This window comes from Spinacia oleracea, chromosome 3 (assembly GCF_020520425.1).
Source record: "Spinacia oleracea cultivar Varoflay chromosome 3, BTI_SOV_V1, whole genome shotgun sequence".
In the NCBI taxonomy this organism is placed as follows: domain Eukaryota; kingdom Viridiplantae; phylum Streptophyta; class Magnoliopsida; order Caryophyllales; family Amaranthaceae; genus Spinacia; species Spinacia oleracea.
Genome location: NC_079489.1, coordinates 9,741,586 through 10,000,000, shown reverse-complemented (window position 1 = coordinate 10,000,000; position 258,415 = coordinate 9,741,586). Strand labels below are relative to the sequence as shown.

At 36.1% G+C, this 258,415-nt stretch overlaps 26 protein-coding genes, 3 long non-coding RNA genes and 3 pseudogenes across 39 annotated transcripts; 10 read left to right on the top strand and 22 right to left on the bottom strand.

The window, feature by feature from the left end:
• The first annotated feature begins 12,446 nt into the window (after window positions 1-12,446).
• LOC110802031 (ethylene-responsive transcription factor ERF098-like) lies at window positions 12,447-14,172 on the top strand. The gene has a single exon (XM_056838651.1). It carries the CDS (start codon window positions 13,466-13,468, stop codon window positions 13,946-13,948), a length of 483 nt encoding a protein of 160 aa, XP_056694629.1. The 5' UTR covers window positions 12,447-13,465; the 3' UTR covers window positions 13,949-14,172.
• A 9,998-nt stretch (window positions 14,173-24,170) lies between these two features.
• On the bottom strand, window positions 24,171-24,895 carry LOC110802034 (ethylene-responsive transcription factor ERF096). Its single transcript, XM_022007468.2, has one exon. It carries the CDS (start codon window positions 24,790-24,792, stop codon window positions 24,391-24,393), a length of 402 nt encoding a protein of 133 aa, XP_021863160.1. The 5' UTR covers window positions 24,793-24,895; the 3' UTR covers window positions 24,171-24,390.
• A 9,789-nt stretch (window positions 24,896-34,684) lies between these two features.
• LOC110802020 (probable polygalacturonase At3g15720) lies at window positions 34,685-40,010 on the top strand. The gene is made up of 10 exons (XM_056838799.1): window positions 34,685-34,750; window positions 35,844-35,999; window positions 36,163-36,300; window positions 37,213-37,401; window positions 37,527-37,556; window positions 37,640-37,847; window positions 37,918-37,999; window positions 39,142-39,250; window positions 39,377-39,493; window positions 39,611-40,010. Exons 1-10 carry the CDS (start codon window positions 34,685-34,687, stop codon window positions 39,836-39,838), a joined length of 1,323 nt encoding a protein of 440 aa, XP_056694777.1. The 3' UTR covers window positions 39,839-40,010.
• A 2,153-nt stretch (window positions 40,011-42,163) lies between these two features.
• On the bottom strand, window positions 42,164-43,654 carry LOC110780508 (RING-H2 finger protein ATL16). The gene has a single exon (XM_021984886.2). It carries the CDS (start codon window positions 43,451-43,453, stop codon window positions 42,428-42,430), a length of 1,026 nt encoding a protein of 341 aa, XP_021840578.1. The 5' UTR covers window positions 43,454-43,654; the 3' UTR covers window positions 42,164-42,427.
• An 8,013-nt stretch (window positions 43,655-51,667) lies between these two features.
• On the top strand, window positions 51,668-57,079 carry LOC130469465 (uncharacterized). The gene has a single exon (XM_056838798.1). The coding sequence runs from the start codon at window positions 51,668-51,670 to the stop codon at window positions 57,077-57,079; it is 5,412 nt and encodes a 1,803-aa protein (XP_056694776.1).
• A 470-nt stretch (window positions 57,080-57,549) lies between these two features.
• Window positions 57,550-58,708, bottom strand: LOC130470656 (uncharacterized). Its single transcript, XM_056841171.1, has 2 exons — window positions 58,677-58,708; window positions 57,550-58,596 (listed from the first exon to the last, which is right to left on the bottom strand). Exons 1-2 carry the CDS (start codon window positions 58,692-58,694, stop codon window positions 57,982-57,984), a joined length of 633 nt encoding a protein of 210 aa, XP_056697149.1. The 5' UTR covers window positions 58,695-58,708; the 3' UTR covers window positions 57,550-57,981.
• A 15,373-nt stretch (window positions 58,709-74,081) lies between these two features.
• LOC110802000 (uncharacterized) lies at window positions 74,082-83,955 on the bottom strand. 2 transcript variants are annotated; one of them, XR_002537048.2, is made up of 4 exons: window positions 83,284-83,955; window positions 74,930-75,088; window positions 74,433-74,827; window positions 74,082-74,333 (listed from the first exon to the last, which is right to left on the bottom strand). It is a non-coding gene; the product is annotated as an uncharacterized lncRNA (long non-coding RNA). The 2 variants fall into 2 exon arrangements; XR_008929885.1 differs by having other exon boundaries at window positions 74,088-74,333; window positions 74,433-75,088.
• LOC110801999 (electron transfer flavoprotein subunit beta, mitochondrial) lies at window positions 76,705-85,335 on the top strand. Its single transcript, XM_022007426.2, has 5 exons — window positions 76,705-76,904; window positions 77,094-77,384; window positions 81,428-81,508; window positions 83,941-84,035; window positions 84,919-85,335. The coding sequence occupies exons 1-5, from the start codon at window positions 76,836-76,838 to the stop codon at window positions 85,142-85,144; spliced, it is 762 nt and encodes a 253-aa protein (XP_021863118.1). The 5' UTR covers window positions 76,705-76,835; the 3' UTR covers window positions 85,145-85,335.
• A 1,770-nt stretch (window positions 85,336-87,105) lies between these two features.
• On the top strand, window positions 87,106-90,089 carry LOC110802033 (transcription factor bHLH104). Of its 2 annotated transcripts, none has more exons than XM_022007466.2 (6): window positions 87,106-87,352; window positions 88,028-88,117; window positions 88,232-88,312; window positions 88,457-88,534; window positions 88,960-89,122; window positions 89,613-90,089. In XM_022007466.2, the coding sequence occupies exons 1-6, from the start codon at window positions 87,261-87,263 to the stop codon at window positions 89,862-89,864; spliced, it is 756 nt and encodes a 251-aa protein (XP_021863158.2). In that variant the 5' UTR covers window positions 87,106-87,260; the 3' UTR covers window positions 89,865-90,089. The 2 variants fall into 2 exon arrangements, with proteins under 2 accessions (XP_021863158.2, XP_021863159.2); XM_022007467.2 differs by having other exon boundaries at window positions 87,109-87,352; window positions 88,040-88,117.
• An 882-nt stretch (window positions 90,090-90,971) lies between these two features.
• LOC110802010 (WAT1-related protein At5g07050-like) lies at window positions 90,972-93,593 on the bottom strand. Its single transcript, XM_022007437.2, has 7 exons — window positions 93,342-93,593; window positions 93,182-93,244; window positions 92,919-93,035; window positions 92,580-92,811; window positions 92,055-92,213; window positions 91,823-91,974; window positions 90,972-91,589 (listed from the first exon to the last, which is right to left on the bottom strand). The coding sequence occupies exons 1-7, from the start codon at window positions 93,545-93,547 to the stop codon at window positions 91,418-91,420; spliced, it is 1,101 nt and encodes a 366-aa protein (XP_021863129.1). The 5' UTR covers window positions 93,548-93,593; the 3' UTR covers window positions 90,972-91,417.
• A 360-nt stretch (window positions 93,594-93,953) lies between these two features.
• Window positions 93,954-97,332, bottom strand: LOC110802040 (CASP-like protein 5B3). Its single transcript, XM_022007476.2, has 3 exons — window positions 96,856-97,332; window positions 94,866-94,998; window positions 93,954-94,351 (listed from the first exon to the last, which is right to left on the bottom strand). The coding sequence occupies exons 1-3, from the start codon at window positions 96,984-96,986 to the stop codon at window positions 94,160-94,162; spliced, it is 456 nt and encodes a 151-aa protein (XP_021863168.1). The 5' UTR covers window positions 96,987-97,332; the 3' UTR covers window positions 93,954-94,159.
• A 6,286-nt stretch (window positions 97,333-103,618) lies between these two features.
• LOC110802016 (1-aminocyclopropane-1-carboxylate oxidase homolog 1-like) lies at window positions 103,619-106,618 on the bottom strand. The gene is made up of 3 exons (XM_022007444.2): window positions 105,960-106,618; window positions 104,455-104,779; window positions 103,619-104,138 (listed from the first exon to the last, which is right to left on the bottom strand). The coding sequence occupies exons 1-3, from the start codon at window positions 106,502-106,504 to the stop codon at window positions 103,890-103,892; spliced, it is 1,119 nt and encodes a 372-aa protein (XP_021863136.2). The 5' UTR covers window positions 106,505-106,618; the 3' UTR covers window positions 103,619-103,889.
• Window positions 106,619-107,848: 1,230 nt separating this feature from the next.
• LOC110802009 (1-aminocyclopropane-1-carboxylate oxidase homolog 1-like) lies at window positions 107,849-113,440 on the bottom strand. Its single transcript, XM_022007436.2, has 3 exons — window positions 112,829-113,440; window positions 108,738-109,059; window positions 107,849-108,427 (listed from the first exon to the last, which is right to left on the bottom strand). The coding sequence occupies exons 1-3, from the start codon at window positions 113,350-113,352 to the stop codon at window positions 108,161-108,163; spliced, it is 1,113 nt and encodes a 370-aa protein (XP_021863128.1). The 5' UTR covers window positions 113,353-113,440; the 3' UTR covers window positions 107,849-108,160.
• Window positions 113,441-114,591: 1,151 nt separating this feature from the next.
• On the bottom strand, window positions 114,592-118,111 carry LOC110802037 (1-aminocyclopropane-1-carboxylate oxidase homolog 1). Its single transcript, XM_022007472.2, has 3 exons — window positions 117,435-118,111; window positions 115,860-116,181; window positions 114,592-115,048 (listed from the first exon to the last, which is right to left on the bottom strand). The coding sequence occupies exons 1-3, from the start codon at window positions 117,977-117,979 to the stop codon at window positions 114,803-114,805; spliced, it is 1,113 nt and encodes a 370-aa protein (XP_021863164.1). The 5' UTR covers window positions 117,980-118,111; the 3' UTR covers window positions 114,592-114,802.
• Window positions 118,112-119,852: 1,741 nt separating this feature from the next.
• On the top strand, window positions 119,853-121,915 carry LOC110802019 (uncharacterized). Its single transcript, XM_022007446.2, has 2 exons — window positions 119,853-120,562; window positions 120,649-121,915. The coding sequence occupies exons 1-2, from the start codon at window positions 119,853-119,855 to the stop codon at window positions 121,913-121,915; spliced, it is 1,977 nt and encodes a 658-aa protein (XP_021863138.2).
• A 4,954-nt stretch (window positions 121,916-126,869) lies between these two features.
• Window positions 126,870-128,779, bottom strand: LOC130469464 (uncharacterized). The gene is made up of 2 exons (XM_056838797.1): window positions 127,124-128,779; window positions 126,870-127,033 (listed from the first exon to the last, which is right to left on the bottom strand). Exons 1-2 carry the CDS (start codon window positions 127,467-127,469, stop codon window positions 126,870-126,872), a joined length of 510 nt encoding a protein of 169 aa, XP_056694775.1. The 5' UTR covers window positions 127,470-128,779.
• Window positions 128,780-129,021: 242 nt separating this feature from the next.
• On the top strand, window positions 129,022-131,090 carry LOC110802018 (LRR receptor-like serine/threonine-protein kinase RGI5). Its single transcript, XM_056841170.1, has 2 exons — window positions 129,022-129,278; window positions 129,397-131,090. The coding sequence occupies exons 1-2, from the start codon at window positions 129,272-129,274 to the stop codon at window positions 130,980-130,982; spliced, it is 1,593 nt and encodes a 530-aa protein (XP_056697148.1). The 5' UTR covers window positions 129,022-129,271; the 3' UTR covers window positions 130,983-131,090.
• A 4,099-nt stretch (window positions 131,091-135,189) lies between these two features.
• LOC110802017 (1-aminocyclopropane-1-carboxylate oxidase homolog 1-like) lies at window positions 135,190-137,727 on the bottom strand. The gene is made up of 3 exons (XM_056841169.1): window positions 137,043-137,727; window positions 135,957-136,278; window positions 135,190-135,749 (listed from the first exon to the last, which is right to left on the bottom strand). Exons 1-3 carry the CDS (start codon window positions 137,693-137,695, stop codon window positions 135,501-135,503), a joined length of 1,224 nt encoding a protein of 407 aa, XP_056697147.1. The 5' UTR covers window positions 137,696-137,727; the 3' UTR covers window positions 135,190-135,500.
• Window positions 137,728-148,144: 10,417 nt separating this feature from the next.
• LOC110801998 (1-aminocyclopropane-1-carboxylate oxidase homolog 1-like) lies at window positions 148,145-150,976 on the bottom strand. The gene is made up of 3 exons (XM_022007425.2): window positions 150,116-150,976; window positions 148,675-148,996; window positions 148,145-148,575 (listed from the first exon to the last, which is right to left on the bottom strand). Exons 1-3 carry the CDS (start codon window positions 150,841-150,843, stop codon window positions 148,327-148,329), a joined length of 1,299 nt encoding a protein of 432 aa, XP_021863117.1. The 5' UTR covers window positions 150,844-150,976; the 3' UTR covers window positions 148,145-148,326.
• A 14,106-nt stretch (window positions 150,977-165,082) lies between these two features.
• On the bottom strand, window positions 165,083-168,308 carry LOC110802007 (1-aminocyclopropane-1-carboxylate oxidase homolog 1-like). The gene is made up of 3 exons (XM_022007434.2): window positions 167,523-168,308; window positions 166,470-166,791; window positions 165,083-165,620 (listed from the first exon to the last, which is right to left on the bottom strand). The coding sequence occupies exons 1-3, from the start codon at window positions 168,053-168,055 to the stop codon at window positions 165,357-165,359; spliced, it is 1,119 nt and encodes a 372-aa protein (XP_021863126.1). The 5' UTR covers window positions 168,056-168,308; the 3' UTR covers window positions 165,083-165,356.
• Window positions 168,309-169,578: 1,270 nt separating this feature from the next.
• LOC110801995 (1-aminocyclopropane-1-carboxylate oxidase homolog 1-like) lies at window positions 169,579-173,418 on the bottom strand. Of its 3 annotated transcripts, none has more exons than XM_022007419.2 (5): window positions 173,247-173,418; window positions 171,835-171,885; window positions 171,174-171,692; window positions 170,767-171,088; window positions 169,579-170,063 (listed from the first exon to the last, which is right to left on the bottom strand). In XM_022007419.2, the coding sequence occupies exons 3-5, from the start codon at window positions 171,683-171,685 to the stop codon at window positions 169,779-169,781; spliced, it is 1,119 nt and encodes a 372-aa protein (XP_021863111.1). In that variant the 5' UTR covers window positions 171,686-171,692; window positions 171,835-171,885; window positions 173,247-173,418; the 3' UTR covers window positions 169,579-169,778. The 3 variants fall into 3 exon arrangements, with proteins under 3 accessions (XP_021863111.1, XP_021863112.1, XP_021863113.1); XM_022007420.2 differs by having other exon boundaries at window positions 171,835-171,881; XM_022007421.2 differs by lacking the exon at window positions 171,835-171,885.
• A 148-nt stretch (window positions 173,419-173,566) lies between these two features.
• Window positions 173,567-176,937, bottom strand: LOC110801993 (1-aminocyclopropane-1-carboxylate oxidase homolog 3). 3 transcript variants are annotated; one of them, XM_022007418.2, is made up of 4 exons: window positions 176,797-176,937; window positions 175,372-175,959; window positions 174,114-174,435; window positions 173,567-174,023 (listed from the first exon to the last, which is right to left on the bottom strand). In XM_022007418.2, the coding sequence occupies exons 2-4, from the start codon at window positions 175,914-175,916 to the stop codon at window positions 173,757-173,759; spliced, it is 1,134 nt and encodes a 377-aa protein (XP_021863110.1). In that variant the 5' UTR covers window positions 175,917-175,959; window positions 176,797-176,937; the 3' UTR covers window positions 173,567-173,756. The 3 variants fall into 3 exon arrangements, with proteins under 3 accessions (XP_021863110.1, XP_021863109.1, XP_056694627.1); XM_022007417.2 differs by lacking the exon at window positions 176,797-176,937 and adding an exon at window positions 176,170-176,683; XM_056838649.1 differs by lacking the exon at window positions 176,797-176,937 and having other exon boundaries at window positions 175,372-176,683.
• Window positions 176,938-177,012: 75 nt separating this feature from the next.
• Window positions 177,013-180,366, bottom strand: LOC110801996 (1-aminocyclopropane-1-carboxylate oxidase homolog 1). 2 transcript variants are annotated; one of them, XM_022007424.2, is made up of 4 exons: window positions 180,173-180,366; window positions 178,647-179,192; window positions 177,594-177,915; window positions 177,013-177,467 (listed from the first exon to the last, which is right to left on the bottom strand). In XM_022007424.2, exons 2-4 carry the CDS (start codon window positions 179,174-179,176, stop codon window positions 177,222-177,224), a joined length of 1,098 nt encoding a protein of 365 aa, XP_021863116.1. In that variant the 5' UTR covers window positions 179,177-179,192; window positions 180,173-180,366; the 3' UTR covers window positions 177,013-177,221. The 2 variants fall into 2 exon arrangements, with proteins under 2 accessions (XP_021863116.1, XP_021863115.1); XM_022007423.2 differs by lacking the exon at window positions 180,173-180,366 and adding an exon at window positions 179,336-179,623.
• A 2,388-nt stretch (window positions 180,367-182,754) lies between these two features.
• Window positions 182,755-186,033, bottom strand: LOC110801997 (deacetoxyvindoline 4-hydroxylase-like; annotated as a pseudogene).
• A 3,861-nt stretch (window positions 186,034-189,894) lies between these two features.
• On the top strand, window positions 189,895-191,576 carry LOC130469384 (uncharacterized). The gene is made up of 3 exons (XR_008929884.1): window positions 189,895-190,104; window positions 190,204-190,262; window positions 191,235-191,576. It is a non-coding gene; the product is annotated as an uncharacterized lncRNA (long non-coding RNA).
• A 135-nt stretch (window positions 191,577-191,711) lies between these two features.
• On the bottom strand, window positions 191,712-197,200 carry LOC130469383 (uncharacterized). The gene is made up of 4 exons (XR_008929883.1): window positions 197,069-197,200; window positions 195,889-197,035; window positions 195,688-195,777; window positions 191,712-192,018 (listed from the first exon to the last, which is right to left on the bottom strand). It is a non-coding gene; the product is annotated as an uncharacterized lncRNA (long non-coding RNA).
• On the top strand, window positions 196,834-201,913 carry LOC110781324 (uncharacterized). 3 transcript variants are annotated; one of them, XM_056838647.1, is made up of 15 exons: window positions 196,834-197,160; window positions 197,772-197,871; window positions 197,973-198,137; window positions 198,265-199,011; window positions 199,100-199,237; window positions 199,342-199,419; window positions 199,547-199,906; window positions 200,024-200,053; window positions 200,149-200,264; window positions 200,384-200,576; window positions 200,676-200,765; window positions 200,873-201,025; window positions 201,102-201,205; window positions 201,291-201,369; window positions 201,465-201,913. In XM_056838647.1, the coding sequence occupies exons 2-15, from the start codon at window positions 197,776-197,778 to the stop codon at window positions 201,576-201,578; spliced, it is 2,463 nt and encodes an 820-aa protein (XP_056694625.1). In that variant the 5' UTR covers window positions 196,834-197,160; window positions 197,772-197,775; the 3' UTR covers window positions 201,579-201,913. The 3 variants fall into 3 exon arrangements, with proteins under 3 accessions (XP_056694625.1, XP_056694624.1, XP_056694623.1); XM_056838646.1 differs by having other exon boundaries at window positions 197,973-198,098; window positions 199,547-200,053; XM_056838645.1 differs by having other exon boundaries at window positions 199,547-200,053.
• An 8,481-nt stretch (window positions 201,914-210,394) lies between these two features.
• LOC130469463 (protein FAR1-RELATED SEQUENCE 5-like) lies at window positions 210,395-212,126 on the bottom strand. The gene is made up of 3 exons (XM_056838795.1): window positions 211,957-212,126; window positions 210,859-211,826; window positions 210,395-210,699 (listed from the first exon to the last, which is right to left on the bottom strand). The coding sequence occupies exons 1-3, from the start codon at window positions 212,124-212,126 to the stop codon at window positions 210,395-210,397; spliced, it is 1,443 nt and encodes a 480-aa protein (XP_056694773.1).
• A 6,181-nt stretch (window positions 212,127-218,307) lies between these two features.
• On the top strand, window positions 218,308-219,203 carry LOC130469462 (uncharacterized). Its single transcript, XM_056838794.1, has 2 exons — window positions 218,308-218,808; window positions 219,147-219,203. Exons 1-2 carry the CDS (start codon window positions 218,308-218,310, stop codon window positions 219,201-219,203), a joined length of 558 nt encoding a protein of 185 aa, XP_056694772.1.
• An 8,500-nt stretch (window positions 219,204-227,703) lies between these two features.
• LOC110801376 (1-aminocyclopropane-1-carboxylate oxidase homolog 1-like) lies at window positions 227,704-234,638 on the bottom strand (annotated as a pseudogene).
• Window positions 234,639-237,541: 2,903 nt separating this feature from the next.
• On the bottom strand, window positions 237,542-242,353 carry LOC110801377 (uncharacterized). 2 transcript variants are annotated; one of them, XM_022006727.2, is made up of 3 exons: window positions 242,188-242,353; window positions 240,666-240,954; window positions 237,542-238,941 (listed from the first exon to the last, which is right to left on the bottom strand). In XM_022006727.2, the coding sequence occupies exons 1-3, from the start codon at window positions 242,305-242,307 to the stop codon at window positions 237,848-237,850; spliced, it is 1,503 nt and encodes a 500-aa protein (XP_021862419.1). In that variant the 5' UTR covers window positions 242,308-242,353; the 3' UTR covers window positions 237,542-237,847. The 2 variants fall into 2 exon arrangements, with proteins under 2 accessions (XP_021862419.1, XP_056694619.1); XM_056838641.1 differs by having other exon boundaries at window positions 240,831-240,954.
• Window positions 242,354-251,745: 9,392 nt separating this feature from the next.
• LOC110801378 (1-aminocyclopropane-1-carboxylate oxidase homolog 1-like) lies at window positions 251,746-254,851 on the bottom strand (annotated as a pseudogene).
• Window positions 254,852-258,415: the final 3,564 nt, after the last annotated feature.

The window sequence follows — 258,415 nt, the reverse complement described above, 5'->3', positions numbered from 1 at the left end:
TATCTAAATATATTTTTCTTAAATCCTTATAAGTGAAAATAAGGATCGACATAAGGCGACATAACCTACAGGTTACGTCAAATGAAAGAGAAGGCACACTAACGAAACCAAAAGGATTAAATGGAGGGAGGCAGTAAGGGCCGTAAAGCCAAGAAACGGTAACCACCGTAAATTTATGATGGAAAAAAAAAACAAAATGAAGAGGGGCCTTAATGGCGGCTCAGCTAATAGTATTTCGCCACCTGTTAGATGCCTAGACGGCGGGACCATTGTTGTATCTAAGTATCTAACATAAAACTATTTTCTATTTATGGTGCGTATCTAACAGTCTAACTACAACTGTGTGCTCAAAAACAGGGGTACAGTACCCGGTTCCCTCCAAATAACCCGGTTCCCTCCAAATATTCTACAATCATTTTCTAAGAATACAACCATTAAACTCTCCACCGTTCATTTGAGATCTTTCGTCGAGAAATTGGAGACTCTGTTATGTACGAGGGAGGCTACATCGCTGGTAACCAGCGACACAATTACTCCATACTCGGGGTAAAATAGTAATTTCATCTCATGAGTTGAAAAGTCAAACAAAGTACTACATATGAGCAACAATGACAGTAATTAGTACAACAATGACAGTATTTTAATACAACAATGACAGTATTTATGCAAACGATGACAAAACTTATATAACACTTGTATACATACTTTTACCCATTCTTTAATATGCAACACTTTTATCCATTCATTTAAATGGTCTCTTTACTTTTTATATTTCATTACAGTTGTATACATAATTTCCTTTTTTTGGGTGATTGTGACAGTATTTTAATACAACAATGACAGTATATATACAACAATGACAATATTTATATTAGAAATGACAGTATATAACAAGTTCACAACACTTTTACACATTTATTTGAAGGTGGGCCATGTTTCCAAATTTTTTTATTTTTAAAAGTGGGTATGGGGTCCTTATTTCGCTGGTTACCAGCGATGTAGACAACCTCTGTTATGTATTGCTCGCGTCGGGTTAGAAACTGTCAAAATAGTAATTGGAGAGTCGGTTATGAACTGCTCGCGTCGGGTTAGAAACTGTCAAAATAGTAATTGTTTTATTGTACTCCCTACTTATTTTTAAAAGAGATATATTTTGACGGATACATAGTTTTAAAAGAGTGAGTTAAATGTATTAAAATAAGATGAGAGTGGGGGTAATTGATGAATTATTTATTAGAGTAAAAAAAATAAAAATAAAAAATTGTGTGAGTAAGTGCAGGGACCACAAGAAAAAGAGAAATATTAATATAATGGAAGTGAGGACCAAAACATGTCAAAAAAAAAGGAAAGTGTATCTCTTTTTAAAATACAGCAATGCAAAAAAAGTGTATCTCTTTTTAAAATACAGATGGAGTAACAATTATATTTTTTTTCTTTAAATTTATGATTTACCTATCTATTTTATCTTTATAGATGTCGTATGACTATCATTAAACACTACAAGAAGTTGTATCTTTAACGACAACCTAATTACGACGGGTCAAAAATTCCGTCGCAAAAGCCTTTTGCGACGGGGCTAACAACCAAACAATGACGGGAATAACCGTCGCAAATGTCTTTTACGACGGATTTACGACGGAATTTTCTATTAACGACGGCCCCCTTTTATGACGGGTTCGCGACAGGAAATCCCGTCGTTAATCAACGATTATTGGCCTTTCGCGACGGGCTTTTCCGTCGTTAATAGTACAATTTCTTGTAGTGAAAGATATTGTTCTTTCCGGTACAAAAAAATATATCACTTGATTAATCAGTGGTCATTATCGTGTGTATTCACCATTTCACCAAGGTTTTTAGAATTGGGTAGCTTAAAATTAATTCTATTTAACTCGAGTTATTGCTCTTCATCCAAAAAGATGATTTAGTAGGAGTTAGCTATACTTTTATCATGATTAAGAAGGAATTAATCATTATTTTTTGTTATTTGATAATTACCTACCAATATTATAATAGTTTCTTTGGTAAATACAAAATACTAAACATTATAATCCCTCCTTTCTTTGCAACTTAATCCAATGTTTTTTGGTTAAGGAACGAGACGAATTGACGAGCACCCGAGATGCATCTTTAACTACCAACTTGTACTTTACTACATTAGCTGAATTGGCCAATTGGGTCAACTTTCGCAATTATTTTTTACAAAATACATGGTTTTTTGAAACTTTTTTTTATAAGGGATTACGTACAGTTTGGTTTTGAGTTAAATATTTTCCAATGAAATTTCATATATCTTCAACCAGTTTCTTATGTTTGCATGTTTGTAAAGAGGTACTCCCTCCGTTCCTAAATATATGTCCAGTTTTCATTTATAGCATTTCCTTTTATGTATCCACTTTCCGTTTTTGGACATACACCTTTCTCACTTTTCTATACACTTTTCCCACTTTTCCATACACTTTTCCCACTTTTCTATACATCATTATTACCTTTTCTTACACATTCTACACAATTTTATTAATTACCGTGTACATGTTTAAAGTGGGCACGTATTTAGGAACGGAGGGAGTAATTTTTTTTATTTTTTTTTGTAATTAAATGAAAGAATCACTTCAAATTTCCTCTCATGCATGCTCGCCCATCTACTCCTCGAAACTTATTAGATAAAATAGTCAAATAAGTCGAGTAAAACAGAGTCTTATAAAAATAACGAGCGCGCGAGATAATCCTAATTCCTAAGACAGTGTATTAATTATACTCGATTCATGCTAATTAAATGAAATCTAAGTATACATTGAATAATTGCGAATAAGAGTCAAGTTTGAGGAGTATTATAGACCTACCATCATACGATTTGGCCGTCGTCTCATTGGCGCATTGGCTTTAATTGCATGGCAAAGGGGATTCATGTGATTATGCCAATGTTCAAGTGGATCATCCAAAACTGACTCTTTTCCATGTAACTCTTTACGTTGATTGCGACATTTTGTATAATAGCCAAAGTGTCAATAAAAAAGCACAAACCCAAAAGGTTACTTAAAAACTAGTATAGTTTAAAACTTTAAATCATCGTACGTACGTTATTATTCATTACTCCTGTTAAAACCAAATCATAAACTGACTAGCAGACTATCAATCTAGAAGATACATCCCCCCTGGAAATTTGTTTCTCTAATTGTACAGTTGAAATGAAACTCTCCATAAAAGCATTATAAAAAAAACGTGGAGGGAAAGCGTGCAAAATTAATTAAAAAATTAATTGAGTCGGAGTAATCTTTATCGAACTAGAAATATTTCAATTTTGAGATTATATCTTGAATCGAAATTGAAGTCCAACCGATTCTAGAAACAAAATACGAAGTGTGATATTTTTCATCATTATTTTAAACTATATATACGTAATATGCTAGATTCAAACATATGATATGGCCCGAGTTTAGGTCAAATTCTTTGAAGCATTAGTGAATTCATTTTGATTAATGATTACAACTAATGACATATATTCTTGCTCTCGTTTTCTCTCGGATCAAACTAATTTTGTATTAATTGTATATATAAACGGAATGTTGCGTCATTAGACTTATGTTAATGCAATCTAGCGCATCTTATATCCAAATAATCCAATCACAAATCCATTCCATTGATCAACATTAAGATTAATTAATTACTACTCCTAATTTAGTCATGCCTAGTACATCATTCCAATACAATGGAAGGACCACTTCAAAACCAAAATAAAATTTGACAAAGTTGTTATTAGGCCAATTTGATTCCTTAACATTCAATGTATATGACCTAATTAGTTCAAAAGGTTTCGTCTATATAATATATACTAGTATAAATATTATGTCCTAAAGTTAAGATAGCTATCACATCATCATCAAAAACAAGTTTAATTATACAGTCCAAGTTGATGTGTAGGTGTGCTCATTGTCAAGTCTTGTATTTACCCCTTAAGTCATGCAAATTTGAAAGTATTGAGCTTAATTAGTTATATATGTGACCAAGAATTTCTACATGTGCCATAATAGAATTATGACAATTCTCAATAAAATTTTAAAAGTATCATTGTATGTATGGGAAAATGTATGTCATTGTCTCGTGGAAAATATATGCTTGTGTAGTTGTGTGTATTCCAAACTTTTAAAATTTGGTTGCGTTTTCATATGTCTATATGTGGATGACATGTTGATTTTTGGTACCAATATAGACATAGTGAACAAAACCAAGGTTTTCCTAAATTCTTGCTTTCAGATGAAGGATTTAGGAGAGGCGGATGTGATTCTTGGCATAAAGATTACTAGAACTTCATATGGGATGTCTTTAAACCAATCTTATTATATTGAAAATATTTTAAATAAATTTGGTCAATTTGATTGTACTCTAGTGCAAACACCATATGATTCTAGTATTCATCTGACAAAGAACAAAGGTAATTATGTATCACAAGAACAATATGCCAAGATTATTGGAAGTCTTATGTTTTTTATGAACTATACTAGACCTGATATAGCGTATGATGTTAGTAGATTGAGTAGATATACCCATAATCCTAATCAAAGTCAATGGAATGCATTGATTAGATTATTGAAGTATTTGAAAGGCACTTGGGATTTACATTATCAAATAGCATCTTGTGTTCTTGAGGGATATTGTGATGCCAATTGGGTGTCATATAGTGATGAGATTCAATCTACTAGTGGCTATGTTTTTACTCTTGCTGGAGGAGCTATATCATGGAAATTATCTAAACAAACTTGTGTTGCCATATATACTATGGAATCTGAGTTTATTGCTTTAGAATTGGCATGATAGGAAGCTGGATGGATAAGGAGTTTGCTTGCTCATATTCCATTGCGGGGGAAACCAGCTCCATCAGTTTCAATGCACTGTGACTCACAAGTTGTAATTGGGGTAGCGAAAAATCAAGCCTATAATGGAAAGAGAAGGCATATTCGCTTAAGGCATGCAATAGTTTGAGATCTGATCAGAAAAAATGTAATATCACTCGAGTATATAAAGTCCGAGAGGAATATTGCAGATCCTCTCACCAAAGGCCTTTGTAGAAAATTGGTGCTTGAGTCAGCACAAGGAATGGGCTTAAAGCCTATTGTGGAGTAATTGTGGTGGACACCCATCTTAGGAATACCTAAGCTCAATGGGTCAAACGATATCACAAAAGAACTCATGCTTGTTACTACTACCATTCCTAATAATAAAAGCGATGTAGTATTTTTCTAACTGTCATATGCGTAAGGTTGAGCTAAAGCTCTTAAAAAGTTCATAGCCTTGAGAAGGTGGTTTGTGACAGTACAAACTTGATGAACTTGCCTATGTGAATGTGGGAGTTACGCCCAATCCCCTATGAGAGTCCCTAAGGACTAAGACCACTAGAGCATTCGTGAAGATCCGGGTACTTGTGGGGCACTAAAAATTATAAATTACGAAAATGAGTTTTGATTTAAGAAAAGTTAAAATGCGCAAAAAATAGTTTACTAACTTCGTGATAGGTTCAAAGAGAAATCTACCTAAAACGACTGTAAATATTTTTGTATGTGTTGGGCGTTAATTCAAGTCCAAAAGACATTGACACTTTCAAAGACATTGACACTTTCAAAACGACTGTAAATATTTTTGTATGTGTTGGGTGTGAATTCAAGTCCAAAAGACATTGACACTTTCAAAACAAAAGTCTTTGTTGCCCAAAACGTTCCTCCCAATTTTTTCTTATTTTTTTGAATCATGCGGGGGATTGTTGGAGTTTTCCTCCATAAGTTTGTTTTGATTCAAAAGAATAAATGAGTGTTTGTCCCTCAATGAATAAAAAAATAAGAGTTTTATCCACTTTATATATCCACCTACTACTACTATGTTTGTTAGAAGACTTGAGAGGAGGCTCTAGGCCACGGCACACGCGCGCGCGCGAGGGATGGGATGGGCCGGGCTTGGGCGAGGGCGAGGGCGAGTGGCGTGGCGCGCTCGCGGGTGTGGGTGGGGCCCTTTTTCTGCCGCTCAGTCTTGCGTAACGGCTAGTATGTCATATATGGTAACCGGATAATTTTCATAACGGTTACATATTTTTATTCCGTAAATTGAGTCATTGATTGATTACCGAATATATTTCCTTCCGAAATAATTTGGCCAACCTTTCCGTTATTTATTGTGGCCTTTTTCTTTCACAAAGGAGACACACAAAAAACCATTACTCTACTATTTTCCTCTCAAACACAAATTCTCTGGTTCGTTTTTTGGCAGCGTTCAATCTCGTTTTAAATCTATCTTTTTGTACTATACCAACGAGATAGATGTCGTGTAACCCCGAAGGTTGATTATCAAGAGGTCGTGTGTACGTAACGGGGCAAATTCAACTTTAGGTTAGTGTTCATACACGCCACGACTTGGTTGAGATAAGTTTATTCGTTCATTACTAGTCATTGTTCCTACACCGATTTCCGTTTGTAAACTAGGAGTCTAGAAATTGTCAAAAACTGACCCGACCCGACAACCTGACCTAAGCCGATCGAATCCGTAAGCGATCATGATGATCCGAAATTTTGATAAAGCAGGTAACCTGTAACCTGACCCAACAAAACCGATAACTGATTTAACCGATGTTGTATGACCCGATCCCGACACCCAACAGAAAGATGGCCTGTAACAAAACTGACCCGAAAGCACAAAGATCTGAACTCGATTCGATACCCGACCCGACAATGACTTTTACATAACTTTTTCGTGATCCTACATGTGGAGTAAATATTTTACGCTTAACATCAGTTATTGACTCGAAATTCATATTAACTTTACATTTCATCCGTCTGAAAATACTCACAATGTTAGTCACTTTCACGCATGCCTATGCACAATTTTGATCATGAATAATTGAATATGTTAAATTCTTTTCAAGTAAAAATTATAAAAACTTGATATTGAAAATACACATTGAGACGAATATAAAAAAAAATCTCACATGATTATGTTTTACCAAACATATAAATGACTAACAGTCAAAGTAGAAGATGTAGATAGTGTAAAAGTCCAAACGTTGCAAGTATTTCCAAACGGAGGAAATATATGTATGACTAGACAAGAACACAAGATAAACGACATGACCCGATCGAAAACTTGATCATAGGTTAAAAGCTTGACCAGACCCGATAGTTATCGGACTAGATCTTGACCCGTGGCCGGGAGTGAATCCGACCTGAATTTGATTGACCCGGTAATTATTCAATCCAAGCTTGACCCAAACCGAAATTACCTGCAACAAAATCAGCAAACCCGGTTAGATTAAACCCGAACCCCAGATTGAACCCGATTTGAACATGACTTAACCCGAACCGAACCTGTACCCAACATGAAAAAATAAACGACATAACCCGATCGATAATCAACCCGATCTAAACCTGAATAATAAGGTGACCCGACCGATCATGACCCGTCTCGTACCCGACCTAGAGTAACCGTTTTCAGTTCTAAAAGCCTGTTACTGACTTACGGGTTTACGACACTTCTCCAAACCCCAACTGTGTATTGGCGTCCCCTCCAAAGTCCAAATAACTCTGCTCTGGTTAGAACAATGTTCTATTCCCATTAACTGTGTTCTAGACTTTTCTGGATTTCGCATTGATTCGAAACAACGAATTGTTGATCTCAATCTCAATGCAGTAGTTCTAGTATATCTTTTCATAATTTGAGAGTTCTTGCTCGAATTAGGTATATCAATTTTCGATTTTCTCTCTTTCTTTCCGTTGATTTTTAATTCTCTTTATCTCAATCCTTCGATTATTTACAATTCTACACTCAATTGCTACATATCTTCAATTGTTAGTTTAATCTCAAATTCTGCAATTTCTTCTGTATGTGTTTCTGTTTTATGGTTTTGTTTTGCCTGGAGAATGATTTGATTTTAAGTTGCATTATCGGATTCTTGATTTTACTTGGTTGCTAGGAAATTTTGTTGTGTTTTCGGTTAATACATGAAAGCGGAAATTCTGGTGAAAGGCAATGACGAGCGTGGAAAATCAAAAGTGTCGTTTGGATAAATAGAGATTTTAATTCCTTGTTCATAATTAGGACTTCTCTTGAATACGGAGTAGTTGGCTGATGAATTTGTTCAATTCATTTCATATCTTAGCATTTCGGCTTTGTTTGGATTGACGGAAAACATTTCAAGCTAAAAATGATTTTAGATGCTACGCTCAGTGCTTTGATTACTCATCCCTGTTGGCTGTTGCTGCTGTTACTGGTGATGTTGAGTACTGCTACGGAAGCTTTCATTTAATTGAACTAAATCATTAGGATAACTGAAAATGAACATAGACATTGATATCCAGTCTAACAGAATATTTTTTGAATGTTTCTTTCCGATACAATTGTGGGTTTGGAATTTATCAACTAAACATTTCTATATCCCAGACCGCAGTAGGTTTAAAATAGCTCATGCTCAGCCAACCCAGGACTGATAATCTATGTACGAGACAGCCTTGAAAACTTATTCAATTGTAATCATGGAATTGATTATGGGTTTAATGTATAGAATGTTTATAACATTAAGGGAACATAAGCTATGGGAAGTGGTATGGTGTGAAGCTGCCCAGGTACATGTCCGACTGTTCGTATGTGATTTAGCACGTCCCTGCTAGGAAGATCAGCGGGCAGCAGAGGCAAGCTGGGAGGAGAAAGTCCCAGCAATACTGGAACGTCCGTGTTGGTTTAGCATGGGAGACTAGAAGGGGTTCTGGTTTTTCATGAAGGGCTTTGAGATATAGAGAGAGTTTGTGGGAGAATTTCATGATTGAACGCTTGTAAAATTCATCTTCGTCCTCCATTGTTAGTCCATAGTGCATGTTTGTGGGGTTTCTCCTGGAGCTTGGGGTTCCTACGTTAATTTCCATGTGTTCTTTCCTTGCTTTCCCTCTTTATGATTATATATATATATATATATATATATATAATGATCTATAATTTCAAATGTGTTATTTCTTGATCTATGAAGTTTGATTTTGTTTGCTGCTTGTAATGCTACTTTTATTTCTCTATATCTGGTATATGATCCTGATCAATGAAAGAATCGATTTAATGTGGGGTAACTGATGATTCCGTTTAATTTTCATGGCCACCTGGTGGATCAATTCAGAATGTTGTCTCAATTTGGAGAAGTGCAGTTGCTCGCCTCCTATCTGCTTATTCTGATGCATCCGCGATAGATGAACATGGTGCAGCAGGCTGCGCAGCTGCTATCATAATCCAGTTCCTTTTGGCATTGTGGAGTTTAATATATATAGCAGAGGTGTGGGGGCTTTACATGGCCTGAATTTTCATAAGCAACATCGTGGCTGATAGTAAGCGTTATATTTCATCAGAACTCAGAAGTCTGTCGAATACATTCCTGAAAGATGGTAGCTCTATTACTTTGAATATTTTGTCTGGAAATCAAATATTTATAACCTCATCTAGCTTCCCCTTGATCCTCACATTCTCCTTCTTTATAATCTTGATGGTTCTGTCTGTGTTTGTTTGTTCCTGTGGAACTGGTGACAAAAAGTTCAGCATATGAGGTGATGATGCAGCTGCATTCTCAACACTTGAAATCAATATTTTACTTGGTAAGCAAAAGTCTCAGTTACTATGATCTGTGAATTTTAAGATGGAAGTTTGATTGTTATTATTAATGAAGATATCTTGGTCAATTGTATCCTCGGTTGGAAGCATTTGAGTTTTTGTCGATGCTAATCCTGGATGCCAGCGTAGTTTTATCATGTTATAACAACCTCATGGCATGTAAAAAACCTAACGGGCTTGTGTTTGGAAATATTAGTCAGGTATTTTTTCTGCAAAGCTTCTGTTTTCCTGTAAGACCCAAAATAATACTTTTGTTATGCTGCCAAAGAAAACTAAATTACTTTTGCTACCCCTGCATTTGCACAACCGCACAAAGCTTCATCTCATTCATTTTCTTTCATCAATCTGTTTGTTTTTGAAAAAAAAGGATAAATCCAGTGGTTCAGCTGTCGTTAATTTACATGGAATCTTAAGCTGATGCTCAACCATTTCGATTAAATTCTACTTCTCAACGGCCACCCGAGCCTAAGAAATAAAGACAGGGTATGGCACAGTTGAATGACTTCTAAAGTTCTAATCTATTATTAACATTAATTATGTTCTGGTACACTAATGATGCAAGTGGTTGTGGAGTTATGCTTTTGTTATTTGCCCTTGAAATTACGAAGTACTTTGACTAGTTTTGTGTTCAGACTTCAGACTCTTGGTATTGGAGAAGATCACTTTCCCTGCCTTCGTTTCCACTTGCTTCTGCGTCTGTTTTGTGCTGCAGCTTGCTTCTTTTAAAAACTTGCCAGATTTTCCTTGATGGATTTTGTAAAGACTGAAGCGTTGAGAGCTTTCTTGGAACATCACTTGTCTAATACATATTGACTTCCTAAGGTGTAGATTTTCTCTGGCTGTTATGTTACTGTACTTTGGATTTTTCTAGTAGGGTTCTCCCTAATCAAGCTTTATTTTTAATTGATACATATTGACTTCCTAAATCCTAGTCTGGGTAGAATAAGCAGTGGGTTGCCACAAGAGTCAGCAAAGACAAAGAATTCATTTCTATATTGCATTATCAAAATTATCTTATAAACTAGAATAAAGTACAAGTATTTGACAAAGTGTATGGTAGCTTGTTCCAAATCATGTCTCAGTTTCTATGATTTGGTGATACAGGATACTGGATACTCATGCTAATATCCCATGACTCAGATTGAAGGAGGCACACAATGCCCCTTGAACAGGTATTCTTCTGTGAGCTAATAACCAGTGAATAGTTGTTGAATAAGATCTTATGGTCTTTTTTTTTTTTTTTTTTTTTTTAATGATTCTCAGTTTTAATATCCATTAGCTGTTCATTCTTTCATTTTTTTTTTGTGATTCTTACAGTCTGTGCATTTGGCTCGCCTATTGCTGGAGTCAGGTATGTGTTTCTTCTTTTGATATTCTTTCTGTTGTTTTGGTCAGGCGTCTTCTCGCACCCATTATGTTAACATGTTGACGTTGATTCGAAGGCTGAGATGGTGAATCATTGAATTCTTGTGCACGGTTGTAAAAGTCAATTTCAATGCTCAATCACAGGCGACTAGAAAACAGTTGAATTCTTGTAAATAATAGTCTTAATGTCCTTTTTAGACTCTTGTGACTCGTTTTTGAACTTTTTTATTTTTATTTTTTATTTTTTTAAGGTAAGATGAAGTGCCTTACTGGGTCTGAACCCCGCACGGGTCAACCCGTCCGGGTTAGCAGGCTAGACACTTTGAGAGTGGGGGGGATGATAAGGGAAACCCACCCTCAAAGTGCTCCTGGTGGGGATCGAACCCTTATTTTTGAACTTGGTATATACGAAATATGACTCAATCAAATTACTTTGATAAGAATACATACTTATTAAGGTCGGCGACTCAAATTGTTCTTTTTGTGCCGAAGAACAAAATGTTGCTTTATTTATTCTCAGCTAATGAGATAAACAAACAAAAATTCAGGATGTGCATATGTTTGTTTTTGGAACGTTTCTGTTAAAAACGGGTATGGATTCACCCGTCATCAAGAGAAAGAGTCTAAATAGTCTTAAAACTATATGACAATAAAGGAAGTGATCTCTCATCTTTTTATCAATATGGGACAGTTACATGTGTTGTTTTAGGAAAAACTATACGTCAACGGTTTCATTAGAGTCCATGAGATAGAAGTTCATAGAACCCCTAGCCTTGGAGACGGGAGCTAGATGGGGCATGAGCCCAATAACTCAATCAAACATGTCTTAGAGCTGTCAAAAATTGACCCGACCTGAAAACCCGACCTGAACCGACCGAATCCGTAACCGACCATGACCCGAAATTACGGCAAAATAGGTAACCCGAAACCCTACCTGTACCCGACCCGAAAAAACCGATAACCGATTTTAACCCGATGTTGTAACACCCGAACCCGACCGATAACCGAACTGACCCGACCGAACAATGACCCGAACCCGATTCGATACCCGACCCGATGTCAACCCGAAACCGATTGTAACTCGATGAAACCTGCTATTGACCCGACCTGTGACAACCCGCTACCCGATTTACCCGAGTTATCAATGACACGATCAAATATTAACTTCAACGATAAATCTATTTTAATTATTTATTGCTAGATACTGAAAAATTTAACTCTAAAATAAGTTAAACAAATTTTTTTTAGAATATAAAATAATTAAAATGTATAGGTTAATTATCAGACCCGAGTTTGACCCGTCCCTGAGAGTGACCCGACCTGAATTCTATTTGATTTGATTTTTATCCGATCCAAACTAAGACCCAGACCTGAAAATAACTGTGTTGCAAACCGACTTAAACCCGACCCGATAAGACCCGAACCCGAAATCAAACCTGACCGAAATGTGACCCGACCCGAACCCGACCTGAACCCGACCTGAACCCGGGATAAGAAAAAACCCGACATGACCCGACCTGAAATCGACCCGACCGAACCCGAATTCAACCCGGATGAAATATTGACCCGACACGACCCGACCTGATCATGACCCGAGACCCGGAATGACCCGACCCAAACCCGACCCAATGACCTGTTTTGACAGCTCTAGTGTAATAGACATAGTCTTATAACGTCTGTGTCACTTTCTTTTTCTTCATTTAATTTTCTCTTATCCTTGATTAATTAACAGACATATTCTCGTGATTAGTATCCCACCAAAATAATTGCTGTCGTGATAGCATTTGATCATGCCTTACGTAACGAAAGATAAAGTACCATCCAAACATTTAATTTATTCTTACAATAAATCTGAACTTCCACTTTCATATACATTTTCGTATCTTCACCGTACAGTCGGTTGTACCTCACTTGTACCTTGCAAATACAATCTAAGACTCTTTTTAATTAGCTCAATGCTCGTTCAACTAATGTATATGGACAAACGACTAGCGAAGTTTGAGCCATATATTAGATACAACCGGTTGCATATAGAAAACCGTCAATTCTTTGTTCATGAAATTAAAGAGAAAGCTGAATTGAATCATTAACAGTGTGATTAGTACAATTAGAGCAGTACAAGTGTACCATTAGACAGACTTTTCAAAGATCCGGTTTGAGTGTTTGACAAATATTTATGTCAAATCCAAGAAAAACAAAACACAACTAATTAAGCATAATCTTATCGATTTAGTTGCAATATGATGGGCCAATATCGTTGAAAAAAGCTTTTGGAATAAATATTTTTAGTCAATGCATGATTTCAACTTGACCTTTTCACAACACAAAATCTGTCCTAGAATAATTACAAAATACTTATCACTATATAAGTACACCCACTTCCTAGCAAACATTTACACAACACAAACAAGTCAATAAACACATTAACCTATTTTCCTACTACATTTTCCTCTTAACTACACACCTTTGTTAACTTGTTATGGAAGGATCATCAAGAGGGAAGCAACAAGAGGGAGGAGAAGACGTCCGTTACCGCGGCGTCCGAAGACGTCCATGGGGTAAGTTTGCGGCCGAGATCCGAGACCCGACGAAACAAGGGGCCCGTGTATGGCTAGGGACGTTCGAATCTGCGGAGGCGGCCGCACGGGCCTATGACCAAGCCGCGTTTAAGTTGAGAGGTCATCTTGCTACGTTGAACTTCCCTAATGAGTATTACGCTAAATTAGACCCTATTCACCACCTTTCAAATGCGTCGAGATATTATGGTACTAATCGACAAATTGATTTTTCGTCGGCATCGTCGCCTTCTAGTATTAGTAGTGGAAGGAGGGTTGAAAAAGGAAGTGGTTCATCAGTGACGAATGTCGGACCGCCTAGGCAAGAGAGGCAAGTCATTGAGTTTGAGTACTTAGATGATAGAGTTTTGGAAGATATGCTTAGAAGATCAGAAGAAGATGATTAAAGGATTGATAATTAAAAGCTTGACTTTTTTTGGTTAATGACTTTTGTACTACTACTACAAGAAGAGCCTAGTATAGATCAGTGTCATTATATCGGCAGGTCGAGTCGTCTATGTTGAGGATGTTAGATTATGTGAAACTCTTTTATCGGATAATTATATAATTCTCTATCAGAGGATTTGTACGTACTTATTCATATTTTTAGGCTCTAGATTTTAAAAGAAAATTATGAAGAGTCCACCATGTTATATTATGGAGTATAGGATGAAATAATACATGCACTCGCATACAATTTCGAGCAAGATTAAAAGTCATTTTCATTTTCGTTAGTACTACGTAGTTAAAGTGTTTCCGTGCAAAATCGTACCACGGATGTCATGACTCATTATCATTACCATTTACCACATTTAATTTTGAGTTAATTAAATTTTAAACTTTGTCTTAATTGGATTCATTTTTAAATGAGCAAAATTTTCTATTTTTTATTTTCCAAATGAGCACAAGTTTTCTAAACAATATTTTCGGAGTGCAGGTATGGGACTATGGGTCTATGTGTTCTTCTGCAGGGTCTTGGATCCAATATTCTCAAACCAAGATTCTGTCTAAGTCCGACACATAGACCTTAAGTATTAAAAAAAATATTGAAAATATGAGTTACATGCTTACAAATTAATTTTGGGTGATGATAAAGGTCGCAAGTTGCGACAACATTTAGTTGTCGCAATCTTACGTGTTCGAATCTAATTGGTACATATAGGCGCCACGTAGGTTTGCGTCATCACAATATTTTTACTATCAATGCAATATTTTTACTATGAAAATACGTAAATAAGGGTAATCGATATAAAGAAGGAAACAAATTAGAATATTAAGATTTTCCTACCTTTTTTTGAAATATATATAATAGGTTATATAATTTAAATATTTTAGTTTCCAATTTAAATCACGACACATAAGCATGACATGTCATCATTGTGACACGGCTTAAAGGTCACATGTTGCGACCTTTATCATTTTCGATTAATTTCTTACCCTAATCGACTAATCGGGCTTTGAAATGTAGCTGAAACTATGCTATTTTGTATTATCAATAACCTTTTTATTTTTTCTTGCTAATGTGATCCAAACAAATTTGTATATATGTGCCTTAAATAATAAGCATTCATTACGCGGGTAGAAGTTACAAACTTACAATAAAAAACTGAAAAACATTAAGTTGGAGTAATTAAGGATTCGCTTTGAATCCTTAATCCAATGAATTCCATATATCTGAGTAAGGATCTTATTTTACAGACTCAATGGGTCTAGATAGGATATGAATTTATCCTCTTACATACGTCGTTGCTAATAGGTAGGTTTAGGTTACATTTAACCAACAAATTAAAACATATCAATTGTACGTAATACGAGGATTCTTTGACATTGATAGAAATTAAATCTAAAATTCTAGCACTGAGTTACTGCTATGAATATTAAACCCACCTCACAACCAATAGATATTAAACAAACAAAAAAGAAAGCACATCATATAAGCTCCTTTAGAATCAAGTTCGACTAATCCCAGCCCAAATACAAGGAACTAATAGTCAACCCTCTTAATTATTCGGATAATCAAATTGACTAACACCCAACAAGTTGCAAATACTCCCTCCGTATTTATTTAAGAGATACACTTGTCTTTTCCGGCCGTATTTATTTAAGAGATACACTTGCCATTTTTAGTAACTTATCAACCCCACCATCTAATTAAATAATCTATCTATACCCCATCCCCACCCCCCATCCCCTAAAATGACATGGTCCCCACTTGTTTTACTTATTAAAATATCTACTCAACCCCACTTGTTTTAACTTTATTTCATTCAATTCTTTTTCTTAATACCCGTGCCCGACCAAGTGTATCTCTTAAATAAATACGGAGGGAGTACTACTTATACTAGTACCTTTTTACTACTCCCTCCGAACCTAAATGTTATTCCCGTTTGTCATTTTACGCGGTTATAAAGGAAAAAGAAATATTATAAGATTAACTATTATTAATGTAGTTTTATGGGGAATTGTTGCTTTTTGATTCGGAGCGAGTATAATCTTTAGAGTTTAGAAAGCATCAATTGCAATTTGCAAACCCTTAATGAATCATTTTGTCAATCAAAACCTTTAATCAGGATTCTTTTCTCTGAAATTATTTTTATTTGTTTCATATTCTGATTTCAATTTTATTGTACTCCAAATACATCATAGTTAATTATAATTTTCCAATTTCAATTATATACATAGTAGATGATATACGAAGTAACTGAATTTTTAGATTATCTGCATCGCACGAGATAAAACTAGTTGATATTTAATTATACATTATTTAATATATATGGGGTTAATTTATATATGACTTTAAGTTTTGGACCTTATTTTCCGGTTTTCCATTTAAATCTTGACCCATATACTGTCAAAGATCCGCCACTGCTTCTTGCTAAAATTTTATGAAACTTTTTTAGGAAGATTTGATAGCACTAAACAACCAAAAAATTATTCCAAAATCATTAAGAATCTCTTAGTTTTCTTTGTGATAAATCAATCAAAAATAAAAGATTCATGCATAAATATCGATCATCAAGACACAAACCCAAGGACAGTGAGCATCTTACAGCAATAAGTCAATGGTTGGACATTAATCAGATTACCAAATTGGAAGTCAAAATAAAAGTTTATGCCCACCCGTTGACAGGATAAGAATAGAATAGGATTTACTCCAATTTTGAAGCTTAAAATTCTTGATTTTTGATCAAAGCATAATAAACTAATACTTCCTCCATTTTTTTAATAATTGCATTATTTGGATATAGATACTATTCAAATATTCTTATATGACCATCTTTTGTGATTTATAAATAAGGAAAACATACTTGATTATGCGCAATCTTGTTAGATTCGTCTCAAAAACCTCTTTCAAAATTTCAATCTTTTTTACTAATATATAATGTATAATTAGACACTCGTATATTACTAATTAAATTTGTGCATTATATTGGTAATCATGAAACAACAAATAGTGCACTTATAAAAATAGGGGGGGGGGGGGGGGGGGGGGGGGGGGGGGGGAGAGAGAGGGGGGGAATAGTAAATACAGAACAAATTCTTATCGGAGTAAAAGATTTCTATTCTCGGACCACATGTCATGTCAACCATTTCCTACCCACTTGACTACCTTCATGACTTGCATATTAAATAAGTGTCAGACCACATATCATGTCACCCATTTCCTACCCACTTAACTGCCTTTCAATTCATGACTTGCAAACTACTAGGTGCAATAAATTTATATGGATTCGAGACATACCATATCCTCTGGACTAAAACAAAATCTGGCATAGAGTGTGAGGAACAAAAAACAAGAATGTTAGAATTTCTAATTTGGTAAGATTGCGAATATTTTGATGCCAATTTTGATCAATTGCACTATAAACATACCCACGTGGGAAGACCATACTACATTACTACCCATCTCATGTACACAATTTCTTTGTTTTGCGTTTTGATTCAAATAAGACGTACAGATTTTAATTTTAACCCATAATCCATGAAAGAATATATACTTGGTATATGAATGTAATTATCTTAAACTAGGAACTTTAACAAGTCAATTTAGGTGTATCTAGAATAATCGAACTTTTAATTATGTCAAAGACTCGAAGATGTAAGCTCTACCATTAAACCTTATACGTGAGTTTTGTGAATTTCATCCTCCATTGCATCCAAGTGGCAGAGCCAAATGCATATCACCCACTAGCTTTGTACAATTTATGAATCCGTCACTAATTGCATTTTTGCATGTGTTCGATATTTTGTCTCTCAAGATACATATATACACACACGAAGTAGATTAGATGTTAATGGTTACTCCATATAATAAAAGCTTAAAAGTTAACCGATTTGATTCAGCATTTTGGTTAAATCACTTGTCACAAGATGACAAGACTAACTCTTTACAGATATTTTTTTTCTCTTGAAACTTCATTTTTAGGAATTTTGTAAAGTTAAAAAAAGTGACTACGGAATAAAAAATCGTCTTATTTCTCTTTTGATTTATCTTAAGATTTTCATATAGGCTAGGGTCACTATAAGAATTTGTATTTTTAATGACAACCTAATAACGACGGGTCAAAGATTCCGTCGCAAAAGCTTTTTGCGACGGATCTAACAACCAAACAAAGACGGGAACAACCGTCGTAAATGTCTTTTACGACGGGTTAACGACATTATTTTTCATTAATAACAGACCCCTTTTATGACGGGTTCGAGACAAAAAATCCTGTCATTAATCAACGATTATTATACAATTTCTTGTAGTGGGTTTATTTGGTGTATGCTTTTTTATTATCGCAAACAATGAAATTTAATTAGGATATACTAGGAGTTGAACTTGAGAGTTCAATAAGACAATAAATAAAACAAAGTACAAAACTACCATGTACTACGTATAAAGTAATTAGGAGATACTCCCTCCGCCCCTTAATACTCGCACCGGTTTAACCGGTGCGGAGTTTAAGACATATGAATTGACTTATTAATTTAATGGGTGTTTGTTGATAGTGGGGTATTTTTTTAATATAGTTAGTGGGAAATGTGTAAGGGTTGGGGAGTGGTGAGTGAGGGATGTGGACTTTTAAATAATTTTTTGTGGGGAGTAGGGGTGTAGGTGGGGTAGTAGGTAAGTGAGAGAAATAATACAATATTGGTAAAGATTTTCATTTATAGAAACGGTGCAAGTATTAAGGGACGACCCGAAAAAGAAAGCGGTGCGAGTATTAAGGGAGCGGAGGGAGTATTATTTGCATTCCTAAACGGAGTTAGTTACGCTTTTTATTTTTGTTTGTTACACTTTTGTTTTAGTTGTATTCCTATTTGAAAAACTTTTTCCACAAATCCACTTACAACACTATATTTACTCTATTTAATCATATCCATGTTTTTTTCCCTACAACCATTTACTATGTTCTCTCTCCACAATTTTTTTTCTTACACATGTCCTTTATTATACTTCTCTCTTCTTCTTCCTTGTTCTATGTACTTAAAGACAATAAATCCATAATAAGTATGGCTGGAGTATTATTAACATTTTAGAACGAAGAAAGTACTACGAGAGTCGGATAAATATTGTTTAAATAATCAAGATAAAAAAAAAAGGAAAATTTGGGATTTTTATTAATCCCACCTACGACATATTTTTTAATAATCCCACCTTTACTACCCGACGACTTTTATTGGGCTTAAGTGGCCGGTAATCGGTGAAAAAGTCAACGAGATGGTGATGAATTGATGATGATGACTGAATATATCGAGAGAGAGTACTGCCATGTAGAGAAATAATGCCGCTTACAACAGTTTTATGACATGTTGGGCCCAATAAAAGTTGTTGGGTAATAAATGTGGGATTATTAAAAAATATGTCGTAGGTGGGCTTAATAAAAGAAAATCGGTCAAAGATTGGATTAATATTACCAAATTTTCCAAAAAAAAAAAACCTTGATTATTAGTCTGATTTATGCGCAGTATCTATCCTTATTGTGGACCAAAGAAAATCACCTGAAAAATTGGTTTATGATTGGATTGTATAAGATTTATTCTTTGATTTTGTCCACTACCAAGATCAAATGACAGTTAAGTAAAAGTGCAACTCTTACGGTAAAGACAAATTTATTTTTAGGAAGGCATAAAAATAATCATGTACGTGGACGATGCAATGGCACCCTTGAATCCAAACTCATTCCAACTAAAAAAACAAAAAACAAAAAACAAATTAAGGATAAACACTTACTACCGAGTACCGACCAGCGCGTCTCCTGTGAGACCAGTCACACCATCAACTTGATGGTGTGACGAGCGCGAAACCAATAGCGTACCTACCCTAAAACTATAAAAAAAAGTAACAGATCTAAACTATAGAAGTAACATACATAAACTAAAAAAGTACCTCCTCTAAAATTATATATAAAAAAGTAACATGTCTAAACTATAGAAGTAACATACATAAACTAAAAATGTACCTCCACTAAAACTATTCCGCATAAAAAAAAGTAACATGTCTAAACTATAGAAGTAACATACCTAAACTAAAAAAGTACCTCATCTAAAATTATAAAAAAAAGTAACATGTCTAAATTATAGAAGTAACATACCTAAACTAAAAAAAATACCTCCTCTAAAATTATTAAAAAAAAAAGTAACATGTCTATAGAAGTAACATACCTAAACTAAGAAGGTATCTCCCCTAAAACTACTCCGTACAAAAAAAGTAACATGTATAAACTATAGAAGTAACATACCTAAACTAAAAAAAGTACTTCCTCCAAAATTATAAAAAAAAAGTAACATGTCTAAACTATAGAAGTAATATACCTAAACTAAGAAGGTATCTCCCCTAAAATTACTCCGTATAAAAAAAGTAACATGTATAAACTATAGAAGTAACATACATAAACTAAAAAAAGTACCTCTAAATTTTTTTTAAAAAAATAGCATGTCTAAATTATAGAAGTAACATACCTAAATTTACAAGTGTGAACTGGTCTCACCATCAATTGATGGTGAGGACAGTCTCATATAAGAATTTGGGTTCTTTGACACTTTTTCCTCTAACTATATTAAAAAAATACCCCACTATCAACTACCACATAATAATTAAATTAATAAGTCAATTAAATTGCCTAAAATTTTTTACCGGTTAAACTGAGGCGAATATTAAGGGACGCAGGAAATAGTATTTTATTTTAAGGAACACTTGTACGTAGTACTAATATTTTAAAAAACAGAGAAAATTGCATGTCACGTGCACCCTCTTACAATCCTTGTTTTTTAAAAAAATCTTTCACAACCTTCACTGAAGTTGTAACTAAAAAAAGGTACTTTCAACATTCTTAACTCCCGATTCATCAATAATCATAATTCAGTAAACTGTCCCTTCAAATTTTATATCAAAATCCAATTATTGAATTTATCTATACAAATATATTAAAAAAGCGTTGCGAAAAAAGTTTATGTGTCACGTAGAACTCTTCTGATTATGCCACATCATCCACTACTTCATGTTTGGAGAATAACTTTCATTACCATCTTAACCAACCACTAATTGTTGTTTATCCATGCACATTAATCTCTATTATATAAGTGAAGAGGTAAGGTTATTTTAGTAAATCCACTTTTGGTGTCCCTCTAGATTACTAAAATACCCTCCACTTATAGAATAGAGAATATAATGACAATCTATCGAATAGGAAAAGCCCAAAGAAACGTTTTAATCAATCTACCCCCTTCAATAAATTTTACCATTTTAACCATGTGTTTATATGCATTTGGCTCTATCTAACTTATACTCGTACTCATTGTATTTATATTACTTCTTCCGTTCCGGAAATATCGCACCATGGTTGACTTTTACTCCTCTAACCATTACTTTGACTCTTAATATCTCAAATTGTGTGCAAGTAAAAATTATAAAAAATCAATATTTAGAAAATATATATCCGATATGAATCTAAGATGACATCACATGAATAAAATTTCCTTACATACGAATCACAAAAAATGGCTAAGTCGTAGTGTGAATAGTGTAAAAAACAAATGGTGCGATATTTCCGGAACGGAATAAGTATATTTTTTACATGTTATTTCAAGTTTAAATTAATAACATAAATATGTTTCTTATATTCGCATGCATCACGTGCATATTAGACTAGTTTATAAATACATGTTAACATGAAGTCTAAAACAACTAATCTTTATATTATCCTTTATTTCTTATGGACTGTATTGTAATAAAAATAAAAATTAAAGCATTAGGAAAACCATGAATTAAACATGAAATCGTAAGTATCATAAGCATCGACTATAGAAATGCCCTGCATATATCTAATTTTGGTGTTTATTAATTTGAAGCATTTAGTTCATTTAGAAAATAAAATACGGAGTAAACGAATTGTAAGATGATATAATTGAAAAACTATTTAGCATCACAAATGACATAGTATACATGTGTAGTTGATGAACTTAGAATTTTATCATTTGTGAACTACATGTATTTTGGTCAAATATTAAGCTGAATAATAATCTCGAATTTTAAATAGCGGTATATTTGTACTTGTAAGATGGTATTTTTACTGTTTTGACTTATCAGAAGTTATTTTGTTTAAACATTCATGCTAAGTTATGGAAACTCAATTTATTTTTAGAATTTATTTTATCTGAACTTACATTATCAAATTTACTTTTAAAAAAAAAAGTTAAGGTTTGAATGCACAATTGCACGTGATGGTCTCCACGCACTGGGAATCTGGGATTAGGGAATAATTAGACTTACTGTGAATCTGGGCTTGGGCGGGCTTAGACAAGGAATTTACTATTAATGTTGTTTTTAGCCATTTAAGATGTCATTTGGAGTGGGCTGAAGTTGTGTACTTTTGTTTATTATTGGGCTATATTATATTTTTACTTGGGCCTCCAATATTCAAAATGCTACCGAGCCTTTTTCTTTACAAAAGCCAAATCTCCGCCTCTATATACATGCAACAATTTGACTTTAAATTTTAATCAAATATTATTGTATACTGTGAAATATTGTTGAATACATCTCAATATATTTTTAACCTATCGATTTTTTACTTATATTTTTCACTAATAAGGAGTAAATATAAAGATATTGATGGTCAAAATTAAAGTAGAATCTTAGCTTCCAAAAGTAGCAAGGTTAAGGTGTTAGTAGCGCCACCTAGGCTTTGAAGAAATTGATTAGAGTCCAAATGCCAATTCTATCTCCCGTTTATCCAAGAGTGTCATTTATTTCTTCGCTCTTAACTCTATTTTGGACAAATTTTATCCTTGAGTGTTTCTTTTAAGTCTATTAGGTGGTCTCATACTCTCGTGCTAGAAGGGAAGACAAAGTTGTGGCCTATCACCCTACTAAGCTAGTTTATTTTGATTTCAGAGATTTACACTTATTGATATTTTGTTATTTGATTAATGAACTAACTCGTATTCAATTCTCCCTTAGATAAAATTACATATTAGAAAACTTAAAGTCAAACTATTGCATGTATTTGAAATTGAGGAAGTACTTTGTCTTCAAGGACAATTTTCCTAATGCATGAATAACAATTACTCCGTAGTATTTTAAAATGAACTTTATAGTGTTTTTTTTTTATATATATATAAAAAACTATGTAGTAATTCATTAATTAAATTTTATACGATATCTCATCACACTTCAAATAAAAATGGTTGTGGGCCAGGCCAGGTTAGGTAATTTCTTATGTCGAGCTCACGTTTCTTGGGCCTGAAAGGTCCTGACCCACTTCAAATCTACTTATTTCATGTTGGGTTTGGCCGAATTTTTCAAAAAGGTGGCCTAGACACGACCAATCCCATGTACCTTCATATCAGACATGGATCGACCTTGTCTAGCTTAATTTCACTAAACTTAACGAGATTCGTCTTGTCGTGCTTGCTTATCGTGTTCTCCAAGGAAAAAAAAAAATAAGACTCACAGTCAATGACCCACGGCTTCATTTTCGTGTTGGTTCCACGCTTTTTCGTGTTATGCCGCGTCGTGCTTTCGGATTGACCCGTCCAAGTGCCATCTTTAACTCAATCTGAATGACTTTTGTTTTTAAGTGCTGTGGGGCCTTGGAGCTTATACTCCATAGTTTGATAGACATCCCCCCGTCCCCCCACTCCCCCCTCGCAAAAAAACAAAGAGATAAAAAAAGTGAAATTTGGATGAAAAGTGCGTGGGCTTATCAAAGACTCAAGAATCAGTTTCGTGGCGCAAGCGCAATGGAGAACATCATGCACTGGTCGGGCTTTTGCTAAAATGGGCCGATATTCTCTATTCACAATATCCATTGATAGCCGCATCACGGTGTGCAAATATCCAAAATTTAAAAACTTTCTAATTATGTTAATGGCCAATATGTTGGCACATTACCCTAAATGAAGAACATCGTAGATCATATTTGGTTTCGGTTATAGATTTCGTGTACTCAACATTAACATCGGTTATAACAGGTTCCCAAATTTGTTACTCGAAATCGAACAGAAATCGGAACCTGAACAACAGGTTCCGAGTGCAGAACCACGTATTTCTAACAGGTTACGGCTTCGATTCAGGATACTCTCCCCTATCCTACACCATACTTTGTAATATATGTGAAATGTAGATTGTAGAGAGTATCATACAAAAAATGCAATCGTAAAAGTTATTATATAAATCCGTTGATTATCAAATACATATCTCAAGAGGGAAAAAAAAAGAAAAAAAAGGTAATACTTCTACATGAGAAAAATGTAGAGAAGAGAGATAAAAACATGTTACATTGTGAAATTAGTTATAAACGTATAAGGACCCGAACTCGTACTAGTAAGAGCTTCAAATCAAATCACAAGCTAAATAGCTTCATTTCCTTCCACTCATTTTACTATCATCATAATCAAGAAGTTCTTCCAACAACTTGTCATCCATGCACTCAAACTCAAACACTTCTTTCGCCACATTATTCCTAGACGTTGAAGATGACGAAGAACCACCACCGCCGCCACCACCTCGAGAGGAGGAACCACCGCGAGGCAGGTTATACTCACTCGGAAAATTAAGAATAGCCAAATGACCCCTCATTGTATAAGCAGCTCGATCATAAGCCCTAGCAGCTTCCTCAGCAGTATTGAACGTACCAAGCCATACTCTAGCACCGTGCCTAGTCGAGTCACGGATTTCCGCCGCGTATTTCCCCCACGGCCGCTTCCTTACGCCTCTATACTTAACCTCTCCTCCTCCACCGCACTCTTTGTCATCCTCCATTTTTAATTAATTTTTTCTAAGTCGCTTAAGCAAAGCTTTCGGAATGAATAAAACGGAAGTTTTTGTAAAATATTTAATTAGCATGGGATGAGTATGAGGAACTGACACTTAGTGAGGTGACAAAGATGGGTTTTTATAAGGGGAGAAAAAAGTGTTGTCTTAGGTTGGTAATGTTGATGGTCCAAGATTCGCCAGTTGGAGGAATCGTAGGGTCCACAATAGTCAATAGGCTATAAGTAAGATTAGAAATGTTCGCACGTTTGATTAGAAACTTTCGTCAAATTTGAAGACTTTATATTTTATGAGTCCAATGCACCTGGATAGGGGGTGAGTGGAAGAGTCAATGTGATGGCTTTTGAAATTATAAAACACAAGTCTTTGCTTCTTTTGTGTAGGTTTTGGACTCTGTTTCTACTTAACCAATAATACACAATCCCTAAATAATTGTCGATTTAACATACAACCTAGTAATCCGTATACTGTAATATTTTGAGGGAAGAAATGAAAATGTTTTTTTTCTAAGAATAAAATAATTCATTTAGAACATCAATTCTAATATTGTGGAATCGTTGATTATTGGAAATACTATATTTCATGGTTTCACCTACGGTTTTTTGTTTAGTGGGAATGAGATCTGTAATACCAAAATTACAAGTCTCATGTTGTTTAATGCCAATGGGAATGAGAATGGGAATAGAAATTGGGCCTTAGATTTGAAATAGAAGCCTCAAATTCCCAAGAATTTTTTACCATGGTGGGGCTGGTAGTAGAGTTTGGAAATTCAATATAAAAGTAAAATGAAAAAAATATACCCTTCATGATACTATCTTTGTTTTAAAATCATCTTTACACGGTCCATTTTAGTCCGTTTCATAATATTTTTTACATTGTATTTTTATACTATTCTTTGACGTGTTTCCCTCTTACCTAGGGATGGCAATCACATCCGAATCCGAACCGAGTCCAACCCGATCTGAAGGAAAAAATCCGATCCGAATCCGAGAAAAAAAAGTATGAATCTGAATCCAATTAAAAACATCCGAATCCGAATGGATATGGATCGGATATGGAGTATGCGGAGACTCCAACCCAAATCCGGTCCAAATCCGACCCGAAATTATTTCAAAGTGTATTATTTTTCGTACATAACTTTTTAAAAATATTAAGGAAGTTCCCAATTTAATATAATATATTTAATTAAATCTAGCACGTATATTGTAATTTATTAGAAACTCATTAGATTTTGGCCAATGAGAAATAGGATTTCAATTTATTTTAGAATTAAAAAAATACAAGTTCTATGTAAATAAACGCATGATTCGGATTTGGATTAATTTGAATGTGGATATGGATATGGATTCAGATTTGAATATGGATATGGATATGGATGCATATTGGAGTTCGAATTTTAAATGGATTTGGATATGGATGTATTTTGGAGTCCAAATTTTAAATGGATCGGATTTGGAGTTTACTACATCCGACCCGAGTCCGATCCATTGTCATTCCTACTCTTACCCCACAACCTTTGTAACTTTTCACTCACTTTCTCTTATTTTATTTATTTACATTTTACATTCACCCACCTTTTTACACGTCTATCTTATTTTATTCATATTTTATTATATTCATCCACCTTTTTACATTTTACCTATTTTGTCTTAATAATTGTGCAAATAATAACCGTAAAGATTATATATTTTGAAATGGATGTAGTAAGAGAGAAGGATAACTTATTCCTTGCACTAAGGCTCTGTTCTGTTTGGCTTATTTTGACTTATTTAAGACAAAATAAGTTCAGATAATATAAGTTCAGCAAAAAATAGTTTTTTTCAGACATTTTCATACACAAATAAGTTTTTTTTTCAGACAAAATAAGTTTCTTTCAGATAAAATATATTCAGATAAGTTTAGATAATATAAATTCAATCAAAAGAAATCCAATAGAACAGAGTCTAACCAAACAAGGGATTGCCAACAAATTTTAAGAACTCCAATCTTCATTCTACTCTCTAATCCTCAAACTCCAATTGTCATCTACCAAACGCCCTGTCAACTCTATTATACTCCCTCTGTATTTATTTAAGGGATATATTTGTCTTTTCCGGCCGTATTTATTTAAGAGATACACTTGCCATTTTTAGTAACTTATCAACCCCACCATCTAATTAAATAATATATCTACACCCCACACCCACCTCTACTCCCTAAAATGACATGGTCCCCACTTATTTTTCTTATTAAAATATCTACTCAACCCCACTTGTTTTATTACTTTATTTCATTCAATTCTTTTTCTTAATACCCGTGCACGGCCAAGTGTATCTCTTAAATAAATACGGATGGGGTAATGATTACCAATATTTTTGTGCATAAATGAATATGTTACTAAAGCGGAAGCTACGTTGAATTCTGAAAGTGACACTTATTTCGAACAATAGGTCTTGCGTATATCAGGTGTAGAACATATTACATGCACCCGGATGCACCACGTATCCTCTCACATTTTCTTCTTATATGCGAGGAGAAAAATGTGATAATGGAGTACTTAGGGACCACCAATAGGTATAAAAATATCCTTAGGTGCACCGTGCACGGTGCATCCGGATGCACCTAATAATTTTCACATCGGGTGTATGATAAATTTATTGTACTTCTCCAATTTTGGTACTCCGTAACTTTTAACATGTTTTGATTAACTTTTTATATTATAAACTAATTTTTATGGATATATATTAAAGGGTTTTTTTTTAGTAAAAGGAAAAAAATTATCACTTATGAGGATAACTTTATAATATTTATTATATATCGGATGTAATTAAGAGTTTGTGTATTTAGAAATGATAGAATTTAATTAAAGCAACCATTATTTAAAAACGTAACGGTGTAATATGATTAAGATTGTGACAAAAGGCACAACGACTAGAGTTAGTTATGTACTTATGTGTTCGTTGTCACACGTGTGGAGTTCTAGAATTTTGCTTTAACACCACAAAAAAAGCTTTGCTAAATTGCTACAGCCAAAGTGTTATTAACTTATTATAAGGTCTTAAGAGTGGAGACCAAGTCAATTGCTGAGTACTGCATACTGTGTGTCGTGGTGCTAATTTGCTAAAGCTATATGCTTTTAAAGATGGTTTTCTAATTTTGCCAACACTAGATATTATTGCATAATTCATTATGGTCGCTTCCAGAAACTTTTTAACGGAGCACAAATGGACCTCGTAATCCGGTCGGGTTGAGGTTTGGATCGGATCTGTTCGATTCAAATTATAATGATCGGGTCGGGTTTTGTTTGGCATCAGACCAATATTGGATTGTTATTCAACCTACAAATATCCCATTTTTTAGGGTTCAATTTAAATTGGATGATTTCATGTGAGATTAGGTCATTCCAGATGAATCACGAAGACATAATTTTTAATTTTGACTTTGGCTTATGTGCTAAATTTTGACGAATTTATGATATTTTAGGATCAATAATTGCGGAATGATATTTTAATGACATAAATTCAAGATACTAAATTACCAAATCATTTTCATAGGTCATACCTATATATAACTGATAGTGATAAATAAATATTTGATTCGAGCTAACTCGAAATAGAATAAACATAATAAAAAAAATACAATAATACAGATGAGATTCAATTTTGAATTCAGACTACAACACCCATGAGGCGATGAGGAGCTAATGTGTCTTACATATATGTCTCTTCACACATACCGACATAGTGCAAGTATCCATTAGAGCATCGTTTTAGGTGCTCTCAAGTGAAATCACAATGCAAGATACTAACTTGATTAAACTCATGTAGTTATTCTTGTTACTTTTTGGCCTTGTCTATGTTGTATGCATGGAAACTTCCAAAACTAATAAATCAAAAAATATTCTGCCATCCATTATAAATAGAATATAGATATGATTCTTAATATCATTAATTCCGATCCCTCTAGAACATCATTGAGATTCTACAATGAGATTAATGAGAAATCAAAGAGAATTATAGGAACTTATTCCATTTATATTTCCATACTTAAGGATTTATGCATGGTTTATCTTAGGATGCATGCATTTAATTACTAGTGTAGGTTGCCTTAGTTGCCTAAATGCCCTAAATTAAAGGCTTTTTACAAAAGAAATATCTTGATGACTTCAAGAACTAATTAAAGAAGGGAATATATTTTAAAGGGAAAGCTTAGCTTCTAGAAACATATGAATGATATGATCTTTTGCTTATTAGAACATATGTTCAAAAAGACTACTTCTGCTAGAAGCTAATAAAGGGGACTTCCAGAAACTGAAGTCTATATATACTTGTGAACTTTTAGAGGTCTTCCTAATATATACTAATGTTACTCAATTTAATTGGTGTATCATGTTGGGACGTGTTGTGTCTTATCGTGCTTTAGTACTGGATACACTTAAGAAATGAATTGTGTTTTCCTCACCTCTCCATCAAATATCTATCTATCTATATATACTATATATTAAAAGGCGTTTGTAATCAAGTTCATCTGCCACGTGGTTCTCTCCCTTTTCCCTCTCTAAAGAATCTTACTCCATGCATTTACATACAATAAAAAAATGTTGTTTATAAAAGACTCGAACCCTCAACCTCAAGTTTCAAACAATAAAGACTTGTCCACCAAGCTATATGTCATATTTGATTTCTTTCTTTTCAAACAAACTATAATAAATGACAAAATAGTAAAGAAAGAAAAATAATAGAAGCATTTAATCACGTACTTTTTACGTAGTAGCATAAATATGATTTATCATGTAATGACCCGGGGCATCTCCCGCGATCGAAAACTAGTTAGATAGTAAAAACGGTTCCAATGTAACACTTAAAACACTATGCAAAACATTCTCTAAAGAGACTTTGTGAAACTGATTTAGACACACCTCTGTGTGCGTAGGCCGGGAAATTGTTCTTGCAACGGGTGAGCCAAAATTAAAATATTGGTGTACCAAAATTATTTCTAAGAAATTGGTCGTCATAGAACTCAGTTCATTTTTAAAAAATAAAAAATTGACTGTCTGTTGCATTTTTTTTTTTTTTGGTAATAAAGAGCTACTGCATTAAATTAATTTAGAATTAGGAGAGTCTACACGATTGTTTGTAGAGCTAAGATCTACATCCAGAATCACATAGTCTTGCAAAATGTCACGGATGGCCTCCCACACCATCACATGTGGCAGCATGCAAGGCAACAAGCATCGCAAGGCAACGCGGTGCACCGCCAAGGGTGGCGGCAAGGTTGTTGGGCACCATCGGGCAACGTGGTGGTCCATCAGATAATGGGTCGTTTGGGGGACCAAACGATATCCAAATGGGCTGAAACTTGGGGGCCCAAAGTATTTTCGCCCAATGAAGACAATGCTCGGGCCAGTTTTTGGGTTTGAAGCCCGCATGGGCCCGATTTTGCAGCAGGTATGTACGGTTGTGCATCGGAAGGTTCTAGAGTGCTCCGGAGGCATCTTGGACACTCTAGCTTGGTTGTTTCTTGAAGGTTCTAGCTAGGAAGAGTGTAGAACCTTGCTGTACAGATTAGGGGAGATAATTCTAGAGACCTCCTTGTATAGAGGGTTCCCTTGGAGGTGGGAACATTCTAGAAAATTGTAGGGCATTCTTTGTAAAGAGTAGTGTAGAATATTCTAGAGTGTAGAATGTTCTAGGCTAGGGACTTGGGTGCCTATAAATAGGCTTCCCCATTCATTTGGGCAAATCAGCTAACACAAGTGTATTCATTCTTAAGCAATAGAAAAACCTTTCCAAACTCTCTTGCTTACAAAGTTTCCTTACTTAGCCATTTTCGTAGCGCACTTAGCATAGCTAAAGGGGTGAAGTGCCTTGACTAGTGATCCGACGGGACTGTGACGCTAGTAGGCAGCGTGCATAAGGCTTAGAAATAGTCAGCACGTGACAAGTGGTATCATAGCGGGAACGTTCGTTGGGACGTAACATCGTTGACGTTGAAGAGCTAGCTGTTGTGTGGACGAAATTCTGATCGGAGGGCTGATCGTATGGCATCGATGAAGGAAAGTGTTGGTGCATCCGGTGTGGTGGAGGATCCCACCAAGAGGAGGAAGCCATCGACTACGGAGCTTGATGGTCGCTTGGCTAAAGTGGAGCTGGCGACGGCGGACCTCGTCGACAGCATGGGGCTTGCGGAGCAGCAACTCGAAGAGTTAAAGGGGCTTGCTGCTAGTCATGGGCAAGGCATCGAGGGAATCGATAGCCGTGTCCAAGTGTTGGAGTTGGGGGCAATGGCGGCGGCCGAGGAGGCAAGGGAAGCCGTGAACGTCCTCATTAATGAGGTTGCTGCCACACTTCGGGAAGAGGTGGCACAACTAAGGGATGCCATCATGGGGCATTACAATGCCATGAAAGAGCAATTGGAATCCGTCAAGGGGGACGTGGTTCTACTAAAGGCGGAAGTGGCCGGGGGTGCTACTATGCGGGAGGGACCAAGGATGAAGGTTCCGGAGCCGTCTAAGTTCGAAGGCAAGCGTGACTCGAAGGCTATCGATAATTTCTTGTGGAGCATCGAGAGGTACTTCGAGGCCATGCATTTGGATGACGATGCTACAAGAATCTCCACCGCCACCATGTACTTTTCGGAGGATGCCATCCTTTGGTGGAGGAGGCGTGAGTTGGACATCCAGAAGGGTCTTTGCTCGATCAAGACGTGGGACGAGTTCAAGGCCGACTTCAAGAGGCAGTTCTATCCGGAGAATTCCGAAGAAATTGCGATGAAGAAGCTGCGTGGGTTGAAGCATACCGGATCAATCAAGGAGTATGTGAAGGAGTTTACTTCACTCATACTAGAGATATCGGATCTTCCGGAGAAGACCCAACTCATTTACTTTATGGATGGGCTACAACGATGGGCGGAGCAAGAGGTGCGGCGACGAGGAGCCAAGGATCTTGCCGAGGCCATAGCAGTGGCGGAGTCCCTATATGAGCTGCCAAGCTCTAGGCGGGACAAGGGTCGGAGGTTCGAGGAGGAAGAAGGCGACGAGGAAGCATCGCATCAACCAAGGGCCAAGCATGCGGAGCATGGCAAGGATAAGGCCCAACCGAAGCGGGACGGTCGTGACGGAGGTAAGTCGTTCAGGCCCTTGAAATGTTATCTTTGTGATGGAGAACATTTTGCAAGGAACTGCCCCGTCCGACAAAAATTGGAGAAGATGAGTGCCATGGTCGGCACTACAGAGGAGGAGCCAACTGCCGAGAGAAGGCTAGGGGCGATGCAAGTGGACGAGGAGGTCCAGCTCGCCAACTTGAGGCTCCGTAATGTTGGGGTCGTGGACAGCAGGCCGCGGGACATGGTCGTGCCACGGGAGATGGCACCCACGACAATGAAGGGAGCGGGCATCAAGTCGGGTGGAAACTTGATGGTCGTGCATGGAGAGGTGAACGAGGAACCGTGTCGGGTGCTCGTGGATACTGGAGCAACCCACAACTTTCTTGCGCGGGGAGCAGCCAAGAAGTTAGGGGTGAAGTTCACTCGGGTCGGCGGCGAGATGAAGGCCGTCAATTCAAAGGCAACGCCGGTGTACGGAAAAACATGGGACGTTCCTATCCGCTTGGGGAAGTGGAGGGGCAAGGTCGACTTTATGGTGGTCGACATGGATGATGAGGACGTGGTGCTAGGCATGGAGTTCCTAGACTCGGTCCTACCATTTCGAGTAGGTGATGGCGTGCTGACCATCACACACAAGGGCAGCGAGGTCGACATTCGACTCGCAAGGGACAAGGAAGAATGCATGAGAATCTCTTCCTTGAAGGCTCGTGCAACGGCAACCAAGGGACGTCGAAGGAAAAGGGACGTGTGGTTCGGGTCGTGGGCACGAGAGGTTGCTGATCGTGTGAAGCTCCATGGGAGGAGCAAGCAAGGTAGGTATACTGCCTATCGTATGGGCGAGGTGCCCAAGGTTGGGGTCGTGCAGCGGCAAAGCAATGGACGAGGTGCATGGTACGGGTCGTGGGCACGAGCAACGGGACATCTTGACGAGGGCGTCAAGAATTTAGGTGGGGGAGAATGTCACGGATGGCCTCCCACACCATCGCATGTGGCAGCATGCAAGGCAACAAGCATCGCAAGGCAACGCGGTGAACCGCCAAGGGTGGCGGCAAGGTTGTTGGGCACCATCGGGCAACGTGGTGGTCCATCGGATAATGGGTCGTTTGGGCGACCAAACGATATCCAAATGGGCTGAAACTTGGGGGCCCAAAGTATTTTCGCCCAATGAAGACAATGGTCGGGCCAGCTTTTGGGTTTGAAGCCCGCATGGGCCCGATTTTGCAGCAGGTATGTACGGTTGTGCATCGGAAGGTTCTAGAGTGCTCCGCAGGCATCTTGGACACTCTAGCTTGGTTGTTTCTTGAAGGTTCTAGCTAGGAAGAGTGTAGAACCTTGCTGTACAGATTAGGGGAGATAATTCTAGAGACCTCCTTGTATAGAGGGTTCCCTTGGAGGTGGGAACATTCTAGAAAATTGTAGGGCATTCTTTGTAAAGAGTAGTGTAGAATATTCTAGAGTGTAGAATGTTCTAGGCTAGGGACTTGGGTGCCTATAAATAGGCTTCCCCATTCATTTGGGCAAATCAGCCAACACAAGTGTATTCATTCTTAAGCAATAGAAAAACCTTTCCAAACTCTCTTGCTTACAAAGTTTCCTTACTTAGCCATTTTCGTAGCGCACTTAGCATAGCTAAAGGGGTGAAGTGCCTTGACTAGTGATCCGACGGGACTGTGACGCTAGTAGGCAGCGTGCATAAGGCTTAGAAATAGTCAGCACGTGACATACTGCATTAAATTAATTTAGAATTAGGAGAGTCTACACGATTGTTTGTAGAGCTAAGATCTACATCCAGAATCACATAGTCTTGCAAAATATTACAGCCATGAAAGGCGATGTCATTGTGTTACAGATAAAGATAAATTTTTTAGGGGTAGACACTTGAGCGTTGCTGCCCCCTATTCCATTGTGTGCGTGCTTTCCTTGCGATGTAATCCGCTTCCTTCACCTTGTTTCTTTTCACGCTCTTCAGGCATCCTCTGTCTATTCGTAGGAGGGACTCCCTGCATGTTTTGTATATGTTAGTGAGCCAGTCAGTGGGTGTTGTAGCACAATTGATACCAATCACTGCTCGTTGACAATCAGAAGACAAGCTGACATTATTCCATTGAGTTTCTTCAATCCATTTTAGCGCTTCGAGGATAGCAATTGTCTCAACCGTAAGGGCACCAGTGGTATTGAAAGTACCATCCTTAGCATCCACCCAAACACCTGCATTATTTCTACAGACAACAGCAAACCCGGCTAGCAAAGAGTTCTCACAGTAGGAAGCATCTACTTGGATATTAAAATTAAAATCACCTAAATCCTCAACGACTTGATTAGTAGGGTTATGATTGTTGTGAATACTTTGGCTAGCCAATTTGTTTGAGCGATCCAAGGACCAATGTGTTTATTATCATTTTGAAAAAGCTAGCCACAAATTTCGTCCAATCCAAATTCTCCAAAGGCAAAAGGCAAACATGGTATTGTGGGGAATAATAGAAGCAAGTTGGGTGATATACTGGGTGCTAAAAATATTCTCCAGAAACCTATTGTTAAAACCAGTGGTGTAAGTTTTGCTTTTGAACAGACTCCCCTCCCAAATTTCCACCGCTCTAGGACATTCACAAAACAAGTGATCCAAATTTTCCACAATACCGGGGCAGAAGTGACAACATTGATTTGGGACAATATTTCTATTGGATAACATGCTAGCAGTAGGCAACCTATTCCAGAGAATTGTCCACAGAAAAAACCTTAGTTTGGGGGGACAGTGAGTATTCCATACCTTCTCCAAGTCAAAGTTTGGTTCATTATCATGGTTTTTATCCTTCCAAAGAGTCCTATAGGCAAGCTTGATATCAAAAAAGAGCATTTTCCTAAAGTACAGAACGGAGTATCCTCACCACAACTTGGAATATGGATTGAAGTGATCCACTGGTGGAGGTGGGGGGGGGGGGTAAGGTGAATGACAGAGGGAGAAAATTCCAATGATCTGAACCACTGTCTGTTGCATATGCATGCTAACTAACTTATGTGGTTAAAGTTAACGCAAGAATTTTGTGATTCCCTAGTCTCTATACAACCCATAATAGTACTATAATACAATGATATTTATTTTATTTGTTTTATACTTGTTGTATTAATTGTAACATGTAGATCCTCGGCTAATTACACACAACCTTAACCATTAATTTCTTTGATTATTTGTATATAAAAATTACGCAGTAGCTTATTTTAAAAAAAATGATATTTGGAAAGTACGGCGTACATGTCAACCTAACAAGTAATAGGTGGTAAAACTCTAAATGTAAAAATTAATATATATGGAACAGAGGAATTAGATCGATCTCGTTGATCTCAATCAACTTAATTATTTGCCCTCTCAAAAAAAAAAAAAAAAAACTTAATTATTTGCTGGGGTATCAGGGACTATCAGCTAGATTTCGATTGAACTAGAAATCTACATGTTCAGATTAATCATTTGGGTAATTATGAAAACTTTAGAATGTAATTTTTACAATTAAGGCCACTAATTGAACATTAACATAAATGCAAGATAGTAATCTAGATACTCAAGAATTTCCTTGTTGTATTTCAGGGTAAAGATTAAGCTGCTTCGATATATCGATAAACTAATGTAGAAACCTATCATATCAATTGATCACTAATTGAGAAGCAAATATTTCATGCAAAATCATATTGTGGATTATATGTGACATAATGTGGATTATGCAAGATCAAATTGAATGTTTGTTATGAAAAATATTAGTATAAATATAAGATTTAGGAGCAAGGGGAAGACACGAACCAAGCTACAATTCTAGCTATTATCGCGTTGTTTGTGTGCTTAATTAAATGGTTAGTGTTATATAATTTGTGTACGTATGTCTCATTTCATATTACTAAATGGTTCTTTTTCATTCAAATATTTGCTAATTGATTCACTATTTTCTAATTTGTTGTCACGCTAATAGGATTATCGCCTTGCACTCCTCATCATTGTATATGTTGCAACTAGCTTGCTTGTTTCGAGCCATGGCGGTAGAGTTAGGGTATTAGGAGACGGTTCATCCATCTTCAGTGTGCTAGATTATGGAGCCGTTGGTGATGGAAAACAAGATGACACTCAAGTAAAGTGTCATGCTCACTTTACTAGAAATTTAATTAGTTTGCAATTTGAAAATAATTCTTCTTAAATACTTTTACAGTTTTACCCTTACGTTTATTTTAATTATATAGTTTTTTTTTTATTATAATTAATAACATGCATGCATATTTGTTATGTTTTAAAAGGCGTTCTCAAAAGCATGGACCAATGTGTGCAATGCCATCGGTAACACTCCAACTCTAGTCGTACCACAGGGAAAGACATTCTTACTCAATTCCATTAAATTTAAAGGTCCTTGCAAATCTCCCGATATTCATTTTCAGGTGATTATACAACACTTTTTAACCTCTATTTTTTTCCCTTTAATATCCTATATACTCCGTATGAAGTACATAGTAGGGGTGTGCAATTTTGGATATTGAATTCGATCCGATCCAAAATTTTCGGATCGGGAAAATGTTATCAGAATCCAATAAGAAAATCAAAACACGGTCCAAATTTCAAAACAATAAAAAAGTTATATTCAAATTTTAATTTTTTTACGGATATCTTATCCGAAACCTTAAAATCGGGTATGGTATTCAAAATTTCGACCGCATTTTTCTTCTGTATTTTTTAAAAAATTTCTGAAATATTTCGGATATTCAAAATGGGAAATATGGTTAATTTGTATACGCTGAAACCACAAAATCAAAGGATATCCGAAATTTCAGATTGAATCATCAGATTTTCAGATATGATCTTAAGAATCGGATATTTGTACACACCCCTAGCTAATATTTTCACTTCGTATATATTTACTACGTACGATGTAACTCCTAGAGTCCTAGTTACCAAATTAAGGAAAGTAATCATATAGGAGTAATTGAAAGAGTACTCCTTAATTACCAATTGCATGTTGGTTCAGTGGTGATTGGGGCTGAACTTGGTAGGGAGAACTCGTGTTCGATCTCCCGCAACAACAATTGGGAGGGGACTGAAACCTATCCACACAAAACTCGTCCCGAATCCGGATTAGCCCTAAGGGTGAACCGGGTGCTAACAACAACAAAAAAGAAAAAGTACTCCTTAATTACATCTTATAACTTCTCCGATAAGAAAATAATTTTCACATTTTATATTATACTTTAAACTAGTAATGTGATACGAGTGACAACTTAACCTAGACGATAAAATATGAACTAGAGCAATGGTAACATTACTTATATGTACTATGGTTTATGTGTAAATGACAGATTGAAGGTGATATTGTAGCACATAACGACATATCTGAGTGGGAAAACTGTGAAGACAATACTTGGATATATTTTGCATACATTGACAATCTCTTTGTACAAGGACAAGGATCAATTGATGGCAGAGGCTCTATTTGGTGGAAAAATGCTCCTTTGTTAACTAATCGTGACACCCATGCTACAATTAACGTATGCATATATCTTCATATATTACGTACTAATAATATGTACAATTTCTTTTTCAATTTAGACAAGGAAACATCTTATATTAATGTTGATACTGTACGAATTAACATTTTGTTCATTTATCCCAGGAGGAGACAAACTCGTGCAACCGTCCCACGGTAATTTTTTAAACCAATATTGTTACGTAAAATTAATTAATTGGCGTGATATTGATTAAGTATACGTACTTGGTTAATTTTAGGCTTTGAGGTTTCTAAGATGTTATGGTCTCCAAGTAAGAGGCACTACACACAAGAATAGTCCTGGAAATCACATAACTTTGGCTGGTACTAACAATTCGACCATATCAAATATTAACATATTTGCGCCGAAAGATAGCCCTAACACTGATGGAATTGATATATCTTCCACAAACCATCTTAACATTCTCAACTCCGTCATTGAAACTGGTACGTTAAATTATAGTACTACTTTATAGGATTTAATTTCTGTATACTAAACAAGTTTTTTGGGAATCAGGTGATGATTGTATTGCAATCGGCTCGAATACAACATGGATCAACATAGCAAACGTCACCTGCGGACCAGGTCATGGCATTAGGTTCGTCTACACATAATACTAATCCGTATATTGCTAAAAAAAATTAAAAAATTGGGGGGCAAATGAGCCGAAAGATCAATGTACTTTTTTTTTTTGAGGGAAAAGAGAAATGCACATTACAAATGTGTAGGGAGATTCGAACTTATGAGCTATCACACATAAGGCCCTCACTCTTAATCTTTATACCGAGACATTATCGGTATCTTGCTGAGTTAAATCACAAATCTACTACTAAACATTTGGAATTGAACAATATTGATGAAAATAGAATGAGCAATTCTCACCTTTTTGGGTCCAATTTTGTGATTTCATATAGCACCGGTGGGCCGTTGTGGTCGTTCTTAGTCAAGTCTAGCCCGTTTGACTTCATGGGTCGGATCTAGTAAGGCCCATTTATTTTGAACATGTATATATGACTATATGAGCATTCTCACACACACAAAAAAAAAAGAGTTTACTCCTCCACTAAACAGATGATTTTGGGCCCAATGTTGTGTTTTCTCAAATCTCTATTTTATTTATTGGTTTTCAAATTTTATACTTCGTATGTAGCCATGCAGGGATGAGATGTCAATGGAGTTGTTAAATGCGGATGTAAGTCCCTCCATCACATCCCCCAGCGTAACAGGTACAGAACTAAAATCACTGCTGCCCCACCACCCACTTGAGTATGCATACTCGCTTTACCCGCCCTAAGATCCACCTCACATTATCAAGTTATAATTTTAACACTACAAAAATTATTACAAATACAAAATGAGTATAATATCTTTTTGCCGATTTACCAAATTTTAATGTTTAAGCCAATCTATAAAATAAAAATATGAAGAAACATATATTATATGAGGGCGAGTACACCTTAAAATCCATACACTCACCACCACCCATGATGAGTACAATTTTTTTTCCACATCCTTGCCTCATCACCCACAAAACCTTCATTTATCCCCATCTAATTGGGGTGGAGTCGGATCTTACGCTTAACCCGCCATAGGCCACTGACTTCACTTATTTATATACTCCAGTCGTTAAAGGGTAATAAAATAGATGGAACTAAGGGTGTGCTCAATTCATCTTATTCGAACTCTTCTAAATTTAACGTAACTTATCTGAACTTATTAAAACATTTATCTTTTACACAGTGTGGGAAGCTTAGGGGAAGATGGAGCACAAGCAAAAGTGGAAGAAATACATGTGAGTAATTGCACTTTCAACAATACTTCAAATGGAGCCAGAATCAAAACATGGCAGGTATGTAACAAACTTAAACTAGAGAGACGTGTACCTTATACTACATACGAAGTACATACTATTCATCAATTAATTATCTTTTTCCTCGTATATTAATTAAACGAACTTTCATACACGCTTGCACAGGGTGGATCGGGATATGCAAGGAAAATCACCTACGATAATATCATTCTCATCGATGCAAAAAACCCTATCATCATCGATCAATATTATTGCAATGGTGATAAAAATTGTAAAACACAAGTAAGCCTACACAACTTGACACCTTTTTTTTTAATTCATATTTTAAGACATGTAGCATTACACTAATCTTAATTACGTACGTCTAACTAAGTAATAATTATGATAAATGAATTAAAGGCGTCGGCGGTGGCGATAACAGACGTGAAATTCAGTGAATTCCGGGGAACATCAGCAAGTGAAGCAGCAATTACGTTAAACTGTAGCCAAGTTAGCCCATGTAACACCATTGTAATGGAAACAATCGACATTACGACGTCGGATCGTACCAAAATTCTAACCAGCAAATGCGAGAATGCGCATCCACTACAAAATTCAGTTGTACCTCTTGTTCATTGCGCTAAATAGGAGCTAAAGATGGTGCAAAATATTTCTTATCCAAATAAACAAAAATAAAGTGTCGATGCAAAAATGTTGCATATATGAATGGCACAAGCATTTAGGGGAAGGACATAGATTTATTAATTAGTACATTTTTTATTTGTATAATGGAAAAAAGGATTGATTGTAACAGTATTGATTTTACAAGTCAAGTGATGAATAAAGATAAAAAAAAGTTACCTAACATAAGATCAACTTATCTGTCATAGTACTTCCTTTGTTTCTGATTATACGAATGATTTGAATTTCACCTTTATCGTTTTATTGCTGCCTAACTTTGATCAACAATATGTCAATATTCCTATCTCTATTTATGTACTCCGTATTCAAAATCAATAAAAGTTGTAAATATAAATTGACACTAATGCGACAACAATTTACATGATATGTGAATAGAGCAAAAATACCAATGAGATTTTGGCCTAGTGGATAAGACTGATGGTATGTGTTTGACAAGTCTCGCTCGTCTCAAGTTCAACATCCTTCTCCTCCATTTATAATTTGCATTGCCCTTAATATCATATGAATATAACACTACGTATAATTTTTCTTCTTTATACTAAGTATTGTACTTGATCCATTGGTAAAGACACTATGTCATTTGAGCAAATCTGTACTAGACCACTTCGAAGTGATCAAAGATTTTTCTTATCCTTTACACATTTTCAAGGGTCATAGCGTCTAAGGTTGGACTATAGAGTATAGACTATAGGACTCGAGCAATACCTAGTCAATCACCTTACCTTACCTTAGGACAACATTTTGAATTTGGAAATTTTAATAGTTTAACAATAGTTATTAAAACATCTAGAGAAATTAAGGTTGTGTTCTTTTTATCTAATATATTGTCTGCTTTTTCTAGTGTTTAGTTTGTTGTGGCCTAATTTTTTTTTTTTGTAGTCTAATATGATCTGAATATTTTCTATGGTTTTTAGGAGTCTGATCTGATCTAATATAGTCTGATTTTTTTTTGTCTATTTTAAAATATTCTTATACGATCTAGTTTCATTTGATTTAAATAAAAGTAAATGACAAGATTTAAGAATAAGGTGAAAAGAAAATAACTTTTCAAAAAATTACCGCAAAAAGAAGGCCTACCAAGCAAACAAAATTGATCACACATCCACACCTAACAAATGTAAAAGCCCAACTTCAACGACCATAAAAGTACTTAAGAAAAATGTTGACGGAGCGTTTCAAATGCGAAAGCACCGATCTATTTATAGGGCCCAACCGGCCAACCCCACAACTTTTTGGTGTAAAAGCTTTTTTTTCTTAAACAAACGTGAACATAAAGTAGTCAATCTTCTTTGAAATTCGGAAAAAGATGATTGAATCATGAAAAGTGGACTAGAATATTGCCATCTAGTGAAGTAATAATTGATTATCATCATAATTAATCATGGCTGTAATCCAACTTATATTTACTTATTGCCCTATTAGTCTTATTATTTCATCATGCAAACCTAATACCAACTAAGATATGGTGATACCAAATTTAAACTAGGCAGATAAATAAAGATATATCAACATATACACGTAATATATCATGACATTGTTTTCGTTTTATTTGCTTGGATTTATTTCAGAGATTTGTCACCTTTTATGCATTTTTGTTTTACATTAGATGACTTTATTTGAAAAAAGTACTGCGTAGTAAATATTTTTCATGTTGCTTCTTTGTATTATCAACAATTACCCCTTTTTTGTGTCAAATGTAGCAAAGAAGACGATTGCATAGATGTTAACTAAATCAAGTATCATTAAGTTCTTACTACGTGTTGTTTTGTCCATGATAACCTGTTGTATTTTATCCCAGTTTTTATAAAGGAAAAAATTATTTATCTTAATATACCTCGTGTACTTCGTAATAAATTAATAATGGAGATCTTTTAATAATCGACACCATTTACTTTATCTCATACTTCGTACATAGCAAATATATTAATAACCGACTCTTTTTTATATTGTCATATATATACACATGTACTTCGTACACTAACACTAGTACACTAACACTAGTATTTCATAGTTCATAACTTCATACCAACAAAAGGTTCATCCACTTCATTGTATACAAATATTTTTTTTAAAAAAAAACTTCATTGTATATAAACATTAATCAACAAGCATTACAGGGATTTCATTTTTCTCTCTCCCTCATTTTGCAATTGGGTACCTCCCTTTGACTTTGGGGTTTTTCCTTTTGATGTTAACCTCACTATTTTCAACATAGAATTTCAAATTTTAGAAGAACAAACTTTAGTTTAAAAATAAATCTAAATTATAATATATCAATAATTTGTACTAATTTGTACTAAATCAAACAATTGAATGAAATTACAATTAAATTTGTCTCTATAACAACCTAACCTCTTTCTTACACCCGTCCAAATACATATCTAAAAAACTTGTACATCCTAAATTACACAAATCAACTTTTTTTGTTTTTCGTCTAACAAAAGTCGCAAAAAATAAACTTATAGACAGAATTCAATCTCATATCTAACGACAAACCCCCCAATAAAAATAAAAAAATAGATACCTCATCTTGAGTCATGGATCCAAATGAACTGGTTGAACAGAGCATCTTGAACCCCTTCCATACCCAAATGAGAAGATAGATCTTCTAACTTTGCTGCTACTACTACTACCACAACTAATGTCACTAGCTTCAACATTACTTCTACAACATTCTCGAATTTCGAGGCAAAACTCTCTATCACTTGACAAATCCATTGAAATAGACCTTCTTATCGGCTGAATTACATTAAACTCTTCATCTTTTTCCCTCATTGTATCAATTAATTCATCACCCATACTACAAACCCGCCCCATTTTCCTACTTACCAATCTGGGTTCATCCAAATTATTCCCTTGAATCTCAATCACCACAAAACCATCATCATCGTCATCTTCTTCACCGCCATTGTTGTCGCTTTGAACATCGGTTACACCGTTACTTGACGGCTTCTGCGGCTGACATTGCGGTGGGTACGGGTAATTAATCATGTGTTGCTGTGTATTGTGCAGTATCGAAGATGGTGAAATCCCTGATCTACAAAGTGGGCAATTAGCGTTACTCTGTAGCCAAACATCGATACAATCGATATGAAACGCGTGGCAGCAGTAGGGGATGACACGTAGTCTTTCTCCTTCCTCGAACTCGCTTAAGCAGACAGCGCACTCGTATGACGTTGCAGGCTCTGCTGAAACTGTTGTGTCGTTTACTTTTCTCTCTGATTTTAATTTTCTGAACTCTATCACGGGTATCGATCTGATGAGGGCCTCGTCAAGGCCCTTCTGGACGGCGGTGCTGCCGCCGTCGGGGTATAAAGTAGGAGTCGCTAATGAATCTGTATCATCGTTAGTGTCTCTAACTCGGGAGAAAAAGCGGTTGAAAATGTCGACTCTGTGCCATGTTAAGCAGCATTTGATGACGAAAATGTAGTAGCTGATTAGGAGGAACGCGGTTGCTAGAATGCCGATCACGGCGATTGCTATGACTGGGAAACTGCTGTTTCCTGGTGGGGGAAGGTGGTGTATTGGTGGCGAAGACGACAGCGGAGGCGGAAGAGACATGGATAAAGGGTGTTTTTGAGGGTGGTTTTTATTGTTACATGGATTTTAATGGTTGTTGAAATGGAAAGGGGAGAGGAGAGAGAAAAACAGGGGTGGTAGGAAGTGAGAAAAGGAGGGATGGAAGAGGTTTATAAAAGAGTGTGGGAGAAAAAAAGAGTGATGGGTACGAGTATCCAATATAGGCAAATGGTAGTTGGTTTGTTTGTTGAATCTTCTTGGTAGCCAGCCAACCATGAGAAATTTTGGCAGAGTTTAAGATTTATTTAGTGTGTCCACCACTTTACTACATTAGTCCTTTATTTAATTTATGAAATTCAGTATTTTGGTTGAATTAGTATAGACTATTGAGTATAGAAGTACAGAGTCCATACTCCATATAGTCTATATTTATCACCATTTTTACCAATATAATGAGTGTGAAATGTGAATGTTGTAGACAATATTTTATCTTGATTTTGGAGTATCAATACCCCAAGCTATATACGGAGTACTTCGTATCAACTAAGCTAATTGGCCTTAAAAAAAGTAAAGGGGTAGTCCAGTAGAGATATGTTAAAGCAGTAAGATTCTAAAAATTACTAAATAAACATAGAGCTAATTTTATTTATTGAATGATTCAAAGTAACTTCAAAAATTATATTTATATTCATGGAATTTGTATAAATAGCTCAAGTTAATAAACAGTTTGATGCCGTCTTAAAATAGGTCTTGGATTCGAACCTCGCTTTATGCAAAAACTCTTGTTGCAACTTGCAAGGCCTATACACTATAAATAGGATGTGCAACCCCGATCAAATTTGTATCTAGTTGGAGTTAAACTCTAGTAAATCGGATGCAATTCCGCTTGCATGGACCCGGTCCACCATTAAGGTTACCATGGACCGGGTCCATAACATATAAAGAGTAACTATATGAACTGTAGAGTAACTATAACAATCAATAGATCTTAAGTAACAATATTAAATATAGAGTAACTATAACATATAAAAAGTAACTATATAAAATGAAGAGTAACTATGACATATAAAGAGGAACTATATACTGTAGAGTAACTATCACATATAAAAAGGAGTTATATTAACTGTGAGTAACTATAATATATAAACAGTAACTGTATAAAATGAAGAGTAACTATCACATATAATGATAACTATATTTATAATAAAGTGACTATAATTTATGAAAGGTAACTATATTATATAAAAGATAACTATAGAATATAAAAGATAACTATAGAATATAAAAGATAACTATATATACCTACATTTACTAAACCAAAGATAATGATAACAATAGTGTATAAAAGATAACTATAGCATATAACAAAAAACTATACTATATATTGACAAATATATCAATAATAAAGTAAACTTACATCAGTGGCTTTAGAGAAAATTTCTTCATCCGTAGGATGAGAATCAGGGATTTCAAACTGAAGAATCCTAGGACGCCGACTTGGAATTCGACGCCCAACATAGGGCTGTTCAGCTCTTCCCCCACTGCTGCCAGCTTCATTTTCTTTCGAAATAGATTTGATTTGGGTCAAATATATTTCACCATCAACAAAAATAAACTTTTTGGAAATTGGATACTTCTCCTTCTCCAATATACCAGAACCATATAATGCACTCATATTGGCATTTTCAGCATGAATCCGATCGGTTACCATCTTCGATGTCCAATGCTGAATAAGAGGTAATTGATCAGGAATACCACTGGAATTCCTAAACTTAATCCTCTGAAAATACACAAGTTGCAAAAACACAACACAGCCTCCAAATGTCTTTTGATCTTTGCCTTTCAATAAACAATTTTTAAATTTCACTGTTTTCTCACATAATACGTCAAGAACGTATTTACACCAATTGTATTTGGGAATCATTTTAGGATCTTCCAAAGCCTTAGCCAATCTCAAATCTACAATCCTATTGGCTGTTGGAGTAAAAAATGTAGAGAAAGCAACAAAAATAAATAATTGTTTAAACAGATCACCATCATCTGTCAACAATTTAATCTTGTCCTCAAGCAACCTTATAGGAATTTGAGCATTGACCTCTTCAAAACCGAACTCTTTTCTCCACTTGATCTTCAAATCAAAATCAGGATTAGTGGAATTGCGCCCACGTTTAACCCCTTCAACCTCCAGCTCAGAAAGGGGGAGCATAAACAAATCGTACACATCATAATCAGTGATTTTAAATTGCTTGGAATCACTGATTGTAAACAGAGAACTCACACCATCAAAGCACTTGATGCACCAGTACATCATCTGAGTGTTTTTTCGACTTAATTGAAGGCCTAACAATCCTCCAAACCCTATCTCTTGAACAGCTGCCTTTTGATCAGGAGAGAAGTCTTTAATTAATTTACACAATGATCCTCCTGAACATTGTGTATCAAAATTAAACCTGAAAAAAATGAATAATGAAAGTAAGTCAGCTTTATATATCATATAGTAACTATTTAGAACACATAGTTACTGTTTAAAACATGTAGTAACTATTAGAAACATATAGTAACTATTTAGAAAATATAGTAACTGTTTAAAACATATAGTAACCTTTCAAATAATATAGTAACTATACTACACATAGTACACATAGAACCTATTTATAACATATAGTAACTATTTAGAAGATATAGTAACTGTTTAAAACATAAAGTAACTATTTAGAACATATAGTAACCTTTGATATAGTCACTATTGTAAACATAGTACACATAGAACCTATTTAGAACATATAGTAACTGTTTAAAACATATAGTAACTATTTAAAACATATAGTAACCTTTGGAATCATATAGTAACTATTTAGAAGATATAGTAACTGTTTAGAACATATAGTGACTGTTACCAACATATAGTAACCTTTGGAATCATAATAGTAAGTGTATAAAACATATAGTAACTATTGAAAACATATAGTTACTATTTAGAACAAATAGTACATGTTTAAACATATAGTAACTATTTAAAACATATAGTAACCATTTAAAACATATAGTAACTATTTAGAACATATAGTAACTGTTTATAAAATAAAGATAACATGTACCTATTACAAAGATATAGTAACTACTTAAAACATATAGTAACTATATATAAATTAAATTAACACTTACACAATTGGCAGACCATCAGCGCCAACTTCTTTCAATACTTGTGCATGCAGTTGATGAGATTCAGGCTGTGGAACGTCAACCAAAGAAGAATTTTGTAATACTAGTTGTTGATTAGGTTCTTCTTCTTCAATTGGTTCTGTTTCAGGTTCAAACTCAATATCTTTTATTATCGGATTGCCAGCCTTTTTGTTCTTTTTTATAGCTACAGATTCCTTAGCAACTGAAACAAAACAATTACAATCATATAGTAACCATTACAATCATATAGTAACCAATAAAATCATATAGCAACCATAATAGAATATAGAAACCATTAGAATCATATAGTAACTATGACAAACATATAGTAACCTTTGAAATCATATAGTAACTAATGTACAAATAATAAGTTATAAAATAGTATAGTAACTATTGTACAACATAATAGTAACCTTTCATATAATATAGTAACTATTTATTAGACATAGTAAATGTTTAAATTTATAATAAATATTTAAAAAAGATAGTAACTATTTATAATACATAGTTTCTGTTTTAAAGTTATATTTACTTTTTAAAAAAGATAGTAACTATTTTAAAAACATAGTTACTGTTTTAAAGTTATATTTACTTTCTAAAAAAGATAGTAACTATTTTAAAAACATAGTTACTGTTTTAAAGTTATATTTACTTTCTAAAAAAGATAGTAACTATTTTAAAAACATAGTTACTGTTTAAAACATATAGTAACCTTTTACAAAATTTAATTACTCTAAAAAACTACTAGCACTACGAACATTCCAGTCACTAATAAAAGCACTTAAAAACTTCGTAAAATAAAATAAAAGGTAACTATATCTTTGAAACAGTAACTTCATGAAACACTAACCCTAATTTCAACAAAACCACAAACAATTCAATAATTCAAAATCAAACAAAAAGTAAGTTCAAATTACCAGGAATTATTTCACGAACAGGATTTGGCCGTCTTCCTCGCCTTCGAGGACCGTCAACTGCCACTTCAGTGACGACATTATCGACTTCAGGTTTCTTCACTGCCGGTTTCTTCGCTGCCGGATTTTTCGGTGCCGCCTTCTTCACCATTTGGAAAGAGTAATTTGATGCAAATTGGAAGAGTAATTTGATGCAAATTGATCAAAATAATCACTGAAATTAAATCTGAAATGGAGAGAGAAATTCAGAGAGAAGTTCGAAAGCAGTTTAGAGAGAGAAGTTGAGTGAGAAGTTCAAAAGCCGGGAAAAAAGGAAATTAAAAAAAAAACATATATATAATTAGGAAAGCACGTGGCAGTTACACGCAACTTCTCGCACGCAACAACGCAAAGATTATAATACCCTGGTCCATAGCATGGGCCGGGTTTACTATAGTGTAAATAAATCGGATGTGTTATGCAGAAAAAAAGAGATAGCATGCACCTAATACTTCGTACTACAACAATTGTTAAAAAAAAAAAAACATGTAATTTCCTTTCCATTTCCTAATATTAATTTTTGTTATGGACTGATTTACATAAAATACAGAGTATAAGAACTATATTTTCCAAAATGGGTATTCAGAGACTTGGAAGTAGATTTCTCGAATGTTGCGACCTTAATCTTTCATGACCATTGTTTTATTTTATTAAAAATTAATGTTTTGGTAAACAAGACGTTGAGGTGTCGACAAAAGTGTGATGTATGTGTGACAATAATCTCTCAATTACATATGAATGCCAAATTACAATTCACCGTCAACAAAGATAGGCATTTTTTATTTCTGCTCTGACGCTGACATACGTCCACTTTGATCCTATATAAATCAATTCTTTTTATACAATTTGGTTAGTTAAATAAGAAAATTGATGTACAATTTCTGATTAAATTCAGCATTAATCACCTAATATTACTCCGTACGTATTAATGTCTTCTATGAAAATGTAATGCATAACGTTGTACCATAAGTCAAATTTTACTTACCCTCTCCATGGAATTTGTTGTCACACGCAGTGTGAAATAATCTAAAAACTGAATTCGTATTGTAGCGGTAAGAACTTATTAAAACTGACTAAGATAGTGTTCTTTTCACCTGAATTTCACTTATCTTATCTTATCTGAACTTAAATGATTGACCATTATCTTATCTTATTTTATTGACTCTTATCTTATCTTATTGACCCTTATATTATCTTATCTTATTGAAACTTATAGTATTACCTTATGTAATATTAACTCACCTTATCTTATCTTATCTTATCTTATTGGCCCTGAACATATCTTATCTTATCTTATTGACCCTGAACTTATTTTATTTTATCTTATCTTATCTTATTTATTTTATCTTATCTTATCAGACATGAAATAAGTGAAAATAAGATGAAGTGAACAGAGCCTAAATCGATTGACCTGATTGAAATTTATCAGACCTGAGGATGAACACATAAAATCTAATTAAAATTTATAGGAAATAATTGTAACTTATTTGTACTTATTTGAACTAATTATTAGATCTGAAACTTTTTTTTTTTTAAGATAAAGAGAACGCAAGCTATAGCTTAATCGAATTCGCTAGTCGCTACACTCGCTACCCCGATCCATGGAATTGAATTCAATGATTAAAGGAAGAATATAAACTGTGTTATAGTTAGTGAGCTGAAGTCAGACAACAGTGATTCCTTTAACCCCTTCCTAATTGTATGATAATTGCTGTCGTCCTATCACTAAAAGAGGCATCCAATGATCGATAGCTGAATTTTGTAATTAAGTAGCTACTAATATATTTGTGATTTGTGAAGGACTAATTAGTAAATGACAATTTGGACCACCTACAATATTGGGCATGAGTGCATGACCCATGAGTATCATTACTTTGGGTCCTTATTAGTGGGATTGTGGGGGACGATCTTACATATGGACGATGATAAAGGTCGCAAGTTGCGACAACATTTAGTTGTCGCAATCTTACGTGTCGCAGTTTAATTGGTACATATAGGCGCCACGTAGGATACACGTCAATATAATATTTTTGCTATCAATGCAATATTTGTACTATGAAATATGTAAATAAGGTAGTCGATATGAATAAGGAAACAAATTAGAATATTAAGATTTTCCTACCCTTTTTTTATAACATGTATAATAGATAATATAAGTTAAATATTTTAATTTCTAATTTAAATCATGACACATAAGCATGCCATGTCATCATTGTGACACGGCTTAAAGGTCGCATGTTGCGACCTTTATCATTTTCGCTTACATATTACTCCTACGTAATTCCCACTATATATAGTGATGATATATAAGACAAGTTTTCTTTTGGTTCACATTGTCTTAATACGTTTTGTAGTTTTAGGGTCACTTTGTTTTGTGGTGAACATTGAGAAAGCACTCATGTTAGTAAGTATAGCTAAGCAGTCTAGACGTCTAGTACAATTCGTATAAGTTTGGAAGAAATCAAGGGAACTATCACGTGTGAGGTCCCTTTTTAATATGGGTCATATGTGATGTTTTATAGGTCAGAGTGTCTTTATCACTCCCCCTCACATCCCGTTCAGTTGGCCCAGAGTACAGTAAGGTCCCAGCTGTGAGCCAGGCTCTGATACCATGCTAAATACGGGTCTGGGCCGCACCCGTCATCAATAGAGAGTCCACTTAACAAGTACATCTTAAAACCATATGGCAATAAAAGGAGTAGCCCCTTGGCCTTATTAAGTGTTTAACTCTCTTCCCTTTTATCAATGTGGGACTCTCAACACATGATGTTTCATGGTTCAGATCTTAACAGAAAATAAAGAAAAACTTGGAAAATATTAAGTTTTTGTGCCTTTTGTTTTATTTAGGGTGTCAGTGGACTATACATAATTCACCTAGATTCACCACTGATGTTGGGATGATTGAATTTGTTTATTGGGTTAGATATTATGTATAACTAAGCGGGTGCAAGGTGAATACATATATATTGGTCTGGGAGATGCCTAAGTTGCTTGCATTGGTTAGTGATTATTCGAGAGTACATTCGTAGTAGTAAAAAATGGATGTTAACTTGTTTGTGATATAATAAACGATGGCTAATTGAGCAATAGGCCGATGGACACGCTACACCTAATTGGATATATTTACATGACATTTATTGCTATAATACAAATTAGTATCAAGTATAACATAGACATATATGTAGTTGCGACAACTCAACAAACATAATAAGGTTGATGTAACACACTACTTTGATATATCTATATCAAGGCATCAAGCCAATCAACACTTAGTCGACAACAAACTATCGGTACCTGTACGGGTAGCCCTACCGGTATGCCGGTAGGACAACCCATAACAGCTGTAACATAGACATATACTCACAAGAAGCACCAAAGGTGCAGTCGGCATCCAGGGTTTACAAACCCAGTCGGCAGTTCTCTGACATCATCTGCCTATCAGAGCCGAAAGGGAGGATCCGGAACCAACGGGTAATAACCCGGGTCCTCCGTACAAATAACCCGTCTATATATACGGACCCCCATCAATGCCAAAGGTACGCAATTCCAATCCAATCATTCTTATGAGCATTTATTACAGAGCTATCAGCATAATCTGACTTAAGCATCGGAGGGGTAATTCTCGGATCACCCCCGAGGCTAGTTAACGGCTTCACTGTGCAGGATCCAGTCAGCAGCCTCAGTCGGGAGTCAGTCATCCTTTTCCTGTTCCGAATCCGCAGCCGGAACAATTGGCGCTAGAAGGAGGGGACCCCCACTTGTAAGCAGAACCCACAGCCAGGCAAAAAAAAAAAAAAAAAAAAGAAATCAATCATAATCATCACCCTTGAAAATGGAGAGTACGCAGTCAGATTCGTATAAGAGAAGCAAAAAGCAGGCCTCGAAAGCAACCCCACAGAGTACGCAGACGACAAAAACAACAACCCCATTGAAACCCACGCTATTCTCGGCAGAACCAATAATAACACCCGTCAATGACCAACCCACCCCCCAGCTAGGGAGCCAGTCGGTCGTCAGCAAAACTACGACTGCAGCAACACCCTTGCATGTTCTGGGATACTCAGTCGAGGACGACGACTCAGAAGGAGAGCCCAAAAGCCCAGCCCAAGACGAAACGCAAATGCCGTCTGAACTCGCCGGTCAGTTCTCGGAGGAACAGTTGGCTACAGCAAGGGCGGTGATGGCCGCGTTGTCGGCCTTGAAGCCAGCAAGAAAGGCAAACACAGAACCTGTACCCAGGACAGTCATACACCAGACTGCAGAAACACCAGTCGGCGAAAAACGGAAGAGATTGCCGATAAGAAACCTATTCGGAGAACAGATCCTAGTGCAACAAGAACAACACCCAAATACAAACCAGGCGATTGCTCTGCGCAGTCGGCCGGAACCCATGGTCATCGAAGAGACAAGAGAAGCACCCCAGAGATACGCGTCGCGCCGTTACACCATCCAACCTGCAAACTCCCCCCTGTGCGCGGACATTCTGGAGGAACCAATGGAGAAATTGAAGTTCCCACTCTGCAAGTACGACGGATCCACAGATCCGGAGGTCCATTGCAACACATTTGAGCAACATATGATGTTGTATACAGATTCCGACGCCATGTGGTGCAAGATATTTCCCTCAACGCTGCTGGGAGTGGCATCCGGCTGGTATAAGGGACTACCAAAGGGGTCGGTATATAATTACCGACAGTTAGAAACAGAGTTCATGCTACGGTTCATCAGCCGGCAGCAGAGAAAGAAAACGTCGGGAGAGCTGATGGCAGTCACCCAGAGAAGCGGAGAATCCTTAAGAGATTACCTCACCAGATTCAACAACGAGTCCACCAGCATACCAAACTTGCAGCAAGAGATAGCTGTGGTGGCCCTGATGAGAGGAATGAACCACTGCGAGTTCAAAAAATACTTGGGAAGAAAATCCTTCACCGATTTGGGAAGCGCACTGATAAAGGCCCACGAATACATCAAAAGCGACGAGCTGATGACAATCCCAAATCACTATCAGTCGGCACAGACCAGAAATGCCGCACCAAGGCCGGTTCAGCCGGCGCAGCAGAATCAGAACAGGGGGTTCAGAAAGGATGAACAGAGGAAAGACCCAAGAGGGAGGGATTACCAGAAACAATCAACCAGCATATACCCCACATTCCACGAATACACTCCATTAAACGCCCCAAGAGCCGCAATTTACAATGTCAACAAGAACGAAAACTGGAAGAGGCCTCCGCCAATGAGCGACAAACCCCGACCACAGTCGAAGTACTGCGCATTCCATGATGACTGTGGACACTATACGGAAAACTGCAGAGATTTGAAGGATAACATCGAGGATATGATCAGGAGAGGCTATCTGACACAATATAAAGCCCGACAGAACAACAACAACCAACAGAATAGCAATTGGCAAAGCAATAACACAAACAACAGATTACCATCCACCCAAACACCGCTCCGAATAGAGCAGAAAGCACCAGAAACCAGTCGGAATGGGGAGGCTAGAAATAGTGGCCAGAAGGGGCCGACAGTATGGGTCATATCTGGAGGACCGTGCCATGGAGGAACAATCAGTGGAGCCGGCAGAAGTCTGGGCGAACACCGCCACCTGGTAAACTACCACAGCACCATAAAATGGCCGGCAACCCAAGTCCTGCCAAATATTTCATTCACCCCAGACGACTGTCGCGGAATTATATACCCTCACGACGATCCACTGGTTTTGGGCCTCGAAATAGCAAACTTCCCAGTGAAACGAATACTGGTGGATGGAGGGAGTTCAGCGAACATTATCTTTTGGGAAGCCTTCGTTCAGCTGAAAATAGACGAGACAGAACTCACACGAGTCAACTATCCTGTGATAGGATTCTCCGGAGCCACAGTCTTCCCGGAAGGTAGCATCAGGCTACCAGTGCAGATTGGAGAAGGTAGAGCCGCAAGGGACCTAATGGTAGACTTCTTAGTAATCAAAGTGCCTGCTGCATACAACGTAATAGTGGGCCGGCCATTCATCCACGATGCACAAGCAGTGGTATCAACATACCATCTAACTATGATATACATGTCTAACTTTGAGAAGGCTGAAAGAATTCGAGGCAGTCAAGATTCAGCAAGATCATGCTACTTGACGGCATTAAAAACACCAGGCCGACTGACCCCATCCAGGAATATAGCGAGAGAGGCAGCAACGAAAAGACCGGCAAAGGGTCAAGCCCCAAGATTGGGGGGAGAGTCATCTCTTTTGCCCAAGAAGGAGAAAAGGCAGAAAATGGAGTCACCCACAATCGAAAGCATCGAAAAGGGGACTTCTCTACCTAGGGTAGAGGCCGGAGGAAGGTCAGAAGAAGTCGAGCTGGTAGAAGGAGAAACTGGCAGAACAGTAAAATTAGGAACCGACATTGACCCCCAGTTGCGGGTAAACATGATCGGTCTGTTGAGAGAACATGCGGATGTGTTCGCATTTTCCGCAGACGAAATGCCCGGTATAAGCTCGGAGGTAATCGAGCACCGACTGAATGTCGACAGAGCAGTCAGGCCGGTAAAGCAAAAGAAAAGAAACTTCTCAACAGAAAAAAATCAAGCAATACAGGAAGAGGTAGAAAAGTTGTTGGCAGCAGGATTTATTGAACCATGCGACTACCCAGAGTGGTTGGCCAACGTCGTAATGGTTAAGAAGTCAAACGGCTCGTGGAGAATGTGCGTAGATTTCACAAACCTTAATAGAGCATGCCCAAAAGACTGCTACCCACTGCCAAGAATCGACAGGCTAGTCGACTCCACATCTGGCCACGCGCTGCTCAGTTTCCTTGACGCATTCTCCGGGTACCACCAAGTCAGCCTCGCAAAGGCCGACAGGAAAAAAGCAGCATTCATCACTGAGGGGGGAGTATTCTGTTACAAGGCTATGCCGTTTGGGTTAAAGAACGCTGGGGCAACGTACCAAAAACTGGTCGACAGAGTGTTCGCAAACCAAAAAGGCCGCAACATTGAAGTATACGTCGACGACTCCATAGTGAAAAGCAAATTGGAGACCGATCATTTAGATGACCTCAGGGAAACGTTTGAAACTCTGCGCCGTTACCAAATGAAACTAAACCCCAAGAAATGTGTGTTCGGAGTGAAATCGGGGAAATTCTTGGGTTTCCTTGTCAGCGAGAGAGGCATAGACGCAAACCCAGATAAGGTAGAAGCGATACTCAGTCTGCCTCAACCAAAAAGCATCAAAGATGTACAAAGGCTGACAGGAAGAATGGCGGCTCTGACAAGATTTGTTAGCAAATCAGCCGACAGGTCGATTCCATTTTTTAACACTCTTAAGCAGAACGGAAAATTCCGGTGGGGGGAAACCGAGGAAAAGGCCTTCGAGAAGGTAAAAGAACATCTTCGTGCTTTACCGACGATAGCCAGGCCGGAAGAGGGCGACAAGCTACAATTTTATGTGTCCGCTTCAGCCCAAACCGTTGCTGCCGTACTAATCAGTGAAAAAGACAAAGTCCAGCAGCCGATATACTTTGTCAGCCACATTTTGAATCCGGCAGAAGCAAGATACTCGCTGATAGAGAAAGTGGCCTATGCAGTCCTGATAGCCGCCAGAAAGCTCAGACCATATTTTGACGCACATACCATACAAATTCTGACGAACTTTCCACTAGAGAAGGCTTTGCAAAAAATGGATACAGCCGGCAGACTGTTGCGATGGGCAATAGAGCTGTCGGAGTACGATCTTGAGTTTCACCCGCGCAATGCAATAAAAGCACAAGCTTTGGCTGACTTCGTAGTTGAAGCATCCTATCAAGAAGAGGAAACCAAAGCAGAATCCTGGAAAGTATCAGTAGACGGTTCAGCCGCTCAGTCGGGAGCGGGAGCCGGCGTTGTCATGATCTCTCCGACAGGAGATAAGTTCGAATACGCAATCAGATTCACTTTCGCAGCTTCGAACAACGAAGCAGAATATGAAGCAGCCATTGCAGGGGTACAGCTATGCTTGTTGGCAGATGCCAAGAGGATAGTAATGACAACGGATTCTCAGTTGGTGGCAAATCAGTTTTCGGGAGAGTATGAAACAAAAGAGCCGTCAATGCGGCGGTATCAAGAAAAACTGAAGACGCTGACAGCGAAATTAGAAGCTTTTGACATCGAATTGGTCCCCAGAGCGTTGAACACTGCCGCAGACAGCCTAGCAAAACTGGCCAGTTCGAAAACAATCGAGCTCAGTCGATCAGTAATGATAGAAATCATGCACAGAAGGAGTACGGAGGAAAAAGGAAAGGAAATAATGGTCATCACGGCAAACAAAGAGTGGTACGATGATATCTGGGCGTACAAGACGACTGGAGTTCTCCCGGCCGATATCAGGGAGGCAAAGAAAATCAAAAAAGACATCTGCTGGTACGTCATATATCAGGGGCAAATCTATAAAAGAGCCTTCAGCCTCCCCCTGCTGCGGTGTTTGACGGCATACGAATCCGCAAGGTTAATCGAAGAAATGCATGAAGGAATATGCGGAAACCATGTAGGAGGAAAAACACTTGCTTTGATCTGCCAAAGACAAGGTTACTACTGGCCAACCATGCTGGAGGACGCACAGAGCTACGTCAAGAAATGCGGAAAATGCCAGCTATTTGCCCCAGTAATACGTATGCCAGCAAACGACTTGATGCCCATTTTGAATCCAATCCCATTCGCCCAGTGGGGAATGGATATCGTGGGACCCTTCACAACAGCCTCAGGAGGCAGGAAGTTCTTGATTGTTGCCGTCGATTACTTCACAAAATGGATTGAGGCCGAGCCGGTAGCAAAAATAACAGCCAACCAGGTACGGAAGTTCATCTGGAAAAACATCATAACAAGATTTGGAATACCGACAACAATAGTATTCGACCACGGATGCCAGTTCGACTGCGAACCTATACGAGCATTCTTGGCAGACTACCGGATCAAATTCGCATATGCCTCAGTCTGCCACCCGCAGAGCAACGGGCAAGCCGAGGCTGCAAACAAACAAATACTCGTAGCCCTTAAGAAAAAGTTGGATGAGTTCAAGGGCAAGTGGGCAGACACAGTCCCAGAGGTTCTATGGGGTAACAGAACGACGGTTAAAGAAGCAACAGGAGAGAGTCCTTTCAAACTGTGTTTCGGATCAGAAGCAGTCATACCGGCTGAAGTAGCACTACCCACCTTTCGCATCCAGCATTATGAAGAACAGGGAAACGACAGCTTACTCAGACACCAGCTTGATTTCCTACCAGAGGTTAGACTGCAGGCGGAAATTAGGTCGGCCGCATACAAAAACAGAATGAGCAGGGCCTACAACAAGCGAGTAAAACATAGGAAGCTGGAGGTAGGCGACCTTGTACTCCGCCGGACGGCAGCAACCGGCAAAGCTCAAAAACAAGGAAAACTGACTGCAAATTGGGAAGGGCCCTACCAGATATGGGAAGAAGTGGTAGCTGGATCATACAGACTAATGGAGATGAATGGAACACCGCTGAAGAACTCATGGAACGCAGATACTTTAAGAAAATTCCATGTGTGAAGTTGTATGAAAACATGATGTAGTAGGGCCGACAGTGCCATATTTTGAAATCTAATATATGAGCTAGAACTATATTCCAGGTAAACTATACGGCATAAACAAAACGAAATAAAAGGTTGAGCACATTGGCTCAGTCAGCAATGTTGCAAGATACGACAAAGCGAAATAAAAGGTTGATCGAGCACATTGGCTCAGTCAGCAATGTTGCAAGATACGACAAAACGAAATAAAAGGTTGAGCACATTGGCTCAGTCAGCAATGTTGCAAGATACGACAAAACGAAATCAAAGGTTGAGCACATTGGCTCAGTCAGCAAAGATTACCATACGGTAAAAGTTAAAATCTAAATTTGAGCACATTGGCTCAGTCAGCAATGATGCAAGATACGGTAAAAATTAAAATCTAAGGGTGAGCACATTGGCTCAGTCAGCAACGAGGCAAAATACGTCATAAGCATATGCAAGGGTTGAACACATTGGCCCAGTCGACAAGAGGCAAGATGCAATATATAATAAAATCAAAGGCAAAACGACGCCATTACGTGACAAATTGAATAAAAACAAACGGATAATCCATCAAGTGCATCACATAGGTTTTAAACAAATACAGGGACGACAGCCACCACCCAAAAATAACTAAATGCGGAGTGAGTAGCTGCTAAAAGGCACAAACATACGCCTCAGACGGCGCAGCCAAGACGACAATAACGTTCTTGAAACAGTTAACACACGGCAAAAGACAAAGTGCCACAAACAGCTAAAAGGTACCAAAAAAGGAAATTGTTTATAAGTTACATCCGCTAAATGATATTCAAAAGCTACCAACAGACATTAACAAGTATGAGGCCGGAAAAAACTGTTGGAAGAACCACAGGAAGAGCCTGGTGATGACTGCCAAGACCGTCAAGCTGAGTAGTCTGCATCACTCCAGTAGGCAGACTCGGGAATCTCCCTGTCGGGCAGAAGGCGAGGGTCAGCATTCTGAATGACGATGTCTGGGAAGGTCTGGGTCTCCATGCCAGTCGGATCAATATGGCCACCCTCTTCATAGGATCCCTCCACCTTACCCCAGGCATCCTCAGTCAGCGTCAAGGCTTTGACGGCACAACGATGAGCTGCAGTCCACCCACCATTATAGCGCCCCTTCATCTCCTCGCAGTAGAAGTCAGACTTCATAAATTTCTGCACAGCCTTCAGCGCCACAGCCTTGCGATCATCCTTAGCAGCTTTCTCAGCATCTTGGGCCGCCTGCAGCGCCGCATCCAGCTTGATCTGCAGCTCAGCCGTCTTCTGCTCTTCGGCCGTCAACTTGGCTGGAAGAAGCTCTAGTTCAGCCTTCCTATTGCCTGCGGCAATAACATCCAGCTCAAGTCTCGCAATCTCCTTCCGGCAGTCACCTTCAGTCCTGACCGATTCAGCAAGGTCCGTCTGAAGCTTCTCTTTCTCAGCTTGCGATCGTTTTAAACGACGCTGATAGCTCCGATAGCACTCCACAAGCTCGGTAGCAGATTGCGTCACCTGAGGAAAGTAAAATCGCTCAGAGCCGAAAATAAAAGCAAGTATAAAAAACAAGCAAGTCAAAGAGGGAAGTAAAATACCGAGTACAGGTCATGCATCAACTGTGCAGCCGGCGTCTTAATCTCCTGGGGCATACCGTCGGCGGGTGTAACAACTTGGCGCAGAGACCGGTAGCCCAGTGTACCTCCGTCTTTAGGACGGTAAAAAAGGATAGACTCACCCCTCAGAACATCATTCTGCGGCTGCCAGTGCTCTTCAGCATGACCGGGAGCAGCGGCTAGACCGGCAAGAATATCCGGAGATAGCACAACAGTTTTGTCCTCGATGAACCCCCCAGAACGAACTATAACCCCATACTTAGAGGCCGAGATGGCAGACCGGTTCATGGAGGGGCTATGCCTCGACACAGGCACAGGATGGATCGGATCGCTAATCAAATCGCTCAACACCTGCTTCCGGTTCAATTTGGACAAAAGGTCAGCATCCAAAATCTCAACCGACTGAGTAGGCTGTTCAGCAATCCTCTTTCCAGCGCCAGATGTCTGCAAGGGCTTGTCGACGCTGGCGTAGACGTCTTTCACCTTCTCCTGCGCTGTCTTCGCAGCGTCATTTTTCGACCGTTTGGGAGAACTGGCCTTCGCCTGGCTGGAAGACCTCTTCCGAGTAGCATGTCCCCCCCGACCGGTAGGAAGAGAAGCAAACCTGCCAGTAGTCATTTCGTCTTGGGCTGAGGATGTAGCCTGGTCAGCTGCCGGAACCTTTGTTCGAACAACGCGAGGAACAACACCTCGGTCCACAACGGCAGAAGGAGTCACAAAGCTGGCTGACCGACCACGACAAGCTTTCGCGCAGAAAGTAGAAACAGTATAATATTTCTCGGCAGGACCCGCCGGACACTGTTCAGCAACCCTCCAATTCTTGTCAAGGCCGAGTGAAGCCTTGTTTAAAAGATGGTGCCCTAAGAAAAATAATATAAATAAATAAATAAATGAACGAGGAAGTCAGAAATTTTTTTTAACAAACGCAACACGACACAACAGAGATCCAAGAAATATAAACAAATACAGCAGATAACCAGTGCAGGCAAACAACTGCATTTACCAAGGGGATGTGTAGGTGCAAGACCAACTGCGCCCAAAGCGGCAGGACTAAGAATATAACCGGCAGGAGGAAGCCAAAAAGCCGGCAAGGTTTTAGGCTTAGACAGCCCAACGTCAACATAGTCAACCAGCAGCCTGTCGTACGCACGTTGCTCTCGGGGCCCAAGGTCGGCTTGGTCAAATTGTTCCATCCTAGGTTTAGGCTGGTAGAATGTGCGCCGAAGGGGGTAATCTTCGGGAACAGCCATGAAATAGAAGTGGTCCTTCCAGTCCTTGCAGCTGGAGAGCCGGGGGCTCACAGTCTGACGCTGACTCTTGGTAAAGATCGTCCACCAGCCGGTATCTTTCCCATCACGCTTCAGCCAGTGCAGTTTTTTGAAAAGGTTGAGGGTCAAGGGCCACTGTTTGAATGAAAATAACCAAGTGTACGCAACCAGATTGCGAATAACTATGGGCGATAATTGAACGAGGCCGACATTCCAGGCCCGCAGAACCTTCTCAATGAACGGGTGCAAGGGAAAGCGCAACCCATAGTCGAACATCTTCGTGTATACAACAACATGACCTACGGGACAGTCGGCCACCGTTTGCTCTTCTTTCGGCACAGTCAACTTGTAGCCCTCAGGTAAACCCAAAAAGCGACCACCAACCTCAGAATGCCGGTTGGCAACGGCCTCTTTTACAAAGTCACTATCTATCTCAGTGGTGAGGGCAGCAGAATCATTAGGGGGAGGGGCCGGAACCAAGAACGCGGCAGCCTCACCTTCGAAATTCACATCGGCGTCTAAGGCCTCTTCTTCAAACACTTGCTGCAAAATCGCAGCATCCTCCTCATCTTCATCAGAGTCGGCAATGGGCGGCGCCTTTAGCCCGGGAGACCCAGACTCAGAAGACTCCAGTATGGAGTCGCCAGGGGTGGAAGGCACATCACCACTAACGGCGGCATCAACCTCACCCGCATCATGGACGGCAGGATCCTTCCCGGCCCGTCGATTACTTGTAGACGGCTCGGCGTCTGACGGCATGACCCTAGAAACATATATATTGCCGATGTTAGTACCGTACTCCCCAAGACCAGAGCCGCCAGGCTGAGTAAATTCCCGATAATCCCGCAAATGGTACCTAACCGAAATCGGATCTACGTCTAATATCGGCTCCCCAGCCGGCACGTTATGCTCATTCGGCCTAAGCTCTCTCTCCATTCGTGCCCGCGGGCCATGTAGCTGTTGTGAGCGAGTAAACTGAGCCGCAGTCATGGGTATAAAAGGGCCGGTAACAGGATTCCCACCTATAAACTCCGCAAAAGGAGGTGGCGTGTTCGATTTTACCCCCCACCCAGCATTCTTAGCATTACTAGCGGCCGTATTCCCGTCCATATTTAGTTCTATACCAGAATCGCTACTTGTGTCTGACAGATCTATCACGTTACTAACCCCAACCCTACCAGTCATGTTTTGGCTACCCCCACTCAAAACGCATGCAAGCAAAGAACATAAACACCCGACAAAAAGAGAAAGTAAGACCAGAAACCGTACCTAATTCTGGAAATTCACTCTCAAACAGCTGCAAAGTCCCTCAAACAACCCAACTGAAAGAGCAACACGAGAAAATCAGACAGCCAAACCTTAACAAAACAGCAGACAACCTAAAAAAAAAAAAAAAAAACCAGACTAAGTTCAAAACTTACCAAGAGAGACAACCAAACCCCAACGGAAAAGTACGGCAGGAAGAAACGGACAAAAATTAAGAGGAAAAACAAGAGAGAGAAAGAGAGCAAATTGGCAGCGCGAAAATTGGCAAAGGAAAATAAGAAAGAGCGGAAATGAAGAAAAAAAAAGAAGAAACGGTTATTTAAAAGAACGAAAGGAAGTTGAAACGACAAGAAGCAGATCTGGGCGGTTGAAAATATCACAACTCCCCACACTTGCCGGATGACCGACACGTGTCCAAAACACTTTTCAAAATCTCCCGCCACGCGCATAAAGAAAAATGAACCGTCACCACGTGTCAGTCAAGGGGGCTAGTCAGCCTAATAAAGTCAAGGGGGCTAGTCAGCCTAAAAAGTCAAGGGGGCTAGTCAGCCTAATAAAGTCAAGGGGGCTAGTCAGCCTAATTAAGTCAAGGGGGCTAGTCAGCCTAGAAACTCAAGGGGACTAGTCATTCAAAGAAATCAAGGATAACAGTCAGCCAAGAGAATCAAACACAAACATGGGCAGCCGGCATACAAAAAACCTTCCGCTTAAAGCAATCAATCCTTGTCCTAATGGGGGCTAGTCGTGACATCAGAACAAGTATTGAGCTAAAAACCGCACTGTAAAACAACCATCTACAGAACAATCACACCCGTGGGGTGTTGATCGTCCCCGAGGGGGCTAGTTGTATAGGGGGCTTACCCCAGCTTTCGCTTTTTTCTTTTTATCAGAGCAACTACAGACCGTAAAAACCAGCTGTAGTCACTCTGAGGGGGCTAGTTGTACGGGTAGCCCTACCGGTATGCCGGTAGGACAACCCATAACAGCTGTAACATAGACATATACTCACAAGAAGCACCAAAGGTGCAGTCGGCATCCAGGGTTTACAAACCCAGTCGGCAGTTCTCTGACATCATCTGCCTATCAGAGCCGAAAGGGAGGATCCGGAACCAACGGGTAATAACCCGGGTCCTCCGTACAAATAACCCGCCTATATATACGGACCCCCATCAATGCCAAAGGTACGCAATTCCAATCCAATCATTCTTATGAGCATTTATTACAGAGCTATCAGCATAATCTGACTTAAGCATCGGAGGGGTAATTCTCGGATCACCCCCGAGGCTAGTTAACGGCTTCACTGTGCAGGATCCAGTCAGCAGCCTCAGTCGGGAGTCAGTCATCCTTTTCCTGTTCCGAATCCGCAGCCGGAACAGTACCTAAATGAATTTTCTTTCTATATAGACTATACAAAAGATAATTGATTTAGACAGGTGCTAAATTTACTCGCATTAAATTTACCCGATCTCTAATACAAGTATGTTTTACGTTCTCCGATCAGTAGCTTGTATTACAAGCTTCCAAGTAGCTCCAGCTCATCAATAAGGATTCTTTGTTCTAAAATTACACTCCATTTTAAACAAACCTTTGTAAGGAAGAAAGTGGATGGCAGGCGGTACGGTATATTGGTATGTACATTGTACCCTAATAAGTTTGAGTGTTTGACCACAGAGACATAATTGATCCCTATTCCCTAGATAATGAATTAATGAGTAGAGTAACAATCCCAAGGGTTATTTTTTCTGGCTACTGTTGGAGGTGGTTGATTAAGAGCATTTAATGTGGAGTATTCTTGTAACATTACATTTGTAGTCCATCTACTCTTGTTGGTGGACCTTGCTTAATTTGCTCCTTTTCCCCACGTCATCGGACTAATATTAATAGAATAATAGGTCTTGCATGTATTTGGGGTCCGATAAATTTATTTGTCCATCGGGATCGGTGTTTGGTAAGTTTTCATATGTTTTGGTTTACTTTTTATATTATAAAGTAATTTTTGATTGATATATTTGTTGAAAAACTATATGATTATTTTTACGGATTTTTCATGAAATACCCCTGAGGTTTGCCTTAATGCACCAAATACCCCTAAACTTTCCAGAATGCACCAAATACCCCCGAGGTTTAGTATAAATACACAAAATGACCAAAATGCCTATTTTCCGTTAACTCCGTTAACTTATCCGTTAACTTTAACTTTTATTTTATTTTATTTTTATTTTTTCTCTTTCCTTTTTTATTTCTTAATTTTTTTCATTTGTTTTTTTCTCTCTCTCCCCTTCCTTCTTCCCTGTCCTCCATGGAAGCACCATGGAAGCCCATATCACCACCATGTTCCAATGGGATTTCTCAATTGAGAACGAAAATCATCAAATTTGCATCTTAATCTAATTGTTTGTTGGGAAAAGAGAGAAAATCTTTGTTGTTGTTTGATGGGTATGAAGATGGTGATTAAATTCCTGTGAAGTTGTGGAGGTGGAAGCAACTGGCTTCCATGGCAGGAAGAAGGAAGGGCCCTTCTCTTCCTCACCACCACCACTAAACACCGTCCCGCTAACCCCTTCTCTTCCTCACCACCACCCCACACCGCCACCGACACCAGCCCTGCTCTTCCTCACCACCACCACACACCGCCTCGCTAGCTAACCCCTTATCTTCCTCACCACCACCCCACACCGCCACCGACACCAACGCCTTCTCTTCCTCACCACCGACACCATCCCGTCTCTTCCTCACCAACACCACACACCGCAACCAACACCACACACCGCCACCAACACCAGCGTGCTCCAGCGGACCAAAGGCATGCCCAGATCGTCGCGAGAAACTTTGCAGCAGATCTGAGCCTCGGTTTTGGTCTTGTTCAATCGATTTGGGTGTGTGAGAGAAGGGAGAAAATGGGGTTTTGAGTGATGGGTTTGAAGAAGGGATTGGAGAGAAAGAAGGTGGTGAAGACAGAGAAAATCGAGAGAAGAGCAGCAATGGAGAATCCAAAAAAAATTGGGGGTAATTGATTTTTGATTTTTGATTTTTTTAGATAATAGTTAATTAATTTGTTAAGAGTTTAATTAATTTAATTAAGGTTTATTAATGTAATTAAGGGTTAATTTATGTAATTAAGGGTTAATGTTAGGATAAATAGATAAAACGATTTATTAAGGGCAAAAAGGTAAACATACGCTAACGGGGACTTAACGTTCGTTAGCCTTTTGGGCATTTTGTGTATTTATACTAAACCTCGGGGGTATTTGGTGCATTCTGGAAAGTTTAGGGGTATTTTGTGCATTAAGGCAAACCTCAGGGGCATTTCATGAAAAATCCGTTATTTTTATATATTTATGACTTATGAGTGATTTTGAAGGGTTATTTTCTTCAGAAACAAAAAAATTATCACTATAACCTGATTTAAATACAAAATAATTTTTACTTATATCGGGGTAACTTTATATCTGTGTTACAATATTAATTAAACACATGGTGTAATTAAGAATCCGTGGACTCATATAGTCATATATTTCCTCCTTTTCACGGATGCATCATTTTAACTTTATATACTGGAGTAATTTTGATCATTAATATCTTTAATTGAGCACATATTAATAAAAGTTATAAAAATTAGATATTTTGAAAATGTATACATTGAGATTAACCCAATAACAATTGAAAAATACAAAATTTGTCTAACGTATTAGTAATAACTATGATCAAAATCAGTAATAAGTTATATAAATAGTCAAAATGATGCATCTATAATCTACTTCGTATATATTATATGACCATAACTATGGATTACGGTCAAAATATACTGCCTATAATTATAGGAAGATTTGATATTGACAGTCCCAACTATGGTCACTTCACTTTTAAAGGTCCCAACTTTTGATTATTTTAGAGTGGTCTCAACTTTAAGGTGTGTTTTCCCAGAATGGTCCTTTAGTTTATTAAACTGTTAATTAAGTTGATTTAAGCATATCATACTATTCTATTTACTTCATTTAATTAAAAAATATGGTTATTGCACGAGAGATATGAGTCTTAATTAAGTTATTTAGCACTTAATTTTAACTAAGGGACCATTTTTGGAAAGGACTCTCTATAGTTGGGACCAATATGAGATAATCAAAAGTTGAGACCTTTTAAAGTAAATCGGCCATAGTTAGGACTGATAATATCAATTTTTCCATAATTATATGGTCCCCTTACCCTAGTTTTTAACATACTTTTAGGAGCTTGGAATTGGCCCCTCTATCTCTCCTCATCTCTCTCTGTGTCGCTCCTTTACTCTATATATGATACGATTAGGAGATTTGATCGAAGTGATAGAAAAATGAATAATGCTGTATATGGAATCTCTAACCGACTCGAGAAATCGACCTGAATCGACCTGTATTTTTAAGGATCCGAATCCGACTCGAGACCTGAAATGTCGTTAAAATAGAAAATCCGTAACCCGACCGTATCAAACCCGTTAAAACCGACGATCGATTTCGACCCGTTAACATGACCCGGACCCGAACCAGCTGACACCGACCGAAATATAACCGATAGCAGAACTCAGTCAACTGACCTGATCGGAAAATTACCCGAATCCGATTCAACACAGGACCCGATGTTAACCCGAAACTGATTATAACCCGATGAAACATGTTATTGACTCAACTCGTGACAACCCGTTACCTAATTTTACGGAACCTGTTGACAACCCGATATTTAATTGACCTAACCAAAATAATAACTTAGATCAAGTTAATATTATTTTATGTAATCACCTAATCTAGAACAAGTAAAAAGTGTTAAACCAAATTTAACCAAATTTATAAACGTTATTATAGGTTTAAACTTGATTAGACCTAATAGTTATTGTACTGATCTTAACCCTGTCCGATAGTGAACCTGACCTAAATTTTAACCGACCTAATAATTATCGGATCCGAACTTGATCCGAACTGCTACAAGTCTGACTCAAACCCGACTCGTTAAGACCCGAACCCGAAATTGTACCCGACTAGAAAAGACCGACTCAAACCCGACCCAAACCCGACCTATACCGAAATGAAAAAATAATCCGACAAATAATCAACCTGACCGAACCGACCTGAACCCGAGCTACACCCGGGTGATAAACCGACCCGACCAGATCATGCCCCGAGACCGAGATGACCCGACTCGGACTCAAATCGAGTAACCGTTTTAACAGTTCTACTATAGGGGCCGAATATATGATCTTGGTCAAGGTTCAAAATCAAATATTGTCTTCAATCTTTAAAAAAACGGGCGATAAATGAATAGCTCACCAACTTTATGAAGTATTTTTGTTAATCTCATTCTATTTCTTCAATATAGGATTATACTCTTAATTAACAGTTCCTGTACACATCTACTTTATATCGTACTTTTGGAAACCTACCAATCCACCATGTATCACCACTTAGTCACCCAATTACATCGATCTTCAGTAGTAATAACAACCACCGTTTATAGCCAATTAAAGAGGTAGGTTTCGTCGTCCATAATCCATATGCATGGGTTAAAGTTATGCATGCACGTCACGCTTCACATAAATCACATTATATTCATGCACCCCGGCCCTATACATATATTGTCTATTATACATTGTCTTCATCTTACAAACTACTATACAGCTATACTCCTACCTAACCTTATATTCTCTCCCTCCTCGCCTGAAATGGTAAATCTATCCCTTCTCATCCGAAATGATGAATTAGGTTTGACCTCTCAAAAGGGTTACCTACCTGATAATCTTGAGCCCAACCCCACTCTATCTGAAAAATAGCGAGTTTAGGGAAGATTTTTAGGCCCGCCTCAACCCGATTTTAAAACTTTTTTGATCAGTTTGGCAATTCAAAATTAAAACTTAACTTAGTTATAAAATTGACCCGATTCAAAAATGTCCAGAAAGCCACATATGTTTGGATTGAAATCACACAAAAATGGCCCGAAGGTTGCCCCGTCCAAGGTAAACTTGTTTGGTGTGCAACCCTAAAATCCGGTTCGTAACTTAAGTTCGTAGCCACCGGATGAAAAACTCTTGTAATATGTTTGGTATTTTAATTTAAATTCTTGCCCCTTTCTTAAAAAAACAAAACAGTACAAAACAGTATCAATTGCAAATAGTTGAACCGTTGAAGGGGGGCGGGATTCGAACTTATGACTTATTATATACATGCACTCAGTTTTAACCACAAAGCCAAGTTATCATAGGGTTCAAATAATTAAGTAACTAACTATACTCCAAGTTCTATATTTCTATATGTAGCTAGAGAAACATGCCTAGCTAGTTCTATACTCCGTATGTTTTAAAACGTAACATTAGGTATGACCTATTGGCGGCAAAACAAAATCCATGATTAATGTTTGCAATTGATCAATCATTCGAATTCCTACCTACCTTAACCAAATTAAGATGAATTAGTCAAATTATTTTTAATAACTTATCACCCATTCATGCATATATAAAGGATTATTAATTAATTATTAGGTTATATATTGTACGTACGTACCTGGCATATAGCATTAATGTTTTTTAAACTTTTTTTTTTCCTGTTTTTTTAATCAATTGCTTCTTTGCACATATATGGGCCTTTCGATTTATTAATGATATAGACCATCCAAGTTTTTCCTACCTAAAATCAAGTTTTTCTGTTTGTATGTTTATATGCTTTTATAGATTATGTTTTGAAATGTGTCGTAATCAAGTTAACTAACTAAATGATTGAAATTCCCTCCAATTGCATGTCAACCATGTCACCTTAATTACTTTTGATATTATAATATTTAATTCTCCATTATTTTCAATTTCATGCCTTTAAATTACATACTATATATCCATACTAATAATTGGTTGGTTGTCTATTTTCATCTAAGAGTGAATGTATCCAGACTCTCGATATATAAACAACTCGAGCTTGGACTTGGATATAGTTTGTTTATGATTGTTTGTTCAAAAAATGAGAAGAGTTTGAACAAAATTTGAAACCCGTTTAATAAATGAGTTAAACGTGTCATAGATAAACTCGTTTATTTTCGTTCATGAACAACTCGTTTATTTAATCTGTAAACAATCTCGTCTATTTATGTTCTTGAACAGATTCTTCATAACCATCATAGTAGGACCAATTTACCATACCTAAAATTTTCCGGTTTAGATATAAAAAAACACAATTGACTTTAACCTCCAAAAAGTAAAGTGAAAAACAACATATATTTGACTTAGATTTTCAATCAAATGTTTAAACCCAAAATTCTTAAAAGAAAAAAATTAACTTAGTTATGAACTATACTCGGTGAATAAACAAGTCGTTAACGATATCTCCTTAATAAACTGAATTTGAACAAATCAGTTAGCTCGATTGAATGCTCGAGCTTGAGCTCGAATTCACCTAAAATAAATTAACATAAATATGAACATGAACAAAGTAATATTCAACTCTGCTCGACTCGTCTACACTCATTTTATCGGTTCTATTCCAATAAGTTTAATTAGTCAGATTTATTCAGCCTAAATATTAAATATTTATTCAGTCTAAAGAGTAAGTCACTAGTGACGAATAAGGATTTACAGAAGAGAGAGTTAAGTTGTAAAATGCATGGTAAAGTGGTAGAATCTTTTATTAAACGTGTGGGCTAAGTCAACAAATATGTGTACTAATCCGTGTTGGCGAAATGGAGAAGAACAAAGAACTTTTGGTGAGAAAAAAAAAGGATAAAGTTACCGTTTTGGCTTTAAAATTCAAGATTATTATACTTGTCATTTTGGCTTTAAAATTCGAGATTATTTATACTCCGTATATAATGAGTATCCAATTTAAGTCAAAAGAAAATGGAAACACATGCACGTACCTTTTGGACTTTCCATGCACCGCACACAAGTGTGGAATTTCCACATGAGCCTTGAAAACTTTCCGGCCAAGAGGTGCATTGATAAGCATATATAGACTGCCCACAATTATAAATTTCATTAACCTTAATTTCTTCATGTGAAAGCTAACTTAGAAAGCAGCAAGGATCATTAATCTATCTTTATACTTGTATTACAAAGTTAAATGGCTTCTACCTTTTAAAAAAATAAAAATAAAAATAAATTACAGGACTTATAATTTCTAAAGGTATTTGACTATTTATTCCCTCATTTGAATTTTTTTATTGCGCTAACATCTTTAATTTTTAATTATTTTATTTTGTTTGGTTGGGTGAGAGATGAAAAGCAATTTTCCATAATTCACTCAAAGGTAGAAAAACCTTTTCCATTTGAAAAAGGGAGAAACAACTTTTCCTCCTTACCTCCCTTCTTTCTTTCCCTTCAATCTTCACTATCTTCCGGCCTCAGTCCTGGCATTTTGAGGGCCCTATGCGAAATTAGTGACCAGGACCCCTTCCGAAATGATTCGTCTTTAACTGAAATAATATCATAATTTTTTGTTAAATCCATTATATTTTTTAATTCAAATCAATTGCAGGATCCTAAAATTTCAAAATCCTGCTCTAGTCGATCTCTTGAAATATTTCAATAAAGTAAATACCTACTTAATTACAAGATAATTAATAAAGAGATTTTTTTCTTTTTAAAATGAAGGTTCATTTTGAGCATATAAAAGTATAAGTTAATTTTGTCATCATTAAAATTTGATATCTATTTTAAAACTTATAGACCCATAGTCCATCAAATAATTATTTTTAGCCCACATATAGTTACATCAATTAGATCTGGGTACTAAAAGTCAAATACTACGTACATAAACTCAACGTAAAACTTAATTATCTTGTAAGGATTAAAGGAGAGAGATAATACAAATAAAGGGTTTAAATAGTTGAGACACTATATGTACAAAGTATTATTAAACAGAAAATTAGTTGATAAAAGATAAATTTAAGTAAAAAAAATTAATTACTATACAAGCTAACAAACACAAAAATATTGACAAAGTTAAAAAAAGAAAAAGAAAAGAGTTGAACGAATAAACAAAATATTAAAGATAGTAAGGGGGAGTTAAACACTAGACATGTGGTAGGTATCAATGCTCTAGCACCTACTTTCTACCAATAAGCCAAATAAATAACATGTGAATTTAATGTGTTGTTTATTACTAGTACTAATTTACTTGACAGACTATTATTTTGGGCCACTTTTCGCCATGGGCCCTAGGCGGTCGCACCCGCCTACCCCCTAGGACCGGGTCTGCCATCTTCTTTCCATTTTCTTTTAAGGAACCAAACAAATTAAGGAAAACTAGTTTGAAATTCTTTATTCGTAAAATCATTTTGCAATGAAAAAGTTTTACATCAAACTAAACGGAGCCTAAATGTAAAAATCGAGGTGTTTGTAAAAGCTACTCCCCCCGTATGTAATTAAAAGATACACTTTCCATGATCGGCCGTATTTAGTTAAAAAATACACTTTCTATTTTTGGCATGTCATGATCCCCACTTCCAATTATATTAATATTCTCTCCCTTCCGTGGTCCCCACGCTTAGCCACATCCTCTTTTTACTACAATAAATAAATCAACCACTATCAATTTTTTACAATAAAATAATAACCCAACACCTCACATTCATCTTATTTTAATAAATCAACCCACCCTTCTAAAACTACGTGCTGGACAAACTGTATCTTTTAATTAAATACAAAGGGAGTATTATATTCCCTTCGTAATATTTTTAAAAGATACACCTTTTTTCTTATTCAACTATATTTTATATGTACCAGTAGATGAAAGCATCATAAAACAATCCCTACCATTGTAAAATTTAAACTGTATAATTTGTATTCACATTCATTAAAAAATCATAAGCTGAGCATTAAGCCTACAACTACCAACCACAACTTTGCCTCAATATTGTGCAGGCAAATATAAAAAAGCAAATTGTTACAAAACAAACCTCAAATTGTTCCCGGGCATAAGCACCATAGACACGTTTCTTCCTTATTGTACTAAAATTCATTGGGTCCTCAATGACTTCATGGTAGTCTGGAACTGGAAGCTGCCACAAGAAAACAGACAACACATTCAAATAAGAATCAACTGGCAACAACTGCCATGAAGACTTTAAACAACATCAATTACCTGAAATTATGATGAACAACTATCACTTCTTTGGGATTTGAGTTGATGTTGGCTCTTGTTTACTGATTTCCACAAAAAATTGCTAAACGTTGGAGAATTGGAGATGACTGGCAATATCCGCTAAGAAATTTGAGAGACATGAAACTTAGGTTTTTGCTCCCATTTTTTTGTTCTGTTGAAGCGCGCAAATTATCTCCAGATTTGAAGGATGAGAAACACTAGTAGAAAAAAGGTCATAAGCCTCACCTTAAATGTGTCACTTTTTTAAAAAGTGCCACATTTGACCATTAATTAAAAAAAAAAACTTGATATATGTGGAACTTCAAATAAAAGTGCCACATATGAACACTAAATATGCCAAAGGTGACACTTATCTTTCAAGTGCCACCTTTTACCCCCCCCCTTTTGCGAGGTCATTGTTTTTTTATAACCTTTTCCCACATTCCTACACCTACCAAATTATTGAATTTTTTTTTCATTTTTTCATTTTCATTTCTCTCCCCTCCCACTTCTTTGGCTCTTCTCTCCCCCTCAAATCTCCTCAAACCCTAAATTCATGGATGCTACACCAATTCACGAATGCTATCTCTCTTCCTCCTCAATCGACGGTGATCTCTCTCCCTCCCCAAACGTCTGAAACTCTCTTCTTCCTCAAGCACTCTGCCTCTTTCGTCAAAATCTATTATTTTTGCCCGTCAACAGTCTACTTTTTTGTTTGAAATTCATTTTTTGATACGGAGTATATTGGGTTTATGTTTGTGTAATTAAGGATTTACTTATGTTCAGGTGAATTGGCGGATCAATATTGACTTGTGTAAATTAATTATCAATATTTCAGTTTAGATTTTTTTAATTGCCCAAAGCATTTTTTTTTGATGTTGTTGATTTTTGTTGTTGTTGTTGTTGTTGTTGATTAAATGTTAAATTGATGAATTCGACATTTGAATTGTGAATCAGGAATTCAAGTATTGTTCTCTTGAGATCCTCTGGTGCAATGTGATTTTGGATTTGCTTAAATTTTTAATTGGTTTGATGGGTGTTTGATTGTTTTATGGTGTGTTGTTGCTATTGTCCAAGTTTTTTTATGATTATCTGAAGTGAAGGGTGTTTGAGGATTTGCAACTCTTATCTTCTGATTGCGTTTATCTCAGTGATCTTTAGTTGGGATGTGTTGGTTCTGAGTATTCATTTTCCATTGTGATTTCAGGTTGTTGTAGTTTAGAGAATTCGTTAAATATTCTTTTAGAATGAACATCATGCAGTAATACGTTCTTTGTAATTATTTTTGTGGAAAGGGGGGGGGGGGGGGTTTAGGGGTAACATTTGTATTTACTCTTACTCAAAGTTGGTTCTAATATGTTTAGCGCATTCTGTCCTGCTCATATCACTTAGTTTTTGGTTGTGTCAGCTGTTCTTAGTTGCTGTTTCTAAGTACTAGCAACATTATGATTGTATGCACTCATGATTGTAGAACGTTTGCGGTTTTCCTCCAAGATTAACACGACACCAATGATTGTATGCACTCACAAGACTCGATTGTAGAGCAGAATATTTGTCCAACATAAAAGAGAGAATTTGAGAGTGAATGAGTTTTCACTTTCTGTGTAGTTGTTTATGAAAAACCAAAGAGAAAATTATGTATTGAGAGTTTCTGGGAACGTGCGCGCGTGTGTGTTATGTGTCCACCCATACCACTCTCACACTTTCTTAAACAAGTACTGCACTCAAGCCCCCAAATACAAACAAGGAATAAAGTTGACATTTTATCAATGTGAGACTTTTCCCCTTCTCACTTTTTATACTCTTTTCTTTTGCACTTTCAACAAGAATTTCTAACACACATTTCTCAGAGGGAGTGACTTGATTAAGAGGCAGCCCATAGTGATACACTTTTTATTTTTTGCATGTCATGGTACTCGTCTTACAATTATATTCATCCTCTCTCTCTCTCTCTCGTGATCTCCACACTTACTCACATGCTCTTATTTTAATTCACCCACTATCAAATTTATCTTATTTTAATATATTAATCTATTCTCTAAAACTTACGTTTCGTTTAAAGTATACTCCGTCCGTCCAGAATACTTATAACGCTTTCCTTATAAAGTCGTCCCGGATTACTTGCACCGTTTCTATAAATGGTAAACTTTTATAAATATTACACCAACTATCCCCTTCACATGTCATTTTGTGGTCCCATGCACTCTCCCCCCTTACCCCCCTTTAAAAAGTTTACACATATCTCTATCTATATTAAAAATTACCCCACTATGAACTATCATCTAATTAAATAATAAGTCAATTACTTTGTATTAAACTCTGTGTCGGTCAAACTGGTTCAAGTATTCTGGGACGGAGGGAGTATCTATTAAAAAAATACGGAGGGACTAACAAAGAAGTTTTATTGAACTTCGAATGTTAATTATATACTGTGTATTGAACACTTTATTGATTCAAGAATCAGGGGCAGATCTTTGTTAAGGCTGGGGTGGGCCTGGCCCCCCGGTAGAAATTTTTTGTAGTGTAGTTTTAGTTACGCCCCCCCCTAAAATTTGTGTATAATTGTATAATTATATATTATATTGGTCAGGGCCGGCTCCGGTGATTTGGTGGCCCTGTGCTAAGCTTATCAATGAAGTTCATATGAGGCCCCTCTTTGCTTTGTCAAATTTCTTGCAATAATAACAGTCAAATTTTCCCTCTTTGATGGATAACTTTTAGGTGGATTTTTTTAGAAAATGAATTAAATGGATTAATAAATAGGAAAATAAAGATGAACAATACTAATTCAAAATTCACATACTACACGCTTCAATTTGCAATTAAATTAAACAAATTCTACAACATCAATAACAATCAAATCGAAAAAATTAAACCCAAAATCTTCAATAAACCCTACCTAATTGACCAAATTCCACCGGCCTTCATTTCTACTCGGCGTTCCAAATCCATCCAAATACACCGCCTTGACCATCGAACTTCGACGAATTTTCTCAGATGAATTACTGGATTTCAAAACCCTAACCGAAAATTGAAATCCAAGAATTACAATTAAGAGCAACAACAACAAGTCAACAACAAAACAATTAAATATTGAGGTTCTAGCATAAGAAAATTACCTGGAGACTTGAAAGGAAGAGAGAGAAAGTAAGAGTCGAAGGAGCGAGAAGAGGAATGGTGGTCGAAGATTCAAGCGTGGAGTAGTTGACGAAGGCTGTAATTGACTAATTTTAGGAAATGACAATGGGAAGGAGAGAGAATTTGAAGAGTTTTTTTTTTGTGTTTCCATGTTTTTGATTCAAGAAGTTACGGGAAAGGGAGAAGTTATGGGAAAGGGAAGAATTTTTTTTTTTAGTTTTAACCTTTTAACCCAATAGTGTGTAATTTTTTTTGGGCCCCCAAAATTTGGGGTCCTGTGCTGTGTATCCGACCAGACCACCCTATGGCCGGACCTGATAATGATTACTTAATTTTATTCTACCGGCCCCCTCGTAAAATCGTTCAAGATCCGCCACTGTCAAGAATTATTGGGTTGACATTAGAGGAGTTCTCGCCCGATAAGATGCTTAATCATACTTTATTTAAAAAAAATAAAAAAAATTCAAGCAACTTTTACCTTGGTCTCCAAGTAAATTGACCTGCAGGCTGCAAGTTCATAAGATAGTAGTCAAAGTGGGGGCTTTTTTTTTTACTTATAATATAATGTTGTGGACACCTTAACTTATGAACAACTTCTCCACATGGGATTGCCGATTGCGGGCTGGCCTGCTTGGCACTGCGATTAAGGAAAAACAAAGACAATTAAATACTACGTTCTTGTCAACTTTACCCTTACTTCCATGAGATTTCTTCTGCATTTCTGTTGCCTTTGTCTCTCATCACTATTTTCGATCAGTTCTTAAAACATGGTTGACTTATTTTTCTTTTAAAACCGCTCTTAAAATATGGTTCTACTTCAACAGTTCAATTTCAGTGTATATAGTCCCCATAATTTACCTCCACTTTATCTACCACCAATAAACTAGTTACAATTTAGATGGTAAACAAATTGTGCAGCGAACAAAAATGCAGGATGCTTTTAAAGAACACAAATGCTTGTGTAAAATAACGTTATTTTATGTTAAAAGTATGGATAGATTTTATATTTACAGTTTTAATAAATAAAAAATTACGTGTTTAGCATAATGTCATATTCCCATACGTATTCACTTGAATCACTTTTATATTTTCGGTGCACTATTGTCATTGTCCACGAAGAATTAAACCACAATGAAAATCTACCAACCTAATATTTTTTTTAAGGTCCTCTACGTACGTTACCAACCTATTTAACAATAATACAAACTTCTTTTTCTATATTGCGTAATAATATATCTGAGGTTAGTCAAATAATTATATATCCTTTAGATTTAAGAACATAGTAATCAAATAATTATAATCAATGTTAAATACTAACATAAGAGGCATACTTTTCTAAAGTTTATGGTGATAGAAAAGTATGCCTCTTATGTTAGTAGTTGAGTTAAGCTCTATAGGAGCGTCCTTATACAGTTATACCATACTCCGTTGAGGAATTAGCTTAATAACTTATATACACCCGTAGTAATGACAATTTATCAAATTATCTTGGGTCGCACTCATTAAGAAGGAAGCGAGTTATCCACTTTGAATCTGAGAGGTAATTTCCATCCCAAAATCAATTATTAATAGATGAATAATTCCTCTAACCTTATATGTCCGTTTTTAATTGTTACTGATCCCCCTTCATCCCCTTTTAATTTTTTTAGGTATTCCGTTTAAAGAGTCCCATTTAATCTTTATGTTTGGTATATTTCTTTTTATATTATAGCATTAATGTCCTAATTATTTTGTCAAAAATTGTGCAAGTGATTACTTTAATCAATTAAATCCACGTGGGCACTAAACCTTTGACACTTTCCTATTGAGACATTAAATATTTAACAGTTAACCGATATCATATTTTGGATAAAAGTGATAACATTCTCAATAGACGTAATTTGCGTTGTTTAAAGTAAAAATAAAAATCTTTATCAACATTAATTAATGGTTAAATTGATTGCATGATACCAAACGTAAAAAATAAATTAATGTGCATATTTTGAGATTAACCCCATGTCTACACTTTGAATTCTCGGGCTGAATCCATGACTCATGAGTCATGAGACTCACGAGGAGAGATGAAAGAGGCAAGTAATTATGTTTTGGGCTTTAAAGAGCCCATTAACTGTATGGATAAAAAGTAGCCCAATGGCCCAATGCATGAAAAGCCTGGTTGCTAGTATTGCTACACTAGCGAGTCAAACTGTCCAACTGTCCTTATCCATTTTAAAAAACGGATATAACCTCTGACTAAGCTCCGTGTAGTCCAGTCTACTTGGCATTTTTCTGCAACACTTTTTAACAACACTTCTCTTGTTTTTCATCTTTCCCCCCAAATCTCTGATTTTTCTCAATCCAAAATTTCGAAACCCTAGAAATCATCTCTAATCCAATTCAAGAAGATGAAGATAATGGTAGCAATTAAGCGTGTCGTCGATTATGCCGTCAAAGTTCGAGTTAAACCTGATAAGGTAATCTTAAATTCCAAAACAAAATTGAATAATTTGGATGATTATTAACGTTTGAAGTTCGAGAAGTTTTTTACTTCAATTGTCATAGCATTATGAAAATTCTAGTTTTTTTTGATGCATTTTCGCACTATTTGGATGAATATTGTGGTTTATTGAATTTTGATTTTGATTTTGTTGTGATTTGATTAGAGTGGGGTGGAAATGAAGAATGTGAAAATGTCGATGAATCCGTTTTGTGAGATAGCTCTAGAAGAGGCGCTTCGAATTAGGGAGGCTGGGTTGGCGTCGGAGGTGGTGGCAGTGAGCATGGGACCAGCGCAGTGTGTGGATACTTTACGAACGGGTCTAGCCATGGGTGCTGATCGAGCTATACATGTCGAATGGTCTTCAGCGGAACGTCTGTACCCTTTGAATGTTGCCAAGTTGCTTAAGGCTCTTATTGATGATGAGAAGCCGGGGCTTTTAATCCTTGGCAAACAGGTTAATTACTCATTTTTTGTGGTTAATTTCTGTCTTTTTTCATTTGATTGTTGTTATTTATGTTGCATTTCTTGATAATGTTTGGGTTAGAATTAATAAATTTAGATGATTGGAAATGATATGGGCCAGGGTTGGAGGGAAATTTGGAGGTTAAAACTGCGGAATAGATGTTGTTGTAAATGGAATTGCGAGTGTGATTTTTTTGTTGCTCTGTTGTTTTAATGTTGAAATATTAAATTAAATCTATCCACTGTATTTTCCACTTATTCAAATTTTCGCTATGTGGCTCTCTATTAGAAGGGACTGTTTTCTCCACCTTGTCTGAATTTCATCTACTCGAGACTTGACTCAGTGGTTAGCTTGTAAGCCTTTGCTATCTGGAACATAAACTTATGATTACTTTTAGTCATTTGAATATGTAGTTTAAGTCATTTGATTTCCGAATAAGGAATCTTGTGGTACTAAAGTCGTCTTTGGAATTTGGATATGATGGTTGTCAAGAATTTTGCAGTTGATGGTGCCTTTTTCCCTTAAGAAATGGTGAAAATGTCTAGATACAGTTGATTGATCTATTGTAATTGGGGTTAGGGCTTGTGAATAGTAAATTTGGCAAGAAATTCATTTTGAGGAGATTGAATTTTGAGAAACATTTAGGAGGAATTAGACTTATTAGAGTGGGGGGAGAGGTATCCCCCTAGGCATCAAAATAAGGAAGTTTCTGAATTGGGGAGTCATTCATATGTTAAGGATATATGTGGTGTAATGATTTTTGCATGGAATCAAATTGACAAAGGATTGAGATCTATAGTAACCTCCATATTGTTGTCAGAGTTGAAATTACAAAAACTTTATTCTTCATTTGATGCATGCAACTGGCCAACCATGCAAGTCATCTGTTAAGGATACTTGAAGTGATGCTCTAATTAATTTTGGGCCATTAAGCCTTTAAGTGGAAATATTTTAAGTTATTGGTCTGCAACTCTTCATGAGTTTAGTGGGATATATTGCGAAGGGCAGGGGGGAGGTTTGAGAGGTAAAGGCGATTGAATTTGAGGATTTTCTCGGCTTTGTCTTTTAAAATGTTTCTGTGATGTCAGGAGTTCCCTTATTGTAAGGGTTGATGCTCTTGATAGAGACAGAAAGAAATTTAGTTGAAGGAGCATATCGGAGAGGTAAGCTTTATTCCCTTTGTGAAGGATTTAAGGTTAATTGTTCAAATTTGGGCCAAAGAATTTTGTCAGGAAAGTCGGAAACATATTGCTTTCATATGCGCAATTGACGAGGATTGGAGGTGCTATGTCCTCATAAAGTTATGGTTTTAGGTGCATCACTTAAGAATTGGTTGCTTGAGTTTTGATAATTGATAATTGTTGAAGTTGTCATCAGAGTAGAAGGTTACGTTCGGGGGTATCAAACCGTAATTCATACATTCAAATGATTTTGGTATGATGTTTTGTCAGTTGTTATTGAGGATTGCATGTTAGAGTTTCTTCACGGAAGAGCCTGGCAGGGAAGGTAGGACGAATAAGGTGAATTTCACACATTAGTACAATACCCTACGTTTGGGTGGTTTTATGGTGGGGGGCGAGCAGTGAGAAGTCAGGTGGGTACGGGGGTAAAACAATTAGATGATCAAATGTTGTGGAGTGAGTCTGGATTTAAGAATTTACTTGCCGATCCTGCCCAAATGTTTAAAAAGCGCGCCGAAGCGCACGAAGCGTGCTTTTTTTGCGCTTCACTGAAATTGTTTTTTCTTTTATTTTTTATTTTTCATTGGAAGCTTCTTTTTTATGTTGTTATTGGTATTTGGATCACACTCTATTATTCCTTAACAATAGAAAGTGGGCCAAGAGTCCAAAAGGAAAGGATAAAGAAGAAAAGAAAAAGAAAATAAAAGAAGAAGACAACAGTCACAGTAGCCAGCCATAACTTCTTGATAAACACTTATGTTATCATTATCATTACCCCATTGCCTCAAAGAGGCTCCCGCAAGAAGTGGGGTACGGGGGGTCGGGTGTACACTATGTTATATTCTTTATTTTTGTTTAAACAAAGAGTAATATATTTTTGGAAGCAAATCTGATGTTTATATATTTTTGTTGTTGTTTTAGTAAGATTAACCTTTAATTTTTAAAAAATGAGCTTCACTTCGATGAAGCGCCCGCCTTGCCCTTTGCGCTTAGGCTCTAGGACTCATATCGCTTTAGTGGCCTTTGTGCTTTTTTATACACTGTCCTGTCCTGCCCTACCCTGCCTCAGTTGCATGTACTTCACCCAAAAAAATTATGTTAACATGTATCACGCCAAGTTGGTTAACATATAATTCAATTACTTGAAAAAAATGAGAGAAACAAAATAATATTTTTTTTATGGAAAGAAAAACAGAATAATTTAACATTACATATCAGCAGCCAGTTTTTTGATAGTTAAGTGTGTATTTCAATGGCCCATGGCTTGTTACTTGTTAGTGTGTGACAGTTAGCCCTTGATTCAAATTCTTCTTTTGGGGTGGGTGTACGAGGGATATGGATAGAGAGTACCAAAGTATGTGATTGATTTAGAGTTATTGGTAACAGATCAATGGGTTTACTTGGATCATCATTGTGTTGGTTCTAGAGTATTAGGTAATGAGAGCTGAGTGAAAGGAGAAGAATTCTGATTGCAAATTCTTTTGTTGTATGTGATTGATAACCGAGGCGCTGTTGTTGAAGGATGGGGATTTTTAGTAGTGGTTCTTTTCCGTGCAAGGGTTTCTCATAAAATTGGGTGGCTGTACTTGAATGATGTCTGAGATTGTGGGTCTTTACTTGGTTACAGTAGTCATTTTTAGATTTTAGTACAATCCTTTTTTTTTGGGAAGTTAGGTTGATTCTGGATTTAGTTTTGAATGTCAGTAGAATAGCAACAAAATTCTTGATTCTTAGATTTGTTTATTTCAGTTTTATCGTGAAGGAGATCGGATAGAGTCAAAGAATGTTATTAATCCCTCCGCCCCTTTTTGATTGCCCCATATTCCCTGTTGGGGTGTCCCTTTGAGATTTCTCTATATCTTAAATAATAGTTTTCCACTCTCTCTCTCTATCTCTCTCCTAATAGGTCCACTTTATCAACTCATGTGCAAATTTTACGCTTAATTCTAAATGAAGTGAATTTTGGTTATGAGGCAATCAAAAAGGAACGGAGGGAGTATATGCTTAACATAGTTGGGGTGATGGTAATGCATTGGCTTCCTCACTTATCCACCATGTCAGGATGAAGTTTGTCAGACGTGCAAGGAAAGACATTTTGGGAAATGCAGCACACATGTGTGGGCAAAATATCAGTTAGAGACTGCCGTGGGAAAGAAGTTGGTGAAATTCAGTGCATGTGAGAGCAAGTTGGTTGGAATTGGGAATTATATTTTAGGGAGGCAGTTATAACTTGTAAGAGAATGGCATGTTGATTATTCTGTTTTTTCATTTTCTCTCTCTACCTAAGTTGTATTCCAGCATTTATGATTTAATTGCATCATTCAAAGGGTACAAACTATGGGCTTTTGTTTGATCATTGATTAGTTATTTCAAGCTGAATACTTGTACTAGGAATGTAAAATTATTGATACTTAAAAGGATATATAGTGTTATCCCTCTTGTTCTGAGGATTGGTGCAACTCATGCGTGGGATTCTCATGAATTTGGTGGTGAATTTTTTCTGGAATTTTTTGAAGTATGTGAATGGATGTGTCATTATGACAGAACTATGGAACATGGAGGTTGAATTCCAGAAATATAGTGTTAGTGGACTTTGTGAAATATCCAAATACGTAAAACTTGTCAGCGCCAAAGTGAAGGGACTAGGAAGGTGGAATTTTGGGAAAGGACTAAAGTGGGATACCATTGGTGCAAGGAATTTTAAATCTAAACAATAATTAAAAATGTTGTGAGGTTTTAGGCTTTTATTTATGTATCTAGAAATGTTGCGGGGTTGCAGTAGCTTGAAACCTTTTAGTTAAATTTAGGTGTATTTTTAGTTACCTTATTATTTACATGTGTATAACTATGTAGGCTATTGATGATGATTGCAACCAAACGGGACAAATGGTGGCAGGACTGCTTAATTGGCCCCAAGGGACATTCGCATCGAAGGTATTGATAATTGAACATTTTTCTCAAGTTCACAGATAGCTTTAATGTTTAAACTGCTTGATGACTATGGCATAACTTTATTTACACATTATTCATCTCTCTTTGGTATTTTTTCCCTGCATGTAAAACCAGGATGAAAGTTGCAAGTTAATTCATGAAACGCAGGACTGATTTTACCTTCCTTGTTTCTTCCCCCAAACCAAAAGTCCATGCATATCAATGTTTTCATTGAAGGCTTATGATCCGTAAGAATCTTGTTGTCCAGACAACTCATCCAATATTTTTTTTTTTTATTGTTCAGCACTTCTGCTCATCTTAATTTATTCTAAATTGGCTCTTAAGTTCTTTCACACAGCCTCACTCAGGGGAGTAAGCATCTTTGTAGACGCCCTCACTTTACATTAGCATTTAATTGCCAAAATGCCGTTTGAATTCATCCACTTGATCTCGAAAACTTTTATCAAATACCTAATTCTTGCATAGTTGCATCTCAGTAGTTTACCCAAGTTCTATTACTCCTGGTTGGATTTTGCTGTACTTTGTGCTGCCTGGCTTTTACTGTATTGTCTCTTTATCTTATTTTTGCCTCTGACCTTTTATTTATAACTTGGCAAAGTACAAAGCTCAATGTCAGTTGTCCACTATTGTCCCTGTAGGGATGTCAATGGGGCGGGGCGGGGCGGATGCGGACGTAAGTCCTTCCTTCCCCATCCCCACCTAAAATTTTCATCCTCATCCCCGCCCCATCACCCATGGCGGGTACAAAATTCATCCCCATCCCCGCCCCAACGGGTGTAAGCTAAAATCCATCCCCGCCCCACCACCCAACTGGGTACCTATCCCCGTCTTATCCCCGCTTCATACCCGCCTAAATTTTCTTATTTAGCAAATATTTTTCATATATACGGACTAATCAAAATTAACTATAGAAAAAAAAAAACTAAAGAAACCTATATAATCGAAAAAAATACTCGTCATAACAAAAAAATCCAAACAAAAACATAAAAATCTCACCTAAATTTATATTATCACCTAAAGATGCAAATAAATCCAAACTCACCCCATTACCCATGGCGGGTATGAAGCGGGGCGAGTGGGGATGGGGCGGGGATGGGGCGGGTTCAACACAAAATCCACGCCCGCCCCATCACCCATGGCGGGTACGATTTTTATACCCATCCCCGCCCCATCACCCGCCAAACCTACCTCCATCCCCGCCTACTTGGGGCGGATGCAGGGCGGGGCTCCCGTGAAACCCGCCCCACTGACATCCCTATGTCCCTGTGTCCCATTGGCTTCAGCAACGTTGACTTTTGTACTCCTTAGTGGTGCAGTAGAGCCTCCACTAGTTAAATGTGATCTGAAAGAGCAAGGGTGGACAATCGAATTTGTCTTAGAGCAATCAGCTATACATTCAGTGGCTACAGTTGCTAATACACTGACTAAAATTGGGGTCTACGGAAGACCACATAAGCTGCAATGACAATTAGTTTAGCCTAAGAGGCGAATACTAGAAAACTGCTGAGGAGGTGATATGTAAACAAAGAGGAGAATGAACAACTGAAAGTTAATATTGACGGTTCTCGGTTCAGGTAGACACTAGACATCGACCATTGTAATAATTGGAGCATGTCATCTTTACTGGAAGTGAAACAGGATGAAATGAGACGAGGGATCTAAAAGTGAATAATACAAAGGGGAAGCAACAGAAAATGAAAAAAATTAATAATCAAAGGCAAAGTTTGAAAAGGACATGAGCCTAGACAGAAACAAACCTGGAATAGTAAGTAGACTTGATATGAATTTTATGGTTTGATGAAGCAAGCCTGAGCAAGTGATAATTATAGCCGATGGTTCTTAGTCACAATTCTCTCTTATCACCTTCGTAATCTCTATTATTATCTGAATTGTTGTATTGGAGAAATCTGTAGCTTTCTGTAGTCGAGTAATCAAAAGTAGTTTGTACTCCCTAATTTGATTTTCTTGTATGTGAACAAATTTCCATCTGCTAGTCTTTGGAAGTGAATATAGTTTCGGCTTGTTATGATGACTGGGCCACTAGGGCATTGGATACAACGTTGCAGTTAGGCGATCATGATGGTGAACTGGTGAAGGGTGAGCCATGGGACTAGGGAGCTCTGTGGCTTGCAACATATGGGGGGGGGGGGGGGTAGGACTATTGTTGAATAGGATTGTTGGGCCTCATTTATGCACTGGCAAGCTGCAGAACGAATGCCATTACTGGTTTTCTTATTGACGATATTTTATGGTCGGTCTTTTGTTCTTTTTTTAGCTATAGTAGATAACTAGATACCAACTTATGAATTTGACAAGCTCTGTTTTGATGTATCAATTTTTCTCATTAATGAAGTTTCCTCCTGTCTGATTATAAGAGTTCCTTTTTTTTAAAACTTGATGGTTTGTTATAGTAGGTTGTGCTAGATAAGGAGAAACAAACAGCAACTGTGGACAGAGAGGTGGATGGTGGAATTGAAACACTATGTTTAGACTTACCAGCCGTCATAACGTGAGCATCCTGTCCTGCTTATCTTTCTGTTCATCGTTTTACTTTACATGTCAATTCTAACCGTAGATGTTAGTTGCTTCTCGTGATTTATAATGCTTATGATTCTATACAACATTGAAGCCTGAGAGTGAATTCGGCTACTTTTGTGTAAGACCGCCTTACCGAAAATACCACTTTGATTGCTTAACTAATTAGTTCCATTGCATAACTAATGGGTTTCAGTGCTTAACTCATTAGATTCAATGTTTAACTAATTGATTTCATTGCTTAACTAATTGATTTCATTGTTTAACTATTTGATGTCATTGCTTAACTTATATGACACCAATGTGGTATTTTGTATATGACCGCCATATATAAAACCGCCTTATATAAAGTTTGTATAGTGAACTTCAGGCTGTAAAGTTGATAGAGTGACTGTAGACTAGTCAAAGCTTGTTAGTGGAATGGGCCTTTTAGATTCTTTTGTTTCTCCATGTTACATAAAAGGCAGGATGTTAAAATTGACCTTGTCTATTGCTTTTGTCAATGGGTAAAAATATCATCATCGAGTGGCTGCCACTGTTAGAAGCAGAAGTTTTGATTTTTCTTTGAGCAAACTCCCCCAAAACTACTACCCGGATAGAGTATCTTACTATCTTATAGCGCATTTGCGCTAAGAACTAAACAACACACTTTCTTTGGGAATGCACTCTCTAATCCTCGGTGTGTCCTTTTTATCTGCTTGATAACTGAATGTCTGCATAAATGCATGCCTTTTCTCGAATTACTATACCGAAGAAGAATCTTTTTTAGAAAATTAGTAAGAATCTAGCAGTAAGCATCTGTAAAGGTTCAGGTTGTAGCTTGACCTGATTTGAGAGTGACTTGTTTTTGGGTGCAGTACCGATTTAAGATTGAACCAGCCCAGATATGCTACACTTCCCAATATAATGAAGGCAAAATCGAAGCCGATAAAGAAAGTGACTCCTGAGGATCTGAATGTCCAAATAAGATCTGATATGGAAGTGGTGGAAGTTTCTGAACCTCCAAAGAGGAAAGCAGGGGTCATATTATCTTCGGTGGATGAGCTGATAGACAAGCTTAAAAATGAAGCCCGAGTTATCTGATTCTCTCTTATTTCGACATATATATGCCAATGCTATATATGGTTCAGATTCTCCCAAGTTGCACATGTTCCCTATTGAGAGTTACAGGAAACTGAGAATATGTGGGCAGAATAACTCTATTCTGTATAATGTATTTATGTATGTATGTATATTTTCTTATAAATAAAATTGATCATATTTTCAAAAGCCAACATGCAATTTTAGTTGGTCGGTCGTTTGTTGGACCATGGGAGTAGGAAGTTGTGGATTAGATGCATAATGTTCGTCGTAAACTCCATCAGCCTCCGGCATAAACTGAATTCACACACAATAGAAATAAAAATAGATACATGCTTATTATTGCTTAAGCTTAACAACCCATCTACAATTTGTTGCATAGCAACTTTACTTCCCGTTCAAGAAAACTATGTAAAAATAATAGGTTTTGCGTGCATCAGGTATACAATAAATTCTTTCCACTGTTGTTTACTTTATACGAGTATACTTTATACGAGTATTAGGTAAATGAATCTCTTTCTACTTTCCCTCGCCCTTCCTTCTTGTTAGAGCTATTGAAACCCACATTTCTTTTAAACTACGACACACCCCTCCTCAGCTTATTTCTTTAGTTTCCGTTGTTACAATAGCTAAGTGGTATAACTAATTATGGAACGTAAGAAGTAAATGTCAGTTGGACGAAAAATAATACTGTATTTTACAAGTTAGAGGGTTCAAAATAAAAGTCATTCCATCCAATAAAACTCTCAAATAGAGAGTACTACGAGTGTACTAGCTAGTGTACTGTATAATACGGAGTACTATTCTTCCATTTTTAACTTCACCATTGATAAATTTTGTGATAACTATTCTTTATCCCGACATTAAATCCAAGTCTAAATTGTGAATACAAAAGTACAAGAAAAAGGAATCTAACAAGTTGATAATTTATATTTTGGGTGACAGATCCATTGTGATTATAAAATGGTGTACGCATTAATTCAAAGGATAAGATTCCAAATAGTTGCTTATATATTTTAATACAAGATGCACATCATTCTTCATCTTTTTCAATTTCTTAGTTTATGCTTACATCACAAAAGGAATCAAACAAGCATATACGCTAAACCAATATTATGGAAAGGTTAATATCTTTTGTCCCTATTCAACCATTTAATTGCTACTTTAGATAAACAACTTTTTTTTTCGCATAGTGTATAAACTTAAAATTATTTGGTTCATAAAAAGAAAAGAAAAAATCGATAATATTATCCTGAATTTGGTCTGTATAGACTTATTCCGTTTTTTAATAGCTATATCATATTGATTTTTCACACTATTCACTTGCTAACGTTGATCATATTATTTATTACTAATATTTAAAGACAAATCTTGTATTTTTAATTTTTATTGGGTTAATCTCAATATATAGTTTCAAAATATCTAATTTTTACAATTTTATTAACATACTCAGTATAATTTTAAAAAAAGATAGTAAAAAATAGCTTAGAAAGTCACCATGATGCATTGGTTGTGAAATGAAGGGAGTATATACGAACTACTATACAAAGTATTGTGATATCAAATTCGACCAACATAGAAAAGATTATAATTTCACAACAATGTTTCATGAATGAACCAATTATGATAAACATGCTTTATAGTACATTTTGATACTTTTTCATTGTTTACAACCCTTTAAAAATACGCTTCTATCTTACCGTCCACAATTTTCTATCGTGAGATTTATCTAAGATTTTCGAAGCAATTTAAAAGTAACAAAAACTTAAATCCTTCTGTAATTAGGTCACCCATGTCACTATATGACAAACTCTTTTAACTATTAGACATTTTGTTAAACTTTATTAATCTTGTTTTATGCTCCTAATTAAATCGAAGTGCTCACTCCACTTGTCGTTGAAAAACCAACCAATCAAAATCCATACACGTGTTAGATTCTTAGTGGCCTCCCATTTCCTCTTCCCATATCATCTCTGATTCATCCCCCTGCCCTCTTCTTCTGTCTGTCATTATTGTCTGCTTTTCTATGATTGAGAAACGTAACAATAATTAATCTTCAGTAAAATTCTGCAAAATTTGTGTTTTTAATCTTAATTTTCTGCTAACCCAATTCGTAAAAATGGGTACTTTTGATGATACTGCTTGGGATCTGCCGCTTGATTATTTCATCGATGATGTTGCATCCCCTAATTTCTCTTGGGTTGATCCCAGGTAATTTCAATTTTTTGTGAAATACCCTTTATTTTTTGTTTAATTTCACTTCTTATTTTGGTAATTTTAATTCAGTTTCAGCTTCAATTGAATTGCTTAATCTTCATGTTGTTGTAATTGCATTTGGTTATTTGTGGGAAATTTGGTTTATTATGAGTATTTTAATTTTATTCACTCCAAGTAACTTGTGCTTCTTGTGTAAATGATGGAATTAACTTTGAGCTACTAGTAGTAGTATTTTGATGATTATGCTGTGGATTTGAACTAGTTTAGTTGGTTAGTCATGTGATTGAATCCCTTCTATATCAGTGCCTTTGTGGTTTTGTAAGCCAGAAAAAAGTATGTTGAAGATTATAACTGGATGTTTTTCCGAGCTCAGTGAACATCTTGAGCATGTAAATAAATTTATTGGGGTTTTCTACTCTATTTTTTACCTGATTTTTAGAAAAATATTTTAGCTTTTTAAAGTTCTAGGCAAATCAAAAGATTGCAGCTTAGATGATTCTGTGACTGTGGAAGTGTTTGTTCTTGTTTAATGGGTTACTAACTACTGTATTATTTTGCATATGAAAGTAAGATGTATTTAGCATCCAGTTGTATGTAGTGTTGGCTTGAGTTTTGATTAGATTATGTTTTGGGGTTATATCATGGCAATTTGATCTGATTTTAGAGAAGTCTTTCTTGCAGTTCCAGCATTGAAATTGATTTTTCGAGGACAAGTATGATACATGAACAAGAATCTGAGAGGCAACGCCCCATGAAAAGGTGTTACTTTGCTTTACTAAATAAGTTTTAGTTTATGACAAGTGATTAAAGATTACTTTCTGAACTTGAGAAATTCACAGTCCTACAATCTTAACTTGAGAAATTTCCTTGCAGTTCTTGCATTGAAATCGACTTTTCACAGACAAGTAGTGCCGTACAAGAACAAGAATCTGAAATGGAATGCCCTAAGAAAAGGTGTTACTTTGCTTCAATATACTCCATGTATTTGATTTATATGATCACATATTATATACTGATGTTGTTTATGTTATAGAATTTGCCCAAGTCAGTGGATATTGTACTGTATAGTACTAAAGTTATCTTCTTGATGTTATGCAGGGGGCGTTCAGCTGTCTACAGCAATCCAAAGACTAAAGCATGCCGTGAGAGGGAGCGAAGGGAAAAGTTGAATGACAGGCATGCAATCTGCTTCTGTGTTATCTTTTTCTGGTTTAGCATTTTACAGTATTCAACAAGTGAGCAACTTTAATTAACTGATGCACGGTATGAAGGAAACATAAGTTTACTTGAGCTAATTATATCTATTAGGCAAGCTAATTTTACTAGTACAACCTGTATTTCTTTCATATCTTTTAACGGGACTTTTACAGTGCGTTTGGTACCAATTAACAACTCAAGGGAATGGTACTGAAGTTCATGCTGTAATCTTCCCTTGCAACAATATGATGTTCTTCTTGAATTTTTGTTATGTGGGACTTTTTCTCACCAACTAACAAAGAAAGTTCATAATTATCACCTAAAATTAGCATATTAACTGGATACATTAGGGATCTTTCTTTGGTTGGTTACCAACTCTAATTTCAATTTTCTTCCTGATGCAGCTTTCTAAACTTGAGCTCTGTCTTGGAACCTGGAAGAGCTGCCAAAACTGACAAATTGGCGCTATTATCTGATGCTATAAGAATTGTGAAGCAGCTAAGGACCGAAAATGAGGGGTTTAAAGATGAAAATAAAAAGCTGCAAGAGGAAATTGAAAGTTTAAAGGTGCGTACTTATTTAGCCCTATTACTTACAGCTTCTTATGGAGTACTGAGATAGTTCCCTCGTCTTCTGGAAACAATTATTATAACATTGAACCTACACCATTTTCATGGAATTCCAGATTTGGACCTTCTCTATTTAATTGTTAATCTTCAGTTCTGAGATTCAGGACTGTGAAGCTTGTTTAACTTTAATAATCTATTCTGTAACTTTTGTCTGATACCACATGTTCTTGCTTGAGATAGTATTTGGGGTGGGGGACATGTACAGAGTATATATATACTCCGTATAACTTATGATCAAGTATTGGATAATTTGAATCTGAATGTTTGATGATGGTGTTTTTTCTTGCTGTAATGGCAATAGAGATTGTCTGCTAAAAAATCTTATGGTAAAGCAATAATAATAACCTAATTTTGTGATATCAAGCTCGTAGTTCAATGTTTAGACGCTGGTTTGGTGCTTCATTCTTAACCTTGGCTTCCTACTATAGGCTGAAAAGAATGAACTCCGTGATGAGAAATCAACATTGAGGGCAGAAAAAGAAAAGATGGAGCTTCATATGAAATCAATGAGTGGCATTCCTGGTCCAGGGATGATTCCTCCTTATCCATCACCCTATCAAGCCGGACCAAATAAGATGGCTCTTTACCCTAGTTATGGTATGTATCCTATGTGGCATTATCTACCGCCATCTACTCGTGATACTTCTCGTGACCATGAACTAAGGCCTCCTGCTGCTTAAGACTTAAGACTTAAGAGTGTGTGCAAGTTTTCTTCTCTGCAGGAAATTCTGTGGCATTTGTCTCAAGTTTTGTCTTTCTGTTTTTGTATTGTATATATTGTTGGCGAACTTGTCTCTTCCTATATTTAGATTTGAGTAGCCAGAGACTCGATCATGGGGCTTAAACGCCGTAGAATGTTTCTAGATCATGTAAGTACTTTAATGAAGACTTATTATTATTATTTCCTTCCTGTTTTTATTTCGTATGAATGTGATCCTGCTATAATCTTTCTGCATTTTTTGTTCTGTGCACACAACTGAATGAAGTTTGATAGACCTGAAGTTATCTATTCTTCGCGGTTACCAGATATGGTGACGTGAATCATATCCTAGAGAAAGTCAATGCCAGATTGCCAACCATAACCCCCATTAAGAACTCTGCAACAAGAGTTGTGAGATCAAATCAGGTCAAAGCCTGTAGCTATCTGCAAGTGTGTTGACTTTTAGCATTCACCAAAATCTGTTGATGATGGCAAAAATAATTCATTGTTGTGTATAAGTCTAAGGGGAATGCATGATTCATGAAATTGGTGATTATAATATGGACTGTCAATGATACTTCTGAAGTTCTGAACCATTCAATCTTGTTTATTGTTGCATATCTTTTATTTATAGTAGGGGATGTAAGACAGTGACACCGGCCCATGAAGTCGAGTTTGTCAAAACAATAATTTGCTTGAAAAATTGATAAAAAAGATTATCGCGTAGTCTCCTTCAATAAATGATACTCTATCTGTTGACTTTGCCAAATCCCTTCAGAATTCCTGTTTGGTTCAGATTATCAAGAACAATCAACAATGTTTAAGAATGTTTGTTGAAAGTTAAAAAGGGTGATTGCCCTGGCATTTGTAAAAACTGAACTTGTGTTCAACTTCAATTACAGGAGTTAAAACGAAGCTAGAAAATTAGTGTTTGCATCAAAGAATTCAATTCTTTTGCTGCACTGATATGATCACAAGTTCTTTAAGTTTTATTTCATTCTGTATCGGTGTAAATCTATGGAGACAGAAACTAGGAGGTGCACTTTTACCAAAAAAAATTGGATTCACGGTCAAATAATTCGGAAAATAACACGCAAGACTGCAAGATCGCTAGAATTCATGTTAATGTATCCAGCCCTGGAGCTAGCTTTTACAGATGCAACTATGCAAGCAGACTGATAGGTTGTGATTGGATCTGATCTTCACTAATCAGATAGCAGATAAACTAATATTTTTACAGAAAATAACCAGGAATAATTCTAAATATTTAGTCCAAGAGAGGGCTAATGCCTAATTAACCTAGAAAACAGAACCATATTACTAGTTAAAATCAGCTAACCTGAGAGAACTGATTCTACCTCTCGCGTTAAATGCAAGCAGAGATTATCGTTGTATATATGATTGCTTAAATCTTGGCCTGTTTAAAGATGACTGATGAGCTTCCTTTATTTCCAGCTTCTATCGATCTGTCCTTGTTTCCTACTGTCTTCGTTCTGCATGTCAGATTGTCAGTCATCTTCTCTAAGGTTGTAACTATGGTTCTGTTATCTCCTCTCTTCCTTCTGATGTAGTCGTGAATGCCTCTGGTTTTAAACTTCTCGAGTCTTTATAGTTTCGAAAGATCCCTGCTAAGTTTGTCTGTGCTTCTTCTTTGCCCCACATTAAGAGGTACATACCAAAGATCACTATAGCTGCCCCCAGTATGCTGATCATATACATGATTCAGAAAATTGTTAATCTTTCCTTTCTGTACTTGTTCTGAATCTTGTTATAGAAATGTTTTGGATTGATAGTAAAAATCAGTTTACACAAGCAAATTTCAGTTTTGAATCGTAGAAAATTTCAGTGAAAAATGATTTTCGATTAGTGAAATGAGTTACAGTTTTGTAAAAACAAGGTGAAGAGAACGTGGCCTAAATTTCTCGAGAATTTGTGTACCTGCCAACGTAAAGCTTTTCGCCAAGGACAAAATATGCTAATAAAGCAACAAGTATTGTTGAAAGAGGGTTGAACATGGTCACAAAAACAGGTCCTTTTTCTTCTGTGCACCATAACTGAAGGAACACTATTAAGCCTGAACAAACCACTCCCTGCACAATCATGTGACAGTATAAGATCATACTTATCAGCAAAAACTTTTTACTGCATGAGTATCAAAAATAATTCTTACAGCATAAACAGTAGACAAGAGGTCGATGTTGAAACCGATTGCCCAAGCTGCCGGCTTGCGCTGTACACATGCAGTAAAAACAGCAGACTGTGCAGCTCCTACGAAACTCATCCATGTCGTCAGTGATAGAAGTGCAGGATATCGTTTCAGAGTGAAGGCCTATAGTTATCAGTAAACATATGGACTTTTAAGGATACATCATACAGGGTTAAAAGGAAAACCCTATAATTCATTATGGACAATCAGTTTCAGGATTTATTAGGCAATACTAGCTGAAATTGAGCTGAAACTGATAGGTCAACACCTGAAACTGATAAGGTATTGAAATTGTTAAGATAGCTGGTTGCATTACATGTTTGGTAAAATTGAGCTGAAACTGATAAGTTAATCATTTAAGGTGACTGAAATTGATTGCCAAACAGAGCCTTAACAGATGTTTTATAGCTGAACTGACCCAAAATGTATCCCAACCTGAACTAACCTTAAACTGAATTGTATGACTCATTTCTTGAATATGATTCGAACCTGCATGATGTACCATATGGACCATGATAGGCAGCTTGCTGTAGTTAGAATTGAACCCATCAACCAGTTCTCGTTCGTAGTTGTACTTCCTTGAATATGTAGCAGAGGATTCCATATACTTTTTATGACAGATCCCTTGTACAGTGTCATGGCTAAGACACCTCCCAAGGAAATTAAGGTTCCAAGAACTTTTGCAGCCCCTCGAGGGTTCCAAATGTCAAGAACTTCCATCCTGCATACTTACACATGCAGAGTATAATATAAGGCCCTGTTCTTTTGAGCTGAACTGAAAAGGAGAATTTGTTGTATGTCATTTAAAAAGCAAGGGGATTTACTCACTTGAGTGCAACCGCAATCACAAAAGTTAAGGATGCAATTGTGTTGATCATTGATGCAACAAAGGTCGGAGAAGTATACTTTAAGCTTGCAAAATACATGTTAAGCGCCAATCCTACCCTGCCAAAATTAGCAGCAAATAGTTACCTGTGAAATTCTGTAATGTAAGATATGAATCCTGAATGTATCATGATACTGTGGATACTGTGAAATTTTGGAACATCGTTACAATATTTAGTTGTATATCATCACTCTTGTAGGCTTACCCTAGGAGAGAGAGCACAAATATTTCTGCAATTAGAGCTACTGTCAACTTTGGCCTTGCTTTTCTGCATGATACAGAAGAATTCAAATTTTACTGGCTAAGTTATACAGTATAAAAGATGCAGTATCAAGAATATGTTAATATGGTAAAATAAAAACAACCTCTCTAGAAAATAGGCAAAGGGGAACATCACCACCCCAGCAACGACATGGCGGTAAGTTATGTAAACGTAAGGATTCATCCCATGATTAAAGGATGCTTCAGTGATGAAATACAGTAAAGTCCAGCCTATCTGTGATAGGATCATGAACATGTGTGGCTTGAACCTCAAGTAAAAGCTTCTAATGTTACTATTACTCGTAGCCATTACTTAGCTTCCTGCTATTTTCGTGTCAAGTTTCGATATTGAACCTCATTTAAATACAGTAAAATAGGTGGTTTAATCTCATATTATTCCTCATTAATCATTATTGAATGTCCTTTCACTGTTAGCATCTTGTTCCAGGCCAGCTTCAGAGAATCATGATTACGAGATTCCGTGTTATGCATCATAAACTTCACAACTACAAAAGTTTGTACTTCAGGAATAATTCTGTCGAATATGGTAGATAGCATTGCATTATACTAGCAGATATGCTGGTAATCTTCAGGAGTTTTATGTTAGGCCATTCTTTCTAACATTCACCGTCTTTTATCAATATATTTTGATAAAATTATAGTAGTTACATGAACTTATGGTATGTAATGGTTTACTTAATTTCTCAAAATTTGGGTAAATACAAATGAGTATTCCTTTCTGGATTACAAGTGTGATGAATTGACATGAGCTATACAAACATAAAAGAAGGGGAAGGAAAAAAAAATGAGAATCAATCTCCTCCTCCCTATACTTTGATGTCATTTTGTTTCTATTTACAGTGTAAAAATGTACTGCATTTCGTGTACAGAATCCGAAGCAAGAAGATTATCTAGCTTGCTGCTAGAACCCTAGAAGCAATAACATGATGAGAAATGAAGGGAAAACTGTTAGCCAACTTAGAAAGGCTAAAGAAACTGCAAGCTGATACTTGAAGCATTCTGCTACGATGGTACAGTCTCCGATATCATGGAAGTACAGGATCGTAATTCCTGCAGATGCAGAAGCTGCTGCAAGAGACAATGTAGCCGTTACCTGTTAGCAAATCACTCATTGTCAAAGTTGTGCCTTATAAACCTTGCTTTTTAGTTGATGCAACTTAGGGTGCATTCTATTCACCTGATTTTTACTTATTTTTCCTGAATTTATCTTATCAGAACTTATTAGAACTTAAGAAATATATATACTTCCTCCCTATCTTAATGATTCTCCTAGTTTCTAGTTCAGTCCTCAAATTGACTGTCTGTTGTCTAAAATAACAAATTCAGTCAGTATGATGACCTTAAAGGGCTCTATGATAAGACCTAATTTACCCGGACTCACATACCCATGTCGAACTCATGTATGTGTCCAAGTTTCTGACTCTGCGATTTCATCAAAATATTTCTATATTTTGGTCTAATGAATTGTGAATTGTCTATACACATTGAAGTTTGAGGATATCTTGACGTGACAAGGGTACTTGATCGAGTTAAAATGAATAGTCTAACACAGACAAAGACAGTAATTGTTAAATTCAGGAAGTATCAAGTAATAACAGGAAGCCTACCCAATCTCCGATTACAAAAAGGCTAACAAGGATTGAATTGTGGAGCACTCTTTTCTTCGCTAGTGCATAGGCATCCATCAAAGCGAGGCTTAAGCTCCATATTACTTGCAAACCCATGGCAGCTATTAGATAGCTGCAAAAGGCAATATGTGTTTCAGTCATTCGTCTGAAATCCCTCCAAATACAAGGATGAAACATTATTAGATAGCTGCAAAGGCAATACGTGTTACAGAGAGTACAACATTATGCATCAAAAAGCTGAAAAGTGACCATTTTCCTTGTACAAGTTTTTGAATTATTTCTTACAGTTTAAATGAACAGATTATGCAGATTACCAGAAGTTCTTATACATGGTTTGTAAGCTAATAATCAAGTCTTTATGTTTCAGTTTGCAGGGTTTTCAGTATGAAATCTAAACGAAGGCTCCATACGAAACTCCTCAATTTTCTTCTTTCAGTCTTTGTCTTAATATGATCACAGTGTAATTAAGCAAGTAAACACACTGGTAAAGAGGAATCCACATCATTATACATGAAATAATAGAATTATGATGATTCAGACGGGTGGTTTAGAGGCTTGAAAATTACTATACTGGATTAAAGTATGCAGTTTTCTGCTAGAGTTTCAAAGGATTTTGTAACAACTCCTAGATGTCGTCACAAAAGTTCATGCGTATTAGTACTTAACTTGTTCTCGCTAAGAAGAATCATATCGTGTTCTTAGTTTTCGGTAGCCACTAGTAATGGAATCACCAAAAAACAGTACAGTATATAAGAATTTTATGAAAATGACATAGATGGCCAAGAAAGACTAGCTCCTGTCCTGCACTAAAAAGGCGATAAGGAATAAGTATGAGAGGTAAAGAAAAACTCGGGAAATTATGGGAAAGATAAGTCATCCTAGGAAGAGACTAATGATTAAGGAACAAAATTTTATGACCATTGAAAGAAGAACCTAAAGTAAGGAATTGGATGTTGAAAAAAGTTCTGAATAAATTGAAACTACAGCCAAGGAACAAATACTGTCTTCGCAAAATCGCAATCAGACTAGCTACTTCACAGTTCAGTAGAGTACTAATCAGCACCTTTCATCCATAAACATGGCACATGAAGTTTTTGATTTCCTGTTTTGTATAAGTCTTTTTAGTTATACTAAACAATGCTAAAAATGAAAACTATATAACCATGGATTTGTTTATTTGCTGTACAAAAAATAACCAAGGAAAGTAACTATATTCCAATAGCCTAAAGATTATATACACCAATACATATAAAAGGAAAACCCCATTTTAGATAAGTCTAATCAGGACAAATAAGATCTTAACCTAGTGGTTAAGACTGAAGACTGAGTGCCAATGCATACTACTTCCTCTGATTCTTTTTAGTTGCAACACTTTGTTTTGCACGCTTGCCAATGCATATCTTGAACGATTAACATATTTAATTACCGATATTTAAAAATTATAAAAATTGATTTTCGCAAAATATACATTAAGACGAATCTAACAAGATTCCACGTAAATATATTTTTCCTAAAGTATAGATCATCGAAATTAAACAAAGTAGATTACGCGAATAGTGCAAAAAACAAAGTGTTGCAACTATTTTGAAGCGGAGAAAGTATAAGTTTCAGGATTGGAATCCCCTCTTCCCTATTTATAATTTATACCGAGTATTGAACTTGTGGCTTATTCCTAAACGAAAAAGATAAGTCTAATTAGGCTAAGAGAAAATGTTAGTTCACAAACAATGTTTATTACAACATGCAATTTTTATCCATGTACGATCAAAATAAACACATGCCTGGCTATTTAACATCAAATTAAACAGAAAATACAGAATAAAAGATGTAGTCCACTAATCCCCCTTTAATAATCATATACCACGTAGATAATGTAATTTGAATTAGTAACCAATTATATCCGGACAAAGGGTGTAATAAACAACATGATAAAAACGAATTACTTAATTGAAAGAAGTGAATAAAATACCAGAAAGCAGTGAAATTATAGAAGCTAGAAGTGGTTGCCATAGAAGCAATAGAACCAGCAGCAAACATAAATTGAGCAATCCTTAAAACAAACCCAGTTATAGTTCCTGGTGTTCCTGCAAAATCCTTCATTTTTCTTCTTTCCCAAACCAAAATCAAACAATTTCTCAAATACCCATTACAAAAATCCACATCAGAACACAAATTCAATCATACCCAGAAAAAATAAAGGGGATGGGCTTGGAAATTTGATGGGAAACAGAGCAAAAACAGAGGAGGGTGTCCAAACTGATTTTGGGAATTTGGGTGATTAGGGATTTGATGGAAGAAATTACAGGAAATAACTCTAAAATGGGAAAGAAGTAATGATTAGTTTTAATTGATTAAGGGTGTAAGGCAAGGAAAATTGGCAAAGGGTATTTTGTGAGCTACTCAATCTTGGCTGAAAATCAAAAGGTCAAAGCTATCATTCATCATTATATTTGATCATTATGCTACATTAATAATGTTTTTTGTTTTTCTTTATTCTAATATGTCATTTTGACATACAACCGGATATAACCCTTAACTAATTTTTGGGGCCGGGCGATGCCCTGAGTTACTAAATTAATAACATTCACGTGAAATATGTAATAACTTAGTGGTAAAAGTATTATTGTTTAAACTCAAAATCAGGGGTTCAGACCATGTTTTTTTATATATATATATGTAAAAATGACATATAGCGAATGACCCATAAACAAAACGTCATGTGTCACATATATTTTCTATAGACGACCTTTAATATTTTAGTATAGATTTACAGATATTGTTAGCTTAATATCACTTTAATAGAACTTATCTTTTTATGATATTAACCATAATTCACATTAAATATATTACGCCACAGAAAATTTGGTGTTCTCTCTTTTTCCTTGAATATGTACCAAATTATTGTACACACAATTTTGTTTTATATAAGAGGAAATATTTGTACTTTTGGAGACCACTTGCTTTGACGATAAAGGAGGAAATATAAGAAATAAAAATACAACACTTCACAACACCAAATTTAAAAACAATATTATTTATAGACAAAATGCAAAAATGCAACAAATTAAAACCCATAGCCAGCACAAAACTAACTCTGGTGTTTTTCCAATACATTCATGCGAAACAAAAGAAGAGACTTGTGAAGTTTTAACTGGTATCATGATATGGACTTTTACTGTTTAAGTTCATACCATGATAGGATCTCAAATTACATAAGCCTGAGGTAAGGTGAGATGAAAGTAGGAACTACATAATACATATATACTCCTTATTAAATAAGGGTAGAAATATCAAACAAAAGGGAGGTTGTAGGTAATACAAAATCTTATATAAAGGTGGCGCAAATAGATACAAAATCTTTTAAACAAATTTAGATAAGAAAGCTAGTTGTATAATTTTGATTTATTCACAACGTTTCTAAGTTCTAAGTTGTTCTCACTTCTCACTTCTCACTTCTCACTTCTCACTTCTCACTTCTCACGGGTAAATAGATAGATCAGGAATATGTTGAATAAAGGGCCAGTATTCCCCATTTGGCTCCTTGCACCTCTCTATAAGTAAGGGGCATCCGATCCATCAATACTGAGCATCATGAAGTTGGAGAGGTTACTTATTTGATGCGGCAAGTTGGGGCATTTTGACAAAATAAGTCTTTCTAGGGAGGTGAGCTGAGGTTGTCGATCCATTCTGGTATTGCCTTGAGCTTCTCACATTTAGTGATCCATAAGTATTCCAAGGAATTGAAGACAACTCTCGAATGCTCTCTGGAAGAAGCTCAAACTCATTTATATCACGTAAATATAAATTTTGCAGGTTGGAGAAAGGAGAAACAACTACTTAGGTGGGTAACAGGGTAAGTGTTTGTCCAGGTTGACCCAAGCTCCAATCATTTTTGATATCGAGATATTCAAGATCGTATATTTGTTGCCTTGTAATTGTTATTGCCAACTTGACCACATCGTCCACCTTCCCTTTATTAATTTTGGCATTCTGAAAAGTGAAAACTGAAAACTGAAAGAGAGGTGAAATTAAATTGTGTATATGTTGCCTTGCAGTTATAATTGCCAACTTCACGTAGTACAATTCTAGAAATGCATGCATACTTCTGATGCTGCTGAATCTGGAGAAGCTCTCTTGAATCTTGGTCTCCACTAGACCAAGACATCTTCCACTATCCCTTCAATTTTGGCATTCCGGAAACATCAAGTAAATCAAGGCTGGGGAATATGGGAGACTCCACATTATCAAACCCCTCAAGACGTAAACGAATCAGATCAGGGATCCTTCCAAATTAAAGGAGCAGAGATGTCGACATCCTTTACAATTTGATAGATAAATATCAATCAGACAGCATGTTTACAAGTTTATCCCTGTCTTCATCCCTCCCAACAACTAAATTGTTGAGGATTGAAGAGCTAACCATATTCTGAATGCTCCTTCGTCGTCCATTCATCTGGTCAACCGATGAACTGATCATAGCTATGCTACCAAAGTTGGCATGGTTTCTTGCAATGCAATCAAGCTTCTCAATGATAGCCCTGAGTCTACCAACATCTTTGAAGGGAAGCGTAACTGTTTGATGAACTTGTTTCCTCGCTTTACTTGTTTCAGTTCGGCTTTATCTAACTGCTCTTCCAAGAAACGATCCAACTCAGCTAGTGTGGTGGTGCATGACTCCAAGGAATCTGCATCAACAAGTGTAGCTTCAATGGTGGTCTTAAGATCTTGGAGTGTATGAATGTGGGAATCCAGGTCCTTTGCATACATGAACTTTTTGTATGCTTCAGAACCCAGTTTCTCTAAAATAGTCTTAACAAGATCAGAAACTATGGATTCCGCCATTTCTCTCTCTCACTTGTGACAGAAACTGAGAAACAGCGTTTGAAGTTTTAGAATAAAAGATGGATAACAAGCAGAGGTGGAATACCTTTTTATTTTGTAAGATGAATGTGTAAGTTAAGATCATGCCAAGTTTTATAAGGGATAAAAAGTATAGTAGATTGCTAAGATCATTCGTGGAATTTTCTTCCCTTGCAAGTTGTAACTGCTTACGCGGTACCATCCAATGCTAGTATTTGGTCCCGGTTTGCTATATTAATAACATTGAAAATGATTTAAGCCGTGTCACAATGATGACATGATATGTTTATGCGTCATGATTTAAATTGGAAAGTAAAATATTTAACTTATATAACCTACGGTTTTTTCATGAAATGCCCCTGAAGTTTCACGAAACGCACCAAATACACCCGCGCGTTTCGAATCACATAGTATACCCCTATTTAAACTTAAAGTGCACCAAATGCCCCTAGACTTAACGCCGTTAATATTCCGTTAGCATTATTGTACCTTTATACCCTTACTCACCCAATATTTTACATTTAACTATTTTTTTTAAAAACAAAATTCCTCCTCTCCTCCTCTTCTTCTTCTTCTCTCTCCTCTCCTCCTCTTCTTCTGCCATTTTTCTTCTCGATTCTTTCTTTTGATATTTGCAAGTATGCAACAACACAAAGGGTATGAGAGATAGAAGTTGTAGATTACCAAAAAAAAAAAAGTTAGAGAAAAGTAGTAAGCTAGTGTCAAGCTCTCTCGATGACTCGATCTCTTTAATCTGCATCCCACTTTATTATTATTTCCATTTTTGGAAATTAAGTTATTGGTATCATTGAATTTTTGCAATTGACAACCTGCAAAGAGAAATTTCATTGTTGTTGACAAGATTGATAATCTGACATTTTGTATGTTTTTGAAGATGATTGAGTCTGGTATAAACCAAAGGTATGACCCTTCATTTGTTAATGGAGATGCATGTTGTGGGAGGAGAAGAGGATTAGAATTGCGTATGCAAATTAGAATCGCGGATAGAGGGTCGACTTTAATCTGATTTATTCAGATGAATAAACCGTTAATTCTATTATAACCCAGGATGATTTTTGCATTCTTGTTTGATTTTTCAATTTAATTTTGCATTCCATTATGGCTGAAATCGAAGAATTGGGGCTTAAAACCCAGAAATTGATTCAAGTAAGGCTGCAAAGAAAGCAATGAAAGATAAGGAGAGAGAAAGGAACAGAAGAGAGAAAAGGAGCCGCCCCCACCGCCGCAACCCTTTCCCTCATCTGTTACTTCCGCCGCAACCTCCGCCGTTACAATATCATCATCACCATTCGTCATCGTCTTAATCTTTCCCTTCTTCATCAAACTTCAATTCATGTTCACGATTTCAATTCACTCGAAAATCTGGGTTCGAATATTTGGGGGTTTGAGTTAGCAATTGATATTTGATGAAAATGGTTTGAAGAAAGGAAAAATTGTGGTTGGTTTCACCATTTTGATACCCAGAAAAAAAGGGACTTGAGATTGAGAGGAGAGTGAGAGAAGAGAGGGGATTTAGAGTTAATTAGGGTTCATTAGGTGTTATTCAGGATTAATTAGGCTAATTAGTATTTAATTAGGATTAGTCGGATAAATTAAGAGTTAATGTTAACGGAGTTAGACTTCCGTTAAGTCTAGGGGCATTTGGTGCATTTAAGTTTAAATAGGGGTATATTATGTGATTTGAAACGCGCAGGTGTATTTGGTGCGTTTTGTGAAACCTCAGGGGTATTTCATGAAAAAACCGTATAACCTATTATACATGCTATATAACACGGTAGAAAAATCTTAATATTTTAATTTGTTTCCTTCTTCATATCGACTACCTTATTTACATATTTTCATAATAAAAATATTGCATTGATAGAAAAAATATTTTGATGACGCATATCCTACGTGACGCATATATGTACCAATTAAACTCCGACACGTAAAATTGTGACAACTAAATATTGTCGCAATTTGCGACCTTTATCATCGCCCAAATAACATTTACAACAACTTATGTTCTTTTTTGCAATGATGAAATAAAAACACGTCATATCTTAGTGATAAATGTTTTAATTGTTTAAACTCATGGTCAAAATTCAAAGCTTATACAAACAAGTCAAGTACCGGGCCAGGTTTAATGCAATTGTAAAGGGTTATAAACTTCTTAGGCTAATTTGTTGTTCCGTATAATCAGTCTCCCTTAATCAATTCTTGAGTCGGTACTCGATATTGATATATAATAGGCTATATGCCTATATTTTCAAATAAAATTATTCGGAACACCTTGATTATAGCTTAGTATTTGATTATAATATGCACTATTTCAGTTTTAGAAAGATCTTTACAGTTACTATTTGTATAAATATTAAGATAAAAGTAGGAAAGTTGGTTGAATATAATAAAATAAGATAAATGTGTAAAAATGTGGGTGTGTAAGATTTTTTTTTATAAAGTAGAGCTGATCAACGATGGCCGGGCCCGAAAATTAATGGGTTTTGGCCAGAAAATTTTGGCCCGAGTCTCGGGCCCGGCCCGGCCCGAACTTTTAAAAAAAAATTACGGGCTTTGGGCAACGTAAAACAACAATTTTAGTTATAAATTCGGCCCGGTCGAAAATGGCCCAAAAACCTGTTATTTTTACTCCGGAATAGCGGGTTTTGGGCATAAAAAATCGGCTTGAAGTTTGGCCCGGCCCGACATAATGGACAGATTTTTAAGCCCTCGGCCCGGACCGCTTTTTGATCAAGTCTATTTTAAGTAAGTGAAAGTGAGTAGAAAGTAGTAAATATTGTGGGATAGGAACGATAAGATAGTAAATTTTTATATCAAAAAATAGAATAAATCAAAAGTGTATAAAAGAGTATGAAACGGACTTAAACGAAAAACGTAAAGATCTTATCTTTTTGAAACGGAGGTAGTAGTTGATTATAATATGTATGAGGTTATTATTTCTTGAATTTTCTAGAAGCTCACAGATCCCAACTGGCTTTAGAGGTAATTGTAAATGAGCTTCCATGACTGTGGATCATCAACTCATCCTTGCATTCGACTTCGAAAGTTCCAGGTAGCATGGCCTGCAAAAGTTTGAGTAATTCTAATTTGTATTCAAGTACGAATAAACCAAAATTAGGAAAGCCTTCTGATCGAAGCAAAATTAGGAAAGCCTTCTGGTCAAAGTCTACGACGTCCTATTCTTGCTATAGAATCGTCCATCGATTTCGTATTCACATCTAATATAATGAAGTATTTCTTAAAGAAAAACAAGGCAAAAACTGACAAGAGTGATGAGGGACCAATAATCTCTCTTTGACTAAAACTGGGTTGTTTCTATGAAATTATGGAAAGTGATCTTTCCATCTACCGAGACGGCCAACGAGGCGGGTTGAATGGCTCTGGTGGGTCAAGGGTTGGGGATGATTGACACACGAAAGACACATTGTATATCAGGGTTCATTAGCCGGGTCAAGGGTTGTGTCGAGAAAAATGGATACAGTACGTGTTGTTAGTGGGTCTAGATGGGTTTTAACCTTTTGAGGCTAATGTGCGTTAGCGTTTGAGTAGCGAGTAGCAGTGAATAATAGTCAGTAACAATTAGCTGTCAAAATAACGGGTAACCTATATAGGATAGTGTTCGGTAAAAGTAACAGTTAATATTGCAAAGTACAATAAAAGCTATATATATTGTTTAAATTTTTACTATAAATCATCAAACGCTACATTCTACATTTGAACGCTACTAATTTTAATGTTTGACAAATATTACTCAACCTCTACCTAAACAACGCGCTATCTTGCCAAACACTTACAAGTTTTACAAGTAGCATCGTGAGTAGGTTAAAACGCTAGTAGCTACCTAAACGGTACCGCCGAACACATCCTTACTTACTTTGACGATGGTAATGGAGAAATAAGAAATCAAAATACGGAGCCATCACTTTAAAAAAACCAAATTAAAAACAATATTCTTCACAAAACACAAAAATGAAACAAATTAAAACACCTTGCAAGCACAAAACTAACTCTAGTTTTCTTTCAATTACATTCATGCTATGTAGAAGCTTGTTTATTATGTAGCAAAATAACACAATGTTGTCTCATCATCCCTTGTAGAACTTAGTGACCATCTTCGGGTTGTCATCGAAGCTTGAAATGGTCGATCCCAAACTCCTCAAGGGATTTGGTAAAGAAGTATGTGGTGATTTCCTCAATTGTGAAATCCCTATAAACCGGTGGATTTTCTTCCGAAGTCAGTTCCTTAATCGGACCATATATCTGATCCGATGAAAAAAGACCACGGAAAAAGAATGCAACAGATACCCGTGGTCCAACATTTTTCGCAATCACTCTATGCTGGACGCTTTTGAGCACGTCGTTAGTTATAATCTGTAAAATCGAACAAAACAATTAGAAAGTAATGTAACACAACAACCTAGAACGTAACACGTTTAGGCCCTGTTCTGTTCGACTTATTTTGACTTACTTCAGACAAAATAAGTTCAGATAAGTTCAGATAAGTTCAGATGAGTTCAGTTAAGATAATATAAGTTCAGCAAAAAAAAGTTTATTTTAGACATTTCACACACAAATAAGTTTATTTCAAACAAAATGAGGATTTTTCAGATAAAATAAGTTCAGATAAGTATAGATAAGTTCAGTCAAAATAAGTATAATAGAACGGACCTTTAAAATTAACTCGTACCTGAAGTATATTTCCGAAGTTAACAATCAAAGCGCCGGTAACAGGCTCGATATTAACCCATTTATTGTCGTACAAAACTTGAAGACCACCTATTTGATCTTGTAAAAGTATGGTGATGAATGAGTTATCGGCATGTCCATTAGTTCCTATTGTAAGTTCTGGTTCTGGACATTGAGGGTAATAGTGTCCAATTAAGGACCAACCTTTTTTACCCTTTACGAGTTTCTTAAGACATTCAGGTTCGAGTCCAAGACCCATTGATAGTAACATAAGTATTCGATCACCAAGTTTAAGGATATGGTCGATGTACTCCAACATCGCATCCCTGCAATAGGGTAGAATTTGTTTTACTAACACATTCGTCTGACTCAAAAAATAACCACATGAATTTCAACGATGATAATGACATTGACAACTTTGAGGCTATTATTCTACGTTATGCCCCGATTTTATTCACCTTATTTTCACTTATTAAGTTCAAGATAAGATCAATATAGAAAAAATGAGATTCGAGTAGTGTAATTAAATAAGTTCTAATTAGTTCATATGTATTTTAATGGCTAATTACTCATTTGACCAGGCGAATGGAACACACCACTAGGATCGACTATCTTTTTGTTGATTGATTACAATGGCTAATAATTACGCTAATATAACAACACGAGTAATAAAGTCATCAAACATATATATGTTCTTCCTCCTATGTGAGACAACTATATATCCTCACAAGACTCACCCTCGAAGATCATATTCAACAGTTAATACCAGTAGCCCGTGTCCGGCTCTTATCTAAAGTTGGCATTATTATGAATCAATGCAAAAATTAATCCAGTTAGTATTTGTGTAAATTAAATAACTTTTCCTAGTATTTTTTTTTTATGGCGTACCTAGTACGGAGTATCAATATGATACTCCGTATTTTGTTTGGTTTATCGATCATAACCTCAAATGAGAAATTCCACATACTTAGGGGACTTCGAAGTTTCCTCCATTTTGTAGGAACTTCCCAAACAAAATATACATAACTTTCAATAAAAGACTTAATATAAGTATTTGAAATTAGGATATTAATGAATTTCTACCCTATTAATTTATTCTAATAATATTGTATTTATGGTAGAAAATCTCTAATTTCCTGTTTTTATAATTGACACGTGAAAAATCGACACGTTATACAAACACACTATTATTATTGTCGCAACTTATAACCTTTAAACACTTTTGGGTGGGTTTTTCCTTTGAAGTACGTACGATTTTCATAAAATACCATTTTTTATCGAAAATGTTTTTTGTCAAACCAAACTGAACCTAATCCAATACACTAAAATCAAAGTGTAACACAATTGAACATGGAACAATTCATATCAAACATATAAAAACAAACAAGTAAAATTAATTAGATTATTGGTATATATTTTAGGCATTTCTATCATATGATAATGTAAATCAATTCCAATTTCAAAAATCAAACACAATTAAAAAAAAATTTAAAAAAAAAAACTGACTTGCATATTGGAGGCAACTCTTGAGGATCAACTTGACCAGAAGTATGTATAGTATTAACATACAAACTATCCCTCCAATTAACAGCCTTTGATTTATACAAATCATGGTTGCAATAATACAACACCCTCTTTCTCTCGAAATCGCGGTTATAATACTTCTTCTTAACCTCATCATCTTGTTCATGAAACATTCGAATTCGTTCAATCATAACTTCCAACATTTCTAAAGGTATCCCATGATTTACCACTTGAAAAAATCCCCATTCCTTTGCTGCAACAATGACTTCCTTAACAACCTCAGCCGTTCGATCTTCGTCATCATCAACACGAGCAATGTCTATGATGGGCACACTTATGTTTTCATGACAAGTATCCAAATCGTTTAAACGAGACTCGAGTGGTCGAATAAAGATGGTAGGGATGGTTTTCGAACCTGCGTCGACTAGCCCTTTTACGCCGGTTTTTCGTTCGTCGAACGCCTTGAGATCGTTGGTTCGATCGGAACAGCTACCTTCTCTTCCGATGATGGTACTTTGGGTGCTCATTGAATCTTAGAAACTAACTTTCTTGAATGAAATTGAAAAATAAGTTGAAATTAAGTTTTTGTTCTTTGCATTGACTTTTAGGAAGCGTTGTAAATAATGCAGGAAGTAATATTATTATTATTGGTAGGAACAGATGCAAGAGGATATGCACGTGCTTATGGACAGAAAACCAATGGGTCTTATATTTGGGACCCATGCGCTTAAAATGGATCAGGTCGTACGCCCATTGCCATCCAGAAATGGCTACATGGAGTATTAATTTCGTATGATATAAGTATATAACTAGATCTGGCAAACGACCCGTTTGGAATCAGTCTCGGGTCAGATCAATTCGGTTCAGGTCATTTCTGGTCACCCCTACTTCAGGTCGGATATAGGTTTGGTCGGGTCCATTCAGGTGTCGGGTATAATTTGGTTTATGTATGGTCGCATCGGGTTTGGTTCAAGTCAACATTTTTGGTAATACCAGGTCAGTTCACATCGGGTTGGTTTTTTCGGGCTAGTTTGATTTTTTTGGGTGATATCATTTTTAGGTTAGATTAGGTCATGTTGTAGTAAACTAATATTTAACGATTTGGGTTAATTCGGTTCGTTTTTTTTTTGTTTGAGTGGATTCGAGTTCGGTAAAAGGTCACATCGCATTAAGTTAATTTCGAATCTATTTCGTTTTGGTTCAGATTATTTTCGGGTTTCAGGTTAAATCTGGATCGTCGTTTTGGTCAAAATTAGGTATCGAATCGGATAACCGGATTTGGGCTTTGTTTCGCCATGTCTACATTACATATAACCCATATATCAAACCAATATCATAAAGAATGTAAGCGCCTTAGTGAGACCATGGGCTTAACTTAACCTGCCCCATTACCGACTGAACAAAATCTCATCCCCTCAAAAACAAATTTATAGTATAGAGTTAGCATAATTTTTTTTTCTATAGTGTAAGTAAGTGTAGTGTCGGATTTCGGGTTTGCGTTCTTTCGGAGGATGGAGCGTCATCATAAACCGTTCGGCTAATCGTCAATGTTTGAAGTCTATTCATCAAGTTTACTTGGAACTGGGGCTGGGGTAGTATGAGGTTAGAGCGTAGTTTCATTGTACGTTCTATTCTACAAGAAGTATTTTATTTACCCGGAGTCATTGTAATCCGCCTGAGTTTTCTTTCCTTATTAAAAAAAAACAATTTTTTTTTATAAAATGTGACGTATGTATCACTTGCATATTATATCCACTAAAGTTCTAAATTTTCTTAAATGATTTTCTTTTCTATTATCTATTTCTAGAAAAGATCATCAAAAAAAAAAAAAAAAAAAGAATATATATCCATTTATCTAGCAAATATGACAATTCTTTTATAAAATTACAATTTTCATATAAAATGTCATACACGCATCGCGTACAATGCATAAGTACTTGTAAATTCATATAGCAATACAAACCACTTATAATATCTTGACATACAACATAGTAACTAGTAAAGATTGAGAACCTGTGTATGATAAGTCACAATTTCAAATTCCTTAATCTCTATTTATAAATTATAATAATGCCTCTGTGGCTCATTTGGGGAAAAATCTAGCAAACCAAAGCCTCTCAATTAAGGTTATTTATTAGGCACTTATATTCAAGGTTTTAAAATCATCCCAAGTTACTTTAAACTTAATTGCCATCTTCAGAACACTGCAATTTGAAATGATCAATTCCTAGATCATCAAGAGACCTGGAGAAGAAGTAAGTAAGAAGCTCTTCAAGTGTGAATTCCCTATATATGGGCGGATTTTCTTCAGATGTTAGTTCCGTAATCGGACCATATATCTTTTTAGATGAGAAAAAACCGTTGAAAAACAACGGAATAGAAATCCTTGGTCCAACATTTTTCGCAATCACTCTGTGATAGACACTCTTCAGCATGTCATTAGAAATAATCTGCATGCATAATTGAAAAACAAATTTAGTGTAAACATTAAAATAATCAACTTAAACTTTTACGTTATGTTTTGGTAGATAAAAGAATAGAAGGTAAGGCGGGGAAGAGAAACCAGGGGATTTATCTTCCTTTTTTTGGAAGGCCAGAGAAAAGATTTGGAAGGACAATGCAAACTCAGTTCAGCTCAGCTTGCATCTTCCTTCCCCTTACCTCGCTTCTTTTTCCTTTTTTCTCCTCCGATCCTCTCCATTTCTCTCTACGATAGCTATCCAAACATACTGTTAATTACGAGAAAGGGAAGAAAAAAACCTGAAGTGCATTTCCAATGTTAACAATCAAGGCACCAGTAATAGGCTCAATAGTAACCCATTTGTTTTCATGAAGAACTTGGAGTCCACCAATTTGATCTTGCAATAGTATTGTGAAGAATGAGATATCAGCATGTCCATTGATTCCTAAAGTTAGATGTGGCTCTGGACATGCAGGGTAGTAGTGACAAATTAGTCCCCAACCTTTAGTACTTTCTAGTTCTCCCAGATGTTCTGGTTTGAGTCCAAGACCCATTGATAGTAACATAAGTATGAGATCACCAAGCTTAAAAATATGGTTTACATACTCCAATATCACATCCCTGAAAAATAACAATTAAAAGTGGTAAGTTGTTAAAAGTAAATAAAACCACTATACTAGTATTATTGTTTTTGGTGCGAATGAGCCATAAGGGGATTATAAGTTACAAATAAGGGAAGAAGGATTAATTTGAGCCCGCGACCTATACATTTGTACACATAATTTCAGTTTTAACCTTTAAACCAAGAACTCATTAATTATAAAGCTAGTAATAATAGATCGTAATTTATTTTGATGATTTTTACTCTCATTTTACCTTCTTTACCTTTTCTTTTTATTTCTTAATAGTTATTCCTTTTAAAACCAGACCAGAAAAATTCAAATCAAACCAAATCAGATAATCTTCATTATTTTTTTTTATTGCAATATACCTTTAATTTCAATTTGCAAAAAAAAATAAATTAAAAATTAGATATTTGGAAAATACAAAGACAAATATAACAAAGCCTACTTGATAACTTTTTTTTTTTCTTGTACATTAACGGACAAACATGGTAAAACGTTAGTCAAATACTCAAATAAGGTGATCAAACAAGATTAGAAATTATTTTCAAACAAGACTAGCTTACACAACCAATTAGAAAATTCAGAGTAGACCAGATCACATTAGGTGAATACTTCCTCCGTTGCACAATAGATGTATCATTTTGACTTTCTATATTTAATTAAATGTTAATATAAAATTACAAAAATCAAATATTTTGAAGATATAAGTTAGGCCTTGTTCTTTTTGGCTTAATTTCAGTTTCAGGACTTATTTGACAGTTCATTTCAGTTCAGGAGCATCCAGTTCAGTTCAGTTCAGGAGCATTCAGTTCAGTTCAGTTCAGTTCAGGAGCATTAAGTTCAGTTCAGTTTAATTCAGTTTAATTCAATTCAATTTAATTTAATAATAATAATAATAATAATAATAATTATTATTATTATTATTATTATTATTATTATTATTATTATTACTAATATTACTTATATTATTATTTATATTATTGTATTACTTATTATTTATATTTATATTATTATATTACTTATTATTTATATTTATATTACTATATTACTTATTATTATTATTATTATTATTATTATTATTTATAACTAATTATTTATTAATTAATTTCGGATTATTAGTTATTAATTGTTTAGTTATTAGTTATTGAATATGAATTATTATTAATTATTATTTATATTTATATTTTAATGTAATTATTGAGTAATCAATTACTGATTATTATTATTATTATTATTATTTATTATATAGTTATTTAGTTATTAATTAATAATTATTCTTTAGTTATTAGTTAACATTTTTTTATTATTATTTATTATTTATTATTAATTATTTATTAATTATTATTTATTAATTATAAATTATTATTTATTATTTATTTTTGTTACTTATTAATTATTACTTATTATTTATTATTTATTATTGTTACTTATTTTTTTTTTATTATTATTATTTATTATTTATTATTAATTATTTATTAATTATTAATTATTATTTATAAATTATAATTTATTATTTATTATTTATTTTTGTTACTTATTAATTATTACTTATTATTTATTATTTATTATTGTTACTTATTATTTATTATTTATTATTAATTATTTATTAATTATAATTTATTAATTATTATTTATTTTTGTTACTTATTAATTATTATTTATTATTTTTACTTATTATTTATTATTTATTATTCATTATTTATTATTTATTATTTATTATTTATTATTTATTATTTTTATTATTTATTATTATTATTTATTATTTATTATTTATTATTTATTATTTATTATTTATTATTTATTATTTATTATTTATTATTTATTATTTATTATTTATTATTTATTATTTATTATTTATTATTTATTATTTATTATTATTATTTATTATTTATTATTTATTATTTATTATTTATTATTTATTATTTATTATTTACTACTACCTCCGTTCCTAAAAGTTCTTTACGCTTTCCGTTTTAGTCCGTTCCTGAAAGTTCTTTACACTCCTACTTTATTCCATTTTTACTCTTATTTGGCCCACCATAACTTACCTACTCACAATACTTTAATATTAGTTTTCACCCACTCACATTGTTGGACAATTTATAGCCACTCATTTTCCATTTGTTACCCCACCATCACATGTTCACCAAAATTCCTTAATTACCGTGCAAATAGTAACCGTAAAGATCATTTAGGAACGGAGGTAGTATTTACTATTTACTATTTACTATTTACTATTTACTATTTACTATTTACTATTTACTATTTACTATTTACTATTTACTATTTACTATTTACTATTTACTATTTATCATTTATCATTTATCATTTATCATTTATCATTTATCATTTATCATTTATCATTTATCATTTATTATTTATTATTTATTTCGGTAATATATTCTGTGAAGTTCAGTTCAATTCAGTTCAGTTCAGGAGCATTCAGTTCAGTTCAGTTCAGGGCCTTAACCCAACAACAATTGAAAACTCAAAATTTGTCTTTATGTATTACTAATAAATGTGATCAAAATTAGCAAATGAATAGTGTAAAAAATAGAATGTTGCATCTATTGTGAAACAGAAACATAATAAACTCTACTTATGTACTTAAGAGTTGTCAAAACGGTTACTCGAGTCGGGTCCGGGTCTGGTCATCTCGGGTCTCGGGTCATGATATGGTCGGGTCTTGTCGGGTCATTTTATCACCGAGTGCAAGTCGGGTTCAGGTCGGGTTCGGTCAGGTTGAAAATTTATCGGGTCATGTCGGGTTATTTTTCCATTTCGGTATAGGTCGGGTTCGGGTCGGGTTCGGGTCGGGTCTTTTTCTAGTCGGGCACAATTACGGGTTCGGATCTTAACGAGTCGGGTCAAGTTCGGATCGGATAATTACCGGGTCGGTTAAAATTCAGGTCGGGTTCATTATCGGACACGTGTTAAGACCGGGTACGATAGCTATCAGGATTAGTCAAGTTTTAACCTTATAATTAACTTTTATAAATTTGGTTAAATTTGGTTTCACGCTTTTCACTTGTTCTAGATTAGGTAATTAAAAAAAAAAATATTAACTTGATTTAAGTTATTATTTAATTAGGTAAATGACAAATCGGGTTGTCAACAGGTCATGTAAATTCAGGTAACGGGTTGTCACGAATTGAGTCAATAACAGGTTTCATCGGGTTATAATCGGTTTCGGGTTGACATCGGGTTGGATGTTAAATCGGTTCGGGTCATTTTTCGGTCGGGTAAGCTGACTTAGTTTTGTTATCGGTTATATTTCGGTCGGGTATCAGGTTCGGGTCCGGGTCATGCATTAACGGGTCGAAATCGGTCTTCGGTTTTAACGGGTTGGATACGGTCGGGTTACGGGTTTCCTATTTTAACAAAATTTCGGGTATCGGGTCGGGTCCGGGTCCTTAAAAATCCAGGTCATTTCAGGTCGGTTTCTCGGGTCGGGTCAGTTTTTGACAGCTCTAATGTACTTCCTCCGTTTTTCAATACTCGCAACGTTTGGATTTTTAACACTATTCATATAATCTACTTTGATTATTCTTGGTGTTTTTTATATAAGATAAAACATAGTCATGTGAGATCTTGTTAGATTCGTCTCAATGTGTATTTTCAAAATATCAACTTTTTATCATTTTTGCATAAAGAGAGTTTAAGATATAAATGAACAAAGTTGTGCATTGACATGCGTGAAACTAACAAACGTTGCGAGTATTAAAAGACGGAGGAAGTATGTAACAAAAAGAGAAGTCACTTACTTGCATATGGGAGGCAACTCAAGAGGATCAACTTCACCAGCAGTATATAAAGTGTTAACAAACAAACTATCCCTCCAATTTGCAGCATTTGAATCATACAAATCATGGTTAGAAAAATAAGCAACCTTCTTCGATTTGAAATCGCGACTATAGAACTTCTTCTTAGCCTCAACATCTTGTTCATGAAACATTCGAGTTCCATCAATCATATTTTCTAACAATTCCAAAGGAATCCCATGATTTACCACTTGGAAAAACCCCCATTTCTTTGATGCACACATGATTTCTTCTACAATCTTTGTCTTTCGATCGATACTTTCATTAACATGAGTAAAGTCTATGACGGGTACACTTATGTTTTGAGGACATGGACTAAAATCCTTGGATCGATCCTCGTGTGGCCGAACAAAAATGGTAGGAATACTTGTTGTTCCTGCATCGACTAGGCCTTTAACCCCGGTTTTTCCTTCGTCGAACGCCATGAGATCGGTAACTCGATCGTGACTAGTTTGTGTTTCAAGCATGGTTGTTCTGTTGCTCGTTGAGTTTTTGGTGGAAGAGCAAATTGAAATGGAGGTAATGTTAGAGTAAGAGTTAGCACAATTGCACTAAGACTCCTTTATATTGGCTTATAGATGCAACAAGTTGTGTTCTTTGATTGGCTATTGTAAATAATTAAAAAAGTTACCTTATTAAAAGTATTTTGTAGCACCAAATGATACATGTTTGTTTAGGTGCATAGTGCTCATGTATAATCCAACTTGCGTTAAATAATGTTTTAATTTAGTGAAAATAATTGTCCTTTCAACTAAAAGATTGAGGTTCAATCCCCATTAAAGACACTTTAAAAGACAATTTCTCTTACTATTTCACTACTCTAAAAGTATCTAACCCGATAAACAGAGTTAACCTTTACAAGATTCCTGTCTAATAGAACACTTCCTTTTACCTAAGAAAAAACAGGTATTTCGTGTTTTTTCACAAAGTAAATACTTTATGTATTCTAAGGGTTAGTGGATCATTTAGAAAAAATTGAAATTGGAGATTGGAAAGTACCACGTAATCCGGCGGCCCAATATAATACTACGGCTGCTCAGTACGAATAAAGAAAACGAAAAGTACCAATCAGTTAATTTCACATTAGTTGATTCTCTCAATTTTAATTTATCCATTATAATCAGGTTTTTATCAGATCAATTAGGTATAATTAAGTCCAATCAGGCATTCAGGTTTAATAAGTTCATGTTTCATCCGATGGCGAGAACGATCCTTAAAGACATAATGTGGTCGATGTACTACATCGGCTTCAATATTAATTTTTTTTGTTGAAAATGAGTAAGGAGGGCAATGCAAATTACAAATGAGTTTGAATACATGACCCATCATCATATACATGCCTTCAGTATAAGTTATTGTGATATCATGCATCTAGCGGAGTTAAATGGAGATAAGCAAAATTACCTAAAATACTTCATACTTACTCCGTTTCTTTTTGTTCTTCCCGTTTGAAATCGAGGAGGAAATTAAAAAAAATTGAAATCTTGTAGTCTTATTAAAAAAACCATAATGCATTTTCTTCTCTAGTCCTCTTTATACATCCTTTCCTTCTTTTCCGCCTTCATGTTATGATTTTATATCCTTTTCCATACGATTGATTTTACTTCGTATTTGTTTACGGTTCAATTTTATCACACTCCAAATGCATCATTTTTTTATTAATTTTTTTCAAAATTATCCATAATACATAGGTAACATGCCGCACGAGACAAAAACTAGTAACATTTATCATTGGACAATGCCAACAAATTATCTATTTGATTACATACATGCTGAAATCAAGATATATCTATCAAGTCTTCCGACTTCTTGAATATCAACTCCCTTCGTCTCTATTTGTTCTTCTTACTTTGACTTTTTTTATCTAGATATGAAGAATAAAAAGGACTAAGGGAGTACGAAAATTCATTGTCGTGATCAGAGTTTGAAATGGTCAATTCCTGGTTGATCAAGTGGTCTAGTGATGAAGTGGGTAAGGAACTCCTCCAAAGTAAATTCTCTATAAAGAGCTGGATTTTCTTTCGATAATAGTTCCTTAATTGGGCCATACAACTTCGGAGACGAAAAAAGGCCTTTCAAAAAGAAAGCAATAGAAATCCTTGGCCCAATACTTTTTGCAATCACTCTATGATATACACTTTTGAGCTTGTCATTTGATACAATCTGCACACAGATAATTCAAGTTAATACTTTAGTATGCAACTGCGATCGAAAATAGAAAAATGATACATACAAGTGATACACCACTTATCCTAGAACAATTTCAAACTTGACTCAGACTCGACTCGACTCACTAACATATATGTAACACCTCAAATCATCGTATATGCTAAATTAATGAAGAATGTATATTTGAGTGTCTCATATTATTCATGGACATACGCCTTTATTTAGAGTTGGACATGGCCCGGGCTGACAAAAGGATTGCCCAAGCCCGGCAAAGTCTAGCATAGCATTATCCCGTTGTAACCCTAGCACGACGAAAGAGGCAGGATGATGGGCTATGGGTCGTGCATGACATCATTTTAGAAAATTGGCACGAATCCGACATGAGCATGACGGGTTGGCCCACACATCGACATATTTGATTTTAATCAATTAATAAAAAGAACCTAAAATTAATATTGGAGCCCACTAGCACAATTCGGCCCAACACGGTATGTGAAACAGGCCGTGTATGAGCCACATTTATGGAAGAGAGACACAAGCCCGACACACACGACTTTCATTTGGCACGTTGTAGGCGCGACCCATTAGGACACGAAGCACGCATGGCCGACACATGGATCTACACGGCCCGACACGTGCCTATATAAACTAGATATTCTACACTTCATAGGTTTCTTATTATAGACTGATATCACATATCAATATAACATAACTCTATTGTCATACATGATATTCTATCATATAGGATAACTTCAACGGTATACTATGACAATGATTAGTTATTAACAAGGGAAACGGATCAAACCTGAAGTGCATCACCAATGTTGACAATCAAGGCACCCTTAACGGGCTCAACATTAACCCATTGATTTTCATGAAGAACTTGTAGACCACCAATTTGATCTTGTAGAAGTATTGTAATGAAGGAGGCGTCGGCGTGTTTGCTGGTGCCTAAAGTTAATTCTGGCTCTGGACACATTGGATAGTAATGGCAAACAAAGTTCCAAGCTTTTGTACTTTCCATTTGTTTTAGATAGTCTGGTTTTAGTCCAAGCCCAATTGATAACAACATTAGTATTAGATCACCTAGTTTAATGACATGGTCGATATACTCCACTATCACATCCCTGCAAATTAAATCTACATTTTAGCAACACGTTTCAAGAAATGAAAATAACCAAATGATTAAGGGCAACAACAACAAATGACTACTACTACTCCGTTTCAAAATGATCTTTACATTTTTCGTTTTAGTCTGTTTCATAATGTTCTTTACACTTTGTTTTATTCTATTTTCGAACATGAAAATTTACTACCTTACCATTCTTACCCCCACAATATTTACAATTTTTCATTCACTTTCTCTTACTTTATTCATTTTTTTTACGGTCATCTACATTTTTACACATTTCTTTACTTTTTCCATTTTCCTTATTACATTTTAACTAATTTTTCTACTTTTGTCTTAATATTGTGCAAATAGTAACTGTAAATATCTTTATGAAACAGAGGTAATAGTAGATTTTGGATCGATCTTTAATGTGCATTGGTGTCTTTTTATGGAGTGATATCGTTAATCTTTGACCAATTTGATTGAATTGAACTATCCTTTAATGAATGACCTAATTCTATTCAATCCAAAAACAAGTCCATCGAGGCTCTGTTCTTCCACCTTATTTTTAGTAGCCCACTGGTCTTCTTTTGGTCATCCGTCCATTCTACGGAGTCTAGAACTAGCAAAATGGCTACATATATTCTCAGAGTATGAAATCCTTGGCTGTGGTGGTCTAAAATTTCAAATTCAAATATCATTTGATATTTTAGATTTAAATTTTAATCCAATATGAAATTACTTATGTAAAAACGACCAATAAAAATCCATTGAAAAGTGATTTTCTCAGACACACCCGCGCACCAAGGCTAACACGTGTTTGTTATCTTGAACTCTCTCATGCTTGAAATAGACTTGAATTGTTTTTGACACCTAAGGGTTGTTCACTTGTTTTCATCTCATTATTCTGGACAAATCTGATTTTGCTAGCTTTTTCCAACTCAATCAAGCTTATCTAATTTCATTTCAGATCTTACTAATAAAATTTATATTCGTAGGATATTTTAATGTATTTATAAAATTCTGATTATGTCAGTTTTTAGCTCCAACTAAAATTAATTCTATCACTTAAAATTTTCCTCAATCTCTTTAACATTTCGATCAATGTCTAGGCCGGTAGGCTTAATTTTCAATTGCTCAAATTAATCAATACTTTAGCAAAAAATACAGTAACAAGATAACTAAAACAAAAAATAAAACTGGAAACGGACTATGATACCGAACGGCTCCGAATAAGTGGAAAAAAAAAAAGTTAATTAAAAAACTCACTTGCAAACAGGAGGAAGCTCATGAGGATAAACTTCACCAGTAAAAACAGTGTTGACAGACAAACTATCCCTCCAATTAGCAGCATTTGATTTATAAAAATCATAATTAGAATTAAACGTCACAATCTTCGACTTATCTCGACTATAAAACAATTTCTTATTCACATCGTCTTGCTCATGAAAACTTCGACCTCCTTCAATCATTCTTTCTAGCAATTCTACAGAAATCCCATGATTTACAACTTGAAAAAAACCCCATTTCCCTGATGCCGAAACAATCGATTTCGCAACCTCTGTTGTTGTTGCTTCGTTGGTATGATTATGAACATGAGCTAAATCTATAATGGGAACACTTAAATTTTTAGGACAAGTACCTAAATCTTTGGAACGATCCTCGAGTGGTCTAACAAATATATTGGGAATATTCTTTGATCCTTCATCAATTAACCCTTTAACTCCTGTTTTTCGTTCGTCGAACGCCTTCAGATCGTTTGTTCGATCATAATCTGCAGTTCTGGTTTTATTGAGAGTAGTTTGGATACTCATTTTTTTTTTGTTTCTTACAAATCTTTTGTTGAATTTTTTGATAAATGAATTTGTAATGGAGGAACATAGGAAATGGAGTTTTTATGACTTTGTTATCCAAATAAATGGATGAAGTTTATGAAATTTAATAGATTAGCTTTCAAACTTTAAGTACCAACTACTCATAATTTAAAATGAATATTAACATTATTGGTCTTGTTTGATGGCTAAAGTTTTTTTTTTTTTTTTTTTTTTTGGGAATGGGTGGGAATGAAGTACAAGCAGTATACAAATTATTTCCGGGTTAAGGAGGGAGATTTGAACATGAGACCAATTATTAATTAATATTATTTATTCTTTTTTATTTTATTATTTTCATAAGTTTGAGGAGTCTTGAATGAGTACGAGGGGTGAAGTGAAAGAATTAATTAAGTCTGAAAGGGTCTCAACAAGAATCTGATTAATTGAAAATAAATAAAAAGATGATGTGGAAGTCTTAGCTTATACTAGCGCTAATCTTGCTCTAAGCAATAGTATTCTGCAAGAATTTGTATCTTTAACGACAACTTAATTACGACGGGTTAAAAATCCCGTCGCAAAAACCTTTTGCAACGGGGTTAACAACCAAACAAAGACGGGAACAACAGTTGCAAATGTCTTTTACGACGAGTTAACGACGGGATTTTTCATTTACGACGACCCCTTTTATGACAGGTTCGCGACTGGAAATCCCGTCATTAATCAACGATTAATGGCCTTCAACGACGGGATTTCCCGTCGTGTCGTTAATGGTACAAGTATTAATGAACGGAGAGATCGGAGTAACGAACAATTTGCACTTAAAATTTTGTGAAACTACTCTTAATCAAATAGTTGTACTTTTGAAATCCATCTAGAAGCTACCTAGTAGAATTAAACAATACATGAATAAAATTGACTAAGCTAAAAAGTATATATACCCCCTTGCATAAAACTACAATAAACATCATCTACTAGTAGTATTGTAGTCCCTTGTGTAACAAATCCCACGTTCTACAATCAATGCATGATCTATTGATCTCCCCATAAAACACACAAGATCGATTCTATGCTAGAATCAAACCTTCATTTTCTCAAACAACAAAATCATGATAAACTACACAAAACTTGTTGTTATCCCACTTTATGGACTAACGACATAACCGTTCTAACGTTTGGTCATGTCGTGTCAGCCAGGTCATATCGTGTCGCAGGTAAACACAGCTCCAGGGAGATACGTCCGACGTAGCATCATACAACGAGGTATAGCCGACGAAGGACAGGCGACAAAGTACAAGCAACTGAGACGCGTCCTCGAGAAACGGGCTGATGAAGATAAGTTGACCTAAAGCCCATGATAGGCAGCGCCGTCAAGCTAGCAAGAACGAGTCCAAGACTCACGCGAGAAGCGCGGAAGCAGTTGAAGGCTGAAGAGACGTGTGATGAAGATACTCCTATCTTTGTGGGATTTTCTCAACCGATTAGACCGTTGAGAATACCCTATAAAAGGACGAAGATAATGATAAGCAAGCCACGTTCACTCAAGCACCGAAACTCTTAAGTTATAAACTGTTTCATGATTCATTATTGTACTTGAGATTTTAGTTATCGATTCTCAGAAAGAAAAGCATACACAATCATATAGAATACTTAGTGGATTGATAGCCTCATAGCTATCCGCGGTTTTTTACCTTGTTCCTGGGTTTTCCGCGTCAACACTCCTCTGTGTCGTGCCTCTTTATTTGTGTCGTTGATTCTTTGCTTAGTTAGTGTCGACCCTAGCCGAAAGTCGCCCCCATACGAATTTTGGCATAAACAGTTTGGCGCCGTCTGTGGGGACATTAACTAGGTTTTACACAAAAGCACCCCTCTCACCATGACCACTGGAGAGATGACGATCGCAGAGATGAAGGCGGCTTACGAGAAAGCCCAAGCCGAACTAGCCCAAGAGAGGGCATCCAATGAAACCCTCCAGAAAGAGCTCGAATCTGTAAAGAGCAACAAGCACCAGTCCCGCTACAAAGGTGGGAAGCCAAAAAAGCTAACGTTCGAGATGCCCGATGACTTTGAAGACGTGACCGACGATGAGGAGGAAACCCGTGAGGAAGAAGACAAAGAAGCTCCCGATCCGGTGACCCAACGCCTGAACAAGATGGATGCACGCATGACAAAGCACTATTCCCGCCTGATGAAGTTGATGACCAGGTTCCCCGGGGCACCTACACCAGTGGAGACCGAGCCGACCGACGGATATGCCGCGTCGCCGTTCTGCGAAGCGATCGCTAGAGTGACAGTTCCGCACACACTCCAGCTCCCAACCTGGACCACCCTGTACGACGGGACATCCGACCCCTATAGGCACGTCAACTTCTACAAGCAGCGCATGTGGCAGATCGGGATTCCGCACGACCTAGTGGAACCTGTTATGTGCAAATCATTCGGCGGCACCCTTGATGGAGCAGCTTTGGAATGGCTCACGAACGTCCCTCCCAGATCCATCTCCTGTTTGTCCGACCTCATCAACGCCTTCTATCAACAATTCGCCAGCAGTCGCCAGTTAGAAAAACAAACCAGTGATCTCTATCGGTTGGTTCAAGGGCCAACCGAGTCGGTACGCGATTATTTTAACCGTTTTATTGTGAAAAAATTGGTATAAAAAATTGTGATGTCAGGACTGCTATTGAGGCGTTCAAGAGAGGCCTCATCCCCAATTCGGAGCTATACCGGGAAATAACCAAATACCCCTGTGCAACTTTCGAAGAGGTGCGATCAAGGGCCACCGCCCAGATGCGAATCGAAGACGACGAGGTTATCCGAACAGCATCTCAACGATCGACGGGGGGCAGCAGCGACAGAAGATCGTACACCCCAAGGAACAACAATTGGCGACACCAACCGTATGTTCGGCAAAACCAGGTACAAAGTGTCAATCAGTATTATGATACTAACAATGTTTACAGGAACGAGCGGGTCGAACACCCCAACATCTCCGACTACGGCTTCAACGTCGACATTGGAGGTGTGGTGAACGCCCTTCAAAATGTAGGTGGAACAGTCAGATGGCCCCGGAAGAACGACAGACCGGACTCCATGAAGGACATGAGCAAATGGTGCGACTTCCACCGCGACAACGGACACACAACCGAGGAGTGCATCTCCCTCCGAAAGGAAGTCGCATACCTCCTGAAACGGGGGCATCTAAAGGAACTGTTGAGCGACAAGGGAAAAGAAACATTTTCCAAAGAGCAAACCACCCTGCCCGGCCCAGCGACAAGCAGCGAGCGACCAGACCCACCACCGTTCAATAAAGTGGTAAATGTTATTTCCGGTGGTTCAGATATTTGTGGACTAACCTCTTCTGCAGCTAAAAAAATTAACAGGGGAGAATCTGAGACCGTAGAAGAGGGACAAACCGAAGACGAGGTCGCACTACACAGGTCCCTGACCGCAATGGCTATTACTTTCGACGATTCAGATTCTGTAGATACACAGCGGGAGCACCACGACGGGTTGGTAATATCGCTCCCAATAGGGAACGCATTGATCAAAAGGATACTGGTCGACAACGGAAGCTCAGCCAACGTACTGTTCTTGGAAGCACTACAAGAAATGGGATTAGAAGAGAAAAACATAGTAAGGAGATCAACAGTCCTGGTAGGGTTCAGTGGGGAAGCACTACGGACGGTAGGAGAGATATCGCTGCCTACATACGCAGAAGGCGTCAACATGATGACCAAGTTCAACGTCGTCGATTGTCCATCAGCGTACAACGTCATCCTAGGACGACCATGGATCCACAAAATGAAGGCAGTGCCATCAACATATCACCAATCAATCAAATTTCCAACCAAGTGGGGGGTCATGGAAATCAAAGGGCAGCAAAGGGATGCGAAGAAATGTTACGAGACAGCACTGAAACCATCCAAGTCACCCATCTAGCAATTACAGCCAGGGTCGACGTCGGACGACCCCGACGACCAACAAATCGACGAGATAGTACTAGACCAGACAAAGCCAGACCAAGTCATAAGGATCGGAGCCTCACTGCCTGACAACATCAAAAGTCAGATAGTGTCGTTTCTAAGAGAAAACTCGGACTGTTTCGCTTGGTCACACGAGGACATGACAGGAATTAGCCCAGACGTGATTACCCACAAGCTCAACGTCGACCCCAGCTTCAAACCGGTAAAACAGAAACGACGTAAGTTCGCACCCGAAAGGAATAAAATCATAGACGAAGAAGTACAAAACCTGATAGATTCAGGGAAGATCAGAGAGGTCAAATATCCAGACTGGTTAGCAAACGTCGTCGTCGTCAGCAAAAAGAACGGAAAATGGAGAGTCTGCATCGACTTCACAGATATCAACAAAGCTTGCCCCAAGGACCCATTCCCTCTGCCGCACATCGACGCCCTGGTCGACGCCACAGCCGGACACGAGCTACTCACATTCATGGACGCCTACTCAGGATACAACCAAATCCTTATGCACCCAGACGACCAGGAAAAAACATCTTTTGTAACGGATAGAGGAATTTATTGTTATAAAGTCATACCTTTTGGTCTTAAAAATGCAGGTGCGACGTACCAAAGATTAGTCAACAAGATGTTTAAAGACCAACTCGGAGACACAATGGAGGTATACATTGACGACATGCTGGTGAAATCGAGGAAGGCTGACGATCACGTGGAACACCTACGACAATCCTTCGACATACTAAAAAAGTACGGTATGAAACTTAACCCGACTAAATGTTCTTTCGGAGTGTCCGCAGGAAAATTCTTAGGTTACATCGTCACCCAACGAGGAATCGAGGCCAGCCCCGACCAAGTGCGCGCGATCATCAACATTCAATCCCCGCGGAACATAAAAGAGGTACAACGCTTGACAGGGAGAGTGGCGGCACTGAACCGTTTTATATCACGGTCGTCGGACAAGTGCCGATTATTTTACGACGTCCTACGCAAAAACAAGGGGTTTAACTGGTCCGACGACCACGAAGCAGCCCTGCAGAACCTCAAAAAATACATGATGTCGCCGCCCCTCCTATCCAAGCCAAAAGAAGGAGAAGTCTTACAACTCTATTTAGCCGTTAGCTCGACGGCAGTGAGCGCGGTCCTAGCTCGAGAAGACGAAGCACAACAACTACCCATTTATTACATCAGTAAGTCACTACTGGAAGCAGAGACCAGGTATTCCTCCCTCGAAAAACTCGTCTTAGCACTCGTTACCGCAGCCAAAAAACTAAGGCATTATTTTGAAACTCACCAAATAGTGGTGATGACTAACTATCCAATCAAGTCTGTGATGCGTAGGCCAGAACTGACAGGTCGAATGGAGAAGTGGACAATGGCACTAGGAAGGTTCGACATCAAGTATCAACCAAGGACGGCTGTAAAGTCGCAGGCTCTAGCAGATTTTGTGGCAGACTTCAGCCCCGACTTAGAGAGAATAGCAGACGACGAAGTCAAACTCATCAACAACATAGAAGAAATATGGACACTCTTCGTCGACGGCTCATCTAACTTTCGTGGTGCAGGTTTAGGCGTCGTACTGAAGTCACCACAAGGGGACATGATAGCACAGGCAATCTGCTGCGACTTCAAAGCAACTAACAACGAAGCAGAATACGAGGCGCTAATCGCCGGAATGACGTTAGCTATGGAATTAGGGGCAAGCGGACTCAACATCTTCAGTGACTCACAACTAATCGTCAACCAGATTAACGGCGACTACGAAGCTAAAGACCTAAAAATGACCTTGTATCTCGAGAAAGCAAAAGAGTTAACTTCCAAATTCAAACCCTTCTCCATCAAACAAATCCCAAGAGACCTAAACACGCAAGCCGACGCCCTTGCCAACCTAGGATCCGCACTCAGAAAATCACCATTCTCGACCATACCTCTAGTGCACCTACTATCGCCCGCCGTCGAAAAAGACATACCACAAGACGCCAGCCTCGTCCTATCAACCTTAAACACAGACAGTTGGACCAAACCCATCTTCGATTACCTAAAGCACGAAACTCTACCCGACGACAAGCTAGACGCCAGAAAGATACTTTTCAAAGCTTCACGATATGTTATTTTGCAGGACGTACTATTTAAGCGATCAGCAAACGGAATGTTGATGCGATGTGCCGAAGAGATCGAGTGGGAAACGCTATTGAAACAATACCACGAAGGAGAATGCGGAGGACACGAAGGAGGACGAAGCTTATCAACCAGAATCAAAAGAAATGGATACTATTGGCCAACAATGCTTAAGGACGCCATGAGGTACGTATCCAAGTGCGACAAGTGCCAACGACACGCAGGTATGACACATAAACCATCCGAATTCTTGCATCCAACCCTAACTCCGTGGCCTTTCATGAAATGGGGGATGGACATCGTTGGCAAATTGCCCGTCGCCCCAGGACAAAAGGTCTTCATGTTAGCCCTAACAGATTATTTTTCCAAGTGGATAGAAGCAGGTGCGTTCCAACAAGTAAGGGACAAAGAGGTATGCTCGTTCATATGGACTAACATAATATGCAGGTTCGGAATACCGTCAGAAATCATCTGCGACAACGGATCACAATTCATCAGCGACAAGACAAGAGCTTTCTGCAAAACATGGAACATCGAGCTAAAGACGTCGACGCCCAGATACCCCCAAGCAAACGGACAGGCGGAATCCAGCAACAAAACGATCATCGCGTCGCTGAAAAAGCGGTTGGACGACAAGAAGGGGCGATGGGCAGAAGAATTGCCATCCATCCTATGGGCCAACAGGACGACGCCTAGGACGGCGACGGGACAGACTCCCTTCTCACTCGTTTACGGGTGCGAAGCGGTACTTCCCCCTGAAGTGACGCTGCCCAGTGCACGATATGGACTCATGACGCCAGAGCAAAACGACGTAGAACTCAGCGAAAACCTCGACAACACAGAAGATCTCAGGGAAGCAGTATTGATAAGGATGGCGTCACAGCAACAAATCGTGGCAAAGTGCTTCAACAAAAATGTCAAAGTGAAAATGTTCAAAGAAGGAGATTGGGTACTGCGCAGAGTATTTCAAAACACGAAAGAATTGAACGCGGGTAAGTTAGCACCAGCTTGGGAAGGACCGTACTTGATCGACAAAATCGTCGGAAAGGGGGCATACAGACTCATTACCAAAGATGGCAAGTCGGTCCCCCGAAGCTGGAACGCAACACATCTTAAACTCTACCATTTTTGAAATCTCGTCGTAACCAATTTTATCAGTCGCCGCATCGTCGTCTTTACTTTTCTTTATCGTTTTATTTTAAAAACCATTACTGACTTAGGCATCGGAGGGCCGTTGGCATCCCCAACGGCCAATCCTCCTAGCGACCCCTGTTTTCTTTTGCAGAATGCAAGACGCACGACGAATGACATCCACAAGCAACAACGTACGACTCAGAGCGAGACCGCAAGAGACAACGAAGTAACAACGCAGGTATGATTTTACACATCAGTCGGTTCAATACTTATTACTTGCAAAGCATCTGCTACACGAAACTAAGACATCAAAACGCAACGGGATAACCATAAAGAAAAACAAACTTAACACACACGACGCGCGACCCCTAAGGCCACGACTTCCGAAATTTCAAACACTAAACATTATCCACACACAGCGTCGCCACTACCGACGACGAATAAAAACATTCCAAACACAAAAACAAAACACAAGTCATCCAAACCACCTCGTCGCCGCCATCGACGACGAGTAAAGAAGTTCACCAACAAAACACAAAAACCAACAGAAAATTCGAAAACTACAAACTATTACATCCCTTCTTCCTGAGTAGAGACCACGACTTCCTGCTCCGGCTCTTGCTCTGGGGGCACGACTGGCACCTCCACCGACGCCACGTCCACCGTCTCGTCTTGAGAAACGACGGCAAGGGCCTCCTCTTCGCACCCAACAGCTAAAACCTCCCCCTCTTGGTCCGGAACAGGCGCACTCACCACCAACAAAGCCGCATCCACCTCCGTCGCCTCAGTACTAGCAGTGTCAGCCGTCTTCGCCAACTCCTCCGAATATACCACGGGCACCGACAGGTCAGCCATGGTACCGCCATTAGCCAGATAGTCATCCACCTCCTTTTGACACGGCCAAAGGCTAGTCTCCCCAATCAGGCAGGAATACATCATCTGCGCCCGCGTCCTCCATATAGCAAGAGCCTCGACGTCCTTCGCCTCCTCCTGCAGGGCGTCGTACAAGCTCCTCAATCCATCCAATTCCTCTGTCGTCGAGGTCAACTCCTCCTTCACTTTCTCCAGATCTTTAGCCACGTCGGCTAACTGCTTATCCTTACCTTTCAATTGATCACCCTTGGCCTTAATCACCGCAGCAAGATCCACGACCTTCTTCTCAGCAGCTTTCCACTTCGCTTCCCACGACGCGGCCGCCTTCTTCGCCGTCGCCGTCAGCTGCCTTGCATTCGTCACCTCGTCGCACAGCAACGAACACTGCCTACGTACAGCCAAGGCAGCCTGCGACGCCTGCGCAAAACCAATGCCAAAACAGATTTACACAACATACGCCTTTCACAAACAAAAAAGAAGAAAAAAACTAAATAAAACTCACCCGCAGACTAAGCTCAGCGGCGTCCGACGCGACAGGAAGAGGATCCACCTCGTGGTATCGTCGATACGTCGTAGGCAAGATCAAGCGATCAGCGAAAGGCCATATAACCGACGCCTCTTCATCACCCAAGAAGCTTGGGGCAAAGTGATAACCGTATCCTCGACAGGATCCGTCTCGACAGGTCGCTTCTTGGCCGACGAAGTAGACACTTTACTAACGTCGACAGCAGCAGACGACGCCTTGAACGGCTGTGAAGGCGACGACGAAGCAATCGGATGAAAGCCTTCGGCTCCTATGACGACAGGCGTCTCGGCCATGAACCTATCGCAGAAAACCGAGGTACAACCGTCATACCTCGTCCACCAGAAGTCGAGGACGACCTAAGTCGCTTCCTTGCACGCTCCTGAATCTCGCTCTGAGACATCCTCGACACAGGCCGAGACGAAAGAGTATGCTCTACACCCAATACAAAAAATAAAGGTCAAACATTATCCAAAACAAAAACAAAAATATATACAAACCCCGAAATAAACAAACGACAAATACCTGAGTTGTCAGCCATATCACCTACTTCACCTTCGGCGGACGACGAGTTTGCCACTACCTCCTCAAGCAAATCCAACCTTTTCCGACGACGAGTCAGTTGACCTGATCCCTCGTCTATCTCCTCCTCCTCGGCGACGTCGCCTGACCGGTCCACCTCCTGCTCGTCTAAAAACTCTCCGTCGCGACTGAAAGACCTATCCTCGACAGAATAACCCAAGAACTTCCGATACTTATCCTCAGAATCAGCGTTCAACTCAGTCAACGACGACGCCTTGACAACTGCAAAACAAAACCAAGTAAGGCGACGTTCAGTAAAACGACGAGAAACAAAGATAAAACGACACATTTACCTTCCATCGTCCATCCCTCGACCAGAAACCGCCCTTTATCTCCCAGAGAATCTTTGCCTACAAAGACAAAACGACTCTGCCAACCCCTGTCGTTCACACCTAAACCAACACCTAAGTTCGTCTTCCCCTTCTTCGTAACCAAGGTATACCTACAACACTTCTGCAGTGCTAGGTCGTAAGAGTACATCAAATCAGACAGGTCAAACGGCGTACGCCAGTTCGCAGTAACTCCATGCACCACCGTGAAAACCCGCCATATCTGGGGCATCAACTGACCCGGACTCAAATGGAAAACCTCGATAAAGGACCTAACTAGAGGAGTGAAAGGAAATTTGAAGCCAATTGTGAACGGATACTCATACATAACCACATACCCCTCTGGACAGTCAAAGGCTTCCTCATCCGAGCCGGGAATCTTCACTTCCGCCGACGGCGGCAAACCAGCAAGTTCAACAAAAGCCGTCGGATCCACCACAGTAGAATATATCGGGTTAAGGGACTTAACCCGAGTGGAACCCGACTCCCCCTTTCCTCTCGCTACAACCGACTTAGATCTACCCATCTCACTTACAAAAATCTACAAGGAAATCGAAAAAGAAAGCAAATTTTACCTGAAAATCGAACAAACTCAGTGCGAAAATCGACTTCGCTTTCTCCCTCTTCTCTCTCCTGCTTTCGGATCTAGAAATTTTTTGAAAAACTTGGTGTGAAGAACTTTATTGCATGTCGTGAATTGGTATTTATTACTCTAGAATTTTGAACGGTTTTATCCCACGAACTAGGCAGTTGAAGACGGTTTTTTAATTTGAATTGTTTCTTTTGCTTTGTGTGACTCCGCAAATTCACAATTGGGGGCAAACTGTTATCCCACTTTATGGACTAACGACATAACCGTTCTAACGTTTGGTCATGTCGTGTCAGCCAGGTCATATCGTGTCGCAGGTAAACACAGCTCCAGGGAGATACGTCCGACGTAGCATCATACAACGAGGTATAGCCGACGAAGGACAGGCGACAAAGTACAAGCAACTGAGACGCGTCCTCGAGAAACGGGCTGATGAAGATAAGTTGACCTAAAGCCCATGATAGGCAGCGCCGTCAAGCTAGCAAGAACGAGTCCAAGACTCACGCGAGAAGCGCGGAAGCAGTTGAAGGCTGAAGAGACGTGTGATGAAGATACTCCTATCTTTGTGGGATTTTCTCAACCGATTAGACCGTTGAGAATACCCTATAAAAGGACGAAGATAATGATAAGCAAGCCACGTTCACTCAAGCACCGAAACTCTTAAGTTATAAACTGTTTCATGATTCATTATTGTACTTGAGATTTTAGTTATCGATTCTCAGAAAGAAAAGCATACACAATCATATAGAATACTTAGTGGATTGATAGCCTCATAGCTATCCGCGGTTTTTTACCTTGTTCCTGGGTTTTCCGCGTCAACACTCCTCTGTGTCGTGCCTCTTTATTTGTGTCGTTGATTCTTTGCTTAGTTAGTGTCGACCCTAGCCGAAAGTCGCCCCCATACGAATTTTGGCATAAACACTTGTCCCTCTCATATATATCATACTCATAGTAAACACGTATTCTTTTCAATTATTAGTAGAATCTTGTGACGCTATAGACAAAGAAGCGTTGCTCGACTTCAAGCATAGAATCACTTACGACCCATCGCAACTACTCCATACATGGCTCCCAATAACAGATTGTTGCACCGCGTGGGAGGGTGTTGGTTGTGACCCCTTTAACGGACGAGTAGTAAACATTTCTCGCTCTGGCTCTACTTTAGGTACCTTCATGAAAGGTACGCTTTCCCTTTCCCTAAAATGGCGTTTCTTTTTAGTGCTTTTTTGTCATTTTGTTGGCTGATATGTATTTTGTAATACATCTATGATATTGACATCGCCGTTCTCTCATGTCAGGTACGCTCTCCCCTTTCCTCGGTAATCTTACCTTTCTTCAACTCCTTGACCTTAGTGGCCTTAGGGAGTTAAGTGGTCCCATTCCTTCTCAACTAGGTAAGTTGTCTCATTTAACCAATATTTTCTTAAACATTAATCAGCTAAATGGTTCACTACCCTCTTCTCTTATGGGTCTTCATAAGTTAAAAAAGCTCCATCTTAGCCAAAATAGCCTCTATGGCACCCTAACTAACTCCGTCTTTCAACCATTGACATCGATTTTGGAATTAGATTTATCGGAAAATCAATTTTCCGGGACAATCCCATCTTCCATTGTTAACAAGATTTTACTAACTAAGCTTTCAATCCAGTACAACCAACTCTCCGGAAAAATTCCTTACAATATTGGCAAACTAAAAAGCCTTACACACTTGCTTTTATCATCGAATCGTATTGTTGGAAATATACCCGATTCTATAGGTAAACTATCGCAATTAGAAGATTTGTCCCTTGACCAAAACAAAATCACTGGATCTATCCCATTTTCAATAGGACGTCTAGTTTCTTTGCAATACCTAGATCTTAGTAACAATAAATTAACCGGTGTTTTACCAAATTCCCTTGGCAATCTTTCAAAAATTGTACACATTCGCTTAGAAAACAATATGATCACGGGTCGTTTACCATCAAGTCTAGGGCAACTCTCTACGTTACACCGCATGATTTTTTCTAGAAATCGATTTTTTGGCCAAATACCAACAAGTTTTGGCAATCTAAAGAGCCTCATTGAATTAGATTTGTCGAGAAATCAACTTGTTAGCCCAATCCCCCGTCAACTCATTAAACTTAAGGATTTATTATATGTACTTGATTTGTCGTACAATCCACTTACTTTAGTGAAAATACCAAGTTGGTTGTCCAAGTTTAGACTATCTTATCTAATGTTAGCCCAAACAGGGATCCAAGGCGAACTACCCCAATTTTTTGATATGTCATCATCATTAATTTATCTGGACTTATCGAGTAATGAACTCACAGGCAAATTGCCTACATGGATAGGGAACATGAGCGAGTTGTGGTACCTTAACGTATCTCGTAATAAATTCTACTCTACCATTCCAAAAGAATTTAAGAAACTTTTACAAATCTCAGATCTTGATCTTCACTCAAACAAATTCTCAGGTCCTTTAGATTTTATTTTTGATAAGATTGCTCACAAATCACAAGGACTAGGATATTATGAGGCCATCGATGTTTCAAACAACATGTTCACAGGTCCTATTGATAAAAATATTGGAAATAAGCGAGCCATGAAGAGGATTAGTTCTTTAATCTTGTCAAATAATCCATTGGGTGGGCAAATACCCAAGTCTATTGGGTACTTGACCCGATTGCGAGTGCTTGCCATGGCCCACAATTACTTAAGTGGAAGTATTCCAAGGAAAGTGATAAATTTGAACAATTTACAAGTGTTTGACGTCTTAAGAAATAAACTAAGTGGAGAAATCCCGGGACACAAGGGTAATTTTCCTCTTTCTGCATTTTTGGGTAACTATGGTCTTTGCGGTGTGCCACTCTCTGCATGTAACAAGTATAGACGTTTTTAATTTATTAAGAGGTATTCCATCTGTTTCTTTTTTTCTTTACGTTTAGTTTTTTGCACGTTTATTAACAACTAATTAATGTGCATTGAGATTCCTCTACTTTTTTATTTAAACAAGGAAAATTACGTTTATTTATAATTGTTTTCACTCTTATCAAAAATCTGATATTCCAAAAATGAAAAAAAAAGATAATGTCTCAATAGAAAAGTGTGAGAGATTAAATGACCCAATGAATTTAATTGGTTTAAATAATCATTTGACACAAATTTTGATATAATATTAAAGCATTTATGTGATAATATAAAAGAAAATGTAAATAATATTTTGAGACACCCAAAAAGGAAAAAGTAAAGAATAAAAAGAAGCAGAGGGAGTACTAATTAGTAATCAGTAGCGTATTGGTATACCAATAACACACCATTTCAATATCAATACCAAATTATTCTATCACCTCCCTGTGGATCACATCCTTGAAGCTACATGTAAAGATGGTCGTGGTTTGGGCCGAATGCCTAAACGGGTCGGGCCCATGCCAGACCCACTCTGCATCGTGTCAGGCCGGACTAAAAAATTCAAAACAAGGCCCAGGCTCACGAGTTTTCGGGTTGTCGCGTCCAAGCCTAATTTTATGGTCCTACGATTCTACACGATTCTACAATTTTTTCTTGACTAGCGAAAACCTCGTAAATTTGACGAAGATAAAGTTATTAATAAATAAATATTGTTACTTTATTGCTTATATAGCTAGTAATAAACTATATATTTCACCAATAATATAAGCACTTTAGATGAAATTTGAGAATAAAATCTTGACTATACTTGTTTGTTACATTCTACAATTCGACTCCAAAAATCCTTTCTGATTCAAAGTAGATTCACGATTTTGATAACCTAGCGTCAACAATTACTAAAGCAACAATAACCACTGAAGCAAAGAGCATTTACAGATATATTTATGTATTTATTACTAAGCTTTCATATTTAGATAGAACGGATGAATATCTTGTTGTAATAATTGGGTTTTTAAGGCAAATACTAGAATAAGAATAAGAACGGGTTTAGGAAATCGTTGCGCCGTGGTAACCAAACCACTGCCTTGACTACGAGATTCGGTGCAACCGGGTGCACAATTGTATTCACCGATTCGTTCCCTAAGGTTTACACATCTCTTAACACACAAAGGCGTTTTTGGGTGATGAGATGGAGCCACATAAACTTATGCCCAAAAGAATAAGAAGGAAAACGTTTAAAGAGATACGAATAATCATGACTTAATCATGAACCAAAATTCTTCCATCCAAAACAAAGAGAAAAGGAGGAGGAGAGGAAGAGGTCAATATATGTATCTCAACAACTCAGAAAAAGAAAAGTACTTAAAGGATTTTTGGAGGAGACAAAACAACCCAAAGAAATCAAAGGTTTCAAAGGAATTCAATGATATTAATCAACCATAAACCCATGATAATGAAGGGTTAATAACCCCCATAATCAAGAGAAATAATGGACCAACTTAATCACCATAATCAGAATGATAATTGTCATAAATCATACTTAAAAGGTTATCATAAAGGAGGAATCCAAAGAGAAGATAAAAAACGGACAACACAAATAACCAATCTCGAAACCTGCCGGTTTTCGGTGCACTTCAAAAAATGCCTTTTAAGTCCGTTTTTCAACTTACGCTCGAAACCTGCCGGTTTTGGAAAACCTGGCAAGCTGGTTTCTCAAAACCTGCCGATTTCCCAAAACCTGGCAGGCAGGTTTTGAGCGCTTTTCTATCTTTAAATTCCAACATATTTAAGAACATCGTCAATAGTAGTCATAACCGTATCCGTTAACAAAGACTGACGCATAATAATAGTGAATGTATCACACGATTTTTTAATGCAATATAGAAATAGTTGTGGATATTACTTAGGTTCTAAGATATGCAAAAATTTTGTAGTCGCAACCATTTAAATAATAGGAGAATTTGCTTTAAATTATCCTACCTTTCGACGATTTTCCAATACATGTGTCATGTAACCATTCCTTATAAAAAAAATCAAATACTTTTTGTTTTCTTGATTTTTTCCCCCCTTCATTCATCCTTCCTCCCTCCTGCTTCCAGCAACAATTCGCCCACCATCATCACCAACTAATGATTGCAACACCACACTCATAATATATGAACCCACCATCAAATCACCTTTCCACCTCAACAACACGTCCACTCCTCTCCTATAACCAAGAACTCCAATAGTCCAACGCAACTCCTCAACAATAACTCACGCAACAATATATTTGCAACCAGAAGAAAAATTACAACAACTAGTGAAAAGTAACAGAAAAAGCAGAGAAAAAAATAGATAATTAACTACGATCGAGGGCTACGATTTAATCGACAATTGGGTGGAAATTGAAAGGGGAAGATGGTTAAGCAGGATGCGGGCAATGAAATTGTAGATGATGAAGATCAAATAAGTCCACCAGGGGCGGGGCTGGAGGTGCGGGGTTGATTGGTGGTAGCAGCAATGATGCTCGGCGATGTAAGAAATTCATCATCGAATTCCGACGACGGCAGTGAAAGCTTCTCATTTTTGGAAAAAGGATTAATGGTGGACTTGCGGTAAAGTCCATGGTTTCCGTTGAAGGTGATGCGTCGCTGAATGGCTAGAGTTGCCATTTTTGGGAAGGGTTGTAAAAATGGAGACGTGAATATATGATATTCTGACTTTCCGTGGAGTGTGAGGATGAAATGGTCGTATTGATTTATTTATGATTCACGAAGGAGGAGTAGTGAAGGTCTGAAGGAGATGTAGGTTGGGAAGCAGGGGAACGAAATCCCAATTGAAGGGGCGGGTGAAATGAGCTAAGAAGGAGGAAAAAGGAGGAGGAAAACATAAAATTAAAAGGCAAATTTGTTAAAAAGGACCTTTTATAACCCAAATTTTGCGAGAAAGGACCTTATATAATTTTTTTTGTGAAATAACACCTTAATATAATTTTTTTTTGCGAGAAAGGACCTTATATAATTTTTTTTTGTGAAATCACACATTAATGTAATTTTTTTTTGCGAAAGACAACCAAAAGGAAATTTCTGGCATTGACTGAGCTTTTCCGGCCATTGACTTGCACATGAGAAGCACGTGTGGCTTTATTTTGCTAATCACACCCAATTTTCCTCCAAAATTCTAAGCTTTAAAACCTAAAGTTGAAAAAAAAACCAAAATAAAATCAAGTTTGAAAATTCAAGAGTCGGGAAAATCAGTGTCTTTAGCCAACGTAAGCCACATGTGCTGCTCACGTGCAAGTTAATGGCCGGAAAAGCTCAGTTAATGCCGGAAACTTCCCTTAGGTCCTTTCTCGCAAAAAATATTACTTTAAGGTGTGTTTTCACAAAAAAAATTATATAAGGTCCTTTCTCGCAAAATTTGAGTTATAAAAGGTTCTTTTTGGCAAATTTGCCAAATTAAAATAAAAAGTTGACTTTTTTAGACGGTTACAAGTCACTTGAGTTCAATAAAAGTGAATGGGGTACAAATGTTGGATTATTAGATAACTATATGCACGCGATGCGTGCGATATAATAAACAGATTTGCGCTATTACATTTAACCTGAAATAACATGTAAAACATATAATATAAATGCGATGCGTGCGAATATAAGAAATAGATAAGTTAGATAGAGTCGAACGCATATAAACAGATTGATTAAAATGGTAAGAATTTATTTAAGGGGTAAGATTGATTAAAATGCTTCTTTGGGGTTTCTTAGTGGGTAGGTTTGCATTATATTCTCTATTCTATAAGTGTGAAGGATATTTTAGTAATCCAAGGGGACACCAAAAGTGGATTTACTAAAATAACCTCATCTCTTCACTTATATAATAGAGATTAGATTAGATTAGTTTTTAAAATCATTAAATAATCAGATTTTTATTGAGTTAAATTGTAAAGTTGCTAAGGTTATTTTAGTCTATTTTTAGGGGGACACCAAAAGTGGAGTTACTATATTGCCCCTCCCCTCCTCCCTTATGCAATAAAGATAATCTAAATGTTGGATTATTAATGAAAAATCGTCGAAATGTTGGATTATTTAAAGTAATTTTTCCTAAATAATAGTAATAATAATAATAATAATAATAATAATAATTCATACTAGATTATATGAAAAAAATGTTCGTCAAACACACTAAAACAAAAATTGAGTATAATTAGGAATCGAATGAGTACATGTTTGCAATAGCTTTCAAATTTTATATAAATACTAATGAAAAAGGCAAACTTTTATTATTTCATATAACAAGGTTCTATTGTAAAATGTAATTTGTACGTCAAACCACTGTAACATATGCTAGAGATCGAGCACATAGTGACTCGAGCTTATTTATATAGCAAGCTAGTCATAAACACAATTACCTATGACATATAAACCTTAATTACAGGTTTGTTTATTTGTAACACATAAACAAAACAACATAAATACAAACAGTTGTACCTTACCACATCTAGAAAAATTTAGTTACCATCTTCATAACATCACTCAAGTTTAAAATGATTAACTCCAACATCATCAAGTTTACTGGTGAGGAAAAAAGTCATAAACTCTGCAAGCGTGAATTCCCTATAAATTGGTGGATTTTCTTTCGACGTTAGCTCCTTAAGTGGACCATACATTTGTGTTGACGCAATAGTACCATTGCAAAAGAATGGAATAGAAATCCTTGGTCCCACACTTCTAGAAATCACTCTATGAAACACACTACTTAGAATGTCATTAGAGGCAATCTGTTTGTCAAAAAGAAAAAAGAATAAAAATATATTAGTTCAAGTATTACGGACTACATATTATGAGCTAAATTTTAACAACCTTCATTCCTTTTTTTTGTTTTTTTGTTATTTATCTTTTTACGAAGTTTTTAATGCGAACATAAAGAACAAAAGTAGTACGGAGTAGTTAAATTATAAGCAAAAGAGGGAATGAGAGAAATATACCCGAAGTGCATCACCAATGTTAAAAGTTAAGGCACCCTCAATAGGGGTAATATTAACCCATTGATTTTTATGAAGAATTTGGAGGCCACCAATTTGATCTTGCAAAAGTATGGTGAAAAATGACATATCAGCATGTCCATTAAGTCCTAGAGTCAATTGTGGTTGTGGACATGCAGGGTAGTAATGGCAACATAGTGACCACCCTGAAGTACATTCAAGTTGTCCAAGACGTTCGGGTTTGAGTCCAAGACCAATTGATAGTAACGTAAGTATGTAGTCACCAAGCTTAGTAAGTTCATCTATGTACTTTAGTGCCACTTCCCTGAAAAAAATGAACATGTTTTATGAATAATGGGACGGAGGGAGTATTAAGTATTGTTTACGTAAATATGTTGTTAGGAAAGATTCAACTTTTAATGAATGATATCAAATTATCAACGTACTCTTGTACAAGTTACAACAACCATTTGTTTATTTTGACTCTTGCAATGTGTATTGTAAAAGCATAAAATCTACTTAATTAATTAACATCATTATGAGTCCTTAATTATGACACCTCATTTAGACTAATCAAGATATCAACCCTCTTTTATAAAGTAAAAGTTTTCATTTTATATTCTATTTTTTATAGGGGTATTATTTAAATAGGCAAAGGGGTATTATTTAAATTGTTTTTGTGTGTGTGAGAGAGAGAATGAGCCATAAGAACAATGTAAATTACAAGTGGGATTTGAATTTAAGACCTATCATACACATGTCATCAGTCTTAATCAATAAGCCAAGACATCATTGATTACTACTTTCATATTAGCTTACGGGCTTATAATGTTCATAAGAAAAACTTTATTTTCTTTATTAGAGAGTTATCTATCCAAATTTTACGTTTTATCTCACTTTTTGAGGTTCTGCCTATGTTTTTTTTCTCTCTAAATTTTCTAGGGTAAAACTGATTTGTTGATGAATATTTGTCTGGTGCAGTACCATGTATTTCAACTTTAAAATTACAACATATTAAAAGACCGTCTTATAAATATTTTCAAACAGGACTTGTATGACAACAACCAAAAAAAAAAAAAAAGACCTTACCTGCAAATTGGAGGCACGTCTTGAGGATTAAATTGACCACCAGTAAATAGAGTGTTGATGGACAAAGTATCCCTCCAATTAGCATAATTTGAAGCATATAAATCATGATTAGAATTATAAACCACCGTATTTGCATGATAATCTCGATTATAATACGGTTTTTTAGCATCAGCATCTTGTTCATGAAACATTTGTGTTACTTTAATCATATTTTGTAACAAATCCAAAGGAATCCCATGATTTACCACTTGGAAAAATCCCCATTCCTTAGCGGCCTCAGTCAATTCCTTTGCAAATATATCTCGTGTTCGAATATCACGTCCCTTCATGTCTATAACGGGCACACTTATATTTTTAGGACATATACTATAATCCTTGGACCGTTCCTCGGGTGGTCTTATAAAAATGCTAGGGATTGTTGTTGGTCCAGTATCGGCTAACCCTTTCACCCCGGCTTTAGATTCATCAAAGGCCTTGAGCTCGTTAATTCGATCGTTACTAGGTTGTGTTTCATCGGTGCTCGTTGGTTTTGTTTCGGTACCGCGATCTTTACTTATTTGTGTTCCATTATTGACACCCTTTGTGTTATTTTCCTTTGGTTTTTTGGTATTCAAAAAGGAACAAACTAGATTTAACCATGATGGGGGTTTCATTCTTTTAGCATAGAACAAGCTTTTGTGCAAAAAATGTTGAGTAACAATTTTATGCTAATGTGTTCAATTCTTATATTGAGTTAGTTTGCTAATTAATTGATTGTTAAGAGAAAACTAATGACGTCCTAAGATTTTGTGGAGAATTTCAAAATAGCATCCTTAAAAATAGTGTATTTTTGACTAGTTTGACATGAATAATTGACTACTATCGATTTTGTTTTCTTAAAATGGGAGAATGGATTGACTTGTTTTCTGTAAACACTTTGACCAAATGAATAATAAATTGGAATATCTTTGTGAACAGAGCGCGTATATCAATTACATTCTCCATAGTGTTAATAGCAAAAAATCTAATAGCAAGATTTGGACATAGGGGCAATGTGATATAAACCACCAACTATTTTGTATATTAGTTATGTACTCTTTTCGTATTTAAATAGGTGATATACTTTTTTTTTTTTTTATAAAGGTAAGAAAAAAACCTAGGTTCCCCTTCGCACAAGGGTGAAGCCTAAGCTGTCACTTTGAACAATATTATCTAAATTAGGGCTAGAGTTCGGGGGAATACACAATGGTTCAACAATAAGATGTCCTACATTAGCTATCCAATCTGCTGCTCTATTTGCTTCGCGGAAGATATGCTTGATATGGGAAGAGTGAAAATGCTGAAGAAGAGTCCTGCTATCTTGAATAATGTTTTGAAGCTTCCACGGGGGGTCCAGATTCCTTTTAGCGAGTTGATCACAAGAAGGTTGTCACCTTCGATGTAGATATCTTTAATATTGAGTTTGATGGCCTCTTGGATGCCCTTATGAAGGGCTAGGCCGGGCTTCAGCCATGTAGACTTGCGAGTTACCCAGGTTAAAAGATTTGGCGATGACCGTATCTCCATTGTTGTTTCTGATGATGATGCCTCCTGCTGCTGATGAGTCTTTACGTGATCCGTCGAAGTTGAGTTTGAAGGCGCCCAGTGGGGGCGGGAACCACCGCACAAGAATGGGGTGAGGGGTGGTTGGAAGAGGAGTGGAAGTATGATGAGTGTTGTAAGGGTTACCTCTAAGTTGTTGTGAGTCAATCTGGAGTCTAAGCTCCCATTCCTTGAAGGTGTTAAGAGCTCTAAAATAGCAGCGGCAGGGAGAAAGCTTATTGTTGGAGAACACTAAGGCATTCCTTTCCTTCCAAATAGTCCAGCAAACGGTAATGAACTTCCTGAGCGCAACTTGGTTCCGTCTAAGGTAGACTAAAGTTTTGAAGAAGTCCGTCATAGGGAAGGAGAAATCGAACCAATTTTTGGTAAGTCTATGCATCCAGACATTTTTTGTGTGCTCACAAGTGAGAAAGAGATGATTAATATTCTCACTGGCATGGTTACATCTAGGGCAACAACTTGAGGGAATAATTTTCCTATGAAAAAGAGTTTCTTTAGTTGGAATACTTTTATGGCAAATTTGCCATAGAAAGATTTTTAGTTTTGGAGCTATATCGAGTTTCCAAATCCATCTAAACTCCCATTTTTTATCCGAGACTGGGAGTTCGTGTGCAAGCCAGGTAGCGGATTTAACTGAGAATTCTCCAGAGTTTGTGCAGCCCCAAATGGGGTTGTCAGGCAGTTCGTTGACAGGGATAGGGATCCCTTTAATTTTTTGCACCCACTCAGGTGAGAGGACCGAAGAAAGTTTCCTTATATCCCAGTTTTTGGATTCATCAATAAATGAGTTCACGTAGACTTCTCCCCTATTACTATTAGAGGAGTTGCAAGGGAGATCAGAAAGGGCAAATTGACCAACCCAGTTATCCTTCCAGAAATTGATGTGATTCCCATTGCCAATCTTCCATCTAATTCCTTTCCTCAATAACTCCCATTGGTTTAAAATGCTGATCCAAATAGGAGAGTCTTTAACTTTTTTCTTGGCAGAGAAGAAATTTGTGTTCTGGAGATATTTTTTCCTCATGATTTTTGCCCAAAGGTTATTTTCGTCTGTTAGTATTTTCCAGCCTAGTTTTGCGATGAAAGCCCTATTCAGAGGGTAGGTTCTTCTTAAACCTAACCCTCCTTGGTCCTTAGGTTGACAGACTTTGTTCCAGGCAATGAGAGGGAGTGCATTACCTAACTTGGATTGGTTCCAAAAAAATTGGCGATGAATATTATCCAATTGATGGCACGTCTTCCTTGGAAGAAGGAAGGAAGAGCAAATGTAGGACGGGAGGGCTTCAAGGTTGCTTTGAATAAGCGTTGTTCTACCTCCTTTGGATAGAAAGTTAGCTTGCCAGGAGTTTATACTGCGTTCATTTTTTTGCATGATGCGTAGATAGTCAGATCTTGTAGGTGTGAAACTAGAGAAGTGAGCTCCCAGATATCGACCTAGAGACCCAGATTTATGCATATTGAAAATGCTGGCCAAAGCATCTCTCTTGGGGTGGTTGATATTCTTTGAGAAGATAATAGCTGATTTATGGAAATTCACTAATTGGCCTGAGAGTTTACAGAAGTCAGTGATGACTTTAAGTAAGTTATGGCATGCGGAGTTAGTGGCTTTACATAAAAGTAGGCTATCATCTGCAAACATTAAACATGGGATTTTTATAGTTTGAGGTGCTATTTTAAATCCGAGCCCTAGGTTAGGTCTCGCACTGGCATTATTAAGCATGATTATAAAAACTTCCATGCATAGAATAAAAAGGTAAGGAGCTAGCGGGTCTCCCTGTCTTAGCCCTCTAGACGGGGTAAAAACATCCGTGGTTGAGTTGTTAACTTTAATAGAGTACGAAACTGTAGTCACAGTTGCTTTGACCCAGTTTATCCAGGTTGTAGGAAAGCCCATTTTGTCAAGCGTAGAATCCCATTCTATTCTGTCATAGGCTTTTTCCATGTCCAGTTTAAGAGCACACCATCCAACTTTGGATTTTGATTTCTTAAAAACATTGAGGATCTCCTGGACTAAAAGCAAATTATCATGGATGGACCTGCCAGGGGTGAAGGCGTTTTGGAAGGGGCTTATGTGTTTTTGGAGAATAGGACTTAGTCTAGAGACTAAGAGTTTAGAGATAGCTTTATAGATCGTGCCGCAGAGGCTGATTGGTCTGAAATGATTGGGGTTCTCTGGGTTATCATTTTTGGGGATAAGAGCTATAAGAGTGTGATACAGAAACGGCGGCATTTTTCCGTGAGAGAAGAAGCTCTTTATTGCTAATGTAACTTCAGGGCCTATTGTTTTCCAGTAGGTTTGAAAAAACTTTGGCCCAAATCCATCTGATCCTGGAGCCTTGAGTGGGTTCATAGTAAAGAAACTATTTTTAATCTCCTCGTCTGAGAAGGGGGCGATGAGACTAAGCCTATCGGAGTCAGAAATTAATTGTGGGAGAAAATCTAGGTTAATTACACGCCCAGGCTGGACAGAAGTTTTGAATCTATCTTGAAAGGAGTTAAAGAGGATATTTTGAACGTTCACTTACCCCTCCTCCCAATGGTTGTCCGCATTCTTTAGTCGATAGATGTGATTTTTCGCGGCTCTTTGTTTCATGAGTTGGTGAAAAAATCTCGTGTTCCTGTCCCCTTGGTTCAGCCAAGTTTTTTTTGCAGTATTTTTCCATAAGTATTGTTTTTGTAAGAGGATCTTTTCTCGCTGTTTAAGCATTCTTGAAAGATGGTTTTGCCAGATAGGGTTGAAAGGTTGGGTTATAAGCTTATCTTCAAGTTCTTGAATTTTATCTGCATTAGTTTTAAGTTGCATGGTCTTATGAGAGAATTTTCCTTTCGCCCAATTTTTTAGGTCGCCTTTTATGTTGGTTAGTTTGGATCTTATTCTAAAGAATCTTGAACCTTGAGTATTGCAGTTCCAATGTTTTTTAACAATTTTAGCTGGTTCCTCCTCGAGGGTCCAAGAATTTTGGAATCTGAACAATCTATTCACCATAATGTTCTCTGAGTTCGTATCAAAGAACATTGGGGCATGGTCTGAGCTAGTAAAGGTACCATATTTAACTGAGGCGTTGGGGAATTTATCATTGAAGATATTGCTTGCGACGGCCCTATCTAGCCTTTGATACAAGCCTGGGTGGGACTGGGATTTCCAGGAGTACGATTGTTGTAAGCACGCTATGTCTGTCGCATTTGTACGAGTAAGAAATCTTGGAAGCCTCTGACATTGACTTTGTGAGACTGGGTTGCCTCCACATTTGTCCGAATAATGTAAGAGTTCGTTAAAGTCACCGACTAGGACCCAGGGAATTTGAATGTTATCATAGAAGGTAGATATCAATTCCCTGAATTGGTCTTTATCGTTGTTTTGTGCCGGGAAATAAGCCCCAGAGACAAGAATTTGTTCATTGGTTGGTTTATAAAGAACGTTAAGGTGAGTGCAACTATCTGTTATAGTGTAGTTTTGGACCAGGATCGAGTCATTGTTCCAACAAACCCATAGACCTCCACTATGATTAATCGGATCAATAATTAATTGCTTTTGAAAACGGAAGCCTTTGATTATAGTTCTACTTGTGGCATTAGATGTCATAGTCTCAAGGGCAAATAGGATATCAGGCTTGAACGAATTAATATAGTGGGATATGTCTCCAATAGCTTGGAGTTTTTTACCCCCCTGAATGTTCCATGAAAGTATTCTCATAAGTAAGGCGCAAATAAAAACAGGGCCTTTAGCCCGTCAAGTTCCATGCGGATCAAAGTCCGGTTCCGAATAATACACACCAAAACAAGAAGATAAAGGCCAAAATTAATGTAGGCTGATTGCCTAATACGTTCTAAGCGGATCACAGTCCGGTTCCAATAAATACAAGTAGCAACTATAAGGGTTAAACCCAGAACAAAATGAACAAGAAAGCAGTAGTAACTGCTGTTGAGAAGAAGTGATACAATATAAGGGGAGCTGGACAACACCATAGAGGGGTTGTGTCTATACATGTTCCACAGTTTCGAAAACATGTGCAGCAGGTCGTAGTGTTTAGCCTCCGTCCAACTGAGTTCAAAAACAAAGACAATCTTAGTTATCCAATCATGATAAGCTACAACAATTTTCTTAAGATGTTGAGAGGACCATAACAGAGAGAAAGGGGAGGGGAAGGCAAGGTTAGAGGAGAGAAAAGGTCCTCAAGTAGGAAACCAGATTTGTTTCTTACAACATCATAGGACAAGAACCTTTGGTCCCCATAGAACTCAATAACAAGGTTCCAATCAAAGAGCTTCCAATGATTTAGGTTCCTCCATTTGAGTTGGAACCAGTTAGTGGTCCACAGGAGACCCTTGGCAATGATCAAGGCAAGACAACTGTTCCACAGTTTAAGATAACTGAAATAGCAGGGCCAATGTATACAACAAACAACACAGTACCAATTCAGGAAAGTAAAGGTAGAATTCATACTAACATTGATTTGACACTTAGGTACAGAATTGATGTTAGAAAAAATAACCACAACTACAGTAGTTACAAACCTAGCTACCTTCATATCTACAGGTTCACAAAAGATGCAAAAAGGAACCCTGTAGTGATACATTGAGATAGAACACAAGCTAGGAAAATAACTACTAAACCCTAAAGGCATAAAGATCATAATCAACTGATCAAAAGGTGAAATGAGGACCACCATCAAAAAACTCAAAATAGAGGAGAGACAAATCATCCAGCAGAGGGTGAAGGAGAGAGATCACCATCATCTCTCTTCCTTCTCTTGGTGTTTTCAGCTTCCATGGGGGGGCATTCAGAGAAAATAGGGTCATTAGCATCAAACCCATCACCATCATAGATTTCCAGGTCCATATCCAGCTCCTCATCTACCTGAACCTCTTTGACACCTTGAGGAGCAAGCTCTAAAGGGTCAAAGTCAGGAAGAAGGTCCTCATAAGGTTGGACTGCAGGAGGATTAAGAGAAATTGTATCACCAGTAGAAACTTGAAAGTCTTGAAGACCCTGAAAGCTATTGGCCAAAGGGATGACAGGCAACCCAGTGTCAGGCCTTAGCTGAGGAGTAGCAACAGGTCTAGTAAGAGGTGGGGAGGTGTGATGGTAAGGTTTAGCTTGGTTTCTTTTTAGGTTACCTCTGGGTTTAGCTCTCCTCCTTGGCACAACAGCCAGCCAATCAGAAGGGGAAGCATGCCCCCCACTATCCCCAGACACCCCCATAGACAGCTTAGCCTCATCCAGCTGAGCCACCACTAACTCAAGACAAGGAGGGGGTCTCTTGGGACAGGTATTCAAGAAGTGCTTTGGGTCACCACATAGAGGACATACTTCCCAAACACCTTCATAGGAAAGAAAGTACTCCTGAATGTCATAACCAAAGTTCAAAGTAATAGATCTAGGGACAGGCTTGGTGATGTTAAGGTTAAGACAAACTCTGGCAAACTGACCCTTCTCAGCATTTTCTGAAGTGAACTTATCAAGCTTGATTGGCTGACCCACACAACTAGCAATTTGTGTTAGGTAGTGCCAGGTCCAATACTCAGTGGGGAGAAAAGGAATTTTAACCCATTGATCAACATGAGTAATGGAGTTGAATTGAGCTTTAAAAGAGGCTCTCCAGGGAATCAACACAAAATTCAGCCCTTGCACAAACCAAGGCCTATTATCCCACACCTCCTCCTTATCCAGGGGATTAGAAAATTTGATTAAAAACCACCCATTCCCAATGAATCTAAAGGACACCTCCCCCCTCAAGAAACTCCAGTCTTTCTTCATTCTAGCTATAACAGCTGCCTGGGGGACAAATTCACCCCACACCTTACCAAAAAGACAAGTAGCTTCCATAAGCTTAATTTGATCATGCTCTAGTTTTGGGGCATCTAAGGTGATGGTGGCAATATTCGAACCAGGAACCTGTGCTGGAGGATTGTGTGAACTATCCTTAGGTGAGGTATTGGGATCAATATCAGAACTGCTACCTCCCAGGAGAAAGGAGCTATGGGAGGTGTGACTGAAGAAGCTGGTAGGACCTGTATTACTAGGTAAGCTGGTATATTTAGGTTCATTGGAAATTGCAGGAGGGTTCTTCTTGAGAAGTGAGGCATAACTAGACTCTGTAGGACTGGTTGACATTAAAACACTAAGACTTAACAGATTAGGGAGAAGGAACACTAAGAAACAGGACTTATACTTGAGGCACAAGCAAGGAAAGAGGGCTGTGAGAGAATTAGGAGAACTGGTGTAAGAAAGGAAGTACCCACATACAAAAACAAACCAGTATTTATAGATGTGTCTAGGAGTATTAAGGAGCTCAAAAGTCACCCAGGCAAGTCAATTGACACAATTCATATACAAGGAAGGATCTAGAACAACGTAATTAAAATGTATCCAAAAAGTAATCATCACCCAAATTAAAACGAAATACAAAAAAACAAACTGTAAGCATTGAAACACAGCACAACCCAGTAGTAAATGACAGAACAGAATCGAAAAGGCAAGGAAAAGCTTAGAGAAAGACTTCCCTGAGTAGATTTTCGAAAATAAGCGAAATCTTTCCATCTCTGCATTTGGATAATCGCTGCTATAGGTCCAATTAGGGCGGTGGGTTTGCATTAGTGGAGTGTAAGCTTTAATTACTCCCCTTAAACCATCATTACTGTTGTAGAACCCAAGATCTGGTGACTCAGCAAGGATCTCCACCCTTGGATCAGCGTTGCCTTGCTGATGAAGCCAAGATGAAGATCGGAAAGCTGAGATCTGACCTCGATACCAACGAGGTGACGAAACCTTACCCAAGAAGCCATAATTACCCCTATTAAGGCTTGGTCTAGAGATTTTGAGGGGAATCTCACTCTGGAAATGGGACAAGGAGGAAGACGAAGGATTTTGCAAGGCAAAATCAAGATCAGAAGATGAATCGAATTTGGTAGGGTGGCTATACCCAGTTAGGGTTTTCACTCTCTCTCTAGAAACCTTAGGTATCTCATATTTCTTTTTTTTCCTCATTTTTTCTGTACACTGTCGGTTGTCACTTAAATAGGTGATATACTTGGTCGGACACAAATATTAAGAAAGTATAATTGAATGAAATAAAATAATAAAGCAAGTGGGATTGGGATATATATTTTAATCAAGTAAATAAGCTGGAACCATTAAATTTTGGAGGACTGTGGGGGGTTTATGAAATTAATTGTTTAATGTGGTAGTGGGTGTTAGGTGGTGGAGTTGAAAAATTACTAAAAATGACAAGTGTGTCTCCTATTTAAATACGGCTATAAATGATAAGTGTATCTCCTATTTGAATATGGAGGGAGTAGTATATATATATATATATATATATATATATATATATATATATATATATATATATATATATATATATATATATATATATATATATATATATATATATATATTGTTTTTTTTCTTTTTTGATAAGGAAAGAAAACCCAGGTGGACTACCTGACACTAAAGATGGATGTGAGCCGGGCCGGGCCGTGCTTCGTGCCGAGCCCACGGGTCGTGGGCCTAACTGTGCGGGGCCTACGCCAGGCCCACGTTGTTTCGTGACGTGCCGGGTCGGGCCGAAAAGTTAAAAATAAGGCCCAAGCCCACGTGCTTTCGTGTCGTGCCGGGCCGGCCCGTCGTGCCTAAGGCTGATTTGACTTAATTTAACGTGCTTTGTCGTGCTGGGTCGAGTCGTGCCATGCATTGTCGTGCTTTTTCCAAAAAAGTAAGGCCCAGGCCCGGACCACGACCCACGACTTCGTGCCCGTGCCGGGCCGTGCTTTTTGCGTGCTCGTGCCGGATCGGGTCGGGCTTCGGGCCGGCCCGACCACAACCATCTTTACCTGACACCATCCTTTCGAATGGGTAATTACAATGACTCCGAGCTAGTAAAATACTTCTTGTAGAACAAAACGTACAATGAAACTACGCTCCAACATCATACTACCCCAGCCCCAGTTCCAAGTAAACTTGGTAAATAGACTTTAAAGACAGACGAATAGCCGAACGGTATATGATCACGCTCCATTCTCCGGAAGAAAACAAACCTGAAGCCCGACACTACACCTACCCTAAAACTATACTAAATCTAAACTATAAACAAATTGTACATCTAAACTATAAACAAATTGTACAGCAAACCAAGAAAAACAAAAAAGCCTAAAAGATCTAATATTAACTAAACAAAAAAGTGAACTTAGCAAACAAAAAAAAATAAAAAATAAAAAATTCTAATATATATACTAAAAAATTATCAAAAACGGACTAAAAAAAATTAAAATTTAATAAACCATATACAAACTAATCAATTTGTAATTACTATGTACTTCGTATATATGTAGTTGGGTTTTAGCCATATCTCGAGACGATGACACTTGAGATTTTAAATTTTCGTCAAGTGTCATGTCTGACTACATCTACGGATCTACCCATCTAGGCATAAACATCCCACATAAGAACAGAGGGAGTACCGCTTTTTGTTATTGGTTAATTGATATTAATGTAATAAAAGTAGCTAGTTGAGTTATTATGAATACTAATTTTATTTGAGTTTTGACTTATGTAAATTAAAATTTGTAGAAAAAATAGAGTTCAAGTACTAATGCATCACTAAAAGATTACATTTTAAGATTATAACATGTAACCTTAAACCTTGATTATCAAACATGTACTACCTCCGTTTTAAAAAGATCTTTACAGTTACTATTTGCACGTACTCCAATGTAATATTTAATTATTAATATATCCAATTTCGTATGTGAAAAAATTATAAAAATTTGATATTCTGAAAATACATTCCGAGACCAATCTAACAAGATCTTACATATAACGTTTTGATGTATATAATGGTGAGAATTTACGATCAAAATTTTTATATTTTGGACACATTTTCCAAAGCGTAAAGAACTTTCTAAAACGGAGGTAGTATTAAAGTGTATCGATCAAAAACATAAGAAAAAGGAGACTAAAAAACCAATATATAGTACTCCCTTAGTTTCTAAATGTTTGTCATATTTGAAGTCTTTAATATTTTAATGAAAATGGAATATATAGTATTTTGTCGATATTAGTTTTATAACATCAAGTTTTTATAATTTTATTCGAGCTTAATAAACGAGCTTTGAGCAGTCGCCAAATTCATTTAAGTCATAAAATCAAGGATCAACTTCACAAAATATATGTATGACGAAAATGTTCTATAGGATATTATACTACATGACAAATTTGCTTCCGTTTTATACATTTTGTTGACATTTAGGGGTCATATTTTAAAAAAGAAAAACTTATATTTTATTCCATTTTTCGAGTTTGAACGAGTTATAAACGGTCTTATAAACGAGTAATTAATGATCAATAAATGAGTGATCGTGAACATTAACAAGCCGAACGTGATATGATGTTGTTCGAGATTGATTCGTTTACTTATCAAGCCTAGAATTTTTGTCCATACTCGTCCATTAATTAATAAACGAACTTTGGCCGAGCTTGTTCGCGAGTTGTTAGCAAACGTATCAGCTCATTTGCAGCCCTATCTGCAGCGCATTAAACGTCGACAATTTAATTAATTATTTGCAACAAACAACCATTTTCTATTTGAACCATTTTCTAGCCTGTTAAAAGCACTTGACATATAACACATAGAAGAATTGATACAAATACACAATACTGTACAATACAACATCCCAGTAAAATATAGTTATCATCTTCAGACCGTCACTTAAGTCTAAAATGATCAACTCCAAGCTCATCAACTTTCACAGTGAGGAAGTACGTCATAAACTCTGCAAGTGTGAATTCCCTATAAATTGGTGGATTTTCTTCCGATGTTAGCTCCTTAAGTGGCCCATACATTTGTGTTGATGCGAAAGTACCATTGAAAAAGAATGGAAGAGAAACCCTTGGTCCAATATCTCTCGCAATCACTCTATGATACACACTTTTCAGTATGTCATTAGATATAATCTGTAATATTGAAAAAAAAAGATAGATTATTATGCATGCAAATAAAATATTGCAAATGATTGGGATAAACAAAAGGGAACAGAGAGAATAGTTAATTACCCGAAGTGTATCTCCAATGTTAAAAGTCAAGGCACCGCTGATAGGGTTAATATTGACCCATTGATTTTCATGAAGAATTTGGAGGGCACTAATTTGGTCTTGCAAAAGTATGGTGAAGAAAGACATATCAGCATGTCCATTGAGTCCTAAGGTAAGTTGTGGTTGTGGACATTTAGGGTAGTAGTGGCAACTTAGTGACCAACCTTTAGTACTTTCTAGTTCTCCAAGACGTTCAGGTTTAAGTCCAAGACCAATTGATAGTAACGAAAGAATGTAGTCCCCAAGATTAGTAATTTCTTTTATATACCTTAATGCCGCATCCCTGCAAAAAATAACGTACGTGTTTTACAGTGAAATGCAAAAAAGAATCTTCTGAGGCAAACATTTTGTTCTCCCTTGGTATGGTAGCTATTAGCTAAGGTGTTGACTCTTCATAAACTATTTTGACTCCCGTGCATGTGTTCTTTGTATCGTCAAGCAGAATGAGCAGTTCAATCATTTTTTGTTTCAGAAGAATTTCAAGCTAGTAGCCTAGTATAGTATAATCTATCAATTTATTACAGTAAAAAAATAAAATATAATTCTATTTTTATAATCTTGAGACAAAACTTCTTTAAACTACTTATTTACGTTTCCGGTAAAAATATACTTCACCTTCTAGCTAAAAATATAATTCACGGTATTCACCTTCTAGCCATGTTAAGATCCTAGTTAGCTAAACTATAATGTTCAATCACTTAACTAAATTAAATAATTAAATCTGTGTTATATTTGCATGAATTTCACTTATTTAATTAAACTCAATTCACATTGTTAAAACTTATTATAAATCAACTCATTATAGCTGTAAATTGCACTTGGGTAAACCTTATTAACCATTATCTGAATTTATTAACCCGAATAAGAACTTATATTAACTTAATGGTATTTAGTTTTGAAATAAGTGAATATTCAATAAATAGAAAAACCCGAATATGAACTTATATTAACTTATTGGGTATTTAGTTTTGAAATAAGTAGAAATTCAATGTAAATTGAGTAGTGCATAAGACAAATTTCTATGTACAATCAGTTGTACCAACAAGCGTGCATGGTACAATTAACCATTCAACCAATACTATTTATTTACCATCAATTTGGATTTTGTGAGCACGTACATGTGAATAAAAATAGACTTGGTTCTACCTTGCAACCACTCGTGTCTAACAATTATCTTGTAATTCTCCCGTTCCATAATGTTTTCACAATTACTATTCATGCGTAAAACTTTGACTATAATTGGTAGTTTAAATATTAGATAAAAACATTAACACGTGGGATCTCATTTTCTTTATTCAATGTAAACTTTTCATATATCATTTTTTTAATGATTTTTACTAATGCATAATTAAATATATAAATGGTCAAAGTAGTGCAATAAAAACAATAATATAAAACTGACCTGCATGCTGGGGGTATGTCTTCAGGATCATAATGACCATTAGTAAAGAGAGTATTAACAGACATAGTATCCCTCCAATTAGCAGCATTTGAAGAAAATAAATCATGATTAGAATTATAAATAACCGTATTAGCATGATAATCTCGATTATAATAGGGTTTCTTAACCTCAGTATCTTGTTCATGAAACCTTCGAATTCCCTCAAGCATATTTTCCAACACATCTAAAGGAATCCCATGATTTACCACTTGAAAAAATCCCCATTCCTTAGCCGCATCGGTTAATTCCTTCGCCACAATATTTTTCGTCCGTTCGTCACGCGCATTCATGTCTATGGTGGGGACACTTATATTCTTCGAGCTTATTTCATAATCTTTCAACCGTTCCTCACGCGGTCGCACGAATATACTAGGAATGGTTGCTGTCCCGGTGTCTACTAGCCCTTTTACCCCGGCTTTCGACTCATCGAACGCCTTCAGATAGGTAGCCCGGTCGTCACCACCACCACTAGTTGGTGTTTCGCCCACCGTACGTGGCGTTGTTGGTTCGCTTGTGGTTGTTCGACCATTTCTAGATGCGTTTCTAGATTGTGTTCTAGGGGTGGTCGACTCGGTGGTTCGACCATTTCTAGATGCGTTTCTAGATTGTGTTCTAGGGGTGACGATTTTGTTTGTTCTTTTTGAAGGTAAAAAAGAAAAAACTACGGCTAACCATGAAGGGGTTCTCATTTTATTTATTTATTTCTGTAATTTATCATAGACAAGAATGAACGTACGCAAAAAAATATTGAGCTTTGGAGAAAATCAAGTAACAATTTTTTTCTAATGTGTTTTAAATATTTTGTACTACGTATGAAATTAATTATCTTAAATGTCTTATTTATAATAGATTGGTAAATTAAAAAAAAAGCTATAAGAGAAAAGTAGTAATGTCTAATCATTTGGTGGAGGATTTTAAAATAGCATACTTAAAAATAGTGTATTATCGGATATTCTAATTTAACAATCTGTCTGCGTTACTAAAGGTGGGTAGTTGTATCAAATCGGAATGACTCAACCTCAAATCTGATGGATGTCTAAGAGATATTCTAATTTAACACGTGTTAGTGATTTTTACAGATTTTATTTTCTTAAAATGGAAGAATGGATTGAAATGTGTTTGTCAGCTTTGCTTTCATATATTTTTATGTCACTCGTATCATTGTTGAATTGAGCATTGTTAGAATTCGTGAAACTACTTGAATTGAAGTGTATTCCACTAATTATATTTATATTATTACAATAATACTAATTATATTAGGAAACATAATATGACTAGAATTGTAAAATTTTATATCTTAAGACAATTATATTCTCAATCAAATATACAGAACAATTCGAGTGTTGCTAAAATAAATAAATTTATCAAGATCGCTTAAAAAAATAGCTGAATTTCCTATCAATACATGTAAACATTATAGATTTACAGCTACTCTCCTCCTTTCTCACCAAAAAAGAAAGAAAATACATGTAAACCTATAAATTGGAATTCAAAATAGTATTACGGATGAGTGTCGTCCAAATCACATACTACGTACTCAGTTTCAACTTTAGATCAAAACATGCAATTACTCACTTATATCTATAAGATTTCGATTTGTGTACTACCTATATACTATTGAAATTTACTTGTATCCACATGTAAGTTGTCCCACATTAAAAAAAATTATGAGAAAATATAATTTAAAGTGTCAATAATCTAATTTGTATTATGTTTAACAATCAAGATCAATTTCAAGAAACAAAAATGAATAAATTTAGATGAGAGAGGAGAAGAGATTATAGTGGGAAACACTGAAACCGGGAGAAACCCCCCATCTCATGCGAGCAATGTGGAGTAATATTGATGATGAATGGAGATTACAAGAGCATTAGTTGCTTAAACTATAATTAATTCAATGTCCTAACCAAACTCCCTCAAGAGACGACGACCTAGTTCTAAGTGTTTTGCAAGGGTGAATTGTGTGTGCATAATAAACATGTACTACCTCATTTTCATAAAGATTTTTATGGTTACTATTTGCACAAATATTAAATCAAAAGTAGAAAGTTGGTTGAATATAATAAAATATGGATAAATTAAAATAAGAAAAATGAGTAAAAAGGTGGGTGAAAAAAATAAATAAAGAGAAAGCACTACAAAATAATCATTTTATAGAGACGAGGAATTTCGTCTCTATATAGTCCAAATCCGTCTCAAAATGATGCTTAGAGACGGATTTGAGACATAAATAGGGCGTCTCTATAGAGGGCGTCTCAAAAAAATTTGAGACGGAATTTTTGTGAATCCATTACAAACTTGAGACGGAATGTTTGAAACACTATGTACAATTTCATCTCAATTTTAATTTAGAGACCAAGTTTTAGTAACTCGTCTCAAGTTAGAGACGTTTATTGTATCCGTCTCAAAATCCATCTCTAATTGATGCATAATTTTGTAGTGAAGTAAGAAAAAAATAAATAAAAAGAAAGTGAGTTACAAATTGTAAATATTGTGGGGTAGGAAGAGTAAGATAGTAAATTTTCATGTTGAAAATAGAATTAAGTAACGTGTAAAGAAGATTATGAAACCGACTAAAACATAACGTGTAAATATCATTTGAAACAGATGTAGTATATATATAGTCCATAGATAATAAGATAATCAGTGGTCAAGATTAAACTATATAATTTATTAGTGAAAACATAGGTGTTGATGGAGCGCGCGACTTCAACAATGCTCCCTACATGTTCCTCGCCTATAAGCAATGTGTTGAGAAGATTAACCCATATGTGAGTTGAGACTAACTGTCACACATGGAAGAAATAGAGAGAGATTGACTAACATATAAGGTTGGTGGCCTACGTACTTCACACGTAACCAATTGGTTATAGGATAGAAGCCCACCTAGCTGATGTCTGATCAATCTCTTCTCATGTATGGACTTGTGTTAGGCCCGATAAGTTTTTTATGGTGTCACATCTGACATTCTTGGCCCATGATCAACTTCCAAGAAGAAAGGACCAAGTAAATTGAAGAATGCAAGATGAAGAGGATTTGAAGATTTGTTTGGAGCAAGAAGCCCAACATAATTGATTGCCCCAAGTAGGGACATTTAACATCTAGTTGGAAGACCAAAGAAGGCCTAACGACGAAGTGATGACCATTCCAAATTGCAAGAGAAGTAGATGGACTCACATGTGAAGGGGTGTGTTGAAAAGATTAACCCACATGCGAGTTGGGACTAATTCTACCACATGTAAGAAATAAATAGAGATCGACTAACATATAAGATTGGCGGTGAAGGAAATAATGCCCTTGGTCCAAGTATGCATTCTATGTTAAGTCTAATAAATGCGGTTCAGTATTAATTGACAAGTTAATAATTCAGTGAGATCAAGTGAGCTGAATGCCTAGCTAGAGGCCGCTTCAGTTCAAGTGGAATTAATGATATTAATCCACAGCTTACTCTTGACTGAACCCGTAGGGTCACACAAATAGTACGTAAACGGATCAAGTATCTAATGGCATTAGATACTCTATCTATGAATATTCGGAACCGACGGATCTTGGTTTCAGTGGGAGCTAAGATCGTCACAGGCAAGAAATGAATACTCCGGAAACGATGATATTGCCGGAAACGGAAATATGGATCGTATCGGAAATATAAATATTATCCAAGTCGTAGATGTTGCCGGAAACGGAAACATGGTACGTATCGGAAAATATTATCGGAAATGGAAATATTGCCAGAATCGGAAATATTGCCGGAAACGGAAATATTGTCAGAATCGGAAATATTACCGGAATCGGAAAATAATTCCGGAAACGGAAATATTAAATATTTGTTCGAAACGGAAATTAATTCCGGAATCGGAAATATTAAATATTGTTCGTATCGGAAATGAATTCCGGAATCGGAAAATTTAATCGGAAGCGCATCGTACGAATAAGCATCGGACGAGGCCTGCCGGACGAGGCCCAGCACGAAGCCAGGCCATCGCCCAGCAAGCCAAGCGCGCCGCACAAACAGCAAGGCCAGGCCCAGCAGGCTGCGCGCAGCGCGCAGCGCGCACAGCACGCGCAGCGCACAGCGCGCGAAGCGCGCAGCGCACAGCGCGCGAAGCGCGCAGCGCTCGCGGGCGCTGAGTGGGCTGCTGCTCGCGCGCACGCATGAGGCCCATCGTGGCTGTCGTGCGTGTGTGTGCAAGTGTTTGTGTTCGTGCACGTTTCCTAAAACATGCAGAGTTCGGTTAATGATTAAATTCCTAATTCTATTTGATAAATTAATTAAATTAGAGTTCTTGTAGGATTCTAGGTTTGATTAATTTGTATCTGAATAGGATTTCGATTCCCTTTCCATACCGCTATAAATATGAGGCTAGGGCTCACAATTTATAACACAAGTTTCAAAGTATTCAAAGTGAGTTTTTGAGAGAAAAATTCAGTCACACATTTGCCTATAAAGTGCCGAAAATAATAGTACCTTAAGGGCGATTCTAGTTGGTCAATCTTAAGGCGGATCCGGACGTGCTGTGGACTATCTACGGAGGGACGACACTTGGAGTCCTAAAGACTTGTTCTTGTTCGGTTCGGGCGCAGCTAGGGAAGGCACGCAACAAAGAGTATGCATCTATTCTATGCTAAATGATTATGTGTAAATAATATGTATTCCTGGGTTTATGGTTTTTCCGCATGATTTATGAATTGTCATATGTATCATAACCTAACAGTGGTATCACGAGCCCCTTATTATTTTCATAATCTAAATTGCATGAACATGGTTAAATATTACAAATTTGCAAGAATTAAAAGGGGTGATTAATTTTCGTAATTGTTAATTAATTGCAAATTGCGTTTATTTAATTATACGTACGCAGTTTTTCGGCAGTTTCTTCGTTACTCATCCGAATTGAGTGATTTTTGTGTCAATTCCGCATGTAAAAGGCATTCTAAAATTTTGACAAAAAAAGTATTTTTCTGCCGAACCCAGAATTCTCAAATTCGAAGCCTAACTATGACTTTTCGAAGGTTTTAGTTTTTCGAATGCAAAATTTCGTAAATTTAAGATGTTAAATTAAATATTTGCGATTCTTGTTGATAAATCTTGAATTTTTGATTGACCTACTGCATATGTTTAACAAGTTTGAATGCCTAGTCTTGTTAATTATGCAATCTAATTATTAATTATGATTAATTTGTTGAAAATTAGAATAATTTAGAATTAATTTGATTTTCATAATTAATTGTAATTTAATTAGAAACCTATGATTAAAAACCACCATAAAAATTGTAAATTTACGATAAATTTTAAATTTTTATGACCTAGACTTGAATCCATATCAATCGGAAATCAATTGGATAATAAATTTTCGATTTTTCGCCCTAAAATTATGAAATTAATATTATTTATTAATTTGTCATTAATTTTAAATATAAATTTTAAATTTTATGCGATTCGTTCATAAAACTTGCACGCACGAAGCAATGGACGCTTCGTGTTACCCTTAAGGGGTGTTGTATAATGCGGGCATGCGACGACGAGCAAGGGAGCTCGTCGCCCGTGCGGCACGAATGCAATGAGCAAGGGCGTAGTGCACGAGCACAAGGCAGCAGCCCTGCCTTGTGTCGTGTGCCACGAGCAATGAACGAATGGGCATGGGCGAAGAGCGAGCCAAGGCAGTCGCGTGTGGGCAGCAAGCGAGCTGCGCCACAACGCGCGCTGCCTCGCACAAGAGCGCGCAGCCTCGCGCGCAGCGAGCGCAAGCTCGCGTGCCACGAGCGCTGCGCCCAGCATTACTTGCGCGCACAGCGAGCGATGTCGCCCGCCCAGCGAGCGATGTCGCGCCCCAGCGAGCGATGGCTCGCGCGCACAGCGAGCGATGTCGCGCGCCCAGCGAGCGATGTCGCCCGCCCAGCGAGCGATGGCTCGCGCGCCCAGCGAGCGATGGCTCGCGCGCCCAGCGAGCGATGTCGCGCGCCCAGCGAGCGATGTCGCGCGCGCGCACTGCGAGCGATAGCTCGCGTGCGATGAGCGCTGGCGCGCGCAGCGAGCACCAATGCGTGCGGAGGCTTGCGATAGGGAAGCAGCAGCTATGCGACGAGCGCATGGGCTGCGCGCACATGGCCAGCAATGGCTGTGTGCGTACGGCCCATGGGCGTGCAACGCGTAGGGTGTTTGCGTTACGATTAGATCGTTTTGAATGTTTAATTTGAAAATTTCAGTTCACGTAATTTTAATTAATTTTAAAATTAATAATTTGAATTATTTTCTTGGATTTTAATTTTGAATATTATAATTATAATAAATGTTATTTATTCTAATTATTTTACTAAAATTAAAATCATGAATTAATTTAAATACGACTGAAATTAAATTAAATTTTTGGATTCAATTATAAATTGATATGAGCTTTAAATTTTAATTAAATTTGTATGTTTCCGGTTGGACTAGAAATACATTTTTATGTTTAAAATTGGTAAAGCATATGAATTTATTGGTTTAAGTGGGAGCGCTTTTTAGTCATAAACTCTTGATTAGGTCTACAAATCCTTAAGGTTAAAACAACTTGATTAGAATTAATAAGGACTGAATAATTGGTAGATTATTGGTGCCCTTGATTAATTGCTGCAAATGTTTACGTGATGCATAATGTGTTTTACTAACCAGCTATGTGGGCCATTCATGATAATGAATGGGTGAATGGTATATATTGTATATGTACTGTTTTGCAGGTTATGAAGTGACTAGTATGGCCCAAATAGGATAGAAAATATGGTCTGCGTACCATTAATTTGAATGTAATTGGTCTAAAGTACCAAAGTTATTTTTCAATTCAAATATGGTCTGCGAACCATCAAATAGTTGTAATTAGTTATAGCTTATCCTATTTGAAGAAAATGGTGCCTCCCACGGAGATTTTCAAGACGGACTTTGAAGTCAAAGCTTCAAGATGAAGTCGGGCCATACTAGATCACAAATATCTTATGCATGTTTTAAGTTATTTATTGTTTTAAATATGTCTTAAAATGCATGAGATCAAAAGCTTGATTATGTTGCATGATTAAGGATTTTAGTTCACTTAAAATCTAACCAACATAGTAAGAGCCTTAAGTTCCAAACTTAAAAATTGAGTTAAAAGGTGCCATGCCAAAATATACACTTGCTTGGATATCCTTTACATCAATCTAGTAATAGTTTTCGCTCAGCGAGGTGTTACTTATTGGTCCTAAAGGGGCAAGGTACACAAATAATTGTGAGTACATGTTAGTTTTGGTGAAACTCAACGATATAAGTAAGGAGTCCTTTTATGTCGTGGCAAATTCGATAGGTTTACCTAATAAGTTCTTAGACGTACCTATCAACCAAGAATAGTTTCTAGACTATTAGCAAAAGGCTTTTGCTTACCTAAGATGTTCTAGGATTAAGTCGACAAACTGTGCTTAGTTCTTCAATGATTTTAGGATCTTGGAATCATTTTATTCACACCTGCCGGAACACATAATTTGAATAAAATGCTTAATAAACATTGAATTATGCATGTATGCTAGAATTTAAGTTTATTAAGAGAAACTGTGAATGGTTATTTATTTGTTTATTCTTTTCAATTGTAGTTTTTTAATATGGCAAACAACAATCAAAACATCATCATGGGTTCTGAGCTTATGGTCAAGCTGAACCTGACAAATTTTCTTGAATGGGAAGCTAAGCTAGTTGAAATAGTCAAACTCAATGGACTTGAGTATGTACTGTCACATCCCATGCCAAGCTACTATGCCAGAGACATGACCCCTGAGAGGTTTTACGCCTGGGATGCGGATCTCAAAAAGGTTATGAGTCTCATGCTGAACAATATCCCTGATGATTGGGCTAGAAGGTTTGTAGCCTATGAACCTTTTACGCTCATCAAGAATCTGAGGGATATCTGTCGTGGAAGTACGGAGGACAGGGACCTGAACGTCCATGAGTTGATTGAATCAATGTCTGGTCTAAAGGTTAGTTCTCCCAACAGGTGTTATAGGATGGAGGTCCAAGAAACACATGTTCAGCTCCTTCGCACTAAACAAAGGGTAGGCGTCCCACTGAGGTTCCATGTGGATCTTATGTGTTCATATTTTGATCGCCTAAGTCTACTAGGAACACCAATAAGCGAAAGGATGGCAGTCTCTGTCTTGCTCAATTCACTACACAGTGGGTTTGGTCGCTTCAAGCAACTATACCTAAGTGAACCAAGAGAAGAAACAGTTGCAGAATTTATTCACCTTGTCAGAAAGGCTGAAATAGTACTGGACTGTGAAGCCAAAGATTTACTCAAGGCTAGAAAGAGACCATTCAAGAAAGGTGGAAAGTCCAAGGGCAATGCTAAATCAAAGCAGGACAAGTCCACATCAAGCTGTCTTTATTGTGATGGAATAGGCCATTACAAAAGAGAATGTCCAAAGCTAAAGGAAGATCAGAAGAACGGAACAGTCGTTCCATCTTCAGGTATTTTCGTTATAGACTGTATACTTGCTAATTCAACTTCTTGGGTATTAGATACAGGTTGTGGCTCACACTTATGTTCCAATCCACAGGGACTAAGAAGAAGTAGAAAGTTAAGCAAGGGTGAAGTCGACCTACAAGTGGGAAATGGAGCACGGATTGCTGCATTAGCTGTAGGAACTTACTATTTGTCGTTGCCCTCCGGGCTAGTTTTGGAACTGGAAGAATGTTTCCATGTTCCAAGTCTTACTAAAAACATCATTTCAGTTTCTTGCTTAGATGCTAAGGGATTTTCCTTTATAATAAAAGACAATAGTTGTTCGTTTTATTTTAAAGAGATGTTTTATGGATCTGCTAGATTAGTCAATGGACTTTATTTATTAGATCACGACAAACAAGTATATAACATAAATACCAAAAAGGCCAAAAAGGATGATTCAGATCTCACCTATCTGTGGCATTGTCGATTAGGCCATATAAACTTGAAACGCTTAGAAAGACTTCAAAGGGAAGGAATTCTAGAACCATTTAACTTAGAGGATTATGGTAAATGCGAATCATGTTTACTTGGCAAAATGACAAAGCAGCCTTTCTCTAAAGTTGGAGAAAGAGCAAATGAACTATTGGGTTTAATCCATACAGATGTATGTGGACCAATGAGTACAAATGCTAGAGGTGGTTTCAGCTACTTTATCACTTTCACTGATGACTTCAGTAGGTATGGTTATGTCTACCTAATGAAGCATAAGTCTGAATCCTTTGACAAATTCAAGGAATTTCAGAGTGAAGTAGAGAATCAATTAGGCAAGAAGATCAAGGCACTGCGGTCTGATAGAGGCGGTGAATATCTGAGCTATGAATTTGATGACCATCTGAAAGAATGTGGAATTCTATCAGAATTGACTCCTCCTGGAACACCACAATGGAACGGTGTGTCAGAACGGAGGAACAGAACCTTGCTAGACATGGTCAGGTCAATGATGGGTCAGGCCGAACTTCCATTAGAATTTTGGGGACATGCACTAAATACAGCTGCACTCACTATAAATAGAGCTCCGTCTAAAGCTGTCGAAAAGACTCCATACGAATTATGGTTTGGAAAGCCTCCAAATGTGTCCTTTCTTAAGATTTGGGGATGTGAAGTATACGTCAAACGATTAATTTCAGACAAACTTCATCCAAAATCTGACAAATGTATCCTTGTGGGCTATCCAAAGGAAACAAAGGGGTATTACTTCTACAATACATCTGAGAACAAAGTGTTTGTTGCTCGAGATGGTGTCTTTTTGGAGAAGGATCACATTTCCAAAATGACAAGTGGGAGAAAAGTAGACCTCGAAGAAATTCGAGTCGAACAACAAACTCTAGAGAATGCTCAAGATGACATTCAAGATGAAACTCAGAGATCTTTAGAAGAATCTGGTGAGAATCATGGTCAATCTAGAAATGTTACCCCGCGTAGATCGCAAAGATATAGATCTCAACCGGAAAGGTACTTGGGTATTTTGACGAACGAGAGCTATGACGTTCTATTACTTGAAAGTGATGAACCTGCGACTTACAAGCAAGCTATGACGAGCCCTAGCTCCAAGCAATGGCAAGAAGCCATGCAATCTGAATTAGACTCCATGTCTGAAAACCAAGTATGGGATTTGGTCGATTTGCCAGATGGCTACCAAGCCATTGGAAGCAAATGGGTTTTCAAACTGAAAAAGGACAAGGATGGGAAACTTGAAGTTTTCAAAGCTAGATTGGTTGCAAAAGGTTACAGGCAAGTCCACGGTGTGGATTACGATGAAACCTTTTCACCAGTTGCAATGCTAAAGTCTATTCGAATAATGTTAGCAATCGCTGCATATTACGATTACGAAATATGGCAGATGGATGTCAAAACTGCTTTCTTAAACGGCGTTTTAACAGAAACTGTGTTTATGACACAACCTGAAGGTTTTGAGGATCCAAAGAATGCTAAAAAGGTATGCAAGCTAAAGAAATCAATCTACGGATTGAAGCAGGCATCCAGGAGCTGGAATATACGTTTTGATGAAGCAGTCAGTGACTTTGGTTTCATCAAGAACGCGGACGAATCTTGTGTATACAAGAAGATCAGTGGGAGCAAAATTGCTTTCCTAGTATTATATGTCGACGACATATTGCTTATCGGAAATGACATTCCTATGTTGAACTCTGTCAAGATTTGGCTTGGGAAATGTTTTTCGATGAAGGATCTAGGAGAAGCACAGTACATATTGGGCATCAAGATTTACAGAGATAGATCTAAAAAGATGATTGGACTTAGTCAAAGAACTTATATCAATAAGGTGCTTGATAGGTTCAAGATGGCGGACTCCAAGCGAGGCTACCTACCCATGTCTCATGGAATGACTCTAAGCAAGACTCAGTGCCCAAAAACACTTGATGAGCGTAGACGAATGAATGGGATTCCATATGCATCATTGATTGGTTCAATAATGTATGCTATGATATGTACACGCCCGGATGTTGCGTACGCACTCAGTGCTACGAGCAGATACCAGTCAGACCCAGGAGAGGCGCATTGGACTGCTGCCAAGAATATTCTGAAGTACCTGAAAAGGCACAAAGATGACTTCCTGGTCTATGGTGGAGATGATGAATTAATTGTTAAAGGCTATACGGACGCAAGTTTCCAAACCGACAAAGATGATTTCAGATCACAGTCTGGGTTTGTCTTCTGCCTCAACGGAGGAGCAGTAAGCTGGAAAAGTGCTAAGCAAAGCACCATTGCGGATTCTACAACTGAAGCGGAGTACATTGCTGCACATGAAGCAGCAAAGGAAGCTATATGGCTAAGGAAGTTCATAGGAGAACTTGGTGTAGTCCCCTCCATTAAAGGACCAATAGCCCTGTATTGTGATAATAACGGAGCTATTGCACAGGCAAAAGAGCCTAGACACCACCAGAGAGTCAAGCATGTACTTCGTAGATTTCACCTTCTACGAGAGTTCGTTGAAAGAAAAGAAGTCGAGATAAGCAAAATTGGAACTGATGACAACATATCAGATCCATTAACTAAACCTCTGCCGCAAGCGAAGCACAACTCGCACACTGCAGCTATGGGAATCAAGCATATTGGAGAATGGCTTTGATGTCTCTGTTTAATGTTTTAAAGTTTTAGAGTTTAAATCTTTGTAAAACATTATTGGTTAATCATTCACAATAAATGAAAGGAATTCATTTTTCCATTTAATTTGTGGTTTATTAAATGATGAGTCCCTTCAATTTGACGATATATTCAAGATAGACTGTCAGGACCAGTCCTGTGACTAAGAAATGTCTATCAAGTGAACTTGAATGTCAAAGGTTGAAAATGGTCCCTAATCGGAGTTTTCTATAAAATTGGACGCATAGAAAACGTTAGACGATTAGAATGCAAGATGACTAGTAGTTCTGTTTCTTGAACTATGGGGACATGGCAATGTCATAATCATTTGCATAGATACTTACTTTGGGAAGACTAGTATCGGACAAGACCTATGAAACTTTACTGTAAGAGGTGAAAGTCTGTCATAAGTAAATTTCATTAAATTATTAGACACTAAATCCTCAATACCTGAGTGATTTGAGATTACTTGTTTGAAAACTGGTTGCTTTGACGTTGACCAACCGTCGCACCGTAAAAGGAGGTTATAAAGGCAACGCTCAGGTAATCACCTATCAAACGAAGTCTAATCTCAAGATCGCAAGATTGGGATTGTCCTCCCATAAATCGGGATAAGATGCTTAAAAGTTGTACAAGGCCACTCGGAGAGCTAGAAACTGTGAAATGCATGGCCGTGCTCGGATGAATCATAGGCTATGATTATCTGTTTATTTGATCAGTTGAACTCTGAAACCGAGGAACACCTCTGGACATAATAAGGATGACAACTCTTACCTTATGTTCAAGAGCAAGCATCGAGCGACAAAGGAATTAGGAAATGCACACTTGTCCCTAAGGACAAGTGGGAGACTGAAGGAAATAATGCCCTTGGTCCAAGTATGCATTCTATGTTAAGTCTAATAAATGCGGTTCAGTATTAATTGACAAGTTAATAATTCAGTGAGATCAAGTGAGCTGAATGCCTAGCTAGAGGCCGCTTCAGTTCAAGTGGAATTAATGATATTAATCCACAGCTTACTCTTGACTGAACCCGTAGGGTCACACAAATAGTACGTAAACGGATCAAGTATCTAATGGCATTAGATACTCTATCTATGAATATTCGGAACCGACGGATCTTGGTTTCAGTGGGAGCTAAGATCGTCACAGGCAAGAAATGAATACTCCGGAAACGATGATATTGCCGGAAACGGAAATATGGATCGTATCGGAAATATAAATATTATCCAAGTCGTAGATGTTGCCGGAAACGGAAACATGGTACGTATCGGAAAATATTATCGGAAATGGAAATATTGCCAGAATCGGAAATATTGCCGGAAACGGAAATATTGTCAGAATCGGAAATATTACCGGAATCGGAAAATAATTCCGGAAACGGAAATATTAAATATTTGTTCGAAACGGAAATTAATTCCGGAATCGGAAATATTAAATATTGTTCGTATCGGAAATGAATTCCGGAATCGGAAAATTTAATCGGAAGCGCATCGTACGAATAAGCATCGGACGAGGCCTGCCGGACGAGGCCCAGCACGAAGCCAGGCCATCGCCCAGCAAGCCAAGCGCGCCGCACAAACAGCAAGGCCAGGCCCAGCAGGCTGCGCGCAGCGCGCAGCGCGCACAGCGCGCGAAGCGCGCAGCGCTCGCGGGCGCTGAGTGGGCTGCTGCTCGCGCGCACGCATGAGGCCCATCGTGGCTGTCGTGCGTGTGTGTGCAAGTGTTTGTGTTCGTGCACGTTTCCTAAAACATGCAGAGTTCGGTTAATGATTAAATTCCTAATTCTATTTGATAAATTAATTAAATTAGAGTTCTTGTAGGATTCTAGGTTTGATTAATTTGTATCTGAATAGGATTTCGATTCCCTTTCCATACCGCTATAAATATGAGGCTAGGGCTCACAATTTATAACACAAGTTTCAAAGTATTCAAAGTGAGTTTTTGAGAGAAAAATTCAGTCACACATTTGCCTATAAAGTGCCGAAAATAATAGTACCTTAAGGGCGATTCTAGTTGGTCAATCTTAAGGCGGATCCGGACGTGCTGTGGACTATCTACGGAGGGACGACACTTGGAGTCCTAAAGACTTGTTCTTGTTCGGTTCGGGCGCAGCTAGGGAAGGCACGCAACAAAGAGTATGCATCTATTCTATGCTAAATGATTATGTGTAAATAATATGTATTCCTGGGTTTATGGTTTTTCCGCATGATTTATGAATTGTCATATGTATCATAACCTAACAGGCGGGCTACTCCACTTATCACCAATTGGTTTAGAAAGGGCTCTCATCATACTTATATGCGTTCAATCTCTTATCATACACGGGCTTGTGTTAGGCCCATGGGTTTATCATAAACTCAAGCACCAATTAACCTTAGTCCCCCTGATTATGCTTTTATCTACCCACTTATCCTAACACTTATAAGCCAGATGAGTCTGAATAGCTTTAACGTAGAAACTTTTTCAGCGTGTCTCCTGTGAGACCAGTCACACCATCAACTTGATGGTGTGACGAGCGCGAAACCAATAGCGTACCTCCCCTAAAACTATAAAGAAAAAGTAACAGATCTAAACTATAGAAGTAACATACCTAAACTACAAAAGTACCTCCTCTAAAATTATATATAAAAAAAAGTAACATGTCTAAACTATAGAAGTAACATACCTAAACTAAAAATTTACCTCCCCTAAAACTATTCCGTATAAAAAAAAGTAACATGTCTAAACTATAGAAGTAACATACCTAAACTAAAAAAGTACCTCATCTAAAATTACAAAAAAAGTAACATGTCTAAACTATAGAAGTAACATACCTAAACTAAAAAAAATAATTCCTCTAAAATTATTAAAAAACAAATAACATGTCTAAACTATAGAAGTAACATACCTAAACTAAGAAAGTATCTCCCCTAAAACTAGTCCGTATAAAAAAAGTAACATGTATAAACTATATAAGTAACATACTTAAACTAAAAAAAGTACTTCCTCTAAAATTATATAAAAAAAAAGTAACATGTCTAAACTAAGAAGGTATCTCCCCTAAAACTACTCCGTATAAAAAAAGTAACATGTATAAACTATAGAAGTAACATACCTAAACTAAAAAAAATACCTCCTCTAAAATTATATAAAAAAAAAAGTAACATGTCTAAACTATAGAAGTAACATACCTAAATTCGCAAGTGTGAACTGATCTCACCATCAGTTGATGATGAGCACAGTCTCATATAAAAATTTGGGAAACTTTTTTGAGCTTGTGAGTGCACCTAACTTTGAATAATTGAAAAATTATCCATGTAAAAGAAAGAAAATGCCACTTAAACTCTATTAATTTTTCTTTGTCTTTTTTTTTTAATTTTTTTTTTTATCATAACATAAGAGATAATATGTAATAAAATCTTTTTTTTGTTTTTTTTGTTTTGACAAGAGACTAAAATCGTTGTTAAAATAAGCCACTTATTACAAATTCTGTGGATTAGATAAAGGGGAATCTTCTTGAGGAGGGAGATAAGACACAAAAGTCCCTTAATGGCCTCATTATATTTAACCCTTAATTCACTAATCACCACCTTAAATTAACCGCGAAAATTTATATCTACTTATCGATCTCCATGATTTTGTACCTTGAAGTATTGAAATCCAGGCTCATCAAGAGGTCGGGAGTAGAAGTTCCCTTGAAATTCACTAATGGTGAACTCCCTATACTTTGCCGGATTTTCTTCCGATAACAAATCTTTGATCGGTCCATATAGCTTTGGAGATGATAAAATACCTTTTAGAAAAAATGCTGATGAAATTCTTGGTCCAACTTCATTAGCAGTCACTCTATGATAAACACTCTTAAGCTTGTCATTAGACATTATCTGCATTGAAAAAAAATGATTTAAGCATAATTTCTATGTGAAACAAATATCAAGGGTTTAGCAAAAGTGAGGGTACCCTAAATCGGAATCGGAATCTGCGTTTTGGAACCAAAACTGGAATTGGAATAATAAAATTGGAAACTTATTATAACAGGTTCCGGATCTCAATTTTCTATAATGTGTATCATGTTGGGTACTCTATAAACACCGATTCTACTTGAAATCGAGAATCAAACCAAATAAAAATGCTATATAAACATAAAACATAAACCAATTCAAGCTCATATTTGGGAAATATAAATAAAGGATTACAAATTAAACCCATACTAAAAAAACAACCAAAGCCCAAATCAAAATTAGAATTTACTTTTTAATAAATTGGTAATAATTTGTTTAAATCTTTTAAATGACAGAGTGTCCTGAACCGGAACCTATTGCAACAGGTTCCGTTTCCAATTCTCATTTCAGGAACGTGTTGCAATAAGTTCCTATTTCGGTTCCAATTTTGAGAAACCTGTTGCAATAAGATTTGGTTCTTGAAATTTAACAGGGTACCGTATTGCGTTCACCCTTATAAATACCCAAATTGACAAATGATAATTCAATGTAGCCAATTATTTATGAGCAGATAGAGTATCTAAGGAGAGACACCTGAAGTATATCCTCAACGGTTACACATTTTCATTCTCTTGTCTACTTTATTCACCTTTTTCTTACATCTACAACTATTTTACTTATATTTTTCTTACTTTTGTCATCTTTTTCTTACATCCACTCACTTCTCTATAAATAAAAGTTTATCATTAATGAGCACATAAAAAAAGACGGAGGGAGTATAAGAAGAGAGACCTGAAGCATATCCCCAATATTGACAACAAGGGCGCCGGGAATTGGTCGAACATTGACCCATTGATTTTCATGTAGAACTTGGAGACCACCAATTTGGTCTTGCAGAAGTATAGTGAAGAATGTTGAGTCAGAATGTTTGCTTGAACCTAATGTTAATTTTGGATCAGGGCAAGCTGGGTAGTACAGGTTTACAGCGGTCCATCCCTTGTTACATCCCATTTCTTTCAGACGATCTGGCCCGAGTCCAAGAGCCATGGATAGTAACTCTAGTAAAACATCACTTAGCTTTAGTACTTGGTTGAAGTATTCTACCATCACATCCCTGAAAATTAATGCAAATTAACACTCTGATTTTGGCAAAAATCATACAATGTATTGGATTTAGACTAAAAATATAGGATTAAACGCATCCAAATTATAACTCGAAAAAGTACTTAAGAAGAAGGTTTGACGCAAAGGGCTTGTTTGTAATTGGCATTTTCATTGGCTTTTTATGTACGGAGTAGTCAAATAGCCAATAATGTAAATTTGGTAAAATGAGTTTTTCCTTGGCTTTAACAAGTATTTTTCTCCAAAACTCAAAAGGTAGTAAGAGTAACTGTTTACGTTGGTCGTTGGCTTTTCATTTTAGTAATTAATTACATTTTGTAGGAAATAACTAGTAGCCAACAATCAACTTCACCGAAACACATTTTTAGAAAATCAACAGTCAAACATCCAACATAAAAAGTCAACAACCAATTATCAATGAGGCCCAAAATCTTATTACTTGGTAGGCAACTAGAAATAAAAGGTACAGTAATATCAATATATGTCTCTAAACAACTTTCTTTCCTAAATGTCATCAAAGGAATTTACTTTCCACTAACTCTCATTTCAAAGGAATTTACTTTCAAATTATCATTTTCCGATAATCTACTTAAATCAAAATTTTGCCCGACTCAAAAGTCAAAACCAACATGACCAAAACACTAAAAAAGTAACTATCAAATTTTAATGTAACGTATTACGTATAGGCTTTGAAATGGCAATGAAGAACAAGACATAAATAACCTGCATATCTCCGGCAACTCGTTGGGATCAAGATGACCGGAACACGTCGTGTCAACCGTCAAAGTATCCCTCCAATTAGCGTACCGTGAAGTATAAAGATCGAAATTAGATTGATACAGAACTTGTTTAGCTCTATCACGAGTGTACAACTTCTTCCTCACCTCTGCGTCCTGTTCATGAAACATCCGAACGCTTCGGATCATGTTATCCAACAATTCCGATGAGATTCCATGATTTACGACTTGAAAGAATCCCCATTTCTCTGATGCGTCCAGAACTTCTTTGACGATGTCAGAGTACCGGTGTCGATCTTTTTTACCAATTCCGTCGAAATCTATGACAGGAACTTGGAGATTGACACAGGGAGTCTTCTGTTCTTTTAAGAGCTCCTCAGACGGTCGAATGAATATTTTAGGGAGTGTTTTAACACCTGAATCTACGAGTCCTTTTACCCCTGTCTTTGTATCATCGAAAGCTTTAAGCTCTTTTACCCGGTCGTAGCTGGGTTGGGAGCCATTGCTGTATTCATCCATGATAAGCACCTAGTCTTCAGGCTATCTTTGTGAACAAATATGAATGAATTCTACAACAAACCTTATTGCTAACTGCATGAATTATTGTTAAGGATATAAGGAGATCCTCATACCACATATTCTCTGACGTCTTATGATCTTATCGATAAAAAACAAATTCGCATTGGTCTTTGGGGTTAAACAAGACCCCGAGGCTCATCAGCTGCTTTATGCTTCAGAGTGACTTAAATATTAATATGCATACCTGAGTTGTTAATCTGAAATAAAATATTGATCCTTTTTTTAATCTATTTAAAATTAGTTGTTCCTATGTTCTAGCCCTGTAACACCAACCCTAGTAGAAGGCTACCACACAATTATATAAAATGGCCTTTTATTTTTTTATTTTTTTTTTTGGTGTTAGCACCTGGTTCATCCTTATGGCTAATCCGGATTCGGGGTGAGTCCTGGGTGGTTAGGTTCCAGTCCCTCCCAATTATTGTTGCGGGGATCGAACACGGGTTCTACCTACCAAGTTCAGTCACAATCACCCCTGAAGCATATACGACTTGCACTGTTGCACATATGACTTATTAACTTCGGACGTTAGTGATTACTCCGGTAACATATACGGAGTACGACTTGCAGACAAAACTAATTGATGAAATCAAACTTGTTCAAAACTTCAAATCTATCCTTCTTCAATTTATAATTTTATATTGTTCTTGAAAAAAAAAATTGATTGATCGGAGATATTTAATGACGTTTGTGAAGTTGTCATTTTCTACGCCCACTGATTCGGTCGTTATCTAAGCTAATTTCCACAACACAATTATAGAAGCTCCAACCAATGGGAAAAGGTATCCTATGAAAAAAAAACATACTTTAAAATAAAATAATTATACTCCGTACTTCTTTTTTGATTGATTCTTATTGGGTTGTTGACTTCATTTGTTTGATAACGACTCTATTTGTATGTCAAATTATCTGAAAAAAAATTATTTTTGTTAAACTTATATTAACTGATCTATACCAACTTTTGATAAAATAAATTAAAATAAATAACTCTTATATTTGGTAAAAGCAGTTGTTAGATGGAGGAAGTATAAATCAATATCTGATATGTATTTCACAAATACATATCACCGACTAAACGACAAAATAGGGATAAGACAAACGCTAAAGGACAAAATCAACTTTTTTTTTAAAAAAATGGCATCCGTTTTTGGAAAATGGCATTGGTTTTTGAAAAATGACCTCCATTTTTCTAAAATGGCATATGTTCTTTGAAATTTAGCACCTGCTTTCATTTTTGTCTTATCTCTATTTTGTCGTTTAGTGGGGTGATATGTATCTTGAAATACATATAAGATATTAGCCTCTCCGCCCTCTGTTAGATGTTATTATGTTAATTTTTTTAAATTTTTTTTTGAGGGAAATTATGTTAATTTATAAATGTACTCGTTTTATTAATCTAATTGAAAGGGGCTATTCAAAAGTTGTTCGTTTGTAGATGTTCAATTTTGCTTTGAATTTTCAGTTAATTTAGCAGGATAAATCACTTTTCTTTTAGTCCTTTATTTCTCAAAAAAAAATGTTATACACAGTAAATTAGGTACCCAGTTAAAATGGAATCAACTAGACATCACTTAAGCAACAATCACTAAAAGATTCAAGAAAAACACACATCATTTGGATCTTTCACAGTTTCACCACTTTGGAGCGATGTCCCAACTCCACCACCTCAAACCTCGAGTATTTCTTTCAGCTTGCCATCTCCATGATTCGACACCTTCAAGTATTCAAATCCAGACTCATCAAGAGGTCGTGAGAAGAAATTTGCATTAAATTCACCAAGGGTGAATTCTCTATACATAACTGGATTTTCTTCTGATAATTCTTTGATCGATCCATATAACTTTGGAGATGATAAGGCACCTTTGAGAAAAAATGCTGATGAAATTCTTGGCCCAACTTTATTAGAAGTCACTCTATGATAAACACTCTTAAGCTTGTGATTAGACATGATCTGCATCATAATAAAATAATTACTTCATAAAGTAAAATTAATATATAAAATGGAAATAAAGACGATTATTGTTACATTGTCCTGCACATTATACATTACCACACAAAAAACTATAGCAAAAAAAACCAAAGTTGATAAACTACACATGTGTGAAGGTTCGGACACGTGACCACCGACACATCCTTCTAACTACTTGCCTCTCACATTCACCACCTGGCTCCACCACTGCTCCGCAATCAATTTTAGATCGTCCCGGAAAATTAGGTAACCTTCTTCATTTAATTAAGCTAAATAACCTTTTTTTCTCCATTATGTTACTTTGGCGATACCCTTTGACTATGGAACACAATAACAATTTTACTACCAGTCAATATAGTAAATGCGCTATTTCATACTTCTGTGTTAAATTTCAAAAACAACATTTAACCATAACCAAAGAACAGTTCATACATTTTTTTTCTAATTTTGTCACCATCCAATTGTTTTCGAACAGGTCAATTCAAGGGTGCTTTTGTCATCATTAACAAAAGATGATGATTTTATTTTCTATCTCAGTTCCTGAAATAACATTAGTTATATGTAAGTTATATGTAGCCGATTATTTATTGGCCGGGGAAGTACATACTACATAGTAATATACGAAGTATAATAGAATATTGAGAGTAATATGGAATGAAACTCAGAATGACATAAGAAAACATACCTGAAGAATTTCCCCAATATTTACAACAAGGGCTCCCGGAATTGGCTGAACGTCAACCCATTGATTTTTATGGATGACTTGAAGACCACCAATCTGGTCTTGCAGAAGTACAGTGAGAAATGTTGGGTCGGCGTGTTTGCTTGATCCTAATGTCAGTTCCGGAGCAGGACAAGCCGGGTAGTAGTGGTTTATTAAAGTCCATCCCTTGCTACATTCCATTTCTTTCAGATAATCCGGCTTCAGTCCAAGACCCAAAGATAATAATTCTAGTAGAAGATCACTTAGCTTCAGTACATGGTCAACGTACTCCAACATCGCATCCCTGCAAATCAACAGACACTGATTTTGATCCAACCCTACCAATTTGACTATTAATTCCGGTTATATAGGTATAACGAGATAAATACCTGCAGATTTCTGGTAACTCTGTAGGATCAAGAGGACCAGAATTGGAGGTATCAACTACTAAAGTATCCCTCCAATTAGCAGCCTTAGAAGTATAGAGGTCATAATTAGACTGATACAAAACTTGTTTCGCCATATCACGAGTATAGAACTTCTTCTTTATGTCAGCATCCTGCTCATGAAACATCTGATTTCCCTGCAACATGTTATCCAACACTTTCAAAGGTATTCCATGATTCACCACTTGAAAGAATCCCCATTTCTCTGATGCATCTAGGACTTCTTTAACGACCTCATTGTAACGATCCTTCTCACCTATTCCTTCGAAATTTATCACCGGGACTTGGAGATTGACACAGGGAGTCTTCAGTTCTTCTAAAAGCTCGTCAGACGGTCGAATGAATATTTTAGGAACAGTTTCCACACCTGAATCTACTACCCCTTTCACCCCCATCTTTGTTTCATCAAAATCCTTCAGCTCTTTTACACGATCATAGTTGCTAATTGTCCCCATCTTTCAGCTATAAAGATTAGATGAATGAAATTATGTCAAAATAACTTTATCAGTTCACAGGGAAGGGTAAGTGAATTATTTAATGATACTAAGCATTCAAAAATCATTTATAACTCCTGGTTTGCTTATTTCGGTAGTTAAGACGTTACCTTGTTTTGTTTTAGTCTTGGGGACCCATACAGTTTGAACATTATCCCTAACTGCCAAAAAAACATTATCTTTAAAATAATTTTGTTGATTTTAGCACCTTAAACAATCTTATTATAGACAAATCACATCAAGTTGAAGAACTTGCAGACAAGGATATATTCAATTTAATAAAAATTTAAGTATCTAATGAATTGAAGAAGAAACATGACCACAGGAATAAATTTTATTAACAGACAACCAACTGACAAGTGACAACTAAAATATGCTTCAAAACATTGATGCATGAACCAATTATAAATGCATCTATAGGATGATCTTAAACCTCATATAAAATTTAGGGGAATTCTTCAACAATTACCTTACGTGAGCGGATCAGGAATTTTGAAAATAGGGCTACAGGCCTACAGTTTTTCACTTAGGCTACATTTGGTTTGACGGAAAACATCTTCAATGAAAAATATTTTTTCGAGGAAAACATATTCCAAACTAGTTTTCCTTTGTTTGTTTAGTTATAAGAAAAGTTATACTGAAAAGGAATGGGAGTGGAAGGGGAGGATTGCCAGGAAGAGAGAAAACGGAGGTAAGGAGGTGGGAGAAAAATGTGTTTCTTTCCTTTCAAAATGAAAATATTGTCCACCATTATTGGACAAATTGTTTTTCACCCCTTAACAAACCAACAAAGGAAAATGGAACATGAAAGCTCCTGAAAAACATTCACCCAACCAAACACTTCCTTAGTAATACTATAAGCACCTGAAAATATATTTGGCTCTTGGATTTGTACAATACTTTACTAGAGCAGATCGGGAATTCTGAAATGGGGATACAATATTTCACTTAGGCTCCATTTTTTTCAATGGAAAACAATTATCAAGGAAAAACATCAAGGGGAAATAGTTTTCCTTTGTTTGTTTCCTTACTAGAAAAGTTATAAAGAAAAATAACATAAAATGGAAATGAGATATGGATAGGAGAGAACAAAAAAGAAATGTCAGAGGATTAGAGAGGAAAATGTGACATTCCTTCTTTTCAAAATGAAAGTTGTTTTTCACCTAGAAAAAGTTGTTTTCCACATTTGGAAAGTCGTTTTCCACCCTTGACCAAAAATACAAAAGAAAATAGGAAAATCATTTTCAGTGGAAGTGTTATCCATCAAAACAAACAGAGCCTTAGTGATACCATATTACTACCACCTGATTGTAAGCCTGATAACATATTACTTTTTTCTCTTTCTAAAATCATAAATTTATAGATCGGAAGCTACCACAAAGCGCAAACTCCTCCTCTAAAGAACGTATAATAAAGGCATGTATTCTACAGGTCAGTGTATACTCTAAACAAAGGCACAAAATCAGATGTAAACATTTTGATATCAAAATTTAGGAGAGTAGCATAGGAACATATTTCATACCGTTTAAGAAAACCTCTTCCAGTGGCATCAGGGAATGTACAAGAAACACTGCAAGAAAAGCTGGTAAATCTGGTTCAACCTGCATCAGGAAGCATGCATTAGGTTCTAGAATAAATAATTTGCATACTCAAATATTCTGAGATAGAACTAGGTCAGCTAGAAATTTGTGTGAACATGAGATTAGCTCAACGAAGTTCTGCAGAGGTTGTATAGCTAGTACATTCTCATCTTATAAACAGAAGGAAATCCAGAGTACAGGGTATCATATAGCAAAGAGATTGAGATCAGAACTCGTATTGCACGATTACAAGGGAGTCAGGGACAACAGAACCGTGAACTCAAATCATATAATAAAACGAAAAACGCTACCGCCTGCAGATACAGGAAAAGGGTGTAATGTTTTGCGAAATTGTTTCAAACTACACCGGCCAGAATTTGATAATTGAAAAACAAACAAGACTTCATCAAGAATGTCATTTAGAGTACAGAGGAAATGAAATTGTAGGCAATCTACTCTCCAACTCCATGTTTTTGTAGCTTGAAGTATTCAAATTCCTGCTGACCCAGCGGCAGAGAGTAGAAATATGTATGAAATTCACCAAGGGTGAACTCTCGATAAACCGATGGACTTTCATCAGACAGCAGCTCTTCAATTGGTCTGTACAACTTTGGAGATGACAAAAGTCCTTTGAGAAAAAATGGTACTGAAATTCTTGGTCCAACATGGTTAGCAGTTACTCTGTGATAAACACTCTTAAGCTTATCATTGGATATCATCTGCATCATAAAAAATACTACTTCGTATTAGACAACTACTTTCTTGCTTATTTACCAAGAAGCAAATAAGGGTGAGAGAAGAAAATAAACCTGAAGAATATCTCCAATATTTACGACAAAAGAACCGGGAATAGGCTCAACGTCCACCCACTGATTTTCATGGAGAACTTGGAGACCACCAATTTGGTCTTGTAAAACTATAGTGAGGAATGAGGGATCAGAGTGTTTGCTCGTCCCTAGTGTCAGTTCTGGTACAGGGCAAGCAGGGTAGTAGTGGTTTACTAAGTTCCATCCTTTGCTACATTCCATTTCTTTCAGACGATCTGGTCTGAGTCCAAGAGCCACAGATAGTAATTCCAATAGAGTGTCACCAAGGTTCAGTACATGATCAGTGTAGTCCAACATTACATCCCTACAGCAAAAGTATCAAAATAGCAGTCCATAAATAAGAAATGAGAATTTGACCCAAGTCCAGTATATGATTAATGCAGTCCCAAATTACATACCTATAGCAAAAGCATCAAACTATTAGTCCATGCATAAGAAATGAGTTGTTATGGATGGCATGGGGATAGGCACTAGGTCAGGGCGGTGCAGGTGAGAGGGATGGTTTCCTCATACCCATACAACCCCCTACGTGGGGTGGGCCAGGGTGGTCGGGTGTGAGGGATGGCTGCCACATACCGATACCACCTCCTAAAGCACCCATGCTTTGTATAAACCCCAACAGCCACAGCAGTCCAGTCTCCCACCGCTAAATCCAGATGTTCGTTTAACCACTTACACTAGTTATATCCACCGACCAGCCCCACTACAGCCTCAAATACTCGCTAAATCTTCAAGTTATTTGACACATCATTGCCACTTGATACATCTAAAAACAAACAACTTCAGATATACAACCAAAAATCTGATTAATCGCTCAAGTTGTTCTACCATACTATTGATTAGATTAGTATTGTATACCGGTGAAGTAGGATGGGGATAAGGCGAGTGAGTATGACCTTATCCATAATTCCATACCCATCCCACTAACCACGATGAGTAGAACTTTTAATTATAAGCATGCATTCATCTTATTTGCCCCACCTATCATCCCTATTTGTAGTCATCTAACATAACATGGACTGATAGACTCCTCAATTTTCACTGTATCCATGTACCTCTCAAAACTGAATATGGCTCCAAGTCAAGACATTAGACACTGCAGTTAGACCGCCAAAATCAGACAACAATTACAGATGAAAACCTATGTCAATTTTATAATAAAACAGACATAGTGTCTGCTAAAAATTAACCTGATCAAACACTTTAACAACTGAACAAGTTACAGGCAATGACAACTTACCTGCATATTTCAGGTAATTCTTCCGGATCAAGATGGCCAGAATTTGAAATATTAACAGCCAAACTGTCCCTCCAATTGGCAGCCTGTGATTTATAGAGGTCATAATTGCTTAAATACAGAACTTGTCTCGACATATCGCGGCTATAGAACTCTTTCTTTGCCTCAGTATCCTGCTCATGAAACATCCGCATTCCTTGCAGCATCTTATCCAACACTTCCAATGGGATTCCATGATTCACCACTTGGAAGAATCCCCAGTTTTCTGCTGCATACAAGACTTCTTTGACAATAGCATCATAGTGCTCTTTCGTACCAATGCCTTCAAAACTTATCACAGGGATTTGGCGGTGTACAGAAGGAAACTTCAGGTCTTCTGATAGCTCATCAGGGGGTCGAATGAATATCTTCGGAAGGTCTTTTGCACCCGAGTCTACTAACCCTTTTACCCCAATCTTTGTATCATCAAAAGCCTTCAGCTCTTTTACGCGATCATAGACCGGTTGGAAGACATTGGTAATGTTTTTCTCAGAGCTCATTGTTCCCATATTTTTGCCTAGTAGATAACTGAAGCCACTTAGTGCCACTTATCTGTGAATTATAACACGCACACAGGTATTCTAGATATTAGATTACGTGAAGAACCCTAGTTCTGCACGCTAATAAAAACAAATTAAAAATCAGTATAATGTCTGTTTCATGTGTCGTATAGTATTGACTACTGAAAACAAGTAACAACCAGTATTCTACACTTCTAGCCTTGACAGGAAATTAGGAAATAAGGTTGCACCCTGATTCTACCTTATGCTTGTCACGCTCCACTCATGTTGGGTGTGTGCCAGACCGGCAAAAATAACATTATTGGTACTCCGAATGCATCGAATATTTTTCATTCAACTAATACACTTCAGAAAGGCTATAACACCTATCAGGATAAGGAATAACCCATAACCACATATTCAGTGATACAGTGTCCAAAACTAGCACGTAAGGAAATATAACAATAATGCAGTAATCCACTAATCCCCCATGAAGTGGTCCTTGTACAAACTGCCATTTTTTACCCCTATTGATTTGTCCTTACTTCTTATTATGAAATAAATAAATAATGCAAGTGCTTCTAGATAACAACTGAAGTTAACCTTCCAAGAAAATAACTGAAAAGGTATGACCATTAAACTTCCCTATGGCACTCCAACCAAGATAAAGCTGACAAGTTTATGAAAGCCAAAAAAAGTACAGAGTACTTTGTATATCTAAAGAGAGACCCTAAAGTGTGAAAAACTGTTAGAGAAATTAATAGGAAACTTTTCAGAATTCGTTAATTTTGGAGTCCACAAATTGTCAGACTATAGTTTCAGGACACATGAGATTTTCCCAAGACAAAGAAACACAATAGAAAAGAAAATAAATGATACAGGTACTTACAGTGCTGAAGAAATTTGTACGCATTCATATCATAACATAACAAACAGATCCAGTAACAAGTTTATAAAGCATACAAGCAGTTCTTGTGCTGTTGAGGTTATGCTCTTTCATTGAACTTCATAGCTGAAAGAAAACTGGCGGAGGAGCATGAGAAAAAATGAGGTAGCTGGGACTATGGAACACTAAATGCCACTGACAAACTTTGTACTCAAAAACTTATTTTCTAAGCAATCATAATGCGTAGTAGCATTCATTTCATTGATTTACGAGATACAACAAACAGAAGAACAGAGAACTATACTTCCATGATTCCATGATTTCCATCAATATTTCAACTAAGTGAAGCCAAACATAAGTACAGATACACGTAATTATGATACTCTTTTGAGTACTGAGGTATCTTGCTATTTCCTCTCTCCATGATTTTATACTTTGAAGTACTCAAACCCAGACTCGTTGAGGGGCCGGGAGAAGAAGTATGAGTAGAAATCGCTGAGAGTAAACTCACGATAAACAGGTGGACTTTCTTTCGACAACAACTCTTTAATAGGTCCGTATAACTTTTCAGAAGATAAAACACCCCTGAGAAAAAATGCTACCGAAATCCTTGGTCCAATAAGATTAGCAATCACTCTGTGATGAACACTTCTGAGCTTATTATTTGATACCATCTGCACCAAAATAACAATTATTTTATAAGAAAAATAATAGATGGAAAATAGCTAAAAACAAATTTAGATTTTATATACGACTATCTCCAACAAGAAGCAAATTTAAGATGCCAGAAGAAACAAAACCTGAAGAATATCTCCAATATTTACAACAAAGGCAGCAGGTTTGGGCTGAACATTGACCCATTGATTTTCATGAAGGACTTGAAGACCGCCAATTTGGTCTTGCAGAAGTATTGTGAGAAAAGCTGAATCTGAGTGTTTACTAGCTCCTAATGTCAAATCTGGAGCAGGGCAAGCCGGGTAATAGTGGTTTACTAAGCTCCAACCCTTTTTAAATTCCATTTCTCTCAGATGATCTGGTCCAAGTCCTAGAGCAACAGACAGCAACTCTAGTAGAATGTCACTTAGCTTCATTACATGGTTGGTGTAGTCCAACATCACATCCCTGCAGAGTGCAAAGTGCAAAGTAAGTTCGTTAAATTACTCTCCGGTTTGATGATTGTACGTGCAAAGTAAAATTAAGTCATGAACTACGCCCGACTTCACTTGAAGAGTCAAATTATATCATTGTTGGTAGATCACCTATCGAAGGATGCCTTAACTAAGACCTACTTAAATAGTTCCTCGTGCATTATGACTTATTCCTTCATCCATTTCCTCAAAAGGGACTGGTTCCTTATGAACCGGCCGGGGGTATTAGGCCGGGGCAAGGAGAGGCAGTAAAGATCAGATCTTCAGCATAAAGCCTAAACCGGTAGGCGGAACTGCATGTCCTCCTCTTTAGACCCGCCGAGTAACACCCTCCTTAAATATGATGGACACTTCATATTAACTGTGCTGAATTTGCAGCATTAGACACAGATCAGAAAAAGGTTGGCTTAGTAATTTTCACCTTGCAAAAGTTCAGGGAGATAAGTTCAAGCCAAGGCCAATTTGTCGGATTCGGAAAAATAAGTTGAGATAAAGGCCAATAAGTTTTGATAAGGAAAAATAAGAACTAATACGCCCTGATAAGGGCTGTTTAGGTGAATAGAACAAACCCTTAGACAGGTCCCACCAATGTCAAACAAAATATTGGGAGATCGGGTTAGATTAACATTGAGTATGCAGAAAATTTTCTTTGATGAACAATTTGACAATAAAATATTTAAATAGGTCACTGACAGGAGTATATACCTGCATATTTCTGGTAATTCTTTTGGATCAAGATGTCCATAGTAGGCGTTAACAACCAAAGTGTCTTTCCAATTGGCTGACCGTGATGTATAAAGGTCGTAATTGGAGTTATACACGACTTGTTTCAATGTTTCACGGGTGTAGAACTCTTTCTTTACCTCAGTATTCTGCTCATGAAACATCCGAACCCTCTGCAGCATCTCATCAAGCAGTTCAACAGAAATTCCATGATTAACAACTTGAAAGAATCCCCATGTTTCTGATGCATCAAGGACTTCTTTCACAATCTCATTGTAGCGATCCTTCCGATCAATGCCTTCTAAATTTATTGTCGGAACTTGGAGTTTGACACAAGGAGTCTTCGAATCTTCTGAAAGCTCGTCAAGGGGTCGAATGAATATCTTTGGAATACATTTTACACCGGAATCTATCAATCCTTTCACCCCCATCTTTGTAGCATCAAAAGCCTTCACCTCTTTCAAGCGGTCATCATTTGATTGGAAACCATTGGTGAAGCTTTCAAGACTCATCGTCCTGATCTATTAGCTGAAAAAACAGATAAGTACAATTAGCCCAAAAATCCAAAGTGAAATATTTTGGCATTTCAAGAAGTGTGTGTTAACTTGAAAGAGTAAGTGTCATCACTCATCAGCAAGATCAATGAAAGAGTAAGATGCACACATCCTTACCCCTTACTACTCTAACAGAAGGTAATGGTTGAGACGAGCAGCGAGTCACACCTCAAATATACAACACTACTCAATAATAATTAAAGACCTCAATAATATAAGTACACTACTCAATAATATCAAAGGTTTTGCCTAACATAACAAAAGAAGTCACACATCAAACAACATAACTAGTGACCCCTCTGATAGTTCCTGATGATCGCTCGGTCACTCTATGTTGGGTGATTGTAATGATTTGAGGCAGCTCCCACCAAAATATTGTGACAAGAACAGTCTCTTATAAGTGTGTGTGCTACTCAAACTAGCATTACAGGAAACTATAAGTGACAATCAGGAAGAATCCACTTACAAAAGTAGCAAATCTTTATGGGGCACAAATTAATCTTGTAGGGTTGATTTCTTGTCATTAAGCACTGAAATTGGCCTTGTTATGAGAAAATAATGCAAGTATTTTTGGAAAGTTAATAATTCAATTCAACTTTCCAGAACAAAATAACAAACTGCATAATCACCCCACTTTCATATAAGCTTCAAATTTATTCATCTTAAAAAAAATAAAAAATAAAAAACCCAGAAAGATTAACTGGAACAAATGAAGAAACCCTCCAAAATTCATCTTCAATTAAGCCTAGAAATCATCTCAATTTTTTAATAATCTGTTTAATTTCTCCAGAATAACATTTTCCAATCAATTTTCAAATAGATAAGTTTGTACTACATTGTATAAATTCAATAAAATTCTAGCAGTCCTCAACACACTGATCAAATAAACCAATTTTAGAAGGGTTGCATTACTGAAAAAAATTGAATCGTAATTGGGGTGAGGAAGTAACTTACTGTTGAATTCGAAGTCCAATTGCAATATTCGACTTCTTCCCCGGTCCTTCAAATTCTCTTCTGTGATTTGAAAATTCCATAGGCTTGGATAGAGTCATAGAGTGATGGACTCGAGTCTTGGTTACCGCCCATGCCTTTTTCTTAGCGCCCATACCTTTTTCTTAGCGCCCATACCAGTCTATCGCCAGCGATGGTGCTCTGAAAGACTAGCTTGTACTACCTCCGTTTCAGAAATTTTTTTACCCTTTGAAAAATGTGTCCAAATTATAAAAACTTTGACCGTAAATTCTCACCATTATATACATCAAAATGTTACATAAAATCTTGTTAGATTGGTCTCGGATGTATTTTCAGAATATCAAATTTTTATAATTTTTCACATACGAAATTAGGTATTTTTGAAACGGAGGTAGTACTCCGTAATTACATACTCCACTTCGTAAGATAGTTGGAGCTAATTGCTTCAGTTCATCTTCGTGGCAAAATATGATTTGTAGCTTAAGAAAATTTCTTTTTTATGTGAAGTGGTGAAGACTGTGAGAATAACTGGATTATTATCTGACCATTTTTTTAATAAAATATTTAACTGAAATATTTATTCATTAAATTTATTGCGTAATTAGTATATTTTGAACACATTTATTGTATCATATAATATACAATTCTCGGCCTACTACGTATTATATATTTTATATGTTTAATATGATGATTTGACTAAAAAAAAATTGATATGTTTTATTTTTGACCAAAATATTGAGTAAGAATATTTTCTATTATTAATATGACAATTTGATTAAAGTATTATCAATATTATCTAATATTGTCATATTCCTTAATCCTATTATTTTTTCCATATATAAACATTTATACAAAAGGAGAGAAAATAAATAAAAATAAAGTATATACTCCCTCCGTATTTATTTAAGGGATACACTTGCCTTTTCCGGCCGTATTTATTTAAGAGATACACTTGCCATTTTTAGTAACTTATCAACCCCACCATCTAATTAAACAAAAGGTCTTGCGCGCATAAAGTGTACAATAAATTTATTGTACACCCAGATAACTTTTATGCAGTTTTTCATAACTTTAACCTATTTTTCTGTAACTTTTATATTATAAAATAAAAAAGTTGATAGATAAACATTTTAAAGGGTTAAATGATTAATTTATACATTATTGGTGATTTTGAAGAAATAATATTTATTCAAATGAAAAAATTTATCACTAAAAAATAGATAACTTTTACCTATATAAATGTAACTTTTAAGCATTTTGAGTCAACTTTTACTCCGGTGTACAATATTTATTGTACACCCATTATAAACAAGAATTTGTGCTAATTAAATAATCTATCTATACCCCACCCCCACCCCCCACTCCCTTAAAATAACATGGTCCCCACTTGTTTTACTTATTAAATATCTATCTAACTCCACTTGTTTTATTACTTTATTTCATTCAACTTTTTTTCTTAATACCGTGCCCGACCAAGTGTATCTCTTAAATAACTACGGAGGGAGTATATTTTTGTAAGATAGGATTTTCGGCTGAAAATTTTTACACCACGAAATAACATATGTCATTCATAATATCTGTTTTAATACTCCCTCCGTCCCGGAATACTTGATCTGTTTTCCTTATCGGGCCGTCCCTTAATACTTGACCTGTTTCTAAAAATGGAAATATTCTAACAATATTATATTATTTCTCACTCCACCCCTATTAACCCACCTACCCCCTACTCCATACAAAAAATAATTAAAAATTCAACTCCTACTCTCCCCCAACCCCACCCCTTCACACATTTCCCACTAACTACATTAAACTAATACCCCACTATCAACTACTACCTATTAAATTAAATAAGTCAATTCAAGTCCCTTAAACTCTATGCCGGTCAAACCGGGTCGAGTATTCCGGGACGGAGGGAGTATAATATAGTAGACATGTTTGCAAAGGGTTGACATGTCAGATCCACTAGTAGCAAAGTAGTTGTAACTTTTCATTAGGAGAGTAATTAGCTTCGAGGGGATATGTCACGCAACCGGCATCGCTATAAAGATTGTGGGTTTACCAATGTTGGATGCTTGTAAAAGGTGGATCAGACATACTGAAATTAAAATAATAAAAAAAAAGTGTTTGAAAAAGAGAAAATAAAAATCGATAATTATGATTTGTGAAATAGTGTAAATAATATGATATTTTTGTAAGTTGTTAAAAAAAATGAAAAGAAAAGAAAAAGTAACCAGAAAAAATGAATTAAATGAATAAGAGTGGATTGTAAATGAATACTTTGATCTTATTTGAAAGTTAATTTATGTCATGTGATTTATACTATTCAGTATTCATTAATATATAAGTACTGTATTGATTTAGAATCACCCAACCTATTAGTAAAATAGATGAAGATAAAAACTAAGTAAAATTAACGAAAACAAATGTAGTATTTTCCTATTTTCTAGTTTAGTTCTCATGACATTTTCCGTGACTGATTTCTTTATCTTTAATATGTTTGATTACTTTTTCAATTTTTTTTATCTTAATGTTTGATTAAGTCTTGCAATATTTCAATTAACGAATTGGAGCTTTAACTTTTTTATTTACTATTATAAAACACATACGCACACATCACGTACATACAGATCTAGTGCAACAACGCCAACAAAAAATATGTCTTGTTGTTGCTCACTGACAGAGACAAGAATATGCGACAAATATCTCTACGTGATCGTTTCAAGCCAAACCAACAAGTTAGGAATTGAAAATCAAAAAATACAAATCCTAAACAAGTTAGGAATTGAATCACATGAAAATAAATACCTAACACAAGCATGAGCTAAAACCACTAAAAACAACGTGTTAGCTAAAAAAAACATGACTCTTAAACATTAATTCAAGAATAACCATGATGTTGCACGCATCAACATAGGAAATGGTGTTCTCTCTACTCTCCATCACCTTGATTTTTTAGCTTGAAGAATTGAAATCCCGGTTGATCAAGGGGTCGAGTGAAAAAGTTCGCCTTAAATTCATTAAGAGTGAAATTCTTATAAATCGGAGCACTTTCATCACACAATAGTTCTTCAATAGGTTCGTACAACTTTGGAGATGAAAAAACGCCTCTGAGAAATAATCCTACTGAAATCCTTGGTCCGACAAGATTAGCAATTACTCTGTGGTTAACACTCTTAAGCTTATCGTTGGATATGATCTGCATCAAAAAGACTATAAATTAGACAACTAGTTTCAATGAGCTTATTCACGGAAAAAAAACAAAATCTTCTTGTTATCGATCGAGTACACTTGAACCTGCTAGCTTAAGTATACCTGAAACACCTCCAAAATGAAAGCCATATCATTTCCTATTGAATTCAACTAGTTTTTATCCCGTGCGATGCACGAGTTTCTTAATTCAAAAACCCAATTACATCGTTTACGTAATACTATAAAGTAGGATATATACAAAAATTTCGAAATAATAAAATGTGAAGCAAAGGGAGTATAATGAAATTGAACTTAGAATGTGAAACAAATAAAATTAATTTTGAAATAAAATGAATATCTAATTAAGGAGGAAAAGTTAAAAGGATGAATATAATTGTGATTTAACAACAAAATAAAATAATATAGAAGAGACGACACGTGATCGACATCATTTTATGCAAACATTGTGCTTTAAAATATTAGTATAGAACTATAGATATATTTATAAGTTTAATATTTATTTTTTATTGTAATGAAGACATTATCATTTCTCAACATATAACTATATTCTCTCTCGTCTTCTAGGTTTTCAGTTTTCTTGGTTGTTTATGTTGGAAGTAGTCTGATTTCTTCGTAAATTAGACTATTTTTGACATTTCTTATTGTTCTTTCTATTGTTTGCTCTTCAGGTTATGTCCCCCTCCCTCGTAGGTAGGGGTGTGCAAAAATTGGTCCGGACCGAAAAAATGGACCGGACCGGACCGACCCAGACCGGACCAAAGACAATCGGTCCGGTCATCGGGTCGAGAAATATCAATTTCCGGTCTTCGGTCCGGTCCGGTCTGGTCCGGTCCAAAACCCGATTTTGGACCGGACCGATTTTTTCTTAATAAAATATAATAAAAAATACTTAAAAAGCTAATTCTCTCCTTTAATATGTTGTAAATATTATTATATTGTGATATGTTTTATTTTAGCTTCCAAAAAAGGCCTTAAAAAATTGATTTTTTTATATATATTTTTTCTTTTTTACCATAATTTTTAGAAAAATAAAAAAATAAATAGAAAAAGGTCTACAACCGGTCCAAATCGGTCTGGTCCGGGTTTTGGACCGATTTTATCGGTCCGGTCCGGGTTCGGTCCAAGCATAATCGGTCCGGTCTTTGGGTCTCAAATTATCAAATTTCGGTCTTCGGTCCGGTCCGGTCCGGTCCGGGTTTTGACCGATGAACACCCCTACTCGTAGGATGAGAATTCTATTTTGAGGGTTTCAATAATAGGGAAGGTTTATCATCAACTCGACGATCGGAAAATTTGTGCGCTAATTGTGAATGACTCTACATGGAAAGAGACGAAAACATCAAAAATCAATATTCACGTCAAGTTAGAAGCGGTAGAGTACGAGTTGTGTTATAACAGTAATTGTTGTGATCATAACCGTAATGTATTTTCTATACATCTGTGGTACACAGATCCATTTTATCATGATATTGTTCTTCTTTATAAAAAATTAAAAAAAAAAAAAAAAGTATACCTGAAGCATATCTCCAATATTTACGACAAAGGCACCAGGAATAGGCTGAATGTCAACCCACTGATTTTCATTGAAAACTTGGAGACCACCGATTTGGTCTTGTAAAAGTATAGTGAGGAATGAGGGATCAGAGTGTTTGCTCGTCCCCATTGTCAATTCTGGAGCAGGGCAAGCAGGGTAGTAATGGTTTGTTAAGGTCCATCCTTCGCCACATTCTGTTTCTTTTAGATGTTCTGGTTTGAGTCCAAGAGCTACAGATAGTAATCGCAATATAACGTCGCTTAAATTCTTTACATGATTACTGTATTCTTGAATTACGTCCCTACAACAAAAATCAATCAAAATATCAATTTACAAGGCCAATTCTTCAAAATTACGACCTTAAATTAAATTATGAATTATAACGAAAATATAATTGGTTAATTTGACTATGTTATAGTCTTTGCATTCTGTATATAAACAAATTATATCAATGGAATTTCACTAAAACAATGGAATTTATTAACATGAAACATTAATATTACTCCCTCTGTCCCTTAATACTCGCACCGTTTTGACTTTTTACACTATTCACATAATTCACTTTGACCCTAAAGATCATAGTTGCTCATAAACACAACTGGATTCGACAGCACACGACCATAAAACTCCTTCTTAACCTCATTATCCTGCTCATGAAACATCCGAATTCCATGCAGCATCTTATCCAAAACTTCAATTGGGATTCCATGATCAACCACTTGAAAGAAACCCCAAGTTTCAGCTGCACACAACACTTGTTTGACAATATCGTCGTACCTCTCTTTCGTACCATCAATGCCATTGAAACTTATTACAGGGACTTGGCGTTTTACTGAGGGATGATTCAGGTCTTCTGAGAGCTCGTCAGTGGGACGAATGAATATCCTCGGGACAGTTTGTGCACCTGAGTCTACTATTCCTTTTACACCCGACTTTGTATCGTCGAATGCTTTGAGCTCTTTTACGCGATCGTAGGCAGGTTGGAAGCTTTTGGTAATGTCGACGCTCATTGTCCCCATCGATCTTTTGGCTAGAAGAAAAGTGTTTAACTTAATTAAGAATTGGGTAAACTTTTATTTAGTTTTGAGGAAAGAAGATGATTGAAGTAACTTATATGTAGTGGCGGAGGTAGTGTCCTTGATTCCTTGACCCCACTAAAATATTCGTTGTTACTTTTAGTTAAACTAAAAATTTATTTTATAAAAATATTACGTAAAATACGAGCATTTATAAATTTATGGTAAATGCTAGAAAAATAATGCTAAAGTTCTATTTGCACGTAATTGATAATACGAAATTGATTATATGTGAAGTCTTGTTATAATGGATACTTTCCTACACAACTATTATGCCTTGTACTATTTACATTACATTGTTTATAACCACATAGCGTTGATATCCAATAAAATCTTGCTTTAATTCTTAAACAAAAAAGTCCTAACTATAAATACATATGTTGCTGTATTGGTAGGAGTAGGACATTGAAGCAATGAGAAAGACTCAAAATGAAAGGGCGAGGAAAGGGTGTGGCAGCAGATGGAAATGAACGTGACACATAAGATTGTGATGAAAGGGGAGGGGTAAGACCATAATCTCACTATTACCAAGGAAAAGACAAAAATAAACAATGAAGGAAATGGGTGGTATATTCGTAAATTCATTGTTACATGAATAGTAAGCAATGTTCAAGCCTTTATATGTGTTAGGATTTAAGTTTTTCTTACTTCCTTCCTTCCTTAAATATCGCACCATAGTTGATTTTTACTCCTCTAATATATTACTTTAACACTTAATATCTCAAATTATGTGTAGTAAAAATTATAAAAAAATTGATATTTAGAAAATATATATTGGTATATACTGTACGAATCTAATATGATCCACGTGACTACAATTTTCTTACTATGAATCACAATAAATGGTCAAAGTCGTAGTGTGAATAGTGTGAAAATCCAAATGGTGCGATATTTACGGAATGCATGAAATATTTTAATTTGTAAAAAAATTATAAAGACTCAAAATTAATTTGTATATGGGTTAGGCGGATTGCTTTCGGGTTAGAAATTTCAATTTGATCGATTCAATCCATTTAATTAAACAGTTTGAGTTGGGTTAGATTGACCCATTTAATTAATTAAACGGGTTAAAAATCTTAATTCAACTCCTTATTACTACCTCCGTTTCAAAATGATCTTTATATTTTCCGTGTCACATCCTAGGAAGGATGAGGTTCAAATGAAAGTAAAGGAATTGTTAATACGATTAAAGGAAGCTGGTTATGAACCTGATCTTAATCTGTTTCATAGTGTTCTTTACGTTTTGCTTTATTCTATTTTTAGAAATGAAATTTTATTACCCTACCATTCTTACCCCACAATATTTACAATTTTCACCCACTTTCTCTTACTTTATTCATTTTTTTCTTACATACACTCACCCACCTTTTTACATACTTCTCTTACTTTATTCATATTTTATTATACTCAATCAACTCTTCTACTTTTGTTTTAATATTTATAAAAAGAGTAAACGTAAATACCTTTATGAAACGGAAGTAATATTGATTTGGGTTATTGGTTGGTGAGTTGCGTCAACTTTTGGCAGATCTGGTTCATGCCATGGACCATGGTGTTCAAGTTGCAAGGGAACAAGAACAAGTAAGGTAATAATTCCCACAAAGACACAAAGTTGGTCCCTATCGACACATGCATGTTTTAGTACGTACTCCCTTTTTGTAAGTGGTTCTAATACTCTTACAGTAACAACACGTTTTTTTTAATTTTTTGACAACACAGCCTGGAGTTGAAGAAGACACTCCTAGCTTAGAGTCAAGATGGCCAGACTTCACCAAGTAGACACATACCACGTGTCCATGTATGACGTGTACAAATTAAATATGATTAGGACAGAATAAGATATTATCCAAAATAAAGGATACGGGCAAGATAAATAAAATTTTTAAAATACACACGATTGAAATGAATATGTCAAAAGTAAACTACGGAGTGTATATCTACAAGGGATTTTTAATCGACATCCGCATTAGCTATAATTGTCCGCGTTTTTATAAGGATTTTTTGGATAAAATTACCTTTTGATTAAAGTTCAACTTTTTGAAATAACCACCTTATATTATTTTTTAAAAAAAAACCACCTTAAACTTATAAAGTTAAGGAAAATACCAATTGTTAATTTCCGTCCATAGTTCCGTCAGTGGGGCCCACATCAAAGTTAAGGAAAACACCACCAACTGACGAAACTATGGACGGAAGTTAACAGTTGGTCAATTGGTAAAAGGTACACCCGGTTGTATGTAGCTCTACATGCAACCGGGTAGTTTTGGTTTTTAACCCCTCAAAAAGAACAATTTTATAGTTTAAAGCACATTTTTACATGTTAAAGTACATTTTTATAGCTTAAAAGCAGATACATATCAAAAGAACACATTGTTAGTACAAAAGAACATACGAGCGCGAAGAATTTGAGAGGATATGTAAACTGATGTTGGTTGCTCACCTTCTAAGTTTAGGTTTTTTCCCCAATTGGAAGAAGTTCAATATCATAATATTTGAAAAACATATGTGCATTAAAATTGTAAAAATGTGTTTTTAAACTGAAAATGTGCTTTTAAACTGAAAAATGTGCTTTTTTTGAGGGATTAAAAAATACAAAACGATCCGGTTGCATGTAGAACTACATACAACCGGGTGTACCTAATAATTTGTGACAGTACGTTGGTGGTGTTTTCCTTAACTTTGAAAGTTTAAGGTGGTTTTTTTAAAAAAAAAAACATATAGGGTGGTTATTTCAAAAAGTTGGACTTTATAGGTGGTTTTATCAAAAAAATCATTTTTATAATAAAAAGACATTTATTCCCTCTAACCCTTCTCCCCTTCATCCCTCCCCTTGCTTGCCTCTATTTTATCGGGAGGGCAGCGTGGCCGCAGCCTGATATGTATTGATAAATACATAGCATGATCAGCTTGTTTGTAATTTCTTAGCCATTTTGAAATTGTTGAATAGTCAACACCGTTTGTCAACTTGGATCCTGTTACTGAGGTGTGTTTGCCAACGTGCCAACTTTGAAATATTTAATAAATTTTTTATAAAATTAATACCATTTAAGTAAAATGAATACCATATAGAAAAATTGAGTACCAATTTTGTAATATGAATACCATTTTAAAATATTTAGCACAATTTTTGTGATATTAATACCGCTTTACAAAATTGAGTACAAAACGAGTACCATTTTGAAAAATTGAGTACCTTTTAAGGAAAATGAAATTCATTTAGAAAAAGTTTAGTACCATTTTTGTAATACCAATACCATTTTTCTAATAATAAAACCATTTTTATCAATTCTGGAAAATAAGAGTGAAATATGGTTAATAATTTGTATTTAGAGTGAACTTAGGGTTAATAATTATAATTAAGAGTAAATAATGGTAGATGAATTATGATTCATGATTCGATCCTACGATGAATTGGAGTTAATGATTCAAATTAAGAGTGAAATAAGGTGAATGATTCACGATTCGATTCCACAATGAACTAGGGTTAATGATTATTGATGATTCGATGTAACGATACGATTTAACGATTCGATTTATGATTTGACATAAGATTCATGGTTAATCATTTGAATTAGGATAATGATTCGATTTATGATTCGACTTATGCATTAGGCTTTAGGATTTAGGCTTTAGGGTTTAGGGTTTAGGGTTTAGGGTTAGGCTTTTCAAATTTCTCATTTAAAAAAAATCAATGTAAACAAAAGTGACTTTGTTATCAAAAGTGGCTTTTTCAAATGATGATGAATTTTAAAAAATGAGTACCATTTTTGGGTAAATGAGTATCATTTATGTAAAAAGAAAACAATACATTTCTACCATTTTTGAAATATGATACCATTTTAGATTACTGATGTATTGGAAATTTATATTCGTACAAGTGGTCTTTTGGGTTTTGGGTAACTTTCGTTTTTTTTTTTTTTGGCTTTTAATTTTCTAATTTTTTCTAATTGGTGACGCTTCAATTCGATTATTTTTAAAAAAACAAAGATAACTGTTTTTAAACGTTCTAAAACAACCCAGATTACATAGTATAAACACAATACATAGAAATCTGTTCTAAGAAAAAAATCATTCCACTGTTACCGCTTAATAAAGTAAGTTATTTCATTGTATCACTTACATTGATAATTCATCGTATGTTAGTCATGTTTATTGCCTCCTTAATTGATAATTTCAATGTGTTTCTTACACAGAAATTAATTGTTGTACCATTCATCAAAGTGGACTTGCTACCATTTCCAATTATATTTAGGTAAGCATATTAATTCTACTTGGTTATTTTTGTAAATTGATTGATTGGTTGATTGAAAAATTATTTTTATGATGTATAATGGTTAAGCTTTTATTATACAGGGAGATATAAACCCTTCAAATATACCACTAGATGACATTTTTGTGTGCAAGTTTGATGTTTTTTTTGGTATATGTCGTGTAATTTCACATTGTACAACCACACAAGAGAACTAAGCCCATAGTTTGAAATATATTCTTTAAGGACTATTTTCTAAAGGAAAATAGTGAGGGGTTTTATCTACTAAGGAGAATACTTGTGCTGGTATGATTAATTTTTATTCAATTAAATATTTGAGTTTTGTTTTCTGCATTTGAGTTTTATGAGTCACTTTTTGATTATTTGATCTGCTTCAATTGGATCGATTTTTCATGTTTTATTGGCAGTTTGTTCATTTTCATAATTCTAAATTAATCATGAAATGTGTCTTGCAACTGGTTTTTAAAATAAAATTTGGATTTGTTCTAAAGAACAGTTTATTTATTTGCTTTTTTTTCTTAACGATTCTGATTCTTTTTATAAATGATTTGTTACTGATCTATCATTTTAATTTGAAAGTAAATAGAATTTTTATAATATAATATACTCCGTAGTTTTCATGGATTTTATGAGTTAGCCAATTCTTCTTGATTGATTGATTGATTGATTTGTTAATGACATTTTTCATGGGTTGGTTATTTCACGGACAATTGAATTGAAAATGTATACTACCTAAATCCTAATTTTCACTGTTTACTTTGATGTTTCAATCAATGTCGATTTAGAAGAATCTAATTGATGTTTGTTTGAAGTTGTGTATGAGCAGCTATAGAAAAGTAATTTACTTCTGTTTTTGTAATTTCCATACTTGATACTTCTATAGTTTCCAGATTTCTTTTTTCTGAAATTTCCAAACTTCACTAATTTCCAGACTCTGTTTTATGTAATTTCCAGATTTCCATTTCTACATATTAGTATGTGTTGTTCTCATCTTCCTCCATTCAAGGCGTCCTAGCTAGGCTCCCGGCAGTAATGTACATGGAGATATAAAGCCTCCAAATATACCATTAGATGACATTTTTGTGTGCAAGTTTGGTGATTTTGGTATATGTCAGTGTAATTTCACATTGTAAAACCACATTGGAGAACTATGCCCAAAGTTTGAAATATACTCTTTAAGGATTATAGTCTAAAGGAAAATAGTGAGGGGTTTTATTTGATGACATAAGTTAATAATTTAGTGTAACAAATTATTTTTAATCTTTTTTTTAGATGGAGTAACACCCAATGAATCCCTATAGTAGCTTTTTATTAATACTAGTAGCTTGGCCGCGCGCGGTATGGCTATGTGTAGCTACTTGGCACCAACTTTGGTCCAAATACTCTGTGTGCATCTATGTAAACGTTATGAAGTGAAATGTCCTATACACGTGGCGAGGTAAAGAGAAATTTAATAAATAAAATAGGTAAACAAAGCTTTAGTACAATACAATATCTGGTGATACAATCAAAGGCAATGTTTGCTGGTGATTAATATAGAGAGATTGTAAAGTGCTATAAGGGAGTCTTGGCACCAATATTAATGTCATTGGGTACAAATGTACCCCTGCCTAAAGAATCACTTCTAATGATAGGATGCCCTAGACTTTCATTCGCATTGGACCCCGTTGAAATACTTGGACGGCAGGTTGGTCCTTCATAATAATCACTCAATTAAAGCTGGTCAATGCATCCACTTCTGCACGAATAATAGCAGAAATGTTAAACAATTCTACCCATAATGGATGATGTGCATAGATTAAAGTATCTGATAAACCACATTAAGTGTAAGCGTGAAATTGGAGTAACGGATAATGAATATGCTTTATTTCCTTTTGGTGTAAAAAGCTTTGAAAAAGAAAATGTCCGCATCATTGGTTTTCTCCCTTCTCCCACCGAAGACGGAAAACTGAGGGAAAGAATGGCGGCATTCTCAATCTCTGAAGAAGAATTCTTGAACTTGAAACTAAGTCTCGGGAGTGGTCTACTGCGCTGGCTGTTGGATTTTCTTCAATTGTTTCAGTTGATTCTCCCATCAACAAGAGAAAAAAATGCGTGATAAATATACGGGACGAGAAAAGCATACATATTTTATAAGAAATTTATAGACTGCTGATTTTGGACTTTATTACCTGTTCAAAGAGGATCATATAATATTTGTTTGTGGTCAGAAAAATGTTCTACATATGACATTACCACTCAAAGTTTTACCTTATAAACTAAACTACATTATCCAATTAAAACCCCCCAAAATAACAAAATTTCTGAGAAAAAAAAAGGCAGATGAAACGAAAGATAATCAACAGAAAAGAACCAAAAATAGAGACATACATAAACTATCACAAATCAACAAAAGACAGATTATCGATTTGATCAAAAGTTTTATGCAGTGGAGTTCATCTCAAAGGACGTAAATATAGGTCAATCTTTAATAGGTGAAACTTCAGACTGATCTAATTCAATCATGAAAATAATACAGCACTGAAGCTCACTTGAATTCAAGAAATTCTTTTATATCCTCATCTTACTTTGTTATATGAATCTGTAGGTAGATCGTACACTAACTTAAGCATGAAACAATTTCCTCAATAGGAGAAGAAACTTAGTTTCTATGCTACACAAAAGATACCATCTGTTTCCTACATCGAAGATAACTTTTTAGGCTCATCTCACACTCTCCACCCTAGCTCCGAAATACTGATTCTCATAAGAAAAAACGATGTCCCTAAATAAATAAATAAATAAACGAACTAATCATCAAAGTCGGTAAGTCACAGGAAGAAGACAAGGAAACTTGGATCAAAATAATCTGTAATCACAGTGGACAGCTGAATAATCAGAACCCACAAAGGAGTGATAATTAAGGTCTGCACAACCAATGTATTAGGAGTCGTGCATAATGCATGAGCAAAGAAGAATGATGACTCTCATTGATTATGGAATTGAATATAAAACAAAAAAAAACATCACATGTAATTATAAAGAAAAAAGAAAATTGCCTTATGGTTTTATTGGTGCTAAAATAATAGTTGAGAGTTCCAGCCATCAGACATATCGAAGAAACGCAAACAATTATTTAGTACGAAGTATTAAAGTTGTTTAATATTCTTCTACTTTTCGAAAATACAATGCCAAAGTATTTCGTACAGCAAATATCCTGCTGTAGGATTACACAAAATGTACTCGTACATACCTATATACTCATATATTCTCAACTGAGATGTCTCAATATATTTATCTATCCAAAAATTAAAAACAACAATGGCAGAACATTATATGCAATACGCTTAGTATTTAAAATATACAAGAATGATAAAATATATTTTCGAGAGGGGAAATGCCTTCCTAACTATCAGATGTAACATAACTACATAAGTACTTGAAACGGCATCTGATAAACATGAAGCATAATCATATTACTGAAGATAATCTAAATATTCCATACATGAAACTGGTAAGTCCAAGTTCAAGCCCCTTTTTAATACGGAGTATACCAATCAAATAACCGAGATCCCTAACAAACGGTTTCATAATCTCTGAAATAGCATACATAATCCATTTAAATTCGTCTTTACTCATTAGTCATCACTCCATTTCAGTCCGGCTTAAAAATGTAAAAAGACCTCATGATACACTCACCTCTTCATTCAAGAGACTGCCAACTCCAGAAACCAAGTAGCACATCTGGCCTGACCTACCTAACCTGAAAATTAAGGGTTTGAATTCAACATATCTCCAGGCTGGATATAAAGGCTTCAGTTTATATCTGGCTAACTTTCTGGTTTTCTTTTTGTAGCAGAATTTACAACAGGTAATGTTTTTGCATAGCATGAGAGAATTATTTACCACTTTATCAAGACTATAGCTCCCTCCCTAAGCCCCTCAGTTTCTTCCGGATATTTTGCGAAGGGTGCGGCATGCAGACAGTTCAAGTACTGAAGGCCATTCGAGAATCAGACAGTTCAAGTACTTGAAAAAGTAAAATCTTGATATTCTAAGTAAAACCTGCACTAATTTGTATATTTCTGCTACTGCAAATTCAGTTGTGACTGTAAAATCCTCAATTGTTTGAAGTTTGTAAGTTATAAGCTCTAGGTAGTTCAATGTTTGTGTTCTCTTTTATGGGAAGTTATCTTCTTTACGGCCTTACAGGATTTGCTACTTAATAATACGACATAGATGGCTCCTTTGGTTTTGGTGACTTTACGTAACTCAGTTTTAATTTCCCTTGAGTGGTAACACATTGACCATTCTCACTTTCTCAGAAGTTAACTAACCAATCTCAGATGGATGTGCTAGTGTCAACAATAGATACATCCAATACACAGCTAAACAAAAAAAATCTCTTTCAAGAATTCATGATAGATATGCTACTAATTAACTCTAATAGTGCAACGTGGGGTAAATATATGCAGATATTATGATATATAATCCGTATATGAGAGTTATGAAAGCACCTCATACTTCATTCTAAGCAACCTCAACCCTGAAGCTTTAATGTCAAGAAATAAAAATGTGTGTTTAGTAATAAATATTTCTTTATTTTAAAATAAATAAAGGATAGCTTCAAATGTTAAGGTGCTTGCCAATGGTACATGGATTACAACTGATGAACAACCCCTGGTGACTGGTGTGACTCAGACTGATGGAATGTAACAACTCACATTTTACAAAAGATGCACTATTCCTAACCTGATAGTGTTAAATTGTTAATTGTTTTTACTTTGCCCATCCGTCAGCCATTGCCCAACTACTCAGTACTCACTCCCCTTTTACCAAGCTCTGCTCTAAGTCTAAGGTGTCCTAAATTGCTGCCAAAAGGAAATACTAACACATCAGGTGGAGGACAAATAGTAACATTGCCATTAAGATTAAGTGAGTGATTGATTAAGTGGGTAATTGATAAGGATGTTGTCCATTTTGTATTCTTCTGAAATGATCCCACCTTGAGCCCATCTTTTCCTAGGCACACAACACACAATTATCTTTATCGATCTCTTTCTCCTTACCCCACCTTGAACCCTTCTTAGTTATGTCAAAATAACTACACATAATTTATCATGAGATTACCATTAAAATCATAACAAAATTGACACCATGGTTTAATTGATTTGCGTATAAATACGTTCCATTTGAGCGTTGAACAAAAATTATTGGAGGAGGTTGGTTCAAACATAATATTATGTAGGATAATTTGACAACAATTTCCCAATATAAATCCCAATTGAGATAGAAATATTTCGTGCACACAATGTGTTCGACAAAATGCTTCAAAGATAAACAAGGAACAAATATGATTTCCTCAATCAAATTAACATTGGATGTTTTCTGGGAACATAAATAAGAGATTAAGAGATAGGAAACATACCAACTCCGGCGTAGGTTCCTTGATTGATCGAGGAACACCAACACTACGAGTAGGAACCAAAGCTTCCCCTCTCGCAGTCACGTGATTTCCCTGATTTGAGAAACAAGAAAAAGGTTTTAAAGGAGTGGTAACTTTAGAATGCTCTTAGAGAGTAGAGAGAAACCTAGAGAAATCATAACCAGTAGAGAGATGGAGGCTCACAAACAGAGAAAAGCCTTAGATTTCTTGACCTTGAAGGAGAAACCTCCATTTTCACGGGTTCTAGTTTACAGAGTTACAGGATATAGAGGATGGGGGAAGAGAGAGAAAGGGAGGAAAAACTTGAGAGGAAAAATTAGGGATTGATACGTGGGAATTGGCACGTGTGGAGTTACTGTTCATAAGGAACAGTAGATGAACTCCAACTTTTGAAAGGTTAAAGAAAGAAATACTGTATGTAATTTATGTCAAGGTCAAATGAAGGAAGGAAATGTTATTAAATTGCATCACTTATCTTCTTTGTGGTAATCTGTTATGATTTGCCTTCTGTCATGATGAAACGAGTCAAATCTGAAATGTATAATAGAATTCAGGCTTTGAAAAATGATAAATAAACACACGCTGACTGTAGATGGTTTTGTCAGTTGCAAAATGGGGTTATAAGTGTTGTTAAGTCAGCTGGGTGTTTGCAGTAGCAAATCTGATCACGGATATGATGTAGCTGAAGCACCATAGTTTTGCTACTGCAGTAGGCTTCTGGGTTGTGTTTTCTGTTGTGGTTGCAGAGAAACTGCAGTCTGTTAGTATATCAGTTGGGTGCAGTGGTTGATGGTTGGTTGGCTACCTGCTATTTTCTTTAAATCATTTTGCTGGAATTCGGGAGGGTGGTGAGCAGTGTTACCTAATCCAATGTGCGCTTAATACGAGTAATTATGTTGAATTAGCACAAAGTGTTGCATTCCTAATATTTGCGGGGGAAGTATTAGATAAAACTGGTAATTTTGTATGTTTTGACATGAGTATATATTTATATCACTTCCAAAGATGCATCATTAATGGGTGTTGGGGAGGGAGGAAGTCTTGCTCCATAATGGCTTGTGTCCAATCTGGACACAAGTGGGGGCATTATGGTATTTTCACCGTAAAAAGAGAGAGGCCCACTTGGAAATAACGGACTCCGTTATTCATTGCTGGCAAAAATTTCAGATTTCAAAATTTTTGAATTTGAGGTATTTAATACTCACATTGTCTCTCTCCTCCTTGTTATTCTCTCTCCTCCTTCAAAGCAGTCCTTCTTCCTCGTGCTCCTCCTGCAGTGAAGACGAGCAAGAAATTCAGATTTCGGGAATTTTGGGCAAAAAATTCACACCTCCATTTTCAAGACGAGCTAAAAAATTCACACCTCCATTTTCAAGACGAGCTAGGATTGTTCGTTAATTTGGTGAATTCGTGAAAAGCAATTGCGCTGGAGGAAGAATTATTTGTCATCAAGAGGTAAAACCCTAAAACCCAAATCGAAAATTTAAAAAGTTAATGTATTTAGGCTTATTGGAGGGTTTAGGGTTGTAATCCTAATTGTTAAAGTCGTCTAATTTTAAGAATTTCTGGGTTTCAGTTAGTTAGGGTTTCTGGTTTAATTGCTGCATGTTTTAGTTCGTTTATTAATAATCGTTTTTTAATATTTGTTTAGGGTTTTGTAGGCTGTTGGTGGAATTAGGAGTATGAATAATGGTTGTTTTGTAACTGGGTTTTGATATTTGAACAAATTTGGTATATTTGATGTCGCCTAAATTTTGGAAATTTGTTAAAAATAGTGTTGATAATATGGAGAATAGTACTTAAAATATAGAATTATTTTTAAAAAGGATCATAATTTTATATTGATCCTAAAATGGTACTGAAAGTGTTTGACAGTTTGGTATCGCAAATGAGATTTGGATTGGTAGATTTGTACCAAACTGGGTCTAATTACTGGTCTAATTATGTGTGGATGTTTATATGTGTGCATTTTAAAAGTAATTGCAGTGTGAAGTTTTGGAATGTTGTGAATTTCTTGTGTTTAGTTTACGTTGTTATTGTAGTCATTAAGTTTTATAATTTTTTAGGAAAATGGGTAAACGTAATGCTCCACTTCCAAAGGAGAAAAAAACAGAGGAAGACGTTGTTAAGGGAAAGGGCGTGTCTACAAGGGCAGGAGCACGAACGGTAATTAAGAATGCTATTGTATTAAATAGAAGAATCCAATTCTAATCCAATTCTATTTTTAATATTCAGACATAAGTAAACTTGTTGTGTTGTGTGTGTAGAGAACAACTGCATGTGGACTAAAGGCAGTGGAAGGTTCTTCCAGTGGAAAGAAGAGAAAAGTCTATGATGCGGAGATTAGTGGAGAGGAGGAGCCACGTACAGAGAGCAACGATGACGAGGACGTCGTTAGTATTCATAACTTAACCACTACTATTAGACCGATGGTTTGTTGAATTGTTAACTACCTATTTCATGGATATCTATTTTGTGATTGAAAATTAATCAGAACAAATGTTTATGATCAATTCTTACATGGTTTTGATTTAGTGGGCATTGTTGTATGCATCTTAGTTGAGTGTAGGTGCTCAGGTGAAGAAATCGGAGACTGTTGTGTCCACCAGGCTGAGGAAAGGCATGCATGAGAATGATAGGATTGAGGTGTTTTCAAAGTTGGTGTCACTGTTGGATGACAGTCGAAGGGATTTAGTTAGAAAAATGGGGTTTGGAGCCCTCCTCACCGTGAAACTGCGCAACCTGTCCCCAGAATTTGCCTACTGGTTAGTGACCAGGGTAGATGGTGCTAATGGGGTGTTTTATGGTGGGGGCGATATGGAATTCAGCCTGGATCCCATCCAATTTAACTGTGTTTTGGGGCTGCCTATGGGTACTCAGCCTGTACCATCTCTTAATGGAAACCTAGACACACGCCATAGGAATATAGCAGACCATATTGTTCAGATGTATGGGGATAGTGGTGGGGTTTCTGTTCAGAAAGCTTGGGAATTTGCAGTTGGGATGAGGGATGGACAGGGTAAGGCGGTGGCTACTATTGTCCCAATTGTAACAAGAGAGGAGGAATTTGAATTTAGAATAGCCTTTATGATTGTTATACTGGAGCTGGTGTTGTGCCCAAGCACAGACGGGTTTACCTTGGCGGGAAGGTTGTTACCTGCCGCATCGGTAGCACCGGAGTCAAATTCATATGATTGGTGCACGTTCTGTTTAGAGTGGCTAAAGATATGGTGCAAAATGTTTGCACATCAGTTTGATCAGCATGGAGTTGTTTCTGGATTGGGGGGCTGCAGCCTATTTTTGACGGTTGGTATAACTGAAAATATTTTTATTTATTGTGTATAATTTTGCAAAGCTCTTATTTGATTCTGAAGCAAGTTGGTTAATGTTGTAGGTGTTCTACCTGGACCACCTGAATGTTGTTCCTAGGCAATGGTGTGTTATGCCGAGGGTGGATGTGTGGTCCCAATCTGATGTGGATGCCCTGATAGAGGCAGACAAGAAAGCTGGAGGTGACTATGGAAGAACTCAGGTGAGATGGAATACCAAAAATTTATGTTGTGTTAGTAGTGATTCAGCAGTATAATGATTCATTCATATATGGACTGATGTTTTATTTTGATGTTCCACAACCAGTCTGTTGATGTTGCTTACGGCGAGAGACACCATCCTCGATTGCCAAGAGATATGCGGGGTTCCTACATTGCAAAAGAGGTTTAATCTATTGTTTCTAATCCAATTTGGTTTAATTAGATTATTAGTTGATTAGTTTATAAGTTTCTGGCTTCTGTCCCGCGCGCGCACTAGATATTCTGATTGTGTGATTGAAATTTGTATATAGGTTCTGAATGTTTTAACAAGCCGATTTGAGAGAATCGAGGAGCAAATGCACAACCAAGGAGAGGTTTTAAGAAGTATGAAACTTGATTTGTCAAGAATAGTAGGGGTGAGGGAACAAGATAGTGGGTTGAAGGACACTCAAAGTGGAGGTACAAGTGGTGGTAGTGTGGGTGGTGTGGCTGTTTGCCCTGCTCTCGGAGGTACGCAGACAATGAGGCCGACCACAATTCCTACGGCCACTGCACAGCAGTTTGGAGTTCCGTCGCCGGTGGGTTTTGCACCGGCCTTTGGTTCAGCTCGGGGTATTGGCACCCGAGGCTTTGGGTTCCCTCCTCCTTCCACTTCAGTCTCTCCAGTTTTGGTGAGTGATCCTATAACCCCTGGTCCTTCTTCTGCGGTTACCTCAGATGTTCTTGGATTTATGGCTCCCTCTTCCTCTGATTGTTCTGTCCCTACGAAATCTATGACCACGCTACAGACTGAAGTACAATCTCCTGCTCAGAAGCCGGTACATTTTCTTACACTAATGTGAATGAACAATCCAAGATATACTTATCTTAGATAATTTTAATGTTGGGTTATATACATATCCAAATTGCACAGGTAATCACCACTGAAATTTTAAAGGGAGTTTCACCTCTTAGGAGCTCCCGGAAGAGTCGTACTGATATGGAGAAGGAATTGGTTGCTTTCATCAAGGAGTGCCAGGGAAATAGCAAGTAAATGTCAAACTTTTTAGTAAATTATGATTATTAATGTATTTGTATTTTGTTAATGTTTACAAGTTTTAACTTGGAATACGACAGTTGATTATCCTTCAATTGATCAATATATGCAGGGATGAAGGACCAGAGTTGATTGAGTTCGATGGTTTATGTCTAAGCAAATATCAGATGTATCGAATGGTAGCAATGGATGAGTATGCGGGGATAGAATACGTCAAAGTGGCTAGTAAGATGTATACTAGCAGGTGGAAGGCAGAATTGGGTGCCGGTAGAGGACGAAGTGTAATGCTTGAACCTGGTTTCGGGGTTAGTTTTCAGACGTATTTCTCATCTATGTTATCATGATCTGATAATTTTTTTGTAAACGTATCTTGAGGTAATTAGTACACCTTCTAATTGTGGCAGGTTAAGGTACAAACAAACGAACCCCCTCAGTCTCTTGTAGCCCCATTCGGTGCCCCCTTTGAAAACCTCGTCATTCGGAAAATGTTTGTGGTATGTGAGATAACATCACATTCTAAATTAAATACATTTGTGATAATTATTGGTAAATTTTTAATTTACCATTTAACTTATCGTATCTATTTTGCAATTCATGCCAGGTTGTAGTACCCGTGTTGCACATGTACTTCACACTTCCACCGCACACACGTTGGTATTGTGTTGCATTATCCATGAAGGATAAGCGGATTTGGGTCCTTGATCCTACATCAGACGAGCCTTTGTCTGAGCACGGTCGTCTGATTAGCCACATGGTAATGATTGTATCTAAAAACATTTAATAATTATCGCATACATTTCATACATATGATTGACTTGTTATTCTTGTAGTTCAAGTACTTGGACACCCTGTTTTACTTTAAAGACGAGTCATGGGTAAAGGATGGACTGAGTGGATGGGGGGTTGACCTTGTTTCTGTCCCACCAAGCGATGAGTAAGTAACCCAACGCAATCGCTTCGCGTAAATATAAGTTGGTTTGTTTATATAAGGATTATATGGTTTGATCACTGTAATGCAGTGTGTCAAGTTGTGTTGTAATGCTAGCATGGATAAAGGACATAGTCCAACGCAACAAAATTTCTCCCACATTCCAACCGGTACGTTCATTTAGTTCCATGTGTTTAGTTGTGTGTGTTCTTGAAAACAATAGTCCTGTAGTAATGCTATCATATTTATTTGCTATCATCATCAGGGTGCAATAGAGGATGCAAGGGTATCACTTGCTGTTGATGACATCTTGTGCGAGTTGAATGTGAGGAGACCTGAGGTGTACGACCTTATTTCTGGGAGGCAAGTCCGTGTGTAGACCGTGTTTACGTGCTTGAAGTTAAGTTTTTGGATGTAATTTGGATGTATTTTGGATGTATTTCGGCAACTCTGTTGCATTTGAATTCTGGTACTTAGTTTGGAAGTTAGTTTGGAAGTTTGTGTGGAAGTTAGTTTATGACCAAACATTTGATGTTGTATGTTTATATTTCTACTGTGAACTAAGGGGTCTTTTGTTTTAAAGGAATCCAGGTAGAAATAAGATATTTATGCGCCAATTAAGATCCCTGATTTGTAGTTATGTATGAAATCAATCAGATAAATGAACACAAGTAGTGAAATGCACACAGGTAGTGAAATGCAGGTCAACTTTGGTATACGACATTTGTCAACTTTGGTATATGTCATTTGTCAACTTTGGTATGAGTATGACATTTGCCAACTTGGCTTTGGTACAGTTCATGTAGTCCTAAATTCAAGTTTGGTACAATGCATTTAACCAGAACTTTGACTTTGGTACGTTTTCATGTCGTAACACGATTTGGTACATTAAATGTAGCCAGAACATCGAATTTGGTACATTAGATGTACCAAGAACTTCGACTTCAAGTAAACCCATTATATTTGCTACACTTTTGGCACGATTTGGTACATTAAATGTAGCCAGAACATCGAATTTGGTACATTAGATGTACCAAGAACTTCGACTTCAAGTAAACCCATTATATTTGCTACACTTTTGGTGGTGATAATAAGATTTTAAAGTTGCCAAACTTCGTACACTTCTTATTTGGTACCACCACTTAGGCAAATAATAAAACACTTGACTTTCATTTGACCCACTTTTGGTGGTGATAATAAGATTTTAAAGTTGCCAAACTTCGTACACATAATAGGCAAATAATAAAACACTTACAAAGAAAAGAGTTAAGTAAACGATAATAATCCAAAATCAACTAACAAGACCCTTAGATATAAATTATCCGCATAGCAGTAAAGTGAATTATCCAAAAGCAGCAGTAAACATTACCACCAAAAAATCCGACACAAATCTTAAACATTAGATAATCCGGCTAATAAACAGTTTCCAAGAGTTACATAATATTACTACGAGAATCATCAGATGACTTTCAAGTACAGGTGATTGCTGACAATGCTTCATCCTTTGCTTCATTAAATTCCGAGAGAAAGTCTTCCATTAGTAGCGCTTTTCGAGCCACAACAATATTTTCCTACAACGATGAATGAATGGTAATAAGGAGCAATATATATGAGGGCTAAATACAAAGCCACTTACCATTCCATATCTTGATACGATACGAGCGGCCGATGACTTTATCCATCCCAACATTAGTACGCCGCAGCTATGACTGCAAGAAAACTAGTTGTGATTAAATGGGGGAATAAATTTTAAATGACACACAGAATGATTTAAATCCTCTGGTTCACATACTTGTCGGTGTTGTTCATAAGCTCGACTAGTTGTCTTCCCCAACTACCCATTGTGCCTAGTTCCCACTGGGGGTCATGGACATTTAACATCGTGTCGATGGCCGGGATCTGTGATGTAAAGCATTCACATCAACCCCAGAAATTGTAGTTTGTAAATGACAATCGGCGTAAAAACTTTGGAAGCAAAACATACCATATTTTTCAGAATAGACTTATGCTTCTCTTCGGGGTTGGGGTACATAGTATCCATGAACCATACGGTCTTCTCCTTCAACTCAAATGCAGCACACCACCAATGGTCATCGTCCAATACAGGAACAAAAATCTGATTCCATCATATTACCACAGGAATTATTAGTTATTTGTTTATTCAGAGAACATGTGAAAGGAGAATGTTAAAACTAGGAAAAATACCACACAAATCTGGGATGCAGTTATGTCACGAAGAGGTTGGCCGTGCTTCTTTGCCAGATGTTCAAAAGGATCCTTATTCGTAATTACCCTCATCTGTAATATAAAATGATGTTCAATAAATATATTATGGTGTAAACCCTAAACACCTAAAACTTAAAAATGTGATTTTAATAATTAAAAATGTGATTTACGAATTCAAACTTAAAAGTGTGATTTAAATAATCAAAAATGTGATTTAAGGCGTAATAATTCAATTCAAGGCGTAATTACCGCAAATGTTGGGTCAAGCATAATTCTCCGACTCTTGCCTTCGTAATCCATTGCCCACTTTTTCATATACATCTCCGAAGCCATCCTTACATAGTCAGCACTGACCCTCGCTCTTGTATGCAAGACCCCATAGCAGTCTCTTTGGGTTGCACTCCTGCCATCGCAGGTAATCATGACTTGTCCTGGACTGCAAAACAGAACTGCTTTAGTTAAGGTATTAAATGAAATGGGATCATATTCTTATAAGTTGATTAACTTACTTAGCCTCGTCTCTCAAATCTTTCCATCTCTTAACGAACGCAGTGATGTCATTAACCGGACCTGTGACCCTTTGGTTTGTACCAGACACGAAATCTCCCGAAAATACTGCTGCAGATGGAATATGAGTTCGGTGTCCTAAACTCCTCCTCCTCCTTGGTCCTCCTCCTCCAGCAGCGGCCTCTTCATTGTCACGCGCATCCTCATTCAACTCCTCATCATTGTCACGCGCATCCTCATTCAACTCCTTACTAGTCAATGGGTCGTCCTGATTCAACTCCTTATTGTTCCCAGGATCATTCTCGTTATTGGCATGATACTCTTCATGACGTTGTGCTAATACGGATTGAAGAGATTCATTTGCAACTTTGCCAATGACATCAGTAACTGATACTTGATGGTGATTGTCAATGTGTAACATATCGTCGACAGCGGCCATCTTCTTGTTGATCTCTTGTTGCTCTGTTTGGGTTCTTTGTGAGGTTGGATTGATTATCCTTGGACTTCCCAGTTGCTCAAGAGACGTGAATGGTTGATTCAAACCAAGATCAAGATCTTGTATATCGTCAGCAAAATGATGAGCCGGAGAATGGATATGGAACTGGTCATGTATGGGAAAGCCAAAGGGTCTTGTGTTGTCCCGTGCCGTTTGCAACTTATCAATCTTCTCCTCCAGCCTCTCTAGGTAAGGTGTGATCAACTTCATAATCTGTACCATATATGGAAGATGACCAAATTTTAGTGTATATACTCGAACGATTTATACAATGTAAAAATATAAATGCGTAGATGAATTACATACATTATTTACTAGCCTTGTATCCTCGCAATCCTCATCTTCATCTTCCTGCGAGATGGGTGTAATTTTGTCTCTGGCGAGTCGGGGATGTGGTTCCCCATATGCAATGTCCAGTGACTGCCACAATAAACATTAAACATTTCCATAAATAATAACCAATAACCAGAATAAGTTTGCTACACATGATTTTAATGTTGTGTTGTGATTCATTGTAAAAGGATCAACTTACTGATAGCTTTCCGTAGTCGTCAGTTTCCTTCTTGTCCAAATCCCTAGCCAGGAAGACATGCTCAGTTGTCCAAACTCCTATCCTTAGGAACTCGTTCCACGACAGAGGAGGCCTGTTCAAATGATCTAGGTAGAATATCTGTTCACCAAAAATGTTTAATCAAAAATTATTTAAATAATACGAAAAGTAACATTCACCATGGGGAAAAAAGGTTTGGAAAAGTACCAAGAGGAACAGGGTACAACCACCACATCCCGCCACGAACCCAGCTTTGTCAAACTTCTCAGCAAACTCAGAAGACTTAGTCATAAGCCACTCATGGGCAAACGTACACCAATCATATTCAATTGACATGTCTGCCACAGTACACGCTTGCATCAAGGGCTTAGACATATATGATCCATCAGTCGAAGGACATATGACCAGACCCAAGAGCGCCATCAAGAAAGCAGTACGGAATTCGCTACGGGCCGATTCGGTTTCTAGCTGGGTGACGTTGCCATCTTCATCCTCTTCGACTAACGCATCGATGACTGAACGTAAAGAAACCATTTCCTTTCCCTCCCCATTCACCATTGTGAATTTCCGAGCCACCTTCGCAGCCTTAACAACCAACGTCGGACTATCAACCACGTCGAAGGGAACCGTCTTACCTCCCATTGGGAGATCAAATATGCATTTCCATTGTGTTGGAGACAACGGTAAGACTCTGCCATCACCTGCAACCAAGGTCTGGGCAACTCCATCCACCCTAGTCATTAACCAATAGCAGAACTGTCGCGAGAGTTGGGTCAACTTCAACATTAGCATCCCACCAAAACCCATTTGTTTAACAACTTCAATTCTAGAAGCATCAAACCTTTTGATCAACTTCGAAAATGCATCAACACGGCAAATGACCGCTGGTTGCTGTAAACATGAAAAGCGTATGGTCATATAAAAAACATTCCTGTACAACTACAAATGAATAATGGGACACTTAATTTTAATGAATACAATTTCATCATTTAGATAAAGTTCACTGACTAACCTTGTTGCGACATTTTTGTAGTTGCGTCGCAACACATAACTCTTCCCTCTTAACTTGTTCCCCGTTTGACAGACCTGACAGACCTTTGGTTCTTCTCACAACGTATTGCTGCTCCTGAATACCAATAACAGATATATTTAGAATTCACCAATCAACAGGGGAACCAATTACAATGACTCACTCCTGCTGCATTGCTTTACCTGTGGCCGTGGCTTTGGGGTAGGAAGTCGTCTCCTTTTCAGACCTTGCTTGGGTAATACTTTCCGAGACACTTGTTGTTTGTATCCCCTCTTAATTGGATGTGTCTCTCGCTCTGGCACTTCATCGTACTCCTCATCAGAATTCTCAACTTCATCATAGTTAGTCTCCTCAGCTTCATAGTCTTCATCACCCTCATCTTGACTTTCGTCTTCGTACGAATCTTCATCTACGACCGCCCTACTCTTTTTCATTGGCGGTTTATGAATAGGAAGTACACTCAAGTCACTGGTGAAGTACTTACACAGTTCATCATCCCCAAAGTCCTCGAAGGATTTATGTTTTTTGTATTTGGACTTTGAAGTTCCCTCATATTCAATGACATTATTCCCCATTTTTCTCTTCGTGTGACTACGAACTAGTCCCTTCCTCATGACACTGTGAAAATAATAAATAGGGACACAAAATCAAATACTTATACTCATCTCAAATTACCAACAACAAACACACAAAAAAACCAAACATTACGCAAAATGGGTAACTACAAGTACTTTATATATGCATCTCAAATCACCAACAACGGACACAAAAAGTACCATACAGTAATCAATTTGACTACAGCACTTCAGTTTTACCAAACCCAATTTAGAAACGAGAAATGTACAACTGGGCCTTTAGAAATAGTTGAGTACAACTACTCAATACTGATGTCAATTCCCCAACAAAGAACGCAAAAACTAACCATACATTACTCAATTTGTAAGAACCCTAATTTAGGAACCCTAATTTATAAACAACATCTTTTGAATTGGGTCTTCTCATAAACTTTACTACAATTACTATGTACTACTGTCAAATCACCATACAACCAACGACAAAAACTCATACAAAATTCAATATGGATTTGTTAATTCTATTTAGGGAACCCTAAATGGAAATTGGGAACAATTGAATTGGGAACAAGTAGTGATTCAAATTGAAATACTGAAATTGTAAAGAAAATTTCGACTTTGATACCTGGGTGGTGGATTTGGTGAACGCCGTCGACAAGGCAAGTCGGAGTGGGGAAGTCGAAGAACTGCGACACTTCAGGAGAGAGAAAATACACAAGTAGAAATGACAGGAGAGAGAAAGGATTTTCCTATAATAATTTTATTTTTAAATTAAAATATGGGTTTAATATTAAGTTATTTGTACTGTCGAATCGACAAGTGTCTTTGTTTTGAATAATAACTTTTTTGAAATTTAAGTGTTAGTCAAATATCCCGCCCATAAAAAAAAACACTATAAGGACAATTTTAAGCCCCAATGGTTGGATCATTTTTTAAGGGCAAAGTACGAACTTGACATATTTGTAAAATTTAACGTACCAAATTCACCAGTATCTATCATATTTATAAAAGTATAAGTACCAAATGACGATAGTATCTAACAAAACTATACAAACGCTAGGTACCATTACAATAAAGGACATAGAGAACAGTACATAGATGTTCACTAAGGGTACCTTATAAAAATAAGTTTCAAGTCCAATAAGTTCGTTCGACATAGAGAACAGTACATAGATAAATTCACTAAGGGTACCTTATAAAAATAAGTTTCAAGTCCAATAAGTTCGTTCAGATAAATTCAGATAAGTTTCAATATGTTTCAATAAGTTCCAATAACTTTAGATAAATTCCAATTAGTTCCAATTAATTATTAATTATTAATAAATAAGTATTAATTATTTATTAGTAATTATTAATTACTTAATAATTACTGATTATTAAGTACTAATTAATACTTAATAATTAATAATTAATAACAATTATTCACTACATAATTATTTATTATGTATTAATAATTATTTATTACTACCTACATTCCTTAATGTTCTTTACACTTACTATTTGCACGACTTATTTATTCAATATTCAACGACTTATTTATTATTTTTTAATTATTAATTATTAAATATTATTAATTTATTATTACTTATTATTTACTATTTGAACCTTAATTAATGATTTATAGAAAAGTGCGAAAATGGTGTGGAAACGTGTAAGTTCAGATAAGTTCAGATAAATTCAGGTCAAATAAGTTGAACATAACACACCCTAATGCTTCGAAACTACTAAGGGTTATGTGAAGGAAATAATGCCCAAGTATCCATTTAAGGTTAAGTAGTCTAATAAGTGTTGGTGAACCGTATGCCTAGCTAGAGGCCGGTTGTATTCCAGAAAACGGAAATATGGATCGTATCCTATCAAAGACGTAGATGTTGCCGGAAACGGAAACATGGTACGTATCAGATAATATTTTTGAAAATTGAAATATTGCCGGAGTCCTCGGAAATATTTCCGGAAATTGAAATTTATTCAGAAATAGAAATATTTTGTCAAAATCGGATACATTACAAATTTGTTCGAAAACGGAAATGAATTGGGAATTATTAAATATTCTCCCAATCAATCGGAAATGAATTCCCGCATCACCAACCGAATTGCTTACAAAAGAAAATCGATATAGATCCGTTGTCATTTGTACATATCGGTTATAGGTAATTACTTTAGGGTTTGAGGGTTTAGGGTTAGGGTTAGGTATTTCATTTGTACATGTCGGTTCTACACATTAAACGTAATGGAAGGGCATAGATTTAATACAACAAAATTAAGTATGGATTACTGCACACTAATTAGGGACTTTTAAAAATTAAGTATGGATTAGGGACTTTTAAAAATTGGTACCCTAGTTATTCAAATACAGCCCACGCATGTTGAATTTGTTACATTTGTTGTACCAAATTAGGGTATCTTTGTTAAAGATTTTGGAATTTTTGTACCAAATTGGGTTATGTGTGCTGTATTTGGTACAGTATTTGTACCAAATTAGGTTTATTAGTACTTTTTAAAGCTTGAAGAATGACAGTAAGGATCGCAAAGTTGTGGTAATAACAACACATAAATATAGATTCTATCCCATTCAAACACATACACAGAAACACATACATATAGATCATTCAAATATCTGAAATGAACAACAACACATAAACAATTTCATTGTTAAACCTATTTTCCTCTTCATAGTTTTGACTTCGAAAATCACTTATCCCACCCAAGAGAATTTCGGCATAAAAGATCATCAACATTGTCAAGTCCAAGTCCATCATCACCAACATCACCAACATCACCAACATCATCTCCTCCAACTATGCTGGTGAAATACCCAACTGACCCATCTTGAGATAACATCTCAATACCCCCAGCAGAAGTGTGTGTCAACTCAACATCATCAGCGCCCTGAATAAGAATAAGTCAAATCAAAGTTAATGGTTTGGACATATGAACTGCAACGAAACAAGTACTATAAATACATTTGTAATACCTGCGTGGGAGGTTCCTGTGAGCAACCAGCAACATCATTTGTTTTGCTTCTCCTTCTCCTTATGGGTGTTTTCTTTTTTGGCTCAACACAAGAACGGTGCCTACAACTTGGTGTCCTATGTGGTTTATTTCTTGCCACAGGATCATTCACCTTGACGTTATCAGGAGGTGTTGCACATTTGTTTCGTTTGTTCACAGACTTAGGGGTACTTTTGGTGGTCCTCTTGTTTTTGGTTTGACTGCACCCATTGGTAACAGATTTTGGAGTAGTTGCCCTCTTCTTGTTGGTTTGAGACAAACCAGGAGTACCAACATCATCCTGTGTCTCATCAGCATCCATATCTTCCACACCAATCAACTGTTGATCCAACCGCTTCTCCAACACCTTCAATGTATCCATCACAATTTTAATGCACTCGGGATTCGTTGACGCCTTCAAACTGATTGGCTCGTATGCTAGCATTAATTTATCATGCTTCATGACATCTTCGGTCTTACTTGGATCATGGTACACCACCTTCACGCGCGAGTGCTTCCTTGACACATCTTTCCTCCATCTACGAAGAATATAAACATCTGGGACATCTTGAATGTCATGCATGTCATACACTTTTATAATGTGCCTGCAAAGTATACCGTCACTTTCAAACAGCTTGCATTCGCACTCCGCCAATTTAGTCTCCAAATTGAACTGCACAATATAATTCCGCCTGTACTTTGTTGAAAATTCCTTGCGGGTTTCCTTACACAACACCCACACTCTGTCCTCCAGCTTATGATGTGCAACTTCAGATGACACCATAGTAGTCTCAAGAGAAGTAAGGTACAGTACACGATTGCACTACTCTTGAACCTCGAGGAATTTTGCATCCGTGTACACCTTTCTAAAGGCTCTCTCAACACTAAATTGGGTGGCCAACGGGCGAACTGCCCTTTGGTCAGCTGCATCAGCCTGTTGCTCATCGTTAGCTCTAGATTCCACTGCTTTAATATAAAATGGAGCAAACTCAAACAATCGTGTGTGCTTATCAACGAACCCATCAAAGAACCTGTTTATGCTTTCGGATCTTTGAGTGCTCTTCATTCCAGCCCAAAACATCCCGTTCATAAATGCAGGCACCCACATTTCCCTTCCATGGTATAATCCTGAAATAGTAGCAAAAGGAAATCAACATAAACAAGTCTTGAACATCTTAAGGTCTGTTTTTTCTGCAGGAAAATGTGTGTCTACATGAAAATGTACCATATGGTTTTTTAATTAATGTACCATATATGAAATAATGAAAAGTATAATTATGGAATTACCTGCAAGCCAAATCTCACCCTCCAGTTTATACTTCTTGATTACATCAGTCCATTGCACTTCAAATTCATTCTTGGTAAGGCTGTTGTAAATCACATTATGAAGCTCAACTTTGAACAGCTCATAGTCATTGTATTTTCCAAGTTTGTGACTGAACTTGGTAAGTATGTGCCACAAGCACCATCGATGTCGGACATCAGGCATTACTTCTCGTAGGGCCTTCCTCATGGCAGCGTCTTGGTCAGTAAGAAAACCAATGGGTTTTTTATTAGACATACATGACAACCACTCGGTAAATAACCATTCAAAGGTCTCTGAATCTTCATGGGATAACAATGCACACCCAAGCAGAATGGTTTGACCATGGTGATTAACCCCAACAAAGTTAGAAAATGGCAAGTCATACTCGTTTGTTAAGTAGGTGGAGTCAAACACTACAACATCTCCAAACTCTTCGTAAGCAGCTCTACTCCTAGCATCTACCCACATCACATCCTTTAATATGTTATCCTCACCCACCCTATGCTTGTGAAAGAAATTTTCATTGTCAGTAGACATCGCTTTAAAGTACTTCCACATTGCATTCCAATCTCCCTCCTTCATCTTTTCTGCCTTATCCCTAGCAATGATGTTTTGAAGATATTTTTTGGTGAATGTCACGTTCTCAACTCCATTCCTCTCGCTAGCTAGACAGTTAAATATCTGAGGAACGTTAGCACCCGAGTTGTAGTCATTAAACAACTTCCTCTTTACAAGAGAGGTGATGTCTTCCTGTCGATACCTAGGAACATACCTAGATTTCCTCGGTGTTGGACAATGGTTCTTATGCTCATTAACTGCCCTTTTAACCACCCATTCCCCATCCTTGGTCCTGTTGCAATACATTAGAACAGGGCAATCACATTTCTTTGACCTTTTGGTGCCAAGCTCATCCCTAGTTGAGTAAACCCTTTTCCCCTCAACCCGACGCCTATACACTGCACGACCATAACATTCACACTTCCACAAGTATCCCCTCAGTTCCTTAGATTTTGCCCCCCCCCTTTTGCACATACGACCCTGCAGCACGGAGTATGCCAAATCCTTGTTGTCTCCCATACCTTTTGTAGTACGTATCCACTTCTTCCCAACTCTGGAATACCATCCCAACAAATGGAGGACTCAGTATATCATCATCGGCTCCATTTTCTTCTTCATCATCCGTAATGTGTACTTCCTCAATTACATCCTCAATTACATCCTCATTATCATTCCCAACAAATTCAACCATATTTCTGCAACATTTTACATTTCAATTAAGTAAAAACCCCTTTCAAAACCCTAACCCTAACCCTAACAAAGATTATTTCAGTACCTAAAAATCATTATCCATTCTCAAGGCTTATACATTCCCACTTATTTAATTATCAATACAGATTATTATAATTCACACTTAATTAATAATCATGCCTCAATTCTTACAAATTACCAATAATTTGTTTTGCTCATAATTTGTTTTGCTCAATTACAAAACTTAATTGCAATTTATCAATAACTGATTACCCTAATTCATTAATTGAATATGCAAAATTCATATATTGATTTACATAATTAAGACAAGCACATACCTTAAACTTGCTCAATGATGTGCGACCAAGTGTTGATTTTTGTAGGAATACCAAATTCAACTCTGCTTTCTTTATCTCTCCTAAAACAATAACCCCCTAAAATTCTTTTTACACTGTACTTTCTATTTTCCCGCCCTTCTATTTCCATAATTTCCCCCCTTTTTTGGGATATTTTGGCAGGCCAATAACGTGTCGGAATAAGGGGAACCAATCTCCTCTGACAAATAGGACCTTGAAAAGGTAAAAAATATTCTCAAGATTTCGTATTATCTTATTGACTTTCTTCGTAAAATTATTATGGTACATAATACGTACCAAATATAAATTTTTTTGAATATAGTATTATTTTAATACCAAATATAGTTCATTTCACATTTGGTATAAATAAAATACCTGAATTTATGTCGGGTCGTAAATTTGGTACATATATCATACTGTTCCCTAAAATCTGGTACGGAATGGTACAACTGAAGTACCAACCTAAGTTTTTAGTATCATATGTTAACTTCTTGGTTACATATCTAAAGTATGGTACATATATAGTACCAATATCTATATTGGTACACATACAGTATATTCTTTTTTTTACCAGTTAATCAATGGTACTTGTTACGTCCAAATGTAGTATATTTTGTCTTTCATAAATAGATACATTTCCATTTATGAATACATTTTCATCTTCAAGTTAATACTCTTTGAATTTCGACTTTAATTTCAATGAAGAACCAAACTTCAAATACATTTTCAATCAGTTGAAAATTGGGAGTATTGGGGTTCTCTATAAGTTGGTACCATCCCTTATCTCCATCTCCCCTTATCTTTCTCTCTGATTTTGTTCTGGTTTCTTTCTCTCTCCTGTTGAAGCAACAGAGGAACGCTTGCCTTCGAAGGAATTTCGTGGAAATATTTCCCTCCAACTTTTCGCGAAAATCTTTCCTCCAATTTGGCGAAATTTTCCCACCATGATTTTCCCCCTCAAATTTCAGCACATCCCGTTCCCCGTTACGGTGCAAAAGTACCATTCCAGCTCATTTTGGACACTTCTCCTTTAAATTTTAAGCAGTTTATATTTTTATAATGGTACTTGTGTCCATTTTGGACGCAAGCCATTATGGGCTGAGAAACCCTCGTTGGGGAGGAGGGGGGTTGGAATTTGGTTGTTTCTACTTTGAATGACATAGTTGATAAATGGTATCCAATGTTACTCGGCTCCATTTATGCAAGCTATCTCTAATGAAGTGTTTGTTAGCAAATCTATTATCTATGGTTGAACAAGTTCTTCTTTATGAATGACAAGACTTTTGAGAACTCTAGTATCTTCATTGATTGTTCAACGTAACGAAAGACCTAACTTACCGTGTGGAGCAAACTGGGGAAGGTAGATGTTTCTATAGTGTTATTGGACAAAAGTTGTCCTCTCTATACTAAAATCGTGATTATACAGACTGTCTTAGTTGAATTTAATTTGGTAGAATTTTTACATATGCTTCTCCCTTCCAACAAACTCCGCCAGTTGATATGTTCATATTTTATAGTGTTTTTACCCCCGTCCCTTAGTACTTTTTGATCTCAAATGAGCTCTTCGGAGCGATTTGTAGTAATAATGTGCTCCTTGTAGTGTGTTTGTAGTTTCAGGTTCATCATTGTAGGAATTAGCATATTTTTGTGCATTTCCTATTCATTTGAATCAATACAAGAGATTATGTACTTTCGAGAGCACACACATTGAGTTGGAAGAGTTTTCGAGCAAAGCGGATAGTGAAAGAAGTAGAAAACCGACACTCGTCTACTCTTTTGATCATAACTGAGTGAACCCATAGGCAACCAAGAGTGGGAGGAACTTATAACAGAGGTTGAGGATGAGTTGGAGGATGATGATGTGACTGTTGGATCAATGGATGAAGGATTTGTTGAAACTGAAAAGCCATATGTTATAGAACAAGTCCATGAGGAAGTTGAAGTTGATAAAACCCTTGTTGTTGTGTCAACCCCTACCCTTCATATTCCAAGTCCAGGAAGGGTTATTCTTAGCCCCGTTTACACCGTCTCACTCCCCTTCTCTTTCCCCATAAAACCTTTGCTTGAGGATCTTCCTCCTCCCCACGAAAATCAAAAGTCCAATGACCCAATAGAGTATGTTCCTCTTTGTGAATCTTTTGCAGGTACTTATAGTACATACAAAGAAGAGGTGGATGCTTTGCAGAGAGCTCTATATGGTGAAGAGCTTGTCCACCATGAATTCCAAAACACAGAGAGAGTTATTTCATTGATCATTGAGGTTGAAGAATCAATAGTCCGCAAAAACAACTTCCATAAGGAGAGTATGCCTACTTTCTCTTTTCCTTCCTTTTCTTATTCTTCTTTTCTTATTGTTTTTTCTTTTTGTTCTTCTTCCTTTAGGCATCCTACTCCTTACTAGCATAGAGTTCGTTTGGACTTTATGCAAATGTTGTTGTTGATTATCGTGCATGTCTTGTTGCACAAAAGATGTGCGAGTGCGCATGACAAGCTTTTGCGCTCGTTGGTTGGTTTTTTACTAACCAATCGCTTTGCGAGTTGGAGCCGGAGGGGTTCAATGAAGATTGAGACCCTCGATCTCCACTCCTTCAAGCACTGAGGACATTGCTGAGTTTGGCTTGGGGGAGGTATGTGTTATTGCTTTCTAGAGTAGTTTATCGCTTTTGAAAAAAAAAATACAAAAATATGTTCCGATGAATGCAAAATCATGCTTCTCTGTGCCCCTTTGATTGATTTTTTTTTTGATTCTTGGTATTTGATGACGAGCAATGTGGATGTGTTAGCCATGATTTGAGATTCGATTACTTTGATGCCTTGACATGAGTCAACTCTGACCAACTATTTGTGGACTTGGTGCTTGCCTAGTTGGCTTAGTTAGGAATGTGTGATAGCTTCCTGGTGTGTCGTTGATTTTGAGTATTGGTTTGCAACTATTAGTAGTGTTTTATGACTCATATACATGCACATTGTGGAGGACGAAGGCATTTTTCTATTTAGGTAGCCTTCAGATGAAATTAGATATATTTGTTCCCTCCTTTTCTACCCATGTTGTTTCTTGTGCCCTTTATTCGGTGACTAGCCACATTACAAGCCCGTGAAAACTCCATTGGTTACTAGTCCCAAGCCTAGCTTGGGGAATCTAATAGTAGTGAGGTGAGGAAGTTGTAGTGTGCTACATTTTGAGAACAAAGTGAGTGTTGAAAAGGAGTTCTTCTTGCCATGTGTATTGTTTGAAAAAAAAAATGAAGAAGTGAAAGAGGTGAGAAGAATAGAAAATGTGAAGGTTTCAAAAAGAAAAGAAAAAAAAGAGATTGAGCAAAAAGAGAAAAAAATTCATTACTCTCAAAATGATTCAAAGCATTTGTCACTCCAGTATTGTAATTTCTTATCTTTATGAGTGATTGGTTATAATTGCGAAAGAAAGGCAAGAAAGTATAGTGTGGTTTGTTTGTTGTTTCATCATGTGGTGAGTGGGAGAGTTATGGTCATCATTTGTGGTTGATCATGGGATTTACTAAGAGTTATGCTCCCCAAAGCCAAGGCTTTAAGCTCACATTTTACCCAAATTTATCGCACCCTTACCTAAGCCTATCATTACAAGTTTTGAAGACCTTCCGACCTTTGTGCATAGAGTCATATTAATGTGAAAGTAGTTGTTTATCAATGCAAGTTATGACATGACATATTCTGAGTCGACTGTTAGGTTGAGTGCATGTCCTTTTAAACACACGAGTGTTGTGAGTTTGGGAGGGCATTGTTCACATACATTGTTGGGAGGAGAGCGAACTGGTACATTTCTTACCCGCCACATAAATGAGTGAAGAGTGTGAAAGCACTAGTCTTGAATTTCATGTACACTTGTGGTTTGCTCTGCGTGACGATTGTTAGGGAGGATTTGTGGTCGAATAGATTTGATTGGTTGACATTGATGCATACTTGTTGGATTTTACCTTGAATCATATCCATTGCTTTAAGTTGAATTTGGGGTGAAGTTGGTTTATGTATTTCATCGATGATTTCTTTTCTTAGGGACAAGAAAATATCTAGCTTGGGGGACTTTGATATGTTCATATTTTATAGTGTTTTTACCCCCGTCCCTTAGTACTTTTTGATCTCAAATGAGCTATTCGGAGCGATTTGTAGTACTAATGTGCTCCTTGTAGTGTGTTTGTAGTTTCAGGTTCATCATTGTAGGAATTAGCATATATTTGTGCATTTCCTATTCATTTGAATCAATACAAGAGATTATGTACCTTCGAGAGCACACACATGGAGTTGGAAGAGTTTTCGAGCAAAGCAGATAGTGAAAGAAGTAGAAAACCGACACTCGTCTACTCTTTTGATCATAACTTACGTTCTACAAATGAAGTTATTCCAATTGGGTTGGATTCTAGACTTCAAGAGCTTTACAACGAGTGGTCACTTGCCTGATTCCAACGAATAACGAAGGAGATATGACGTTTTAAGATAGAGGATCGTGCAGTTTGTACGTGCGCCCGGCGGGCGAATGGCTGCCCGGCGGGCAAACGTCTGCCCGGCGGGCGAAAAGAGAAAATTTGAGGAACGTCATATTTGGCCCGGCGGGCAGACTTGTGTCCGACGGGCGGTTTTCAAGCTTCTCGCCCGGCGGGCGGGAAGCTGCCCGACCGGGAGACGACAACCCAGGGCCTTGTTTTTCGCGGTTTTCTTTCGGTTTTTCCTTATGTTTATGGGCAAACTATAAATACTAGGCTTAGTTATTTTAGTTGGACATCTTAATTTCTAGTATTAGCCCCTTAGTTTATTTCTCTTAGTTTTGTTTTCTCTCTAAATTAGTTCAAAACACTTAGTTTCAATTTCTATAAAAATTCAAGCTTTCGATTTCAATTGCCGTTCAATTAGGTATTGCTCCTTAATTTTATTCATTCTCTTGCTTTAATAATGCTTTCGATTATGTTAATTGCTTTGTTTATTGTTAATATGCTTGAGTAATCTATTTTCTAGGGTTTGGGGACCCATGAATAATATGAAGAGATATTGAATAACTGTGATTGTTGGCATTATAATTGATTCCTATCGATTGGTTTATATTACTATACAATTAGATTTGCGCAGGTTTAATTGTGATAGTTTGGCAATATCAAGTTAAGATTCGAGAGATGCAATTTGATGTTTAGGCTTGTGTCAATAGGTGGAATTAGGATTAATACGTAGCAAGAGCCCGTTAATTCTAAGTCTATGATTCGTATCGATTCGAGAGAGCATGCTAATCTAATTAACTGTTTTATTGATTTTTATCGATTGTTTATCATCCTGGATTGTTATTCATTGGTGAACATATGCCTTATATCTTTTAATATCTGAATTCTTATTTGTTTAATTATTGTCATAGTTTTAGTATCCAAATCAACCAAACTCTTATTTCCCAATAGTCTATATTAGTTGATTAATAGTAGAAAGAACGCTTGTTTCCCTGTGGATTCGATCCTGACTTCCCTTGCTACCTAGGTAGTGATTTTAGGTTTATCTTTGATTTGGCGATACGACTTTAGCCTGTCACCTGTGAGTGTCGCTTATGCGGCATTTACTTGTGAGTGTCGCGTATGCGACATTCACTGCCGGTCCCAAGCCCGGATAAAGGAGGAGGGTTGCGGTAGGTTGGTGGCGGCCAGCGTAAAACTAAGTCACATATCATGACATGAATAGACAATGGAAAATCGTGGGGGCGTCCCCTTCTCAGCGACGCGCTACACCTCTTAAGCCCACGTGTAGTGAAAAATATGTGAGGGTTGCTAGGTCGTCGCCCAGAAGCGGCGCGCCACCCCTACACCTGGTGTGGTGTCAAATATGCAAGGGTGCGCTACACTTCCTATGTCCGGGTGTAGTGGAAAATATGCAAGGTTTTCTAGGTCGTCGCCCGGAAGCGGCGCGCCACCCAAGGGTGGTGTTAACTATCCAAGGTTTCATGGTAAGGGCAGGGGTAAGGGTAAGGGTAGTAGGATGCGTTTTGGGACTTGGAACATTGGTTCTTTGACAGGGAGATTAGTCGAAGTAGTAGAGGTTATAAGAAGGAGAAGAATTAACATATTAGGTTTGCAGGAGACTAAGTGGGTTGGAAACAAGTCAAGAGAAATAGCTCCATGGGGTTATAAGCTTTGGTATTCAGGAAAAACTAGGGGTAGGAATGGGGTAGGTATCCTTATTGACCGAGAATATATTGATGATGTAGTGGACGTGTCCCGAAAGAGTGGTCGAATTATGAGTATTAAGCTTGTGATAGGGGATGAAGTTGTAACTATTGTGAGTGCCTATGCACCACAAGCAGTAGGGGTGAAAGTTCGGTTTACGGTTTGGATTAAGGCCCAAACCGAATTAATTCGGTTTTCAATTTTTAAAACCAAATCCAAACCAAATAAGCTTTCAATCCAAACCAAACCAAACCGAATTTTTAATTCCCAATCCAAACCAAACCGTTAAACCGAACTTACATCAAAATACCCAAAGCGAAAAGTCTAAAAAACTGAAACTAAAAGCCTGAATTCTTCAACACCCAAAGCGGAGCTACTGAACTAGGCCCTGAATTACTGAATTACATCAAAATGCCAAAGGAAAAGACTGAATGACTGAAATACATCAAAACACCAAATGAAAAGTCTGAAATTTAATACAATCTCAATTCATAACAGCAAGAGATTGCAGCAGCAGCATATGAGAAGAAAAAGCAAACGAGCAATGACGATTGACGAGGAGTCACTGTGCCGAGAAGAGTAGCAGCTAGCAGAGACTCAGAGAGGATTAGAAGACTCGAGAAGACTGAGAGGATCGGAGATTCAGAGGAGAGCCAGAAGGCAGAGGTGCCGCTCCTCAAGACCTCAACAATTAGTTTTTTAGGGTTTTTGTGAAATAACTCAATGAGGGATTGAGAGTAGGAGTGAAATAACCGGCTGACTCGCTGAGGTTTTTTTTTTCTTTGGGCTTTATTTCTTGGGCCTATTATTTGAGTACGCCAGTAGGATTAAAAATCCTGAAGTTCAATTTGTTCGGTTTTATTCGATTTTAGGTATTTCAACCCAATCCAAACCATAAAACCAATTTTTTTTTTAAATCTCAGTCCAAATCGAACCGAATAGAAAAAAAAACGAACCGGATTTCTTATTCGGTTCGGTTTGGTTCGGTTTTCGATTTTTTTCTACCAAAGTTTCACCCCTAATAAGCAGGACTAGATGCTTCAACTAGAAAAGAATTTTGGGAGGATTTAGAAGAAGTACATGGTGCAACGTGTCCCTAGAAGTGAGAAACTGATCATTGGTGGGGATCTCAACGGACATGTAGGCTCGAGTCGCGATGGATTTGAAAGCATTCATGGTGGTTTTGGGTATGGGGAGCGGAATGTAGCGGAAAATGCTATTTTGGATTTTGCATTGGCATATGACTTGGAAATAATGAACACTTGGTTTGAGAAAAGAGACTCTCATCTAGTAACCTATAGGAGTGGAGATAATACGAGTCATATTGACTTTTTTTTTAGTAAGGAATGCTTTGAGACAGTGCAACACCAATTGTAAGGTGATTCCGGGTGAGAGTACAGCAACCCAACACAAGCTTGTGGTCCTTGATTTTCGAGGTAGAAGTTATATAAGGAGGGGAAGACCACTAGTAGAGCCTAGGATCAAGTGGTGGAAACTTCAAGGGGAGCAACAACTAAAATTCGTGGAAAAGGTGGAAAGTGAAGGTATTTGGGTCGGGGATATGGATTTGGATATAGACTCATTATGGACAAGAATGGAGCACACCATAAAGGGAGTGGCGAAAGAGGTCCTAGGTGAATCTAAAGGAATCATGTCACCAAGTAAGGACACATCCTTGTGGAATGAAGTTGTGCAACAAGCTATAAAGAGCAAACGAGAGTGCTATAAAGAGTTGGGAAAATGTAGAAGTGATGAGAACTACGAGAAGTACAAGGAGGCTAAAAGGGAAGCAGAGAAGGCCGTAAGAGAGGCTAGGTGAATCAGGATCTTTACGCATGATTGGATACAAAAGAAGGGGAGAAAGATATCTATAGGCTTTCTCTAATGAGAGATAGAAATACGCGAGACATCGGGAGGATAAAATGTGTGAAAGATGTTGATCAAAAAATTTTGGTGGGAGATAAGGAAACCAAGGATAGATGGAGGTTTTACTTTGATAACCTGTTCAACGGGGATCAAGGACGCCATATTGGGGATACAAATATCCATCAAGATATGGTTAGCCTAGACTTTATGCGAAGAATTCAAAAGAGAGAAGTCGAAATGGCACTGAAAAAGATGGGACGCAAGAGGGCAGTGGGGCCCGATGGTATACCTATCGAAGTCTGGAGATGCTTGGGAGAGAGAGGGGTTGTATGGTTAACAACTCTTTTCAACAAGATTTGGGGAAGTAACAGGATGCCATTAGAGTCGAGGAAAAGTACTATCATCCCCTTGTACAAGAATAAGGGTGATGTCCAGGATTGTGCCAACTACCGAGGAATCAAACTAATGAGTCATACTATGAAACTTTGGGAGCGGATTATTGAGCAAGATTGAGGAGAACTGTGAAAATTTCGGAGAACCAGTTTGGATTTATGCCTGGGAGATCGACTATTGAGGCCATTCATCTTATAAGGCAACTAATGGAGAATTATCATGATAAGAAGAAGGATTTACATATGGTTTTCATTGATTTGGAGAAGGCGTATGATAAGGTACCAAGAGAAATTCTTTGGTGGGCATTTAGTAGGAAATGAATTCCGAGGAAGTATATTGATATCATCAAGGACATGTATGAGGGAGTTAGTACGAGTGTGAGAACTAGTGTTGGTAAGACCGAAGAATTCCCCATTACGATTGGAGTGCATCAAGGTTCCGCACTTAGCCCGTTTCTTTTTGCTATAGTCATGGACGAATTGATGAGGTCAATCCAATATGGTATACCCTGGTGCATGATGTTTGCAGATGATATTGTGTTGATTGATGAAACAAAAGAAGGGGTGGAAAGTAAGTTGGAGTTATGGAGACAAACTTTGGAATCTCGGGGTTTTAGGCTGAGTAGAAACAAGACAGAATATATGGAGTGTAAGTTTAGTGGAGTCCAAGATAGAGAGACAGGGGCGATTACCTTAGATGGGGAAATTGTTCAAGGCTCTGAAATGTTCCAGTATTTAGGATCTATTATCCAAAAGGATGGAGAAATGGATGGCGATGTGGCCCATAGAATCAAAACAGGTTGGTTGAAGTAGAAAGGTGCCACGGGGTTCCTATGTGATTCAGGCATGCCCCAAAGATTGAAGGGAAAATTTTACCGCACGGCAATTCAACCGGCCTTGTTATACGGCACGGAATGCTGGGCAGTGAAACATTGTCACGTGCACAAGATGAATGTGGCGGAGATGCGCATGTTATGTTGGATGTGTGGGCATACAAGAAAGGATCGTTTGAGGAATGAGATTATTAGGAAGAAAGTAGGGGTTCCACCGATTGAGTTTAAGATGATGGAAAATCGTTTAAGATGGTTTGGACATGTAAGCAGAAGATCAAATGATGCCCCGGTTAGGAGGATAGAAGGGTGGCAAAGAGATAGAATTACAAGGGGTAGGGGAAGACCTAAGAAAACTTGGAGGAAGGTGATTGACCACGATATGAGCTTTCTTGGGATTGAGGAAAATATGGCGTTGGATAGGACAGAGTGGAGGGAGAGAATATATACATTGATGACTTTATTTGACTTATACAACTTTCATGTTTATGTTCTTTCTATTTTTTATTTATTTTTTTATTTATTTTTTTTAATTTTTTTTTAAAAATTTTTTAAATTTTTTTAAAAATTTAACATGCTATTTTGAAATGTACTTATTTTACTTATTCATTTATTTTAAATTTTACTTATTTTTTATTATCTCTTACAATATTTCTTCTATAATATATATACATTTTTCTCTTATTTTACTTTCATTAATTCCACTTTCTCTTCCTTGTTTTTTCTTTTTACTTCCTGCTCCTTTCTGGTTAGATTGGTGACAATGACGATCTCCTACGACGATTCATGTTAGCCGACCCCAAATCATTTTGGGACTAAGGCTTTGTTGTTGTTGTTGTTGTTGCTGCTTCTCCCTTCCAACAGTTCCAAGGCCATGGTGCTTATTCAATTGTAAGTTTTAAGGTAGCTACAGAGTGCTGTAAGATGCATTTGAGATCTCCATGCATCTTAGGAGAGCCTTATGATATATATATATTCTGTAGGCTATAGTATATAAGGATTTCTGACAGCTTGGCTTTTAGGTTTTACTGATCGAGGAAGACACTAATTGCCCTTAATTTTAAAAACTACTTATTAAGTCGTCTTTGTAATGCTTGAGTCTTTTGTTTTATGCATCTTTGGAGAAAGGTTGTGTACTTGGTTATAGCTTAGCAGATACTCCGTACAAGTTTTGCTTTCTCTTTTACATGCTCTTTTGCAGATGTTAGGTGTATACTAATGCGACATTACTAATATTTAATCAAGGGAATCTGCGGGAAGTGAAAGAACAGGGTAAGGATTACCGAATCCCTCATGAGAATGATCAGTATTACAGTTTGATGTTTAAATTGGTAGAAGTTTTGGCTTCCATTTGTATAAGATAGCAAATCTAATGGGATTTCCATTTCCTCAATGTTATAAGTAATTGTAAAGTGTATTGTACATTTGTACATGCATTGTCAATTTATCGAAACATAAGTTTCTCCCTCATTTAAAGAATCGTATAATTTAGAATATCTTTTGGGCAAGTTCTCCACCAAGCATGGTCAATATGTATAACACAATGGAGAATAAGTAGTTATAAGCTCGTGCTATGCACGGATATATTTTATCTTTAAGAATAACATAAAGGTGGACATATTTTTACAAAAATAAAATATTTTTAACTTGAAATAACATCAATATTAGTATTATGATGACATAAAATCACTTACAAAGCAATACAAAAGCCGTGCATAGCACGGGGTTAAAACTAGTTACAATTAAATTACAATAACTAGACAGAAATCAAACATGTATAGTTTGACTATGAATCTAAAAAATTGGACTTGGGGATTGAGGAAATGAAATCAGAATTTTAAGAACAAAAATAGGCGAATAAGCTAGGAAGAAAAAATACATATATAGTGAAATGGGAAGCAGCAATGACGATTAAATTCAGGAAAATTGAGGGTGGGCGGTGATTCCCCGAGGAAGCAGAACCCCAGTAATGGAGAGAGGCTGGGGGGAGAGAGACCGTAAACGTTACAGTTATTTAAAAATAAAGTTTTTTTTTTAAAAATAAAATAAGAGATGCCGTCCAGAATTGGCGGCATTCAATGACGAGGGGTTTTCCGTGTCGTTGAATCAGAATCTACCAAATCAAACAATATTTGTAAGATCCTATACAGACACACCATATGAATTATAGTGGCAAGATAAGGTATCGTCCCAAGAGAACGGTTTGGTTTGAGTCTAAGCACCAAGCTAGTTTAGAAAGCAAATTCAAAAGAATGTGTCACAACTAAGGAAATTAGGCAACAATTATGGAAAGAGTTAGGGAGTCGGGGGTCAACTTGGGTTCATTGGGGAAAACGAGGTGCAATGCAAGCAATATAATGTAAGGATATGCAATTAAGGAAGCAACCAACAATTATGGTTCGACACCCCTCTCGGTTAGAAAACCTTGCAAATTCTAACTCTAATGATACGCTTTCGCGTCACCTTAGAACTAGGATGGGAAACTAAATCAACTAGCCACTTCAAATTCATTCATAGACTCTCAATTTCTTGAACAATCCACGAAGAACGCTCCAGTAATAATGACAAGCATAGTATTTACATCTACTAAACCAATCAAACATGGAAATCCTAAATTGCAAATCACTATTTAATCACATAACCAATCAACAAATCAACTCTACATCCCCAATTACTCCCCAAGAATCACCCCTAACCCTACAATTGAACTACTCACTACACATTGTGTTTAGGAATGAAATCAAGCAATTGAACTTAGCCATGGAATTGAAAACGAAATTGAAGAGTGAACTAGCAATTGAAATTGAAATGATGAGAATTAAAGGAAATAACAATCAAAAAGAGCAATCACAAAGAAATTAAAGCAATTAAGAAAACAATTAGAAGAAGTAGAAGAGAATAAGAGGAAGAGAAATTACAATGAATCTTCAAAAATTCTGCACTAATCTTCAAATTTGAATTCTACAACCAAGTGTTCTTGACTTTCTCTCTCTAGGAATTGAAACTAACTTTCTGAAAATGTAATTCTAAACTATCCAAAACTAAACTTCTGAAATAATAAGAATCGAAAACTATTTATATGTTTCCAAAAGTAGAAGTTTAAATTCATAAAAAGGGCCATCCCGCGTCGACTTGCGGGCGCGCATACCTTGTGCGAGCGCATCAAGAAGTTCGTGTGGGCGCACAGAAATTATGTGCGTCCACACAGAGCGACGATTCAGAAGCTACGTACTGTGCGAGCGCGCAGAATTCTTGTGCGGGAGCGCAAGCTTTCTTTTCAACCATTCCTTTGCCAACCCTTGTGTGGTCGCACATTTCTTTTGTGTGGGCGCACGAACATCTTGTGCGGGCGCGCCGTTGATTCTCTTGCGGGCGCGCACTTTTGTCAGTTACTCCCAAAATCTGGCATCAGGTCTGTGCGAGCGCATAGATTTTCTGTGTGGGCGCACAAACTAGAATCATCCTCTATGACTCTTTTTCTTCACTATGCGAGCGCACTGAATTCCTGTGCGGTCGCACAAGCCTGATTTTTGCACAATCTACCCTTGAACTCCACGTTTTCTGAATATATACCTATAAAAGCACAAGGTGGAAAAGAACATATAAATGGCACTAAAACTACACAAAAATCACACAAATCATAATAAAAATGATAAGAAATCCTAAGCTAAGAGCACATAAATGTCGCTCATCAAACTCCCCCAAGCTAAGCGTTTGCTAGTCTCTAGCAAACTAAGGATAAAATAGGGAATAATGAGGTCATTATTGAGAGTCTAGAAACTACGAAAACAAGAACTACAAGAATATACAAGCTAACTCACTTTCGTATGAATCACGGTTGCATTTAAGCACATTCAACAAGCTCTTTAAACCCCACAATCGCTTATGAGGGCGAGTGGGATCTCACAAGGGTTTCCAAAGAGTTCAACCCATAACTCTTCCGAAAATTGGCCAAGGCAAGAACTAAAAGGAAAATAAACCAAGAAAAAGGAAAGAAAAGAGAAGAAAGGAAAACAAAACAAAACAAAACAAAATGAAACTACAAAAATTCAAGAACCGGGCTTTTATTATGGAACGAGCTGAGCACAAAAGGATGCAAATATTCCTAAATCGAAAAACGAATGCACCCTGATCAATGTCCTAAGTCGAGTGAAATATTCAAGTGTGAAGCATAGAGAACTAAGGAATCGCACTAATCTATCCCCCTTCAACTAATCTTACCGCGTCAACTCTCTAGATCCTATTCACCCTCAAAGATAGCTTCTCGTGACGCCGAGAAGGTGCCGGAAAAGACAAGAATTTCAAGAGAGGAAAGAAAGCTAATCGACATCTCTGCATGACAATCCCGCTCCTTAAACTTGACAATTTCCTCCGTCCACCAACAATGACTCAACTCTAAAGGGTCATGCAGAGATTAAATAAAACTATGTAATTTCTTTTGATCAAGTACCACTTTATATGTATTGGCTCTGCCAATACATATGTAAGCTCTCCTTACACCTAGTTGGTATCACCCAGGCTCCGTTTGGTAGGGCGTAAAACGTTTTTATGGAAAATGATTTTTTCCTTTTCAATCATTTTACGTTGTTTGATTGGGTAAGGGGTGGAAAAAAAATTTCCATGACTCCCTCTAAGGTGGAAAACCCTTTTCCATTTGAAAGGGAGGAAAACCACTTTTCCTTATTTCCTCCTTGCCTCCCTCTCCTTTCTTCCCCCCAGTCTTCACTATCTTCTCCCATTTCCCTTTAAGGTACCAAACAAAGGAAAACTAGTTTGGAATTGTGTTTTCCCTTGAAAAATATTTTCCATAGAAAATCATTTTACAATGAAAACGTTTTACGCCTTACCAAACGGAACCTTAATGTAAAATTGAAATGAGAACCAAATGGGTTATGGACTTATGGGTTCGAGGGTTGGTGATGAGGAAGCTCAGGAGGTAGTCGTGTAACTACATGTTTAACAAAGAATATGTACAATATTTTTGTAAATTCAAAAGAAATATCTTAAAAGTTAATTACCAACTAGTATTTAACTCGGGCTGAGGATAAATATTTACAAAGTACTTTGAAATGTTTTCCGTTACATCAAGTAGAGGTGTTAGTACTTAGATTTACGTGTCTCTATCTATAATACAAACTAAATCTCCTATTCTATGTAGTTTTTCTAATTTATATAGACTTCTATCTTATATCATATCGCTAAGATATATCACAACTCTACCACATACGATATTATATCATCTAGGATAACTACGTTATCCTCAATATACTCCCCCCGTCCCTTAATATTCGCCCCAATTTGACCGGCACATAGTTTTAGAAAATTTAATTTACTTATTAATTTATTTAGTGACAATTAAGAATGGGGCATTTTTTTTTACTATACTTAGTGTGAAATGTGTCAAATAAAAGGCTGGGAGGGCATGGGGGTGGGTGAAGTTGAATTTTTTAATGTTTTTTATGAAGTAAAAATATATATGGATCCATGGTTAAGTGAGAGAAATGAAATAATATTAGTAAACTATGTCATTTTGAAAAAGGAAAATTTGTAATTATTAATCCAACCTTTGCCCGGTTTTCTTTAATTAAGCCTACCTATGCGATATTTCTAAATAATCCAACCTTTATGATCCAATATTAAAATTTGATATTTTGAATATACATATCGAGACGAATCTAACAAGATCTCACATGATAATGCATGTTTTGATGTATATAATAATGTATACTAGGTTAGATCCCGTGCATGGACGAATAACCTAAAATTATTTGACCTACTTTTTCATACTATGGAGTAATATATATTTGACTGAAATATTTCTCCCTAAAGTTACTGCATCATTAATAAATTTTAAACATACTTATTTAATCATCATTCAGACTTATGGATTATGTAAACCACGCCCATTTCTTTCTCGCCCACCCCCAATCCCGACTTCCATCCTACTACTTATTACATATTTTATACTTGATGACCAAAATATTCGATATACAACTATGCTGATGTGATCGAAATATTTAGTAAATATATTTGTCATTATTAATATACCTGTTTGACTAAAATATTACAAAAAATAGTTATTATATGGCATATATTATTTCCATAATCTTTAAACAAATATTTTTTCCATACATAAACAGATAACAAAAAAGGATAGAAAATAAAAAAAAATAGAGATTTTTTAGGAAAAATATCTTTAGCGGAAAAATTTCACACAAAAAAGTAACACGTGCCACTTTTAATGTCCGTTTTATTATAATGTAAAAGATGTATGGTCAAAGTTTTCATTATGCGTTGCTATGCATTTTAAAATGTAAAGAACTTAGAAATGGATCGAGGTAGTATAATATTAGTTCCACAGGAACAGGCTTGATCATATCTTGAAATAGTCAAGGGCAGGGCTTCCATCTTGACCTTTGTTGAAGTAATGGCCAAGATATTGCTCGATTTTCTTCGGAGAGTAACTCCTTAATTGGACCAAAAATTCTTGGATTGGTAGGGCGTGGCTTGAAAAATGCTGCCATTGAAATTCTTGGACCAACTATATTTGCTTTCACCTTATGGTACACACTCTTTATCTTATCGTTTGTAATCAACTGCATATTAATAAATTACATTAGAAAATAACACGTGTCATTAACGTAATAAAAGTCTTTATCAAATTTTCAATTGCGTTTGGCCAGATACAATTAACAATTATTATATTTTGGTCAAAATGAAAATAAACTAGTACCACATACTCTCTCTGTCCTGGAATACTCGCAACGTTTTGACTTTTTGCACCATTCTCATAATTCACTTTGACCCTATTTTATTTCTAGTATATGAAAATAAGTGTTAGTATATATAGTATATTGTTGACTTCATATATATTTTTTCAAAGTATTAATATTTTATAAGTTTTTATAATATGTAGTTACAGTTATTGATAGTCAAAGGTGTGCATTGATAAGCGTGTCCAGTCAAAATAGTGCGAGTATTCCGAACGGAGGGAGTATAACAACTTCATGCCTCTTGTATATATGCTTGTCGCACGTACTACTTCTTCCATCTTTATTTGTATGCTCATAAAATAATATTGTTTTCTTTCATAAACTTGTACTTTGTTTTTTTTTTATTACTCGCAACATTTTGACCTTTCACACTATTATACTTTGACTGTTATTGGTGATTTATATGTAGGATAAAACATAGTCCTTTGTGATCTTGTTAGATCTGTATCTATGTGTATTTTCATAATATCAACTTTTTATAAGTTTTGCTTAAAGAGAGTTAAATATATTATATATATCAAAGTTATGCATTGACCTACATAAAAGTGACCAACATTGCGAGTAAGTATCATATAGTACCTATAACTTCCCTCGATAAATCGAAAATATCAACTGGCTTCTTGACAATAAAACTTTCCATGGAGTAAAGTTACTGTCATATTTAGTCTAATGACTTATGGCCAAAGAACAAGAATATGATAATTTGATTGGAAAATTGCTAATTAGTCAATGCACACCTTATTACCTTAATTAGTACATGTTTGATGGAAATTTGTTAATTAGTCAATGCACACCTTATTACCTTAATTAGTACATGTTTGATGGAAATTTGTTAATTAGTCAATGCACACCTTATTACCTTAGTACATGTTTGATGGTTGCACTAATAAATTCGGAAGACTTTAACATAGTCTTTCCGTGGCACCAATGAGTTACTTGATTATAACCGATAAATAATAAACATTGTCACGTGTTATCAGTGTATCAAATATAAGGTGTATATAAAATTATTATTAAGGAAAAACATCGTGGAATTTAAAGTTACCTGAAGAAGATCTCCTGTATTGATGACAAGAGCACCAGGGACATGAGGAACATGAACCAGTTGATTTTGGTGCCAAACTTGAAGACCACCAACTTGGTCTTGTATGAGGACGGTTAGCACATCGTTATCGGCGTGTTTGCCGAACCCAATGGCTAACTCCGGCTCAGGGCACGGTGGGTAGTAATGTCCCAATAACATCAATTCTTCACCACAATCCATGTCTTTCAAGTGATTTGGGCTTAGCCCCAAAGCTCCTGATATTAGTTCAAACAAAGTGTGGCACAACTTCGTCACTTGCTTAGAGTACTCTAACGTTATATCCCTGCAACACGAGTACGGTCTTAGGCTAAATAAAATTTTAGAACCCTTTATATAAATAAGAAATTGTACTTTAATTTTTAATTTATTTTCAGTTAAAAATATTGTTACTATCTATATAATATACTAAAAGAGAGGAAATCAATGTAGTGATGACAAATGTCACTCATTGATTGGCCTCTCTTATAGATATTAAAAAAATTAAAAAATTAAATAAAATACTTGATGCTATAATTATTTTGTTAGATTTTACCTTGAAAAAAATATTTGATTCCCTTTTCCTTAAAATAAAAAAGATTACAATCTGTACATAGAGAATATTTTTAAAATTATAAATCTTTTTTATATTTTGTAACAAATATAACCAATATAAGAATAATAAGATTATCTTTTTTATATTTGGTAACAAATATAAGATTATCTTTTTATAAAAAATTAATCCATTGTACGGAGTACATAGTATAACTTTTATAAAAATTTAAAAGTAGTCAATTTATTTGTATTTCGTACTTACATAATTCGAATACAAATAACTTAGCAAATCAATCAAGTGAGAATAAGAATGTATTAAAAAAATTACAATAGTACTCTACAATATTTTAACAACCAAATGCGATAATTATAACCGTCAGTGATTGTACTATTTTATACGTAGTATATTTAGCAACTAAATTCGATAATTATCACCACTGTTAATAGTAATATTGTACTACTTTCAAAAAAATATGTAACGTCTTTAAACATGAGAAAAATTAATTGTATAACCTAATATATCTACTATTTTACTACATAATTCCTAAATTTTTTAGATGCAACTATTTGATTTTTACATTAGCTGTTATATTCACACATACCTCCATTTTTTTCTGTTTTTTTGTGATTATTAATATTTTATGTTGAACATAGTCATGTACTCCGTAACATTTTGTTGGATTTTTCTAAATACTTACATAATACTACTGTTTTTTAAAATAAGTTTTACTAAATAATAATTTAAGATATTAATAGTTGAATTTATTTTTAACAACTGTGAAAATAAAGTGGTTTATCCAAAAAAATATGGAAGAAGTCGTAAAGAAGAAAAATGATGCGCGACTAACACGTAATACTCTCTACTTTAAAAAACTTCCTCAAATATTTTAGGCTGACAAATGACTTATATTTTAGTCAATTTTTAACAAACATATGTATATGGAGTACTATACTAAAAGAGAGGCAATGTGGAGCTAACAAATACCGCTCTGATTTGCCTCTTTTATAATATTGGTGAATGATGACTAACATATGATAAAATATTATATAATTTGTATATATTTCACCTAAAATCTTATATTTACTTATGGTAATAGTTGATTAAACGAATTACTTATTTACTCATGTCCATAAATTTCTTAATTTAAATCTATATACTCCGTACTATGCTAAAAGAGAGGCAAATTGATGTAGAGGTGACAAATGTCACTCTATGATTTCTCTCTCTTATAACATATATAATGACTAATTGTAAGTGCTATCAAGTTTTGTTTAGATATTGTGCCATATACTTAGTACGGACATGTTCGAACGTTCCTTTAATATAGAAAATCTTATAATAATTTAACTTGGACTATCAATTATATTATTATAAAACTATCAATATTTTAATAATTTGTGTCATATAATGAATAAAGATATGCATAATAAAAGTTAACTATTGATTTAATGTATTTAATAAGGTTGTCTCAAACATTTTATAGGTCTCATTATTGTAATATTTTTATACGGTGCACGAATAATAATTTATTCGCTTATATTATTGAAGTCTTAAGAGCATGTTGATTGAAGTTTTGAATAATATATCGAAATCAACTATGTCCAAAGTCATAAGATTTAGATGATTAAACTTCCATATTATTAATATATTTGCAATAACAAAATAAGTTTTATGTATTAATGTAAATGGTTGCAATATCACTAAATTTTGTGCAAAAAAATATTAATATATGTAAATGGTGAATCACACTTGATGATGGGGCGAGTTTGGATTTTAGATTGGTCGGGTGACAAAGTTAAACATAGATGATTGACTAATGTTGACTAACAAAAAAAGATATTTAGTGGATGGGTATAAGAATAACATGTAACCACCTTGGTGATGGGGCGAGTTTGGATTTTAGATTGGTCGTACGACAAAGTTAAACATAGATGATTGACTAATGTTGACTAACAAAAAGAGATATTTGGTTGATGGGTATAAGAATAACATGTAACCACCTTGGTGATAGGGTAAGTTTGAATTGATCGAATTTAAGAACACTCACCAATCCTATTTATGTATGTCACTTTTAAATACAACTTTTTCAATATTATAACTAATACAATTAATTTTAAAACTTCGTAATAAACTTAAGTCTATATATTTAAAATTTAGTTGAAAGGAAATTTGGATTATTTATTGAATATAGGGATGTCATATTGTCAGTGGGGAGGGTCTTTTGGGAGATCTCTCTGTGCATCCGCCTTAATTGGGCGGCAATGGACGAAAGTTTATTGTTTAATGGGGTCAACAAATGAGTCGTTAATCTTTCATCTAACTTACATATTATAGATTGTACCCGTCTGAGTCGTTAATCTTTCATCTAACTTACATATTATAATGTTTTGTTTATTTACTCAGTAACTCTAATCAGACAAACGAATTTTCAGAGGCTCCATAATAGAGTTTTAAAATTCAAACTCTCTTACCAAAAAAAAAGTCGAGTTTAGGGGTGGGTGTGGATACATGGGGATGGGGGTGATGAAAAGGTGATGGATTTTATATTGTACCTCTCGAGACGGGGGTTGAGAGGGGTGGGTATCCTTCTTATCGTGGATGGGAGGATGAAGATGAGAATTGTAGGTGGGTGCGGGTGTGCAAGTCTTCCCCCGCCTCAAAGTCATCTCTAGCTCAATAAAGTACATGGTCTAGATAGATGTTAAGTGGCCGGGTAATCAGGTTGACGAGTGACTGTGCAAGTATTAAGTGAGTATTAATAACGAAGTGAAAGACGGGTAAGATAACTTACGCTTGACACAAGTGGTGAATGAGAATGGAAATAATTTTATCTATGTACCTTTATTTGTTTTAATTGTTTTAATAAGCAAGACACCGAATGAGCAATAACAATTTATCCATTATTAATCATTTTTTATTTGAAGAATATCTATAAACTCTATATTGATCATAATTGTCTATATAGCAGATTTCATAATAATTTATGTTTAGATTATAAATCGTGCATCGCACGGGTATTATACTAGTTGTATAAACTAAAAGGAAGGAGGGGAAAACAAAAAAAAATAGCGAACTACTAAAACTATTATCAAAAAATTGTTTAAGAGAAAATGTTACTCCTGCTTCCGTACCCCATAAAAAAAAAGTTAAAGAATCTAACAAAATTTATAAAATGGAAGACATTCTGCGCATTATAAAAAACCAAAGATGAAAAAGTAAAGAAGATTTATAGAAGTAATAAAAAAAGCGATCAACAACGTAATATCTTACTCTGTATGTGTATATGTTAATACAAAAAATTGTATTTTTAATGACAACCTAATAACGACAGGTTAAAATTTCATCGTAAAAGGCTTTCGCGACGGGGTTAACAACTAAACAAAGATAAGAACAAATCAATGAACATTGGCCTTTAGAGACGGAATTTTACGTCGTTAATGATACAATTTCTTATGTGCACAGTTGTCATATACCACTATGTGTAAGTTTGTTACTAATAAAGTAATAATATTAATAGCCACTTTGGACTTTTCAAATTTTTAGGGCCCTTCCAACATTGGGCCTTACGCAGGCGTATTCCTCTTCTATCGGATTGAGTCTAACATTAATTGTTAGAAAGGTATGTAACATAGTAATTGACACGTTTAACAACATAGGTAGTAACTCTCTAAATTTCTACTCCCTTCGTCCAGGATTACTTGACCTGTTTTTCTTATCGGGCCGTCCCTTAATACTTGACCTGTTTCTAAAAATGAAAATATTCTAACAATATTATATTATTTCTCACTCCACCCCTATTAACCCACCTACCCCCTACTCCATACAAAAAATAATTAAAAATTCAACCCCTACTCCGTCCCAACCCCACCCCTTTACACATTTTCCACTAACTACATTAAAATAATACCCCACTATCAACTACTACCTATTAAATTAAATAAGTCAATTCAAGTCCCTTAAACTCTGTGCCGGTCAAACCGGGTCGAGTATTCCGGGACGGAGGGAGTAGATAGTAATTGACAAATTTCCAAAAACATAATAAACATACCTGCATGCAAGTGGTAATTCCTCGGGTTGAGGAGGATCGGGGGACATGAAAAGGGTGATTGTATCCCTCCAATTAGTAACGGGTCCTGTGTACAAATAATAGTTAGAAAAATACACACATTTCTAACCAGTATACTCTCGGCTATAGTATTGTTTCTTGACCTCGGGGTCTTCCTCATGGAACTTACGCACCCCATCCACAACACCGTCTATGATGTCTTGAGGGTTCATGCTCGGGCCGATTGTGGTCTAAGTTATTGACGAACATACAAGGGACCTTAGACAAACCGGAATCAACAAGTCCCTTAACACCTAGTTTTGATTCATCAAAGGATTTTAGCTCACTTTTTCGGTCATGTTGGTCTTTCGTTGAGGTTGTGGCTTGTGTTGGGCTCATTTTCTCTTGAGTTTTATTTTGAGAAAATTAGTAAGTGTAATGAGATAGATGATTGTTTAAGTTGTAGTGCATCCATTTTATAGACGAGCAAAGTATATCCAAATTAATAAGTCATATTATATTATAATAGTGATGTATTCAGATTCAAAATTTTAGGAATGGTGTCACAATTGACCGCAAACTAAACAAAAACAAAAATAAGCATACAAATCAAAGTAAACAACATAGAAAATTCACATAATACATGGTTGTTCTTTTTACACTTTATTTCTTGTAATGTCGGTATCATGATATGTCATTTCACATGGAGTTCTTTAGATACATATCCAAGTCATACAATGATACAATCATTCCATGATTTCAAAATTGGTAGATCATATTCAATACACTATTTCGACGCCCGTCAATTTAGTTTGTGTAAAAAAATAACCTGAACCTTATTATTGTAACCTAAAATGATATACATTCGTCTAAATTAAATATGTGATATGTATAATTAATACGAAAAAATAGTTTACCATAAAACTATTTATTTCTTAAGGGTTTGCAGCACAAAAATAAAATAGAGAAGGAAAAAACAAGGGGTATAAATGTATACTCCGTCTGTATTTATTTAAGAGATACACTTGGCCGGACACGAGTATTAAGAAAAAGAATTGAATGAAATAAAATAATAAAGCAAATGGGGTTGGGTAGATATTTTAATTAGTAAACAAGTACGGACCATGTCATTTTGTGGGGTGGGAGGTGAGGTGGATTTATGAAATTATTTGTTTAATAGGATGGTGGGTCATAAGGTAAATTAGATGTATTATTTAATTAGATGGTGGAGTTGATAAGTTACTAAAAATGGAAAGTGTATCTTTTAAATAAATAAGGTCGAAAAAGACAAGTGTATCCCTTAAATAAATACGGAGGAAGTAATATTGATATGCCAATCAACCCAACTACCCAAGGTCCAAGATATACGGGGGTGTATAGGGGAGGTTGAAAAAAAAATTAAAAAGTACTCCCTCCGTCCCTTAATACTCGACCTGTTTTGACTTTTTGCACTATTCACATAATTCACTTTGACCTTATTTATTTCTAGTATATGAAAAGAAATGTTAGTATATAATATATTGTTTGATTCATTTTACTATATATTTTCAAAATATTAATATTTTTATAAGTTTTTATAATATGTAGTTAAAGAAATTGGTGGTCAAAGTTTTCACTACAAGAATTTGTATCTTTAACGGCAACTTAATTACGACGGGTCAAAAATCCCGTCGCAAAAGCCTTTTGCGACGGGGCTAACAACCAAACAATGACGGGAATAACTGTCGCAAATGTCTTTTACGACGGGTTTACGACGGATTTACGACGGGATTTCTATTAACGACGGCCCCCTTTTATGACGGGTTCGCGACAGGAAATCCCGTCGTTAATCAACGATTATTGGCCTTTCGCGATGGGATTTCCTGTCGTTAAAAGTACAATTTCTTGTAGTGTTTGCATTGGCAAGCATGTCCAGTCAAAACAGATCAAGTATTAAGGGATGGAGGGAGTAGCAAGCTTGGTGAGTCGAACCGAGGATCATGTTGGAGAAAACGAAGGTAGACAGTATAATTGTTTGGCGTGGAATTATACTTCACTTTTCAAATCTGGTACACAACTTTCTTCTACTATAAATGAAATTGGTAATGAACCAATTGGAAAGGGGATCTCACAGGCCCACATCTAGTGTATAAGACTTGATGTGGGCCTGTGGGGTCCCCTTTTCAATTGGTATACCCACATAATACATGTATATTTGGTGTACAAGACATCTTATACATCATGTTTTTTTATTGGTTGAAATAACATATTTATTGTTTTTGTCATTCTCATTTTTTAGTGGGTCTGATAATGTATCAACAAATTAATGGTGGTCAGACTTTTACGTATTGTGGTCAACATTCTGTTACCATTTTGTGGTCTGTACTTCTGGCAAGTTTTGGCAACTTGTCAAGCACCAAGGTTGTGAATACGGGTGTCAACGAGTTGAGCCGAGTCGAATATTACACTGTTTATGTTCATTTAATTTAGCGAACTCGATCCCGAGCTTTCACTCGACCTCCAAAATTTGTTCAAGTTCGGTTCGTTTAAGAGAATTTGTGTTTATGAAAGGTTCGTGAATATCTCGTTTATAAATCGAGCCGAGTTCATAAACAAGTTTTTTTTCTTCTTAAACAAGCTTTACACTCACTTAGCTAGTTAAAAGTCACTTAGAGTTTAACCATTTGAAAATATAATTGTTAAATGTGCACTAACTTAGCTAGTAATTAAATTCAAAAATATTTTTATTTTATGAAATATTTTTTTGGACATTAAAAGTCAAAATACAATTTTGATGTTTAGTAAAACAATTATATATGGAAATTTTGATTATGAACTTAAATAGATGGGGTTGTTTATGAACATCAATAAACGAGCATACATATGTTCATGTTCAAACTCGTTTATTAAATGAGCTCCAAAAGTTGTTCAAGCTCGGCTCATTTATTAAATAACGAATATGAACGAACTTTATTCAGAGTCTCGGCTCATTTGATAAATCCAAAGGAAGAATTTTTCAAAATTGATTTCCTTGGAAAAAGATTTGTCTTTTGAAATGTATGCAGATCTAGTATTTACTCCCTCCGTCCCTTAATACTTGCACCGCTTCTATAAATGAAAATTTTACCACAGTTACCTAATAACTCACCTACACCCCTACTCCCTACACAAAATCATTTAAAAATTCACACCCCCATTCACCACTCCCCACCCCTTACGCATTTCCCACTAAATTAATAAGTCAATTCAAGTGTCTTAAACTCCGCACCGGTCAAACCGGTGTGAGTATTAAGGGACGGAGGTAGTACAATTTACAAAGACATACATTAGGGATGAAAGGAAAAGACATACAATGATACAAAAGTGACAAATTACACTATGTAGGTGAATAGTTCAATCAAATTCAAGCAACATAGATTAAATTGTACCATCGAAACAAACTGGGTACGTACAACATTCATACAAGCATACAGTAATATAGAAAACATATACAAAATACGTACAATATTTACGCTAAGTGTTTCCCTCGTGAGGAGGGTCTCCTAGTGTTTTCCAGTACTTCACACATAGTGTAGTAAGCAGCACATGCATTACTACGTTATTGAAAAAGGAAAGTTTGCTTAGGACATTTTAATATATTGTTGCGTAACACAAGTTTTTGGCTAGCATCTCGATCGAACAAGAGTTGCTAGTGTCCATCAAAGCTTCGACGACAAGGCTGGTGCCGCTGCCTCTTCCTCCGCCTCAGACAACCTTCTCGCCTCTTCCAACTCCGACTCCGACAAAGTAGAGAGGCTTATTTCTCTAACTGTATGGGTGATCACCTCGGTATTAAGACCACTAAAAAGGCCATCCTCCATGTGCTTGTGAACTTCTCTACCGTTAGGAAGGATGTCACGTTGTTCATAGGAGAACGGGACGTCAACGGACCCCCTTCCTAGGATCAAAGTCACCACACTTTTAGTCCTTGGTGGTACAGGAATATATAGGTCCTTAGTTTGTGTTATAGTGGTTTCATTCAACTCTGACCACTCCACTTTTCCCTCATACGACGCGTCCAATGTAGCCTCACCCTCCACAAACTTGGGGATCACCGTAACATTTATCTTTGAATTATAAGCCACCTTCCAGGAATGAGACGAGTCAAAAGTCTCTCTTGTTACCTGTGTGTATTTAAAACCTACCTTCTTAATAACAGGTAGTGGTGTAAGGTTGTACGTGTCCTGTGTTACATTCCCACTTTCAAACGGAACAACATTGTAGATGCGAGATTCGTCCATGTTATAATGGATGTTGTAAATCTCTCGTTGTCGAACCGCCTCCTCCACCTCCACCACCGCCAAAGGGCCCACGGATGAGGCGGATGCAATTAGGGTATCGATCAATCGAGGTTGGCCACGTTGGACCCTCCTCATACAATACCCGTTATTACCAAGATTAAGGAGAGCAATTTTATTACCATCTAGCTTTATTGGGCGGAAAACTGTATTTATATCACCGCCCGTTTTATCATCGGAGTCACCAAATACCCATTCCGAATGCGACTTCCTCCAGAATTTACCAAAATGGATGGACCAGAAGCGGACGTTGCCGTTTCGTAGGGTGTGAGTCTGGTGGTGCACCCCGGTATCCAATAGGTTGTCGGATTCGAATTTGAGCCTGTTTTTGGTCCGGATAAAGCGTGAGTTCAGGTACCTGTTGTTGTCCCCTTTGAATGCTATGTATTCAGGCAAGATTGCCAAAGTGCTCATGTTTGTAACATCGAACCAGTATGCAAATGGTGAGTGTCCAACTGCATCACATAATTCAACTATATCAGATTAAGATGGAAAGATTACGACCCTAGGTTAAAAAAATAAAAAAAACAATTTCTATATAATTTAGACAGGCACACTTGTCAATGCATCATTAAATAAAAAATAAAAAAAAAAAAAAAAAAACAAAAAGCTAATAAAACCAATTTTTTAAAAAGTTCCTATATTATTTAGACGGGTACACTTGTCAATACATCATTTTACCAGCATTGTATTTGTAAAAATTATAAAGTTGGAATTATGAAATACATACGGAGTATGTATTATGAATTTATGACTGATAATACAACAAAATTTTACATACTCCATCCGTTCTTAAATATTCGTCCAATTTGACTTTTCAACTCGTTTCAACTTAATATTTAAACGTAAATATCTCCAAATACGTATGTTAAAAAAAATATAAAAATTTAATATTGTTAAATTACACAGTAAGATGAACAAAAGATCTCACATTAATATGTTTTGAAGTACATATTCGAAATAAATTAGAAGATTCTCTTCAATTGTGAATAGTGTCATGATTTCAAATGGGACTAATATTTGAAAAAAGAGAGAGTAATAATCTTTGATTATTACATATTGGTAAAAAATAAAGTCAAATTTAGTACATAAATAATGTCAAACTTAAAGTGACGCAATTACAAAAATACAGAGGAAGTACAAATTTCCAAGGTTTTATTTTCTTGAAGAAATGAGATGAAATTGTTTTTTTCTTTTTTGTTTAAAGAACAAACGGTTGAAAAGACGGCAATCGGAAAATAGTTTTAGTACAAAGACCTCTTACAATTTTTTTGAAACATTATAGTTAATCATATTATTTAACAATGGTATTTATTTCAATAAATGCATCGCACGGATTTAAAATCTAATACATTATGTATCAAAATTGTTTTCTTTTATCACTTCTGAATGGAATATAACAATATTGATCATAAAAATATATGAAAGAATTAGTACAATTAATTAAACGCTCACGCGATATAACTTAAACACGTTAGTGAACTATTAAAACACATAATTATTCTAGCGTGAACTTTACTATTGTGGACCTAAAGGAAACAATTTCGCCTATCACCTATTTTACATACATATTGACATTTATGGTTAACATGTATTGATTATAATAAATTAAACACCAGTTTTCTTAGTTATAGTAACCATTTTTTGAATCAAAGTAAACCTATGTTTTTAAAAGAAAGCCGTGACTTAAAATCACATTATTCAATCACACAACATGACTAACGACACCCAATTTAATATTTATTTTCATATTAATTCTAATAAACACGTCAAAACAAAATAGATTCACGTTGTTAACTTTTTTTATGCAAGATCCACAATAAATTTAATGTGGACCAGATTCATTTAAAAATTACAATAAAACACAATGAATAGATGTTTAAGATGATAAGATATCTAATTAATTTCTTGTTGGTCTCAAGATCAAATTCTACCCCAAACATTTTTATAGTTGTAACGTAGTTATGTTTCTGGCTTAATAATCACGTACGTGGCATGTTTGCAATGGATAAGAGGATTTCACGTGTCACATATATACTTGTTTAGGCTAGTGATCCTTTTAGCATATTTTTTCTTTTATATATTTATTCATTTTTCTTGCTTGATCAAAACTAGAATATATCACCATCATAAACTAGAAGTATATGTGCAAAATATGAGTATAGTTAGTTAATGTTACCAATGCCAAGGGAACTATTTGAAATGACTTGAACACTATGCTGAGCATTTGAGGATTGGAGCAAAAGGCTTAGGCGATTGTTGAAGAAAGTAGCCCTAAACAATGTGCATGACCATATGGAACGGTCTACCTCCGGTTCGTCGGCTTCGGCCACAAAAACATTACTTCCTTCGGACTGCAGCACAAGGAACTTGTTGTTGTAGCAGCTTCTTATGTGTACCATGTCCAGCCCGATAGTTGGTGGTGCCCTAACCACTTCTAACTTTGTAAAATTCCGGTCGCTAATTACCTTTTTTTTTTAAAATAACAAAAGTAATTCATCGTTAAAAAATTATACGACATCTACACACAGATTTCAATCTACGGAAATGATAAAGGTCGCAACATGCGATCTTTAAGCCGTGTCACAGTGGTGACATGGCACGTCTATGTGTCATAAATGTATTTGGAAACTAAAATATTTAGATTATATAACCTATTATACATGTCATAAAAAAAAGTAGGAAAATCTTAATATTCTAATTTACAAATTGAATAATATAATTTTTTATTTCAGAAAAATAATTCTAATTTGTATAGGATATTAGAAAAAAAAAATACTTTTAATTATTTATATGATATAGGAAATTAAAATAAAAAAATAATTTTACTAATTTATACTTAGAAAATAAAAAATACAGTACATTAGAAAATAAAAAATTAGGAAAAGAATTTCGTCTTTATTTGTTTATTGGGTTTATACGGCACTTGAAGTGTTGTTCTTCCTCTCCGAAATTACTAATCTAATGAGATGATGACGCATGACTGTGCGCCTGTAGGCCGATGAACTGCGTGTAAACCTAATTAAAACTAACCTAATCATTAAAATTAAAACAATATTTTAAAGTAATGTATAATTATAAATATTTATTTACATAAAATAATTTATTTATTTTTTTGGGTGAAAGAAGATCGAGGGGCAGACCCCTAAGTAAAAGAAAACACAAGTCAAAGGAACCCAAAACAAACGAAAAACTACAGACTATCAAAACAAAACGAAGGGAAATATTTCTTGATAGAGTCAGTAGTTTTAGTTCCTTGCTACTCCGTATTTACATAAAATATATTACTTCGTATTTTATTATAAATTGATGTATTTTTTAAATTAAATTGATGTATTTTTTAAATTGCACAAAAATATATTATTAGATTTAATTTTAATTTTTTTAATTTGTAATTTATAAGATAAAAGGAAATATATATTTACTATGAATATAATAAATATTTGTTTCCTTCTTTGTATCGACTGCCTTATTTATATATTTTCATAGTAAAAATATTGAATTGATAGTAAAAATAAATTGATGACGTGTAGCCTACATGGTGCTTATTTGTACCAATGAAATGCCGACACGTAAGATTGCGACAACAAAATGTTGTCGCAACTTGCGACCTATATCATCGTCCATCAATCTAACAAACATGTATTTTATTCAAATTATAAAAACTTCCTTTCAACTAAGCTACTATTATTACATATTACCTCCGGACTCGAGAGATGTAGTCTCCTATGTTGTGCTCCTTTTTCAACCACATACCGCAAGTAAGTTACTCCACCTGTTGGTCTACCCAACACTATGAACCTTGGAAGTGAATCAGTCATTTCTTTATTTTTATTTTTCTTATCTGTTGCTTATTTTTCATGCGCTTATTCCTTTACATTTATATAGAACGAGTTAGGGGTATGCCAAATCGAGTTCGGTTACCGATCACAAATTATTAAATTAAAAAAAAAAACAATACTGATAAGTCGGTCAATAATTGATCTACGTGGTACCATTTTTATTTGGCCCACCTAGGCACGTTTTATTTATTTTTCTTGCTAGAATGACTAATGCGCGCTCCATATCCTTATCTTGGATAAGGATCGCGGTAAACTTATTAAATCATATCAAGTTTCGTTAAAATCGTGAGACTTTTAGCGAAAGAGTTCATATAACCATATTCATAAACAATCCTTAATATCCTATCTTGTCACTATATGAGCTACGGCTTTACCCGCCCTTTTGATATGTATCATTCCTTACTGCATACACTACCTTGCTAGAATCACATTCCAACATGATATTGTTTGTGGAGAAGGGTATTCCAAAATTTGAGTCTGTTTTTTTAATTATTGTTTTCAGCGGGCATATTAGGTGATCGGTTTAATGGCTAATCGCAATTATAATTACACCGCGATACTTAAATAGTTTAACTTTGTAAAGATTCGTTCTTATCTACATAGTATCATCTAAAATGGTGAGTTAAGTTGGTCTTATATTATGGGTTAATCTAGTTTGTTTCGTTATTAAAAAATAAAAAGTAATTAAAATTCCTTTGTTTATTATACTCATTAATTTTGTATGTACTCACGATAGTCAAATCTTCTCATATTACAGTTTTTAGAAGGTATGTATTTATCTTTCCGTAATACTTACAACATTCTGATCACATGCACAAATTTTTTAGGTAAATATAAGAAAAAATGACGGATTGAAAGTGCCTAATAATATTTTATATTTTTATAAGAAAATGTGAATAAAAATTAGGAAAGTCTTCTCTCAAAACTATATCCTAATTTATCTAAGGAAATAAAATAAGAAAATTTGATATCGATTATAAGATTTATGTCTTGATAGGTCTAAATGTGGTGACCAATAATATGGGATACTTTTTTCTTTTGATAAAAAAAATATGTGATGGTTGATATTGGAGTAAATGAGTAATTTTATTTTTACAATATAGTAGGTAGTAGGTCGTTTTCTTATTGACAGAAGTAATTTTATTTTTACAGTAAGTGGGTAGTAGGTCGTTTTCTTATTGACAGAAGTAATTCTTTTATCACTAGGTTAGTTACATCCACGTTTCATTGTTGATACTTGATGTGTTTATTTTTACTTGCAACACTTTTCTTTTCACGTTAGTCAATGCATAATTTTAAAAAATTATATCTTTAATTATTGATAAGTAGATATTACCAAAAAAAATTTTTTGGTAATATCAATCTTTATTTCACGCCATTTTTTATTTCAGATTCTCACTTTTTCGATCGTAGCCACCACCAACGCTCGCCGGTCACTGTTCGCCGGTCACTTCTCGTCGGTCTCTGCTCGTCGGTCACTTATCGTCGGTTGCGGTGGTTCCTTCTCGCGGTTTCGAAACTGATTTCGCTGCTCGCCAATCACTCCTTTTCGCGGTGGTCTCTTCTCGCCGCTGCTTGCCTTTCTCTGCTGATGATGCTGATCACCTCTCACTGCCCCCGTTGCTCGCCTCTCGCCGCCGCCGCTGCTTGCAGCTATTCAATCGCCTTCGTTACTCGGTTTAATTCAATCGCCTCTCGCGGCCGTTGCTCAATTTAATTCAATCGCTGGTATTCGAAACCGATTTCAGTCGATTCTAAAATCAATTCGATCGGCAATTTCGGTAAGATTCTTCGAAATCAAAATTGATTTCAATCGATTTCTCAATTGGAAAATAAAAATCGATTTCAATCTATTTCTCAATTTTAAAATTAAAATCGATTTCAATTTTGGTGGCCGCAAATCAGATCTCATTTGAGCGTATATCAGGATTAACATCTCGTTTGAGCGTATATCAGGATTTCTATCTCGTTTGATTCTGAATTTGCTTCAAAATTGAAGCTATTTTTGAGTGAATTTTGGAAAAGTTCGATTGTGTATATTGCTGAATTTTGGAGATCGTCATGGTTTTGCTGTATATTCGAATGCTAATTTAAAAATTTACTTCTAATTTCTCATGTGATACTGAGTAACTCACTCCGATTGCAAAATCAAGTCGAAAATAAAGTTAGAACATGCTTGAATAAATTTAGAACACTGTTGGATGAAGTTAGAACATGCTTGAATAAATTTTGAACACGGTTGAATAAAGTTAGTACATGCTCGAATAAATTTAGAACATATTTGAATAAAGTTAGAACATGCTTGAATAAATTTAGAACATTGTTGAATAAATTTGAATGGATTTACAACATGCTTGAATAAATTGCTTGAATAATTAAATTCATAACATGCTTGAATAAATTTTGAAACACGGTTGAATAAAGTTAGAACATGCCGAAAGCTTGAATAAATTTAGAACATACTTGAATAAATTTAGAACATGCTTGAATGGACTTAGAACATGCTTGAATAAATTTATAACATGTTTAATAATTTTAGAACATGCTTGAATTAATTTAGAACATGAGCTTGAAATTTTAGAACATGTATATATGTATATGTGTTGACTAGGTTCTCATGTTCTAAATTTAGAACATTGTTGTGCTTGAATAAATTTAGAACATCGTTGAATAAATTTAGAACATGGTTGAATAATTTTAGAACACGCTTGAATTAATTTAGAACATGAGCTTAAAAATTTAGAACATGGTTGAATAAAATTAAAACATGCTTGAATAAATTTAGAACATGGTTCAACAAATTTAGAACATGGTTGAATAAATTTATATTAGTCATTTAAACCTTTAAAATGTTTATCTATCAACTTTTTTTATACTCCCTCCGTCCCTTAATACTCGCACCGGTTTGACCGGTGCGGAGTTTAAGACATTTGAATTGACTTATTAATTTAACGAGAGTTTGTTGATAGTGGGATATTTTTTTAATATAGTTAGTGAGAAATATGTAAGGGGTGGGGAGTGGTGAGTGAGGGGTGTTGATTTTTAAATGATTTTTTGTAGGGAATAGGGGTGTAGGTAAGTGTGAGAAATAATATAATATTGGTAAAGGTTTCTATTTATAGAAGCGGTGCAAGTATTAAGGGACGGCCCGAAAAGAAAAGCGGTGCAAGTATTAAGGGACGGAGGGAGTAATATAAAAGTTAATTAAAATGTTAAAAGTACAAAAAAAAAAAAAAAATTACATACTCCCTCCGTCCCTTAATACTCGCACAGTTTTGACTGGACACGATTGCCAATGCACAACTTTGACCGTCAATATCTTTAACTACATATTATAAAAACTTGTAAAAATATTAATATTTTGAAAATATATATTAAGATGAAGCCAACAATATATTATATACTAACATTTATTTTCATATACTAGAAATAAAATAGGGTCAAAGTAAATTATGTGAATAGTGCAAAAAGTCAAAACGGTGCGAGTATTAAGGGACAGAGGGAGTAACATACAATAAGTACATTATGCAGTTTGTACATACAAGAATTATACAGTTTATACATACAAGACCTTTTGATTAAAAAACGGAGAAAATACTTGATCACTTAATTGATAGTCACCTCACCTAGACACGTACTTCCTCCGTTTCTGAAAGTTCTTTACACTTAGGAATATGTGTCCAAAATATGAAAACTTTGACCGTAAATTCTCACTATTATATACATCAAAACGTTACATGTAAGATCTTGTTAGATTGGTCTCGGTATGTATTTTTATAATATCAAGTTTTTTTAATTTTTCCATATACGAAATTGGATATATTAGGAGTTAAATATTACATTGGAGTCCGTGCAAATAGTAACTGTAAAGAACTTTCTGAAACGAAGGTAGTACTATCTAAGTATCTATCAAAGGACCATGGTCCTTTGGTAGACAGGACGTGTCAATTTAAAGCCACATGCAATAGCCATAACAGGTTGGAGCTGGCCCAGCTTATTCATTTCGTGGGAGGCCCAAAGAAAAAGACAACACAAATATTGTGTACAAACACACATGCAAAATGAAGGAATAGGTAATTTAATCAAGATGACCATTACTCCCTCCGTCCCGGAATACTCGACCCGGTTTGACCGGCATAGAGTTTAAGGGACTTGAATTGACTTATTTAATTTAATAGTTAGTAGTTGATAGTGGGGTATTATTTTAATGTAGTTAGTGGGAAATGTGTGAAGGGGTGGGGTTGGGAGAGAGTAGGGGTTGAATTTTTAATTATTTTTTGTATGGAATAGGGGGTAGGTGGGTTAATAGGGGTGGAGTGAGAAATAATATAATATTGTTAGAATATTTCCATTTTTAGAAACAGGTCAAGTATTAAGGGACGGCCCGATAAGGAAAACAGGTCAAGTATTCCGGGACGGAGGGAGTACTAAATATAGATTAGAATTAATAATGAAGATTAATAATTTAGGGTCGTTCAATATGGTTTTTTGTTTCCAGTTTTCCGTGTTATACATAACTAAAAACCAAAATATAAAAGGAAAATTTGACATAGCCGGGACGTGTCAATTTAAAGCCACATGCAATAGCCATAACAGGTTGGAGCTGGCCCAGCTTATTCATTTCGTGGGAGGCCCAAAGAAAAAGACAACACAAATATTGTGTACAAACACACATGCAAAATGAAGGAATAGGTAATTTAATCAAGATGACCATTACTAAATATAGATTATGATTAATAATGAAGATTAATAATTTAGGGTCGTTCAATATGGTTTTTTGTTTCCAGTTTTCCGTGTTATACATAACTAAAAACCAAAATATAAAAGGAAAATTTGACATAAATAATCCCACCTTTCACTCATCTTCTCAAAATAATCCCAACTTTGGATTATTTTAGAATAATCCAAACTTTAGGGGTTACATTCTCAAAATAATTTGCTTATTTACTAAATATAGATTATGATTAAAAATAAATAAAAAATTTGTGTTAAATTATATCAAAATGGATGTCTATTTGTAGATCTTAAATTTTTATGAATGATGGTAATTTTATTTTATTTTATTATGAATCAGAACTATAAACAAATTAACGTTGAAAAAATAATCATTACATGATTTTTTATGTCATGCCACATGGCGGATTTAAATTGGATGAATTTCCCCACTCCAAATCAAAAAATACCCATGCCAAGAGGGTTTTTGGTTTTCCACGCCGCAAGTGCAAAATTTTCCCAACCATTAAGCCCCTAAATTTCCATTTCCCCCCTTATTTTTCCTGAGAATTCTAAGGTGATACTCCTATTGAGGACCACCTTAGTGTTTTTTATTTTATCTTTTTTTTTATTTTAATAATTTTTTTCTTATATTTGTTAAATGATTCGTAATATTTGAAAGTCACTTTCTAAATTTATATTTTTCTGGAAAAAATAATTTCCAAAAAAATTAAAACATTAATTCATACTCTGATTAAATTTGCATATGAGCCCGAAACACCACACCGACTGCCACCGACCGCCGAAAAATATACACCGACGACTGCCAAAATGAATTTGTCCGGCAAGCTCGAAATCCATCCACCTTCGAACATATAATTCATCTACTCTAATTCAACTACGAAAGGAGATCGAGAGAAACCTATATGGTGGTGGTGGTCGGAGAGGGAGAAAGAGGAGAGATGCAAGTAGACCTGTCAAACGGGTCGGTCGGGTCGGGTTGTAAAAATTTACTTTCGGGTTCGGGTTGAATCGGGTCGGTCACTTTCGGGTTCGGGTTTACAAATGCTTGTTCAAGACCCAGAACTTTCGGGTTCGGGTCGACCCAACGGGTTGAGAGATTTTAAAACGCGCATTATATTTTCATTAATTTAGGTGAAAAATATACAAAATATTGGCACAAGTTAACAAATTTTCCTACGAAAGTTTATATTTTGTCAAATTCAATCATAAAATGGCGTATAATTCAAATTAAAATCATATTACACAGAACAATAGTAAAAATAACGTGTCTTTTATGCTTAAATTTTCTCATAATCTCATTTATTACTATAAATACAATGATTTTCAATCGGTCGGGTCTAAAACGGGTTCGGTCGGGTTTTGACCCATTCCTTTTCGGGTTGTTCGGGTTCGGATAAAATCGGGTTACGGGTCACAAAATCTTGTTCAGGACCCAGTATTTTCGGGTCGGGTTCGGGTCGGTTTTCGGGTCGGGTCGATTTTTGACAGCTCTAGATGCAAGAGACATAGACGATGGTGTTTGTCGACTATGGCGGTCGGAGAGGAGAGATGGAAGTGGATGAATGGCGGTAGAAGGGGAGAAGGGAGGAGCGTCGGTAGAAGGGGAGAGGGGAGGCGGAATATGGGTAGAAGAAAGTGGCCGGGGAAGGGAAGGGGAAACGAGAGAGAGGAGGGGTAGCGGTTAGGGGTTGAATGGGGTGGTCAGGGAACGGGGGAAGGTGGTTGACGGTCGGTTGTTGGGGAAGATGCGGATTAGTTGGTCGCGGCAAGGACGGCGAAGTGAAACGCAAATAGGAGATAAGAGACATGAAATACGTTATAGCTTAAACATTGTAATAAATTTCACAAATATGAAGGAGGAGCAGTGGCAGATCCATCTTTGTTTGAGATTGGGGGTCGGTACTCGTGAGCAACGCTCAGATTGTGCAGGGGTGTGCATGGTGCTCTTGGTGCACCTGTCCCAAAACGCACATAAATAACAATAAAACGCAACAAAAATAAAAACCGCAAAAAAAAAGAACATTAACAAAAGAACATTAACAAAAAGAACATTAACAAAAAGAACACTAACAAAAAGAACACTAATATTGACAAATCAGACAAAAGGTACAAATATAAAAAGCAGTTATATTTTTTCTTGTTCTTTTAAGTTCTGGAAATGTTCTTTTCCAACCAATTTACAGTATGTTCTAATTAAAAAATAAAACGACGAACCTTTGATGAACTTTAAAACCAGATTTATAATTTTTCTTGTTCTTTTAAGTTCTGGAAATGTTCTTTTCCAACCAATTTATGTTCTAATTAAAAAATAAAACGACGAACTTTTGATGAACTTTAAAACCAGATTTATAATTTTTCTTGTTCTTTTAAGTTCTGGAAATGTTCTTTTTCAACCAATTTATGTTCTAATTCCGTTATTTTATTTATCAAAAGATATCTGAAAACAACACTATAAATATGTAAAAAGAACAATTGCTGATTCTAAAAAAGAACACACTGTTTTGATGCCACGGAAATAGAAAGATATAAGAAAAGAACATTAAAATTTAAAAAGAACATAGAATTAAGAACGAGAAAATTTACCTTAATCACCCGATGCACCTTCATCAACAGCATAAATCTCTTTGAATGAATAAAAAAATTCAAAAAATAGCGAAATTGAAGTAGTATTTCGCTTAATAAACTAGTTTTTTGTAAACGTAATTCAATTAAAATCACATTTCAGAGAAAGAAGGAGGAGAAAATTTGTTTTGAACTTTCTCTCTCATAAAATCTCTCTTTTGTTGGGAGAAACTAAAAGCTCTCCTCTTTCTCTCTCAAGAATGTGTTTCTAAAATGAGAAGTTATGAATCCAATAGGAGAAATATTATATATATAGAAAATGAAAAATAAAAAAAATAAAAAAAAAAGAGGGGGAAGGAGAAGAAATTATGTTCATGATAAGAACGGTGCACTTGTTTATTTATTTTTTGTGAGTTTTGTTGTTCTGTTCTTTTATGTTTATTAGATATAAATCTTAATGTTCTTTTATGTTTGTTCTTTTTTCAAAAAGTACAGTATTGAAGAGCAAAGGAAGTTTTTACTTGACAGAGAGGCTGAATAAACAGAGCAATTCCTCAAAAGAACAAAAAGATGATGAACCTAAAAGAACATTATAAATAAAGAAAAAGAACATTATAAATACAGAAAAGAACATATCATGTAGAACACTTATTTTAACCATGTAAAACAACATTACCAATAAAAAAACGAACAACAATAGAGCATAAAAGAACATAATAAATACAGAAAATAACATTAAAAATAGCAGAAAAGAACATATCATGTAGAACACTTATTTTAACCATGTGAAAAAAGAACAACAAAAAAGACAAAAGAACAACAAAAATGGTAAAAGAACAATTTGATCTGAAGTGTGTAATATCAAAAGAACAACAAGCTAAAGCAAAAAGAACAAAGAACAACATGTTCAATAATTATTTTCTGTATTATTACAATCTCTTAATACATATATGAGAACCAATATATAAAAGAACAAAAGATAAGACTAAAAGAACATAAAGAAACGAAAAAAGAACAGAAATCAAAATCATCAGAAATATATAATCAAGATACATTAATCATCAAAATTATCAAAATATAGAATCAAAATACATTAATCAAGGTTATTGAGAAATGCAGAAATCGAAATGATCAAAAAAATCAAAATAAATTGAAATGATGAAAATAATGAACATGGAAATCAAAATCATCATAAATAAGTAATTCGTTTAAAAAAATTGAAAAATTACCTTCACAAATCGGATTATCAGCAGAGGAATTCAAATTTGAAGAAGAAGAATCAATAGAATTTGATATTGAAATAGAAAAATCAGCCAATATCTGAGAATTTTCCATTACTTTCTCTCTCCTCTTCACAGTTTCTCTCTCCTTTCCATAGTTTTTCTCTCTCCTCTTCACAGTTTCTCTCTCCTTTCCATAGTTTTTCTCTCTCCTCTTCACAAATTCTGTTTCGAAAATTATAAAAAAGAAGGTATATATACCAGAAAAATGGAGTGAAAAACAAAAGAACGAAAAAAAAGGGACAGAGCAGTCATTGTTCTTTTTTTTTAACAAAAGAACAACGTTTGTTCTTTTTTTATCAAAAAAACAACGTTTGTTCTTTTCTTCTCCGGATTCAACAAGATATCCGCGTTTTATATTTATTGCATGTCGTTTGGACACAAGTGCACCAAGAGCACTGTGCACACCCCTGCACCATCATATTTGCGCTCGTGAGGTCCTATGTTCTATTCTTATCCATGAATTTTTTTTTTCCTTTTATATTTGCTTCTAATTTTATTTAATCATCAGTCAGACTTACGGAGTATATACTTTCCGTCCTACTACGTATTACATTTTTTTATATACTTGATACGTTAATTTGACCAAAATATTCGATATACAACTATGCTGATTTGACCGAAATATTTAGGATATAAATTTGTCATTATAATATACTTGTTTGACTAAAATATTACAGAAAAATAGTTATTATATGGCATATATTATTTCCATAATCTTTACACAAATATTTTTTCCATACATAAACGGTTAACAAAAAGGGATAGAAACTAAAAAATAGAGATTTTTTAGGAAAAAAATTTTTGACGGAAAAATTTCACATCAGGAAGTGACACGTGTCACTCGTAATGTCCGTTTTATTATAATGTAAAAGATGTATGGTCAAATATTTCATATTTTGTACACGTATTTCAAAATGTAAAGAACTTAGAAAAGAGGTAGTATAATATTAGTTCCACAGGAGCAGGCTTGATCATATCTTGAAATAGTCAAGGACAGGGCTTCCATCTTGACCTTTGTTGAAATAATGGCCAAGATATTGCTGAGTTGTGATATCCCTATAAATTGGAGGATTTTCTTCGGAGAGTAACTCCTTAATTGGACCAAAAATTCTTGGATTGGTAGGGCGTGGCTTGAAAAATGCTGCCATTGAAATTCTTGGACCAACTATATTTGCTTTCACCTTATGGTACACACTCTATCTTATCGTTTGTAATCAACTGCATATTAATAAATTACATTAGAAAATAACACGTGTCATTAACGTAATAAAAGTCTTTATCAAATTTTCAATTGCGTTTGGCCAGATACAATAAACAATTATTATATTTTGGTCAAAATGAAAATAAACTAGTACCACATACTCTCTCTGTCCTGGAATACTCGCAACGTTTTGACTTTTTGCACCATTCTCATAATTCACTTTGACCCTATTTTATTTCTAGTATATGAAAATAAGTGTTAGTATATATAGTATAATGTTGGCTTCATATATATATTTTTCCAAAGTATTAATATTTTATAAGTTTTTATAATATGTAGTTACAAATATTGGTGGTCAAAGTTGTGCATTAATAAGCGTGTTCAGTCAAAACGGTGCGAGTATTCCGGGACTATAACAACTTCATGCCTCTTGTATACTCCGTATATGCTTGTCATACGTACTACTTCTTCCATCTTTATTTGTTTGCTCATATTCTATTTTAGTTTGTTCCTTAAAGATTGCTGCCACTGTTTGCGCATGGACCAAACAATGGACGTAGGTCATAGCCTCGGAGGGTGTATGTGCCAAAATCCAAATAATATTGTTTTTTTTCATAAACTTGTACTTCCTTTGTTTTTTTTTTTTTTTATTACTCGTAACATTTGGACTTTTCACACTATTATACTTTGACTGTTATTGATGATTTATATGTAGGATAAAACATAGTCCTTTGTGATCTTGTTAGATCTATATCTATGTGTATTTTCAAAATATCAACTTTTTATAAGTTTTTCTTAAAGAGAGTTAAAGATATTAATCAAAGTTATGCATTGACCTACATAAAATTGACCAACGTTGCGAGTAAGTATCATATAATACCTATAACTTCCCCCGATAAATTGAAAATATCAATTGGATTCTTGATAATGAAACTTTCCATGGAGTAAAATTACTGTCATATTTAGTCTATTGACTTATGGCCAAAGAATAAGAATATGATGATTTGATGGAAATTTGTTAATTAGTCAATGCACTAATAAATTCGGAAGACTTTAAGTCTTTGACATACTCGTTCCGTGGCAACAATGAGTTACTTGACTATTACCGATAAATAAGTAACATTGTCACGTGTTATTAGTGTAACAAATATGAGGTGTATATAAAATTATTATTAAGGAAAAACATCATGGAATTGAAAGTTACCTGAAGAAGATCTCCTGTATTGATGACAAGAGCACCAGGGACATGAGGAACATCAACCAGTTGATTTTGGTGCCAAACTTGAAGACCACCAACTTGGTCTTGTATGAGGACGGTTAGCACATCGTTATCGGCGTGTTTGCCGAACCCAATGGCTAACTCCGGCTCAGGGCACGGTGGGTAGTAATGTCCCAATAACATCAATTCTTCACCACAATCCATGTCTTTCAAGTGATTTGGGCTTAGCCCGAGAGCTCCTGATATTAGTTCAAACAAAGTATGGCACAACTTGGTCACTTGCTTAGAGTACTCTAACGTTATATCCCTGCAACACGAGTACGTAGTATGAAGCATGATACACTAGACGGGCTTAGGCGAAATAAAATTTTAGAACCACTTTAGACTATGCGTAAGGTTGTTAGTTTGTTACTAATAAAATTAATACTCCCTCTGTCCCAAATTAGTTGTTACATTTTCCTTTTTCGCCCGTCACAGATTAGTTGTTACAATTCTAAATTAGGAATGACCCCACAATTATTATATTGTCTCTCTCTTCCCACTATATTTTTTTTTGTCCCCACACCCTCTCTCATTCAATTAAAAAAAATGTCCCACTAACTCCTATCACATCTACTTTTTCAATAAAATAACAATTGATAACCAAACAACCACTTATCATCTAAAACTTTGTGCAAAGATAAGTGTAACGACTAAATTGGGACGGAGGGAGTAACTACTTTAGACTTTTCAAAATTTTGGGCCCTTTTCTAACTTTGCGCCTTATGCAGACGCACTCCTCGCCTATCGGGTTGAGTCTGATATCAATAGTGAAAATGAAATGTAGTAATTGACACTTTTAACAACACATGTAGTATTTGATTAACTCTCCAACTACATAGGTAGTAATTGACAAAATTTTCCAACAATAACATACATACCTGCATGCAAGTGGTAATTCCTCGGGTTGAGGAGGATCAGGGGACATGAAAAGGGTGATTGTATCCCTCCAATTAGTAACAGGTCCTGTGTACAAGTAATAGTTAGAAAAATACACACATTTCTGACCAGTATACTCCCGGGTGTAATATTGTTTCTTGACCTCGGGGTCTTCCTCATGGAACCTACGCACCCCATCCACAACCCCGTCTATGATATCTTGAGGGATTCCGTGGTTAACCACTTGGAAGAAACCCCAATTCACGCAAGCATCCTCGATTTCTTTGATCACTTTCTTAAGCTTTTCGGGATCATTTTGGATCCCTTCAAGGTCGATGGTAGGAATGGTGAAGTCGGAGTTGTTAGGTTCATGATCGGGCCGATTGTGGTCTAAGTTATTGACGAACATACAAGGGACCTTAGACAAACCGGAATCAACAAGTCCCTTAACACCTAGTTTTGATTCATCAAAGGATTTTAGCTCACTTTTTCGGTCATGTTGGTCTTTCGTTGAGGTTGTGGCTTGTGTTGGGCTCATTTTCTCTTGAGTTTTATTTTGAGAAAATTAGTAAGTGTAATGAGATAGATGATTGTTTAAGTTGTAGTGCATCCATTTTATAGACGAGCAAAGTATATCCAAATTAATAAGTCATATTATATTATAATAGTGATGTATTCAGATTCAAAATTTTAGGAATGGTGTCACAATTGACCGCAAACTAAACAAAAACAAAAATAAGCATACAAATCAAAGTAAACAACATAGAAAATTCACATAATACATGGTTGTTCTTTTTACACTTTATTTCTTGTAATGTCGGTATCATGATATGTCATTTCACATGGAGTTCTCTAGATACATATCCAAGTCATACAATGATACAATCATTCCATGTTTTCAAAATTGGTTGATCATATTCAATACACTATTTCGACGCCCATCAATTTAGTTTGTGTAAAAAAATAACCTGAACCTTATTATTATAACCTAAAATCATATACATTCGTATAAATTAAATATGTGATATATATATAATTAATACGAAAAAATAGTTTACCATAAAACTATTTATTTCTTAAGGCTTTGTAGCACAAAAATAAATTAGAGAAGGAAAAAACAAGGGGGTATAATATTGATATGCCAGTCAACCCAACTACCCAAGGCCCAAGACATAGGGGAGGTTGAAAAAAATTAAAAATACTCCATCCGTCTCTTAATAATCGCACCGTTTTGACTGGACACGTTTGTCAATACACAACTTTGATCACCAATATTTTTAACTACATATTATAAAAACTTATAAAAATATTATTATTTTAAAAATATATATTTCCTTCGTTCCGGAAATATCGCACCACTTGTGTTTTACACTATTCACCATACGACTTTGGCAATTTTTTGTGATTAGTACGTAAGAAAATTTTACTCACGTGGGGTCATGGTAAATTCGTATCGATATATATTTTCTAAATATTATTTTTTAATAATTTTTCCTTGCACACGATTTGAGATATTAAGGGTCAAAGTAACGGTTAGGGGAGTAAAAGTCAATCATGGTGTGATATTTCCGTAACGGGTGAAATATTAAGATGAAGCTAACAATATATTATATACTAACATTTAATTTCCTATACAAGAAATAAAATAGGAACAAAGTAAATTATGCAAAAAGCAAAAACGGTACAAATATTAAGCGACAGAGGGAGTAGTAAGCTTGGTGAGTCGAACCGAGGATCATGTTGGAGAAAACGAAGGTAGACGGTGTAATTGTATGGCGTGGAATTTGGCGCAATCTATTGATTTGATTTTGATCTATATTGACTTTTCAAATCTGGTACACAACCTTGTTCTACTACAAATGAAATTGGTAATGACTAATGAACCAATTGGAAAGGGGACCCAACAGGCCCACATCTTAATTGTCCCTCAGGCCCTAAGTAAACCAAATTAAAAGCCCAGACTTTTACGTATTGTGGTCAACATTCTGTTACCATTTTGTCGCCCGTACTTCTGGCAAGTTTTGGCAACTTGTCAAGCAACAAGGTTGTGAATGTATGTAGATCTCGTATTTATACTTTTCGTGTACCTAGATCTATTAATTATACTTTTACAAACTTGTGTATAATGCGGTTTTACACAAAAATTACATTGGTGTCATATAAGTTAATCACTGGAACTAATTAGTTAATCACTGAAATTAATTAATTAAATACTGAAACCAATTAGTTAAACAATGGAACTAATTAGTTAAGCACTAAAATTAGTTAGTTAAGCAATTGTACAAATTAGTTAAGCAACTAGTATAGGACCCGTGCGATGCACGGTTTATATATTTTAACTTTAAGTGCAAAGTTAAATTAATTTAGAAAAAAGAAACATATATAGAAAAATACGTAGATTATTTTATTCTTTTTCACGCATTACCCATGATTTCATATTAGGTATAAAAATCAGTTATCATCCTATACTATGAGAGATGTCAATTCTAAACCTGAACCGTTGAACCCGTTGGGTTGGTTCGATCGTTTAGAACCCAGACCGTTAATAACTCGCGAGCTGGAACCCAAAACCAGATCCGATTATATTCAACCCGAACCGACCGAAAAATATTAACCCAATTAGATTTGAAACCCGATAACAAACCATTCCAGCAACAACCAAAACCGAATGGATCTGAAACCCGTTAATAACCCAATCCGCTTCAATCCGAACCGTTGAACCCGAGGAAAACCCATTGACAACCCGAACTGTTTTAACCCGTAACCCGCTTAATTGGAACCATTTACAACTCGTAACTCGTTTGATTGGAATCGTTTACAACCCATAACCCGTTTAATCCCATTACCGATTTTAAATTCTTAACCCTTATAAAGTTAGTTATTGGCTTTGTCCCAATTTAACAATTTAACATCCCTATATTCGATAAATAATCAACTTTTAGCCTGCACATCCGCACCCGTCTATTATTCTCATCCATACCCCCTCCATCAATGATAGGAATGATTTTCATCCCTTCCAATCCCCGTTTTGAGAGGTGCAAAATAAAATGCATCCCCTCTTCATCACCCTCCCCCCGTGTATCCACACCCGCCTCAAACCCACCCCTAGCCTCAACTTTTTTTTTTTGTAAGACAATTTTGAATTTTAAAACTCTATTCTAGAGTATTTGACAATTCTTTTGTTTGATTAGAATAATTAAGTAAATAAGCAAAAATTATAATAGGAAAGTTATTAGTAATTTTTTTATATATTCATAACTAACGTGGTAGCACCTTTAATAAGTGTTAGTTATGCATATTATATTTGGTAAAAAACAATGAACCATTTGATATTACGATTCTCGGCCCATATTTTCGAAATATACTATTTGCGTGAGATTATACGGCTGTAAAATATTTGATGTTATAAATTATTGTTAAGTTTAATTATTTATATTAAAGGAGAGGTGAATCAATGAGTGATATTTGTCATCACTACATTGATTTCCACTCTTTTAGTATAATTTTTTATATTATAAGATAATCAAATAAAAAACAACACTTGTCAGCACCATGTAACAGATTTGGAGTTTGAGGGGAAAATAACGTATTGTGTATTAAACTATTTATACATAATTATAAGAATCTTTAAAAATGAAAATCTTAGTAAGTTACATTTTTATGTTATATTTTTAGGATGTTTATTATCAACACAATAATATTTATATTGCCAATCAATAATATTTTCTTTGTGCATATTTTTCCTTAAATAAAACAAACAAATTTTGACTAATATTTTTAATTATTTTTTATATTAAAAGAGAGGCGAATTATGGAGTGACATTTGTTATTATCACATTGATTTCCTCTCTTTTAGTATATTGGCAAATTTGCTAAAAAGGACCTTTTACAATTCAAATTTTACGAGAAAGCACCTTATATAATTTTTTTTAATGAAATCACACCTTAATGTAAATTATTTTGCGAGAAAGGACCTAAGGGAAATTTTCGGCATTGACTAAGATTTTCCGGCCATTCACTTGCACGTGAGCAACACGTGTGTCTTAAGTTGGCTAAAGACAATGATTTTCCCGAGTCTTGAATTTTCAAACTTTATTTTATTTCGATTTTTTTTTTCAAATTTAGGTTTTAAAGCTTAGAATTTTGGAGGAAAATTGGGTGTGGTTA

Bases quoted from the DNA above. Each gene is read 5' to 3' on its own strand.
- LOC110802031 (XM_056838651.1), top strand. From the start codon at position 13,466: ATGGAAGGATCATCAAGAGGGAAGCAACAAGAGGGAGGAGAAGACGTC.
- LOC110802034 (XM_022007468.2), bottom strand. From the start codon at position 24,792: ATGGAGGATGACAAAGAGTGCGGTGGAGGAGGAGAGGTTAAGTATAGA.
- LOC110802020 (XM_056838799.1), top strand. From the start codon at position 34,685: ATGGTTTTTATCCTTCCAAAGAGTCCTATAGGCAAGCTTGATATCAAA. The intron at 37,402-37,526 runs GTATGCATATAT...CATTTATCCCAG, and splicing joins ACACCCATGCTACAATTAAC to GAGGAGACAAACTCGTGCAA. The intron at 37,557-37,639 runs GTAATTTTTTAA...GGTTAATTTTAG, and splicing joins ACTCGTGCAACCGTCCCACG to GCTTTGAGGTTTCTAAGATG.
- LOC110780508 (XM_021984886.2), bottom strand. From the start codon at position 43,453: ATGTCTCTTCCGCCTCCGCTGTCGTCTTCGCCACCAATACACCACCTT.
- LOC130469465 (XM_056838798.1), top strand. From the start codon at position 51,668: ATGCCGTCTGAACTCGCCGGTCAGTTCTCGGAGGAACAGTTGGCTACA.
- LOC110801999 (XM_022007426.2), top strand. From the start codon at position 76,836: ATGAAGATAATGGTAGCAATTAAGCGTGTCGTCGATTATGCCGTCAAA. The intron at 76,905-77,093 runs GTAATCTTAAAT...TGATTTGATTAG, and splicing joins TTCGAGTTAAACCTGATAAG to AGTGGGGTGGAAATGAAGAA. The intron at 77,385-81,427 runs GTTAATTACTCA...ATAACTATGTAG, and splicing joins TTTTAATCCTTGGCAAACAG to GCTATTGATGATGATTGCAA.
- LOC110802033 (XM_022007466.2), top strand. From the start codon at position 87,261: ATGGGTACTTTTGATGATACTGCTTGGGATCTGCCGCTTGATTATTTC. The intron at 87,353-88,027 runs GTAATTTCAATT...ATTTTAGAGAAG, and splicing joins TTCTCTTGGGTTGATCCCAG to TCTTTCTTGCAGTTCCAGCA. The intron at 89,123-89,612 runs GTGCGTACTTAT...TTCCTACTATAG, and splicing joins AGGAAATTGAAAGTTTAAAG to GCTGAAAAGAATGAACTCCG.
- LOC110802010 (XM_022007437.2), bottom strand. From the start codon at position 93,547: ATGGCTACGAGTAATAGTAACATTAGAAGCTTTTACTTGAGGTTCAAG. The intron at 92,812-92,918 runs GTGAGTAAATCC...GTAAGTATGCAG, and splicing joins GTGATTGCGGTTGCACTCAA to GATGGAAGTTCTTGACATTT. The intron at 92,214-92,579 runs GTTCGAATCATA...TGATAACTATAG, and splicing joins CCATATGGTACATCATGCAG to GCCTTCACTCTGAAACGATA.
- LOC110802040 (XM_022007476.2), bottom strand. From the start codon at position 96,986: ATGAAGGATTTTGCAGGAACACCAGGAACTATAACTGGGTTTGTTTTA. The intron at 94,999-96,855 runs GTATTTTATTCA...TGCCTTTTGCAG, and splicing joins TATAATTTCACTGCTTTCTG to CTATCTAATAGCTGCCATGG. The intron at 94,352-94,865 runs GTAGGCTTCCTG...ATTTGCTAACAG, and splicing joins TTTTTGTAATCGGAGATTGG to GTAACGGCTACATTGTCTCT.
- LOC110802016 (XM_022007444.2), bottom strand. From the start codon at position 106,504: ATGAGCACCCAAAGTACCATCATCGGAAGAGAAGGTAGCTGTTCCGAT. The intron at 104,780-105,959 runs GTCAGTTTTTTT...ACCCTATTGCAG, and splicing joins GAGTTGCCTCCAATATGCAA to GGATGCGATGTTGGAGTACA. The intron at 104,139-104,454 runs GTACGAGTTAAT...TCGATTTTACAG, and splicing joins ACTTCGGAAATATACTTCAG to ATTATAACTAACGACGTGCT.
- LOC110802009 (XM_022007436.2), bottom strand. From the start codon at position 113,352: ATGCTTGAAACACAAACTAGTCACGATCGAGTTACCGATCTCATGGCG. The intron at 109,060-112,828 runs GTAAGTGACTTC...GTTATTTTTCAG, and splicing joins GAGTTGCCTCCCATATGCAA to GGATGTGATATTGGAGTATG. The intron at 108,428-108,737 runs GTTTTTTTCTTC...TTATGCATGCAG, and splicing joins ACATTGGAAATGCACTTCAG to ATTATTTCTAATGACATGCT.
- LOC110802037 (XM_022007472.2), bottom strand. From the start codon at position 117,979: ATGAGTATCCAAACTACTCTCAATAAAACCAGAACTGCAGATTATGAT. The intron at 116,182-117,434 runs GTGAGTTTTTTA...TTTAATTTGCAG, and splicing joins GAGCTTCCTCCTGTTTGCAA to GGATGTGATAGTGGAGTATA. The intron at 115,049-115,859 runs GTTTGATCCGTT...ATCTGTGTGCAG, and splicing joins ACATTGGTGATGCACTTCAG to ATTGTATCAAATGACAAGCT.
- LOC110802019 (XM_022007446.2), top strand. From the start codon at position 119,853: ATGACCACTGGAGAGATGACGATCGCAGAGATGAAGGCGGCTTACGAG. The intron at 120,563-120,648 runs GTTGGTTCAAGG...TTGTGATGTCAG, and splicing joins CAAACCAGTGATCTCTATCG to GACTGCTATTGAGGCGTTCA.
- LOC130469464 (XM_056838797.1), bottom strand. From the start codon at position 127,469: ATGTGTCGTTTTATCTTTGTTTCTCGTCGTTTTACTGAACGTCGCCTT. The intron at 127,034-127,123 runs GTATTTGTCGTT...TATTGGGTGTAG, and splicing joins TGATATGGCTGACAACTCAG to AGCATACTCTTTCGTCTCGG.
- LOC110802017 (XM_056841169.1), bottom strand. From the start codon at position 137,695: ATGAAACCCCCATCATGGTTAAATCTAGTTTGTTCCTTTTTGAATACC. The intron at 136,279-137,042 runs GTAAGGTCTTTT...CATTTTTTTCAG, and splicing joins GACGTGCCTCCAATTTGCAG to GGAAGTGGCACTAAAGTACA. The intron at 135,750-135,956 runs GTATATTTCTCT...TTTGACAAACAG, and splicing joins ACATTGGTGATGCACTTCGG to ATTGCCTCTAATGACATTCT.
- LOC110801998 (XM_022007425.2), bottom strand. From the start codon at position 150,843: ATGAGAACCCCTTCATGGTTAGCCGTAGTTTTTTCTTTTTTACCTTCA. The intron at 148,997-150,115 runs GTCAGTTTTATA...TATTTTTTGCAG, and splicing joins GACATACCCCCAGCATGCAG to GGATGCGGCATTAAGGTATA. The intron at 148,576-148,674 runs GTAATTAACTAT...TCAATATTACAG, and splicing joins ACATTGGAGATACACTTCGG to ATTATATCTAATGACATACT.
- LOC110802007 (XM_022007434.2), bottom strand. From the start codon at position 168,055: ATGGATGAATACAGCAATGGCTCCCAACCCAGCTACGACCGGGTAAAA. The intron at 166,792-167,522 runs GTTATTTATGTC...ATTAATTTTCAG, and splicing joins GAGTTGCCGGAGATATGCAG to GGATGTGATGGTAGAATACT. The intron at 165,621-166,469 runs GTCTCTCTTCTT...TTTTCAATGCAG, and splicing joins ATATTGGGGATATGCTTCAG to ATAATGTCTAATGACAAGCT.
- LOC110801995 (XM_022007419.2), bottom strand. From the start codon at position 171,685: ATGGGGACAATTAGCAACTATGATCGTGTAAAAGAGCTGAAGGATTTT. The intron at 171,089-171,173 runs GTATTTATCTCG...GTTGATTTGCAG, and splicing joins GAGTTACCAGAAATCTGCAG to GGATGCGATGTTGGAGTACG. The intron at 170,064-170,766 runs GTATGTTTTCTT...ATTATGATGCAG, and splicing joins ATATTGGGGAAATTCTTCAG to ATCATGTCTAATCACAAGCT.
- LOC110801993 (XM_022007418.2), bottom strand. From the start codon at position 175,916: ATGGGAACAATGAGCTCTGAGAAAAACATTACCAATGTCTTCCAACCG. The intron at 174,436-175,371 runs GTAAGTTGTCAT...CTTTTGCTGTAG, and splicing joins GAATTACCTGAAATATGCAG to GGATGTAATGTTGGACTACA. The intron at 174,024-174,113 runs GTTTATTTTCTT...TTTATGATGCAG, and splicing joins ATATTGGAGATATTCTTCAG to ATGATATCCAATGATAAGCT.
- LOC110801996 (XM_022007424.2), bottom strand. From the start codon at position 179,176: ATGAGTCTTGAAAGCTTCACCAATGGTTTCCAATCAAATGATGACCGC. The intron at 177,916-178,646 runs GTATATACTCCT...TGCACTCTGCAG, and splicing joins GAATTACCAGAAATATGCAG to GGATGTGATGTTGGACTACA. The intron at 177,468-177,593 runs GTTTTGTTTCTT...ATTTTGGTGCAG, and splicing joins ATATTGGAGATATTCTTCAG to ATGGTATCAAATAATAAGCT.
- LOC110781324 (XM_056838645.1), top strand. From the start codon at position 197,776: ATGGGTAAACGTAATGCTCCACTTCCAAAGGAGAAAAAAACAGAGGAA. The intron at 199,420-199,546 runs GTTTAATCTATT...ATTTGTATATAG, and splicing joins GTTCCTACATTGCAAAAGAG to GTTCTGAATGTTTTAACAAG. The intron at 201,370-201,464 runs GTACGTTCATTT...TATCATCATCAG, and splicing joins TTTCTCCCACATTCCAACCG to GGTGCAATAGAGGATGCAAG.
- LOC130469463 (XM_056838795.1), bottom strand. From the start codon at position 212,126: ATGGTTGAATTTGTTGGGAATGATAATGAGGATGTAATTGAGGATGTA. The intron at 211,827-211,956 runs GTATGGGAGACA...TGCAGTGTATAG, and splicing joins GTGGATACGTACTACAAAAG to GCGTCGGGTTGAGGGGAAAA. The intron at 210,700-210,858 runs GTAATTCCATAA...CTACTATTTCAG, and splicing joins GGGTGAGATTTGGCTTGCAG to GATTATACCATGGAAGGGAA.
- LOC130469462 (XM_056838794.1), top strand. From the start codon at position 218,308: ATGCAAGGGTGCGCTACACTTCCTATGTCCGGGTGTAGTGGAAAATAT. The intron at 218,809-219,146 runs GTTTGGATTAAG...AATTCATAACAG, and splicing joins GGGTGAAAGTTCGGTTTACG to CAAGAGATTGCAGCAGCAGC.
- LOC110801377 (XM_022006727.2), bottom strand. From the start codon at position 242,307: ATGACTGATTCACTTCCAAGGTTCATAGTGTTGGGTAGACCAACAGGT. The intron at 240,955-242,187 runs GTAATATGTAAT...TAAAAAAAAAAG, and splicing joins TACATCTCTCGAGTCCGGAG to GTAATTAGCGACCGGAATTT. The intron at 238,942-240,665 runs GTAACATTAACT...TATGTGATGCAG, and splicing joins AAATAGTTCCCTTGGCATTG to TTGGACACTCACCATTTGCA.